This window comes from Trachypithecus francoisi, unplaced genomic scaffold (genome assembly GCF_009764315.1).
Source record: "Trachypithecus francoisi isolate TF-2019V2 unplaced genomic scaffold, Tfra_2.0 Lachesis_group1, whole genome shotgun sequence".
Lineage (NCBI taxonomy): Eukaryota > Metazoa > Chordata > Mammalia > Primates > Cercopithecidae > Trachypithecus > Trachypithecus francoisi.
The window spans coordinates 14,886,938-15,175,295 of NW_022681454.1; the positions used below are offsets into that span (position 1 = coordinate 14,886,938).

Genomic DNA, 288,358 nt, shown 5'->3' on the forward strand with positions numbered 1-288,358 from the left:
ACGATGCTCCCGTGTGGAGTGCTCCCTGGATGTTCCCACGGGAGCTCGAGGTTCTGCAGCTGGCTCCCTTGATCCTGGAATCGAATGCAAACTTGGGTCTTACCCTTATCAGACAGTAACATTGATTTCTACAATCATGAAATATTAGAACTGGGTGAAAGAGATGAGTCTTGAAGCCAGCCAGACTTGGGTGACCTGAATCCCAGCTCTGGCCCAAACTGTGACTTTGTTTACGTCACTTAACTTCTCAGAGCTTCAGTTTCTTTATCTATAAAATGATGAGGATCATGGTGAGGATAAATTGGTGGGATGGTTATTTCAATGTGTTGATTTGGCTGGACAACGTACTCAGATATGTGGTCAAACATTATTCTGGATGTTTCTGGGAGAGAGCTTCTTGGTGATGAGATTTAACATTTCGATCGGTGGACTTTGAGTAAGGCAGTTGGGCCTCTATAATGAGGTAAGCCCCATTCAATCAGTTAAGGGCCTCAATAGCAGGAAAAAATGACCTTCTGAGCGGGAGGAAGCTGCCGGTAGATGGTCCTCAGACATGAATTCCAATATCAGTTCCTCCTTGGATCTGCAGACTTTAGATTTGCCAACTTTTATAATCACATGTACCAAATTCCTTAAAATAAGTGTATCTCTCTCTGTCTCTATCTCTGCATCTCTTTCTCTCTCTCTTTCTACACACACACACACACACACACCCCACTGGTTCTGTTTCTCTGGAGAACACAGACTAACACAAATGACATAATCATGAAAAGTCCCATAGCAGGGTGTGGTGGCTCACGCCTGTAATCCTAGCACTGTGGGAGGCCAAGGCAGGCAGACTGCTTGAACCCAGGAGTTCCAGACCAGCCTGGTCAACATGATAAAACCCTGTCTCTACAAAATACATATAAAAATTAGCAGTGGTGCATGCCTGTAATCCCAGCTACTCGGGAGGCTGAGGTGGGAGAAGCACCTGAGCCAGGGAGATGGAGGCTGCAGGGAGCCATGATCGCACCACTGCAGTCTAGCCTGGGTGACAGAGAGAGACCCTGTCTCTGTGTTCTTGATGTCTGTGGTGTCCTTATCAAAGACCACACTGGGAAACTTTTAAGTTCCTTCTGTCAGGTAATCTGAGGTCAGCGGGAAGTTCTCAAGAATCCCCTTTCGTCAGCTTAAAAATGCAAAAGATTCATAAAAAACTCAGGCTATTTACTTTCAGTACCAGATAATTAATGTCAACTCAACATATCCCACCCAACTCCTGAAACATTCAAAATATGCTCTTCCACTTCTGTTGAAATGACATGTCTTATTTTTTGTAGGTCTTGGGCTTTTCAGAGAATAGAGAGAAGAATTTGGGAATTCATGTCACATAAAATTACAGAAAATGTTTATTAAAATGTTTGTTGTAATGAACAGGTAAGGTTGATTTAGAAAATTTTTTTATAACTTTGTATCTAATTGCAAAACAAAATTTGGGAAATATTCGGAAAAGAGAAAGAAAAATGTGAACATGATTTCTAACTCTACCACCCAGAGTTAATCACCATTTTCATAGTTTTACTGTAATGCCTAGCCTGAAGCCTGGCAAAGAGTAGGAACTCAAAAAGTATTAGTGTATCGACTATGTCATCAGGCTTTATTATTATACGGAGAGTTGGTGCAGTGAGGATGCAGTGTGCTGAGATTGCACCACTGCACTCCAGCCTGGTGACAAAGTGAGACTCTGCCTCAAAAAAAAAAGTTGAAAACAGTTCTCATGTACTGAGTCTGCCTCTGGGTGGGGCCATAGGACCGACTGAGTCATGAATCCTGGGTCTGGATGGAGTCCGTTGGTGCCCACAGTGCAAAAGTCTGACAAACATCTCAAAAGACCAATCTTAAGTTCTACAATAGTGATGTTATCTAAAGAAGCAATTGGGGAAGTCATAAATCTTGTGCCCTCTGGCTTTATGACTCCTGAGCAGCAAGAGATTAAAAAAGGTAAGACAGGGAACAATGTCTGGTTATCATCTAGCTACATCTACATTTTGGGAGGATCCACGTCCCTCTTATAATCCTAATCTTGTGGGATCCTCCTCTTACTTTTGGGAACGCCCTACTCTGTCTATGGAGTAGCTGTTCTTTCACCACTTTATTTTCTTAATAAATTTGGTTTTGCTTTGCACTGTAGACTCGCCCTGAATTCTTTCTTGTGTGAGATCCAAGGACCCTCTCTTGAAGTCTGGACCAGGACCTCTTTCCTGTAACAGTTTGGTAACCATTAAGAGAATGACTGAGAAGGTAGAGGCCTGCTTTAGGTTGAAAGTCCTCTCCTTTAGCCTTGATTCAAACGGAGGCTTCTTGTCTTTGTTGTCTTTTTTAAATGAGATCAAAGTGTTCGTCTTCGAATGGTAAGATGCATACATTCACCAGTTAGACAATACCAGACTGATAAGCAAGACATGATTTCTGGAAGCCCGGGGGAAATTCCAGTTCCTCTTGGAGTATGCCCTGGAAACTACCCAGGTATCACCTACCCACATTTACATTTTTATTTCTTAATTTTGTTCTCGCTGTAGCACTTTAACAAATATTTATGAAACTTACTAATCAATCACTTTAGCAAGAGTTTCCATTTTCCATTCCTGGTTGTCCCCATGCTAAATATTGTGAGTTGTCACTTAGCAACAGAAACATAACCACCCTTTGATAACACTAATGGGAGTAATTGACATTTTCTTAATGACTCTCTGGATGTTTAGGATGATGAAAGATCCCAAAGGCTGTGTCATACCTCAGTAACTGAGTCCAAGTTCACATTTGGATGGTTCTCACAGCGCAAAGCAGAGTGTATATTTGGTAAGTTTCCAGTTAATTTGATTAATTAACCAGACAACACAGCAATCTGGCTTTTAAGCAAGTCCTCCAACCAAGTGTTTACCAATTTTAAAGGTGATATTGTATTCTCCACCTGCTTTACTTCTTTGTCTATTTCTCAACCAGAATGCTTTTTCTTGGTCTCCTAAAGTCCTTAAAACATCCTCATTAGAAGACGTTGGGGAACTTCAGAAAAGCCCAAAAAAGAAATAGCATCCATACTTTCACCACCCAAGTACCATTGTTTGGTGTGTTTCTTTCTGATCATTTTTCTTTTTAGAATAAAGCAAAACAAACAAAACAAGTAAACTTTTTTCTTTTGTATAAACTAGTTGTCTACCACAAAATACTGTGAAAAATCTGGAAATACATAATCATGAAAATAAAACTCACCTGTAAACTTACCCTTGTGGATCCTTAGTACTTTTTCTATGAATTTTATTAGTCTTAAGTAATTGAGTACATATCATACACATAATTTTTGGGCTTCATTTTTTCCCCTCAGTTTTTATTTTTATCAGATTTAATAAATGTACATAGAATTAAATTGTTTTTAAAGACTTCGAAAAAACCAATCTCTTTACTCACCAACCTAGCCTCCCTCCTCATCAAAAACAATCTTCAACCCTTTTTCTGTGTCTTACAATAGATAATATTTCTGATTTGATGAATTGAGGTATTTGTCAAGAAACATACTCTTGACTAGACGCTTACTGTAGTGTCTTTTTTTTTTTTTTTTTTGAAAACTTAGAAATACTACCATAGGTCAAATAGATAAATGGTGATATAGGAGTTAAAGAGAAATTACTTAGGCAGATAGTAAGGGTACAGAAGTCCTTGGCAAGATTTTCCTTTTAATGAAAAGCAGTCCCAAGTAACTTTCTTTTCTAACAAAGAACAGTCTGTAAAATCGAGCTGCAGACATCGATGCCAGCACTTGTGCCAGTCACGTTCAAAACGGTGGTTCCATCTTCCCTTCTGTTTGTCAGCCACGTGTACAGTAAGGAGCAGACAGGATGGCGCTAGTCAAGTGGAAAGCTCATTTGCATAATAAGATTAGGATTGGGTGGCCATCCTTCGCCCCATGCTATGTAAACATCACACCTGCAATCTGTGGTCTACACTAAATCAGACACTGCCTCCCCAAGCTTGCTTGTAAAATCCGGCACATCTGCTGCTGGCTGGTCTTTTCCTTTAGGAAGCACCTCTCTCTCACTAGAGAGATGGCTGTTCTCCTTTCTCTTTCTTTTGCCTATTAAACCTGCACTCCTAAACTCCTTGTATGTGTCCGTGTCCTAAATTTTATTGGCACAAGACAACAAGCTCTGGGTATTTACCTCAGATGAGGATTCCGTGTCAATAGAACATGATAGCCTTCTGTTAGAAGGTTCACTTATACAGTCATAAAAATTAGCTTTAGGAAGAGTTCCCAATAATTTGGAAAAAATATTAGGTCAGTCCTTCCTTTCTGTCTCTTTCTTTTCCTTCTCTTCCTTCCTTCCTTCCTTCCTTCCTTCCTTTCTTTCCTTCTTCTTTCTTTCTTTCTTCTTCTTTTTTTCTTTCTTTCTCTTTCTTTTCTTGTTTATTTCAGCAGTCAGCACTCTTACTTTTGCTGATTAGAATAAAGCAAAACAAATAAGTAATCATTTTTCTTCTATATAAACTAGCTGCTTACCGCAAAAATATTTTTTTCACCTACTTTTGCTGACTTCCAAAACAACACAAAAATGAGAATAATCAAGACATATGTAGAAAGATATGAACCCTTCAGGATACAGACTCTATGAGAAGAGTTAATGGAGCTACATTTTGGCTAGTGGAAGGTGCTGGTTGAGTGGACTTAAATCCAGAAAGCTAAATTAAGGCTAGCACTGAGAAGACCAGAATAGCCCGGTTTTATGTTACTTGTTATGAGATGAATTGCATTTTCCCAAAATTTATACGTTGCTGTCCTAACCCCAGTACCTCAGAATGTGACTGTATTTATCCTAACTCCAGTACCTCAGAATGTGACTATAAAGATGTAATTAAATTAAAATGAGATAATTAAGGTGGGCCCTAATTCAATTTGACTGGTGTGCTTAGAAGAAGAGGAGATTAAGACAGACTCCCACAGAGGAAAGACCATGTGAACACACAGGGAAAAGGCACCATCTGCAAGCTAAGGAGAGAAGCCTCAGAATGAAGCCAACCCTACGGACATCTTGATCTTATACATCCAGCCTCCAGAATTGTAAGCAAACGAATTTCTGTTGTTTTCGCCACCCAGTCTATGGTACTTTGATATGACAGTCCTAGCAAACTAGCACACTGCAATCCCTCAAAAGGAGTTGCTGAAAACAAATACTTCTGGAAGGAAAAGGAGAGTGGTGTGTTAGACCAGAGGACTCCTTAAAGGTCTGATTAAGAATCCATTGACGTTCCCACTGATTCTTCACCCCAGAGATTGTTGAGGTTTATTTCCTTATGAGGATAATGTAGAAAGAATCTGTTGACCAGGGCAACAGTCAGGTGAGAGAATAAGCTACAAGACCAAAACAAAACATAGGATCAAGTAAAGTTTACATTCTGAATGCTGAGACATGGCTCCCAGCCTTCTTTTCTTCACTCAGCCTCCAGGATATTGAAGCATGGATTTCAGAATATTGAAACCTTCAGGAGAGATTTGAAGAATTGTCTCTAGTGAATTGAACCAGCCCAAGACATCAGAGGTTTCTTCAATGAAACAGTCCAGTCAGATCACCCCATAAGGAAGCCCACATTCAATAAGCCCCCTCATTTTCACCCCTTGTGCCAACTTCCAATTGGTGTTTCAATGCCTCATTGTATAATATGAGCAGATGTGGCAGACTATGGTATTATTCATGAATATTCTGTGTCCCTCCCTAAGAAAGGAGTATAATCCCCCCCCCCCCAGGGGACTCAGACACAGCCATTTGACCTGCTCTGGCTAATTTAGGTGTGAAGGGAAGTCTTGTATGTCACTTCAGGAAAGAAACTTTAAAAGCCAGGGCATGCTCTCCTTTCCCTGCCTCTTTGAGCAAACATACATGAGAGAGTATGAAATAGACAGGAGCTTGGGGCTTGAGTGAAGGTGATGAGACCAATTCTCTGGCCAATCCATGAAGGACACATACCATGACCAAAAAAAGAACATGGTTATTTTACAATATTGAAATTTCTACTCTCTTTGTGACTGCGACATGATCTAATTATTCCGATGGATAAAAAGGTAACTAAGGATCACCAGACATCTAAATAAAATACTCTAGTATAAAAACTAGATACTCAAATGACAGGGAAGAAATCTGGAGGAAAATTTAAAATGGAACAAGAAAACTTTAAAAACAAGAAGCTGTAATAAATGTAGGCAGAGATATGAGAATCAAAAAATAACAGATGCTATTTTTTAGAAAGAAAAAAGGAGTATTTAGAGAAAAAGCAGCTTTGGAACTTAAAAATATTATAGAACAAATGAAAATTTTACTGGAAGGATTGGAAGATAATGTTGAAGAGAGCTACCAAAAACTTGGATAGAAAGAAAAAGGGTTGGAAAATAAGACAGAGAAGAAAACGAGAGAACCAGACCAGAAGGTCAGCATCCTATAATAAGAATTCCAGAAAGAAAGAACAGAGAGAAATAGCGAGGGAAGAAGTCATTGCTAAAAATATCCAGAATATTTTTCTGAACTGCAGGACTGAATTTCAAAATAGGAAGAGGCCATCAAGTACCCAAAACAGAGATGAAAATAGAATTTTGCCAGGGCATGGCATTGTGAAATTTTAGAGTTCAGGGAACAATTTGACAAAAGACAAAAAAATTTTTTTTTCAGTTAGATCACGTAAAAGGAATCAAGAATTAGAATGGGGCTGGGTATGATGGCTCAGGCCTGTAATCCCGGCACTTTGGGAGGTCAAGGAGGGCGGATTGTTTAAGCTCAGGAATTCAAGACCAGCCTGGGCAACATGGCGAAACTCTGTCTCTACAAACTACAAAAATTAGCTGGGTATGATGGTTTACACCTGTAGTGCCAGCTACTCAGGAAGCTGAGGTGAGAGGATGGTTTGAACCCAGGAGGCAAACGTTATGGTGAGCCAAGTTTGCACCACTGCACTCCAGATTGGACAACAGAGCCAAAACATGTCAAAAAAAAAAAAAAAAAAAAGGAATGGAATGGAATTAGCTTTCTAAAAGGAATAGAGCAAAGCAAATAATACAAAATAATACAGGAGGAGGGAAATAACCTTCTTACTTTTTTGTCTAAGGACATCCAAGGTTTCAAATCTTACCTCTTTTTTAACTGAGAGAGAATTGTGCTTTCATTTTGTTAATCATTGCAGACGTCCAAGGCCCAGGCAGCCACTTCACCCAAATACAGGAGAGAGTAACAGGAACAGAGGCAGGCTCCTCCTCTACCTCCAGGGCTCTTTTTCTTGTCAATATTTTCATTTGCTTTGTTTATGTTCCGGGAATACCTTTTGCACCAAGAAACCACTCTACCCTGCAATGGAAGTTATGCAGAACATTTTAAAAGTTATCATTCATTGATATGGTTTGGATCAGTGTCCACACCACCTAAATCTCATGTTGAAGTAATCCCCAATGCTGGCGGCGGGGTGGTGGGACTGCTAGGTGGTGATTGGGTCATGGGGGCAGTTTCTCATAGTTTAACACCATCCCTCCTTGGTGCTGTCATCACGAGTGAGTACTCGTGAAATATGGTTGTCAAAAAGTGTGTGGCACCTCCCCTCTCTCTTCTTCCTGCTCTGGCCATGTGATGTGCCGCTTCTCCTTTGCCTTCCGCCATGTTTGTAAGCTTCCTGAGGTCTCCCCAGAAGCAGAAGTTATAAAGTTTTCTGTACAGCCTGTGGAACCATGAACCAATTAAACCTTTTTTCTTTATAAATTTCCCAGTCTCGGGTATTTCTTTAGAGCAGTGTGAGAATGGATTAATACCTTCATTTTACATAATCGTAACTGTCTGAGGTAGAAAAAAGGCCAGGCTACCATGGATTAACATGGCTGAACTCAGTCTTCTAATTTAAGGAGATGCTTTAGTGCTTTTTGCTTTTTCTGGTTAGGTACATGTTATTCAGATATTTTTAGGCCAATAAACATTAAGTATCATCTGATTTAAAAAACATGTTTTATGAATTTCGGAACTGAGGCCCAAAGAGAATAAAGAACATACCCAAGGCCTTATAGTTTCTCAGTACAAAGTGCAACCTCTACAAACTCAGTATGTTTGCTTCAAACCTAATTCATTATCTTCTCCAGGCAAAAGCAATGTTCCTGCTCCTGAATTCCCAATCCCTGGAGAATAGAACCCAGTGGGGCTCTATGCCCCTGCAGAGTCCCGTTTCCCTGGCTTTCTGTGTTGACTGGCTGGTGCTGTGCACTTTCCTCTATCCCTTTTGCCCTGAGAAGCACTGTGATCTATTGCCCCAATTTAAGGAATGGATTTGATCCTGTTACTTAGTTTTGCCAGTTAATACCTGAAAAATATTCATAGCTGGCTTGGCCAGTGGCTCCTGACGGTAATCCTAGCACTTTGGGAGGCCACAGCAGAAGGATCCCTTGAACCCAGGAGTTCAAGACGAGCCTGGGCAACATAGCAAGACTCCATCTCTATTTTTAATGGAAAGAAAGGAATATGCGTTGCTGTAACAGCTATTTTGAACAAGCATGGCCTGTAGGAAGTGGTTGCAAAGCAACTTGATGCTGGCTTGTCACTGCCCCTTCACTTGTGTGCACAGGGCTGTTGTTTTCTTGCCCCTGGATGAGAATTCAGGCAAGGCCCTTGACAATTTTTTTTTTTTTTGAGATGGAGTCTTGCCTTGTTGCCCAGGCTGGAGTACAGTCGTGTGATCTCAGCTCACTGTGCCTCCTGGGCCCAAGCAATTCTCATGCCTCAGCCTCCCAAGTAGCTGAGACTACAGGTGTGCACCACCATGCCTGGTGAACTTTTGTATTTTTTGTAGAGACCAAGTTTCACTATGTTACCCAGGCTGGCCTCAAACTCCTGAGCTCAAGCAATCTGCCTACCTCTACCTCCCAAAGTGCTGGGATTACAGATGTGAGCCACCATGCCCAGCTCTGCTTACCCCTTCTTAACTCCTGGGAAATTGGAGCTTCAGATGTTCTACAACATTGCCTTTGGCTTCCGTAAAGACCTTTTTGGATGGGGCCTAGGAAGTCTCAGCCTGGTTTGCTCTGATTTCACTCGTCTTTGGTGCATGCGACACACCCAGGCATCCTTTGCTTCAGTGAACACCAGAACACCAGCAGGTTCCCTCACAGACGCTTCTCCTCTAGCCTCAGCTGCCAGCAACTGTTCCACTGACCTTTCAACCTTTAGATTTCTCATGAAGTAATCAGATGGGATATTTTATCCCCCTGCACACCAGGAAAAGTTTGACCTTTCTGAGTGGCTTTGTGAAAACTCCCCTCCCTTGACTTGAAGTGAGGTTGGGAGAATGCCTTCCTTCCTTCCCTCTTGGGGCTCACAGTATAGCTCTTTCAAAGGAGATTCCCTTCATAGATCCTCCCTTCAATCCCAACTCTCAGCCCCTGTATGCCCTCTGTATGAGGGCATGTGTCTACAGAAAACAGAGGCACACTCAGAAGGGTAATTGAAGAGAACTTAAAGAGGAGTCATTTACCAAATGTGTGGGAGGGTTAATGAGACCAGCCAGGGATGGTGAAGCACACAGAAGTAGCAACATTGGGGAGCTGTTACCACCCCCAGGTATGAGTGCACCTGAAACCTGTTGATAGCTGTGGATATTGGAGAGCAGCCACCTGCCAAGTGGCCCTAGGTGAAAAAAGCAGCCACCCCAGCCTGGAAGAAAGGAACTAAAATGATAAAAAGGCTTATTCTGACTGGTGTGTGGCTAAGATTAGAACCCCCACCTGATCTCACCATACTGGCACCATGATTGTGTTTCAAAGGACTCACATAAGCACTCTCTCTTTTCTCCTACTGCACCCCTAGCTTCTGCTAATGCTTCCTATTGTCTGAACCCAACCAAAACCCAAAGGGCATTGAAGCCTGGGGCACACAGGCTATATGTAGAGTTCAATCTTCAAGGGGTGCAAAAAGTTTACAGTAATTCTTTGTTTCCTGATATTTTGCACATTCTTAGGATTGTGGTATTTGACTCGCAATTCCCTTTGGTCTCTTAAATCTATTCTATCTAAAACTAAAGAGTTCCACTTTACCCTCTTGTGTTATTTGCCATGTCAGTTATATCATCAAGATTTAATCAGAAAACAGAAAATAAAGTAGAAAGATTTCAAATAAACAATCTAATGATGCATCTTAAGGAGCTGGAAAGGCAAGAATGAACCAAACCTCAAATTAGCAGAAAGAAAAGAAATAGTAAACATTAGAGCAGAATTAAATGAAACAGAGACTAAAAAATACAAAAGGTCAATAAAACAAAAAGTTGATTATTTAAAAAGATAAGCAAAATTGATAAACTACTCGATAAACGTACCAAAAAAAAAAAAAGAAGAGGGAAGACCCATAGAAACAAAATCAGAAAAGAAACAGGAGGCATTACAACCGATACCACAGAAATACAAAAGGTCATCAGAGACTATTATGAACAACTATATGCTAACAAAATGGAGAGCATAGAGGAAATTGATACACTGCTAGAAACATATAACCTACCAGGATTCAATAAAAACCAAATAGAAAACATGAATAGACCAACAGTAAATAGCAATATTGAATCAGTAATAAAAACTTTACCAACAAAGTAAAGTCCAGGACCAGATGGATTCACTGCCAAGTTCCACCAAACTCAGAAAGAAAAATGAATACCAGTCCTCTTCAAACTATTCCAAAAAATTGAAAAGCAGAGAATACTCCCTAACTCGTTCTGTTAGGCCAACATTACCCTGACACCAAAATCAGATAAGAACACAACAATAAAAGAAAACTACAGGCCACAATTCCTGTTAAATGCAAAATCCTCAACAAAATACTAGCAAACTGAATTCAACAGCACATCCAAAAGATGGTACTCCATGATAAAGTGGGATTTATCCCAGAGATGCAAAGATGGTTTAACACACATAAATCAGTAAGCATTATCTATCACATCAACAGAATGAAGGATTAAAAAAAAAAAAAGTCATTTCAATAGATCCAGAAAAAGCATTTGATAAAATTCAACATTCATTCATGATTTAAAAATCTCTCAAAAAACTAGGCATAGAAGAAAGATCTCAAAATGAAAATGCCATATATGAAAAACCTACAAGTAATATACTGAATGGGGAAAAGTTGAAAGACTTTCCTCTAAGAACTAGAGCAAGACGAAGATGCCTACATTCACCACTCCTATTCAGTATAATACTGGAAGTCCTAGTCAGAACAGTGGGCAAGATAAAGAAACAAAAGATATCCAAATTGGAAAACAGGAAGTTAAACTGTCCCTCTTTGCAGATGATGTGATCTTATATTTAGAAAAACCAAAAGACTCCACCAAAAATCTCTTAGAACTAACAAGCAAATTTAGTAAAGTTGCAGGATACACAATACTACAAAAGCAGCATACAAAAATTATTAGCATTATTAGTACTCTAATAATGAGATATCCAAAAAGAAAATCAAGAAGGCAATCCCATTTACAATAGTGATCAAAAAAAGAAATATATAGGAATAAATTTAACCAAGAAGATAAAATATCTCTGCAAGGAAAACTACAAAACACTGATGAAAAAAACTGAAGATTGCTAAAATAAATGGAAAGACATCCTATGCTCATGGATCAGAAGAATTAGTATCATTAAAATAATGATATTATTATAAATCTATAGATTTATGATATTATTACAGATTTATAATAGATTTATGATAGTATTATTTTCACAGAAAATAAACTTTCACAGAAAATTTTCACAGAAATGAAAATTTTCACAGAAATGAAAAAAAATTCAAAAATTTGTATGGAACACAGAAACAGCCTAAATAGCTAAAGCATTCCTGAACAAAAAGAACAAAGCTGGAGACATCACACTACCTCACTTTAAAATATATTACAAGGTTATAGTAACCAAAACAGCATGGTATTTGTCCAAAAATAGACATACAGACCAATGGGACAGAACAGAGCACCCAGAAATAAATCTACATGTTTACAGCCAACTGATTTTTGACAAAGGTGCCAAGAACACACATTGGAGAAAGGACATCCTCTTCAATAAATGGTTCTGGGGAAATTGGACATGCATATGCAGAAGAATGAAACTAGACTCCTATTTCTCACCATACATAAAAATCAACTCAAGATAGGTCAAAGACTTAAACATAAGACCTGAAACTATAAAACGTAAGACCTGAAACTATAAAAAAGAAAACCTAGGGAAAATACTTTACGACAGTGGTCTAGGCAAATATTTTATGGCTAAGATCTCAAAAGCACAGATAGCTAAAACAGAGATAGACAAATGGGACTATATTAGACTACAAAGCTTCTGCACAGTAAAGGGAACAATCAACAGAGTGAGGAGACAACCTGTTGAATGGGAGAAAACATTTGCAAACTATTCATCTGACAAGGGACTCATATCCAGAATACACAAGGAACTCCTTCCCACCTTTTTAATTGTTTGGAATAGTTTGAAGAGGATTGACTATACAAGAAATGCTTCAATCTTTGTAGTGTGGGTTTGGGAACTGATGCACTGGACTGACCTGAGCAAAGATTCTGGGTAGAGAAACCCAAAAGGCTTTAATGGTTGAAGAGAGTTCTTCTTATGGTTGGCCTAGGAAATTGTGTTGGTTTCTGCCACCATCTCTATCCAGTTATTTGTGTTGCTAACAGGACTAGCATTGGCTATTCGAAGTCACTGGCTGCATCAGGGCTCAGCAGCTGTGTGTAACTGGCTTACAGAAGAAGAAATTCATTCAGAACTGAATCTTAAAACCTCATACTTATTCCAGGACCCTTCCTCTTCTTCACACTCAATTGATCACCAAGTTCTGCTAATTCAGTATCTGTAACATTTGTATCATCTGTATCATCTGAAAGCACTGTAATGTTTAGGAGCCAGGAAAAACAATATGTTCAAAACAGAATTGCTAGCAGTCAATCCATTGAAGACACCACAGTGAAGAGTAGCTTTTTGCAAATTCACATTTCTTCATCAAACTCTTCCCCAAACTGAGTTTTCTTTTCTTCTGAAGAGCTCTGAAGAATCTCATGAGAATGACCAAGAAGCATAAAGTGAAAACTTTTGCACACAAAATTTCAGACCATTGAGACTGTATTGTAAAAATGCAAAGTGCCACCCTCATTCCAACTCTACAGGTAGTGTTGGCGGGTGATATGGTTTGGATATGTGTCCCCACGCAAATCTCATGTTCAGTTATAATCCCCAATGTTGGAGGTGGGGCCTAGTGGGAGGGGATTGGATCATGGGGGCAGTTTCTCATGAATGGTTTACCACCATCCCCTTGGTGGTGTTCTTGTGACAGTGAGTGAGTGAGTTATCATGAGATCTGGTTGTTTAAAAATGTGTAGTGCCTCCCCCACCCACTCCCTCCTGCTCTAGCCATGTGAAGCACCAGCTTTCCCTTCACCTTCCGCCATGTTTGTGAGTTTCCAGAGGCCTCCACAGAAGCCACAAAGATGTCACCATCAGCTTCCTGTGCAGCCTGTGGAACCATGAGCCAATTAAACGTCTTCTCTTTATAAATTACCCAGTCTCGGGTATTTCTTTATAGCAATGCAAGAACTGATTAATACAACAGGGCTTTCTAAAATCAGGTGCTCGGCATTGCAACGGAAGCTGAAAGGAGGTGGTGAAATCAAATCAAAACCTTGACAGAAAGATGTTATTGTATAATTTCTAAAATTATATTACATAATTTTAATAAAATTTTATTAAGAATTTAGACATGTCAAGTGGAATGAAAATTTTAAGTTTCAGTAATAAACCCTGCTGGGAGGCAAATCCACTTGCAAAAGTTTTGTCAGATCAGAACATCAAATCATACTAGGCAGATAAATATTGAAGTTGAACTTGTCTTTATAAAACACATGGGAATTTAAATTAAAAACGCTTTAGTAAAAAACAAACAAAAAGACAAAAAAAAAAAGCTGATTTGTGTTGCCCACAGAAAAGTTATGAGGACCTAAATATTTGTTACCCTTTGAACTATTTAATCACTATATCTGCTCTGTTCAAGGAAATGTACTGCATGGTCTGGATGCACGAAAGATTTGTAGCTCTCAAAGAACATCCTAGATAGACAGGCATGAAAACCTCACTAAGAACGCACAATGCAGACATAATGTGCGATGGGAGCTCTGGAAGCAGGGACCACTGTGGCTGAGAATATCAGCTAAGCCTTCACCAAGGAGACAGAATTTGAGATGGGTCCTTGTGGCAGATACTGCTGGTTACCTACTCAATATCAATTTATCCTTTTTCCTCTAAACATAGCACAGATTTTTGTTCAGGGCTACAATGTGATCATCTATGTTAATAAAAAACCAAAACAAGGCTGGGCACGGTGGCTCATGCCTCTAATCCCAGTGCTTTGGGAGGCCAAGGCGGGTGGAACACCTAAGCTCGGGAGTTCGATACCAGCCTGACCAACACTGAGAAACCCTGCCTCTACTAAAAATACAAAATTAACTGGGCATACTGATGCATGCCTGTAATCCCAGCTACTCAAGAGGTTGTCAGGAGAATTGCTTGAACCCAGGAGACGGAGGTTGCTGGGAGCTGAGATTGCGTCATTGCACTCCAGCTTAGGTAACAGGAGCAAAACTCTGTCTCAAAAAACAAACAAACAAACAGAAAACACCGAAAACAAACAAGCAAAAAAGCCATACATCCCATCACAGCCTCACTTTAAGTCTAGACTGATGCATAAACCCATCTCCATGAGAATCTTCCAGGAAAGCTCTTGACAAAGGAGAGATGAGCTGACCCAAGCCTTCGTTTGGTCCTTCGTCCTTCCCTGTCTTCCTATCTGCAACGTGGACACGAGGCTGGAGGTGGAGTAGCCAATTGAAAATCACAAAACAACAAGCATGATGATGAACACCATCATCTTATCAGTCCGTGCTGTGCTGCTATGATAAAATATATGAGAATGGTTCATTTATAAAGAACAGAAACGTATTTCTCACATTTCTGGAGACTCAGAAATCTAAGGTCAAGGTGCTGGCAGGTTTGTTGTCTGGTGAGGGGCTGCGTCTCCTCTTCCAAGATGGTGCCTTTGAGGCAGGATAGGTAGTCAAGGAAATGACTATGTTCTCAGAATGTAGCAGCCGTGGTGACAGTACAGCCAACACAATAAGCCTTAGCATTCGCATTATAATTGAGTTCACTCAAGCAAAGCTATTTTCAATAGGGACTTTCCCCTCTAGATAGCATATACACTTTGATTTTACCTGTCCTCAAACTAACCCCTTGCTCATTATAATAGTAAAAAACACACCCCTGGGTGGAGATGCTAATGAGAACATGATATATGAACAAGCATGTACAGCTACTGCCATTGTGTACACAGAGGACTGCCCAGATCATGCTTACTGGTAACACCTCTTTATACCTCCTGATGAATAACCATGTAAGGCTCCCATAAAGAGAGTCTCCCTAGTGCCAGTCTTGGCTGTCTCACCCTTATGAGCAGCCCGCCCTGAAATCTCCCTCTGAATCCTGTATTATTTTTCTTTTGCGATAAATTGCTCTATGTTGCACTCCTATGCTATGTGTCTCTTGTTTAAATTATTTTAAACCAAGAAGACAAGATCTGAGGTATCACATCAGCCATCAACACCTGAATGCTGCATCCACCAGGGGAGACGGAAACTTCTTCATGTGACAGAAGAGCAGGAAAGCAAACCCTCTCTCATAGGCCACTTTTATAGTGAAGAGCTTTATTCCAGCATGAATCCATTCATAAGGCATTAATTCATTCATGAGGGCAGACCTAACCCTTCCCGTTAGGCACCATCTCAACATCTAAACACCTCCCATTAGGCACCATCTCCCAATGCTGTTGCATGGGGGATTCAGCTCCCAACACATGAATTTGGAGGGAACAAAACCACTCAAACCATAACAATAAGGATAGCTGAGCAGGAAGACAAATGAAGCCAGGATCCCTAATATTACTGAGGAGCTGATGAGCATAAACCTGTTTACTTATGTAAGTTACTGCTTTCTTGCAGCAAAAGGTAATTCTAACTGCAAAGGTCTTTAAGGGAGGCGATTACTTTAATAGATGGAGGAGCAAAGGTGTTCTAAATGAGGGAAGGGTTTAAGCAAAGTTTTGGCAGCACAGATAATCAAGGTGTGGCCAATGAGGTCCATCTGGTGAATTGAAGCATCTTGCGGCACTCTTTGGAAAATCCCTTGGGTCCCCCTGAGCCCCTGTGGCATTATTGGGTAATGATTTTTCCTTTCCAAAATGTAAATAGCGAAGAGAGACGATTGGTGATTATTCTTAAGCAAGTTGTTGCAAAGATTTATGAGTCCCTTTCCAGAAGACAGAAACAGGAAGAAAACATGTAGAGTTTGCATGTTCCCCCGCCAACAAAGTCCTTCTTATCTAAAACTTATGCTTTCTGGTTTTAAATGTCTTCATTCAAGAAAAGAAAAACTAATCTGTCCTTCAGTTTTTCAAACTGAGCCTTGTTTGGATGGCTCAATCGAGCATTCTCCAAGGAAGGTAACATATAGGTCTCCCTGGCTCCTGTTCTCAACTTCTGTTCTTTGGGATGGATTCTCTATTTCTGTGTTTTTTTGGGAATGGCCGCTGAGTCATGCTGGCAGAAATGCTGCTACAGGATGTGGACACTCCCTTCTCTGAGGTGCCAGAAGAGCCAGTTTTGGGTTGCTGGATGGCTCAACGACCCGCCAGGCAGAGGACGGGGCAGCATGGGTGATACCCAGATAACACTTGGGGCTGCATTTAGTAGGAAATAAAAAGATCATCATTTTTTCATGTGTCTGTTTCTTTGTTTTCTAACATTTCTATTTTTTGTATGTGATAAATGTCATTGGAGACCATAGAGGGAAGAATCTGAGTTAATTCAGGTGCTGAAATACTATTCAAAATGATGTGGTACATATTTCTGCTTGGCTATCCCAACTGCCATTTTCAGTTCTATTCTCTCTTGCCACCTTTTACTTTAAAGTCTAGAAAAGTTTATAGATATATATATATATGTCTCTGTGGAAGTTTTCTGGGAGCTCTGATGAAGGTTTTTTTGTTTTTGTTTTTGTTTTCTGGAAGAGGCAGACACATACTGCTAGTGGATGTAGTGGATGTGATGTCTGAGGTGTAGCAGCCATCTTGAGACTATGTGGTGATAAGCATGAAGGTAAGGCCTAGAAAATATCAGAGACTTTGGCCTTGGCACATCAAGCCACTGAATTAAAAGCAGGAATTAACCAGTTCTAAACATCTTGTAATGTGTTAAAAATAAATCTAGACCCTCATTTTCTGTTACTTGTGATTGAAGGCATTCTTAATGGGTACAGGTGGGTTGGTTCTGAACTGTTTGGGAAACCTCAAATTATAGACTAAAAGATTTGCATTTTTAAACTTTTCCATAGCAACTACTTAAGACCCATAAGGACTTATATTAGAAACACTTCTGCTAAGTCCTCCGCTTCTGCAAAGGGAAGCCCTAGACATCACAAGATATCACATAATATACTCTTTGAAATAGCTTATGGAAACCTGACTGAAGAGGTGTATGTCGGGATTAGGGCAGAGTATTGCTGGGCTAAGCCAATCAGATTTCTCTCTATGTGTCTATAATTTGAAACAGGAGGCCGGAGAATGACGGCATCTGATGATGACCGTAGAAACTGGGAGTTCAAGGTCTAGGGTCAGGGATACCCCACAAGCAATAGGCCCAGGATTCGGTGGAGAGAGAAGAGAATGGAGCACTTGCACTGAGGAGAACATGGAGTGAGAGGCAGCCTCAGCTTCCAGGGATTTCCAGTGTCCAGCTCTACTTCCTATTAGCTCCTGCTCCATTTCTTGCCCTTGAGTGCCTTAAACACTTCCTGTGTGGCAAATTAAAATTGGATATGAAGTGTGTGCAGCTCCTGTTATGAGCTGAATGTCTGTGGCTCCCGCTCCCTGCCAACTTCATATGTTGAAGTCTTGGCCCCCAACATGGCTGTATTTGAAGACAGGGCCTTTAACAACGTAATGAAGGTTACATGAGATCATAAGGATGGGACCCTGATCTGACAGAATTCGTGTGCTTATAAGAAGAGGTCCCAGAGAGCTTGCTGTCTCTCTCACCACACATGCACAATGAACACCCATGAACACACCATGTAACAAGCGCTCAGGTCCAAAAAGAACATTTGCACCACTGTAAAAGCGTCCCTCATACCCTTTCCAGTAACTGCCCCCCAAGGATAACCACATCCTTGTTTCTAACACTACAGAGTGGTTTTTTGCCTCTTTTGAACTTTGTGTGCCACAAAGTTGTATATGTATCACATATTTTTGAATAATATTTATTTCAGGACCCGAATTAATTCAGAATACTTCCTTCTATGGTCTCCATTGACATTTATTTAATATATATAAATGGAACCACACTTCATAAACTTTTTTGCATTTGACTTTTTCAGATCAGCTTTGTGTTTGCAAGGTTCATTCCTGTTGTGTGCTATAATTTTCTCATTCTTATTGCTACCCAGTATTTTGTTGTGTGAATATATCATAATTTGTTTCTTTATTGTACCCTTAATAGGCATTTGGGTACTTTCCAGTTTGGGATTAATAAGAGTAACGCTGCTACAGTCTTGTACATGCCTCTTGGCGAACCTGTGTGCGCATTTCTCTCAGGTATGTTTAAGGAGTGGATGGCTGAGTCATAGGTTATGCATGTGCTTAGCATCAGTAGTTGTTACCAACAAAAATTTCCACAGTGACTGTCACAACAGACACTCTCCCAAAGTATGAGACTTTTGGTCACTCCGCATCCTTGCCAACACTTGGTGTTGTTTATTTTTTTCCATTTTAGCCAGTCTGGTGGGGGTGAGAAGATACTGCATTGTGGTTTTAGATATACTTTTTAAAAATGTGTGTGAGATGGCCCTTACTGTCAGTGGCACTACTACCACTTCATCTACATGGTACTGAAGGGTCCAAGTTAATTTAAATGTCTTAAATAGCTCTCCACCACTTTTGTGGTTGGGCTAAAAGTCTATAAACTTTTCTCCTACCATCACCCCCAGGTGCCATCACTTCAGTCACACTGAGCATCTGCTGTTCTCATTCTTTTCCCAGATTGAGTCCTTCCTTTGTGCTGTCCTCTCTAGAATCCCATTCTCTGACACCAGGAAGCCTCTCCTGACCGTCCTGGCTTAGCTGCTGATAATGTGCCAAAATGGCCAATTTAGTTACTTACATCCATCCATTCTTCAAGGGAAAAGGCAATTTGTGTGGTTGCCATAAGATATGAATAGCAAATGTTTGTTTAATGAATGACAGTGAACAAATGAATGCATTAATATGGGATATTTGGAAATAGGACCAAATGTAAAGACTTATCTAAGAGGGATTTTTAGTAACAATAATGATAATGATAAAATATTCTATGTCTCCTTTTGCTCAACTGGTTTAAGCAAAGAGTTAGTTCTTCTTTTTCTCTTCAATTCCAGTATTGAAAGAATTTTAAGAGATGCTCCAGGCTTATGCAAAGTTCACTTCCTTTAATCCTAACACTTTACTCAGTGGGACATGAAGAAACTGATTAAAGCAGGTGACTCACTACTGGTCTCAATGAGAATCTTTTTTGAACCCTGTCCTGACGGCCTGGTAGGCAGAGAGGTTTGATGTCCTTTTCGCTATCTTTAGGCTCAAACACGTTTAATACAAGTTTGATTGCTTAGTATTTCCCTCTAGATTTCCTCCACAGGGAAGCTCTTATAATCCAAGAATCATCTATAGAGCAATAGGTCACCAGTGGGACATCTGATTCATCTTTAAATGTCAGAACGCCATGATTCTTATTGAACAATGGTACTTGGTTGGCTCCAGACCCAAGAGTACTGAAGGATGAGTCTGTTGGGCCAAATTTAACAGGCAACATTCTGAAGTGGTTTCCAATGTATGCCGCTGATAGCAGACTAAAACAGGAAGAGGAAATCTTGAATTTGTAACGCCAATGGGGCTACCATCTGGATTTCTCCAACTTTAGGCAGGATTGATTGAGACAAAAATCACTGGCTAGTGAAACTCATTTATTACAGTTGTTTTAAAACCACAGTGGCCTTTAAACATTCTTACTCTAAAATGTAAAAAAAAAAATTGAGAATTCAGCATATAACCCTGTGAAAGCTCGTTTGTTATGTGGGAGACAGCTCACCCCCACCACATCCATCTGATTACTATGAGCACCACAAGAGGAGGGAGCAGGTCTTCTCAATTTCCACACTCCCAGTGTCGGGGCCAGAGCCTGGACCTAACAGATGTCCAACCCCTGCTTGTTGAGCGAAATGACATTTATCGCCCATGTGTTGGCTGGCTGAATGATTTTGTTTTTGCCAAGTAGCAACTTTGAAGCACAACTCAATGCTTTTTTTTACATTCTGAAGGAGCTCATTGCCTAGCATCCCAAGTAGATTTTACTGAGAGGCTTTCAGGGAAAAGAGAGAAAAAAGTTTACAGAGCATGCAGCATTTAATTCCCCAAATATCCACCAAACATGTACTCTCTCTTAGCTTTACACACTGAATTCCCTCTGTTTGAAAACACAGCCTCCATCTTAGGAGTCTATGTTTTCTAAGGAGTAAAATAATTATCCAAAAAGACAATTTTTGCTGGTACTTGTAATGATTTTAGATAATTCCCAGAAACAACATAATAACAAGTTTTGGGTTAAGAAAACTATTTCCTTTAATTTGTTTCTCCTTTTATTATGTCTCCCTTTTCCCCCCATGCCCATCATTTTTCTTTTCCTCTTTTTTCTTTTCTTCTTTCTTTTTTTTCTTCATTCCCTCTCTCCCTTCCTCTCTCTCTTTCTTTCTTCAAAGAGGGAGCAGGACTCAGTCTCAGAGCCTAGACGACGCAGTCTTTCTAGCTAGACTTTAAGAACTGAAATTTTTTATTTGTATAATTATTTTCTGATATATAAAATTATACTAGCTTTTATTTTAACATAAAAACAAAATAAACATTCCTTTTAAAATAAATTTAAGGCTGGGTATTGTGGCTCACACCTTTAATCTCAACACTTTGGGAGGCTAAAGCAAGTGGATTGCTTGAGCCCAGGAGTTCAAGACCAGCCTAGGAAACATAGTGAGACCCCATCTCTACTAAAAACAGAAAAATTAGCTGGGTGTGGTGCTGGTCGCCTGTAGTCCAGCTACTTGGGAGGCTGAGGTAGGAGGATCGCTTGAGCCTGGGAGGTCAAGGCTTCAGTGAGCTGAGGTCGTGACACTGCACTCCAGTCTGGGCAACACAGTGAGACCCTGTTTCAAGAACATAAATAAAATAAAATAAGCTTAATTTAAAATTTAGTCAATTTTAAGAAAAATAGTAATTGCTAATTGAAGACTTCAGAAAAGAAGAAAATGATAATATTGGGAGTTCGGAAAAACGACATTAAGATCAAGTTGGATTTCTTGTTATTGTTGCTGAAACAAAGTCTGATATTATGTGATGATAATGTATATGTCAACTTGACCACTCCACATTATATCTAGACACTTGGTCAAACATTATTGGAGATGTTTCTGTGAAGGTATTTTGTTAGATGAAATTAATATTTAAATCAGAGTGAAGGGAAAACTTTCTCTAACTGTGTTTTTTCCTCTGCTCTCAATCCACAATCACCAGCATAGAAGAAGACTTCTGTGATCAAGTATGGGGGGTTTCCCCCATGCACCAAGCAGTGAACACCAGCTGGGTGTCCTCCAGTTCAATTCTGACACTGTTTACCCACTGTCTATCTACCTGGAGACAGTATCAGATTCCACAAGTTGGGGGTTCAGTCCTCAAGACTGAGGTACAAGTCTGGACCTCCAGAACTTCAAGTTAAGGTTCCCATGACCCCCTCTTTAGGTGCGATTAATTTGTTGGAGCAGCTCACAGAACCCAGGGAAACATGTTTAGTGATTATTATAAAGGATATTGCAAAGGATACAAAGAGATGAACAGGGTGGGTTATGGGGGAGGCAGCATGGAGCTTCCATGCCCTCCCTGGGTGCACCACCCTCCAGGAACCTCCGCAGAGTTAGCTATTCAGAAGCTCACTGAACCTAGTCCTCTCGAGATTTTACAGAAGCTTCATGACATCAGCATTCCTTTCCCCGGGGTATAGGGTGAGTCCCTCTTGTGGGAGGGTCTTAAAACCCACAGTCAGAAAGGTAAGGGAAAATTAGAGTGAAGGGAAGGCAGGCGATCAGAGCCCTGCCCGTGAAGCCTAACCCACCCAACATTATAACAAAAGACACTACAGGGGCGATGAGAGTTATGAGCCAGGAACTGTGGACGAAACTAATATATATCATAACACCACAGTCAGATTTTCAATAAAACTGATTACTCACCACAATATGGCAGGCATCATCCAATCAGTTGAAGGCCTTAAAGAAAAGACTGGGGTCCCCTGAGGGAGAGGAAATTTTGTCAGCAGACGGCCTTTGGACTGGAACCTCAGCTCTTCCCTGGGATTCCAGCCTGCTGGCCTACCCTGAAAAGTTTGGACTAGCCAAACCTCTACAGTCATGTGAGCCAATTTCTTAAAATCAATCTCTCTTTCTGTCTCTCTCCTCACAGCCTGTTGGTTCCGTTTCCTTGGAGAACCATGACTAACTCGTAGTGTTACCTGCATTTTAAAGATGAGGCTCAAAAGCTAAGAGACATCCCCTAAACCATTATATTAGTAAGTGGCAGGGCAAAGACTCACCATAGTTCCGAGGCCATCCACTGTACCATGTGACCTTTACAATTACAGAAACTGTTACCATTTTCAAACTTCAGTGATGGCCCAAGGAAAGGGATCCATAATGACAGCAGGTCAGTTGACAACAGGTAAATAGGATGCAAAACTATTTGGCCCAAGAAAGACTCTACTTAGATATCTCTTTCTTCAGAAAGTCCCTGAGCACGTGCACATGCACACAGACACACGCACATTCACACCCCGACCACACTTTCACAGAGCTCAGATGCAGGGCTACTCACTCATTTTTACTCTCAAATGCCTGTTCTCTGACAATACCACTGCAACAACCAGTTAGTTAGCCAAGTGGAGTTTAGTGCAACCCGGACAGAGACTTAGTTGAGTCCCAGAGCAAAGAAGACAAAGTCAAGGTGTTTAGATATTCATGGGGCTTCAGGGTTTGTTTTAAGGTGGGTCTTTCAAAACAGGCTTGATTAGAATTGGGTAAGGATCATTATACAATTCTTCAGGACTGGAAGACACAGTAAGTTAAGGGCTCTGATATGATTTGGCTCTGCGTCCCCACTAAAATCTCATCTGGCATTTAATTCCCAGATATCGAGGGAGGGACCTGATGGGAGGTGACTGGATCATAGGGGTGATTTTCCCCATGCTGTTCTAATGATAGAGAGTGAGTGCTCACGAGATTTGATGCTTTAAAAGTGTTTAGCAATTCTACCCTTTGCACTCTGTCTCTCGTGCTGCCTTGTGAAGAAGATGCCTGCTTCCCCATCACCTTCCCCCGTGATTGTAAGTTTCCTGAAGGCTACCCAGCCATGTAGAACTGCATTCATTAAACCTCTTTCTTTTATAAATAACCCAGTCTCAGTATTATTTATAGCAGTGTGAAAATGTACTAATACAGACTCCCAGGTGAAGGTTTACAAGAGTCCTGGTGTACATGAACAGTCATTTGATACAGTCCATTGAAATATTGAACAGTGTCATGCTCATTTAAATCGGTTGCCCAGGAAGTTCCGATATAAAGTCTTCTTCTCTTCCTGGGAAAGGATTTCCTGGAATAGTAAAGTCATATTAATGAAGACGAAGTGACTGAAGATTTTACTACTCAGCAACCTGGAAGCACGACTCAGCAATCATTTATATTCATAAAAATCTCAGTGTATTGTCTGGGTATGGTGGCCCACACCTGTAATCCCAGCACTTTGGGAGGCTGAAGCGGGTGAATCCCTTGAGACCAGGAGTTCAAGACCAGCCTGGCAAACATGGCAAAACCCTATCTCTACAAGAAATTAGCCAGCCATGGTGGCATGCGCCTATAGTCCCAGCTACTTGGGAGGCTGAGGCAGAGGCAGAGAATCACTTGAACAAGGGAGGTGGAGGTTGCAGTGAGCTGAGATTGTGCCACTGCACTCCAGCCTGGGCAATAGAGAGAGACTCCGTCTCAAAACAACAACAATAACAACAAAAACTCAGTGTATTGTCACACAATATTGATTTTACTGAGAATTTTTATAAAGAGAAAATAAAGAAAAAGTTTTATCTTGCATAGTAAAAGCATATTGATGAAGACTGTGGAATACCAAAGTCATGTTAAGGTAGACAGAGAAATGAGTTAGAGGTATCAGAAATTAGAAATGAGAACAGAGAGGGAAGCAAGGGTCAGATTTTACAGGGACGTATAGGCCATGCAGAGGAGGTTGGTTTTTATTCCACATGTGACAAGAAGACTTTGGAGGGTCCTAGGCTGGGGAGTGATAGGTCTGCTTTATGTTTCAGAAAACATTCTGTCTGCTGCGTGGAGAATTGCCTGTAGGAGAATGGAAACAGGAGGCCCAGTGAGGAGACATGGTGAGATATGGTGGTGGTTTGACAGTGGAGCTAGCAGGACTTGCTAATGGATCAGATGTGAGGCATAAAGGAGTGAACGATGGCTCATAGGTTTACAACCTGAATACCTGGAACCTGCATAGATAATGGGTGAGAATGCCATTTACAGAGATGGGGATATCTGGGTGAGGAGCAGGTTGAGAGTCAAGACTTTTGGATGTGCTTTCTTGGAAATGACCACGAGGCATCCAAGCACTATGCCAACAGGGCAATTGGATACATGAGTATGAGCCTAGAGGAGAGATTGGTCTTGAGATTCTTTGGAAGGTAAGAATGTAGCTGACAACAGAAAGTTTCCAAGGACAGATCCCTTGAGCACCCCAATATTGAAGGTGGAAAGGGGGAGATGAGGCCAGCATAGCCGACAGAGAAGAACTATAAAGTAGGCCTATAAAGTGTGATCTCTAAAGTAGAGGCAAACCAGGAATGTGATGCACCACAGCCACTCAAAGGGAGGAACTCATGAAAGACTGAGTCTGAGTGAGGTGAGCTCTGAGCATCCACAAATGAAAACAAATACATTACAATTCAGGCAGGTCTGCAAAAACCATTTCCTGTAAACTGCTGGGATTGTCTGCCGAGTCCCATTCCTTCCAATAATGGTGGAAGAGGGGGTTAGCGAGGCAATGAAAGGTTGCTTCATCTCTGGGTTTTAGTTTTAGCTGTTTGAGGTTAACTCAGCCTCTTTGGGGTAAATAGTAACTTCAAAGATAAAGCTGCTCATCAGGGTTATTTTCTCCCTCCCTCAAGAAGCTCCTCCTTCACCATCACATTCACAAGAAGGCATCTAGAGGCAGGAGGGAGTGTATGGGGCCGGGGTGAGGCCAGTAGTCCTTACTCTTTGCTAGTGTCCCTGAGGTGTGGCTCCTGCTGGCTGGTTCTCTCTGGGCTCTGGAACCAGAAGAGGTGCCTCTTCTGTCCACTAGTTCTCTCAGCACCTTTGTGTCCCCTTTTGCAAGGTGAGTAGCACAGGGACTTTGGGCAGCTTTTACTGCCCTCATCAGATCCCCCGGCCATCACATCCAGGGTCTCCCCTCTGGCCTATGGTGTAGCTGTGGGTGCCATGTTTAACAAAGGCATTCTCTCAGGGTGTTGTAATTTACCTGAGCAAGGCTGGGAGAAGCAAAAATTAAGCCTCCTTTAGATCCACTCCAAAGCTTGGCAGATGTTTCTATTGCTCTTCACTTCCCCCCACCCTCTGGAGCGTCCATCCTGAGGGGTAGTCAAGACAGTGGCTGCCATCCCCTTGCCCTAATCTTCCTGTACTTCCCTTCCTGCTCCAATGCATCACATCCAGAGTCTCCCCTCTGGCCTATGTTGTAGCTGTGATTCTACACAGCTAGGCTTGGCTCTTGATAAGTAAAGGGGAACTTTTCCAATGTAGAGAAACCCTTTTCTCCTCCAAAAAAAAAAGCCTGATATTCAACACTACTGTCCCCCTAGGGACTCTAGAAAATCAACTTTGGGACTCAAAACTGTTTAATTAAAAAAAAAAACAAAAAACACTTCAGCCAAATGAAATTTAAAGGAGTGTAATTGAACAATGAACAATTTGCGAACTGGGCAGCCCCCAGAATCACAGAAGATTCAGAGAGACTCCAGGGGCATCTTGTGGTCAGAGCAAATTTACAGACAAAAAAATAAAGTCACTTACAGAAATTGGAAATGAGGTACAGAAACAAATGGATTGGTTACAGCTCAGCGTTTGCCTTGTTTGAAGACAGTTTGAACACTCAGCAGTGTATGAGTGCTAGAAGTATGGCTGCGGGGATTGACCAAGCCTCAGTGATTGTTATAGGCACATACTCCTAAGCCAGGTTTTCAGTCTTGTCTGCCTATGAAGTTAGGTTGCAGTTCATCCACAAGGACTCAGCTATAGAAGTAGGGAGGATTCCTTCTCAAGCCATATTTAGTTTGCTTTAAGAAAACTAAGAAATGACTTCAAATTTGGCCTTCTCCCAAAGCAAGAAACCTATTGATCCAGCATGGTCTGTTGTCACAGGGCAATATGCTATAAAAGTAATAAAAAATACAACTATGAAATCAGGCACACTATTTTTACATTACCCCCTTGTTGCCTGTCCCCTTACAACAATCCCTCAGTGTGGTCCCATGAACTATATTTGCTCTTACTTCTAATGTGCCTTTCCACCATCTCTGAGCAGTGGCCTCCTGTCGTGAACTTCACCAGTGCACACTCTTATTGCTGCTTTTCAAGGAAGCCATGTGCAGCCAGGGAAGATTTCCGTCCTTATCCCTGCCACTGTCCTTGTCAGGTCATTGCCAGGCAGGACTGAATTCAAATGACCATTCCAATTTTCATACTGTGTGTAAGCTACCCATGATTTCTGAGCCTTACTTTTATCTTAATTGTAAAATGGGCATGATGATGCTGATCTCAAAGAGTCATTGAGGATGTTGAAAGCAAAGGAATTCATGTATGTAAAGAGATGGTTACTGAGTTGGCCTTCCAAAAATACAAATGATACAAAAGCAATTACTTAGACTAGAATCCAAACTTCTCTTCATAGCCTGTAAGGTCTTTCACAGTCTGGTTCTTGGGTACCCTCTACTTTTACAGGGTTTTTATCTCTAACCAACCAATTCTCTGACACCAACTGGGTGTCCTACAATTCAATTTTGACATTAACTACCTGGAGTAAGTCTTTGACTCCACAGGTTTAAGGGCTTGGTCTCCCAAGACTGTCCTCACCTAAGATGCCAATTGCAAGTAACCAGTTACATTTCTTCCAACATGGCTACAAAGTTGAGGATTTCCATCACCCTCCCCCTGCCTCAGGTTTGGGTTCAATAATTTGCTACAATGACTCACAGAATTCAGGCAGATATTCTACTTACTATTAAAGTTGATTATAAAGGATGCAAATGAACAGTCAGATGAAGAGGTACATATGGTGAGGTCCCAAGTGCAGGAATCTCTGTTTCCATGGCGTTGAGGTGCACCATCCTCTTGGCACATGGAAACGTTTGCCAACTTGGAAGCCCCTCAACTCATTGTTTAGGGGTTTTTATGGAGATTTCATTATGTAGACATGATTGAGTAAGTTATTGGTCATTGGAGATTGGACTCAATCTCCAGCCTCTCTCCCCTCCCCGAGGTTAGTTGAAAACTCCAAGCTTATAACAAAGGCTTAGTCTTTCTGGCAATCAGTTCTCATCTTGAAGCTATCCAGGGGTTCTCCAAGAATTGTCTCATTAGCATAAACTGAGGTATGGGCGAAAAGGGGCTCCTTAAGAATAGCGAAAGACATTCCTCTCACCTCTATTACTCAGGAAATTCGAAAGGCTTTGGAAGCTCTGTGCCAGAAACCCTAGACAAGGGCTATTTTAAGAAATATAATTATTATGTCACAATCTCTTTTCCTGTTCTCCTTCTCCATTTCCTACCACTCTGTCTCCTTGCTTGAATACGTCAAAAACATTCTCCACAAGGAACTCCATTTATGCTGTTTCCCTTCCCAAGACATCTGTCCCCAAGGCACATTTTCTCTCTTCACTCTGGTCTCTGCTGATAGGTCAGCTTCTCAGGAAGCCACTGCCAACTACTCTATCCAAAAGAGCTGCTGGGCTCTCTAAACTCCGTTCTTCTTTGTCTGTTTTTGTAGTAATTATGACTGCCTGACATTATTAGGTTAGCTTTTTTTTTTTAATCTCCATCCTCAAAAATAATATAAACTCCATGAGGGTAGAAGCTTTGTTTTCTCCACTATGAGAGTCAAGATCAGCTCCTGAGACATGATGGGAGTTCAGTGAAGATTGGTTTAATGGAAGAATGAATGATTTTGTCCCGCTCTAAAAGATGAATGGTCTTTGGATCAAGTGCCCTTCTTGATGTATCCTGGGACTGAGGCAAAACACAACTTTTCAAACTTGGATTTCACAGTAATTGGGGTGAGGGTGAGGAGGTCTTTCCCATTCCCTTCCTTTCCCTCTTGCCACTCAATGACCCCTAGAAAAGGCAATGCTGAAAGATCTCTTCCGGCCTGACCTGCTCTCACTTGAATTGGTTCTTCCTCACTTGAGGTTGGCCAACTGCCCAGGGGTTGGCAGGAAATATCAATCTGATCATTCACTTCCCCTGGGAGGAGTCTTTTCCCTGTGATCTCTTTGGGGATAAATTATTAATGAGCAATCAATGAGCTCACTGCCTGAGGCACATAGAAGCCAACACCATGGCACCGGCTTTTGAGAAAAGGAAAGCTTTCTTGCAAGTCAACTAGCAAGAAGACAAGAGGAAAGGCTCAAATCTGTCTCTCTGAGTTTGGGGTTGGGTCAGGTTTTATAAGCATAAGGTAATGAGGTGTGATCTGATTGGATCTTGCAGTGAGGTGATGATCTGATTGGGTCCTGCCATGGGGAAATGCCAGGGCTTGATCTGATTGGATCCTCTGTTTCTTCTTCTCCGTCTCCTTCTTCTTCTTCTTTTGAGACAGGGTCTTGCTCTGTTGCCCAGGCTGGAGCACATGGCATGACCATGGCTCACTGCAGCCTTGACCTCCTGAGGTCAAATGATGCTCTCTCAGCCTCTTGAGTAGCTGGGGCCATAGGTGTATGCCACCACACCCAGTTAAGTTTTTATTTTTTTATTTTGTAGAGATGAGGTCTTGCTATGTTGCCCAGGCTGGTCTCAAACTCCCAGGCTCAAGTAATCCTCCTGCCTCGACCTCCCAAAGCGTTGGGATTCCAGTAGTGAGCCACTTCATCTTCCCAGTGTCCACTTAATTCAGTCTCTGCTCTCAGTCTGAGAACAGGTTCCAGCATGGTTGCATACTTGTTTGATCTGGGCACGCTCATGTTATCTGACATTTAACCTGGGGGGCCATGGCAACTGAAAAGTAATTCACAACTTTGTTACATAAAAGTAGAACCAGATTAGAAGAGATACTTAATGTGTATTTGATAAGTATGTGCCTAGAAGGATACATAAATGAATGAAGACATGAATGAAAGCCATAGCAAAATCCAATACACAAGGACCAATCCATCTACAGTATCTGCAAGACAGATGATTCAGGGTCCATTCTTCTGTCTTCAAACTCTTCACTAGCTCAGGTCTCCAAGTCTTGCTATGAATATCTTAAAATATAAGAAAAATGAAAAGATTATGCAATGAACTCCCAGAAACCCTTCAGTCCAGTTAAACAGGAGTCAACATTTTACCATCTATACTTTCTTTTTCTTTCTTTACTCTCTATTTCTCCTTCCTCATTCCTTTTCTTCCTTCTTCCTTCCTTCTTTTTTCCAGTAAGCGGCTGACACTATGATACCTTGCCCCTAACTGTTCCAGCAAGTATTTCCCAGGAATAATAACATTCTTCTACTAACCACATTATCATAACTAAGAATAGTAATAATAATTCTATGATATAATCTGCTATAAGAACTATATTCAAATTTCTCCATTTGTGTCAAGAATGTATTTTATAGGCTACTTTATGAGGATCTAATCAAGTATCATATATTGCTTTTGGTTATGTTTCCTTTGTCTATTTTCACCCAAAGCAGTCCCTCTTGGATTTTTAATGCTTAACATTGCTTTATGAATAATCTAGCCAATCTATAAAGCCAAACTAAGATTTGGCTGCTTCAATAACATGCTAAATCTTAGTTTCCTTCTTTTTCTTTTTCTCTTTCTTTTTTTTTTTTTTTTTTTTTTTTTAGACAGGATTTTGCTCTGTGGCCCAGGATGGAGTGCAATGGCATGATCTCAACCCACTGCAACCTCTGCTTCCTGGGCCCAAGAGATCCTCCTGCCTCAGCCTCCCAAGTAGCAGGGATTACAGGCATGCACCACCACACCCAGCTACTTTTCCATATTTTTTGTAGTCATGGGGTTTCGCCATGTTACCCAGACTGGTCTTGAACTCCTGGACTCAAGCAATCCACCCACACTGGAATTCCAAAGTGCTGGAATTACAGGCGTGAAACACCATACCCAGCCCCAGTTATTTCTTTCTAATATCATTAAAATCATTCCTTTAGTCCCTGTATTTCTTGTAATCTTAGACTCACATTGAACACTTTTGCTCCAAATATTTATATATTAGTTTCATAGTATCACAAATTTAGTGGCCTAAAACATTGTAACATAGTATCATAAATTTAGTGGCCTAAAACAAGACAAATTTATCATCTCACACAAATTTATTCTGATTGGGTCCTCAATCCTGCCTTGCAGTGTCTACTGCTTCTTCTTTCTTCTTCTCCTTCTTCTCTTCTTCTTCCTCTTCTTCCTCTCCTTCTCCTTCTCCTTCTTCTTCCCCTTCCCCTTCTCCTTATTCTTCTTTTCCTTCTTCTGCTGCTGCTGCTACTGCTTCGACTTCCATTTCCACTTCTGCTTCTTCTTCTTTTGGAGACAGGGTTTTGTCCTGTCGCCCAGGCTGGAGTACAGTACTGGAAACATGGCTTGCTGCAGTCTTAACCTCCTGGGCTCAAGCCAATCTTCCTGCCCTACACAGGCAGGAAGGGCTAGAAGCCCTACACAGGTCTCAGTGGATAAAAATCAACATATCGGCAGGGCTAGGTTCTTTTCTAGGAGTTTCACGGGACCATCTGTTTCCTTGAGTTTTTTATCTTTTAAAGGCCACCCACATTCCTTGGCTGTGGCCCCATCTTCCATCTTTAAAGTCAGCACCATCGCCTCTCTTTGTCCATACACTTTTCCCTCTGACTACAGCTGGGAGTCTTCTCTTTTAGGGGTTCATGTAATTAGATTGAGCCCAACTGGATATTCAAGATGATATCCCCATCTCAAGTCCCTTACCTTGATCTGGAAATTTTCTTTGGTCATGGAAGATAACATATACGTAGGTTCCAGGAATTAGAACATGGACACCCTTGTTGGGGGCTGAACAGTATTCTGCTTCCAGCTTCGTAGGGGATACTTCTTATGTCATCATGCCAAGAAGTCCATTAGGAAACTGTCATCTTTTAGTGAGGCCAAATTCAGGGGATTTAAGTGTAAATTGGAGAAGGAGGCAGTTAACTAAGCTGTGGGTCTCAGAACTACCTCGATGTGGCAGAGAGGGGATTTTAAAAATGTAGCTGTCAGAGCCTCACACCAGAGATTCTAATTCATTAGGTCAGGCCTGGCGGCTGCCATATTTGTCATTCAGAAATGGGTGATTCACACCTGCACAAGCCTGGAGCCCATCCATGAGCAACCAGGCACCTGTAGTCCCAGGTACTCCAGAGAAATAACAGGTGGAGGCTCATTTTCTTGATCCCCTTCTGAAGTTGGCGTCTCAGGGACACCTCGCTGGTGGAGTCCTTTCCCAATTTGTCAAAAGTCATCAGCAAGAATGAAAGCACAAATGACAGTCAAAGTGAGTGAATTTTCTTTTTTTTTTTTTTTTTTGAGACAGAGTCTCGCAGTCGCCCAGGCTGGAGTGCAGTGGCCGGATCTCAGCTCACTGCAAGCTCCGCCTCCCGGGTTTACGCCATTCTCCTGCCTCAGCCTCCCGAGTAGCTGGGACTACAGGCGCCTGCCAACTCGCCCGGCTAGTTTTTTCTATTTTTCAGTAGAGACGGGGTTTTGCCGTGTTAGCCAGGATGGTCTCGATCTCCTGACCTCGCGATCCACCCGTCTCGGCCTCCCAAAGTGCTAGGATCACAGGCTTGAGCCACCGCGCCCGGCCGTGAGTGAATTTTCTAAGGGAAGTGGTTATTGACAGATTTCCTTTCTCAGGGATGGTGGATTTACTCACCCTGGTCAAAGGCAAGGAAAACGTGGGTAGCAATACCTATTTTCCAACTTTTATTGCAATATTTAGTGTTTAAATTATATGGATAGATTTTGTTAACAATTTTTTAAATTAAAATGGCAATACATGAATGTTAAAATTTTTTAGTACAAATGTGTATAAAGGAAAAAGACTTTCCCCGCAGTTCTCCTCTTTTAAACAGCTACTATTATATTTCCTTCCAGTAATATATTGTGTATATAACAAATATATAGACATGTCCATATTTTTCTTATACAGTTGAGAACATCTTGCACACACAGTTCCGTATTTTGCCTTTTCCCCTTGTGCCTGATTTTTTTATCAGCCAATAATATCTTCTGCATCACTTTTCACAGTTGCAAACCTTAGATGGATATCTACGATTTATCTTGCCACTTCCTGACTAATGTTCTTTTAGGTTGTTTCCAGCTTTCGCTATCACAAACACTACTGCAATAAGTAATGTTGCATACATGTCACTTAGCACTTCCTTTTTAGGCAATATCCAGAAATAGATCTTCTGGGTTAGAGGGTTGGCTTATTTAAAAGTTTGAACAGATATTACCAAATTTCTTTCTAAAGAGATTGTGGTAATCATACTACTACTAACAGAGTAGGAGAGTGCCTGCTTCAAAACATCCTCTTTTGTGCCCACTCTTAAGCAATGAGTCTCAAACTGGAGTCTGTTTTTTTTTTCTTTTGAGATGGAGTCTCCTTTGTCATCCAGGCTGGAATGCAGTGGCAATCTCGGCTCACTGCAACCTCTGCCTCCTACATTCAAGTGATTCTCCTGCCTCAGCCTCCCAAGTAGCTGGGATTACAGGCGTGCACCACCACACCTGGCTAATATTTTTTGTATTTTTAGTAGAGCCAAGATTTCAACATGTTGGCCAGGCTGGTCACAAACTCTCCTGACCTCAAGTGATCTGCTCACCTCTGTCTCCCAAAGTGCTGGGATTACAGTCGTGAGCCACAGCACCCAGCCTGGAGTCTATTTTCACAGGTGCCTCTTGCCCAGGGCTCAAGCTTTGTGAGTATAGGGGAAAGAGCGCTGGTCTAAAAATCAGAGCTTCTATGTCCTGGTCATGGCTCTCTAATTCCCAAAAAGACTGAGCAAGTTATTTCCACCCTCTGGTACTCCAGTTTCTTATCGGATGAAAAGAGCTTTGACCTAGAGAAATGCTAAATGATTCCAAATCTGTGGTTCCCATCTGATGTGGCAACTGCCAATCACCACAATGTATAAAAGAAGCTCAATCAATGCCTCATTATGAGCCAACCTCCATGTTTAAGTGCCCTGTGAGATGCCAAAGATAAAGTGTAAGAACTGATCTTTTAAGAAAGATAGCTGGCACACTTCAAGGAATTGGTAAACCACAAATAACTGCAGATAATCAAGTGTCCAGTTGGATGGCATAGACTATACGGACTGAGATTGTTTATGGGAATGAGTCCTGGGTGTAACCAGAGGATTCACACAGAAAGATACCATTTTTCTAAGATTTTATAGATAAGTGGAAATTGACCCAGCAGTGGTGGTAGAAAGGAAGCTGTGGTCACAGTGGGCCACAGAAGTCAGGGCATGGAGGTGTGCAAGTCCAATCAACATGATGAAACAGGGTGCTGGAGTGTGGGGAAAGCCTCTTCATATGGTATGGCTATGTGCTACCCAAATCTCATCTTGAATTGTAGCTCCCATAATCCCCATGTGTTGTGGAAGGGACCCATTGGGAGGTTATTGAGTCAAGGAGGCAGGTTTTCCCATGCTGTTCTTATGATAGTGAATAAGTCTCACTAGACCTGATGGTTTTATAAAGGGCAGTTCCCCTGCACACCTTTTCTTGCCTGTCACCACGTAAAATGTGCCTTTCCTCCTCCTTCACCTTCCACCATGATTGTGAGGCGTCCCCAGCCATGCAGAACTATGAGTTCATTACACCTCTTTTTCTTTATAAATTACCCATCTCAGGCATTTCTTCATAGCAGTATGAAAATGGACTAAAACAAGCCACACCAAATATGGTCGTGCCTTATCATTTGTTTGCCCAATTGCTGAGAAACAACAATGAACTCCTAATCTCCACTGCCAACATTCCTTCTACAGCATTTTCTGTCTCAGGTGATGCCAACTCCATTCTTGGAATTTGGTTAGATCTTCAGACCATTTTTGGCTGCTCTTGTTCATAACCCATGCCAGTCCACCTCCAAATCCTATTGAAACCAGCTTCAAATATATCCATAATCCAAGCTTTCTCTCCACCTTCGCTGCTCCCACCTTGGTCCATGCTACAATGGTCTGTCAGCTGGATTGCTGTGAATACCTCTTACATGGTCTTCTATCTCACCCACGACACTCTGCATGCTATTCTCAGCACACCGGTAGAGTAACCTGTTTGAGATGAAAGTCCGATAATGTCTCTCATCCTATGACCTCACATGCCACCCAGAGTGAAAGTCAGTCTTTATAATGACATACAAGATCCTATGGGTCATGACCTGACCCTGACCCCTACCCAAATATTAGATCCTACCATTCTTTCTCCCTCACTCTCCCCTGTCTCTACAACCCTATTAGCCTCCTTGTTGCTCCAGACACACTCCAGCCTCAGAATCATGGTATTAGCCATTCCCTCCGCAGGGAAAACTCTTTCCCAAGACATCAACAAGCTCACATCCTGGCTGTCTTCAATGTGTTGTACCATGGAAAACCTATTTAAAATGGCAATCTGCTTTCGCCTCCCCTCCATTCTCAATTCCCCGTAATGCTCTGCTTCCTCTCATAGCACTTACTTTGCTATATAATTAAATGGTTTTCTTACATTTATTGTTCATTGCCGGTCTTCCCCTTTCCACCAGGATTTTTGCCTGATTGCTGCACTGCCTGGCTCCACATGTTTGTTGAATGAATGAGTATACAAATCATGGAATATTCTGATGGCGGGCGATGGAGACAGAGTGAGTTGGATGGTCACCACTAAATAGGTATTTTCCCTCATCCTGTTTTCATGTTCTCTGCCCAGGAAACTGCTGTGTTCTAGTCTGAGTCTCCGTTGAATGCCAACTGATCCCTTAGGGATTAAGAGGGATAGGAATGCAGAGTGGTCACATCCAGGGCTTTGCTTTCCGGCTGCCCCTACTCGTTGTGTAAACCACTGTCCCAGGACCTCAGTTTTCTCATCTGTAAATTGGGGGCAATGATGCAAACTTCCCAGAGAAGACTAAACAAGGTAATGGTGCAAAAGCATTTTAGCAGGATGCCCGCCATTTTATAAGCGCTCAATAGATCTTAACAAATTATTAGTATTTAAGAGAGGCATTGTATCTTCCTCTAGAATGTGCGTCCCAGGGCGGGGACTCCGAGTCAGATGAAGCTTCTTGCTTTAAGGGCACTCATGGTGTAATTGGATGGGGATGGCCTGGCAGTCACACCTTTGGGACCTTGGCCATGACACCCCCCTTCCACTGTCTTCACATCGCACCAGCTACTCTTGCCCAGTCCTCATTTCCTATTCCGTGTGACGACCTTTGCCAGTGACGAGGAACAAGCCAGTTTAGGTCTTAGGGAAAATAAATAAAAGTTTAAAAAGCTAGTTTAAGCCCAATTCTTGTTTTTTGTTTGTTTAAAAAAAACAAAAAAACAAAAAATCCAAAAACAAACAAACAAAAACGTTCTTTCCCTCTCCCATCACCACTTAGGCGTTGAGGTACCTGTCCTTTAAGGGGAGGGGCCCTCAAAAGGAATGGAATGGGCGAGCGAAGACAAGGCTGGGGGTGAGTGCTCGGAGCGGGTTGGAGCACGGGAGGAGGGGGAGCCGGAGAGCGCGCCCCAAGTCCGCCAGCTCGCTGGGGCAAGTGCAAGCCAGGTGCCTGCCTAGGGCGGCGGCCTCACTGATTGGCTCCGCGCGTATGGGGCGACATCAGGCGGCGGGCAGGCCCGGGCGGGGCTGGCCTCTGGCCTGGGGCTCCACCGCTCTGCGGGGTGCGTCCTGCCCCTGCACGAGTTCCCTTTTCCTCCAGGTGTGATTAGGCAAGCATGCGAGCAACCAAGCCCCAACCGCTGGCTGCCGAGTGGGTGACTCAGTCTGCCAGGTGGGTGGGGTGAGAAAGTGAATTTAGAAAGAATGAGAAAGGTTTCCTGACGCAGAGATGGCCACTTTCAAAGCAGCTTCCGCTTCCCCTCCGTGCAAAGGGCCATGTATTGACCCATCTGCTAAGTACCGGGCGCTGTGTGGCCTGCTTATATGCTCTGGCTCTTTGCACCCTCACAACAGCCCAGAGTAGAGGTTGCTTTAAATTCCTACTTTATAGGTAAGGAGAAGGGAGGCACAGAGAGATAAGAACTGCCCCCTTGCTGCAGTCGGCAAGCGGCAAAGACAGGCTTCCCAGCTTCAGGCCCTTGCCTTGAAAAGGACTGAACCCTTGGAGTTGCTCTTCTGGTTGCAGCCATCAAAAAGGATGAGTTTGCGTCCTTTGTAGGGACATGGATGCAGCTGGAAACCATCATTCTTAGCAAACTATCACAAGAAGAGAAAACCAAACACCGCATGTTCTCACTCATAGGTGGGAACTGAACAATGAGATCACTTGGACTCGGGAAGGGGAACATCACACACTGGGGCCTATGATGGGGAGGGGGGAGGAGGGAGGTATTGCATTGGGGAGTTATACATGATATAAACGTCATGCACATGTACCCTAGAACTTAAAGTATAATAATAATAATAATAAAAAAAAAAAAAAAAAAAGGACTGAACCACTCCCATCCTCTTTTTTTTTTTTTTAAGGGAATGTAAGTTGCCATGAATAAGCATCTTCTTATTTATCCCAGATTTTCTTGGGGACTTAAAACTAATATTTTGCATTATAGGTGGTGACAAGGAGTCCACACAGACCTCAACTTCCACCTACCTGAAAACCACACTCCCAATCCTGCCCTTCAAACCTGCTTGTCTTTAATTTCTTATTTATTTTTATTTTATTTCATTATTTTATTTAATGTTTTGAGACAAGGATCACTCTGTTGCCCAGGCTGGAACGCAGGGGTACCATTATAGCTCACTGCAGCCTCTATCACCTGGACTCCAGTGATCCTCCCACCTCAGCCTCCTGAGGAGCTTCGTCTATAGGTGCGTGCCACCACACCTGGCGAATTTTTTAATTGTTTGTAGAGATGAAGTCTCACTATGTTGCCCAGGCTGATCTTGAACTCCTGAGCTCAAGCAATCCTCCTGCCTGGGCCTTCTAATGTGCTGGGATTAGAGGCATGAGCCACGGCGCTTGGCCTTGAATTTCTAATATCACTGAATCACTGAATCAGAAATTAAGAAAGGGTTCCAAACTGCCCACTGCCTCTGGACTGCTCTCCTGGCAGCCTAGGAAGTGTAGGCTCTTCCTGCCTGTAGCTCCAACCAGGCCAGGCCAGCCCAGTCCCCTCCAGGTTGTTCTGGATATAGCAGGTGACCCTGCCTCTTGACTGCCTGCCTCAGAGGTCTCAAAAATTTTGGCCTCAGGACCCCTTTATGGTCATCTGAATTTCTGGAACCTGTCAATATGTTACCTTATACAGCAAAAGGGAATTAGTAGATATGTCAACATTAAGAATCTTAAAATGGAGTGAGCATCCTGGGTTATCCAGGTGGGCCCGGTAATAGTCATGTTTATCATTGAAAGAAAGGAGACCCTTTCTCAGCTGTGGTTGGAGGGAAATGTGACTATGGAAGGAAGGGTGGTCAGAGAGATGCAATGATGCTGGCTTTGGTGATTCAAGAAGGAACCACAAGCCAATTAACGTAAATGCCCTCTAGAAGATGAATCAGGCGAATTAGTGGATTATTCCCTAGAGCCTCCAGAAAGGAATGCACCTTGCCAACACCTTGATTTTAGCCCCGTGAGACCTTGTTGGCCTTCTGACCTCCAGAAATGTAAGATAATACATTTGTGTTGTTTTAAGCCATTATGTTTGAGTTAATTTGTTACATCAGCCATGGGAAACTAACACACTGTTTCAGTCTTCTCTTTCCTCCACTAGAATTTAGGGTGTTGTAGGCTTCCCAGGGCAGGCCAACAGAGAAGCCCAGGGGCACTAACGGAAATGAGGAGTTCAGTTATACAGCCGCTCTAATCAATGAGCTGAAACCCCAGCCTACTGCCCTTAAGCAAAGCTATGTAAAGGTCTGGGTGTCCCCAGAAGATACCCATTACCCTATACCTAGGAAGAGGAAAGTGCACATTGACACGTCGTAAGCTCTTGCTCAAAACCTGTTTGGAGAGTGCTGGCTTGCTTTCTTATGAAGTGTATTAGTCTGTTCTCCTATGGCTATAAAGAAATACTTGAGACTGGGTAACTTATAAAGAAAAGATGTTTAATTGATTCACGGTTCCTCAGGCTGTACAGGAAGCATGATGCTGGCATCTGCATGGCTTCTGAGGAGACCTCAGGAAACTTACAATGATGACAGAAGGTCAAGAGTGAGCAGGCATGTCACAAAACCAGAGCAGGAGCAAAAGAATGAGGGAGGAGGTGACACACTTTTAAACAACCAGATCTCATGAGAGGTCACTCACTATCTCGAGGACAATACCAAGGGAGTGGTGCTAAACCATTCACAAGAAATCCGCCCCATGATCTAATCACCTCCCACCGGCCCCACCTCCAACACTGGGGATTACATTTCAACATGAGATTTGGGCAGGGACCCTCAATATCTTAAGTGAAATAAGAAAATAGTGATTGTGTTATACTATGGACAGACATGTTCTGCCTGGGGAAAGAAATAACAGGACAATCCACTTTCTTCCTGATTGTCACCACATGAAATAGTCACCTGGTTGATACCACAGAGCTTAGTCATGGACCATACACAAAATATGATTTCCTGATAGCTCGGGGCCCAGGACTTTTCCAAACTTCCAAGAACACCACTCTCAGCAGAAGGCTCAAAGCAGTGCAGGTAAGAGTTGAATGTTACTTAGCAATGTATTTGATGGGCAAGAAAGGCACGCTAGATGTCTGCTTAGGTATCCTGAAATTTCTGAAGTTTATTTTTTAACTTTTTTTAGAGAGGGTGTCACTGTGTCACCTAGGCTGGAACACAGTGGCACGATCTTCCCTCACTGCAGCCTCAACGCGACCTCAGGTGATCCTTCCGTCTTAGCCGCCCAAGTAGCTGGAACTACAGGCATGGGCCATCACACCCGGCTAATTTTTTGTGATTTTTGTAGATACACGATTTTGCCATGTTGCCAAGGCTGGTCTCAAACTTCTGGACTCAAGCATTCTACCTGGCTCAGCCTCTTAAAGTGAGTTTCTAAAGTTTTACAATAAAAAAAAATCAAAGTCCTGGCTTGCCAAGTGAGGGGAGGCATCTCTACTTTGATGGACACTGAGACATCAAAGAGGTACCACCTCCCCACCCGGAGGTCCCAGTCAAGGAGACCTGCCTGTCACAATGAAGCCTAAGAAATAAAAATTAAATTCTAAGCCCCACAACTGACTGAATGAACCATCTCCTGGGCAAGGAGACCCCAACCTTGAAAACTGAGTTCTTAGGTATGACAGGATAGGAGGTTGAACACACCTCCTTATACCTCCTTCCTCATAAGCCACCATGAGCCTTTCTTCCCTAAGGGCTAAAGAGAAACCAGCCCTTTCAAAAGACCTCACCATTACTGTCCACTAACTGCCTGATGCTGTTCCTCCTTTTGTGCTTAATAAGAGACTACTGACCATGGAGTGGTTCCAGCCAGTCTATGGAGAATGTCCTTTAAGGGTTTTTGCGTACTCTGCTTCATGTTTTGACACCAGATGGCCCAAAACTCCACCCTCAGATCATGCTAACACTGCCATTTTTTATGCATGGGACTCCAGAAGTGGCATGAAGTTCAATTGTGCATATTTCTCCTTTTGTAAATATTCATGACTCCTCCTATAGCTTATAGAATATATATATTCAGCTACCATGCTCAGCATAAATTCCTGTGCCCCTTGCCTCTCCCTTAAGGTGTTTGTTGTTGGCTTTTGGCCAGACTGTGCTTCCTAGTCTGTCAGAATGGCCACCCTGCAGGTAACAATTGTTTATGAAAAATAAAGCTCTCCTTTCCAGATTTACGAACCTTGACATTCTTCAGTTGACAGGCCATATGGACTGTATCACCACCTCTGACTGGCAGGTTCAGACCTATCCCAAGATGCCTTGGGACTTGGCTTGCATGTCTCCTTCAGCATAAGGTCCTCTGCCTCTCAGGCATCTGGTGTGAAGACCCTCTGGGTACAGCTTCCGCAGAGCAAAAAGTGCCTCTGCCATCGGACCGTGCTTTCATATCTTAACTGCCTTCTCTGCAACTTCAGCGCCCCTGCCCCTCAGCAGAGGGGACAAAACAAGCAGAGTCAGTTCATCATCTGAGAACATGCTCCATTCTGGAACCTTTTCTTAAATACCTCATCTGTGTCAGGTGCTGTGTTGTGGCTTAGGGAAACACAGGGGAATAAAACACCATCTCCAACACAGACTCACAGGATTATAAGATTAACAAGAGACCCAAATAGTCAATCTGCAGTTCACTAAACTTTAAGGAGCACTTTACTAAGATCCAGGCATTAGGCATATGGAGGTAAAGCAGACATTTCTATGCCCTTCAGGAACTCACAGCTAAATCAATGCATGCAGGGAACTGTGGCAGCTGTAAAAAAGGCAGAAGAGCAGCTGGGGACCCAGAAGGAAGTGACTGCCCAAACACCTGGAGGGACAGAAGACACAAAGGTATCCCAAAGAGCGTGAAATGATGATTTTAGATGAATTAACACCCATCAGATTGGGGGGGAATTTATTATACACAACATGAATATTAGTCTCAGGAAATGAGCTCCTTCATCCACTCTTGGTAGGAAGATAAACAAGGTGGAGATTTGACACAAACCCCCAGAATGAAGGATGTGCTATCCCTTGATCCAGGAGTTCACCCAAGAGGAGCTTATTCTGTGGATTTACTCTTAAAAGTCTGCCCAGATAAACATGCAATGATGTTCACTGTACCCTTATATGTGATAGTAAAAATATAGAAAGTGATCCAAGTTTCCATCCACAGGGGCCAAATTAAATCAAGTAGGTACTTCTCTGTGTTTGAAGGCTCTGCAGCTCATCCAGAGTGAGACAGATTGTATGTCGATGTGGAAAGATAACCAAGATATATTGTTAAGTGGACAAAGCATGATGCAAAACTCTGTAAAAATTACAATCCCATTTCCCTACATGATTTTCATAGTGGGGGACAGGGGAGTGTCCATGCTAGTCTGCGCATATAAATTAAGTGGGGAGGGGACAGGGGAAGAATTCTCAGAAACTGTTAGCAGTGGTTCCCTGTGTGGAGAGCCATGGGAAAGAGGAAAACTGCTTCCGTTTTCATGTTGTATCTTTTGCTCTGCTGGAATTGTTAAACTATGAATTGTGCTTCCCAGTATTTCCCATCCTGAAGTCATTGGGATGTAATAGGATTGGAGATGGGGTCTTTGAAGAATTAATTTGTTAAAATGAGGGCATTAGGATGGGCTTTAATCCAATACGACTGATGACTTTCTAAGAAGGGGAGATTGGGACACTGATAAACACAGAAGGATGACATGGGAGGACCCAAGAAAAGATGGCCATCCACAAGCCAAGAAGAGGAGCAGAAGAGCAGTTTCAGGGGCTGGCTCACTTGAACTCTCCCAAGGAACGATGTGCTCTGTCCAAGCTCATTCCCAAGGAGCTCTGGTCCTCGGTGAAGATGCTTTTACCACAAACTCTCATTGGCCACAAGCCACCAGGGGTGCGAACACAATTTTGTATGTGTTAGAGATGACACATCGAGTGAACAAAACATTGAGTGTCTCTTTGCTTCTTTCCCTAGAGACTGTTGGGTGTTGTTTAGGTTTCACAGAAAGGACAAGGAGGAATTGGAAACTAGGACAACTTCGAATAAATTAAACCAACACTTGGCAAGGAATAAAAGTTATAATTGTGCAGTTCCGTACCCTAATAAGTCAAGGGACCTATAGTTTCAAAGGATTCTGAGACATCTGTGAGAGAAATAAGTTGAAAAGCAGGCTAACTGCTTCCTCTCACAGGGAAAGAGATTTAGCAAGTTAACCCCTTTGTGACCGTGCCTTGTGGGATTTTTACAGCTTGAGTATTTTCAGTAACCCAGAAGTTAGGGTGGTCACTTTATCCTGGCTTGCACAGGACTTAACCAGTTTTAGCACTGAAAGTCCTGGGCTGTGGACATTCTGACCTCCAGTCCTGGGCAAATAGGGACAAATGAGTCACTCTATCAGGTATTCCCTTCTTTGAATTCTGTGCTATTGAGCAAATGTATTTAAGTACAGCAACGGCCTCACCAGAGCCTTTGTAAGAGGAAGCAGGAGAAGGAAATTGGAACATTCAGCGTTTTCTTTGTACCATTCCCTCTCTAATCCATTCAACAACACTAATTTCATCAATAGAGGGTTAGAGAAGGGATGTAGCTGGCCCACATTCACAGGATTCATGAGGTCATGGGCTGGAATGTGAACCTGGGTCTGTCTGGCTTCAAAATCTGCATTCCGAACACCTCTGATGTGTGACCTAACCTGGGGCCTGGAGTTTAGCAGGACCTCATTGAATGATTTCTAAGTGAGCTGACTGAAATTAAGGTACATAAAAATTAAATGACTTGCTCTTGGTGACATCTTGCTTGCAGAAAGGCTGAGAATAGAATCCACACTCCTGGTTTCATAACCAAGGCTCACTATACTAGAAATCAAGGAGGACTTAGAGTTATGTGAATACCGCACCAAATTTGCCATGGTGGAGTGCAGAACTATGTCTCAAATTAATCTCTCAAGAGTACTTTGTGGAAGATATTTCTGAGGCAAAGAGGCACAAGGCTCCAGGTCACTAGACTTCAAAACTACAACACGACTGGTACTAGATAACAGACAAGCTCTTAATCAGGCAACTCTGGTGAAAAGCTGATATTCATGACATTTGGGTAAATACAAACAAACCAACAAAAAGCTGAATAAAACACTCGCGGATTGGGAAACCTGCAGGGAAATAACCTATGGGTAAACTCTCCCTAAATGAGCAATGATATGGTGTTTTGTTGCATCAGGAAGTGTGTCATAGACACTATCAGCTGGAACTAGACTCTGTACTATTCTATCAGTTTTAGTGGCATTCCACTTCATTCCAACAACATTACAAATGAGCCTTGCTTTAGGTGAAACTCAGTAGCACGCCAGTCATCCACAAGTTACTAACCTAATAATGTTAGCTGTTTGGCATAGACATGAGGTTGAGAAATCAGGCCATAGAGATCTGCCTTCAAATCGCAACTCCATTATTCTCTAGCCATAAATTCTTGGGATGCTTAGTTTCTCTAATCCTTCTTTGCCTCATCTGTCAATGAGGATAGTAAAGAATCAGTCAAGGCATCTGACTGTTAATTATACTAATAAAAATGAGTATCGCTACAACTTTCCAAAAAGCTAGAAAGAAATATGACAAATGTCTTTTAAAACGTTGAAATAGTTACTTGGACACTAAAGTTCATACGTTCTGCTGAAAGATGATTGTGTATGTTGGGCCTTCACAATGACTGTAAATCTTCTTTTGGTTGCCTGTCTATGGACTATACATGTCCCTTTTGAATGAACATCACATAGAGACGTGTAATCCATTTTCAAATACAATTCTTAAAAGGGCCCAAATTTCATAGGTTATGTGTTTATGCTCCTCATCTTGTATAATAGATATCTTGCTTTAAGAAGGCTGTGGGATTTTGTGGAAAAAATGTTCATAGGCTTAGGACACTGACAAGCTTCACCACAAAACCACAGCACGTGGGAAACCTGTACCAATATTAATTCTGTTTTGGGACCTGTCAAATTGACAATGACTCACCTCTCTGCGGCAGATCTTACCTTAATTCTGTTAATCCCAGTGAAGTTTCAGGACATGAAATGATTGAGACAAGTCAGAGACCCCTCCTCCTCATCCAAGGTAAAACTAAGCAGCATTCAGATATTGCATACACTGTTTCGGGCCCTCTGCACAAAGCGGGCGTTTTAAAATGTAGGTTTTATTGTATTGTTCGGGTGTGGTGAGGCCAACAGACCAGGAGATGGCTACCACTGAAAAAATAGTTTGTTACTCACAGTTCCCTGCAGGAGAGAGCGTGCCACACCACTCAGGGTGGGCAAGCACCAAGAAGAAGAGTGTGCTACACCGCTCAGGGCCACATGGGGGAAGCACCACGAGGCAGGGGGAGCGGGAGGAAAATGCAGCAGGAGCCCTTTGGTTTCTGCAGGAAGAAATGGTCAAGGTGGCGTAAGCAGGTTTTCAGTTGGTTAGTTTGAGTCATTTCTGAGTTGTTCTGAGCTATCCACAGTGAAAGGACAGGAACTGGTAATGCATTTTGCTGTGCAGTGTGCCATATAGCATTCTCAGTCTCTCCACATCTTCAGGAAAATATAGACCACTCATTAACCGGATGTTGTTGGGGATGCAGCTCAATGTTGGGTCTTTCTCTGAGGTGGGCACAGAATGGGGACAGAGGCTGCCCATGGGAGGCGAGACAGGTTGAATTCACATTTGTCTCATCCACAAGAACTGGCGGTGCCTTGGCAGTAAGGTTGTTCTTATCTATCTCCAAACAGTGCTTGGCAGAAAGTGGGTACTCAAAATTAGTGTTTATTGCATAAAATTGTCTCTGCAGAATGTGCCATTTCTTTCCATCACTAGCATCCTAAGTCAAGGTTGTACCTGGATCATTCTGTTACTGGATGGAAAGTCTTCACTGTGAGTCATCCAGGTTCTTGGCACATTGAACAAATAATTGGACAAAATGCACAAACAAACCAACAAAAGAATGAAGCACTGAAAGAAGCAAGGAAAGCGCAGATTTATTGAAACAAACATACATACCACAGAGTGGGAGGAGGCTCTAGCAAGAGGCTTAAGAGCCATGATTACAATGTTCTTTAGGGTTTTTATTAAGCTAAAAACACTTGGTAGCACCCCTAAGTGCCCTTTAGAGGCCTCCAGTTGGCTACACCCTATGAAGGATTGGCCTGTGACCAATCAGAGGCTGAAGTGGAAGCTTCTGTCTCATTATCACAGGAGTAAGGATGGGGCCTGTATGCTGCCCAGTTTTGCCTAGAACTGGCTGCACCTGCTGTTCTTTTGCTTATGCCATAACCCTTGGTTCCCCTAATTCCTTATTCTCCTGCCTCAATTCCATTATCTTTTCCACAGCTCCCATGTTTTCACATTCTCCTATTGCAAATGCATTCTGCATTCTTTCACCATTATCATTGATCTTCAGCACCACTTCGATTACAGCTTTCATTGACTTATTGAACTTCAGCACTTCTATCTTTCCCTCCTCAGAAACCTTAAAGAGCTCCCCAGTTGCTTAGAATCACATCTAATTTCTTCATCCTGAGATGTGAAATTTCACAGGGAGTTCTAAAGATGAAAAGAACTCAGGTATGTAAAAAGCTCTGGCAAAACATTCAGAATAATACATGTGATCATTAATATTTTCAGTTTTCTCCCATCCAGATACATAGTAATTGGGACTTGTCAATCCCCGTAAGGTTGAGCATAGCCACTGGCTTGGCATTGGCCAAAGAAGTTGAAATGGGCATGTCACTGGGTGGAAGCTTCAGAAGTCATGCTGATTTACCATGCTCCTTCTTTTCCACAGATAAAGTGACCACAGCATTCCATCTGCCCAGGTCCTGGTGTGAGAACCCCACAGAGGATCACCCCTTTCCCACCAGGCTGATCTGAGACAGGGCTAATCTGAGACAAGGCTGATCTGAAACAGGACTGATCTGAGATGGGCATATACAGTTGGCCCTTGAATTACACGGGTTTGAACCATCCAGGTCCACTTACATGTGGATTTTTTTCAATAAATATATTTTTTGGAGATTTGTGACAATTTGAAAAAACTTGCAGATGAACCATGTATCCCAAAAATACAGAAAACTTAGAAAAAGTTAAGTATGTTGTGAATGTATAAAATATATGTAGATACTAGTCTATTTCATCATTTATTACCAGAAAATATATATGAACCTATAATAAAAATTTAAAATTTATCAAAACTTACACAAACACAGACCATACATGGTGCCATTCACAGTCAAGAGAAATGTAGATAAATGTAAAGATGCAGTATTAGATCATAACTGCATAAAATTAGCTGCAGCACATATTATATGAACTACTGTAATAATTTTGTAGCCACCGTTGGCTGCTATTACAGTGAGCTCAAGTGTTGTGAGTATCCACTTAAAATGCCTTGTGACACTGATCAACTCCACATGTGCAGCTCATTTCTCCAGCAATTTGCTTATTGCAGTAAATAGTGATCTCGTGTGGTTCTCAAGTATTTTTCATCGTGTTAAGTGCAATACCCTAAATCTTGAATAACACCATGGGACCCCATACAAAGAGTGCCATTTAGTGATGCTAGAAGGGCTCCCAGGAAGCAAAATCACAGGTTGACATACAAGAAAACGTCGAATTGCTAGATATGGACCGTCAATTGAGGTTTGCAGCTGCAGTTGCTGCCATTTTAGATTGTTCATCTTGTAAACTTACAGAATCAATAAATACAGTACAGTACTGTAAATGTATTTGCTCTTCCTTACGATTTTCTTATAACATTTTCTTTTCTCTTGCTGACTTTATTTTGAGAATACAGTGTATAATATATATTATACAAAACATGTTAATTGACTATCGCTAAAGCTACTGGTCAACAGTAGGTTATTAAGTTTTGGGAAAGTCAAAAGTTTGACTGCACTGGGGTTTGTTTGTTCTGCTAACCCCTGCATTATTCAAGGGTCAACTGTAGCAGGAACTGCTGTTCCCTTTGCATAATAGGAATTATTAATGTCCCATATTACAGAGGAGGGAAGAAGGGTGAGAGTGGCTAAATCACTTGCGCAGGTTCTCATCTATTCAGAAGTAGAACCAGGATCTCCCAAGTTCCAGTGGGACATCTCGTCACCAGTGAAATCCTTTTGCACCGTGCAGGAAGATACCTAGGCAGAGTGAAGAGCACAAGAGTTTTGTTGTTAGACTTGGATCAAATTCCAGCTTTGTCATCCCCAAGGAGTCCTGGTTTTCCTGTCTATAAAATGGTAGCAACAACAAAATCTGTCTCACACGTTTCTGGGAGGGGTGAAATGAACTAGGATAGAAAGGCCTGGTCAGGCAACCTTGGTTCTTTCCCAGTCTGGCTCTCCTCTTTGTCCCCTGGATTGGCCACACCCACTCTCACCTCTGAGCCCTTGCTCATGCTGTTCTCTCTGGTTATAAATCCCTCCCTGTCTCCTCCTCTTATCTCACTGAAAACCCAGCTGAGATTTCAGCTCTTCCATGCAAACTCCTTCCTTATTCCTGTTCTTCTTTTCTCACTTGGGACTCTGCCGGCACTCGACACTTAATCAGCCACAGTGGATTTAGGTGTTTCACTTGTGAGTGGCTTATCTCCCACATTACACTAGATATTCCTTGAGGGCATTGACCAGCCTCCTGCATCCCTCCCTTAGCTTGGCCCAGGCCCAGCTCTGTCTCTCCTTGGGTGAGTGGCTCTGGGCACTTGCCCCTTCCCATCACTGTGCCTAATCTCTCTCCTGTACACGTTGGGGACCACTGGAGGAGCTCTGCAGGCTCCCTCTTATGAACACTAGGTGAGTAAATGAATGGGCTGAGTCTACAAAAGGAAGTGACCAGTAGGAACTTGTTGAATTTTCCAGTCACCTCTATGGACCAGACATTGTACTGCATAGAGAAGTTGGAACTTCTCTAGTTGTCAGAAGGGCCCTAGGACACTGTGTGTTTATAGCTTAAGAATGTGAACTTTAAAGGGATACATACCTTAATTGTCAATAATTGGTTGAGAATGATTTCTTACTGATGACCACATATTTTTACGCCATGCACTGTGCCAGGAATTCAGAGAGATACATAAGGCAGACATGGCTATCGTGGGTGCAACTGGTTGGGGCCGACTTCGCAGGTGGTAAAAAAATTTACCAAGACAGTCATAGGTAAAGAAAGGCAGATTTATTAGAGAAAGTATGAAAATATATCGCAAGGGTGCAACAGGCAGTAACAGCAGAGAAGGGGCTGTCGGTAAAGAGGCAGCAGCTGGAGGGTGCTAATTTCAGTTGTTTGTGATTAGCTATCTCTCAAAGAACAATTGTTCATTGTTCTTCCCCACCTGGGGCCCTGCCCTACCTGGGGCCCCTTCCTAGTGATTGTTTACTTACCAGGACTCCAAAATGGTCCCCAGCTTGCTTCACAGAGCTCACAGCCCAGATGACAAGTGAGTTCATCAACCGTTAGTCCACTACCACCCTCATATTGTTGTTTTCTATGTATGAGAACCACCATCATCATGGCAGTTACCTCCAATTCAGCACCTTTTACAGATCATCATCAGGTAATTCTACATGCACTATCTCATTTATTCCTCAAAACATCCTGAAGAAGGGGAATTATCTCTCACTGATATTCTCCACGTGCCTGGAGCAGTGTGTGGCGCATTACAGAGGGTAATTAAATTTTAATTGAATGACTTTGTTACAGGCAGTTACACAGGCATAAGTTGGGCAGGAGAGGGCTCTCCCACCACCCACTAGGAATGTTGGGTGATGGTTTGGCAATGATCACAAATGATCACATTCCCTCTAAAAGTTATAAACTGGCAGCCAACACCGGAGAGATATCATTTCCTGATGGTCCACACCTTTTGCACCAAAGTGTTAATTGAATGCAGGTGCGGGGGTGGGGGGTTGTGTGGCGGGGGACTGAAGCGGAAGAATGGCTTGAACCAGGGAGGTTCACGCTACTGCACTCCAGCCTGGGTGACAGAGCGAGACTCCGTCTCAAAAAAAAAAAAAAAAGAGAGAGACAAAATGGCAGAGTCTGACCTTCCCGGGGCACTCCGCTGGAAAAGCAAAGATGGGCATGTGCACCACTTCCTACACACGTTGCGCATGCTCACCTCCCACAGGTAAGGAAGGCGCGGCGGATGCGGGCAGCCCACCGCAAGGGAAGAATCATGGGAAAAGGGCCAGCCTATAAAGTCCTAGGATCAAGGTTAAACATCGCACTTGACCTCCGTGCCCACTTAGGTCTCTTCCAAGTGTACTTTCCTTTCCTTTCTTTCCTGTTCTAAAGCGTTTAAACAACTTTTACTCCTGCTCTGAAACTTGCCTTGGTCTCCTTTTCTGCCTTAGGCCCCTCTGTAAAATTCTTTCTCCTGAAGAGGCAAGAAATGAGGTTGTTGCAGACCCGTACGCATTCCGTACGCATTCACCACCTTGTACCTTCTATCGGATACCTTACACTGGTAACATGTTCCCATTTCACAAATAAGGATCATGGAGGTTTGCCCAAACTCATGGGAAACATGAGACTGGGACTCAAGGTGTGAGTGCATTTTGCTCCTTCAAGTTACTGGTAACTTGGTTGGTAAAAGAAATATCAATTCCTTGCTTTCCTCGTGTACCCTCACTCCCTTCCCGAAGTTACTATTTTCCCTGTTTTACTTCCAGCAGCTTCTCACTCAGCTGCCATGCATTGACTTCCCTGTTGATCCAGCCTATCGCAGACCCAAATATTCCTGTTGCCAGATAGGAGGGATGAGTATGGAGAGTCTAGTCCTCAGAGACCTTGATCAAGTAAAGCAAAAACCCCTTCCTCTGCTTTCTTTGCAAGTGGCTAAACCCTTAGTTACTCTGGGAAGAAAAGTAAACTGAAAACTTGAAGAAGTCTCAAGACAGTGTCTAACTCCATCCCCTGCCCCAGATAAGAAGCAAGATAGCACAACTATAGCAACCTCTGAAGCCAAATTAAAGTGCCCAATTGATTTAAACATGAAGATTGCCAGTTTCCAGCGTTACTGATTCTAATCCAACCACCCTCACCATAGAGGTCTTCATTCAGCATGCTGTGTTTGCAGGTTTTGCTTATTGGGTGTGCATCTGTAAGGTAAATCTTGATGATTTCCTTAGTACAGACAATTATCTGGCTGGAGATGTCATGTTTTAGACCTTGACCATCTTGTGCAAGCTACAGAAGCTTTGCCAAAGACACTTTTCTTCTGTCTGGGTTTATATCCCTGACTATCCACTCAACCATCACTTACCCATTCACTCAGCAAGTATGCCATGGCCGTATACCAGCAACACTCTCGGCACAGCAGATATGGAGCTCCCTGACTAGTAGAGGGATGTAGAGGATGGACAAGTGATCAGGCAATAAGAGCACAGAGAGTGCCTGGATTTGTGTTCTCTTGACCCCTCCAGGTCTGGGCTTCATTAACAATCTTCTGCCTTCTGCAGCATCATCAGCTTCTCCCTCGCTACCTTTCCCTAATACCATAAAACTCATCCACTGGCCTGGCTGTCTCTCCTAGGTGTCATCCTACCTTTCTCCTTCCTCATCCAGACTTCTAAACAGAGTAATCTCCATCCTCAATGTCTCCCTTACTTTCACTTCACACCTCTACCCCCAGTAATCCATCCACCAAGAGAGTCCACCCAGTAATCCATCCACCAAGAGAGTCATAACTGCTCTTTCTAAAGTCGCCTACAACCTCCTAAGTTCTATGAACCCCCAAAATTTGAGACAGGTCTCAGTTAATTTAGAAAGTTCATTTTGGCAACTTTGAGGATGCGTAGGCATGTCACAGTCTCATAAAGTCCTGATGACATGTACCCAAGGTGGTCAGGGCACAGCTTGGTTTTATACATTTTAGGGAGATTTGAGACATCAGTCAGTATATGTAAGAAGTACATTGGTTCCATCCAGAAAGACAGGGACAACTCGAAGCAGGAAGGAGGCTTCTAGGTCACAGGTAGATGAGAGACAAATAGTTGCCTTCTTTTGAAGTTCTAATAAGCCTTTACAAAGGAGGCCATCAGAATATGCATCTATCTCAGTGAGCAGAGGGATGAGTTTGAATAGAACAGGAGGCAGGTTTGAGCAGAGCAGTTTCCAGCTTGAATTTTCCTTTTAGCTTAGTGTTTTTGGAAGCCCAAGATATTTTCCTTTCACAGTCCTAAGCAGCAGATCCTCTTTGTCCCGTATTTACCACCATATTTAACACTACTGGTCACTCCAGCCTCTGCTCCCAGAAAGCTTCTTTCTTCTTGTCTTCTCAGATCTTTCATTCCTTGTCTATAGCTTTGCAGATTCTTCCTTTCACTTCTCAGTGCTGGTGCTCCCCAAACAATCTGTCCACTTTTCTAGATACTCCTTCTCCCTGTGACATCTCATTTACTCTCAGGGTTTTAACTAGAATTTACCTACTGGTGGCTTTATTTATTTTCGAGACAGAGTTTCACTCTTGTCACCCAGGCTGGAATGCAATGGTGCAATCTTGGCTTACTGTAACCTCCGCCTCCTGGGTTCAAGTGATTCTACTGCCTTAGCCTCCTGAGTAGCTGGGATTACAGGCATGTACCACCTCGCCCAGCTAATGTTTGTATTTTTAGTAGAGATGGAGTTTCATCATGTTGGCCAGGCTAGTCTCGAACTCGTGACCTCAGGTGATGCGCCTGCCTCAGCCTCCTAAAGTGGTGGGATTACAGGAGTGAGCCACCACACCCAGCCTACTGGTGGCTTTAATATCCAAATCTCCAGACAGAGAACACTCAATATTTGAACTCAAATTGAATGTCTGCTAGACATTTACACTTGGATGTCCTACAAACAACTTAAACTCAACTTTACCAAGCAAAACTCATCAGTCACCATTCTCTAAAGCTGTTTTTTGCTACTTTTGTGTTTTTATTTTATTTTTTAAATTTTATTTCTATTTTTATTTATTTCTTTTGAGACACACTTTGGCTCTGTTGCCCAGGCTGGAGTGCAGTGGCCTGATCTTGACTCACTGCAACCTCTGCCTCCCAGGCTCAAGCCGTCCTTCCACCTCAGCTCTGCAAGTAGCTGGGACTACCGGCACGTGCCACCAGCCCCGGCTAATTTTTGTGTGTGTGTGTGTATATGTATACATATATATATTTTTTTTAATTTAATTTAATTTTTGTATAGACGCAGTTTTGCCATGTTGCCCAGGCTGCTCTCAAACTTGTGAGCTGAAGAGATCTGCCTTCCTTGGCTTCCCAAAGTGCTGGAATTACAGGTGTAAGCCACCATGCTCGGCCCTGTATGTTTATTTTTAATCTCAATTGTTGGCACTAAAATTCAGTTGATTATCCAAATATGAAGCCTGGCTTTTGTCTTCACTGTGACCTCTCAGTTTTTCAAAAAATCTAAGTTTAATCTTATTTGTGTCCTTTCTGTTACTTCCTTTTCAGCTCCTTCTCATCTCTCACCTGGGTAAGTTCTGTCTCCTTCCATCTCACACCCTTTTCAGCCTTACCATCTCCCACCTTGGCCCTTATTTCCCTGGTCCAGTTGGTCTCCCAGGCTCATCCCTCGTGACCCACGGCTCTGTCTACTGAATTGCTACCAGAAAGGTCTTTATTAAAATCCGTATCTGAACATGTTGCCTCCTTACCTAAAACCCCTCAATGGAGCCTGGACACGGATGGGATAAAATATCAACTCTTTAACCACATGTGCTGGGTATTCTCCACCTGCCTTTCTGGACTCACTCACCACCTTTCTCTACCCTCTCCGACCTGGAAGTCTGACCTCCATGGACTGCCTCAGCTGAGCCTTCTCGCTTCTGGATGGGTTTGGCCACTGGGAGGCATAGAAAGATATCAGAACGCAGGAGAGAAAAATAGCTGGGATATTTACTCTCTTGCCTCCGTTTCAACCCAGTTGCAGATTTCTCTACCAGAAGCTCCAGCTCCAGTGGTGTGTGGTGGTAGCAGGAGGGGGTCCCTAGTGTTAAAGCCACAGCCACCGTTCTTTCTTGAGTTCTGGTCTCCCTCTTTGCCTCCTTTAGCCTAGGGGAGGTGGTGGCTCCTGGGCTTGTAGTTGCTAGCCCAAGCGTCTCATAACCTATTGTTGGTTTCCCTTAACTCTACCCGCATCCTTGCTAACAGGCCCCCCATTAACACTCCTCAGCCACCCTGTGTGTTGTGCCTGCTTCCTGCTAAGACTCTCATCTTTGTGCTCCCCCATTCTATCCTCAGGCATTGCATCCCAGCAGCACCCCACTGCTTCTGCTTGGGTTTCTCCACAGGATCCTTGCTTTTCCTCACCTCCAAGCCTTTGCCCAGGCTAGCCCTCTGCCTACAGCACCCTTCCCATTCCTCCTTACACGGTCTAATGTCCCTCTGAAGCTTCACCTCTTAGAAGGCTTCTGTCTGTCCCAGGCTAGGTGTAGGTCTCTGTCCACTTTCATTGCATTTGACATATTCCTATTAAATCCTTCCTTTCTCTTAGCACTTAGGAGCACTAAATTTAATGATGGTTGGTTGCCTGTGTTCAAACTCTGGTCCTGCCTCAGTTTTCCCCTCTGAAGATGAAAAGTTGCTACCTCATAGGATCATGGTAGTTCATAAATGAAACCATGTGCGCTGAGTGTGTAACACAGTGTTGGACATATAGAAACATTTGGCAACTGTGAGCTTTCAGTCTCTGTGTGTTTCATGCTCTTGACAATGATCTCTAGGAAGAAAGGACCTTTACTTACCGAACTTTCATCCTTCTTCAAATGCAGTCTAGTACTTGGCATATAGTAGGTGCTCAAGGAAAAGGTGTTGAAAGAAAGAAGAAATAAAAGATGGAAGGAATAAGGGAAAGAGGAAGTAAAGAGAAAGAGAGAAGGGAGGAAGAGTGGGAGGAAGGGTGTTATAATAGAGGGAAGCACAGGAGATACAGAAGTCCCTGCTCAGCTAGGGATGAGAAAGGGAGGCATGGAGGGGGAAGGAGTCTTAGAAATGGACTCCCATGGTCAGCTGGGAGGACAGTGAGGGGGAAAGGCACTCCCAGCAGAGGCAGGGGGCTTGATAGGGCACAGAGCACTGCGGAAAGAGAAGGAGCTGGGGCTCTGCTGGGCAATGGTGTTTAGCAGGAGCATGAAGGTGGGGGGCAGAGGCGGACTGGCCAGGCAAGTGGGGCCCAGAACACCTCCTATAGTCTGAGCTGAACGTGGATTGTATTTCAAAGGTGATGAGAAGCCACTAAAGAGTTGAAAGCAGATATGAGATGCACTGCCCACTGTCCCATCTCATTCCTAAGCAGCCTGTGCCTAGCGAACTCCACCTGCCCAGCATCCACCTCTCCTGCTCTCCTAGCTGCCGTCATCCATCACCAGCTGTCGTCTTTAGCATCTGTCCCACCCAGGGTGAGCATCAGGAGAATGAGCTTCGGACTAAGACAGACCTAGGTTCTGTATGCCTTTAGTCAGGTTGTTCAACCTCCTCATTGTCCTTATTTCTCACCTGTACAATGGGTGCAAGGTGCTGCCCTTTCCTGAGGGGGGTGTAGTGAGATAAAGCCTGTATGGCTCTCAGTGCCTGCCAATGCTCTCGTGTCTTGCTGGTGTTACTTTGCCTCCTCCTGTGCTTTACCTCTGCAGCTGCAGCCCCCATTGTGCACCATGAGATGCTCCTGCTGAATCCGAACAAGTCCAGTCACTCTTCGGAGGCCCCAGAAGTCCCTGCCAGGCTCTGGAATGTGAAGGGCCTTGGGGAGTTTTTCGTCAGAGTCTGTCAAGATTGATTAAGTTTCTTTTGATCTCTCAAAGTGAACAAAATTGCACTTCAGCTCCGTGAACAGATACGAGCACAATACCCTCAGAGTTGCAGAGGGCTTGTTTGTTTCCTAGTTTGGGTTTGTCCTGGGCCCTCGGAGTGGATGAAAAAGCGCGCACAGCCCCCATCTGCCTTCCCAGCACGCCTTCGTTTTGAGCTAGTCTGAATGCCAATATTGTGTTGAGAATCAGGATGACATCCTGGGATGGTGATTCTTCTGGAAGATTTGAGCTCGTGGGACCTCATCCTACCTTTTCTAATTTAATTCTGAGGAAATATGGAATCGTATGTTACTGGGTCACATTCTTGTCTTATTAGAAAAGCCAACTCCAAATGCACTGCCAATCACATACCTGCCAATTGCAGCTCTTCCTGCTGGTCTTTTGAAAATCCGCTTCTTTTTAATTAATAAAGGAATAGGAGTTTGAACCATATGAAATTGTTTGAGGAGTCAAAAATGATAGAGTATTGGTGATTTCGTATGATTAGCCTAATACAAAGCAGAGTGAACCAACTTTAAAAGTAGTGAAGATCATAGGTCTCTCTTCTATCCCAATCTTCTGCTTCCTCTCCCTGAAGGCAATTCTTGTTGCCAGTGATCTGAGAAATAATTGTATATCATTTGAGAAACATTGCACATATGCATTAATTTATCAACATGCGGACATGTGAAACTCACACTGGTTTTTTAATCTTTATTTATTTAGCTTAGATTTCTCTTAGAAATCATCCCGGCTAACTCATTCATGTTTTTTAGCCAGTACCTATGAGTGAGTACATCCATTGCTTCCAGTCTTTGGTACTGTAAATAATAAAATAAAAGCTAAAAAAAGAAAAAAGAAGAAGAAAAGCAATGTCATCATGAACATCTTTACACACATATCTTTGTGATGTGCAAATATATATAGCATAAATCTCTGGAAATGACTGTGATTTTATTTTTAAAATTTAATTAATTAACTAATAATTAATTTAAAACATTTATTTATTTATTTATTTTTTGAGACAGGGTCTTGTGCAGCCACCTAGGCTGGAGTACAGTGGCAGCACGATCATAACTCACTGCAGCTTCTAACTCCTGGGCTCAAGCAATCCTCCCGCCTCACCCTCCCGAGTAGATGGGACTATAAGTGTGTGCCACCATGCCTGGCTAATTTTTTGTACTTACTGTAGAGATGAGGTGTCACCATGTTTCCCAGGCTAGTCTTAAACCCCTGGGCTCAGAGCAATCCACCCGCCTCAGCTTCCCAAAGTGCTGAGATTACAGGCATGAGCCACCACTCCCGGCCTGGATTGTGATTTTAAACTTAGAGAGCTATTGACAGATTCTTCTGAAAATAGGTTGTCCTCATTTGCATTCTCCCAATAGTGTGGTTTCTCTCTCTGTAGTCTACACTCTTGCCTTCCCTCATGACTTAAAGAATATTTTGGTCCGGAAAAGATCATATTGATTTAAAAAGCTAAACTAAAGCAGCAATGCTCAGGGTGCCTGTCACTGCCCTGCGGGCTCTCAGATCCATCCCCCCAACTCTCCCCACTGGTCTATATGAGGTTGGGGTGAGGCTGTGGATGCAAACTCATTTCTCAGACTCCCTTGCTCATTGCTTCTCATTAGGTGTGGCCAGTAGGAGCAGAGGGAGGGAAGAAGCCAAGATATTGCTTTTCTCTGTTTCTGGTGGCATTTTCAGCAGTCACTGTGACTCCAGTGTCCCTGGGGTGGTTCCTCCCTCCAGGGTTCCATTGCAGCAGCAGCCATGCCAAGGTTTCCTGGCTCTAGCTGGGTGCCCTGGCCCGTGGGCTTTGGCAACCCTGCCTCCTCCATTTGTCATTCCAACCCTGGGGCTTCCCGTGGGAAGCTTCCAGCTGTTGGATTGCTCCATTGTGCCCAGGCTGCCCTTTAGGCTTTTCCAATATCTTTGTAACCGGTTTTCCATTTTTATTTTATTTATTTATTTATTTATTTATTTTGAGATGGAGTTCCATTCTTGTCACCCAGGCTGGAGTGCAATGGCATGATCTCAGTCCACTTAAACTCCGCCTCTTGGGTTTAAGAGATTCTCCTGCCTCAGCTTCCCCAGTAGCTGGGATTACAGGCATGCACCACCATGCCCAGCTAATGTTTGTATTTTTAATAGAGACGGGGTTTCACCATGTTGGCCAGGCTGGTCTCAAAAACCTGACCTCAGGTGATCCACCCACCTTGACCTCCCAAAGTGCTGGGATTACAAGGGTGAGCCACCATGCCCAGCCTGGTTTCCCATTTTTAATCACCTCTGTTGAATTATCTGTTTCAGTTTCATCTCATTCCCTCACCTCTTCTTAACTGGACACTGAACTGATGTATCCGGGGCTGACAAGACCGAGGAGAAAGACCTGGCCACATCCTTATACTGTTGGGGTATAACCTGGCCAAGACCTGGCCACATCCTTATACTGTTGGTGTATAACCTGGCCAAGACCTGGCCACATTCTTATACTGTTGGTGTATAACCTGGCCAAGACCTGGCCACATTCTTATATTGTTGGTGTATAACCTGGCCAAGACCTGGCCACATTCTTATACTGTTGGTGTATAACCTGGCCAAGACCTGGCCACATCCTTATACTGTTGGTGTATAACCTGGCCAAGACCTGGCCACATCCTTATACTGTTGGTGTATAACCTGGCCAAGACCTGGCCACATCCTTATACTGTTGGTGTATAACCTGGCCAAGACCTGGCCACATTCTTATACTGTTGGTGGGAATGGGAATTGTTGCAGAATTTTTTGGCAGGCGGTTTGGCAGTCTATACCAAGAGTTGTAAACATGCGTACTCTTGCCTTGTCTTTGAGAGATACGTGTTAAATACTCATGATGAAATGATATGCTGTCTGGCATTGGTTTCAAAGCAATCCAGGGAGTGGGAATGAGTGGGATCTCACGTAGATGCAACAAGATGGGCCACGAGCTGACAGTTGTTTGAGCTAGATGACGGATACGCTGGCATTCATTACTCTGGTCCTCTTTGCTTATAAATGTTTGAGTTTTTCAATAATAAAAATTGTTTTCTGGCCAGTTACGGTAACTGATGCCTATAATCCCAGCTCTTTGGGAGGCCTAGGCGGTAGGGTTGCTTGAGGCCAGGAGTTTGAGACCACCCTGGGCAACACAGTGAGACCCCATCTCTACAAAAAATAAAAGAAAAAATTAACAGAGTGTGGTGGTGCAGGCCTGTAGTCCTAGCTACTCAGGAGGCTGAGGCAGGAGGATCATTTGAGCCCCGGAGTTAGAAGCCTCAGTGAGCTATGATTGTACCGCAGCTGCACTCCAGCCTGGGTGACAGAATGAGACCCTGTCTCAAAAAAAGAAAAATTCCCAAAACTCCCTGATTGCCAAAAGCAAACTCTTGAACCTTGGAGAATGATTTTTTTTTTTTTTAAAAAGATTTCTCTTTAAGGATGGGTTGTAACAACATTGTTTATAATAACAAACAGTTGACAACATTCTGATTTTCCAGCAGTGGGATGGTCCTGTCAGAACTTACAATTTATCCACATACAAAACACGATTCAGACTTAAAAAGATGTTGCAGCAACAAGCCCACCAACAATGTTGCTTGTAATTTTTTTTTTTGGATTTGTGATATTTTAAGCAACGGAAAAGATGTAAACCTATGATATTACCATCCAATTAAAATATTTGTGTACGTGTCTAAGGAGAATTTGTGCCCAAGCGTGAAGGGTGGTGCCTTCGAATGGGCGGGCCTGTGCGCTTTCTTCCTTTGACTTGTTTGTTCTCTCTGGTTGGTTTGTTGTTACGTACAATCATTACTTTCAAATTCTTAAAAAAAAAAAAAAAAAGAATAGCACATTCTTTTTTCCTTCCTCCCTTCCTTCTTTCAATGTCTCTTTTCTTTTTTTTTCCTTCTTCTTTTTTTTCTTTTTTTTTTTTGAGACAGAGTCTTGCTATTGCCCAGGCTGGAGTGCAGTGGTATGATCTCGGCTCACTGCAACCTCTGCCTCCCCAGTTCAAGCAATTCTCCTGCTTCAGCCTCCTGAGTAGCTGGAACTACAGGCACCCGCCACCACGCCCGGCTAACTTTTTGTATTTCTAGTAGAGATGGGGTTTCACTGTGTTAGCCAGGATGGTCTCGATCTCTTGACCTCATGATCCACCCGGCTCTGGCTCCCGAAGTGCTGGGATTACAGGTGTGAGCCACCGCGCCCGGCCTCAATGTCTGTTTTCAAAGGGGCAGGGCCCTGGTTGAAGGTGTGCATATATTGGGGTAGGGAAGCCAGGGGGTCTCGCTTGGCTTCGTTTTAGTAAATGTCAGTTGTCTGCTGAACTTTTCCAGGCAAGGCTTAGGAGAAAATGGGCATAGGCTGGGGACAGAGGGAGGGAAGAGAAAAAGGAGTACTGAAAGAGATGGGGTGGCCACAACATCTTCCACACAACAAAGTGGCTAAACACAGGTGCCACAGTCAAGAGTGTGGGTGAGGGTGTGCAGTTGGCAGTGGGAGGTGCTGCCTGGCATGGCCTCTTCCCGTGTCCCCAGCCATCCTGGCCTTGTCCCTTCTTGCATGTTCTATGTCTGTTGGACTATGTGGTCCTCCCTCCTGGACGCTGCCTCCGTTTTGCCTTCACATTTGACTCCTGACACCTGCCCCTTCAGCCTGTCAGTCTCTCTCTCTCTCTCTTTTTTTTCGAGACAGAGTCTCACTCTGTTGCCCAGGCTGGAGCGCAGTGGTGCAATCTCAGCTCACTGCAACCTCTGCCTCCCAGGTTTAAGTGATTTTCCTGCGTCAGCCTCCTGAGTAGCTGGGATTACAGGCGCCCACCACCACGCCTAATTTTTTTGTGTGTTTTTAGTAGAGACAGGATTTCACTGTGTTGGACAGGCTGGTCTCAAACTCTGACCTCTGGTTATCTGCCCGCCTCAGCCTTCCAAAGTGCTGGTATTACAGGCGTGAGCCACTGCACCCGGCCCAGCATGTCAATGTCTCTTGATGATCGTTTTCAATATCCGCTTTTCCACGTGCTGAACCATTTTTTGGCAATGTGGTCTAATAATAAGAATAAATAACAGAGCACTGGGCTATGCCCCAGAAATGTTGTCAGGAGCTTCATAAACACCATCTCACTGAATCCTCCCTGCACTCTGCAGTGGTGATAACGTTCTCCTAATGCACAGACAAGAAGGCGAAGACAATCAGAGAAATGAAATGACTGCCTGAGGCCTCCCCAGAGAGTGGGAGGCAGAATGGATTTCAAACCCAGGGCCCTGCTCATTCCACTGCTTGGGACTGTCTCCATAGCAGACTCCTCTGCTTCAATATGAGTGCTTGAGAGCACGGCTGCCTGGGGAGGTTCCAGGCTCTGCTCTTACTAACTCTGTGGCACTGGAAATTGACAAAACTCCTTACACTCCCTGGACAGTCTTGACAATCGGGTGGTCATGAGGATGAAAGAGCTAACGCAGGGAAAGCAGTTTGAACAGTACCCAGAGGAGTGGACCTCCACTTTGGTTGCCCATTGCTATCATTCGGGGTGCTTTAAAAATTCCTGAGCTGTCCACCCCTACAATTCTGATAGGACTGCTCTGGGGTGCAGCATGGTCGTCAGGATTTTCTAAAGCTCCCCAGGTGATTCTAACCTGCATCAAGGCTGGGAACCACTGCCTCTAGCATGCAGGAAGCACCTAATAAATGTTGGCTAGGACTTTTTTGTTCTGTCTGGCCCCCACACCTGCTTCTGCTCTGAAGCCATGACCACTCCCCTCCCCACCCTTGCCCTGCCTGGTTTCCCAGAGTGCAAGGGCTTGGCTCTGGGCTTTTCCAACAATATTGGCATGTATGCCAGGATGGTCCATCTGGGTCCTTGGACGCCTGCCGTTGTAAAACCCTAGCCTACCCTGGGGTTACCAGTATTTGGCTTAGAGCAAACTTCATACTCAGTCCACGAAAGACAATTCTGTGAACTGAATTCACAGTCATGTTAATGGGAGTGGGTGTAGAAGCAGGTGGCACTTTCAGCTTTGAGAGATCCTAGATAACTCTGGTACTCTCCTATGACGTCACTCACCCTGGCCACTTTCAACGGCAGAGGGCTGTTGCTTTACTTTGGAAGCTAGTTCTGACAGCATTTGGTAGCAAATGTGCCACTACTAAATCACATTGTGCCTGGCAGTCAGGTTTTGGAGGCAGTGCTTATGTTTGTAAAAATTTATTTTAGTCAAAATTACGTTTAACAACCTTTCGTTCATTGTGCACCAGATAAAGGCATTGGTTTGCATTTAGAGCAAAAATAAAATACACATTTTTAAACACTGGAAGACCAGAGACAGACAGAAAAGCAGCAAACTCCCATCTGCTTTCTCAAGCACACACTGGGCATATTTTCACTGCATCCAAGGGTGGATTAAATTGCTTACCGTATTCATGTCTTTACACTTCTCTCTTTCCCCCTCCACAGCAGGACACATATTGTTGAAGGAGCCTAAGTGAATTGCGAGTGTGCTGCAACTTCACCGTAGTCCAGTTGTTCTCCACTGTGGGTAACTTTGTCCCCAGGAGGCACTTAGCAACTTCTGGAGATATTTTTGGTTGTCATAACAGGGGGAAGGTTGCTACAGTCATCCGGGTACTATGGGCCAGGGATGCTACTCCACAGCCAGGCATGCACAGGGCTTTTCCCTACTCCAGGGAATTATCAGCCCAAACTTTCAACAGTGTCGACGTTGAGAAACACTTCGGTAACCTCTGAAGTTTATTGAGCAGGTGCCATGCACTGGGTGGGTGCTGAGAATAGAGTGGGAACTGAAGCAGATTCATTATCTGCTCACCCAGCACCCACAGCAAGTGACATCCTGATTCTTATCAGTGGTTCCCCTGAGCACCAAGATCTAAGAGCAGTGAAGGTAGGGGCTGCTGTACCCACAGGAGGGTCTCCAGGGCAAGCAGATGCCCAGGAGCCTGAGCAGGAGGAGCCTGTAGGAAGTGAGCTGGAAGTCAGGTTAAGAAAGTTGCAGAGGCTGCTCATAGGTGCCAGCTTTGTCTCCATCTTCCTCCTTCGTCATGCAAAGTGCTTCTGTGAAGTTCATGAGCACGGGGTTCTTAAGGCCCATTGGGTAGAGGCTTTAGGAACCCCATGATCATGCTGCACACAGCCAGGCTCCATCTCACAGGCAGGTGCTTGGCATGGCCTATCTTGAGTCTGGTGTACCTTCTTTTAGAAAATTGCCTTCTTATCTCCTCTCTCAGCTAACTGGTTCTTTCATTCACTTACTTATAGCAAACATTTAATGAGAATACATATGTGTAAGGACCAAGATTTAGGTTTTAATTGTGATTAGTTCTTATTGGATACATATTCCATACCCATTTTAGAAATGGAAAACATGAGATGAAATAACATGTCTCAGGTCACTTTTATTTTACTCTGGCGCCCATAATCATTGCCCCTGCAGTGATTTCTCTCTCTCTTTCATGCACTCAACCAATATTTATAGAGGATCCACTGTGTGCTGGGCATGCACTGAGCACCAGGGCTGTGATGGTGGACAAGACAGATTTCATTTCTGCTGTGTTATTACCCGCTTTGTATTAGTCTGTTCTCATGCTGCTAATAAAGACAGACCTGAGGCTGGGTAATTTATAAAGGAAAGAGGTTTAATAGAATCACAGTTCCACACAGCTAGGGAGGCCTCCCAATCATGGCTGAAGGCAAATGAGGAGCAAAGTCATGTCTTACTTGGCTGCAGGCAAGAGAGAGCTTGTGGAGGGGAACTACCCTTTATAAAACCATCAGATCTCATCAGACTTACTATCATGAGAACAGCATGGGAAACACCTGCCCCTCATGATTCAATTACCTCCCACTGGGTCCCTCTTATGACATGTGGGAATTAGGGGAGCTACAATTCAAGATGAGATTTGGATGGGGACACAGCCAAAGCGTATCACACATTTTCAACTACTTTATGAAAACTCCCCTTGGATAGCCCACCTCAAGTTCTCCAGGTCCCAAGCCAGCTTTCTTCTAGAATCTTCTCCCCATTCCTCCCATTCTTCAGAGGGAGTCTCATAAAAATTTTCTCGGATATTGCTGCATGAAATATTTTTGAGTGAGACATTTCAAGGTGAGCATTGCACACAGCACATTAAGTAAACCAACACATCAGAGGATGGCTGACATCATATCTGCTTGAAAGCTTTCAACCCCAAACACTTTGGCATTCTTGGCTGGTTCTGCCAAAAACAACTTCAGAGAGAGGCTGGGGAAGGAGGCTAGGTGAGATATATTGGATTCCAGAAATTCAAGTCATCACTGGTGTGACTGTGAGTTACCACACAGAGCTGGGGTGCTGGAGGGAAGAGGCCCTCTTTCTGCTGAGATATGGTCTTATAAGGGAAGAGAGACATTCCCACTTCTGAGTGGCTTTAGGGGATACAAATATGCTAATCTTCAGCACATCTTACCTACCTAAAAATTTCCATCTTTTGCTGTCAAACAAGTCATATCTTAAAGACCACACACACAGAGAAAGGTGGCTTCTCTATTTCATATCCAGAAAGTTCTCAGGGAGAAAATATGTAGCACAAAGGTGATTAGAAGTCAATGTAGCCAGGCATGGTGGCTCATGCCTATAATCCCAGCACTCTGGGAGGCCAAGATGGGTGGATCACCTGAGGTCAGAAGTTTGAGACCAGCCTGGCCAACATGTTGAAATCCTATCTCTACTAAAAATACAAAAATTAGCTGGGTGTGATGGCGGATGCCTGTAATCCCAGCTACTCGGGAGGCTGAGGCCAGAGAATTGATTGAACCTGGGAGGCAGAGGTTGCAGTGAGCCGAGATCACACCACTGCACTCCAGCCTTGTTTCATGCCAACAAGAGCAAAACTCCATCTCAAAAAAAAAAAAGAAAGAAAAAAAGGTAAAAAAGAAAGTCAATGTAAAGTTTGTGGAGCCTCTATTTACATATTTCTTTTTACTGTGTTCTTAAAATGTCCCCTCAGCATGTGAGTATGATCAGAGACTGAGTGCAGTGGAAGTGTTCACTTCTAGAACTTTCTCTCTGTAAGGACAGGAAGAGGATATATATGTGGAATGGACTGATGGATCTTGTTCATTGTCAAGTTTGGTCCACATCCAGAGACCATAAATGTCAGTCTTCTCTCACCTAGTGAAGAAAATCATGCACTGCAGAGCAGAAAGGGCTTGGGACCTCCAGGCCAGGGATTCCCATTACAGGCTGTGCCACTTCATAACTTCATAACCTGGGCAGGTTCCTCAGCTTCTCTCAGCCTCACTTTCCTCATCTAGAAAATGAGGGTGAGACTTCTACTGGATGGATTTGTGGGGGATTCATGAGACAATGGAGCAAAACCAGGGACACATAGTGGGTGATCCATAAGGGTGGCTCCTGGCCACTTGTACTACAGAAACAAACAAACAAAACCAAAAACCTCCCACAGTTAGAGAGTTTTCACTGGGACTTTTGACTTCCCTCCACAATTCAGTCTCCTGCTGTGGACTTTAAATGGTCAGTGGTGTTGAACAACTATTATCTAACTATTGGCATAGTATTAAGAAATTCAGAGATATTGACCAATGTTAGTGTTTCAGGACCCTTAACAGTGGGTGGGTTTCATGATTCCATTGTCAAGATGAGCTCATTTCTGCTCAGAAGATTAAATAATTAGCCCTGAGACTGGTTATCTATCAACAGAAGCAAACTTTGTGCCAAGATCCAGGTCACTCTTCCATGGTAGAGGCAAAACTCCTTCCAGTTCTGCCAGTGGCCAGAGGCCAGGAGTGAACTCGAACCAGCAACTGCGGGCCTGGAGGAGTTTAAGGAGGCTTTGGGTCTGTTCTCCAATGTTCATGCCAACCCATAACAAACCTGATGACTGCTGAATGACTCCTGGAGGGGATTATCAGTCTTTTTCTATCTCAGGGCTATGTTACATATGTGGAGGAGGAGGCCACAGGCTGCCTAAAGCCTGTGTAGACCTTAAGGGAAAATATCCTTTCTCTGGTGTGGCTTGAAGGAGCTTGGGGAGGGTCTGGAATGTTGCTTCAGTGCTCTTGGAGTTAGTGGTAGGGTTCACAGGTCAGGCCCCAGGCCCCATCCTACAATGACCCCACCCTCTTGGACATTTCTCCAACACGCCAAGCATGATCCCTGCCATGGGAATGGAAGTGCCATGAAGACAGGGATTTTTTTTTCTTTTTCCTTGGTTGCTATTTCTTATGTCTGGAAGAGTTCCTGGCATAGAGAAGGGGCAAATAGGATGGAATAAATAGATTAACCATGATTTCAGGGCATTTGTTCTGACTGGTCCCTCTGTTTGGAACATTCTTACCCAGGAGAGTTTCCTGGCTTGATTCCTCCTTTTAGGTCTAGGCTCAAAAGTCACCTCCTGATGGGCATTTCCTGATCACCCCATCTAAAGTTCATTACCCTCGATCACTTTGTCCCCTTCCCTTGCTTTAATAGTCTTCTTTAACTCATGTGTAATCATGAACTCATGATCACTTTTCCCACTGTTCCGTGAGGGCAGAGCACTCATCTCTTGGACATCCATGGCTGTATCTCTGGTGCCTGGAACACAACCTGGCGTGAGTCAGTGCCCTGTAAGTTATATGTTGAATGAGTGAGTGAATGAATAAATGCACCATCCGTGGGAAAGCCTTAGCACAGTGCTTGATCATAGCAGATAAGAGATAAGTGTTTGTTTTATTGATGATCATGATGACATCCAAATGTCGCTCTGTGACTGTGGCACTGTGGATTGGCCTCTGACATCCTCAGTGTGCATCCCAGTAGGTTGGTGAATGTAAAAGGCTTTCCTCCCACCCCACCTGCCATTCCTCCCTGCCACCATCAGACATGCTAAAGAACAGTGCTTTCTTCAGCTTCTGCTCCTCTTTTCCCTGGTTGTGGAATTGTGACAAGGCATTGGGGACAGTTTATCCTCTCTCCCAAACTCTTAAAATACTTTCAGATCCTTCATACTCACGTATAAATGAATAATGGCAGTCTCATCGCTGCATCCCATCCGATCCCAGATACCTGACCTCTCCCAGAATCTGGAACTTCCCATCTATTCACTTTCATTCATGTTATCAAATGCCTAAAGTGCCTCCACTTTGTCCCATTTTATTCCTACAGATACTCTTTCCAAAATCCAGCTCCACTATTACCTCCCCTGTTACACTCAAGCCCAGATCTTACAGCAGTTTCTGTCTCCTCTCTCTGGTTTTCCTTATAGCCCTCTCCCCCTTCCTTTACAGCCCTTATCATGGGCCACTATACTTAACTAGGACTTTCTTCTCCAATAATGAAGAATGAAGAAATGAAGCTCATTTCTTCTCCAGAAATGAGCTTTGCAAGGCAGGGGTCCTTCTGGTTGGGGAGGGAATGGGCATCGCTGACATGCATCAGTAGGAGAGGTTCCTCGACCCTGCAGACTCAGCTGTCAGAGCTCCTGGGTTCCAATCCTACCTCCCCTCTTACCATCTATGAGTCCCTGACAAATGATTTAATCACATCACGTACCAGGTATCCCACCTGAAAACAGGGATCTTAATTATTATACTTCAATAAGCACCAAACACCACAGACCAATGGATACAATTATAAAGAAAGATTCTGGAAAGAGATGACTTGAGCAGGGTTGGGAACTAGAAGTTGCTATTTAGACAGTTTTTCCATTGATATATGGGGACTACTTTATGAGTTTATTTGGGAACAGACACAGAGAAACCAAGCAATGTTGGAATGTATTTCTGAAAAACACCCAGAGTTTTATTACCATTAATTCAGCAGAAAGTTCATTGCACTGAAATTATCACTCTGGCGCATTCAGCTCAAAGACGCTTCACTGCTCAAACACATAGCTGTGTGCACCATAGAAATACACGCTGCAGGAAACAGCCTCTGAACATCACCTCCAAGAAAAATAAAGCAAATTCCAAAACACAAAAGCAAAAATTACAAAATCTGTTTAAATATTTTGTTGCACTCACTTAGCACAAAAGTTCATATTTTGAGGGGGACTGTAGAGAGCTTTATCGTATACAGAGGGACTTATGGCCTGACATCTCTTAAGGGAACCCGTTCTCTTTTGGCCTCATCAGCATGATGTGTCCTGCATTATTCTGAGGAAGAATGTGCAGAGAGAGCTCCAAGTCTCTCCACAGAACTCCAGGGCAGTCTTCCTCTGGTTTGCCATATCCGGGTCCTCCACACACTCGGGAGCTTTGGTGGTCATGGTCTCGGTCACTGCTAGGCTAGAGGGGGTGGTCTCTTTGCCCTTGATGTGCTCCCTGGGGGACATCTCTGTTTTCTCCTTCCTGGACTTTGTGTTCCCAAATAGAGTGGAGCTGACTAGCTTAAGACCGGATTCTGGAAAATCCTTCCTGCACACTCTGGTTTTCACAGCTGTCTTGGAATATCCACAGATGTCTTTCTGTGAGCGCAGATTCCGGGCAATTTGTTTCCAATAGACTCTCTCATCCTTGAGCTTTAGGCATGAGGTTGGATTGCCAGCAAAGACACAGGAAAATTCATGGTCCAATCGAGTGCACTCAACCTTGAGAGAGATGCCCTCCTCCTGCTCAGTCACAGCCCATCTGCAGTTGGCTTGGTCTTTGGTGACAAACTTGCCTTTGTTCCCAGGCCTGTTTTTCTGCTTAATCTGGGTGTTGCCCAGAGTGTCCTTTTGTTCTGAGACCACTTTGCTGTGAAGTCCATTCTTCACTTTTTTTTTCCCCTCCACCAGGAGCACCTGAGCAGCCAGTAGGAGGAAGGAGAGCAGGGTGAGGCTATGGATCCTCATGGCTGCAACTGGGCAGGCACCTGTTTGACAAAAGGCAGGTGAGTCAGTGGCAGGCAGCAGTTCAGCTGTGCAGGACTACACACTGGCCTCCCCCTACCCTGACAGGTACCTGCCTGATTTCAGAGTAGACCAAGAACACTTCTGGCTCCTGGAGTCACTAGACAAACAGCCTGTCTACTCACATTTCCACTTAGCTTGAGTCTTGAGTATCACAAAACTACCACTCTTTGGAGCCTCACAAATTCTCATTTATCATTTATGCACTCATTAACTCCTGCATTTGCTCACTCCTCACTCTTTCATTCACTCATTCAGCAAGCATTTACTGAGCACCTACTATATGCCACGCACTAGACTAGGTGTTGAAGAAATCACCATGATTGAGAAAGTCTCAGACTTGAAAGAGCTTAGAGGCCACTCTTGGGCAGAATTTAAATAGCATTGATCAGATGATCCCATCATCTCTGTCTCTGATCTGAAACAAGTTAATGCTCCAAACTTTCTTTCAGCTCCGAAGTGCTGGATTTCTATCTCCTGACTCCGTATGGGCATGGATGCCCGAAATGAGAAAGGATGTGACACATGCCCAAAATGAGAAAGGACATGGTGCGCGTCATGAAAGGTGATGTTGACCCAGAGTTGAACATGCCTGGGGTTTGGGCGGGGTGGCTGGGTTTGTGAGGGTGGGGGAGCTTTTTTGGGGGAAGTAAGAGTTTAAGGAAAGGTGTGAGGTGTGGTGGTTGTCTGATTTGCCTGCGCAAAGTGAACCAGGATGGAGACAGGTGAATTTCAACCAGATAGTTCACACTACAAGATCGAAGACAAGGATCATGAGAAATCATCGAATCAATAGGATGAACATCAATGTCACACTGAACTGCATAGATCTGATCATGTGTACAATTAAAAACCCATGCTTAACAGGAGAAGAGAAGTCAATTTCTATACGACACCTCCTGTATGCTAAGTACTGGTCTAGGGTTTGATTCCTATCTTGCTAAATCCACACAAGAGCCCTTCCAGGTAGCTATTAATATGTCATCCCGGGTGACAGCTCTGACTCTTAAGGCTCAGACAAGTAAATAAATTGCTCAGGATCTCATAGTGGGCAAGTTCAAAGCTGGTATGGGTAGCCAGATCAATCTCCTTATTCCTTTCTGTCACCTCTGATTGATCACTTTTTGCTTTTCACATTTACTCTGCCCTTTAGAAACATTGCCAAAGAATAAGAAAAACAACTATGAATGATGACAATTTAGTTTGATATAACACATAATGATAAGATGATTTGTATTATTTGTGCTCCATTTAAAACAAAACACAGAATTTTTATAAAAAGAAGCAGGCCCAGGAAATGGTCCTGATCTGATTTCTACCCTAGAAGTTGGCCACCTTCTAGGGTTAAGGAGGAGAAAGACAATCACAAAAGGGCAGAGAACCGCAATAAATGGTGAAGAGGAGGTGAGATATGCCAGAAAAACACCCAGTCATTTCTCAGGGACCTGGGGCTCAGCCCCTACCTGCCCATGATGGAATGCAGGCCCAAGGAACTCCAGGCCCTTGGTGGAGTGATAAGTGGTGGCAGGTAATAAAGCTGTTAAAGGAGCAAGGCTTTTACCTCGTTCTGAGCACACGGATCCAGTGCAATCCCAGGAGGTGGGAGTGAATTGCAGGCTGCCGCTGTCTCAGGTAGAGTGCAAGGAGGGTAGACTATCCAACAGGAGCCAGGCTGACTGGGTTTTTACAACACTCACTGGGTTTTTATAACACTAAGGCACCTTACTCACAGTTCCTCCCAGTCACGCCCCTCCGAGGGAGCCAGTTCCTGCAGGGAAAGTGCTGGATGTAATCCAGTGAAAAGGGGGGGTTACCTGCATGCCATTAAACGCTTCCTCTACGCCCTTCTCTGCCCACCCTGTGGCCGGATAGGAGGGCAACTCAGCCTCGCAATGACCCTCCTTGATGGGGAGAGGACCCCAGCAGTGATGTCTATGGAGGAGTAAAATAACAATAATGACATGATCCGAGCTGCCAAACTACTGAGCCCATTTTACCTGATTTCTCCTTTTCCCTCATCACATCCACTCTAGTAGGGAATGCAATGATTCTTCCTCTTTTACAAAACCAGGAATTGGTTCTGGAGATATGCAATAGCTTGTCCAAGTTCACAGAGGCAGGAAAAGGAAGATCTCAAAATTAAATGTGAGATTCTCTACATCCATGGTCTGATTTCTTCCTGCCTGCCACTCTCAATAAATATTTGTTGAATAGGTTACTGAAGTTACCAAAGCTTTCTTAGTGTCTGAGTTCCTTTTTCCATCTGAAGTTACTACATAAGCAGAGGATTCCCTGATTCTAGAAGTAGGGAAATTCCCTGATTCTACAAGGCTCCGAGAGGCTGGTAAAGAGGGAATTTTTAATGTAAGATTACTGTTGAAAATATTTACCTTCAGGTCTCATTCAGAGAGCTCAGGCTGCTCTGCAGGCACAGTCTCACACCAGAATGACCCAGGTGGAATCCTGGCTACAGCATGTGTTTAGCTGAGTGCTATGCCCTAACCACCGAGCCTCTCCCATCATCCATTTGCAGTGTGCTGACAATAACAACATCTCCTTTATAGCTGCGTACTAAATTTTTACTGGGCTAAGCTGTTATCATAAAGTGGAGCAGAATCGTTTTGCCTCATAATAAGGTCTTCAGTTGTATTCTTTGAAAACAGACATTTATTGTTTACATATGAAGCATTTAAAAAGAAACTCACTTCTACAGGGAAGATGTGGCCCTCCTTGTATGTTATCACCTCACCTTTCATAGATTTTTCAGAACAAGAAATTGTTCACCTTTCCTTAATTCAGCCATAAAAAAACTATTGTTTAAGTGTGATATTAAATGGCAACTGACTTTTGGGTTTGAGATAAGGCAATAGGGAGTGATGGGGACTGCGGCAAACTAGAGAGTCTCTGCCTCTGTAGAGGTCAACACTCATCTCCAGTTGACTGAAAAAATGCAGGGATTAGGCTCAGTATTGTCACATTTTCTGATTTTTAAAGTGACGTCCCCAAATCCAGACGTGTTTATATGAAATTGGTTGGCACGTAATTAAAATTTTCTAAAAATAAGCCTGTAGCTCAACAATATGCAGGCCAAAACTTGTAACTGTGTTTGGATTTTATGAACGATCCGCCTGTTTGAGAATTCCATGGTCATAGCTATAGATGTTGACTGATTCACTCAGAGGCTCAGTCTCTGCATGAATGTGTCGGAAGCGGCCCTTTCTGAAGCTGTGTGCCTCTCTCCTAAAGTTGCCTCACCCAAGTGTCCATCCTCACTATCCTCACAAACACCCCACTGAGGCCCTGACCTCCACGAACAGGCCCTCTCAGGCAGTATTTTGGAGGATTCTTTGGACATAGGCAAGGCAAAGCTGCTTTGCTCGACAACGGGAGTCTCCTACAAAATGGAAAATTCTACTTGATCCTTGGGAGGCAGGCAGATTCTTCAGAGGCAGATTGCAGTTGGAACACAAAACATATTTACAAGGAAACATGCGGACTCCGGGGTCTTTCTGGGAAGTGCTTCTCCGAGCTTTGCCAGGTGACACTGCACACTCCCCACTGGCTCCTTGGGCCCCTTCCCCTTCCTGTGACTCTCATCCCAGCATCTGCTTTGCTCTCTCCCTTTTAGACTCAGCGGCACAGCATCAGAGCAGGCTGTGGGGCAGTCACCTCCTTGGCTCATGCTGCCATTCCAGCCTCATTTCCAGGTACTCACACCCAGACACATAAATACACATACACACTGACACACATACAAAGACACACACAAACACACACTGACACACTCAAACACACACAAACACAAAGACATACTCATAGACACACAGAGACATACACACTGACACATAGACACATGCACACACATGCTCGTAGGCACACACACACAGAATCACACAGAGACCCAGACACATACGCAGAGACAGACACACACGCACATGCACACACACATTGCAATCTGGCCACACTGAAACCCTGTCCCACCATTTGCAGATACTCCGTGCATGCGCCCACTGACTGCCTTTGCCTCTGCTGTTCCCCGCACTTGGGATCCCCTTCCCGACCCACTCTGCCTGGCACATACCACCTCATCCTTCAAGGCCAGGCTCCAATGCGAGCCCCTCTCTGTTGGTGTCATAGGCTCCTGATGCTCTGCATGCCACCCCACGCCTTCATGGATGTCCACGGGGAAAAATACATGCCTCCTCCAACGAGAAATACATGCTTCCTCCAACGAGCTTCCAGTGTGCCGGGCACTGCGCTAAGGCTGTTTCCCCGAGCTTTCTTCACATCTCCATGAACTTAGGAAACGATGTCCTTTTACAGTGGCTCTGGGGAGACAGCAGAGGACACGGAGCCCTGGCCATGCAGTTCATAGCAGTTTCCAGTAGCTTCAGGCCCTTCCGCCTCCCCATGCTCCCAGCACCGAGGTGCTCTGTAACTCCTGGGGATGAGTACATAACTCTGTAACTCCTGGGGATGGCCCATTTCACGAGAACCCCAGGAGGAAAGTTGGCCCAGGTCCTCATGGGACGGATGTGGAGCCAAGGCTTAGGCAGACCAAGCACAGTGTCTGACACACAATTAGAGAAGAATTATCTGGAGGCCACTGCTACTATTCTAAACACAAATGAGGCAATGTACCCATACATTGATAAATTGTGGAACTCTCCTCTCTCTGCCTCTTTAAAATTTTTTTTAAAGTTTTAGAGTAATTTTAGGTTTACAGAGAATTGCAGAGATAGTTATCATTCCACTTCTCACCTGGGTTCCCTATTTACCTGTTCATTACTATGGTACATTTGTCACAACTAATTAACAATATTGATACATTATTGTCAATTGAAGTCCATACTTTCTTCAGACCTGCTTAGAATTTACCTATTGTTCTAGTTTTTTATTAGTGTTATTATTGACAGACTTTATTTTTTAGAGTAGTTTTATGTTCATAGCACAGTTGAGTGGAAAGTATCAAAAGTTCCATGTACCCCTCCCCACATGCAGGCACAGTCTCCCCCACCCTCAACATCATGAACCAGGGTAGTACATTTGCTGTAAGTAGTAAAACTATGTTAACATGTCATTATCACCCAATGCCCATCGTTTCCATTAGGTTCACTCCAAGTGCTGTACATTCTTTGGGTCTTGAGAAATGTATAATGACATGCATAACATCAATTAACTAAGAAAGGTATAACGACAATACTCACCACTACGGTATCATACAGAATAGTTTAGTTGCCCTAAAAATTCTCTGTATGCTGCCTACTTACCACTCCATCCCTACAATCCCTGACAACTGCTGATCCGTTTACTGTCTCCACAGTTTTGTCTTTTTAAGAATGTCATATAGTTGGAATCATACAGTATGTAACCTTTTTATATTGACTTTTTACTTAGTAATATGCACTTAGGTTTCGCTGTGTTTTTTATAACTTGATAGCACATTTCTTTTAAGTGCTGATAAAATTCCAATGATTGAATATATCTAAGTCCCTTCATTCATTCACCTACTACTAAAATTCCATTGATTGGATGTACCCGAGTTCATTTATTCATTCATCTAGGACATTTTGGATGCCTCTCAATGTTGACAATGATGAATAGAGCTGCTATAAACATGCATGTGCAGGTTTGGTGTAGACTTAAATTTTCAGCTCCTATTGTTCTTTTTCTGTCCCGGATCCCAACACGATGCCATGTTGCATTTAGTGATCGTGACTTTCTGGGTTCTTCTTGGCTATGGCTGGTTCTCAGATGTTGCTTGTTTTTTGATGACTGTGGCGGTTTGCAGAAGAATTGGTTAGGTGTTATGAGACTGTCCCTAATTTGGAAATTGTCTGGCATGTTCTTGTTAGATTGGGATCATGTTATTCTTCTCATGATCACACAAAACTTAAATGATGAATGCTTTCTTTGGGAGTGTGAAAGGAAGTCTGAACACAATTGTTAAAAGCACACTAGTTAAGGCTGGTAATTGAATGCATGTCTGGTCACCAGCTGGGGATTTGAAATTCAAAAGCTGATTTTACTCTCATGCGTGTGTCTACCACATAGCTTCTTGACCTAGAGACCTGGGCCTGTTTATGCAGTCACCAGAGATTATATGAATGGGTGCAATTTTGTCCTGAGGTAAGTCTTAACTATGCCAAACTTATCGCCAGGCCAAAGTTGTCAAAAATCAACCCTTCCTTCAAAGGTTACTTTATAAACAGATATGGCAAATGCTGAGCTGCTGCACTAAAGCAATATTAATTTGTTGGGCAACTAATGTGCATTAAAACATACTTATTATCAGAAAATAAGGACATTGGGCTAAACAAACATCAGTAAAATATAATTCATCAGGCAAAAAGCATTAATCTTAGACCTACTAAAGAATATTTGCATTCCAAATTTTAAGTCCTCATTCATTATGAGATTTCAGGATTCCTGTTCAGGACAACGAAAGTTTTATTTCTTTAGAAAATGAAGAGACAGCAAAGTGTGGATTCTATACTATTGGGTATGATTGCAAGGTGAAAACCTATGAAGTTTGTTTACCTTAGAAAGCATGTTGTTATTAACCACATAATATTAACACATTCCTTAACTTTTATTTTAGGTTCAGAGGGTACATGTGTAGATTTGTTACATGGGTAAATTGCATGTCGCTGAGGTTTGCTGTACAAATGATCTTGTCACTCAGGTAGTGAGCATAGTACCCAATAGGTAATTTTTCAAACCTTGCTACCCTCCCTTTCTCCCCACTCTAGTAGTCTCCAGCCCTATTATTGCCAATTTTATGTCCACGTTTACCTAATATTTGGCTCCTTCTCTCTTTTTTTGTTTTTTCCAAGATGGAGTCTTGCTCTGTCACCCAGGCTAGAGTGCAGTGGCACGATCTTGGCTCACTGCAACCTCTGCCTCCGGGGTTCAAGCAATTTTCCTGCCTCAGTCGTCCGAGCAGCTGGGATTACAGGCGCCTGCCACCGTGCCCGGCTAATTTTTTTATTTTTAGTAGAGATGGGATTTCACCATGGTGGCCAGGCTGCTCTAGAACTCCAGACCTCATGATCCACCCGCCTCGGCCTCCCAAAGTGCTGGGATTATAGTCGTGAGCCACTGTGCCTGGCCTAGCTCCTTCTCTTATAAGTGAGAACATGTGGTATTTGGTTTTCTATTCCTGTGTTAATTTGCTTAGGGTAATAGCCTCCAGCTGCATCCATGTTACTGCAAAGGACACCATTCATTATTTTTCAGGACTGCATAGATAGTATCCCATGATGTATATGTACCACATTTTCTTTTTTCAATTCACCATTGATGGGCATCCAGGTTGATTCCATGTTTTTGCTATTGTGACTAGTACCACAATGAACATATGAGTGTGTGGGGGGTTTTTGTTTTTGTTTTTGTTTTTTTTGTTTTTTTTTTAGAATGATTTATTTTCATTTGGGTATATACCCAGTAGTGGAATCATATTAACATGTTTTTAGAAACAATGTTTAATTGTTGGTTCTGATTCTCAATGCATTTGAAACCTAACTCAATTTTTATGTTAGATTAAATCATATGAAACTACTATTTGTAGTAAGTCAAAAATGCTAAAATAGCCATTTGAATGAAGCCACTTAATAATAGGTATTTTTCCTCAAGTAATAGGGCTATTTCAAAGCCTTATACAGTGTTTTCTTTTTGTAAGAGTTTTTTTTTTTTTTTTAAGCTCTTCTATAATCAATTGTCCCTACAAATCAAGGTTTTTGATCACTTCTTTGCTTTTTGGATCTTCCGTAAGTCATTCTTAAACAGTGAAACACCCTTTAAGGAGGTCTGTGTCTTTTGGATAAAATTTTTCAAGGTACCCCCACATACATGCACTTAAGAAAGCACTCACATATACACATGCATTCCCGCACACATGCACACATATCACATAACCCCACACAAGTGCACATTTCCATACGCCACCTCGCTTCCTATCTTGGAGAAAAAGAAGGAACTAGAGAGTCTCCCTTTTGGATTTTCTGCCTCTAGCCCATGTGTGCTGCAAAGAGCACCAGTTGCTCCCTTGGAAAGCTGAAAAAGGGAGAAGGTAAGCTGCCCTCTCTTGGTGTTAAGGCTGAGAGTCACGAGGCACGTTGGCTTATGACCACATTCCTTTCTTCACATGAAGAGGTGACAATATTTAGAAAAACCAAACCAGAAAAGCACCTCTGAAAAGACCTGTAAGGGTATTTAGCACAGGATACCCTTCTGTGCTGAATGCCCTTGCACAAAGAGCAAAAGGACCCACATGTGTGGCATGCTGCCTAGGAGAAGACAGGAATGAGCCGGGGAATGGACTCTGCAGGGCTGGACCCTAACGAGACACCATTTCTACTACCACTCAGTCATTTTTGCATTTGACCTAAAAGCACACATGAAGCACCTACTATGTCCAAGCCCCTCAGTGTTAATGATTGGCTGGAAGTGCAGCCAAGAAAAATGGTCCTTACCCTTGAGGAGTTAGCAGACAATAGGGGAAAGGTCAAGGATATCAGTTATGACAATACAGAGGTTAATGACTATGTTGGAGGGAAAGCTGTGGTGCTTTGAGTTGGGACATCCAGCCTACCAGAGGCAGAGAAGAATTTCTCAAGAGCCTGCAATTATGCAAAGACAGCTCAACAGTGGGCGAAATGGGATGTTATCTCTTCAGTCATTATTCAGTAACCACTTTCAGCAAGGTGAAGTACTAGGCCCTCAAGGGAAGATAAGATGAACATGGTTTGGCTCCTGTTTCTATACCTGACCAGGTGAGTCTATGGCTACTCTCTGATGATTGCTGTAGTGGTGATACCTCATCAGAGGTATCTTGGATGAACTTCTGAGTGAGGGCTGTGTCCACTTGGAAAGGCCATATCCTTTCTAACTAAGTACCCACTGGAGTTGATGTGAGTCTTACCATTGGCCGTGTTTGGTTAAAGCAATGGCTTATTAGGAGGGTGTGAGCCATTGGATCATAAATTAATGAAAGAACCCAGACTGGCTTCTTAGTACATTTTCTCTTGCTATAACTGAATACTTGAGACCAAGTAATTATAAAGAAAAGGAGTTTATTGAGCTCACCGTTCTGGAGGCTAGGAAGTTCAAGATTGGGCAGCTGCATCTGGGAAGGGCTTCATGCTGCATCATAACATGGTGGATACCATCACATGGTGAGAATGCCTGTGAGATCAGTGAACAGGCAAATGTGCAAAGGAGACCAAACACAAATGGGACCTAGCCTTATAACAACCCACTCTTGTGTTAACTAATCTAGCCTCATGAGAGTAAGAACTTATTCCCACAAGACAACATTCATCTCCTAATGAGGACAGATCCCTCATGATCCAAATGCCTGTAATGGTCCCACCACCTCTCAACACCATTACTCTGGGGACCATGCCTCTACATGAGTTTTTTTTTGGGAATGCAAAGACCAAGAGTAATAAAATCAAAAGTCAACAGAATGGTGTGCAGGATGACACTAGGTAGTCTCAATTTTGATAGAAGAAATCAGTCGCATATCTGCCTAGCCCTTGGCACAATTTATGGTAATCGATCCCTGTAGAGTTTGGGCCCTATATTGGGCCTCCTCCCATTATGTGATGGAGGCAAGATGGAATTTTTATAAAGACATCTTAAGTCCTGGGCAAAAAAGAAACTCATTTAGGTGTTTATTTGATGGCCCGAAATTTTAAAAGAAGTTGTTTGAGGAGGCCATTATGTATCTCAACTACACCAGTTTTCGGGGACCTGTGATCTCCTGTAGCATAATGACACCTGCCAGGGGACGGAGAATGAACAAAGCTACACCCCTATACAGATAGAATATGCCCAAGGACCCAGTATTGGCTCCATCCTGTCTAAGATACCCTCAGTAGCTGTGTGAGCTTGTGGGTACTGTACCTATGACCCAAAACATAATGAGTATAGAGGGTCATGGGCTCAGGTCTGTTAAGGCTCCTATTTTCGGGAGTGTTCAGCAGGCATCCAGCTCTTTGTTATTTAATAATGTACAGCATGAAACAGAGAGGAGCAATTTCTTGCATCAGAAGACCATGGCCAACTTATGGCCATCGTAAGTGGTCCAGGGGCACCAGGAGGCAAGAGAAGAGGTTGGCAAACCCTCTATAGTGAAAGATTCTCTGAAGGCACTAATGGTAGTGACTTTTGATTTAACTTTGGAAGTAAAATTTGTAAATGAGAAATATGTTACCATCAAAATAAACAAACAAAGGCACTAAAACATGTGGACTTTTATGTCCCTAATGAGCATCAGTGGATCCCTTTGGAGGAGGTTGTCATCAAAGTAATGTCACACTTGTGCTCCTGGAGAAAGGTGGAAGCAGCTAAGATCTTGTCTTGCAAAGATTCTGTTGAGGTACCCCATGGATAACCTGGAAGGTCTATGCGTCTGTTTGTAGTTGGGGGCAAACTGCACATGACAGGCTGTTGAAAGAGGCATCGAGTAGAACATTAGTCACATTAGTAAGAGTGAAATACTTGTCAGTTGCTGATTGGATAGAATGAGTAATTTTGAGAAAAGTTGGGGAGCAGGAGGGGAAGGACCCAGGGTCCCTGTGACAGCCCCCATGCAAAGCATAATCAGTACCTTTCCCTCTTCTTTTTCTTCCTCTTAAACTAAATCTGTATAATAGATTATATTTCTAGATGGCTAAACTCTTTTCTTTCTTTCTTTCTTCCTTCCTTCCTTCCTTCCTTCCTTCCTTCCTTCCTTCCTTCCTTTCTTTCTTTCTTTCTTCCTTTCTTGTTTTTTTGGTCTCCTTTCAGTACCAGTTTTTTGTTTCTGTTTTGACAAAGAGTGCTTACCTGACAAGCTCCTGGTGGTCCTGATGGCCTCTGCTGTGGGCAAAGGCCTCCCTTTCTAGAGTGTCCCAAGTAACCTCAGAGAGGATGGGAGCTACACTCAGGAGGGCAATAATGGCAGAGTTCTGATTTTGGGGCAATTGAGTTTTAAGAAGAGGCTCTTCTATTGAGAAATCATGGTGTCAGGAGTGCCCGGGCACGTTGGCCTGGAGGTTGGCAACCTTTCATAGGCTGAAGAACATCTCCAGGCATCTTAGGGAGAGCAGGATGGGAATTCTTTCTCCTTTTTCCTCTTTCATGAAGAATTTGACCTTCTATGTCCAGGGATGTGATCCATTGCACCCCACCAGGTCGAGGGACAAATCACAATAGCAGCAAGGCCAGAAACAACAAAGAGATTTGCCCGTATAGCAATATTTAAAGTTTTTGGGAGTCACGGTTTTCCATGGGGAGATACCCTGCACCTTGCCACCAACCATTAGAGATGGGCCTGTCCAAATTTGGGATTAAATGGGTCAGTATCTTTAGAGGGTCCCAATGCTCAGGGGTCCAACAGTCAATGTCAACCCATGATGGACGGTTCAAGAAGGACCTCACTTGTCCAGGACTTTGTCCACTAGAGTAAGAGAAGATTTGTTACAAGAAGGGAGTTGTGCCTGGGCCTGAATGCCCAGCTCCTGAACGCTCTGTAGTGAGCCCTGTCTACGGTCTTGGCAGGCAGGTCATCAGTCTCGGTGCCCTCAAAGCATCCTAGGGGCAGCCACTCTCTGCTCCTCCTCGCTCCAGGAAGACTTTGCTGTGATAATTAGCCTAAATTGCCTGCTTAACCTCACATCTGCCTGGTCACTTGGTCCAATAAGGTGTGCACTGGGGACCTCTCTCACTCCCAATGGTACTACCTGTGCAAAGCAAGATCTGCGGTCCTTCCCTTGCCACAATTTAGACTAGAAAACCGTGAAAGGGCACAGCAGAGGTAGCACAAAGCAGTGGCAGCCAAAGCACAGGCACCCCACCAGCGGGCGGTGCCCTCCCAGGTAGAGCTTGCTGGTTGGCATAGTCAGTTAACGAGCCAAGAGCAGCGGGAGGTACGGTCCTTATGGAACACTGAGTCACCTTGCCGCCTGCTCAACTGTCCCAAAATGTACCTGTTGGATTTTAACTCATGAAGGTGACCGAATGATGACACAGTGCTGGTGCCATTGGAAAAAGAATTTATTACAGTTACCTCCTCCCCCCACTTCCTTTTCTGCAGGTGTCACATTTGTAGATTCAATCAACTGCAGATCAAAAATATTTTTTAAAAAACAATAAAAAATACAACAATGAAAAATAATACAAATAAATAATACACTGTAACAATGACTTATACAGCACTTATGTTGTAATAGGTATTGTAAGTAATCTAGAGATGACTTGAAGTATACAGGAAGATGTGCATAGGTTATATGCAAATACTATGCCATTTTATAGAGGGGACTTCAGCATCTGCAAATTTTAGTATCCACGGGGGTCCTGGAACTAATCCTTCTTAAATGCCCAGGCACGACTGTACTCATCTTTCCAAAGAGAAGGGGCATGCCACTGCACACAGGGATTCGGCAAGGGAAACATGAGATTTGGATCAGGTGGTGAAAGCAGGAGCGAGGGAACACCTAGGCCACAGCCTTTATCATCGTTTCCGAGGGAAAGTCGAGGGTGAATGGAGAACATGGTCTAGGATGTGCTGGTTTGAATAATTCTAGCAGGCTGTGGGGCACATGGTCTGGCTGTCTGGTCCTGTCTCTGGGTAGATTTAGGGTAAGGGTAAACACTGGCTTGGTGTGTGAGGGTTAGATAAAGGGAATGGTTGGCTTACATGTGGCAGTTGTGATCCCAAGTATACGGTATTATCTTTAGGCATTAGCTAATCCAGGGAGGGTCTGTCTCTCCCTGAATTTATAAGGCTCCCAAAGGTATCAAAACAGCATGAGTTGAAAAAATTAAAGCACGGAATTAATACAAACACCCAGTCTCATAGATTAAGGAACCTGAATGTCACCATCATGCTTGGTTTTGTATCACCTCAGCTTTTCTTTGCATTTGTGCTTTGTTTTCTCAGACTAATTTTCTCTACTTCTTGGGAAACATGGGTGTCTCCAGTTCCAAGCCAAGCAGAAGTGTGAACAATCCCAGGGAGAGATACGATAGGTTGGTCTTGAGTTACATTTCTGCCATTGGACTTGTCAACCATGGCCAAAGAGCAGGATTCTATGATGAACAGCCCAGGCCTCTGAAACATGCAGTTGGGTTTGGAGGAGGAGCAACTATTCTCCGAGAAACAGAGCACTGTTCCCAGAAGGGAGAGGATCTATAATGTAAATGCCTGGGCTGGAAGAAAGCTACGGATAAGGTCAACAAAGAGGTTTTGTGGGGGCGCATTCAAGATTTCACCTTAGGCTTCATCCAGACCAGGGGCTGCCAATCTTTCCAAGGATGAGGATCCTTTTACAACATCCACACTCTGTGCAGACCTGCTGGTCGCAGCACTCGGTCACAAACTGTGACTGAGAGACAATGTGATGGTGAGAGTGACAGCAGCTACCGCTTGAGCAATTTGTAATTTAAGCAATTACTCCTTGCAATTTGCTTGGATAATCTCATGTAATCCTTGAATCATGCTTAGGAGACAGGTACTGTTGTTATCCACATTATGGAGAGGAGAAAATAAAAGATCACTCAAGGCCAGACAGCTAGTGACTGGTGGGCCAGACTCCAAAACAGATCATTGATTCAAAAAAATGTATTCACCTAACCTATGTTATGTTATCAAAACATAACCTATGTTATCAAAAAGTGCCACATGGCTGGGCGCGGTGGCTCATGCCTGTAATCTCGACACTTTGGGAAGCCGAGGCAGATGGATCACCTGAAGTCAGGAGTTAGAAACCAGCCTGGTGAACATGGTGAAAACCCCGTCTCTACTAAAACTACAAAAATTAGCCCGGTCTGGTGGCAGGCACCTGTATTCCCAGCTACTTGGGAGGCTGAGGCAGGAGAATCACTTGAACCCAGGAGACAGAGGTTGCAGTGAGCTGAGATGGTGCCACTGCAGCGTGGGCAGCAAAGCGAGACTCTATCTAAAAAATAAAAATTTAGAAAAAAAAATGCCACAATAGCACATGGGAACTGGGTAATGCCTTTAAATACAATTGCATTTTATTTACTACAATACTATCTACGGTCATTTGAAAATGAATTGTACGTTTGTTTACAATAAATGTTACTAATTGCAATTTTTTCTTTTAAAATAATTTTTAGGCCTGGTACAGTGGCTCGTGTCTGTAATCCCTGCACTTTGGGAGGCTGAGGCGGGGAGATCACTTGAGGCCAGGAGTTTGAGACCGGCCTGGCCAACATGGCAAAACCTTCTCTTTAATAAAAATACAAAAATTTGCTGGTGGTGGTGGTGGGCCCCTGTGACCCAGCTACTCGGGAGGCTGAGTCATGACAATCACTTAAACCTGGGAGGCAGAGATTGCAGTCAGCTGAGATTGCACTGCTGCACTCCAGCCTGGAAAGACTCCATCTCTAAATAAATAAATAAATAAATACATAAAATATTTTTTAGAGACAGGGTCTCACTCTGTCACCTAGGCCAGCGTGCAGTAGCACAATTATAGCTCACTGCAGTCTTGAATTCCTGGGCTTCAGTGATTCTTTCACCTCAGCCACCCAAGTAGTTAGGACTGCAGGCACATACCACCACACCCAGCTAAGTTTTAAGTTGTTTTTCTTTTTTTTTTTTTTTTTTTTTTTGTAGAGACAGGGTCTCATTTTGTTGTCCAGATTTGTCTCGAACTCCTGGACTCAGGTGATCCTCCCGCTTTGGCCTCCCAAAGCACTGAGATTATAGCCACTGTGCCTGGCAATATGTTGCTAATTTAATGGCCTCATGAATCCCTGCAACATCTCCCCTTTCTAGCCCAATGTCGTCTATTCTTCCTACCCCAAGCCTGCCCCTGCTCTGGAGTCCTTTGGGGTCACCACTTGGAAAACTCTGAGATAACACAGGCTGCCACTCCCGAATGGCCAAGTGGAAGAAATTCCACAGTGGGACTGGGAGAGGAAAAACAGTATAGGCTACCCATAACCAGCTCATCCTGAGAACTTGTACACCATTTCAAACATGGCCGAGATAAACCCCACAGAGGGACGGTGTCATCTGAGTGTGACAAAGGGAGGGATAGAGAATTAGACTCCAGCCCACGGGGCAGGTTTGATTTAGCAATGTGGTCCCCCCTCTTTCAATTTAAATGATCTGAAAACAGAAAAGGGGCCAGAAACCTGTTTCACTCTGCCTTTAAAACAATTATCTGAATAAATTCAACAACTTAATTTGTCTTAGGCTTAGAACTTACACTAACAAAATATTGTGGTAAATTTTCGTATTTAGCAGTGATCGGGCTGATTTCGGCTCATGTCTTTCCCAGATTTGGTTGCAAGACTCCTGTTTCCAGTTTTCAGAAGCACCTGTGACTGAACTGAGATAGCATGTGGCGACCTTATCCAGGAAGACCAGTCTGACGTATGAAGAGTTTTTCCTTCCAACTTTGTCTCTGTCTACCTGATTTATAATCATACTAAGAATCTGCATAGCACAATATCATTGTCAAAGCCCTTCACTGTGTGTTATTACTATATTAGATCTTTTTAAAATCATTTTATTTATTTATTTATTTTTGCAGAAACAGCATCTTGCTATTTTGCTCAGGCTGGTCCTGAACTCCTGGACTCAAGCAATCCTCCTGTGTTGGCCTCCAAAAGTCCTGGGATTACAGGCATGAGCCACTGCTCCCAGCCCCATCAGATCTTCATAGTCCTCCATAAGGAGTAGCCATTATGATCACCTGAAATAAAGATGAGGAAACTGACTTCTTAGTGACTACCCTCAAGTTTGTTGAAGTATTTCATTTCAACAAGCACTAGTTTGCTAAAGCTGGGCCCAGCTCTCCCATTCTAGTAGAGAAAGTACAGTATTTTTTTCTTACTCTGATGGAAAAAGATGAAAAGTGATACCACAATGCAAAACTAAATATGGCAGTAACTGATGCACACTTCTAGGAAGAGTCCAGTAGAAAGCTGCACAGGGGAAATCTTGGTACCTCTTCAGTTCACAGCCTGACCTGGTTTAGCTTCGAGAAGCAGAGAGGACCACAGAAAAGGAGAGAAAGAAAGGGAACAGACGCTTACAGGGAGGTGTGAGACAAAGGGTGAGTAATTCAAAGGCTAGAGAGGGATGGTGAATATGTGCTCACATAAAACAGGTCACTCTCATTCAATAGCTCTAAAGACTTTCCCAGCTCTAATTTCTAGGGTGTCAATAGCTATATAATGACTTCATGGGAAGGTAAGAAATACGTTGTTTAAGGAACAGCTGCAAAAACTCCAGTTGCCTACAGAATGGCATTAGGCTTGATCTAGAGGCAAAATATGTCCTTTAAGAGGTTCTCTGTGCTGATTATTAACTGTAATCATTGCGGGGCACACACACAACAAAGGATTTTTTTAGGATATTTTATTTCCATAGGTTTTTGGAAAACCAGTGGTATTTGGTTACATAAGTTTTTTAGTGGTGATTTGTGAGATTTTGGTGCACTCATCTTGCAAGCAGTATACACTGAACCCTTTTGTACTCTTTTATGCCTCACCCCTTCCCACCCTTTCCCCCTGAGTCCCCAAAGTCCATTATGTCATTCCTATGCCTGGTGTATTAGTTCATTTTCATGCTGCCGATAAAGAAATACCTGAGACTGGGAAGAAAAAGAGGTTTAATTGGACTTACAGTTCCACATGACTGGGGAGGCCTCAGAATCATGGCAGGAGGAAAAAGGCACTTCTTACATGCTGGTGGTAAGAGATAATGGGGAAGAAGCAAAAGCTGAAATCCCTGATAAATCCATCACATCTCGTGAGACTGATTAACTACCATGAAAATAGCATGGGAAAGGCCATCCCCCATGATTCAATTACCTTCCCCTGGTCCCTCCCACAACACATGGAAATTCTGGGAGATACAATTCAAGTTGAGATTTCAGTGGGGACACAGCCAAATCTTATTATTCCACCCCTGCCCCCTCCAAATCTCATGTCCTTGAATTTCAAAACCAATCATGCCTTCCAAATAGTCCCCCAAAGTCTTAACTCATTTCAGCATTAATCCAAAAGTCCACAGTACAAAGTATCGTCTGAGATAAGGCAAGTCCCTTTTGCCTATAAGCCTATAAAATCAAAAGCAAGTTAGTTACTTACTAGATACAATGGAGGTACAGGTAGTTGGTAAATACAGTTGCTCCAAATGGGAGAAATTGACCAAAAGAAAGGGGTTACAGGGCCCATGCAAGTCCAAAATCCAGCCGGGCAGTCAAATTTTAAAACTCCAAAATGATCTCCTTTGACTCCAGATCTCACATCCAGGTCACATTGATGCAAGAGGTGGGTTCCCATGGTCTTGGGCAGCTCCGTCCCTGTGGCTTTGTAGGGTACAGCCTCCCTCCTGGCTGCTTTCATGGGCTGACGCTGAGTGTCTGCAGCTTTTCCAGGCATACAACAGTGCAAGCTGTTGGTGGATCTACCATTCTGGGGTCTGTAGGACAGTGGCCCTCTTCTCACAGCTCCACTAGACAGTGCCCTAGTAGGGACTATGTGTGGGGGCTCCAATCCTACGTTTCCCTTCTGCACTGCTCCAGCAGAAGTTCTGCAAGAGGGCCCCACCCTTATAGCGAACTTTTGGCTGGGCATCCGGGCATTTCCATACATCTTCGGAAATCTAGGTGGCGGTTCCCAAACCTCAGTTCTTGACTTCTGTGCACCTGCAGGCTCAACACTGTAGGAGATCAGTCGGAGTGGTGGGAGAAGTTATAGGGAAAGGGCACAAACCTTCTGAAAGGTCAGAAGGCTCTGCAAAGAGCCTTCCGGGAGAGTAAGATAAACGCAGCTGTTCTCTTACCCTGAGGCAGAAGACGAGAAGTAGGTACAAGGGAGTGTAGGGGAATTTATCTAAATAGGCTTGTTTACTCAGTTTGACCAGAAACCGACTTTTGATCATCTGCACGTGTGACCCACTCCCTAAAAGGAGAACAATAAGTGTTAATTACCAACAGGCTGTGTTTGCTCCAGGCTTTTGGCTTTATGCTTGTACTAAATAAAAGCAAGCAACTCCAGCTTATCAAGCCTGCTCTTTTCTTTGGTTCCTAGTGCCAGCAGCCCCCTAGCTGCTGTTACACTGCATGCCTGTGTCTGAGTGCTCCTTTCATCTGTTGCTGGGCCAGGGTCTGTGGGATGGACCCAGCAGCTGGTGCCCCGTGTGAGGCTCAAAGCTGCCAAGGCTTGATGCTTCCACCCTCTGAAGCCACAGCCTGAGCTTTATATTGGCCCCTTTCAGCCATCGCTGGAGCAGCTGGAACACAGGTCACCAGGTCCCAAGGCTGCACACAGCATGGGGACCCTGGGCCTGGTCCTCTAAACCCCTTTTTCCTCCTGGACCTCTGGGCCTGTGATGGGAGGGGCTGCCCTGAGGGTCTCTGACATGGCCTGGAGATATATTCCCCATGGCCTTGGGAATTAACATTAGGCTCCTTGCTACTTATGCAAATTTCTGTAGCTGGCTTGAATTTCTCCCCAGAAAATGGGTTTTTCTTTTCTATCATATAGTCAGGCTGCAAACTTTCCAAACTTTCATGCTCTGCTTCTCTTTTAAAACTGAATGCCTTTAACAGTACCCAAGTCACCTCTTGAATGCTTTGCTGCTTAGAAAGTTCTTCCACCTGATTCCCTAAATCATCTTTCTCAAGTTCAAAGTTCCACAAATCTCTAGGGCAGGGGCAAAATGCCACCAGTGTTTTTGCTAAACCATAACAAGTCTCACCTTTGTTCTAGTTCCCAAAAAGTTTCTCATTTCCATCTGAGACCACCTCGGCCTGGATTTATTGTCCATATTGCTATCAGCATTTTGGACAAAGCCATTCAACAAGTCTCTAGGAAGTGACAAACTTTCCCACATTTTCCTGTCTTCTGAGTCCTCCAAACTGTTCCAGCCTCTTCCTGTTACCCAGTTCCAAAGTCACTTTCACATTTTTGGGTATCTTTTCGGCAATGCCCCACTCTACTGGTACCAATTTACTGTATTAGTCTATTTTCACAGTGCTGATAAAGACATACTTGAGACTGGGAAGAAAAAGAGGTTTAATTGAACTTATAGTTCCACATGGCTGGGGAGGCCTTACAATCATGGTGGGAGGTGAAAGGCACTTCTTACATGGTGGCGGCAAGAGAAAATGAGGAAGAAGCAAAAGCAGAAACCCCTGATAAATCCACCAGATCTCATGAGACTTATTAAATATCATGAGAATAGCATGGGAAAGACTTGGCCCCATGATTCAGTTACCTCCCACTGGATCCCTCCTGCAACACATGGGAATTTTGGAAGATACAATTAAAGTTGAGATTTGGGTGAGAATAGGGTCAGACCGTATAACCTAGCAAAGGATTTTTTATGCTCATATTTTTCTTAGCCATTTTATTCAAAGCAGTTAGATGCCATAATTTATGCATCATCTGGAATTGTTTAAATTCTTTCTGCAGAAGGTGTGATTGATGATTGTTAAAAATGTCAGTAATTGTCCTACTGTCCAAAATGCCTCCAAAATCAAATAACCTTTGAATTGCTGAATGTAAGTGCAGGAATGTATAGTGGAGATCATGTAGGTCAATGCCACCAGTTTAAATCCATCCATTTGATTAACTGGACAAATACTTGCCTTATTTGTAAAAACTAAAGCCCCACCTGTCAGGGACCTAACACACAAGAAGATTATTTCTGCGTCAACAGAAGTCTGACATGGATGTGTCTATCCACGGTGGATCATTGCCAGTTGAATCCATTGTTGGCAGTATAACCCTGGGTCTTGCAAACTTTGTGTCTGCAATTAAATCAAATGTCCAACTGACAGTACACTGTCTGGGACACAGCTGGTGCTTTTTATCAATCTTTTTGGCACCAAGCATCAAGGATCAGTTTCCCTCGAATGTGACCGGAATCTCCCAAACCTGTTTTTCGTCCCGCCACAGGGGCACTGAATTATCCTGTTATTTGCCACCAACAGATGGACCAAAATGTAGAATGAGGCTTTCTCCTTGCAGAACCTGATGTGGTTCCACTGCGTTGGTGAGGTCCTGCTGATAAGCTCCAATAAAGAACAGTTGGCAACCACTTTGGAGTAGACTCTGCCTTATAGGAAAGCCCAGGAGTGGCTCATTAGTCCTAAGACGGTACAGAAACCAGACATCCATGTCAAGTCTGTGAAGCTCTGTGGACAGAAGCTCAAAGACCTAATCCCAAGACAGTAAAGGAAAATATACCCATTCTACAGACCTCACTACTCCAAAAGGAAGCCTAGCACTTAGTGGGACTGTTTGGGGTTTGCAGATGAAATGTGCCTCACCCACGTATTTTGCTCAGCTCTGTGTACAAATTGACAAAGAAAATCTGTCAAATCAACCAAATTTATTTGGTGGGGGGATGGACGCTGAAGGGGAGTGACTTGCACAGCAGGTACAATGGAAATAGTGTAATAGGCATGTTGGCACCCCCTAATTTTGGAGCCTGTAAACCCCAAGACTCTTTAGGAACTACAGATCTATCTTACCTTTATCTACACTGTGTGGAGCCTGCAGCAAAGGGATGCAGCCTCTGCCCGGATCACACCCCTTGGGGCACTGATTTCAAGGGCATGGCTCCCTGCTACCTTCTGCTTGAGACACAGCTGCTGTCCTGCACCTGGGCCTTAGAGAGGACTCCTAGTTACCCTTGCACCAGATATTCCCATGCTGCATTGGTTCTCCTCAAGTACTAAGGACAGAATCGAAATGCACAGATTTCTCATATTAAATGGAAGTGGAACACTTCATAGGGCAAGTCTGGTCTCACAGATAATTCTCTTCACACAAGTAAGTTGAGACCTCACCTTTAAGGTCTTCTTGTCCCTCTCTTGATTACTCACAGGGACAGCTTTTGACTACCTGGAGACCACTCCCAGGAAGTCTGTGAGGATGCTGGGGCTTGGTTTACTGAAGACTAAAAGTGCTGGTGTCTACCTGGTGGCAGCAGTCATCTAACCCCAGAGACAACTCTGGAAGAGCTACTGCAGGAGGAGCCCATAGCCCAATGAGCTACATGGAAAGCCATCACCTTTGCCTTATTCAGTGCTCGGAAGAACCAGACATGCCTTTTTCACCTACTCTTGGGTACAGCCAGCAAGCTGCCTGGTTGGTGACAACCAACTGGTATATTAAGGACACTTCTCTATGGGGCTATTGATAGCCGCTCCTGCAGCCTCATGAGACATTTTTGTAACCCTTGTGGATGCCATGGAAAGGATGCATATGAGGTGAGACAACATGAAACAAAGTGGGTAACTGGACCCTCCAGCCCCGGTGGCCAGCATCATTGTCTCAGTTCATTATTGGACTGGAGATGGTAATACTGCCACTAACACAATAGGCTCAAAAGTTAAGTGCCACAGAGAGTAAAATGGCCTATGGGGACTGTGATCCCTCTCCGCAGTTGATCTTTCTGTCTAAAGGTGACAGGGATCCTTAGCTCTGGGGATGGGACCTGCCTTTGTCTGGTAAATACAATACATTGGTCCTCTGCTGTCACCTGGTGGCCATCACTGGTATGCAGGGATAATTGACAACTGTCATCATGGAGTGGCCTTTCTGTGAAGCTGGCAGATTCTGGCCACACCACAGTGGCACTGCAGACTATTCTCTGCCTTGCTTAGTATCTGGTTCACTTGTAGTTATACAATGCCACACTGTTCACAGCAATGGGGCCCTCAGTAGTGGGCTAATGGACAAAACATTCAATGTACATTTCATGTCCTTGGTCTCAGGTTGGTGGCATTTTTAAGTGGTAAGATAGACTTTGGAAGATGTGACTGAGAAAATTGCTAGACACATGATGTTATCTGCACTGTGTCCTACACATCTTTAGCAGACAGTGTGAGTATTACATGCAGGCACTCCTCAGAGGAAGCTTTCCCCTTCAGAGGAGATGTTTGGAGAAAATCAGGACAGAAGAGGCAGGATTCAGGGAGATCGGTTCTCTATGTTCATTATTTCACCATGAAATCTCTCAACCGATGCTCTTTTTCTTTTTCTTTTTTAAAAAACATAATTTACCCTACTGCCTTGGATGCCTCACTAGTTTAATCATTAGGCGACACCATCAGTGACAACACAAAAAGGGTGACTCCAATCTGTTGCTTCTATCACCACCTGGTTTGGGTTATTGAATATGGAAGATCTTATGATTAATTGCTAGAATTTGTGGGCCCTAATGAACTCTTTCAGTGGCCCAGTTCTACTACTGTGCCCAGCCCTCGTGATTGGTGGCTCATCGATGAGAAAGGCCTGGGTGTGGGTGAGTACTTGATTAACAAAGATAGATGTAGCAGTTACTGAATTAGAACAAACAGATTATGTCACTGTCGAAGGAAAGGAGCACTCTCAGTACTAGGGAGAAACCACCTTTTACATTTCGGTATATAAACCAATTTCAGTTTATTTTTTGTGTCAAGTAATAGTATTCACATTTTTCTTACGGATATGCTGTTATTTCAGTATCTTTTGGTGAAAATGGTTTCCTTTTCTTTTTTTAAATTTTTTTAAAAATTCAAATAAAATACATATATCATTAAATATGCCATTGTAGCCATTTTAAGTGTACAGTTCAGTAGCATTAATTACATTTGTTATGCAACCATCACTGCTATCCACTTCAAGAACTCTTTTAATCTTATGAAACTAAAACTCTATAAACATTAAACTAACTTCCCATTCTCACCTCACCATAGTCTCTGGCAACCAACATTCTACTTTGAGTATATCTACGATTTTTGGCTAGTCTAGGTACCTCATATCAGTGGAATCATGCAGTATTTGTCTTTTGTGGCTTGCTTATTTTATTTAGCATGATGTACTCATGGTTCATCCATGTTGTAGCATATATCAGAATTATCTGCTTTAAGATTTAATAAAGCCTTTCCTTTTAGGATGACTGAAATATTGCTTGGCCAATGTTACTGTTAATATAACACATGGGCATGTTAAAATACACATTTCTGGGCCTCACTCCAGTTACTCTGTTCAGTTTGTCTGAGGTGGAGCCCGAGAATTAACATTTTTTGAGAGAGAGTCCCACTCTGTCCCCCAGGTTGGAGTGCAGTGGCACGATCTTGGCTCACTGCAACCTCCGTCTCCCTGGCTCAAGTGATTCTCCTGCCTCAGCCTCCTGAGTAGCTGGGACTACAGGCGCCTGCCACCACACCCAGGTATTTTCTGTATTTTTTAGTAGAGATAGGGTTTCGCCATGTTGGCTAGGCTTGTCTCAAACTCTTGGCCTAAGGCCATCTGCCCACCTCCGGCCTCCCAAAGTGCTGGGATTACAGGCATAAGCCACCACCCCCGGTTGAGAATTAGCATTTCTAAAGTCCCCAGCAGAAGCAGATGCCTCTGGCACACCTGTCACCCTTTGGGTAGCACAGATTTGAATTGTGTTTCATCATTAAAATCACTGGTCAGCTATATGGTGACCTTAGTTTAAAATGTTGGTGAAAAATGGTCTGTGACAAATCCCAGCATACCCTATGATGTTTATAAATTGAACGCCATGAGCATTAGAATTGGATGGACCTGGATTTCTCTGCTGTCCTGACTCTTACAAGCTGTGTATAACTCACCTCCCCAGGCTTTCAAGTCCCTTGATTTATAATTGGGAATAAAACAATTTACCTCTTAGGGATGTGGTGAGAGTTACATGAAGGGGCAAGTGAAAGGCTCAGAGCCCTTATAAGAAATAGACTTGGTATGTCACAGTAGATGTTTGATGTACATATATTTTAGAAACTCAACCCCAGCAAACGTACCCTGACTGCCCCCCACTCACAGCCTCCTATGTCATCTCCTACACTCATCAATGTGTTGTCTTGGTTTCCACTACTTCCCTGCACTTCTAAGATGTGAAACCTAGTCAATTAGTTCATCTCTCCCCTATCCAATGTCTTGCATAGTGCCTAGGACATAGTTGATGATGAATAAATATTTGTTAATTGTGTGAACTACATATAGAGGCCATATTAGTAGTCTTCAACTCAGGTTACACATAGAATTGCCTGGAGATTACCTAGGATACACCCCAGAGATTCTAATTCAATGAATCAAGGGCAGTGTTTCTCAACCTTGGCTGCATATTAGGGTCACCAGGGGAAATGTAAAATTGCACATGCTCGGCCCCATCCCTAGCCAGTTACACTGTAACCTCTGGGGCTGACATCCAAGCACCAGTGTTTTTGAAAAGTTGCCCCAGGTGACTCCATTATGTAGCTAGGGTTAGGCACTGCTGGGCTAGATGGGGAAACAATTTAAGTACATCAAGAGTGGACTATTGGGCCAGGTACAGTGGCTCACATCTGTAATGGCAGCATTTTGGGAGGCTGAGGTGGGCGGATCTCCTGAGGTCAGGAGTTCAAGACCAACCTGACCAATATGGTGAAGCCTTGTCTCTACTAAAAATACAAAAATTAGCTGGGCATGGTGGCACACACCTGCAATCCCAGCACTTTGGGAGGCCAAGGTGGGTGGATCATCTGAGGTCAGGAGTTCGAGACCTGCCTAACCAATATGGTGAAACCTTGTCTCTACTAAAAATACAAAAATTAGCCATGTATGGTAGTGCATGCCTGTAGTCCCAGCTACTTGGGAGGCTGAGGCAGGAGAATCGCTTGAACCCAGGAGGCGGAGGTTGCAGTGAGCCTAGATCGCGCCACTGCACTCCAGCCTGGGTGACAGAGCGAGACTCCATCTCAAAAAAATAAACACATAAATAAATAGCCGTTAAAAAAATAAAAAGACAGAGAGTGGACTATTAATGTGTTCTTAGGTAAAACAAATATGAAATTAAGAAGAGAGTGAGTCACTTTTTGCGTATGTCTAGTAAAATCCAACTTCCTTCCTTTCCAACACTGTTGATTAATTTAATTGCTGAGTGTATGGGATTGTTCTGTTTCAGGTTCACTTCTCTACCTTTTTGGCTAGTTGTTATTGCTGCAGGGTGACTGTGCTGGATTGACTAGTGCCCGCCAAGAATTTATGTCCGTCTGGAATCTGTGACTATGATCTTATTTGGGAATAGTGTGTTTGCAGACACAATGGAGTTAAGACAAGGTCATTCTTGATTAGGATGGGCCCTAATCCAATGGCTGGTGCCCTCATCTGGAGATGGAAATGCGAACACACATGCAAGGGAAAATTGCATGTGAAGACAGAGTCAGGGATCAGCCAAGGAATGTCAAGGATTCCAGCAACTTTAAGAAATTGAGAGAGAGGCATTGAACAGATTTTCCCTCAGACCCTCCAGGAGAAACTAACTTTGGTGATATCTTGAGGCACTTCTTGCCTCCATGGCTGTGAGAGAACACATTTCTGTTGCTTTAAGCCACCTAGTCTGTGTAATGCATCATGGCAGGCTGAATAAAATACCATGACTTAATGGGTATCCATGATCTCTATAGCATCTAGGTATTGCATTCGTTAAGAGGATTAAAATCGTGTTTCTGAAATCATTCCTTTATTTTGCACACACATAGCTGCTATTTACTGAACTTCCTCTAACTCCAAGTCCATGTTGCCATGCAATGAAATGTGACAAATTCATGTCTTGCTCAGAAGGCTAAACTGGAAATTCATGAATGCGTTACATATTTAAACTTTCATAGCAGGCTCAGATCAACAAAGCAAAACTTCCACAGATTAAAAGTAGATGTGGGCCGGGTGCGGTGGCTCAAGCCTGTAATCCCAGCACTTTGGGAGACCGAGACGGGTGGATCACGAGGTCAGGAGATCGAGACCATCCTGGCTAACACGGTGAAACCCCGTCTCTACTAAAAAAAAAAAACTACAAAAAAAAAACTAGCCGGGCGAGGTGGCGGCGCCTGTAGTCCCAGCTACCCGGGAGGCTGAGGCAGGAGAATGGCGTGAACCCGGGAGGCGGAGCTTGCAGTGAGCTGAGATCCGGCCACAGCACTCCAGCCCGTGTGACAGAGCGAGACTCCGTCTCAAAAAAAAAAAAAAAAAAGTAGATGTGTACGCTTGTCACTCCTGGGCCCATCAGCACCTGTTCCCTATCATATTGCTGAACTCTGTGAACTCCAGAAAGGAAGGTTTCTTTTCCAAACTTCAGAGAAGCTGCAGATCAAGAATTTGGCCAGTTGCATCTGGTTAGAAACTCCCTTCTTCCAGTGTGAGAACGTTGGACTGAAAGCGGCATAATACAAAAAGAGATGGTTCTCTGTCAGGGAGAGGTCAGCTCTGGAAAAAAAAAAAAAAAAAAGGAAGGGATGAAAAATTCTTTATTAGTTGTTATGGGCTGAATTGTGTGAATTGTATCCCTCCCGAAAGCTAAAAACCGTAGACTTTAGTCCTAACCTCCAGTACCTCAGGAAGTGTTTGTACTTAAAGATAGGGGCCATTAAGGACGTGGTTAAGGTTAAAGGGGGCTGTTAGGGTGGGACTTCATCCAGTATGAACGGTGTCCTAACAAAAAGAGATGAGGACACAGATCCACACAGAGGAATGACAGTGAGAAGGCTGCCATCTATGACTCAAGGAAAGTCCTCAGAAGACACCAATCCTGCTGACACTTGATCTCGGACTTTCAGTCTCCAGAATTGTTGAGAAATTAGTTGAGAAAGTGATAGCTTAGGTGTGTAAACCTAAAAGATAAAAAGTGAGACTTCGGCTAGGCAGCAAGCTTTTGTTTTTGGGGTTTGGCAAAGGCAATTTATGTGGGAGTGGTCGGAGTTGGGGGAGGGGGGGTTTGTGTATAGTTTGTTGTGGCTTAGACTGGCATGTGGTTTGAATCGGTGTAGGAGGTCTGACCTACCGTAGGAGGTCTGACCGGTATTGTACTAGCAAATTCATCACTAGATATTGTATTACACGATACATATTACGTCGTAGCTCACTTCCACTATGTCTTATCAATAGGAGCTGTCTTTGCTATTATAGGGGGCTTTATTCACTGATTTCCCCTATTCTCAGGCTATACCCTAGACCAAGTCTGCGCCAAAGTCCACTTTACTATTATATTTGTAGGTGTAAACTTAACCTTTTTCCCACAACATATATTTCTGCTGTTTAAACCACCCAGTCTGTGGTATTTTGCTGTGGCAGCCCTAGCAAGCTAATACAGTAGTCCTATGCGGCTCATCTGCAGGATCAAGATATTGTTTTAAGTTTTAGCACCTGTATGCATCTGTATGTAAGCTGCACATCTGTCTGTATAAATATGCATAGATGGATGTCTAAATGGGTACTCTTCTAATTGTTAACATTGTTTATCTCTGTGAGGTGAGATTATGGATGAAGTTTTGAAATTCTTTATATTTTTCTGTTGTGTTTGAATTTTTCAAATGATTTGTGTGTCTTATTTGTGGAAAGACCAAAAAAATCAACTTTTAAAAGAAAAAAAAAAAAAAAAAGCACCTCTCCTCAATAGTAATTTTTTTGTTTTGGCTTAAGTGGTCCATTTTCTCCTCTGGGACCAATCTGAAATATTAAACAAGCAGAAAATCTCCAACCCACAGCAGCAGACACCAGAACAACTTTGGTGTGACCCGACATTTCTTGCTGCCTGGGCGCTATTAGAAAAAGCCTTATTTGTTTTGTGGTATTAGTTATCAAAGTGCTGCTTATCAGGAAATCTGCTTTTTTCCTATTTTTCTGACATAGATAATATGAAAAGCCTCAGAAACTCTCCTTTTAAACTCAAAGTACACGAATAAGATTAGAATCCCATGTAAATGAACTCCTTGCTGATGCATAAAATTAATGAAAGCTGCTGCATTTAAGGAGAGAGATCAGTAATAAGCTTTATTTCCACAAGAAAAAGTTTGGTCTTTTAAAAGCAATACTTGGAGTTGATTAAATCTGTTATTATTAATTCGATTTTCTCTTCTGTGATGAACAAAAAACAGTTAAAGGCTTTGAGAGCTGTGAGAAAGACTTTGAAGATTATTTGACTCAAACTTTCCTCGGTGCACACCACCCCCCACCCTAACTCCACCGCAGGAGAGGAAACAAGACGGGGTGTGGTGACACCTCCACCATGACATAGCACCTCGGCCACAAACAGCTGCAGCAAAGGCCTTGTTCAGTAGGAAACATCACCCGGCAGAATTCCAAAGGCCTAAGTTTAACAGTGAGGTGGCCCCATCACAAGGAGATTCTCCACCTTGGCTGCACATTCATATCATTTGGGGGAGAGTTTTAAAAGTATACATTCCTGCTCTGCTATGCTGGAGACATAGATGGAACCATCTGGCGAGGGGCCTGGGCATCAGCATTTTTAGAGCTTCTTGTAGGTGATTCTTATGCATCCCCAGCGTAAGTGCCACTCCTGATGAACCACCTCATCTACTCTGCTCTGCAACAGACAGCCTCAAACCCACCCCCAAACACACGCTGAGACTCTGATGTGGTCGCAGTAGCTGTGAAAGTGCTAAGTGCCACTCACGTAGTCTCTGTATGTGAGTAAAGGAAAGGGTGTTACCTGTAGGGGTCTTTCACTTGTCACCCTTGGAAGAAGCTGATGAGAAAGGCACACAGGGCCTGGAAGGGTTTCCAACAGTGTTCCCAGGCCTTCTTCTTTGCTTCCTCATTCCCTCTAGGCCCGGGTCCAGGCTCGGTAGCTTTGGCTGTGGGTAGGGTGGTGGGTTTGGCTTTTCCCAGCTCTTCCATCGAGTCCTTTCCCAGCTGTGTTGCTTCTGTGAGTTTCACTGTGGCCTTGGGTTTCAGAGATGGCGTCCCAGCCTCAGGCTGCTGGTTGGGCACTGGGCTGCCCTTAAGGCTGGAAGTCACCTGCTGCATGTGGGCCTGGGGCCCAGCCTTCCTGCACATGGATGGCCTCAGCACTGGGGCCCCCTGGCATGCATGGTGAAGGCGCCTCAGCTCCTGCAGGGCTTGGTTCCAGTAAGGTTTAGGGTCAGCAACAAAAGCCTGGCACACACTGGGCTGCCCCCTGTACTCACACCAGTATGTCTGGTCTGTGTTGTGGCAGTCGACGCGAAGCCAGACTTCTCCAGCATCTTGCCCCAAGCTGCTGGGGCGCATAGTGCAGGAATCTCTCCCTCCAGTCTGGAAATGGAATTCCTCCCCAGTGCTTCCTTGCTTTTGCCTCGGGGTCTGACCCAAAGTCCCCAGGCAGGACAAGGTCACCAGCAGGAGGCAGGGGACGAACTTCATGGCGATGCTCTAATAAACTTGCCTGTAACCCTGCACCAGAAGACAGAACCCAAGTGGGACGAGTCTCCCTTTAAAGGGTGCTGCACAAAAGACTCTTTCTCTGCAAGGGTGGGGAGGGTGTTTTGCAGCAAATGAGAAACATGCCCACAGACCTTAGACACATAATACTTGGCAAGGGCAGGGCAGCTACCAGGGGCCACCTACCACAAGCAAAGTGAATGGTTTTCCTGAGTGCATCAGAGAGATCTGCCCCAGCCCTGTCACACACAAAGCACTATACACAGCTTTGGGGTTGAAGGTTTTACAGTTTTCCAACCACAGGGAGCTTGCTCTAAAATTGGCCCTTGTACGGGAACAGCCTTCTTTGTCAACATTTGGTATATGCCAAGGTGTGGCAGTGGAATTCTGGAAAGAGAGGTTTGTAGCTGGGAGTGTGGGCTGCCTCGAGGCTCCCCTCTGCTCCTTGGAACCCCCATCCTGGAGGACCATGGGTTTAGATAATCCAAAGGATGCCAGAATTTTGTGAGCCTAGGTGTTGAGATGGCCTAGCAAATGCAAAAAAGACTATGTGAGGCCGTGTGAGGATGTGTGTGCTAGAGGGACACAGAGACACTCCCCCTCCCACCCACCGAGCTGAGAGTCACCTGGTGTGGCCTTTGTGGGGCTGTCCCACCATCACTGTGGCCACAGGCCACAGTGCTGCAATGCTCACTTCTCTTCTTATTGCACGCCTGACAATTGCACCAACTGAACGATGACCAAGAAGGCATGCAAATGTATGTTCACACTGGGATTCAGTCTATTTTAGATCATGAATTCTATTTCAAATTCAATGGAAATAACACAGTTTTCATTATATCCCAGAAAAATATGATTTTAAATATTATTATTATTGTTCTAAACATAGAAACAAAAACAAAATAAATTGAAAATAACTTTTGGCTCTGTGTCAAGAATCATATTTTGGTATGGTCATAACTGCCTTTTGGTGACCTTCCAGAGGTCACTGTGGAGTGGACTAAAGGTGGCAATTTGCTGTTAGGGATAGGGTTGACGGACGTTGCAGGACTAGTTTGAATGTGAAGGATTTATCTTGGCGAACCCACGTGGGGTAGTTGGTACCTGGCACAGCTTTCCTTCCACTTGGATAACCTGAGTCCTGAGAAGACCTAGTAGCGCTGGAACTAAAGTCGGACTGAGCTTTGGCAGCCACCGTGTGTGTAGTGGTGAGACCCTCCCAGAAGAGGGCATCACCCCAGGTGGGCAGCAGAGGAAGCTTCCAAGTGGTGCCAAACCTTCAAGACAAGTCAGTCAACTTGTCAGGTTGAGAAAGGGTAAAGGGCATTTTTTTTTTTTTTTTACGAGATGGGGCCTCATTCTGTCACCTAGACTGGATTGCGGTGGTGTGATCATAGCTGACTGGCTCATTGTAGCCTCCAGCTCCTGGGCTCAATCACTCCTCCTGCCTCAGCCTCCCAAGTAACTGGGACTACAGGCTTGGGCTGCTACACCCAGCTAAATTTTTAATTTTTAATTTTTAGGGACGGGGTCTTACTCTCTTGTCCAGGCCGATCTCAAACTCCTGACCTCAAGCAATCCTTCTGTTTCCTTGTCCTCTGGAGTCACTGGAATTACAGATGTGAACCACCACAACCAGCTAAAGGTAGGTTCTTTTTTTTTTTTTTTTTTTTTGAGACAGTCTTACTTTGCCACCCAGGCTGGACATGCAGTAGTGCAATCTTGGCTCACTGCAACCTCCACCTCCCAGGTTCAAGCAATTCTCCTGCCTCAGCCACCTGAGTAGTTGGGATTACAGGTGCCCACCACCATGCCAGGCTAATTTTTATGTTTTTAGTAGAGATGAAGTTTCACCATGTTGGCAAGGCTGGTCTCGAACTCCTGACTTCAAGTGATCGGCCCACTTCAGCCTCCCTAAGTGCTGAGATTAGAGGCACGAGCTACTGTGCCTGGCCAAGGGCAGGTTCTTAAGGCGGGGCAATGCTTCCTGTAAAGGAGTGCTCCTGGAGCGCAGGTTTATGGACTGCTGAAATGTGAAGGGCAAGGAGGCAGTGGTGAGAATCAGGCTGGAGAGGTGACTCAGGGTGGGGTCCACAGCCCCTGTACCAATCCACAGGGCCAGTTCTGAGACAGAGGCTTGCCCTTCGTGTGCTTCCAATTCAGGAGCCCCTGTAGTAAACAGCACTCCAAGCCAGGCTCCATGTCGTGGACAGAGGAAGGCAGGTGTTCAGCTCCAACCTCCTTTCTCCCACCCACCAATGTTGCAGGCAACAGCTTGCTAGATCCATCTAGCCGCCCTGAGGTTATGGCCAGCCCTTTTCAATGCCCCAGTGAGGCTGAGTTTACCCTGCAATGCAAACTTATCATGAGAGTTCTAATCACGCTCTTCCTCCTTCCGCTTTTGGGACAAACCAAGCCTCAAGACCTTTGCACTAGTCGTGCTCACTGCCTGAATATCTTTTCCCTGAACATTGCATGCCTGACTTCTCCCTGCCACCTTCCCAGAGGCCTTCCCTCGCTATACAATGCAAATGAGCTCTTTTTTTTTTTGAGATGGAGTTTTGCTCTGTCACCCAGGCTGGAGTGCAATGGTGCGATCTCGGCTCACTGCAACCTCTGCCTCCCGAGTTCAAGCAATTCTCCTGTCTCACCCCCCTGAGTAGCTGGGACTACAGGCACATGCCACCATACTCGGCTAATTTTTATATTTTTAGTAGAGACAAGGTTTCACCATATTGGTCAGGCTGATCTTGAACTCCTGACCTCAGATGATCCACCCACCTTGGCCTCCCAAAGTGTTGGGATTACAGGCGTGAGCCATCATGCCCAGCCCAATTTCTCTTGTTATTTGCTTGTTCATCTTTTAAGTGTGGAGTGTCATGATCAGATTTGCACTGTAAGAGACTGCTGTGTTGAGAAAGGATTGGTGAACAGCGAGGCTGTGCACAGGGAGGGAAGTGGGCAAACTGGCTGTGTATGGGTTGAGTTGCTGTAACAAAAAGACCTTCTCTGTTATGAACCAGTCTTCCAGATTCATGCCTGGCAGTTCTTCAAATTTAACACATGGATTCCAGAGTTTGTTTGATTGCTGCCACTCCAGTGGAACAAGTCCAGGATCTGCAGTTTTGTCTTAGTAGACACTTCACTTACTCCTGGCCTAAGCCTAGTCACTCAGCCACATCTAGCTGCAAGGAAGGCTGGGAAATATAGTTCCCACGAGGTAGCCATATGTCTAGCCAAAACTCAGGGGGCTGGAAGCCTAAAAGAAAGAGGGGAAAGCCTCATTAGTCAAGAGACATTATGAAAACTGTAACAGGATCATCAGTGGGGATGGAGAGGAAGGCTTGGTGACCAAGAGTGGACGGAAGGGAGGGGGAAAGCAGACTTAACAGATTCCTCCGGCTCCAGTGAGAGGGTGAAGGTGGAGAAATTCAAGAAAGGGAATGTGGCAGGGAGAAGCTGTGGGGATGTGCAGGTCAGGACAGTGGTTTAAGGCAGGTGCTACAAACTGTGGCCCATGTGGCCTGCTTTTGTAATTTTTGGAGAACACAGCAATATCCATTCACTTACGTATTGCCTATGGCTACTTTTGCGCGACAACACAGTTGAGGAGACACAGGCCACGTGGCCCAGAAAGCGAAATATATTCACTGTCTGACCCTTTACAGAGAAAGGTTGCCAACCTCTGCTTCAGGGTGCATCTGGGTGGAGACATGTCATGAACACAGGGGTGGCCAGAGCTCTATGTGACGAGAGAACCAAAGGGAGCAGGTGAAGTGATGAGTGAATGAAATCACTCAAGGAGAGAGTGAGGGGTGGACCAGGAGAGAACCCGTGAATGCCACCTAAATTTAAGAACTGGAGAGATGAGTGTTAGAAGGAGACTGATGAATAGATAGCCATGCCCCAAGAAGACACTGGAGAGGGCTCCTCTGGGAGCCTGAAGGGAGATCTTTGTAAAGGGGATGTGTTCACAAAAGTCAAGTCCTCGGAGAACCCGACAGGAGCCCTTCAGGAGTGGTAGGGACAGAAGCCAGGTCACAGGAACTGAAGAACCAGTGGAAATGAGAAAGTGGACATAGAGATGTGTAGATAATTCTTTCAAGGAAATTATTTCCGAAGAGAGAGGGAAAAAAGAAAACACGTTGTACTACCAGGCTGAGTGTGCAGTCAGGTTGAGGAAAGGCTGACTTTTTTTTTCTTTTTTGAGACAGTCTCGCTTTCTCAGCAGGCTGGAGTGCAGTGGCACGATCTCAGCCCACTGCAATTTCCTCCTTCTAGGTTCAAGCAATTCTCCTGCCTCAGCCTCCCAAGTAGCTGGGACTACAGGCGCGTGCCACCACTGCCAGCTAATTTTTGTATTTTTAGTAGAGATGGGGTTTCACCATGTTGGCCAGGATGGTCCCGATCTCCTGACCTCATGATCCACTGTCCTCAGCCTCCCAAAGTGTTGGGATTACAGGCATGAGCCACCGTGCCCGGCCAGGCTGATTTTTTTTTTAGCAAAGATAAGAACTTTAGGACCATATCCTTCCACTGTGTTTGGTGATTTGAGATACCGAAAAATAAATAAATAAAAGTTGCAAGAGTGACACTAGGAGTATTAAGTTGGCTTGAATAACTTGAACTATTTAAATGGGTGCTAGAAAAAGCAGGTTTTCAAAAAATGAGAAGTTAAGAGATAATTTCCTCTGGAAGAATTATACACTATATAGTCTTGTTTAAATTGCTAGCCTCTTGTGTGTTGTTTTAAAGAAATTCATTTTTACTTGTGTATGTTTAGGAGTACATCAGGCAAAGCTGAGTTTGCCTATAGTTGGTATCCAATTGTGTGTATTGTGACCTGGACAGTTCCCTAAGAAATGATGACTTTAGATCTGAAGATCTAAAAAAAAGCCCACTTTGACCTTGACCTTGACCTTGAATTACTTCTGTATAATGGGCCTTTAATAGTAAGTAATGGAATAAATTCACAAATAATATATGCCCAAATTTCATCATCTAACTTGTGAGTCGCTGGATCTACTCAAGGAGGCAACATACAGACCATGTTTTCCAAGTTCCTTTTTATTGAAACGAATCCGAACTGCAATCTGCACATGAAAAGACCTGGGGGAAAGCCTACATCTGGAATTTCATTATGTCAGTGTTAAATTTTGTCCGACCAGTTTTTCATTGCTCATCACTTTTGATAATGACAGATCCAGATCCAACATGAAAATCCTAAAACAAATGGATATTTACCTTGTGCTTTCATGTAAATTTAGGGACCAAACTCAAAGGTTGCATCCATGCTGGACACCAAATCTAAGAATTGTGACAGAATCTTTTCATATTTCATTTTAGAATCCTTGATACTAGTCTGATGATATTCATGTTAGCTGCACTCCAATTCATGTTTATTCTAATGCAACAGAAAACTCTGTTAAACTGTACACTGTAATTGGCATCTGTTACAACTCTGCTTTTGAACGAACAGCCCTTCTTTCTCTCAAGATCTCTCTCTCTCTCGAATTTGCCAGATGGAGTCACGCAGGTTTCTCTAGGATTGCTTTTGCATGCCATTTCCAAATGGAACATGACCAATCTTTGATAAAGTATAATAGATAAAAATCGTTGTGCGAAGGATATGCTGTAGGTTTCACACACTTCAGTGAAAATGGATTATTTTCAACAGCACCAAGAAGTCAATGGTGACTTATTCAGCTCACTTAGAAGAAAGTCCTATAATACTCATTTGTTTAAAAAACTCTGTGGTAACAAAAGGTATATACACCATTTACTGTACACAAAATGCATCTTTCCTGTAAACTAGTGTGTGTTTAGCACACTCCACACATGGCAATATGTTAGAACCTAGCCATCACATTTGAGAAGAGTTTTGACAGAAATGCATCCAATGGGAACAAACACCCCATATGCTGTAGTGTCTAAATAGAAACTCAGTGTAAAAAAGTAAAAAACAAAAATAGACAGGGAAGGAGTCATCCTTGAATAGTGATGGACCATGGACTATAAACATGATTGTGTTCATTCTTAAAGCACTACCCAGAGACTAACAGCGCCGTTTCCTTGGTGCCCGCCTGAGTCACTACGTTGCCACTGGCGTTCCTCCTGGATTTGGAAAGTCCTTGTAGACCCAGAAACTACCAAAAATCTGTGATCCTTTCCACTTTGAGTATCCTGATGCTGAAATGAAAGTTAAACACAATTTTAGAAATTGCTTTTGAATTAATAAAGAGAAAACCAAGAATGCATAATCCTAAAATGGTCCCCACCAGAGGCCTAAGAACTAAGGAAAATATAAACTCGTTCAAGAGGCACAACAATATGTTTGTTGCAAAACAATTTGTTAAAATACAGCAATATAGAAAAAAGCTTTCTGGTTTTTATTTATTTATTTATTTTATTATTATTATTATTATTATTTGAGAGGGAGTCTCACTCTGTCACCCAGGCTGGAGTGCAATGGTGCAATCTCGGCTCACTGCAAACTCCGCCTCCCGGGTTCAAGTGATTCTCCTGCCTCAGCCTCCCAAGTAGCTGGGACTACAGGCACCTGCCACCACGCCAGGCGAATTTTTATATTTTTTAGTAGAGTTAGCGTTTCGTCATGTTGGCCAGGCTGGTCTCAAACTCCTAACCCCAAGTGATCTGCCCATCTCAGCTTCTCAAAGTGCTGGGATTACAGGCATGAGCCACCACGCCCAGCCAGAAAAAAAGTTTAAGTCCATAATACTCAAGGTATGTGGTTGGTACACAGATTTTTAGATTTTTGTTTGTTTGTTTGTTTGTTTAGAGATAGGGTCTCACTACACTTTTCCAAGTTGGAGTGCATGAGTGTGTTGGCTCTTCACAGGTATAATGATGGTTCACTGCATCTTTGAACTCCTGGGCTCAAGCAATCCTTCTACTACCACCTCCCACCCCAGTAGCTGGGACTACAGTCAGGCACCACCATGCCTGGCTTATTTTTATTCTAAAAAAATTTTTTTTTTTTTTTTTTTTTTTTTTAGATGGAGTCTCACTCTGTTGCCCAGGCTGGAATGCAATGGTGCGATCTCGGCTCACTACAACCTCTGCCTCCCAGGTTCAAGCGATTCTCCTGCCTCAGCCTTCTGAGTAGCTGAGATTACAGGCAGGATTACAGGGGCCTGCCACCACACCCGGCTAACTTTTTTAAGTAGAAACAGGGTTTCACCATGTTGGCCAGGCTGGTTTCCAACTCCTGACCTCAAGCGATCTACCCGCTTTGGCCTCCCATAGTGCTGGGATTACAGGTGTGAGCCACCGCGCCAGTCCTTATTTTTTTACTTAAAAAAAAAAAACTTATTTTTTTAAATATACACACATACTGTGTGTGTGTGTGTGTGTGTGTGTGTATACATACATAAATACACACACATTTATATAGCAATGCATGTATATACAGAGATGGTCATTGTATCCTATCTATACATGCAGTCATCCCTCAGGATCCATGTGGGATTGGTTCCAGGACCCCTACACACATCCTCCAACATACTGTGTATCATCTCTAGATTACTCATAATACCTAATACAATGTGTTATGTAAGTAGTTGTTCTACTGCATTGTTTTTATTGTTTTTATTTTTGTACTGTTATTTAAAAAACATTTTTTACAGTATTTTGATCCACAGCTTGAATCTGTGGATGTGGAACCTGCAGATACAGAGAGTGGACTGGATATATAAAATCATCATGTCTAATATACTGACCTTGATTTCCCACTTAATGTATTAGGAATAGCTATGTTTTGATGTTCTAAAAACTAAAAACTATAGTCCTATAGATTCTCTTCAATGAAAGCATCAGACTTACCTCAAGCAATTTCAACATCAGCTATCAATGTTGTGATGGGCTAAAAAACAAAAAAATAAAGAAATATAATACCCCCAGGAAAGCTGTGAGTGGTTTCATCACCTCTGTGCTAAGAAGCAGGCCTGTTACTAAAGGTACAGACAAATATAAACCACACGTCATAAAGTTGATCAAGAAGAATGTGTCCAACAAAACATTGGTTACCCTAGCTTCTGTTTGTATGGCTTTTAAAGAGAGACTAGAAGATAAAGAGGATAAACAGACTGTGACAGGTAGAATTGTGAATATTCACAATCTCAGGTTGAAAGTGTTAAGAGTCACTAAGAATACATATTGAAGACATTAGACCAGTAGCAACACCACAGTACACACCAGCCTACCACAGGAGTCTTTCTAAAGTCTGCTTCTAGGACAGAAGACAGAAGCAAATGGAAGTTCAGCAGGGACCTTATTACAACTGCAAATTCCTGGTTGTAAGATCAGGCAGTGCATGTGGCCTCTAAGTGGTTCTGTGGGTGAACCATCAACAGTAGCCCTAGTGTCCTCTAAAGTGACTCCGGGATAATGGCCTTGACAATCAAAAGGTATACGGCAGGGGGAGACTAGTGAACTCCATCTGGAAGGTCTGCAGTTTCAACTCGGGCACCACCCTCGCCAACTGTGACTTTGGATGGATCACAACCCCCCTGAACCTGCAGGATCCACCTTGCCTCACTCCAGTGCTGCATCAGACACATGAGGTTGGGGGAGGATGTGCACAGAGGACATCAGGGCACCTGCCAGGCAAGACATTCCTTCTAAAGTGTTTCACCTGAGAAAGTGCACATGCTTGGTTCTGTGTGCCTCTTCTTGCACTACTCTTTATGCTTTCGGTAAAGAAACAAACTCTTTATTGAAAGGGCTCAAAGGGTCCCTGGAAAAGGGTGCAAGCAGGGGCTGGCTCAATCTCTTGTTACTGTCCATCTCACCAGGACATGGAGCTGAACATTATGAAGGACTGTAGGCTCTGGTGATCATTTCTAAAGAATATCTACATTTGCCTTACTGAGCAGAGGGATACTGGGAACACTAACAGGATCACTGGTTCTTCTCCTCTTGCCTAGCAGTGCCTCTCCTCCAGACAGTATATCCATCCTATCCTGGAAGAGATGGAACTCTGGAGACCTCAGAAGCAGGAAATGAGTGAAACAAGCCAATTTAAGCAGTGTCTTAGTCTGTTTTCTGCTGCTATACAGAATATCAGAGACTGGGTAACTTACAAAGAAAAAAAATAATGTTTTTTATAGTTCTGAAGGCCACGAAGTCCAAGAGCTTGGTGCTGGCATCTGGTGAGGGCTTTCATGCTTCATCATCCCATGGTGGAAGGGCAAATGAGTGCAAGAGACAGACAGGGAATGGGGTCGAGCTTCCTCCTTTTATCAGGAGCCCACTCCCATGATAATGGCATTAATCCATTTAGGAAGGCAGAGCTCTCATGACCTATCCACCTGTCCAAGTCTCACCTGTTAATATAGTCCCAATGGCAATTAAATCTCAACATGAGTTTTGGAGGGGACAATGAAACTATAGCAAGTAACTAAAACTAATCCTGGAAGATTCTGATGTAAGAGAAACAAAGGGCCTTAGATGAGACCATAACTGGAAGATACTTTTCTTCAGGCCATTAGGATTTGGGCTCTGAATGATAACTTCCTGGGTGCCCAACACAACAAAGTAATAAAATAAAGAAGGCCAATGCATGACATCTGAGACTCTCCTGTCCCCAGAGTGGACATCACACACTGATGACAGCACTTTTGAGTCAGTCTGGATTAAATCTCCAGATTTCAATCAACACAGGGCTCTGGGCAACCTGATCAACAGAGAGAAGTTGGCCCAGGAGGTGGAATCTGTTTGTCACTGATGCACTATCTCCTTCACAGAAAAAGGAAGGTCCTGGTCGCTGAAGAACCTAAAACATCACACTAGGGAAGGGGTTCCAAGCACCCAAGACCTATGCAGCCAGAACCTACCCAGGTGAGGGTCAGCTGCTGTTCATGTAGCATTCCCTGGGATCCACCTGCTTCCACCTCCAGGCTGCAGAGGTGCAGCCATGCGAACCCCTCCTACTTCTATCTAAAAATCTGGCCAAGCACGGTGGCTCATGCCTGTAATCTAGCACTTTGGGGTAGATCACTTGAGGTCAGGAGTTCAAGACTAGCCTGGCCAACATAGCGAAACTCCATCTCTACTAACAACAGAAAAATTAGCTGAGCATGGTAGTGTGTGCCTGTAATCCCAGCTACTCAGGAGGCTGAAGCACAAGAATCGCTTGAACCCAGGAGGCGGAGGTTGCAGTGAGCCGAGATCACACCACTGCATTCCAGCCTGTGTGACAGTGTGAAACTGTGTCTCAAACAACAACAGCAACAAAAACAACAACAAAGAATCTACAACAGCACTCACAATGAACACCATCTACAGCAGAACTAGCAAGAAGGTGGCTCACAGACATATTCTGTTGAGCGCCCATGGTATTTTTTTTCTCAACGTTGTTTGCTAACATTAAAAAGGGTAATTTCCTATTAAAATCAGATTTCTCTCCTTTTCAGATAAACTAGAGTTTCTAGCAACATTTGCCTCTTATTTGTTCCTCTTTCTGCCAATTTGGTAGTCTTCAGAGTGAAGACTGGGAAAAATAATCAAATTTTTCTGTGGTCTTTCCACCTGTTTTGGGAATTTTTCTTTGCCCACCTGCCTTTGGGAGCATAGGAGAAATAGCTCAAATCTTAGCTTGGCCCTGGCTAGCTGTGGAGACCTGGGCATGGCCTACACATCCCTGAGTCTATCTGCAAAAGACAGACAACAGGGAGGTGATGATAGCCATAAAGGGCCAATGTGAGGACTGTGCAAGATGAGGCAGGGTGGCCATCTTGCCTGGTTCCTGGGGCTGCTGGACCAACACTGGTGTTTGGTTGCTCTCAAGCCTTTGTGGCCTCACATGGAGCAACTTTCTCTCTTGATCTCTGAAGTCAGAGCTAGAAAGAGTAAGTTTACACACACACACACACATACACATACACACTCTCTCTCTTTGTTTTCTCTCTCTCTCCCTAAGAACTCCCTAGCAGGAGAAAGATCACAATCTGAGTGACCTCTAGTGATCCGTGAAAGGCCAGGAAGAAGGTTTGGAAACGAGTCACTCATTATTTCCTGAAATGAAAATGCCTCCACTTGTTCTGGAGACTTTATGTGGCAGACAGAAGCATCGTTGGAAAGAAAATCCAGGCTTAGGTAGGTTTATATGAAAGTCTATTAACTTTTCCTTCAAACAAAAGCAAATAACCATAGACTGTATGTATAATGGACTAATTACAGTGTGTGGGTGTATGTGTGTGCGTGTTTAAGAAATAACAAAGATAAAAGAAAAAGGGAACAAAAAAACTAGTTTATGAAACTGAGTTTGCCACTCAGAAGCACCCCACTTCATGGTTCTTCTTTAAGAGAATTCTCCTGGGAAACTCTCCATGAAGCAATATTAGTTGCCAAACTGCTCCACACTTGGTAAGTACTAGCGTCCTGGTTTGCAGAAGGCTTTTCTTTCGTTCTTACATTAAAAAGAATTTTTTTTTTTCATTTATAGAGACAGGGTCTTGTTATGTTGCCCAGACTGGTTTTGAACTCCTGGGCTCAAGTGATCCTCCTTCCTCAGCCTCCCAAACTGCTGGGATTAAAAGCGTGAGCCACCGCATCAGCCTGAAGGCTTTTCTAAAATCGCCAAGCACCTTCTCTGTACACTGATCATTTTCCTCTCAAACCTAGCTTTGTCCTGAAATGCAGGCAACACCTGAAAACTGTTGGCAATAAACACTGGGGGAAAATCACAGTCTCAAGCCATGTGAAGGAGGCATCAATTCGGGTTCATCTGTACAGACGGTATCACGAGGTGTCTGCTAATATCCATAGCCCAGTTGGTGTCATCAACGGAGGCTAAGTGGAGCTGGCTCAGCTAACAGATTAGAGCCACGATTAGTTATTTTCTGAATCACCTTTGGGTTCCCTCCATCGGAAATGCCAGGGCAATAAGAAAAGATTATGGTTATTATGGTGAACCACAAACCCTTAAATAAGGGCTCAGTGGTCAAAGGATGAATATTTTGCCTGGTTACCTCACTGAACCCTCACAACCCTATGCAAACAAGGCTCTTATTTTTATTTATTTATTTATTGAGACAGAGTCTCACTCTGTCGCCCAGGATGGAGTGCAGTGGTGCGATCTCGGCTCACTGAAACCTCTGCCTCCCGGGTTCAAGTGATTCTCCTGCCTCAGCCTCCCGAGTAGCTGGGATTACAGGTGCCTGCCACTACGCCCGGCTAATTTTTTGTATTTTTAGTAGAGATGGGGTTTCACCATGTTGACCAGCGTGGTCTTGAACTCCTGACCTTGTGATTTGCCTGCCTTGGCCTCCCAAAGTGCTGGGATTACAGCTGTGAGCCACCACAACCAGCCTCAAAGCTCTTATTATTCCCCCCTTTTACAAGTGAGAAAACTGAGGCTCAAGGACATTAAATAGCACTTCCATAATGACACATGGAGGCAGACCAAGGATCCATTCCAACTCAGACCCCTGGGACCTCTAGGAGGGTTTGAGTGGAAAAGAAAGGTGTCCCAATGTCCCTAGAGTTTCTGGGATGTCATTTTCTAACCTTCTGCAAATAAACCAAATCAAAACTATGATTCTTCACTGACTGCCTGTAGACGGGCTGAACATCCAGGAGACTTGCCAGGGTTCCCACTGGGGGTAGGTGTGCAGAAAGGAAAACAAGTCTCAATTTAATTGTTACCATGAAAGGTGCTTCAACGAAACTCACATACCGTGTCAGTCTTTGGGATTTTTCTCTTATTGAAACAAAACACTTCAACCTGCCCTTAGAGCTCTACTATAGAACACAGAACATAGAAAGTAGAAAAAAATTCAAATGTACTGTGGGCCGTTAAGGAAGATCACCCAACATTAGTATATCCCTAGCCCTAGGCTTCACAGGTGTGTGAAGTGCTAGACCCTTCACAAGGACAAGTCCTTCCAATGTCTGTTGTAATAAGAATAACCACAGAATCATCCTAAAGCTTCATTTATGGATTTAATAGGACGAAGGCATTTAATCTAGTTTGAATTTCAACACTAACAGCCCAGGATGAAATGTTCATTAGCAAGTGAGACGAGTGGCGTTTCTCAACACCGACTAGGACTGTTTTCTAACATTTTCCTATTTTCCATCATTATCATGTCTTTTTTCTTGTGCAGCAAGCTAAATCCAAGAGTTAGCAAATCTTATGCTGTTCCAGCAATGTGGATAAAAACTAGTAAATAAGGAGAGCCAGGACAAGCTTCTTGAGCCTACAGAATTAAGTCTTTGATGCTATACACAGGACATCTGTGGCACTAAATATGTGCTCGGTTATTCTGTTATTGATGCTAGAACTGGAAATCTACCCTCCTTTGTGGGAAAGGGCTCAAGTGGTGGCATAAGACAGAAGACAGCTAATGCCTGCCTATTTCCAGCACTCAGATCTGAAGCTGGGAATTAGCTAGAGTCCGGTTGGCTGTGATGATCATGCCTTAGTGACAAAGGTCTGTGGCAGTACTGGTGTGCTGAGAGGACCCTGGCATCTCAAAGGCTGTCTTGTCAACTTGCACACTGATACCTCCCTTTCAATTGTAGGAGGATTTCTTGGATGCAGCACATTCTTCCAGGCCTACCAGTGCATCTGCCTCTCAGGGAGCCATGGAGTTGCGCTTTCTAGATTCCCTTTTAAGAATGACTTGCCTCCAGCTGGGGGCAGCATGGTCAGTAGAGAACCTTCAGTTGTCAGAGCCTACTGCTCTGGGGGAAGATGGGGTGCAAAGGCTTAGCTGAGCCCATTGTGGGCAACTCCCTACAGGCCATGCTTGATCCAGAGCTCCTGACCAGCCGGGCCAAGGCTTTGGCAGGCCAACCTCAACTTCTCCCCCTTTCTTTCACAACCATGGATCCTCACAAACATCCTGCACTCCAAATTCCATTTCAGCACTGCTTCCAGAAAATCTACCTGTGGCAACCTCCACCCAGGCTTGCGTCTCTCTCTCTAGCATCTTCCATGCAGCCTGGATGACTCTTCTTAGAACAGAGAGTACTTTCAGTGCCTTCACAACCAACAGGCAAGCACCAGGAAGCAATTCTACAAATTCAGAGCCGTCCTAGAAGATCCGATGTTAGGGCAATAGAGGTAATTGAGAACAGCTGTCCTCTGATCTTGGCAATCTCAGTCCATATATATAAGATACCCTCCAAGCATGCTACACCATGAAAAGGAAGGCCAGGACATTATGCAGGCAGCCGTGCTGTCTACTATCCCCAGAGCACACCTGGCTAATTGATACTTAAATCTATCTTCAACTCTGTCACAATATAGCACTCTAGCCACCAAGCCTTGCATACTGGAAATATCAGATGAGATGAAGTCAGTTTGCCATTTCAGAACTGTATTTATTTAGAGACGGAGTCTCCCTCTGTCACCCAGGCTGGAATGCAGTGGCACGATCTCGGCTCACTGTAACCTCTGCCTCCCGGGTTCAAGCGATTCTCCTGCCTCAGCCTCCCGAGTAGCAGGGACTACAGGCGTGTGCCACCACATCTGGCTACTTTTTTGTATTTTTAGTAGAGACAAAGTTTCACCATGTTAGCCAGGATGGTCTTGCTCTCCTGACCTCGTGATCCACCCGCCTCGGCCTCCCAGTGTGCTGGGATTACAGGCGTGAGCCACCGTGCCTGACCGAGAACTTTATTTTTGTTATTATCACCATTTCTGCTCTTAGCTGAATGTTTGTGCACTCCTAAAATTCATATCTTGAAATCGTAATCACAGTGATGCTTTAGGTCATGAAGGCAGAGCCCTCATTAGTTTCTCATTAACGCCTTTAGAAAAGAGATCCCAAGGAGCCAGCTTGCCCTTTCCACCATGTGAGGATTTGGCAAGACGACGCCACCTATGAGAAAGTGGTCCTTCACTGGACACCGAATCTGATGGCACCTTCATCTTGTATTCCCTGCCTCCAGAACTATGAGAAATAAACCCTGGTGTTTATAAGCTACCTAGTTTAAGGCATTTCGTTATAGCAGCTGGAATGCACTCAGATAACTTCTCTTTCCCTAAATGGAAAATTACAATGAAAAGTTCTGAATTTTTTACAATGTTCCAAGTTTTAAGTTCAGGAAGCCACTTATCCTTCTGAAAGGACAAATTTTATGACTTTCTGGTTCTGTTCACCTTGAAATCTGACCAAGGTGGAGCATCAACTGTTATTAGGTAATATTGCTTAAGATAAGGATGTGCCTGACTGATGAGCAGCTTCTGGCCTGGGAGGCTCTAAATATAAATACCTGGTGTGAAGCCAAAGCTGTGGGCTTCCCTGAATGTGGGCACTTTTAACTGGATGCCTCCCATGTGGAGCGTGAGCCTTCTAAGGTGGATCACCCCCATGCACCAACGTTAGACTCACGTTTTTGCATCTGAGACATCACTGTGGGGAGCAGGGCTTGGGGGAGCACTAGGGGGCCAGCTGCATGGGCGTGGGAAGGACCACGCCCACTGAAGAGGACAGCCCACTGCGGCCCTGCTGCCCTGCACACTATGGCTCCACCTCTTCTGAGCAGATAGGTCCCTGGCTGACGTGTGGGTCTGAAGTCTTAGTAGAGCCTCAGAAGAGGATTGACCTCTGGCAAGCAAAGCTCAGAGTCACCTGATATATAACATATCCAGAACCAGAGAAGCTCCTTAATTCTAGAGAACGTAAATTCATAAAGATTTTGGAGGAAGAATTGGGGTTCTTTTTCTGGTTGGTTACAGTTAATTTATTGGAAGGAAAGGAAAAAAAGGAAGGAAGGAAGGAAGGAAGGAAGGAAGGAAGGAAGGAAGGAGCTTTGAAAACTGTAACTACTCAGTTTATTTGGTGCAGAGAAATTCTAAATGCAAGGTATGCATGCATTTAATCTGTAATGATCTACAACCAGACATAGCATTTTAAGATGACACCAAATTTTAGTTGCTGAATAATTCCATTGTTTAGAAATCTACTGAACATTTAAACTCATGGCGTCATAGAACACTATGCAGAGCATGATTGGAGACTAGCATTGATAAAGTATCACACACAGAGAAGTGAAGGCATCAACAGCATGCAGAAAATTCAGTGCTGATGTATAGGAGATGAGATGGTTTATCACAGAACAGGCATGCACTTCCAGACTTTGCTTTACCTTGTCATAACAGGATTGTGAATACCATATAAATGATCTTTATGATAACCATTATTACCATTTTCCATACTGTAACAAAAATAAATACACCAAAACACCATGTTATCTCTCAGATGAAGTATTTACATCATGGATTACAGAGACAATGTAATGGTCACGAAAAGTATGTAACAATTTGTTAAATCTAAAAACAAGACAAATGAGTAGTTTACATTTTGCTCCTTTTAAATTTCAAAGACCAAATGACTACTTTATAGATTAATAAACTTAGCATATAAAATTTTCATTAATTCATGAAGTATTTCTTGAGCACCTTCCCTGTGCCAGCCCTCTTTTGAAGAGGCATTGCAATTTATTTTTGCCTAGACAGATCTGCTGTTTCTACGTAATTTTAAGATGACAATAACTTAATTTTTAAGGTCCATTACATAATAATATAAACCTCCCCCATCCCATCTAGGAATATAGTTTTTTTAAAAAAGGCTTACTTTTTCATGGGTATAGTTTCAACACTATAAAATACAAAAAAGGGAGATAAAATTAATTTTTTTAATTATTATGAAAGCTCAGCAACTACAACCCCCAGATATTTACTCTAACACAGATACTGACAGTGCAAATTCAGGAGAGACCCACATTGAGAGATGGGCGAAGTGAAAAACGAGGCATACACATTCACCAGACACAGAATGAGGGCGGACTACAGAGCCAAAATGGAAAGTGTAAAAACAGTTATCATAAAGTGAAATGCCAGGTCCCCGAGAGGGAGGAACTGCAAACAAGAAATAAAAAGGCTGGTTAGGGAAGCTGAGAGGATTAAGCAAGAGGAAAAAAGCTGTTAAAACAAGTATAGAAAAATCAGTACCAAGAAAAAAAAAAAATTCAGCTGAATAGAAATGACCCAACTACTACTACTAAAAAAAAAAAAAGAAAAAGAAAAAAAAAAAATCAAGTTTAATCTCATCAGAACTCATCTTTAGCAACTCTTTGAAGACAGCACCACCCAGGAAATGACCCCCGTGTCTGTGGAAGCCCGCATACTTACTCATCGTACACGTCCTCGGAATCCATTCGACGATAGTACTTAGCCAGTTTTACCGCAAAAATTAGAGCCGGAAGTAAAAATACAGTAGCTTTTCCTATGCCAAACCAAAACAAATTCTAGGAAAAAAGAAATTAGGAGAATTGAATGTTTGAAGATGGGAAATGGGAAAAACAGTTGTTCGGGGGAATTTTTTTTTTTTTTGATTTTTAAAAAATGAGCTGTCATTTTGTTCTTTAAAACAATTTGAAAACGTCATGTGGACCAAGCACTGTGTGAAATGTTACTCACGTTGTTAGGATTCATTTCATCTTTCTAAAAACCTTGAGTAGATCCTAATATTATGTTTATTTTACAAAGGAGGAGCAGTAGCAGCAAGTGGTAAAGCCAGGATGCGAATCTAGGCCACTCCAACCCAACTTCTAACCACCCCCAACAGACTCTCTTTGTTGCCCGACTGTCCAGTAATCAGAGCATGGATGGCCAGCAGGTTTGAGTTTCAGTCCCTCTTATGAGTTGTTTTTTTTTTTTTTTTTTTTGAGCCGGAGTCTCACTCTGCCCCCAGGCTGGAGGGCAGTGGCGTGATTTTGGCTCACTGAAAGCTCTGCCTCCCGGGTTCACACCATTCTCCTGCCTCACCCTCCCGCTGGGATTACAGGCATCCACCACCACGCCCGGCTAATTTTTTGTATTTTTAGTAGAGATGGGGTTTCACCGTGTTAGCCAGGATGGTCTCGATCTCCTGACCTCGTGATCTGCCGCCTCGGCCTCCCAAAGTGCTGGGATTACAGGCGTGAGCCACCGCACCTGGCCGAGTTGTTTGTTATTAAGATGACAAATGAACCCTTCTGGCTTTGTTCTGCATCTGAGCAGTTGAGATGCCTGCATCTTCATTCCATAACGTTACTGTGTCAAGAAGTTAGAAGCAATGCTCATGCGTGCTAGGGTCTCAATCCATGTTCCACATTTCATTTAACCACTCTTGAAGGTACAAAGAAGCTAGATGACCATGTTTTGTCTAAAGAGCAATGTTAAAGTATCATTTTTTAAATAGTTGCCAACATTTGTAGGTCACATTTCACACGTAAACCTGGATTTACATATTTTCTTCAAAAATCTAAAGTTTCGTCTCTTAACATTGAACCCTTGTTCCCACAAAGCAATAGTCTGGAAGTGGTTCTTCCTTCAAGGGGACATTTGTCCTCAGTGGTGACACAGTCTACACCACTCACATCTGCAAGGTGATATTCCAAATGATTTAACCTTATGGACAAACAATCAGGACCCATGCATAGATGTCATGGGCTGAATGCCACTCTGGCCAGCATCCTACACTTGGCCTGCTATGTAAATCTGCAACCTGCCAAGTTCCTATGTAAGATCAAGTCTGACAATATCCCTGCCTAGGATAATGCTGTCAGTAACACTGGAACTACTCTCCCCTGCCCACCATGAGGCCAAATGCCACTTGGAAATAACACCTGCTTTACCCTCACAGCTTGACCCTGCATTTCTGCTTTGCTCCTGGCTGAGTTCAGAATTACAGAGGTGGCACCTCTTGGCTCTTAACTTCTAGTCAATTTGTCTTCCCTTCCCTCTATGGTCTGTTAGATTTCTGTTTTCAACCTTGTCTTGAGAAGCTTTATAACTTTATAACGACCCTATCCTTTTTTCTGGAAGCTGCCTCAATCCTTTTGAGGACAATTGAGATACAAAATAAACATGTGAGCTAGTCCACAGTCTATCTGATTGACTAAATGGATGCCCAGAGCTCTTCCTTACGATGTAAACCCTCTGCTATATATACAGCTTCAGCCTATGATCTTCCTGAGCAACCTCTAGGCCTCCCCTCTGTCCCTGGTGATCTGTGGAGAGGCATCTGGTGCCTACGTGGTTTGACTGAATGGGGTGGGTGGTGGAGGCTGGACATAAAGAGAGGTCAATTCAGAATCAAGCAGATTGGACTCCCCTAATGAAGACTTCAGCCAAAGCTGGCGGCAGGGGCCACCAAGCACAGGACAAACAAAAGTAGTTGCTAGAGGAAGGAAGCATCCAGGAAGCAGGGCTCAGGGTCTGCGGGGTTGGGTCAGTGGCAGAATCCTTTTCACTCAGGCATGAAAGTCCCTCCAGCAGACAGATGGACAAGTGAATGAGGGAGATGGACAGACAGGGCAATAGGGTGTCACCACTGAGGACAGAGCTACCTGAATACTCTGTGCCAGGTACTATGCCAGACCACAGGGACACAGCCTTGAATATGCTGGTGACTCATGGAGTGGAGAGTCTAGAGTGTGCTGGAGGGACAGGTCTTAATCAAAGAAACATATAAACATGTAATAAAAACAGCAATAACATCTCTAAAGGAAAAGCATAGAGTTCTACAGGAATGAGGAAAATGGAACCCAACCTAGTTTGGGGAATCAGAAAAGTCTTCCTGGAAAAAAGACATGTTTGAGCTAAGACCTGAAGACTGAACTACAATGGTAGTGAATATTCATTGAACGCTGATGTTCCAACAGCGTGAAGGGCTTTACATGGGACCTCTCACTGAACCATCAAAACAGCCCCATGTAGGCGAGGAACTCAGAACATTTCAGTAATTTTTCAAAGTCACAAAGTTCTGAAAATATAGAAGTGGAATTTTCATTCAAACTTCATGTTCTCCACCATTGTGTTACCAGACCTAGAGGAGTTAGGTCTTACAGTGGGGAGTGGGTAGGTGGAAAGGGAAAGAGAAGAGAGAAAGAGAAAGGTGGTGTGTGCCCATCTCCAGTCCAGGCAGAAGAAACGGCATATGCATGAGCCCTAAGGTGGGGAAACTGAAATGTATTTGACAAAGTGAAAGTGGATGAGTGTGTCTGGAGCACAGAAAGAAAGGCAGGCAGGCAGAGAGCACACAGTGAGATCTGAAATGGGGAGGCCCAGCCATGCAGAGCCTAGTGTGATGACCTATGAAGGATCCTGATCTTTAGATAGCAACGGGAAGCCACTGAGGTGCTTTCAGCAGAGGGAGAGGATCCGCTCACAGAGAGTCAGCGTCTATTGAGGAGGGAACAGAGCTGAGGATTAAGCCTGATTAACTGGAACTTGCCATCCCAATAGTCACATTTCCAAGGCTTTTTAATGACAAATGAAGTTTGGTGCAACTTTGGGGTTGTATACGTAGTTGTACTGAGTATTCTTTTGAAGATTAGAAATCTGCATACCCGTGACTGTCTTTCTGATTATTCTGAACTAATAGGAGTTTTCTCCCTGCAGGTTTCCTGACTGGTAAATATAATCCTAGTAAGGAAAAAAGATAACCGCCCCGAATTTTGACTTTTCTAGTCTATTAGCATATTAATACATTGATCAAAATGTTGCATTTTAGGCTTTGGATTCTCTCAAGCAGAAAACATTATTAAAGTGTATATCACAATCCAAAAAACAACCAAAGATGATGGATCCATTGCGTCTTCTTTGGACAGATGAAATCTTACCAGAGGGTCGATAATGTAGCTACACAGAAAGACATCAACGGCAGTATCTAGAGCGGTGGCCACAGGTTTGCAGGATGCCACTTTCTCACTGATCTAGGGGGTGGAAACACAGGCAAACTTTGAGCCGCATCCACAAAAATCCACAGGAATGAGACGTGCCATTTACTTTGACTTGGTGTCACAAAAAGGATCTCCATGTCCTCCAAGACAGGGGTCCCCAACCCTTGGGCCACAGACTGATACACAGGCTAGTACCGGTCCATGGCCTGTTAGGAACCGGGCTCCACAGCAGGAAGTGAGTGGCGGGTGAGCGAGCAAAGCTTCACCGATATTTCGCCTCTAATGCAGCAGCCTTAGTTTCTCATAGGAGCATGAACCTTATTGTGGAATTGCACATGCGAGGGATCTAGATTGCGCTTTTTATGAGAATCTAATGCCTGATGATCTGTCATTGTCTCCCATCACTCCCACATAGGACCATCTAGTTGCAGGAAAACAAGCTCATATGTGGAATCATAATGTGATTCCACATTATGGTGAGTTGCATACTTATTTCATTATATATTACAATGTATTAATAATAGAAATAAACTGCACAATAATGTAATGCCCTTGAATCATCCCAAAACTACCACTGCCCCCAGTCTGTGGATAAAACTGTCTTCCACTAAACCAGTACCTGGTGCCAAAAAGGTTGGGGACCGCTGCTCTAAAACATGGAACTGACGGCTGATGTGCATGGATGAGTTCTGCATATACAGTTACGGTTGGCCCTCCATATCCCTGAATTGTGCATCCATGGATTCAACCAATCATAGATTAAAACATATTCAGAAAAAAATGGAGAGTTGCATCTTTACTGAACATGTACAGACTTTTTAAATCATTATTCCTGAACCAATACAGTATACCAATTATTTGCATAGCATGTACATTGTATGAGGTATTATAAGTAATCTAGAGAGATTTAAAGCACACAGGAGGATGTGCATAGGTTATGTGCAAATAATTGTATCTGTTATATAAGGAACTTGAGCACCCAAGGATTTGGGTATCTGCAGGGACCCTGGAACAAATTACCCATGGATACTGAGGGACAATTGTACATATTTTAAAGCAAGATCCTTAGTCTCTCTGAGCCTTGGTTTCCAGTTTCCTCATTTGTTTTGAAAGTGTGAGACCCAACCTACAGGACTCCTGAGAGAATTAAAAAGTTCTTGTGCCCAGCATAGTGTTTTAGTTCAAATTTGTTACCTGGCCCCTTTGTTACCTGGAAAAGGGGGTGGGAAGCAAATGGAAGAATTGCATATGGCAAAGGTGAGCAAAGGGGACCAGGAGGTGGCTGTCCTCTGACCTGGTGGGCAGCCCCAGAAGTCTTGGTCCTGCATGTCAATGTCCTTTCACTTACCTCCTACCAAATTACGGGAAATTTAATTTTATTTCTTCCAGATTTTACTCTAGAAAATGACTATCCCAAAACATGACCCCCTTAATATTCATAAAAGATAAACTACTTACAGAGAACTCGATCCACTGCAGATAATGTTCAAAATATCCTATTATTGTTTTCCCATACTTCTTAGTTTCCTGGACACAAAAGATGAGTAGAAGCCTTAAAATGATGACAGCATACTTAAACATTATAAATATTTAATCTGTAACATTCACGTGCCCACTTATGGACATGCTTACTTTAAAAAAAACTCACCTCAATAATAACAGAGGAAATATTGTTTGTGATGAAGTTCTGAGCAAAATCCAGAGAAGCTAGAATCCTATTTACTCTCTCCTGAAACACACAGCCACAATTAGCAGGGTATCAAGTCATACAAAGATTCAATTAGATGATTTGCATATTGATTCAAGTACTGTAACTTAGCTCCACAACACCATGACCTGGACCTCCTAGTTAAGAGGAAGACAGAACCTGCCCAGCCCCCTGAGGGCAGGGAAGGAGATGAGCTGAGAGGGAGCATTTACTCTAGGCCAGACACTGGGCTAGTCCTTGATAGGAATGGCCTTGCTGGAAACTCACAAGGAGGCAGGAAGGAAGGTACTGTTTGCTAGGCTCCCTTCACAGATGAGGCAGCTCAGCCTCTTCAAGGTCACCATGCTGGGGAAGCATACTGGGATTTGCACCAAATTTTTTTTTTTCCACCGCAAAGCCCATAGTCTTTGCACCACAACACAAGCAAAGACGAGTCCTCTGCCAACCCACATGGCAGCCTGGTGCAAATTGGAAAAGGGGCCTTTTCTGCCCAGGGACCTCAAGGCACAGAGCCTGGCGAGTGATTCAATGGCCAGTTTCTGCCCCCCACTAACCCCCTTGGCTGGGTCCCTCATGAAAGGCCTTGTACCACTGCACACCCTCGCCCTGTGCACACAGGTAGCAAAGCACCTGCACGTAGTCACTGGTGTGTTTCCAGGTTCCCCAGGCATGAGACACACACTCATGAAATGGCAACTGTGATCAGAGGCATAGGGAGGGTCCCGGAGCAGAGTAAATCTAAACATCTTCAGAAGAGCAGAGCCACGATGTTGGCCTCACTGAGAAAAGTGGAAGGAGGGAACATTTAGTTTTATCATGGGGGCTGATGCTCAACACCTCTCATGGACAGGCTATTCCATTCAATGAAAAACTATCTTCTGAGTTGCCGGTTGGTGCTGTGGATACAAGACAAATACAACACAGCCTTCCAGCTCAGTGTCTGCTGCGGGAATGCTCGCAGCCTGCACGTGGCTCCTGTGGTAGATTGCATTAGCTGTTCAGGATTATTGATACGCTCCTTGGATGGCTTCCCAGAGCATGGAGTGTACTTCCCCAGCCAGATGACGATGTGACCCTGTGGCTTACTTTGGCCAATGGACTGCTGGTGAAGGGGCAGGGTGCCCATTCTGAGCAGTGGCTTAAAGGACAACCTGTGCCTCCTCTTATCCCCTGAATTCCACTATGAGGACATGAGGTGCCCCAGACAGGAGCTGCTCCTTCAGGCCAGGTCTCTCAATGGGAAGATGTGTAGGGAAGCCTGCTGTCCAATCAGCAGGGAAAATGAACATTTATACTTAGAAGGCACTGAGGTTTGGGATTGTGTGTTAGGCAGCATTATCTCTGTGAAAGTGACCAATGTACCTTCTAAGCTTGCACCCTACACATCAAAATATAGATTTCACCTACATACCTAATAGTCTGCTAAGATGATGTCTGCACTTATAGAAGTACTTGCAGAAAGGAAATAGTAAGAAAACCCAATTTGGTACTTAAAATAGGTAGATAACCAAGGCTTTTTTTTTTTTAAACTTAAAGTACCTACGAAAATCACATTTCTAGCATTCTTTGTGTGGTGTTTTATAACAAAACCCCATGATGGAAAACAAAGTAAACCCTTACCAACAATCCATTGCCTGTGCGTTGAAGTATCTTGACACTTTGGTATAGAGTGCTCTGGCGAAAAACATAGATAATATTTCCAAAATTATGACATGAAACAGCAAGATCACATACCTTGTGTCCTCCCTTCCCACAAGACAGCCAGCAAATCTGTCTTTACACTGTAATGGTTTCATTCCAGAAATAATCACCAGCACAATTAACAATGTGTACCTTCTATGCCTCTGGTGTAAGAAAACCTGAAGAAAAAAATTGGATACATATCCTAAAGCTGTGAAGAACAGCAAATCACATGTGAGGCATCCAAGAAATCCCTTTGAATTAGGTTTGATCAAAGTGGAAGGCATTATTTAAAACAGAGCCTGCCCCACAGGAGTGGTTAGCCTGAATGGTTTAGACTGGAGGTTGACAAACTTTATCTGTAAAAGGCCAGAGTAAACACTTTAGGTTTTATCTGCCATACTCCCAACTATTCAACTTTGTCCTTGTAGTCAAAAGCAGCCACAGAGAGTTTGCAAATGAGTGGGTGTGGCCACATTCCAACAAAACTTTATTTACAAAAACTGGTGGTAGGCCGAATTTAGCCTGCAGGCTGTAGTTGGCAGGGTACCTAGCTTGCCAACCCCTGGTTTAGATCATAGGTCACATGTACGAAGCACTTTGTCTATTTGTGGACAGGTTGCCCTAGCTCTGAAAAGGCCAAAGGGTCCTGTGTACTTGGAAAAAAAGCATTTAAAAAAATGCAAAGCCAGCTTAAAATGTTAACAAATTTGTGTTAGGCATAAACAAGCGCACAGAAAATTGTAAAGAGCACTGGACACAAATAAAGAAAATTCAGTGAGAGGACTTTGTGAATAATCTAATAAATTAGGAAATCAAGAGAGAAAAAAAGAGTATTAGAAACTAGTTCTGGAAAGTTTGGTGTTGGGATGTTCGGATGTTTGGATGTTGGAGTGGAGTGAATTTACTTGCTTGGCCAAACCTGAGCAAGCTGATTCAGTAACCCAGTTTCCACACACTTCTCTCCTTGCTGTCTACAAATACAGCCCATACACAAGCATAATATAATAATTCCTCCTCTTTACTGAGATCCTCTGAGGTCAGGTCCTTCATCTCCATGAACAGGTAAAAGCAAGGCCATTACTGATCCCAACATTTTTAGATGAGGAAACCGAGAAGCTGCAATAGTTTGGAGAGCCAGAAGCAGGATTTAAAACCAGGTCTGTCTGACTCCAAAGTCCACGTTCTTTCTTTGCTAGAAACTGCTTTTATTGCATTAAGAAAGAAGTCAGAAGGTGGTGAGAAGCAAATGGAAAGGATGGAAGAGGGGAGAGAGGAAGCAATGCCCATCAAGACAGCAGACAGGGCTAAGTGGATCTACAGAGAGAAGCACTTAACCTCACCTTCACATATTTCTAGACAAAGCTTGGAGAAAAAGAATCGAGTGAGTCCACAGCACTGTAGCTAAATGCGGGGCATAGGAGGGCCTGCTCACAGCAGTGGGAACTAGAGCAAGGCGGAGGAGACAGCCACAGATTTTATCTAACTGTTCACACTCAAATGAAAAACGGAAGGGAATAAGCAGAAGAGGGAGGTGCAATTATTTTGTCTAAAGCCCAGCTCAGCTTCTGGGGCTGAGGTCAGTCAGCTGGGACCTACGAGAGATGAGCATGTGTCATGAGGCTAAATGAAAGCCAACTCGCTGCAGTAGATTTTGCTCAGGTCACAGTGAAACACAATACGCTGTTGACTGTTACCAGTGATTGTTCTATAGGAAGGACTCGTTGCTGGTGAATCGTTTTAATAGTTTGTGCATCTCTTTTCAGGGAGTTCCTCAAATTTCCTGGGGGCTACAAAAAGAATAAAAAACAAAGATCAATACCATCTTTCCAGACTCAAAGCACTCTCGCTATCCTCAGGGGCCCTGCGCAGCTAGGAGGGCAGCCATGACATAAGCACGCAGCCCTGCTTGTGCAGTGATGGCTGTGAGTGGACATGGGAGCTGGTGTGAGGGACAGTGCCAAGACACCCTCCTTTAAAGCACAGAACCATGGACTCTCAGCAATAACCCACACCCAAGAGCCCTCCCTGAGTGCCAGAGGCTGTGTTCTCTCCAGCTCACCATGATACAGCCACTCTCAGCTTCTCATTTTACAAGTGAGAAAACCAAGGCTCCATGGAGAAATTTTTATTTAACCCACACTCAATGAGTGTTTAATTTATTAATGAATAACAATTCTATAAGGTAGATACCACTACCCCATTTTACAGATGAGGAAACTAAGGCAGAAGGGAGAAATAACTTGCCTAAGCTCCTATCCTGAGTCAAGACTTAGACCCAGGTCTTCCTCAAAAGCCCAGGTTCCTCATCACCATGGTGTGCTGCTTCTTGGACGGGACCAGTTAAGGCCAAGTAGTCGCCCACCAGCAGAGGAGTTGAAAGGGGAAGCTTATGGAGCTGGGGTGGTACCTCTGCCTTCCCTCATCACTTACTATTGGCAATTCAAAGCAACACATGAAATCTTCCTCCCACAGCCCCAGGTACTATTCCCTACACTGCAGGAAAACAACCTGTGTGCATGGGCAGGTGTGTTTAGAAGTGGAGGGGCTAACAGGGGTGGAAACAGATCCAGAGCTCAAGTAATGAGGGTGCCCACACTCAAAGCAGAGGGGGGAAGGCTGCAGTCATCTTGAGATAGAAGGCAGGTGAGACTTCGGACCAGATTGAAGACTGGTGGAAACCAGGAAGAGGAGCCCAAAGCACCTCTCCCTGTCCATCACCATAAGGCATGCCTGCCAGCTCATTGACAGTTAACCATTGCCATGGCAACCCTGGGAAGTTACCACTCATTTTCTAGCTATTTCTGAACAACCTGCCACTTAATTAGTATTCCACTGAAAGTGGTTATAAATAAGACTACAAAACTGTCCCTAGGCTGCTACTTTCTGCACACTGCCTGTGGGGTCGCCCTGCCACTACCTTAATAAAGCAGGTTTCACCTGCCCTGCATCAGCCCGACACCATTCTGGCAACATGCAAGGCTCAGAAAGGTTTGAGCCACATGGCAATGGCTGTGGACGGAAACGTAATGACACGTACAAGAGAGGTGTTTATGAACAAGGGATTACTCACAGCGTGAGGAACCTCTTCAGCACCTTCCCTAAAAATGGCACTGACGTTTGACATCTACAACTACTACAGTATTTAACCGGACGATTTGAACTCACCAAACTATTTGCTTTTGCTTCTAGATCATATGCAAATGATAAAAGATTCACTCCTGCGGGGGATTTACCAGTCTACAATAGAAGTGAACAAAAATTGTCTTATGGATATGGGATCTTTAAGCCTTAACAAAACATCTAGTAGGTGAGAGATTAAACATGGATTCATAACCATAAAGTAATCATGTGAGGTCAGACACTCTTAAACAGGTGGCAACATTTGCATTCTTATTTATACATATAAAGCCATATTTTTATTCAATCATATTATTCAACTATGAAAAGGAATGAAGTACTGATAATGTTATAACATGGATGAACTGCAAAAACGTGCTCAGTGAAAGAAGTCAGACACAAAAGGTTATGCGTTATATAAACTTTCTTTTTTTAATACCCAGACTAGGTAAATCCATCTAAAGAGACCACAGATGGGCCGGGCGCAGAGGCTCACTCCTGTAATCCCAGCACTTTGGGAGGCCGAGGTGGGCGGATCACGAGGTCAAGGGATCAAGACCATCCTGGCCAACATGGTGAAACTCCGTCTCTACTAAAAATACAAAAAAAATTAGCTGGGTGTGGTGGTGGCATCTGCCTGTAGTCCCAGCTACTCGGGAGGCTGAGGCAGGAGAATCACTTGAACCCAGGAGGTGGAGGTTGCAATGAGCCGAGACTGCGCCACTGCACTCCAGCCTGGTGACAGAGTGAGACTCCATCTCAAAAAAAAAAAAAAAGAGACCACAGATGGGTGGTTGCCAAGGGTTTGGGGAGGAGCAAATGGAGGCAACTGCTTTCGGGTTTGCTTTAGGGTGATGAAAATGTTTTGGAACTACATAGTAGCAGTAGTTGTGCAACACTGTGAATGTACTAAATACCACTGAATTGCTCACTTTAAAATGGTTAGTCTTACGTTATGTGAATCTCATGTTAATAAAAAATCAAAAGCAAAACAGAAATACACATCTGACGCTCTAATTTCCCCTAAAGGATCAAGCATGAACACATGTGTCATACCTGAGCCAAGTAGGTGTCATAGTTCATTCTGTCTATTCCACAAGCAGCAAAATCCTGAAGGTTTTTTCTTCCTGCTGCACCCAACAGAAAGATATTGAGATTTACCTTCAGACTTTCCAATTCACTGCTTATGCTTGTAGTATGCTGCAAAACAAGGAAGTTACAAATCAGTCGCTTATTCTCCAAGAATGTCACGAGTCAAATGCTTTAAAAGAGCAATAAAAGCTGGATGTGGTGGCTCATGCCTGTAATCCTAGCACTTTGGGAGGCTGAGGTGGGAGGATCGCTTGAGTTCAAGAGTTCAAAACCAGCTTGGGCAACATAAAGAGACCTTGCCTCTATGTTTAAAAAATTTTAAACATAAAATTAAAAAAATAAATAAAAAAATAAAGAGCAATCAAACTAGAAAGGACAAAAAAATGTGCAAGCACTTGACTGGCATCTCTTCCTGGTACTTCCCGTCCTGTTCCTTTCCCATCTCTTTCTTTATGGGTCCCATGGCTTCTAAGCCCCCAGCTTTGACAAACAGAGAAGCTGAAAGGGACAGGGTTGGCTGGCATTCCAGGGAAGGGACCAGCACATACAAGAGCTGGGAGTAGGAAGAAATGGGACATATCATTTGGGGAACAGTGTTTAGTTACTTGGGCAAAGATTATGGAAATGTGGTTGTTGATTCAGGGTTGTACTGATGGTCAGCAGTTTCCAGCAGCATCGAGTGCCTGCATGTCCCAGGCAACCTCTCCAACTGCTACCCGCCATAGCACACAGAGAAGTGACCCACAGCATGATGGGCATCTATTTAGGGTTTGGTTACAAAATTATGTATGTTTAATGTATATATATGTGGACTATTTAGGGAAGATAATAAACTTTTCATATACAGCTTTCAACTCCAGCTTTTCACATTTGAAAACCATCAAGCCATCATGGCCTCATGGTAACTCTAGCAGCGGTGGGCAAGCTGTGGGGGCTTGGGAATAGCCTCTTCTCTTGGGATCCCTTTGTTTCTGCTCTCATTCGGGAAACCCAAAAGAGAGAGTGCGCTCCAGATTCTTTCTGGCAGAAAGTCAGAAGAGGCCTCCAGGTACAGGGAATGGGGTTGGTCGAGGCTAACGGCACCCTAGGCCTGGGCGGCTGAAACTCTTGCTCTTTCTTCAGGCCAGTGTGCTCTGGAATGGCCCTTCCTCCAAGTCTCAAGACTCAAGACTGGAGTGTGGGCTCTGGCAAACGAAAAGAGGAGGTTCTGTTGGCTTCCATCCTTTGCTTTAGTTCACACTGGAGTCCTGGGGCCACCATGTGACTCATAAGGAAGGAGGACGGTGTGGACCATGCTTCTCCACACTGAGTGCCCAGTTTCAGGGACTGGCAGAAAGGGAGGCTGGTCTTGGAGTGAGAGCCTTCCTGAGGAACAAACAGGGATTGTTCCCACAAAAACGTCTATAGTCAGCAAAATGACATCTTTCCCTGTGAAGTGCCCATAGTGAGGCCGCTCTAGAGGCTCTTGCATAATACACTAGAAAAATTCAAACCCCAAGAAAAATAACTGGTCGAGCAGTGAGAAAACGTTTTGGAACCAAATAGAGGTGAAGGTTACACAGCCATGTAAATATACCAAACGTCACTTTTAAATAGTTAATTTGATCTTATGCAAATTTCATCTCAATTTCCAGAAAAGAAAGAAGGACAATTGGATTTGGTGAAGGAATGTGTTATGTCGATTCCATGACGACTTCTAATTACCTCATTAATATTGAGACATTCACTGATATTGAAGCTGTTCTGCAGATGAAGAGTGCCGTAAGTGCCTCTATTCTTTTTGCAGTCACTGTGGGAACGAACAGAGAAATTAGGACCTAGAAAAGCTGTTGCAGCTACCTATGTCCACCGATGAAGAGGAGGAGAAAGGCTCACTGTTTCTCTTTGTTTAATCTGTGAACACAGAAGTGGGGCTGGGTGTCCCCAGTGGCCACACAAATCCCTCAACACCTCTGACTTCTTGCTTTGTTTGACTAACCGTCCTGTTCTTGGAAGAGATGCAATAGGACTGATAAATATATCTTTCCATCTGTCTCCTACGTGCTCTAGTTCTGCTGTGGAACACAAGTTTACAGATTGGGAAGAAATAAATTCTCATTAAAAAGAAAAACAATACTTGCTAGAAAGAGATACACTGCAGAGTAGATTATGAACTTCATTCAATGATTCTATCAAGCTCCTGCCAAGAACATTTCTACTCTGTATTTCCAGGGCCGAGCTGCACTGACTAAATATATGCTTAGACATCTATCCTCATGGTGAGGACAGAGATAGGGAGGAGATGCAGACCTCTCGATGGTCAGCACAGTTTTGCTGTTACCTAACTCAGCCCCCTGGGTGAAATGGCCTCACCTCGCCATGCCTCAATCTTAACTCTAAAATAGGAAATTTGACTTTTTTAGACTTGTCTGAGCTAAGAAGGGTAGGCCTCATTGGATGTGTATTCCTGCCACAAAAATAGTGGCATCCAGGAATGCGGCATCCCTTCCTTGCCACAGCAGTCAGGGCCCTCCAGGCCTGAGGGATGCCTAGAAGAAGCAACTTTCCCACATCCCTAGGAGGTGTGATCCTTCCCTCCAGAGAACAAGCAGGTTGCAGTTGTTGGAACTCAGAACTTGATTATGAAGGACCAGAGGTAAAACTGGAGGGCTCTGCAGGAGCCAGAATCACAAGGAGCTAGCATGCCAGGCTGAAACACTTGGCTTTGTCTTCTCAGCGTAGGGATGGTGAATGGGCTTAATTGTGTAGAGAAAAGTCAACGGATTGCTAATGTATGCCTAGAGCACACAGTCGAGAAGGAGCCTGAGGCTCCCTGGGCTAAGCAGAAGACCTCAGTTGACTATCAATGTCTACCCCGAGTATGGAGGATGGGCACCAGACACTCATTAGCTGCCTCTGCCATGGGCAATGGAGAAACTTAGGCAGGAAGTGACACATGTGGTTGGGCCACATCACATCATGTTGGGAGGTTTGGAGGATGGAATGGGAGCAAGGAGACCAGTTAGAAGGAGAGAGAGAAGAAAAGAAGAGAAGCGAAGAGAAGAAGAAGAAAAAGGAGGCGGAAGAGAACAAGAAGAAGGAGGAGGAGGAGGAGAAGAAGGAGAAGGAGAAGGAGAAGAGAAGAAGAAGAAGAAGAAGAGGAGGAGGAGGAGGAGGAGGAGGAGGAGGAGAGGAGGAGGAGGAGGTTTAAGAAAGATTTAGAAGATGAAGCCTACAAGCAACATTTATAAGTTCATGTTGTCTCAGGGCTCCAGAAACTCAGTTTTCACTGCCATGGGCTGAATAATGGAAACGAGGACTTTTCTCTGTCCTTTGATTTTGTATTCGGCCCCAAAGTGGTAGCGGGATTTTTAAAAGCTCCCAAAGAGCAGCCTACTGCCCCTACCTCCCTGCCTTTGTCTGTGTCCCTCAGCCTAGGTGCTTTTTCCTTCTTCTCGGCCCAGCCAATCCCCACTAAGCCAACCTACTAAGATCAGCTTAGGTGCCATTACCCTCAGGAAGTCCTTCCTAATCCCTCCATTCCCACACTGCATAAGACACCCACCTTGGGGCTTCTAGAGTAGCCTCAGTACATTTCTATCACCTGTAAGTATCACCATATTCTAGAACACCTCTTTACAGATCTAACTCTCTACTAGGTTTTCCTTGACAGTAGGATCAGAGTCTAATTCAATTTTGTATAATATCTCAGGTATCCCATTACCACAGGTGCTCATATAATAATAAAAGCAGTGGTTAGTATGGTACCTAGCTCCTGTTACGCCAGGTGCTCATATAATAATAAAAGTAGTTAGTACGGTACCTAGCTCACAGAGTGGTGTGGATGTTAAAGAAGTTTATACATTCGAGGTGTTTCCATCAGTCTTGGCATACAGAAAGCACCATGCAGGTGCTAGCTCTTAGAGTGTTGTTAAATTACCACTATGACCACTTGGCATAATATTTATTAGGTAATAGAAATAAACAGTAATGGCCAGATCACCTGAGGTCAAGAGTTCGAGACCAGCCTGACCAACATGGTGAAACCCCGTCTCTACTAAAAATACAAAAATTAGCCAGGTGTGGAGACAGACGCCTGTAATCCCAACTACTCAGGAGGCTGAGGCAGGAGAATCACTTGAACCCGGGAGGCAGAGGTTGCAATGAGCCGAGATGGTGCCATTGCACTCCAACCTGGGTGATAGAGCGAGACTCCATCTCAAAAAATAAATAAATACATAAATAAATAAATACTTAGCAATGACATAGCTATATTTATTTTAAAATAACTTCTGTGGTTTGGCTAGAGGAACTAATGACCATTGATTAATTAAATGTGTGCATATTTCAAAATGTTTTTTAAAAGTACAAAAAGAACCTTGCAATACCTAAAAGTATAACAAATTCATAAAATGCTGAAGAAGTCTTTTGACTATCAGATGATGGCTAATACTACCAAGCTATATAATAATGCTAGGCATAGGGTTAATACTTGCTTAAAATTGCATAAAGGAACTCTGAGAGAGTAATAAGAACACTAAGAATGGTGGTTCACGTGTAGGGCATGGAAAGGCTTCTGGGCAGATGGGGACCTGTGTCTATGACTTACGAAGTGTTCTGCTCTCAATGTGAGTCACTATCGCCCTGTGTATTTTTAGTTTCATTTACTATGAACACACCATGTTAACACACATCCTCTGGCCCTTTGGTCTCACGGTGGGAGAAATAAGTGTCACCGGTGTTTAAAAAGCATCCTATGAATTGATTTCAAATACTCTTAAAGTGACTCCCTTCCCTATGGCTCATAGCAGAGAGCTGCCCATGGGTTCCCGTCTAAGATCAGACACCTAAGACTTCCAGCCATCAGACTAGGAGCCCATTTTACCACTGGGAAAAGCATACACTACACAGATATATATCACCTGAGGTCAGAAGTTATTTTATATATACATAGTGTTTTGTTTTCTTTTTTTTCCTGAGAGAAAGTCTCACTCTGTTGCTGAGGCTGCAGTGCAGTGGCACGATCTTGGCTCACTGCAACCCGCACCTCCTGGGTTCAAGCAATTCTCTTGTCTCAGCCTCCTGAGTAGCTGAGTCTGCAGGCACATCATTTTTATATTTCATTTTTAGTAGAGATGGGGTGTCACCATATTGGTCAGGCTGGTCTCGAACTCCTGACCTCAAGTGATCCACCTGTCTCAGCCTCCCAAAATGCTGGGATTACAGGCATGACCCACTGTGGCCACCCTAGATGAACAGTATTAAGAACAGTATTGTTCATCAAGTCCAAATGATGTGTCAGGCACCATTCGAATCTCATGTATCTTACTTAACCCTAAAACAACCTCAGGGTCAGATTCCTATGACCATGACCCCCATGAACAGAGAAGCTGTGGAACTGCCCAGGGCACAGAGCCTCCAGGAGGGGGCCTGGGTCAGAGTCCAGGAGGCCTGACAGCAGACAGTTCTCCAACTGCATTGCCTTCCTCCTGTCGGTGATCCAAATCACTGAATCACCTATTCACTATTCTTGTTGAATGGCTTTTACTTAGAGCAATGTGGTTCCTGAACAAGATTTCTCATGGCGTCCCATTAGTGCATCATAGGGTCACCTTAACCAGCGAGTTCCAGGGATTATTGGAGAGCAAGACCTTGAAACATCACCTTTCCAAGGTCCCAAAGGCTTTCAGTAGAAGGAATATGTTTTTGATCTAATCTCTACTGTGTCTTTAAAATACTACAGGACAGCTTATCTCTGAAACAGGAAAGTCATATAATTAAGATTTAAAAACACTTCAAATGCAAAATTCTCATTCCGGAAAAAGAACACTTCAAATAGCAAAATGTATAATGCAAATATTGATACCTGTAAACTTGTTCAAAAGTGAGCTTCATCTTCGATTTATTAAACAGCTTCCCAGAGAGATAGTATTCCCAGTCTTCATTTAGTAAGTAGGGTGTATCCAAAACCTGGAACACATGGGGAAGGATTTTCGAAAAATCAGTTTTACACTCACATACATACTAATATAATAAAGTGAATATTCTGTTGAATATATTTTTGAAATTTTTCATAACACTATTTTTCTGGTTGATTTCCAACTTATAACTAGAAAATAATAGTATATATAATTGGAATAAATCAATTGACCACTGGGTAGCATCAATCAAAATTATTAACATTACTTTTTTTGAGAACTTTTCTTTTTTTTTCAGACAGAGTCTCGCTCTGTTGCCCAGGCTGGAGTGCAGTGGCACTATCTCGGCTCACTGCAACCTCCACCTTTTGCGTTAAAATGATTCTCCTGTTTCAGCCTTCTGAGTAGTTAGAACAAGAGGCCTTCTGAGTAGTTAGAACGAGAGTTAGCGCACCACCACTGCCCGGCTAATTTTTGTATTTTTTTTTAGCAGAAATGGCGTTTCACCATGTTGGCCAGGCTGGTCTTGAATTCCTGACCTCAGGTGATCCACCCACCTCAGCATCCCAAAGTGCTGGGATTACAGCATGAGCCACCATGCCTGGCCAAGAACTTTTTAATCTTTATCTTAATAAAACAAACACATTATAAATAGAAGCAGAGTAGACCATTTGATCAGAATAGCTAATATACAGCCATGAAGTGGTATACCCAGTGCTGTGCTATTTCTCTCTCTGGACAAAATGTATTAAAATTCACACACTCTCTGCCCCAGCACCACACATATTTAAGATGGGCAAATCAGTGCAGGACCGTGTATGTGCTTGAGAAGTAGAAATGGTTTTGAAATATCCCCTACTTAAGAAAAAGTATCTTTGAATGATTCAACACTCTACAGGAGATGAAGATGTCTGGCTTGATGTCTTTCTTTTATCAAAAGGCCAAATGGAGATCATTTGACGTGCTGGTGATCTCAACTTAATCTCCCTCGACCAGTGAAATAACTAAAACATCGTCACAACAGTATTCACCTGATTTCATAACAGATCTTAGGCGGAAAAAATGTATATACAATGAAAGAGTGAAATATAAATGTATTTTAAAAATCACAATCTGGAGAAAAAAAAACATAGAAAAGCCAAAATTAGAAGCCAGACACTTAGAACAAAGTTTCCTCATTAATGAAGAAAGCAAAACTGCCAACTGGCCTCCCGGAATCTGTGGGAGTTGGACTGAGAGGGAGAAAGCGAAGCTTGAATTCATTTCCTGGTGGCACCACTAGACATCTGCCAGGTCAGCCCTCTGTCATGAGACATCCACTTAACAGTCTCTTTCCTTTCAAATTTAGGGCTCATCTGTGTGGACACCTCTGTCACCTGGGAATCTCCCAGGGTGCATGGGAGGAACCTGGGAACTGATCTTCTGATGTTCCCAGCCACATTTGGAAACTACTGCTGAGGAAAATTGTATTCTCCCCAAATACTGCAATCCACATTGAGGGGCAGGACTTAACTCCTGGCACTGATTTCGCTTATGATCAGAAAATAAGGACACTCCCATATTTTTTTTTCTCTTACAAATAGAAAGAATCTATTGCATTTATTGAATATTTAAAAATTTATTTAATTTAATAATTTCAAGAAATTTACTGAATTTAAACCAAACTGCTTATATGTTTGCACTGCTCTTAAGGTAACACGCAATATATGAAGAAATCCAAGTTTCTGTTCAAGTCCTTTCATAATGGGTAGAAAATCATATTTACCCGGAATAATTCCTTGGTTGTGTAAGGTTCACAGATCAATTTTTCCACATTTGCACCAAAGACGAAGGTAAGAACCACAATGATCATCAATATCCAGCAAAAGAGGAAACTTAATCCAACTCCACTGGAAAAAAAAATAAGGTTAGTAATTCAAGAAAGAATGATTCAATAGTCCCTATTGATACTTACTAAATCTACCTATACTCTATAAAATAGACCTGGGGTCTTCAGTGTTATTCAGGCGAAACAGATCATCCACCTAGGAGTGGCACAGGGCCTTGGGGACCTGGGGAGGGGCAGCTCCAGGACAGGCGAGGGATCACTGGATAGGGGCCTTGGGGACCTGGGGAGGGGCAGCTCCAGGGCAGGCAGGGATGTACTGTATAGGGGCCGGGGACCCACGAGGGGTGGCCAATAAGGGGCTGAAAGCACAGGGGGAGCACAGCCCGACTTCTCTCTGAACAAGAGCACTCTTGGCACAGTGTAAAGGATGGACCGGACAGGTGCCAACGTGGATGGGACATCATTGCAGAGGCTGTTATCATGGCCCATGAGGGTTGGCCTAAGGGGACAGGATTGGTGGAGAGTTGGTGGATGATGGTGACGTAATATAGGAGACACAGGAGGCATAATAGAGGAGGCAGCAGGACTTGGAAAGCGCTGGACACGAGAGGTAGAGGCAAGGAAGGGCTCCTCCAAGGGCAGTGCCAGGGAGCACCAATGCTCTGGAAGGAAAGAGAAGATGGGCTGGATGTTGGTCTTGTTGCCACAGAGACATTGAGTGGAAAGAGCGTGTAGGAGTCAGTATGTTTGGAGCTAAGATATCTGGGTTTCTGATGTACGTTAGGGAACCAGCAGCTTAGCCATGGTCATTTATCCTCAGGGCTGGCTTGGAAAGAGAAACAGCCTAGGGCTGGGTCTGGAAGACTTCAACATTTACAAAGACGGGTGGTGGAAGGAGGGCCAGCAAACCAGACCAAAATGATGAGGCAGAGAAGTAGGAAGGCAATCATGTGGGTGTGATGCCACCTAGGGGACAAAAGGAGTGTTTGCAGAGGAGGGAGTGGTTGGCTGTCACCAACCAATGTGCTGTCTGCATTGTACAGAGAGGTCACTGCCTACTTAAAACAAATGCAGTGATGGGAGAGGAAACCAAATTGGAGTGACTGGGGAGTCAGCAGGAGAGAAGGGCACAGGCAGCAAGCTCAGATCACTCCTCTGAGAGTCGGCGTGGGGGAAGGAGAGCTATAGGGAAGAGGCAGTGTGGGTAAAGAGTTTCTGCTTTTATTTCTGAAGAAGGGAGAGAACAGAGCTTGGTTAAGTGTTGAGTGAAAGTCAAGGAGACAGGAAGAGAATAAAGACATGGAAAAGAAAGGGCATGATCCATTTTTATCAGGATCAGGGAAAGAAATGGGATTGAGAATATAGCTGGCGGAATCAGCCTGAGCAGGGAGGAATCCCTCTGCTTCTGGCAGTGCAGAGAAGGGACGGATGTGTTTGGGAGCATGTGTGTTTGGGAGCATGTGTGTTTGGAAGTTTGATGATGGGAAGTTGCATGATGGCTTCTATTTTCTCTGAGAAGAAGGAGGTAAAGCCATCTGCTAAGAGATGGGTGAAGTACAGGAAGATGGATGTATCAGAGTGAAAAGACTGTTGCAGGAAAGTGTGGCGGGGGGGTGTCGAAAAAGAAGAAAAAGAGAAAGGGAAGGAGGAAAATGAAATAAAAGATTTATCAGACTATGGCAGGTCCATTTGAGACAGGAGATGCTAAGTTTGTAGGGATACCCAGTGTACCCGGTGCGTAACTTTTCTCTAGCAGTGCCTAGCTGTCTAGGTATAGACAGAGAGAGAGAGAACAAACTCTTAAATCAATCTAGGGGCACTTGCCAAATCAAATACTGTCACTGGTGCACACCAGGAAGGAGCCTCAGAAGGGTGTGGGCTGATGCTTGCAATCACCACAGCACCCCCTCCTAAGGGCACGATTCTCCCCTTTGGCTGCAGACACCAAAGCCATAATTACAGCATTTGTGTTTCTTCACTAAGATAAATAGCAAGTAATGTTCATTGGAAAGGCCTAGGTCAGCCTGACTTTCTCTGACCTACAAGGCTTCTGAGTCTGGGAGAACACAAAGAAGAAGTGAGTGAGGGCCACGCCAGGATCCCCGTCTGAGCATGTGTGTCCGTGTGTTGGAGTTAAAAAAAACTCATAAAAACTAAGACAGCTGTCTAAAAAGAGCACCATGATTCTTACTCTAAATCACATACAGTCAACATCTCCAGCCTTTATTTTCTAAATATGCACATTCCTAGATCAGGGGTAGGGGAACCACTGCCTAAGGTCTATTTTTCTAAGGTTAGTGAGATAATGGCTAATGTGTACTGAAAATATTGAAAAGGAGGAAGAGGACGAGGAGAATCAGAGTAAGATGAAAGAGCAAAAGAAGGTGAAAAACAAGAAGAATATGCAACAAAGACTGTATGTGGCCAGCAGAACCTAAAATATTTGTTACTTGGCCCTTCTTGGGAAAAGCTTGCTGACTAACCCCTGATGTGCACAGTTAGGATCATACATGCATCATTTTCTGACCCCCTTTCAAATGTATTATCTTAGAAACTTTTGTCAACAAATCAGGACAGTCACCCAGTTATCACTTCAGGGGCCATGTGATCTTCCATGCATGGATGTGACGTAACTCACTTGGCCACTCCTCTCCAGCCTGACAGGTAGGCTGCTTCACTATCATAACTGATACTGCAAAAACTCTTCCCTGGCTTTCTTCATAGTCTGGCCTACTTCCTTCACCTAGAGTCCCCAAAATGGAAATTATTGGGCAAAGAGCATCATGGTCTTTTTACAGCCCTTGCTATACAGCCTGACAAATTTCTTTCTGTAACCTCAGAAACTGCCACCAGCCACAGGAATGTGCCCAGTTTGTGATACCTGTGGCTACTCTTGGCATTGTTGTCAATACCTAAAATGGGAAGTTTTATGATGGGCTTCAAAACAAGAGATGCTTGTGCCACTGTTAGATCTCCTTATCTCTGGAGAAGCCTCCTACATCCCCCTGCAACAGATAATACATTCACCACTGCATTCTATTCAGCTGCTAAAATGCTCCTGGGGCCAAGGGTAGCGGCTCACACCTGTAATCCCAACACATTAGAGACTAAGACTAGGGGATCTCTTGAGACCAGGAATTCAAGACCAGTCTAGACAACAAAGTGAGACTGTCTCTACAAAAATAAAATAAAACGCTTCTGGGACCCTCTGAAGATGAAAGATCAGAGCAGAGCCGGGGCTCTCTGACTTTCCTCCTTCCACATCTTTCACTGATATCCTTTTGGGAGATAAGAATTCCTGCTTGGTTTTGAAAGAGACCATGCTCTTGATTGGATGGTGTCACCATTTTTAAAGAGCAGGTGGTGTTTTGGTTGCAACAAAACTACACATACTCTTCCTGGTTTCTACAAGCAAGTAAACAGTTCTGAAAAAAGAAACTGCGTTCTTCTAATTAGTCTGATTAGACTGATGACGCTTGTATCATCTCCCCCTTTCACAATTATCCAGTTGTTTACCAGATACCTCAAGAAGTAGAGAATTCTGCCAAGCACAGCAAAGCGCGCCGTGCTGACTGGTGGCATTCAGCAATAAAGAAATCATAGCCACCCTAAGTCTGCAGACTCCTTGAAATGAATCAAACAACATCTGACAGTTCCCAACCTTTCTTCTGCTGCTGAGATGAATCCTATGGCCTCCACGCAATACGTCTCCATGTCTATAGAATTAGTGTATCTAAATTAAGGTAGCTTTTAGCCTCCATCAATTTGTTGATGATTTCTCTGTTTTATTTTTTCTTTTTTTGAAGCTGGATATCATATGTTTTTGGTTGTATGCCTTTAAAAAGTGAATAAAATTTCGATGAGGGGTGCACCGTTTTTCAGAGCAATTTACCCTACCTTTCAAGTAGTTAAAAAGTATGGAAATATATGTATATATACACACCCACCACCAAAACACTGACAGACAACCAAGTATCAGGGTTGTTACATTTGTAACATTAAACTTAAAATCAATTAAACATTAAAGCAATTACTTTTGCACCAACCTAATAATTTTCTGTTTAATGTATTTTTGTGTATCTGTGTATATTTGAACAAAAAGGGAAGACAAATTCATTTTTCCTTCCGGATGTGATTTCTCTTTTTTTTCTTCTCTGTCCAGAGGTACTTGCAGCTAAATATCTTTCTTTTCTTTCTCTCTTTCCTTTTTTCTTTCTTTCCTTCCTTCCTTTCTTCCTTCCTTCCCTCCTTCCCTCCCTCCCTCCCTTCCTTCCTTTCTTCCTTCCTTTCTTCCTTCCTTTCTCTTTCTTCTTCTTCTTTTTTTTTAAGGCAGAGTCTCACTCTGTCACCCAGGCTGGAGTGCAGATGGCATGATCTCGGCTCACTGTAACCTTTGCCTCCTGGGTTCAAACAATTCTCGTGCGTCAGCCTCCCAAGTAGCTGGGATTAAGGCATGTGCCACCATGCCCAGCTAATTTTTGTATTTTTAGTAGACATGGGGTTTCGCCATGTTTGGCCAGGCTGGTCTCAAACTCCTGGCCTCAAGTGATCCACCTGTCTTGGACTTTCAAAGTGTTGGGATTACAGGTGTGAGCCATCGCGCCTGGACAAATACAATTTCTTAACTTTGACCTTTGAGCCTCTAGGCTTCTCTGTGTGTGGAGTTCTTTGTCCAGCCCTGGTAGACCCCAGGTCATTAGCTCTAAGGTTAAGACTCTTGTTAGCAAAGGCCTATACCACACTGGAGCCAAATTATTTTAGGGAAAGGATTTAGAATGATAGCTTATAAGAAGCCTGATTTATTGTTCCAGTGACCCAAAGATTTTTGTTTGTCGTGTGTGTGTGTGTGTGTGTGTATGTGTGTGACAATTTGGTTTGAAAACTCGAAGTTTTAAAAAACAAATTAATCAAATTAATGCACAGCACCTGCTCTCCAGCCCGCTCACTCACAGGCCTGTGTTAGTGACTTCAGTGGATAAATGAGAGAACATGACTCAGGTTTTTGTTCTTCACTCCCCAAAGGAATTGTTTCAAACCTTAACCACTGATCTCGAGCCCCATCTCACTCCCTACTGCTGATTCTTCATGATCTTATCCAAAAGAGAATATTGACTCAAAAAGAGAATATAGAACCCACACAGCTCCCTCTCTGCAGAGCATTCAAAGCCATTACACCACATCCTAGCTTACATTTCTGGCTCTGGCTCCAGTTGCACCTGGCTCATGCCTGCTATGCTCTGTCATACCCATAGAGTCAAAGGTTTTTCAAACACACGAACTTGGAGATGAATGTCTTCAAAGCAGGGACAGTCACGCCAGTCTTCTGCCGCAGGTGCACCTCTCCCTGCTGCCTCACACCTGTTCTCATGCTTAATCTAGGCTACTTGTCTAAATCCTAAGGGTTCTGGCTTGGCAGCCTTAGTTCTAAACCAAGTCTCTAGAGTTTCAAGCTAGCAATACTGCTAACCAGTACTGCTGTCAGCCTCTGGTGAGTAAATGAATGAACGAATGAATGAATAAAAAGAAGGAACAATAGAAATCAAGAAGGCAAGCCTAGCTGCTTTTAAAAGGAGCCTGCCATATATAAATAGTGTTCTTAAGTTGGTCTATCAAAATGCAAGTAATTTAGTGTCTTTGTTGTTATTTTTTTGTTGTTGTTTTTGTTTTTTAAATGTTTATGCTTGACAGGAGTACCCAAATCAAGGAAGGTCCAATCATAGCAAGATCTCTCCTCCTCACGACCTGGGAGCTGGAACCCCGTGTACGTGGCCCAGAGGGCACTGGGTTTGTGTAACACCAGAGTCAGCACCCAGTCTCTCCCTTGCATTCCCACCCCCACGTGACAGAGAGGAGCAGGCACTCACACCATGAGGAAAACACCTCCCATGTTGGAGACACAGCCTCGGGTGGTCGGCGTGGCATGCCTGTCATAGCCGCACACGCCACACAGTAAGCCCAGGTAGTAAAAAGTCACGATGAGGGTCAGCAGAGAGCAGATGACCAGGCCACCCAGCCACCTGGAGAGGCAAGCACAGTGTTAGTAAACATGACACGGGTGATGCCACCCTAACACAAAAGTTGCTGGACTAAGGCTGGAGCCGATGAGTTATTCTTGGCTTCAAAAATCAGAGTCATCTATCAATTCCTCAGAGGGCAATAATGTTGAACGAAAAGATCCCTTCCCACCCTTTGTCTTCCAATTCAACCAACGGAGAAAGTTTTATTTTGATCCTAGGTTTGCATTGTTCTTGGTAGTCATGGGATCATTGCTTCCTTGCTTTGCCTTGATTCCCACGGGTGTCACACAGAGTTCATAAGCACAGCGCACTGAGCTTCTCCAAGGCTATTGATGAAAACACCCTTAAGATTTGTATGTTCTTTTAAGGTTTCTGATGTTCTAAGTGCCTATTATCATAATGAAGGCATATGGCTAGATCGTGATTAGACTACAGATAAAGAAATGCTGGGTTCTTTTCCCCGGCCTTTTTCTTTTATTTTTTTTTTTTGAGACGGAGTCTCGCTCTGTCGCCCAGGCTGGAGTGCAGTGGCCAGATCTCGGCTCACTGCAAGCTCCGCCTCCCAGGTTTACGCCATTCTCCTGCCTCAGCCTCCCGAGTAGCTGGGACTACAGGCGTCCGTCACCTCGCCCGGCTAGTTTTTTGCACTTTTTAGTAGAGATGGGGTTTCACCGTGTTAGCCAGGATGGTCTCGATCTCCTGACCTCGTGATCTGCCCGTCTCGGCCTCCCAAATTGCTGGGATTACAGGCTTGAGCCACCGCGCCCGGCCTCCCCGGCCTTTTTCTAAAACATTTTGTGGTTGCAGAAGTATTTGGGGCTGCTGTATTCTTTACTGAAACAGATTACGTGGCAGATGCATGGGGGATTTAGAATTTTATGAGCATCCTAAATCAAATGCCTGCAGAATACAAATCTCAATTTCATAATGGTCCTGTGAGACATTTTAGGATAATGGATCCTCAATTAGGCCTTACTGGCATTCCCGGAAGGTAGAACAACCTTTCCGGGCAGCAAGAGGCATTCAAGGGTAGTAATGCTTCCCAACATTTAAGACACTAAAAAACAAAGATTTACTTCTGCTGGGTGTCTCTTGACAAAAGTCACCACTGAAGCTTTTCATTCAATTAAGAGCAATCTCAGTAATTATAGTAATAGCCACAGACAACCATTCTGGGGAGGTTTGTTCCAGACAGTGAGGGCACAAAATTAAATAAGTCACGGAGGCTGGCCTCAGAAAACTTTTAGAGTTAAAGGAGCATCTGCTCCGTTGATTTTCTTTTTAAGATAAGCTCATGGTGTCAGGGCAGGGGAAAAAGGAAGGGAAATGGATGGCAGTCAGGTAGACAAGTAATAGTACTATTCTTTCTCGTTTGTGAAGCTCTGATCTTTAATGAAATTATAAGTTCATTGAGAAAGGGTCTGCCTTCTGTTTTTTCTGAGACTTGCTGGGGTGGCCCAGTCCCACGAGGGAATCACGGCAGGTGCCGCCTGGAGCTTGTTGTCTGTGGGGCAGTGACAAAAAGCAGAGCCAGATGGAGCTTCAAAACCTACCTCCGCTGTATGCTAGCCGGCCTTAAGGAAGTCACTTCCCTTCCCTGAGCCGGTCTCCTTGTCTATAAAACAGGGTTATAAATGGAACACAGCCCAGGGAATTTTTGAGAGTATTAAAAGAAATGTCATGCAGAAAGTGCTTGGTGGGCACACTGAAACTGTCTCTTAAATGGTATCGATTGCTATACTTTTTAAATTTTTTAAAAAATTTTATTTATTTTTGAGACAGAGTGTCGCTCTGTTGCCCAGGCTGGAGTGCAGTGGTGCGATCTCGGCTCACTGCAAGCTCCGCCACCTCCCGGGTTCACGCCATTCTCCTGCCTCAGCCTCCCAAGTAGCTGGGACTACAGGTGCCCGCCACCATGCCCGACTAAATTTTTTTGTATTTTAGTAGAGACAGGGTTTCACTGTGTTAGCCAGGATGGTCTCGATCTCCTGACCTTGTGATCTGCCCGTCTCCGCCTCCCAAAGTGCTAGGATTACAGGCGTGAGCCACCACGCCCGGCCAATTGCTATAATTTTAATTACATATCTTGTGGTCTTGTATAAGAAATAATCCACATGAGAATAAGTCTCCGGACTCCCCATGCGCTTGGGAGATATGAAGGGTGGCTGAGCTCTTCAGAGACAGAAGTGCATCTTACATAATAGATGATCCTCTAAATTTCTTGAGCCTCCAAGTCCTTCCCTCCCCACGGTTCTGGCTGGGATGTCCACCACCCTCAATCCAGGCCAAACCCTACCACTCACATTTTCTAATGGGACAAGCAGTGGGCATCACAGCCACTCACCTAAGCTCTGGGAGCAATTCACTTGTTTCAAAGCACAGCTAAGAAAAGGATGCTCTTTCAGTAAGAACCAACCTCTGCATATTTATTTTATAAACCAATGTTTATATTGGTTTATAAAATAGAAAAGGATATTTCCCAGATGTCCTTCTTAATTACTTTTAAGCTTTAAAATCTCATTACATGCCTAGTTTGATAATTATAACTAGTATTCCAGAAACCACTAATGACATCAAAGTTGCAAATTATCAAATATTTGGCTCACGAAGGTCCAGTCTTCAAATTAAAAAAAAAAATGTGGACCACGTTACAAATTTACGTATCATCTGTACACAGGCGTCGTGTGAACCTTCTCTGCATTGTTCCAATTTTAGTATACGTGCTGCCTGGTCTAAGCGAGCACTTCAACTTTTTTAACGAACATAAACTGGGGTTAACATATATCAGGTCATGGCCTCCTTGTACAATTTGCTGTCATAAGATGATCCTGGTGCTAATGTCAGAATTTTTAACTTGTTCTCCACAAAGTTCACTCTTGTAGTTCACCAGCTCCAAGGAGACACTCACCAGTATGAATCATACTCTTCCAATGTTGGTAAATTTCTGTGGATGCAACTTTCAGTGTTATTAACATAAACAGAGAATTCTGAGAGTATATCCTGAATAGGAAGACGCTGAGTTACATTGTCGATATCTGAACCAATGGAATTCAAGACCCTTTTGATACCTGAAAACAAAGATACCTTTGTTATGCGTTTGCAAACATGAAGGAAACAGAAACTTTGTTTTGGAGCCAAACAGAAAAGCCTGAACCACCTTTAGTTTTTCTCATGTTATGTATGTGTTTAAAATATGGTAAGATTCTACAACAAGCATGAATATAGCCAAGACCATCGAAAAGCAATTACTTAACAACAAAACAGCAAGCTGTGAGGACTGACTTTAATGAGATGGTACTGAAGTCAAGCCAGTTTCTCTCTTCTACTTACTTTACTTAAAGTAGATCAAGTGATTAAAATGTATGGTGTGCAGACTATGTGCCAGGCACTTTTATAAATAGTAACTCATTTATTTCACTGAGGTAGATAGTCCCATTCCCCATTTTACTAACAGCGACCCGGAGGCTCGCAGAGATTCAATTAATTGCCCATGGGTCTTTTAAAAGAAAGCTCTGGTAATGGGATTGAAACTTGGGTACATCTGACTCTAAAGTCCCCATTACATGCTTTTGGGAAAATAATTAAATAATAACAATACTTTCTCCATCTAAGAAATGGTATTCAGGACCGGGCACAGTGGCTCACACCTGTAGTCCCAGCACTTTGGGAGTCTAAGGTGGGAGGATCACCTGAGGTCAGAAGTTTGAGACCAACCTGACCAACAAGGCAAAACCCCATCTCTACTAACAATACAAAAATTACCCAGTTGTGGTGGCACACGCCTGTAACTCGGGAGGCTGAGGCAGAAGAATCACTTGGACCCGGGAGGCAGAGGTTGCAGTGAGCCAAGATCGTGCCATTGCACTCCAGCCTGGGCGACAGAGCAAGAGTCGCTCTCAAAAAAAAAAAAAAAAAGAAAGAAAGAAAGAAAAGAAAAGCCTTCAGAAATGGAGTAATTCTCAAGGCCCCAATTAAAAACCAAGCAAACAAACAAAAAACGCAAGTGACTCTGGGTGATATTTTTGTTAAAATTTTACCTGACTGATACAAATTGAGACTTCTTAGGAAGTACGTCTGTGTCTTTTCTATTCAAAAACCAATAGTAGTCTCAGTGGCCAGTTTCCTTTGCTATCAGTCTTACTATCTCAGACAGGAGTTAAGTTCAAAGAAAACCAGTTTTCGGCCGGGCGCGGTGGCTCAAGCCTGTAATCCCAGCACTTTGGGAGGCCGAGACGGGCGGATCACGAGGTCAGGAGATCGAGACCATCCTGACTAACACGGTGAAACCCCGTCTCTACTAAAAAATACAGAAAACTAGCCGGGCGAGGTGGCGGGCGCCTGTAGTCCCAGCTACTCGGGAGGCTGAGGCAGGAGAATGGCGTAAACCCGGAGGCGGAGCTTGCAGTGAGCTGAGATCCGGCCACTGCACTCCAGCCTGGGCGACAGAGCCAGACTCCATCTCAAAAAAAAAAAAAAAAAAAAAAAAAAAGAAAACCAGTTTTCTAGAGAGTGTCCATCACAACAGGTCCTAAAATCAAACTCACCTGGGGTGCAGGATTTCACCTGAACCAGTGCTCACATGAGTTCTGAAGGTGGCTGTATCCAAGTGATTCTTCACATGGACATAATAAGAACACATTAATCAGTTAAAAGTCCACTGATCCTGCAAGAGAGGTAAATCTCTTTGCAGCAGCAGAGACAAGATTAGCAGTTCTCAAAATATTATCCTGAGGCTCCCGGTGAACTTCAGGTAGAGAATAGAGGTGGTAGCTTGATTCAAAATGTAATCACATAAAAATGGCAGGAAACTTTTTGTTTTCTTTTTGAGACAGGATCTCTCTGTATTGCCCAGGCTGGAGTGCAGTGGCATGATCATGGCTCGATGCAGCCTCAACCTCCTGGGCTCAAGGATCCTCCCACCTCAGCCTCCCAAATAGCTGGGACTACAGGTGTGTACCACCATGCTCAGCTAATTTTTTATGATTTTACTTTTTGTAGAGATGGGGAGATGGAATCTCACCATGTTGCCCAGGCTGGTCTTGAGCTCCTGGCCTCAAGTTATCCTCCTGCCTCAGCCTCCCAAAGTGCCGGGATTATAGCAGTGAGCCACCACACCCGGACCTGGAAACTTTTTTAAAGTTTGTTTTTCACATAGCTATGACATCTAGAAATCAAAGACACAGAAGCAAGCAACAGAGTGTCAGGTGTTTGGATGTGACTCGTTAAGAATGGACTGTTACTCCTTGGGGCTCATTGCCTTCTCCAGATGGCTCGTGTGTGAAAACACCTGAGGATCCTTGGCCAAAAATGACTCAGTGGGTCTCTTGGTTACTTCTGAGATTTTGAGAGATGGGGAATGCAGCCTTCCCGTCTTCTAGGAGCAGCTCCTAGGGCCTGTGCCTGCTTCTCAGCCTGGCTTGCCCTCACGCATGACATGGCTCCATGACTTTGCTGCTCTGGCAACTCTCTACGTGACTGGTGCCCTCTCTTATCATATGCCCTCTTCACACCTCTCTCGATGTCCCCTTTTCCAGGCAGCCTCCCACTAGTCTCTCCTCGACTTGTTTCCCTGGCACCGACCTGGTCATGGTGCCAGCGTGTGACAACAAGTTTGTGTACACATGGCTGACTAAAGGACAAGAAGAACTCATGGCTTATGCATCTCACAGCCCAGTGCCTGGCAGAGCCTGGCACAGAGTTGGCACTAAATAATCTGTTCAGGTTGGGATGAGAGCTAAGGACATGAAACTAAACACCTGCGATTCAGGCTGACAGAGCGGCACTGACCCGGCTCTAGGAAAACGCTGGCTTGTGCTCAGGCAATGGCACCATGCGCCATGGGCCACACTCAACGCACGCAGCACACTTTGCTGTGTCAGACTTACAAGGAAGGGCTGCACGTATGGGCAGGAGAGGTCCAGAGAGGGGAAACCAAAGAATTAAACACAGAGATTAGTGAGCAGGTGACTGTCAGACGTAGAGCATGCATCAGCCTTCAGAGGTTAGCACACCGAAGTCTGAACCCTGTCCTTAATATCTTAATATTTTAAAGTAGAATCTTATACTATACAAAAGGAAACCCACAAAACATCTAAAGTGTTATGTAGCAAGATAAAACACTTTTTTACTCAAACTCTTCACAGGTCAAAAAAACACTATTAGGGAAAAATAATCAAGTATCTCTAACATAACATTTTAAAACCGCTTACTCAACAGATAAAAGCAGCATCAAATTGATTTTTCAAAGAAATAGAAGATAGCTTTACATAGCTTCAGAGATTTCTTTTCTTTTCTATTCTTTTTTTGTTTGTTTGTTTGTTTTGAGAGAGAGTCGCCCAGGCTGGAGTGCAGTGGCTAGATCTCGGCTCACTGCTACCTCCACCTCCTGGGTTCAAGTGATTCTCCTGCCTCAGCCTCCCAAGTAGCTGAGGTTACAGGGGTGCACCACCACGCCTGGCTAATTTTTGTATTTTTAATAGAGATGGGGTTTCACCATCTTGGCCAGGCTTGTCTCAAACTCCTGACCTCAGGTGACCTACCCGCCTTGGCCTCCCAAAGTGCTGGGATTGCAGGCGTGAGCCACTGCACCCAGCCCAGAGATTTCTTCTTCAAGCAAATAACCCAGGTTTGTCTCTATCATTGCACAAAGAACTGCTACCACTGCATTCTCTCCCTCTGTACGTTCACCCCAAATCCCATAACCCAAATACAGCATGATTCAGTAATTTGAGTAGAATCCTCTCCACATTGATTCTGTCTCTCCAAAATTGTAAGCAACCTTAGGAGCTTAAAATACTATTGCCCCAGCATCAGTGGACAGATTAAAATCTTCCTAACGGCAAAAAAAATCCTTTTATACAGTATTCCTTTTAAAAGTTTGATTTTAAGTTTGTCTAGAAAATGTAATAATCGACAGTTTTTCTCTTCAGTGAAAATCAGGATGAGTTTCCAAACTGTGGCTGCTGTAAGGTCTCAAGGCACACACTCTAGGGACCTGGATTACACTGCGGCTCTCCACCATGTGGCAGCTGCCGGCTGGGCTGAATGATGTTTATCAATGTTCAATAACAGGTTTGTTCTTGTTTTTAAGTCACTGAATGAAGTGACACAATTGTAAAGCTCTGATACTTGTTTCGTTTTGACAGTTTTAATGAGAAATTTTTTTTTTTTTTTAAGGAAAAGAACAATGCAATACTTGGCAACACATTTCTCTGTACTGACCTTCCAATCAGAGAGACACAGAATCACCTCAAACTGTGAATCTCACCTGCTACGACGGTCTTGGTTTGGCTTTGCACTCTGTCAGGTATATCATTAAGGGATTGATAGCCCTGAAAAACATTTCAAAGTAAATGGTTGTACACGGTAAGTTGAAGACTAGTTGACTAGTCATTCATTTTGTGACATAGTATGAGTAGAGAGGCAAAATAAAAATATAACATTCATCTTAAGGGTGAAACTATCATTATATGGTCATCAAGAGTCTAAAAAAATCCTCTTTAAAGAGCATTGTCTTTAAATTATATCAATTAAAGATTGTGTTAGAAATTTTTTATATGGGGGTCCCCATAATTTTAAAATCAACATATTTACACAGAACCTAGGTACTATTACGGGCACATACATCTGTACATACATATATATATAGTATACATATATACTCCCAGTGGTTCTCAACTGGGAGACATTTTGTTCTCAACTGGGGTATGTTTGGCAAAGTCTGGAGACATTTTGGTTATCACAGTTGTGGGTTGCTGCTGGGATTGTGGGGGGAGAGGCCAAGGATGCTAATAAATACCCTACCATGCACAGGAGAGCCCCCACCGCTAAGAGCCATGCACGGTGTCAGCAGTGCTGAGGTTAAGAGACCCTGATCGGTACAATATCCCATGTGCAGATAGAAGGTGAATTTCTAAAAACAGAATCTTACTTTCTAATTAAAAATAAAATTAGAGATATAGTCTAACTGAAAAAATATATATATATATACATATATATATATATATATATATATCCCAAAGCATGGCTTACAGAGGATACAACTGTGGTGAGGATAGAACAAAAAGAAAAAACAACCGTGCCAAGTGATAGGGCTTTGGGGCTAAACCTCCATGAGAGGGAAATATCATTATTTCCAAATAATTCAACTAAACATCCAGCCTTTCCTCTGGAAGGTGTTTGGTGAGTGTTTCTTCACCGTCTGCTGGTGTACTTAGCTGTCTGCCAGGGAAAAGTACAGCACTTTCAACCTTCATAAGATGTATGGTGCCAGCCAGTTTCCACCTTGGCCTAGCTACATCAGATGTTACAAAATGAACATCCATGACTTCTGTTTCCTCCAAAGAGACTAAGCTACTGAGCACACTAGTGCTTGTGTTGGTTTTCTGTGTGCCTGACCCTTTGACATTCATCTGTGTCTGGACTTGCAGATGCCATGGGGGATTTCACAGCTGGAAAGTGTCTTACAGATCTCCCAGTTCAAGGCCGTCTTTAACAAATGAAGTAACACCAGAGTGCAAAGACCAAGAAATTTTGAATAACTTGTTTAAGGGCCACTTACTTTGTCAGTAAGTATCTAGTAAACATATGTAGACAAGTGTTTAACCCACTTATGCTGAAGGTTGCAAATATTTTTTGTGAAAAATCAGAACCTGGTGATGACATTTGGCAGTAGGATATAAATAACTCTCACGAGCTTAGCGTTCCAATAATGGAACACTAAGCATAAATGGGTTAATAGAGATTTGAGATGTTTTTACATCCATACTAAATGAGAGTCAAGAATAAAACTATCCTCTCATTTTTCCATAGGCCCAGGCACTCTACTGAACTATAATCTAAAAAGAAATATTTATTGCATATTCAGTATCTATTGGTTGAATAAACAGCAACATTTAGTAAGCTACAGGGGAAATCAGGGAATTCCAGACCAATGCTGTCCCTGCCTTTTGGGGGTTTACAGTCCAGTGGTGGGAAGGGAGACATTAAAGAAATAATTACAGTTATGAGGAAATTAACAGAGAATATTTGCAATGCTGCAAGAATGTATTAAAAAGGGTTTGACCTAGTCAAGAAGCCCAGGAAAGGCCTGTTAAGAAGGTGATATATAGACTGGGCATGATGGCTCATGCCTGTAATCCCAGCACTTTGGGAGGCCGAGGTGGGTGGATCACCTGAGGTCAGGAGTTCAAGACCAACCTGGCCAAGATGGCGAAACCCCATCTCTACTAAAAATACAGGCCGGGTGCGGTGGCTCAAGCCTGTAATCCCAGCACTTTGGGAGGCCGAGACGGGCGGATCATGAGGTCAGGAGATCGAGACCATCCTGGCGAACACAGTGAAACCCCGTCTCTACTAAAAATACAAAAAACTAGCCAGGCGAGGTGGCGGGCGCCTGTAGTCCCAGCTACTTGGGAGGCTGAGGCAGGAGAATGGCGGGAACCCAGGAGGCGGAGCTTGCAGTGAGCTGAGATCTGGCCACTGCACTCCAGCCTGGGCGACAGAGCAAGACTCCGCCGCAAAAAAAAAAAAAAATACAAAAATTAGCCTGGTGGGGTGGCACGTGCCTGTAATCCCAGCTACTTGGGATGCTGAGGCATGAGAATTGCTTGAACCTGGGAGGCAGAGGTTGCAGTGAGCTGAGATCATGCCACTGCACTCCAACCTGGGCAACAGCACAAGACTCCATGTCAAAAAGAAAAAAAGAAGGTGATATATGAAGCTTAAAAAACTAAGTAGTGGCCGGGTGCGATGGCTCATGCCTGTAATCCCAGCACTTTGGAAGGCCAAGGGGGGGCAAATCACTTGAGGTCAGGAGTTCGAGTCCAACCTGTTCAACATGGTGAACCCTCGTCTCTACTAAAAATACAAAACTCAGGCAGGCATGGTGGCACACAGGTGTAATTCCAGCTACTCAAGAGGTTGAGGCAGGAGAATCGCTTGAACCTGGGAGGCACGGGTTGCAGTGAGCCCAGATCGTACCACTGTACTCCATCCTGGGCGACAGAGGGGGATTCCATCTCAAAAAATATATAAATAGATAGATAGATAGATAGATAAAATACCTACGTAGCTAGGCTACTAGGAGCGGGGAAAAGAAGAGAGTGCCAAGCAGAGGGAAGAGCGTGTGCAAATGCGTGAAGGTGGCAAAGAACAAAAAAAACCAGTATAGTTGACTCACTGGCAGAGGGGGACAGCATTTTGTATTAGAATCAGTGTGGGGTTCAGCATTACACTCACTAAATTCTGAGGCCTAGGAAAGCAGAGGTCATATTCTTCTTGATCTCTCATGGTCTTAGCATGCCACTTTACACATCACAGGTGCTTAACAAAAATCCTGGGAACTGGAATGATGAACACAATTGCCTGGAAGGTAATAGCTATCACCCTTCCTTGGTAACTCTTCTCTGGAAATTCACTGTTTTGCTGTTTCCCATTTTCTTACGTACTAGTCCACCCTTTAAAATTACATAAAATCAGTGATTGTATTTTTTCCAAAAAAACATACCTGTTGGACCAGGCCATCCAAATCTGTCCTAAGAACGTTATTAACTTTGTCAAGTTCTGCATCCACAGGTGGAAGCTGAAAATTTATAAAACGAAATACAAGATGAGGTTGTTACCTTCAAAACGATTCCTCATGAAGCAAGAAGTCATCGTATATCCAAGTCCCAAAGCGTCTATACTATAGGGTACAATCTCAGTTTCTTTTCAACAATAGAGTTTTATCTGGGAAAAATACAGCTCAGACCCTCCTTGACAAGCACTAATTTTTTTGATGTCTGGAGGTCTCTTGCTGTAATCAGCTAAAAAAATGAGGCAAAGAAATGTAACCCACATGTAATATATATGACTTCACAATTTCAAATACTAAACACTGTTCAATAAAATTGTAAACAACCTTTTTAAAGCCATGTTTAAAAGCAATGTAGTCAGTGGTTATATTAGTGAGTAATCTGGAATAGTTTTTCCACTTACAGAATTATACATGGATTTGAAGCGCTCTGGCTCTTACCAACACTGGGACAAACATCATATGCCTCTCACGTGATGTCCAAGAACATAATATCACTACTGTAATATTTCCCTGGCAAATACGAGTAACTTCAAACAACCCTAAACTGAAGACCATTCTACAAAGTAAATGGCCTGTTCAAAAATGTCTGTGTCACAAAAGAAAAGACACACTTAGAAACTGTTCCAGATTAACCGGAATGAAAGAGACATGACAATAAATGACAATGTGTAATCCTCGCCTGGACCCGGGACTGGAAAAAGAGATGGTAGTTATAAAAGGCATTTTTGGAAAGATCAACATTTGAATGGACACTGTGGATTAAATGGTAGTGTCGGGTCAATGTTATCCTAATTTTGATCATTATATAATGATTATGTAAAGTTAGTAAGTACAATAAAATATTTAGGGGTAAAAAGGCATGATGATGTCTACAACGTATCCCCAACTTACCTTTTGAGAAAAAAATGCGTATTATTTTATGAATGTATATATTAAATGATATGAACAGACAGATAAACTGATAAAATATGATAAAGCAAATAGTGCAAAATGGTAACCCTTGAAGAATGTGGACAAAGGGTGTGTGAACAAGGATCCATGCATTCATCTTGCAAGTTTTTCATGTTTGATACAACATTAAAAATAAAAAGTGCCCCCCAAAAAGGATCTATCTCAAACAACTCAGATGCAACTAAGCTCTAAAAAACTGTTCAATCAAAAACAACTATAGTGATATCCAGACACAGATGTTGCAGGTGAAATGTTTGAAAAACAATGGAATGAAATGTAAGAGTGAGAAAAAGTATATCTATACTAAAATGTTATTTTATATAAAATGTGAGGTGTCCGGGCATGGTGGCTCATGCCTGTAATCCCAGCACTTTGGGAGGCTGAGGCAGGCAGATCACTTGAGATCAGGAGTTTGAGACCAGCCTGGCCAACACAGTGTAACCCCATCTCTACTAAAAATATGAAAATTAGCCAGGCGTGGCAGTGGGTGCCTGTAATCTCAGCTACTCGGGAGGCCGAGGCAAGAGAATCACTTGAACCCGAGAGGTTGGAAGTTGTAGTGAGCAGAGATGGTGCCACTGCACTCCAGCCTGGGCAACACAGTGAGACTCCATCTCAAAAAAAAAAAAGAAAAAAAAAGTGAGATGTGTATCTAAGCAAATAAGTTAGACATCATTAATAGACGTGGCCATTTTACCTACACCTCAGAACTTTATATAATCCAAGTTGCTCCAAATTCTTTTTAAAAAATCTTTTCTTTGGGAAAATGGGAGATTTTTCTTCTATTTCAGCATACAGTTAATAGACTAAGCACATCATTTAAAATATTTTTTAACTCTTAAAGGTCTACATGAATATATTGTTTCCTTTTCTCCTTGTAAAGCTGAATTAATTCTGATGTGTTTCACTCAGTGGTAGAGAACTGCCACAAAGCGGTTCCCTTTTACTCCTTTGCTCCTGCTGTGGTCATTCCAATATGGCAATCAAATGACTCAAGAAGGGTGACAGAGGCCAGGGGCTAACCGTTCTCCAAGTCAGGCCACCGTGCACTGGATAAGTCACCCTGGCTTAGCCCTGCCTGGCAGTCCCCAGCATGCAGCCCTTGACCATGGCAAACTCATGCCTGCTCACCTGCCTCAGTTCAGGGTTGCTATTCAGCTGGCTTAGAGACAATCTGATGCTGTTGCAGGTTTCACTTGATGGACGCACTGAGCACAGAGGGTCATTGAGAGATGCCCGCAGGCTAGTTTTCACGCTGGTCAGACTGCTGCTAAGCTGTGTGCTTTGTTGGTGCAAGCTCTTCAAGGTGCTGTTCATGTTCTCCAACGCCTCTTTGGTCTCTTTGATTGCTGTAGAAACACAGCCCACTTCAGAACAGACATGCCAAGTCCTTCCTCATCTACAAAAGTGTGTCTAAAGGGACTTGGGATGGACCGGTAAATGACTTTAGATGGCAGTGAGAGGGACACAGTGCAAGGGGCAGTCTGAGGGGAATACAGAAGCATCGCTAGGCTGCTCTAATAGCTGCTCCAACAAGAAGCAGGGAGCTCTCCCTGCTTAGGGTCTGCTCTCCCGCTTAGGGTCTCTTTCCAACAAGAAGCAGGGAGCAAGCACCAACCCAGGAGCGTGATGGGGACACCTCGATGCAGCTTTCACTGGCCAGCAGTGGTCAGCAAAGTCGTCACCACCCAGCCTCGAAGAGGTCAATCCAAACAAGTCAATCCTAGCAGTTTAAATACACATCAAAATGGATTACATCCAGACATATTTTAGCTCTAATTATTCTAAGAGTTGGAATCAAAACTAGCACAGTAGTTAAGAGCACGGTTTTAGATTGAGGCCAGTCTAGGCATGGATCTCAGCTTTGCTATGTGCTGTGTGATGAAAATAGACTCCTGAACCACTCTGAGCCAATTTCCTCATCTTCAAGTACGGAAACACCACCACGTTCATCATGCAACATGGGGGTTCCATCAGCCAGATGAAAATGCCTCAAAGGCAGTGGTCTATCTGTTTAATTTTGGAAGCCCCACCCGCTAGGACACATTCTTGTACAGAGAGTACCCAACCAACAAGAGTTCAATTTATGATTTCTCAATTTTGTGATAGTGGAAAGCTATATGCATTCAGTTAAAATCGTACTTCGAATTTTGAATTTTGAACTTTCCCAGGCTAGTGATATGTGGTAGGATACTCTCTCGCAGCAGCAGCGAACCACAGCTGCCAGTCAGCCATGCAATCAAGAGGGCAAACAATGCATATTCTACAGTGTATTAAAAGCATTTTCAACTTACAATGTTTTCTCTTCACCATGGGTTTATTGGGATGTGACCCCCCATCGTGTATGTGGAGGGGCATCTGTACTAGGAAATCCAGAATAATTGTTTGCTATCGTGATATATCTGGATGGTGGAGCTACCTATACATGACTAGGGAGGTAGGGAATTACAACGTTTTTCTATAGTGGCTTAAAGCCACAGCAGTACAAGATGTGAAATTTAAATTAGAGGGCATTGCTCTTCTTCTAAGCAAATAAATCTGCTTGGTCAGGTCTTTGCTCTGTGGCTCACGGAACAGATGGTTGAGGATCAAGCTGCAATTGGGTGTTTCAAGGAAATGTATGAATGCCCTTAAAAACTGGCTTCCCCATCCTTTCCTGGCAGCCACATAACAGATAATACTTGAGTGTTATACACACACACACACATTTTTAAATGTTTTCATGTTGAGTCTAGCCAAAAGTAGCCCGAGGTTGCATTTCAGTTCTGTTTCTACCCTGCTACAGCACATCTGGCAAACTCTCACTTCTCAGGACCTCAGTCTCATCTATAAATTAGGGAGTGGGTTGGGTCACCTCCTGGTTACTAGAAGAGTCTGATTCCAGGCTGTGCCCAATAGCTTGTGGGGCTAAGCTCTTAGGAGATGGTCTCCCCCATGCTAACTAGGTCTGGTTAGATACTGCAACCTAGCTTTGAGGATGTACCCAGAGACCTGGGTAGGCTTCCAGAATTGAACTGTATCTTCCTTGGTCTCAAATTTCTATCACTTTACCTGAATAGAAAATCTTAAACTCTGCTTCAAACAGTATTTTCTCTTGAATTTCAGTCTAATCATAGCTTAACAATATTTAAGGTTATAATAATATTTAGGACTATCAAAGAGCACCCTGGGTATCAGTTTTTCATCTCTCCCACCTATCATCCAGTATTGTCGGTGAAGCATGAAGCCTGGTATCTGGCTCATGGTAGAAGCTCAATAAATATTAACCACAGGAAAACAAAAAAGAACTCAGCTGCAACCCGAAATACACAGAAGTACCCCAGAAATACACAGAAACACACCAGAAATACACAGAAGAACACAAAAGAGCAGGCTAAAACACACTTCACAATTTAATGTTCTGTGGTTTACTCCTCACAGTCCTTTTCACTTTGACTTCAAGATAAATTATCTTAAGGCAAGAACCACCACCACCACCACCACCACCACCACCATCAACAACAACAACAACAACGGAGAATGACAGGTGACAAAATAAAAGCATGGCCCAGGAAATGTGTATTAAGCACTGTTCATAGCCATTCTAGCTATGGATAATATTCTGTCATGTCACAGGGAGGACTCAGAAGTGATAAACACATGTTTTCCAAAAGCTTCAAAGTGTTTTATGTCTATAAACTATTAACTGGGTTGTAACTCTGGGAGTCAGTCCAGACCCACCATCATCATATATATTATGTATCTGAAGTAAGTGGAAAAGCTATCTGAGGTTCTCAATTTTAGTGAATTACCATTTGACCAGCCCATAGTATATTTCCTGTATAGGTCCTGACCTGCAGTCCAAATATGGTTTGTACACCAAAACAATGGCATGGTTTTGTTCTCTCCAAAACCCACTAAACACCTAGGGCTGCAAAGCATTTTTAGCAAACAAACAAACAAAAAAAGAACTTTAATAATAACACAGGAGGCACTGAAGAGAAAAAGAGAATCTTTGAATCATCTTTTACCTAAAAACTACTATAATTCAGTGACTAAAAACTGCAAGAACCTTGGGCAAAAAGTAACAACTACTCCAATGCATCACCACAGTGCATCATTCATATACTTTTGCCCAGCCTTCACCATTACTTAATTTGGGGCTGGAAGAGACCTTGGATCTCTTCAATATTGCAAACATAATATATGTGATCTCTTCAACATTGCAGTCACATAATATATGTGATCTTCGTGGGCCTGCAATGACTCCCAGAGTTACAACCCAGTTACTATGTTATAGATATAAAATACTTTGAAGCTTTTGGAAAACAAAAAGATCTTGTTCAATATTGTGAACACACTGATGCACGAGGGATCCAGGCTGCAGGGATGCCTGGCATCATCTGTGGCCATGTGAGCACTGGAATCCCAGGTTTCCAATTCTCCCTCCAGAGGTGCACGTGTTGCCTCCTTGTGGATGTCACCACAGCACCCTCCATCTGAATACTCTTCAAGGTATTAAGTCCCATCAAGGGTGGTCCAGGTAACACAGACTCTTGCTAGAACAGGGTCTGAATCCCAACTCCACCACTTTGCAGCTAACCAATTGCTATGAACTAATATACCTCCCCCAGATTCATATGTTGAAGCCCTAACTACTGATGTGACCTTTAGGTGGGTAACTAAGGTTAAATAAGGTCATAAGGATGGGTCCCTAATCCAACAGAACTGATGTTCTTACGAGAAGAGGAAGGGACATCAGAGATGAGTGTCCCAAAATGGAAATAAGACTGGAATGAAGGACAGTGGCCAGGTGTGCACAGAAGAAAGGAGTAGGGGAGGAGGGAAGGAGAAAGGAAGGAAGGAGGGAAGAAGGGAAGGAGGGAAAGAAAAAAGGGAGGGAGGGTGGAAGGAAGGAAAGAAGGAATGGAGAAGCCATGCGGAAAAAGCCAGGACAAGAAGGCAGGAGGCAATGGTCTCTGAGGTCATATCCCTTCTCTGGGTCTCCATTTCCTTGCCTGGAAAGAAAATGCTTGGTGATGAAGAGAACAGATGTCTAGAGAAATCTAAGGCATCAACAACAGAAGATGTTGTTTGTGATGTTATTGTCGATGTTGAGAATGTTGTTGTTGGCTGGACCCTTTGCAGGGTCAAGGAGAAAGGGAAGGAAAGACCTTTCAACTAGTTAGGACTCATCTTAACAACTCCTGGCCTGTTCTGCATGTCCTCCTGTTTCCACACATTCATCTCAGTTGTTGAACTATAAGGCATGCCAAAAGAAACCGGAATACTTCTCCAATTTTTACACAATTATCTTCTTTAGGGACTATGTTCTCAGGGATGCTAGCTCATGAAAGCAAAATTCATACTGGCAAAATGAGTGTTTTACATAGCTATAATTGTCGTCTCCAACAAGTACCTCGCAAGGACATTTTTCTCAACATTTGGAAGGGCCTGGGAGGTCTTTTATCATTACAGTGGAGCATGCAGTTTATCTGTCACTTATATCATTAACCATGGAGGCTTAAGATATATATGTATATTCCTTGCTTCTAAGTTTCACTTTCAGGAAGGAAAAATGAATCAATTTCCCTCAGATGACCTAAATGTCTATAGGTTCCTCATCTTCTGTATCAGGGTCAACAAACTTTTTCTATAAAAGGCCAGATAGATGGTAAATATTTTAGGCTTTGTGGGTTACCCTATGTCTCTTACAATGACTCAACTCTGCCATCAGAGCACGAAAACGGCCACAGATGATATCTAAACAAATGCGAATGGCTGTGTTCCAATAAAACTGTGTTTACAAAAACAGGTGGTGGGCCCCTAACAAATTCTGCCCCTATCATCTGAAATGGCAACACCTTTGGCACAAGCTTTAATAAAGAGCACAACCAAGCTATTGCAACACAGTGTCTTGACCTGAACTGTCTGCATGGCCACGGACGGTGGCTCTCCCCAAGCCAGCTCTCAGGGAACAAGAAAAGAGTGAGCGAGTCTGCCGAGCCCAGGGACTCCTGGGTGGAATTTTCTTTCGTCATTTTTGCCCGCTGCTTACCTGTCGCCATGGACTTAATCTCATCAAGAACAGGGATGATGTTGGGCCTCAGTCGGTCAAGAATTCCGCCTCCTAGCACTGAATTGATACCTACATGCAAATAAGCACAGGGATGGTGAGGGTGGCCTCTGCTCATCTCTCCACCCCGCCCTCATTCTCTCCACACTGCCTCAGCCTCTCCTGCTGCAAAACCCATTTGCATCCTGGACCTTGTCTAGGGGTGGACTCGTGTACGGAGATTTCTCTTCAGGGTCTCCGCACCAACTGTTCCCCAGTGAAAAATTAATCACTACGACTCACAGACCCGGTATTTACTTATACCAGGAACATGGTGTTATCATCTTGACCTGTGTGTAACCCCCTCTGTATCTAATCTCTTTGACTAGACCAGAGGAACATGGTGTTATCATCTTGACCTGTGTGTAACCCCCTCTGTATCTAATCTCTTTGACCAGACCAGAGTTTGCACCCAGAGTGCACTCTGGTGGGGGCTGTCGTGAGCATTATGGGATGCTTAGAGGCATCCCTGGCTTCACCCCAACTTTACCTCATTGTGACAACCGAAAATGTCTCCAGATGTCACCAAACGTGCCAAACGTCACCCCCCAGTTGAGAAGCACTAAGCTAAACCTTGGCGTGCAGGGTTGAGCCCTCTCCATCCAGCCATTTCTGAAGCCACTGGTTGCTCTGAGGAGCCGGCTGTGTCTGTGTAGGGCACCTGGCAGGAAAACAACCTTTCCCTCATGAAGGAAATGGAGAATGAGCACTTGTGACTACAAGAATGCTAAAGCTTTCCAGTAAGTGTAAAATGAAAAAACAGTCTTCATTTTGCCTGTGACATTCCTCATGCTGCCTGTGAAACAGATGCCTTCGATGAGGGCTAGATTCTAATCGCTGCGTAACAAATGACACATTGGCAATGAGGCTAGGGAGTCATCCTTCTGTCTTCCCCCAACTTTCACGTGTGTCATTTCTTAGTCCATGTTTTATGGGAGATGAGTCAAAACAAAGAAACCAAAAAAAGTGAAGCAACTTTACATTTTACTCACTGTTCAGATCTGAGAACGCCTTGTCCTTGGTAGTGTTGTACTGGGCCAATATATATTTGATTTGCTGAAAAAGAACATTCTGTGAGACCTTCCCTTCTAAGGTCCAAAGGCAATAAAAAGACAAAAGGAGATTTAATATACAAAAGTTTTCCTGAATCAGAGCATTTTGAGGTAACCAACAAGTTCTTAGAGACTTTTCTACTCTCTGACAAGTTGGAACCCATGAGCACTGCACATTTAGGCTGCTTCCCGCTCAGACACTTTTTAAAACGATGTTCTGAAGATGTAATTCATCAACATGCTTCTGGAGTACAGAAGAAAGGGAACCTCCTCTCCCATCCCCACCCTTCAACCATCCCATTGGCCTTCTCTAAAGACAATTTGTGTGTCCATGAGTATGTGTGCATGTCCTTCCCAAGGAATTTGACGTACCTATGCAGACATTAGTAAATGGATGTTTATAAAGCTGGATGGTTTCATTACAAGAGTAACTTTGTGCAAGTGATGGAAAGTTAACTATATGGCCAAAAAGAAAGGACAATAGGGTCTCAAAACTTTTCTTTTTAAAACAAATCATAAGAGCCTTAGAAGTGTTAAGTCCTCTTATAATACATACTGTAATTTAAGCTATTATCTTAATAAAATTAAAACACCAATCCTGAAATTCGGCTTTTGTACTCTTTTGAAAATCACTTTCTGGGGTTTTATTTATTCATCCAGTGGACAGATAACACCAGTCTATGCTGATTCACTGTGTTTCTAGAAGGTTCGAATGAAATTCCAAATATACACAGGAACTCCAAAAAGCCAAAAATATAAAGCATCGCAGTACATAGAGATGATGGTCTTTACCTCTGGAGTTTCATTCAAGAGAGTTCGCAAGTCCTTGAAATTGCTGTCTGCCAGTTTCCGACTCCTTTTGATCCGGGTTCTTACCTGGTGATTTGCCACAAAACCACAGAAGATGCCAATGCTGCAGGAAAAGGCAGAGAGAAGGAAGAGCATTTACTGCATGATCCATGGTTCTTTGTCCAGGTCCAGGCAGCAGAGCAGGAGTCAGGGAGGAGCCCGCAGAAGGACTGGCCTTTCCTCTCCGGCTGCCCTCTCCTGCCACAGCCTTCCCACCGCCATCCCAGTCAAACCACCACACACGTAGGGGCTATAAAACAGGACTCCGTTCTCTCAGAGGCAAATCTCCATTCTGTTCAAAATGACTCTCATCAATAGAACAATGTTCACAACAAATTGTGGAGGAAATAGGTGGGAAAAGGTTACAAGGCAGCATGCATGATCCAGTTCCATTCCTGTCCTCATGTGAATGTGTGTACACACCCTCCTGTGTGAACATATGCACGCATGTGAACACACACACACACACACTTCTGCTCCCTGACCCCCCAAAGAAGGCTATAGAAAAAAACATCAAAATGACAAGAGTGCTTGGAGCTTCTAAGGTTTTTGGTTTCTCTAATTGTCTGTTAGTGCCTGTATTGTCCAGGTTGGAAAGAAACATGAGTTACCTTAGCATTAAAATGCTATGTGAGAAACCACATGCAACAGAGGACCTATGTATTATTTCATCTGCAGAAAATGCGAAACAAGTGAAACGGTGGCGCTAGAAGTCAGTGGTTATGCCCAGAGCAGGGGTGGAATGGCAGAGTACCCTGTTCATGGGTGGATTCACTTCATGGACACTTATGCATATGTACTTGTGAAAAGGACACTTTCCTCCATGTGAAATATACTTCAAAAAAAGCTTCAAAAACGCCCTATGAAAGGCATCTTGCAGGAAAGTCTTCTCTATGTGAAAAAAAAACAAAACGTCTTTTTTCAAGCCATCTAAAATGTCTAATGTAATCATTTTTAAGGGCTCTTACTGTTGACTAGTTACTAATAATCCTTTGACTTAAAATGATTTGACCAATTGGCCTGTTTTTGTGGCAAAGCCTTTGAATACATAGTTAAATTAGAAGGTGCTAATTGCCAAGGTTCTGTTTAGTCTGGCCACTAGGTGGCAGTAAGGAATTACATAAACATAGGCAAATTATTTTACCTGCAGAAGCCAGTAACAAACTTGTTAGTTTGTAATCATCCAATGGAAGATGTAGACATGGTTTTAGAACTAAGTTTTGCAAATAATAGGCTAACTTTAAAAACATATCAGATGGAGAAAATCAATACATTGCCTCTTCAGCAAAAGCAATGTCTTGAGGCTTTATTTGTGCATATAATTACGGGTAGGATGACTAAACATCTCATTTTTGGCACCTAAAATCCCATGTCCCCAGGAAACTTCTCCATCCTGGGTAAATGGGGACAGTTATTCACCCCACTTATAGTATAAATACATTCCAAGGAGCATTGTTTCATTACTGGTTCCAAAACATACTTTTCCATAGCAGTATAACATATGTCCATTAGGTTTCCCACAATGCTCCAAAAAAAGTCTATATAATACAACGTTGAGGAATGTTTCTTATGGTTAACAAGTTGCAGTGTAGTGAGTACTAGATTAGGGACACCAGATTTGGGTTCTGGGTCCTGTCCTGCCACCACCGCACTGTACAAGCCAGAGAAAATAACTTTCTTTCTGTGGACTTCAGTTGGTACCTCCAAACTGAAAAGATCAGTTTAGATCTTTAGGTGTAATTAGATAAATTAGATCCAATCTAACTCAGATTAGATAAGTGCTTCTCAAGCTGTAAAGGAGAGCAGTACTGGATGTACATGTTCTTTAAGATTTTTAAGTTTGGGTTAATTCCGATGGTAAACTTATAAAATAAATGTTAACAATATTCTGTCCCATTTGGAAGGACTGCCTTACAATTTGTCCTAAATCTGCATTGGTATTTTAGGAGCCGATGCACTATAGCAATAAGAGTTATTAACTCAGGCACTCATGCCAAAAGAGGTCAAATGACTCAAAATAATGATTTTGGAATTTTGTGAAGAAGACACACACACACACACACACACACACACACACAAAAGCTGAGTCAGCAATGCACCTGGAGCTTGCTACCATGACAAATTCATAACATTCTAGACCATGACGAGTCAGGATCACCATCTGAACATACCTCATGTTCACAATGGGGATCCTTGCTCTCTCTTCCCAGCATGTCCAAATTATTTTATTCAGTCATCAGATTCCAGATATAAGTAGTCAAAGTGAACTTGGTAAAAAGAACCAGTCCAAGTCCACTTTCACTTGACCCACACTGACCCCTCCACCCATCCCCAGAAGGGAGAAGAACTTCCTTGAACTCCCAGAGGCTCTCCCTTTAATTCTGATGGGGTATGTCTCCCTTCACACTTTAATTTGTCTTTATTCTTATGTATGTTTAATTTTCCTAAAAAGAGGTGGAAACTACTTCTTTGTTAACTTTGTATAATGCAGTCTTGCCTCCATGAAGGTGAGTTTAGGGGTCGAGCTTTGGTTTCATTTGGTCTATTTAGAAGACTGGCCATATGTCTGAAGTGTGAGTCAGAAACTGTCTTCATGCCTTTATTGAATAAATGTCCTTACTCACAAGATCATCAGTCAGTGAAATGAATTGCAGTACAACACTGGATTTCAATGCTACATATTTTAGACCTACATTTCTACTCATCAATAACAGATCTAATTAAAACTAAAGCATTGATAATTTTTTTTTAAAAAAGCCATACTAAGCTGAGTGTGCTGGCACACACCTATAGTCCTAGCTACTTGGGACACTGAGATGGATAATCACTTGAGCCCAGGAGTTCCAAGTCCAGCATGGGCAATACAGCAAGACCCCATTAATAAAGAGAAAAAGAAAAAAAAAAACTGTACTAAGCATAATTATAGAGTAGAAGTTAGTGATTTTCAATGCTGATTTTCAGACTAATGCACAAAGTAAATTTTGTATTTAAGTTCTAATGCCTATGTAAGCAGGCAGAAAGCATTAAGGAAAAATTAGTTAGCATGGGGTCCTGGAAGCTGGGAGATCAAAAACGGGCTGGAGGAGCAGTTAATCTGTAGGTGTCAAAAGTGTCATCACGATGGCAGATGAATATTACCATATCTTCCCATTTTCCACCAAAATCTGGGAATCTGGATTCTTATGTGAAATCTACCAATTTTTAAATACTAGCAACTAACCAAAAAATTTTAAATACGATGCAGACCAACTGATGGTCTCCATTTGCAATCACAAATTTAAACCTTCTGTTCAAAGACAAATAGAGAATAAAGAAATTACGCTTTGAGGTATTGATTTAGACACTCCCTGTTGTTCAATGTATTTTTTGAGCAAAAAAAGGTATGTGAATAAATATTTTTATTTGAACAATCAGCAGTCGATTATTAGAATATAAGGATACTAAGAGACATTTACCTAACACAAAAAGGAAATAATATTTCAGTGAATATCAGTTCTCTGGCATTTGACATAAATGCCTTTAAACAACCAAAAACATATGCTTTTAAGCAGTACAACAAAATCTCTTGGAATTTTTAGCAGAAGATAGGAATTTTTATTTTTATAGCCTTACATCTTCTATATTTTATTATGGAAAAACTAATTTTCTCACATACACACTTATAAGTAAATAAGCTTTTTATAGAGTAAGGCTAAACCTTACTTTTAAACCTTTACTTTGAAACTTGTAACTTTATTGTTCCTACCAATTTCTACTGATTTAATAAAATTAGCCAAAGAAAGCCAAATAAATGCTTTCATTCTATAACTGATCTCTTATTTTTTAAAAAAATTACATTTAAACTGTAAGTAACCGGAGGTCATTCACATGAAGAAAGTTTCATGATTTTCAGAACTGCTATATCTAGTTCAATCTTTTTTCCACAACCTTGTAGCCTCCCAGTCAGGAATTGGCAATCACATCCTAGTATAAAATGAACTTTGACAACAGCCAGCTTCCTGAAAATGACTGGAATTCAATTCACCATGGGAATTCTTAGCAAAGCTGGCTTATCATACTCAGAAACTTAGAAACATACAGAGGAAGTCAAGGCATGGTTGTTTTTTTTTCTTCCATAACCTTTATGAGAAATGCAGCGGTGACAAGCAAAGAGAAAGAAAGGAGAAGAAACTTGGCTGTTTCTGGAGTAAGACACATCTGCTTAACAGTCTACAGTGAGAGGTGGAAATTCGATCTTGTGCTGATGGTCAAACAGACTGCATAAACATATGTCAGTGTCTGCGGAATTCTCACATTCCACAACTGCCTCTGGGAACACTCAGAGAAAGAACATGCCCACGTAGACTGCACATCTGCTAGGGAATCTTTCTCCTTAACACCTATGTCTTTCCTTCACCCACTAAAGAAAAGATTTACATTTTTTAAAAGAAAAAAGGATGCTCAAAACTAACTTGAAAACCAACTGTGTTTAATTGTAACATTTTGAGCCACAAAAGTGAGAGTCCAATAAAAGGCAGGTGGACTACTCTGGGTTTCTGAAAGAATTTTTTAAAAATCATATGCAAAGATTATTTCTCAATAGTGTCCAATCTCCGCTGAAGTCAATGTCAGCTCGAGGCCCTGCATTAAACAAGAGAGAGTCTACTCTCCTATCTTTCCCTCCACTTCCTTTCTTTCCACCCCCTTTTTTTTTAAATTATACTTTAAGTTCTAGGGTACGTAATTGAACTTTCTTTCCCTTTCTGTCTTCCAATTTTGTTGACATTCTTTTCCTTCTTATTTTTATCTAATCTTCTGATTTTGTTGACATTCTTTCTTCTCCTGTCTAGCTACTCATAATGTAGAAATCTTAACTTTCCCCAGGTCTTTAATCCTCCTGGCTAGCTTGGATTACTTGCAAACAATATGTAGGTATTATGCAACTCATGATGTTTAAGGTATTTGCAAACCAGTGGGGGTTTCAAAAGGAAGCCATCAAAATAGTTACCGTAAATCAAAAAGTTCAAGGCAAAGAAGCTTAAATTCTCATTAGAATTTAAAGTGAGAAAAAAATTCACATACTACTCTCATTTAAGCCTATTTATAATTTATATATAAATTCAATGTGCTACGTGAAATCAAATTAGTTTTACTTTTGTCACAATCTCAAACAGTTGATCAGTTTTGGTTTAATTATATTGAAATCTGAAATTACAATTTTCACATTAATGTTTTACTTGGGTGGGAAAAAAGTGGTTTTAACTGAGTGTGTAGGAGGGTATAGAATCACGGCATGCATTTTTTAAAAGAATTTTCTAAATTAAAATATAGTTAAAAAACATATATTGATTTGATAGGTCTGAATTCTGAAGAATTAACAAAATGGTAGCTTTCATTTTATACATAAAGGGAAGCCAAGTTTATTTTTTACTTTGTAGCTTCATTGTTGATATATTTTGGCATTTTCAACATAATGTAACTAAGTCAGCTGAGAGTGAACTATAACATGCATAGCACATAATTATATGCAATGCAAATGAAAGTTCAATTTTAAAAAAGAAACCCAATGTAGTGGCTAGGCGCGGTGGCTCACGCCTGTAATCTTAGCACTTTGGGAGGTCTACGCGGGCAGATCACTTGAGACCAGGAGTTCGAGACCAGCCTGGCCAACATGGTGAAACCCCGTCTCTACTGAAAATACAAAAATTTGCCGGGCCTGGTGGTGCATGCTTGTAAAATCCCGGCTACTCGGAAGGCTGAGGCACAAGAATCACTTGAACCCAGGAGGCGGAGGTTGGAGTGAGCCGTGATAGCGCCACTGCACTCCAGCTTGGGTGACACACGAGACTCTGTCTCAAAAAAGGAAAGAAACTCAAAATATTGGAAACCCATTATTACACATGTAAACATTTATTCAGGTAAATAAATAACTACATTCGATCAAGAATTTTCCCGAAATTATACTCTATGTATTGACATCAAGTGAAAATTATTAACTTGTTAAGTAAGTAATCACTCTAACAAGAAGCCTGAAGGGCAATATTTTCAGATGACACTTTTACATCTGAATCTCATCTTTGAGGTCCAGGATGTATGGAGTGGGTAAACATCGCTGTGCAAGCGTCCAGACAAATACGGCATGTAAGTTTCAGGCTTACGGGAAACACACAGGGATCCCTGGTGGGTTTGACAGGTTTCAGGGCTGTAACTGAGATTCTTCTGGTAGCTGAAAAGGAGGTAACTACCCCAACAACTAGGAGTCTGTGCATTCCTTAGAGTATATCAAATATAAAGGAGAGAGAGACAGGCACATCTGGAATGATCACTACTGAACTGATCCCAAACTGCCTCTCAGGATCAAATGTGAAAAAAACAGTAAGGATCAAATGATTTTTGGAGACACAGAGAAAGAGATAGACAGTGACAGAAAAATACAGAGAGGCAAGGAGAGACAGAAAAGAGAAAAGAGAAGAAAAGAAAGAGAGAGAGAGAGATTGACAGACAGAGATGCCCACACCCCAATGTCATGAAGAAAAAACAAGTAACTCTCAGGCTAACCAACAGTGCATGAAGTCAGATAACACATTCACTTGGATCCTGTTTACACACATATATAGTTAAGGTCGATTATTCCACTATTATCAGCAAAAGTATGTCTTTTCTTAAATAATCACAGCCCTGGAGTAAGTGGTAACGCATTAGCCTTTGTCTGTTGTGAATATTTTTTTGTCATTGTTCAAGTTTCAGTTAAGTTAATTCAATAGGTAATACCCGAGCCTGGTATATAATCAAAAGAGACAAAAACCCAGCTACAGCAAGAAATGACTTTCCTTCCTCCCCCTCCACAACCCACAATTTCCTTCCCAGAGGCAACCACTGTTGCCAGTTGCTTGCCAACCCTTTCACATCTCATCTACTCTGTACAAATATGACCAAGTGCTTGTGTCTCCTTCCTCATCTTTTTTTTTTCTTTTTTTAACATAGTTACCATGTTCTACACATGGTCTGCAACCTGTTTTTTTCACTTCATCTGTCATGGTGACTGTTTGGTATCAACAAATCCGGAGCTGCCCAGTCCTCTCCAATGGGTACACTGCATTTTAATGAGTGGTCACCCTAAGCCATACATCTTATCAGACGCCTGCTGGTGGCCACACTTAAAGACTTTCCTTCTTGGGTTTGCAGCTGGAACTCCAACTCATAGGACTGACTGTTTTCAGCTAAAATTCCTGAATATTACTTCCTTAGTAAAACTTGACAAAAATCTTACGGCTACTGAGCACATGTGGTGTTTGGAGAAACGACAAAGAGAAGGCTGTTGGCCAACCCTTGCTGTGCCTTCACGTCATAGGCACATTTATTTCTATTGCTTCATGAAACAGTGGCGGAATGAATGAGGAAATGCGGAACAATAACCAAACATCATAACAAGGGAACACTGTTGTGGTGCACATTCTTCAGATGAGCAGTCTAATTTGGACTCGAAAAAACATCATCTTAAAAGCAATGTATTTCTGATCTGCCTGTCAACTGAAAAACTTTTGAAAGCAGCAGAAGCTGCAGCAAAAACACCCTAAATCATGAAGTGTGTTCCAGACTTCAAGAGAGGGTGGTGGATGAACAGCACATGTAAGAAAAATGGGTTTATTATTAGAAAGTCAATTGCATTCTACAATATTCTCAAATTTCCAAATTCAGGGAATGCATCTGTCCATCAAGATTCCTTTGGACTCAACTAGCAAATCAACTTGCAGCTCCATCTCTCCTTTCTACATGCTGCCTGTCTGCAAAGAGCTAATTAAGAGGAGTCTGCTGTGCTGGAAGGTAAATCCTTTCTGCAGTCCAAGATTTCTCAGCATACCTTCAAGAGGAAAAAAATACCAAAAGGCTGGCTCATCAGTTCAGTTGGGGCAGCTTCATTACAACACTAATGTCTGGTGCTAATGAGATCCTTTCGAATCACTCTAGACAAGTACTTGTGTTCTCCTTTTTCTGTTTCCTGGGATTTTTTTTCCATTGTTGCTATTTTGTTTAGTTTTAAACTCATGGTTTAACCATTAAAATATGAGACACTCTTCCTCAGCCTAAAACACAATCAGTTGTTGCCCAAGATTCTACTTGCCTTATTATTATACAAATCACCAAGAGGGAGATTGCAAAGCACTTCCTCAGGAAGGGTCCATTTTCCTTCTGTCGCTGGTGCATTTCTCCACCACATTTGTTACAGCAACGGCACATACAAAAGAAATACCCCACCAGAGGCATCAGAATAATAAACAGCAGTCCCAGGACAGAGCATAGAATAATCCCTGCTTCATAGTAGACAATCTGCAATTCAAACAAAAGAAATAGCACATATTGTAACACGAAATAATAAGTAGAACATTCCATGGTATACAAAGTTTTTTGTTTGTTTGTTTTTGGTTTTTTTTTGAGACAGGGTCTCGCTCTGTTGCCCAGGCTGGAGTGCAGTGGCGCGATCTCGGCTCACTACAACCTCTGCCTCCTGGGTTCAAGCGATTCTCAGGCCTCAGCCTCCCAAGTATTGTATTTTTAGTAGAGACAGGGTTTCACCATGTTGTCCAGGCTGATCTTGAACTCCTGTCCTCAAGCAATCCACCTGCCTCAGCCTCCCAAAGTGCTGGGATTACAGGTGTAAGCCACCACGCCTGGCCATGTTTTATTTTTTTAACGTATCTGCCATCATTAGTTGAATCTGAATATATATATATTTTCCATTTTGAAGCTCCTCTTTGAAACAGAGGAAGCAGAAAATTGAGTTATCAAATATAGGGCCAAGTGGTTACTGGAAGATGTCTTTCAACCCCTAGAAAGTTGTCTAAATGCTAGTTTGAGCTGCAAATGGTTTCATTTTAACCCCGAAGGTATTTCGTTTTTAAATGGATCAATAAATCTTGGCAGGAGTACTTGCATAACAAATAATCTACATATAAGGTGCTTTACACCAGGAAAACTGCACAAATAGAAGTTAAAGACTCAAAGCACTTTGGATTGGCTGGCAAACAGTTACACAAGAATCTAGAATGTATCTTAATTTAGAAAAAAGGCTCAGACTCTAAGTCAGGCACGTTAAACACAGGCCAGTCACTGGGTTTCTCCATTGACACACTGGACATAATAACACGCACCTTGTCAAGTCATTGTGAAGATCAGAAATAATGCATGATTAGAAATAATGTGGCAAAGGACCAGGTACTGAGTAGACATGTAAGGTGCTTCTCATGCCATGCTCAGGAACCAGATCCACAGTGAAGGACCGACCTCGGCAGTCTGTGTCTCAGACAGTTCCTGAGTTCCTAGGAACAGCACAATTTCTAGATACAATCATGTGACCTAAACCTCTTTTCATAATCACTGCTGACTTTATTCCGGGATAAACAAAAATTAATGCAACTAGATGATGAAACTTGATATCATTCCAATTCATGCATGTAGCTGCTTACATTTCTAAAGAATGGCAGCAAATTGCAAGTTGGCAGTTTGCAACTAAATGGACAATCTAGACAGCTGCGAATTCTGAAGCCAAGCTGAGCAAAGGAAAATAAAGCACACATCTTGCTCCTGGGAGCAAATGTGATGTCTTGGAGGAGAGACCTGCTTTACATCCCAGCAGGGGGCTTCCAGGTCCCTAAACTGGATGGTATCACATTAGCATTAACCTCATAAACATATTGTGAGGGACAAATAACTGAACGACTGAATGTGAAAACAACTAGCCAAGGGCCCAGCGCACAGTAGATATTCAACAAACAGTAGTTAACGCTGTGAGCAAATGCTCAAGACTAGTAAATCTCGTGCATCTGGCACTTGAATATTACCTACTTCCGTATTAAGATTAAATTGCTAAAAAAAAAAAAAAGTGGCTGAATTTTGCTGCGTTCATCAAGTACGTGCTCACGCTTAAGTTAACCCCCATCTCGTGTCCACGAAGAGGTATTATTAGCTGACTTAACCCTTCCTCGAGGACCCATATCACTTGCCAGTTAAGAAACCAGCCCAGACATTCCAAATTCTTATTTACGTATTTTTCCATCATTTCTCAGCAAATATTCTAAATTGTTTACTATTTTAAAGACACGTAAATTCTTTCTGAATTCCAGGAGACACTGAATCTAAACCCAGGAGACAAGATATATTGAAATGTTTTAAATGTACTAATTTTACCTTTAAATACAAATTGTACATTTGATACACAGCCTTTCTAATGTTACTGACTAAACATCAGGCAGTATCAGGAACAAGACAGGGTATTTCAAGAGTTCACATCTAGGCTGACTGGATGAAGGCCTGTCACTATTTACACTGTTTTTTGATACACCAAGATCTTCCAGTGCTTTGTTGATTATGTTGAAGATCAACATCTAAATATTACAGAGATATCTTGCTTAAAAGAGAAGGTTAAAAGTGATGGTAAAAACATAAATGAAATGGATCATTTAAAAATTTTCACAGTGAGGATGACAGTGAAGAACAGAAAGGCTTTCAAAGAGCAACTTGAAATAGCAGACAAGGACTTTACCTTTAGACCTAAGATTAGATTTTCTGGCTGTAGAAGTCAACGCAGGTGAGGAATTTTGGCAGAGGCAGCATGCATCAAGAAAACAGACAGAAAAGTTATGAGTGATCAACCATAACCAAGAATGTTCATATCCCACAAGGAGGAAATCGGGTGATAGAAGGATAAGTACGAGAAAGGAATATAAAACTTGAGTGTGAATTCAAAAAACAGTGGTTTAAGTTACTTTGAGTTCTGAAATTCACATTTGCATTTACATTTGGATTTCCCAAAAGGTTCTTAATCCGTATGCTAATCGGTTATGAAAAGGAGAATTAGAGGGGAAGTTTTAAATGCTTAACACACTAACCATGTGATCTTCATAAAATAGAGAATCAGATCTGAGAACTCCATAACCAATGGCAGCATCTTCCCAAGCGCTCTTTGCTAAAATAAAAATCTGATGGTGCTGTCCCCATGCTTAAAGCAATCAACGGATGCCCACCATTTTTATTCCAAACATCTCATTGTTTGATTTTAAATGTCCTTTTGTGGCAAAATAAAATTAGGTGGCTCTAGGTCATTTTCTAGATCACTTTTTTGAAATATTCTGGTCCAGGAAATCTAAAGGTTTAGAAACTATTGCCTCAGCTGGCAGATCTGAGGGAACATTTGTGATGGGAATCACTTTTAAATGAGGCATCCAAAACACTGGGACTGGGGGGCAGTTCAGATGTAGCTGCCTCTGGGGTCACACGGGGCATTTTAAATGATCCCAGGCTTCCTTTCTTGGGGAGGGGGCACGCAAGCTTGTTACCAACCAGGGCACAAGCTCCCAAGCTCACCAGACATAAAGATGCACCTCACAGTGTGTGTTAAAGAAAAACATTGACTCCTGGGCTCCTCTGCTAGAGCACATGAGTCAGAAGACACATGTAAGACCAGGAATCTGTGTTCCCTGAGGCTTCCAAACAAATGACTTGCCCTGGAGTCATTGGCTTAGGGTCTGCTTCAGGGGGAACCAACCCAACACGCCCAGCCTTTATCAGACTAAATCTAGTCAGAAAACCCTCCTCCAGATGTGGCCTGGCTCCTTTGGTGCCTGTGCTTAACTAAACCCCTTTCTTTGGATAATGGTAGAAAGCATGGTCCAGTTCCACATCCAGAGTAGGATTCAGCTCATTCATGTGGGCTCAGTTCTGCATCTTCTCTCCACTGCACCCTCACCCAGAGTTTATATTCATTTGCAAAGGCAAGGAAAGAGAACTGGAGCCAGGGGTATAAACCAAGGTTATGGGAGTGCCAAATCTAATACCAAGTCAAGCACAAAGACCCTGCCAGGGTCAGTGGCAGCCCAGCTCCAGCTCAGACTCGCAGGGTCCTCAAGGCCAACTAAGGGTCTCAAGACCTTGTCCTCCAAGTCCCAGATCCCACTGAAGCACTGTCCCTACTCCCATTCCTTGGTTGGCATTCAGGCTGGCTAAGCATATTATGCTAATTTTGAATATAAATACAAAAGCAACAGTCATTTTCTTCCCCCTAGAGGTGCAGGCCGACTTGGCAATCACGTTTGGGAGATATAAATGAGGCCTGTGGCACTGAGGAATGAAAATGCTTTCCACAGTGCTGGAGAAGGCTGTGAGCCCTGGGAACAGCTCAGTTTATCTTCCACACAGTCTTCCCTTGCTGAATGTAACAGCCTCTGAATAAGGCTTTCCTCTTCAGCTTCTGCATTTACTTTTCTCTTGAGTATACTTTTCTTGCAAATTAAAAATATGATGAGGCCATTTGTAACTACCGTATCTGAGGTAATGATTCACTGGGCAGGAGGGAACTGCCCTCCCCGTGCCGGAAACACTAGCGTTCAGATTTATTGTGCAGGCCAGTAAAAAACGTCCACCTATACATCTGCTTATGGTCAGCCTGATAACCACCTTCAGACCAGGAAAGGAAGGAACAAAGTGCTTTACTTACCGAGAAGGACTGAGAACGTGGCAAACACATTTAACTATTTTTTATTACCTAATATTCAGTGCTACACACTTTTGTCTGTTTGCTTCATGGGCAACCTACACTCATAACACACCAGAATCAAGACCACTTGTGTGTTTAGGTAGGCAGTTGCAGAGGAGTGCACTGGCAGCACCTTGGGTAATAAGCAGAAAAATGCAAGGAGCCTTGATACTTTCTGAAAATACTGTGGACTCACTCGAGGGAGACGTTCAAGGTCCTCTCAGGATCAGGCCCCATCTTACCTTTTTTTCTCTCCCTCTTGCCAGGGGCCTGCTTCTTTCATACCTTGACCTCTTTGCTCACATGGTTCCTGAAGCCTGGAATGTGAGCAGAGCGCCCACCCATCCCACCGGCTCTGCCCTTGCATGATCCTCGTTACATTAACTAGATAAGGTCCCTGCTATCTGTCTTCTAGCCTCTTGAGACCAAAGGCTATCATCCTTATTTCCACCTTCCTTCAATTCTAGCCATGTACTCACACGGCAAGAGATTCATAAACCTTGTACAAATGCAAAGCTACTTTTCAACAAACGATGTTTTATAACAGAGTACATAGTCACCATCTCTAGGAATTTTCAAACAATGCTACTTAACAAGGGAGTTCTCATCCCTCAGCTAAAAGAAAAGTAGTGTAATATTGCTTTTTGAAGAAATTTTAGTTTTTGTTTACTTTATTTATTCATTTATTATTTTTTTTTGAGATGGAGTCTCACTCTGTCACCCAGACTGGAGTACAATGGCACCATCTCGGCTCACTGCAAGCTCTGCCTCCTGGGTTCAAGCAATTCTCCTGCTTCAGCCACCCGAGTACCTGGGACTACAGGCGAGTGCCACCATGCCCAGCTAATTTCTGTATTTTTAGTAGAGACAGAGTTTCACCATATTGGCCAGGCTGGTCTCAAACTCCTGACCTCGTGATCTGCCCACCTCGGCCTACCAAAGTGCTGGGATTACAGGCGTGAGCCACCATGCCTGGCCATAGTTTTTAATTTTTAAATAACATACAACTTGAAAGGCTTTCTTCAAATGCTACTTTGGAAATTTCTGCTACGGTTCAAATGGGATTTGTAAGGTGGTTCAATATTCCATGAAAGTTCTTAGTCAAAAAAGGTTACTAAAATTGCAGATTGAATAACTGGTTGTTTAAAGATTTACTTCCAAGTCAGCCAAAATTTTTCTCATACTTCATATTTTTAATAATAAATACACCAATGAAAAATTACCTTATCATAATCAATTTTGGACTCACGTGCCTTCTGTATGACTTTTCTCAAAGTATCTGGAAAAAAAGCCACAAAATAGCAAAATTATTTTTTCAGTAAAAATATAAAATGCATATTTGTAAAAAGATCTTTATATACTTACAAATTATTATAACTATATTTCTATTATTTTTATAATTTTATTCCTATTTCTTAATATAGTTAAATAATTAATGACCTCTAGCCAGAAGCCAAGAATAGAAGACAAATATTTCTGATTTATTATTTTGTCAGGGACAGAATTAGAGAGTTGTCATTTTTAAGTTAGTAATTATCATAATACACTTTAATATTTACCAGCAAACCACATACAGCTTATTAATAATCATTTATAAAAATTATGCTGAAATTGCTAATCTTAATTATCTGGAAACACAAATGAAATTTATTTTTCAATAATTCCACATTTGCCTGATATTAATATTTTACAAAGGAATGGATAAAAGGAATCTTAAAATTAACCCAACTCAGCAGGGCGCTGCAGCTCACACCTGTAATCCCATCACTTTGGGACTCAGAGGCAGGCGGATCACCTGAGGCCAGGAGTTCGAAACCAGTCTGTTCAACATGGTGAAACTCCATCTCTACTAAAAATACAAAAATTAGCCAGGTGTGGTGGCGCATGCCTGTAATCCCAGCTACTTGGGAGGCTGAGGCGGGAGGATCAATTGAACCCAGGAGGTGGAGGTTGCAGTGAGCCAAAATTGCGCCACTGCACTCCAGACTCCGTCTAAAAAAATAAAATAAAATAACCTAACTCAAGAGTTCTTAACATGGGAAATCCTTCTCTTCCTGTCTCCAAGCAGTGCACAAAAAACTATGCAATGCAAACTTGAACTTTTCCATAAATATTCATTTAGAGCATTTTCAAATTCTCACATAGGCCTGGGACCAAAAAAAGGTTAAGAGCCACCACTTAACCCTGAGCCGCCATCTAAGAATGATATGAGACAATTGAGACACGGACAGAGAGGGTGACATAGTGATTCGTGAGGAGGCCAGACCAAGGCCCAGGTCTTTCTCCTCCCGCAACCCTGTACGCTGTCTCTCACCCCAGGAAGGAGCTCCTGCATTACTATTACTATCACTATATCCATCACACCTGAAATGTACTGCTGGAGGGGCGGGGCGGGTGGGGGTGGGGGGGGCAAACGAAACATCGACTCCTTTTTTGATGCAAAAAGTTCAGATTAACATACAGGAAAACAAAGCAAGCCACTTTCCCAAAAGGCTTTCTGCAAAACAACTTTTCTCCTCCACAACTCAGAGATATGGGTGATATTTAAAGATTATGCTGCAGGAATAGAGATTTTCAAACTGATATGCACCCAGGGAACCCCAATAGTTTCTTCACAGTACCTCGGGGGCTGCCTAAGGACCAGAGGGACACTGAGGCTGTCTAATCCCCTTCAGACAACACAGGTTACCTCCCCCTTCAACCAGTCAGCATTGCTTTGGTCTGTTTTACAGATCAGGCTTCTGTTTAAAATTTCATTGAATGAAAGAGTCACGTGTCTGTTGGCTGCATAAATGTCTTCTTTTGAGAAGTGTCTGTTCATCTCCTTTGCCCACTTTTTGATGGAGTTGTTTTTTTCTTGTAAATTTGTTTGAGTTCTTTGTAGATTCTGGGGCTGTAAACTAGTTCAACCATTGTGGAAGACAGTGTGGTGATTCCTCAGGGATCTAGAGCTAGAAATATCATTTGACCCAGTCATCCCATTACTGGGTATATACCCAAAGGATTATAAGTCATGCTGCTGTAAAGACACATGCACACGTATGTTTATTGTAGCACTATTCACAATAGCAAAGACTTGGAACCAACCCAAATATCCAATAATGACAGACTAGATTAAGAAAATGTGGCATACATACACCATGGAATACTATGCAGTCATAAAAAAGGATGAGTTCATGTCCTTTGTAGGGACATAGATGAAGCTGGAAACCATCATTCTCAGTAAACTATCTCAAGAACAGAAAACCAAACACTGCGTGTTCTCACTCATGGTTGGGAATTGAACAATGAGAACACTTGGACACAGGGTGGGAAACATCACACACCGGGGCCTGTCGTGGGGTGGGGGGATAGGGGAGTGGGATAGCATTAGGAGATATACCTAATGTAAATGACTAGTTAATGGGTGCAGCACACCAACATGGCACATGTATACATATGTAACAAACCTGCACGTTGTGTACATGTACCCTAGAACTTAAAGTGTAATAAAAATAAATAAATAAATAAATAGTCTACTGTTGATTTAGAAACTGAGAAATCATCTATTTATTAAAATATATTTAGCTGCGGCCGGGCGCGGTGGCTCAAGCCTGTAATCCCAGCACTTTGGGAGGCCGAGACGGGCGGATCACAAGGTCAGGAGATCGAGACCATCCTGGCTAACACGGTGAAACCCCGTCTCTACTAAAAAATACAAAAAAAAAACTAGCTGGGCAATGTGGCGGGCGCCTGTAGTCCCAGCTACTCGGGAGGCTGAGGCAGGAGAATGGCGTAAACCCGGGAGGCGGAGCTTGCAGTGAGCTGAGATCCGGCCACTGCACTCCAGCCCGGGCGACAGAGCGAGACTCCGCCTCAAAAAAAAAAAAAAAAAAAAAAAAAAAAAAAAAATATATATATATATTTAGCTGCACAGCATAATATGTTGCATTTGGGATCTTGATCTAGAAACGAGTTAGAAGGGAATCCAAGCCCCACCACTTAACTGAGTGTCTGTAGGTAAATAACTGCTACAAACATCCTCATCTGCAAAATAAGATGTCCCTACTCTCAAAGGACCACTAAGGGTGAAGTGAGAAAACATTTATAAATAAAACAGCACCGAGCCTGGCACATAGTGGGAACATGGTATATACCTGCTATTATTATATGAAGGAATTTAGAGAATGCAGGTTATAGAACAGTATCCATGGTAAGTGCAGTGTGGAAGACTGTCATTTTGGCCATTCAATATCCATTCACTTTTCTTTTTTCCCTTACAAAACAAAGCAAACAAACAAAAACAAAATGAAAAACTTTGGATTTCTTTTGGGGAACTGCTCCTTCCATCCTCTCAGGCCACGTGGACTGGGGAAGCCGTGAGCCCAGCACCACAAAGGTGGATCCTCACGGGTCTAAACCAGCAGGTCTCCAAACATGGGCTGTGGGAATCCCCAAGATATGTTCAGGGTGTCCATGAGGTCAAAACACAAGATGTTAATTGCTTTTTTTGTTGTGTTGACATTTGCACTAGGGTGCAAAGGCAGTGGTAGATAAGAATGCAGGTGATTTGGCACAAATCAAGATTGCAGCTTATACTCATTATATTCTTTCCCATCAGGCATTCATGTTCAATAATCAGTTACACTTAAGAAGGGTCTTGATAAAGCATTAAAAATTATTTTCATGAGGCCGGGCGTGGTGGCTCAAGCCTGTAATCCCAGCACTTTGGGAGGCCGAGACGGGCGGATCACGAGGCCAGGAGATCCAGACCATCCTGGCTAACACGGTGAAACCCCGTCTCTACTAAAAACTACAAAAAACTAGCAGGGGGACATGGCGGCGCCTGTAGTCCCAGCTACCCGGGAGGCTGAGGCAGGAGAATGGCGTGAACCCGGGAGGCAGAGCTTGCAGTGAGCTGAGATCCGGCCACAGCACTCCAGCCAGGGTGACAGAGCGAGACTCCGTCTCAAAGAAAAAAAAAAAAAAATTATTTTCATTAAATTTCAACCTGTGAATACAGCGCTTTTTATTATCCTGTGTAAAGAAATGGTAACTATACATAAAGCTCTTTCATGCACATCAAAAGATAATGTGCAAAAAGCATTTGTGCAAGTGTTTTAAGTTGTGAGCTCAACCAGCCACAGTTTTCATGGAACACCATCTTTACTTGGAAGAAAAGTTAATGGCCAGGCGCGGTGGCTCACACCTGTAATCCTAGCACTGTGGGAGGCCAAGGACAGAGGATTGCTCAAGCCGAGGAGTTTGAGACCAGCCTGGGCAACTGGGTAACATAGTGAGACCCCACATTAGCCAAGTGTGGGGGCATGCACTTGTAGTGCGAGGCTGAGGTAGGAGGATCATTTGAGCCCAGGAGTTCGACTAAGCCACAGTTATGCCACTGCACTCCAGCTTGGGTGACTGAGTGAGACCCTGCCTCAAAAAAATAAAAAATAAATAAAACTAAATAAGAAAGACTGAGAGACAAATTGTGACTATTCAGACTTGGATATACCCAATCTCAGCCCTTAATCGTGGTTCACTGCAGGCTTGAACTCCTGGGATCAAGTTATCCTCCCCTCTCCCCTCAGCCTCCTGCATAGCTAGGACTACAAGTGCAGGCCACCATGCACAGATAATTTTTTTGTTTTTATTTTTTGTAGAGATGGGGTCTCACTATGTTGCCTAGGCTAGTCTTAAACTCCTGGCCTCAAACGATCCTCTCACCTTGGCCTCCCAAAGCACTGGGGTTACAGGCATGAGCCACCGTGCCTGGCCAGCATTTTCTCTAAAATGAAAGAAGTGGAGCTTGCAAGTTTAAGAAGCCACTGACGGGATGTGTTGCCAATGATAAAATTAGAACTTTCAAGCAAAAATTAGAATTTTGCAAAATGTGTATCCACCACCATGAGCTTGACAGCATTCCAGTACTCATGCCTTTCTAACGTGATCAGTAAGGATATTAAAGAATTTTTGATACTATAAAATGAAATATGTCCACATTTGGGAGATGTGCAAAACTCGGTGACTGAATATTTTCCAGATGATTCATGCATCATGTCACAACATCCTGCATGGAAAAAGATCCATTCAAAGTGGGAGACAGGGAGGTGGGAGGAGGGCAGATGATAAAAAATTACTTAATAGGTACAGTGTACGTTATTCAGGTGACGGATACTCTAAAAGCCCTGACTTCACGACAATGTGCTCTATCCACGTCACAAAATTACATTTGTACCCCATAAATTTATACAAATTTAAATTTTTTTAAATAAATAAATACAGTGGAAGACAGACCAGTGGATGTTAATAGATCGAAATATAAAAAACTAATTTATGTGGTTCCAGATTCCACATTGCAAATAGCACTTGTACAAACTAGTACTTGTACAGTTTTAGTGTGGTATTAAAGAAAAATATCCACAATTATCTGAAGAGAATACTAAAATATGACTCTGTTTTACAACTACGTATCTCAGTGAGAGCAGACCTTCACGCTATACATCAGTCGCGCTAACACCCAGTACTTCAACAGGACCAACTCAAATACAGATATGAAAATCCAGCTGACTTGCACTAAGCCAGATGTTCAAGAGATCTGCAGAAATGCAAAAACTGATGCCACTCTTCTCATGATTTTTGCTTTTGGAAACCGTAGTTATTTTTAACAAAATTAAGTTATTTATGAAAAGGTTTTACTATCTTTCTTTTAAAATAAATTGACAAATATATGTTAAGGTGTTCTCCATTTTATCTTCAAATATGATCAATATTGATAAACAAAATCTCTTTGGGGCCCTGAATAATTTCTAAGAGTTAAAGGGGATCTGAGACCCACAGTGTGTGAGTGAGACAAGCAGCATATTCCCTCAACCCCCTATAACTTGGTTTAGGAGTCAACAGACAATCCAGCTTCAGCCAGTGAGAGTCAGACTCAACAGACTCAAGTCTTGGCTTTTCTTGTTTTTTATTTCATAGAGATGGGATCTCATTCTGTCACCCAGGCTGGAGGGCAGTGGCGCCATCATAGCTCACTGCAGCCTCCAACTCCTGGCCTCAGCCTCCAGAGTAGCTGGAACCACAGGCGTGCACACCACATGCAGCTAAGCCTTGGCTTTTTGGGGGGAGAAATGGTCACTAACACCTCCCTTCCCCAGGCCCTTGGTGGAAAGGACGTTGGTCTGGAGTCACTGCCACAGTCCTCCAAGCACAAGGCAAGAGACTGAGAATTGAAGGCCCGCGTGAGAATCAGCTCTGGCAGCATCACGGGAGCTCCACTTTGAAGGGATATTTTTCTGGACTGCACGTGCTGAGAAGGTGGCAGGAATGCGTCCTGTAGCCTGGAAAGTATAGAAAATAAGGGCAGCCTGCTCTTGAGGGCACATGGGTTGCCCCATGACGCTGTCTGGGATGTGGTTCTGTGCCTCTCCATCCATTGCTCTGTCCATAGCTCTGACTTCCAGCCTCTCCAGGGTGTGTGGCCTGGGAGTGAGCAGCCCTGTGAACTTCAGGATGGACCTAGTTCTACGGCCAGCAGCCAAAACGAGTTCTGGAACTCAGGGTCTCTCTCTCTCTCTCTCACACCCCCCGTCCCCCCCCCTCCTCCGCCCAGGTCAGGGGATAGCGCTGGCAGTATGCTTAGCTTTGTGGGATTCTCTTGGACCTTCTCACTACACTTCAACAGGGCTCCATCAACAGCACATGCAGCAGGAGTTTCTCCAACAGGCTGCGTGCGTATGTGTGCAATTTATGAGTTTTGAGATGTCTGAGCCACAGAAGTAAGCTAAAATAAGAAACGTGCCTTATGCAGGACCCACATATTATAAGAGATCCATCTTCTTTATGTGAATCAAAACTCATCTTTGACTAAGATATTTCTGTTCCCAAACTGGTTTCTTTGAGTACATATGTAGATTCTGGCCCAAGCTGGGCCTAGTGAAATTCCACCCCTGTAATGTTCTCTTGTAAAATGAATAGAGAACTTAAAATCCCCTGTTGTTTGCAGTAGATTTATCAGACTTGTGCCAAGCTTAAGTGCTCTTGGAAAGATTTTGCTGATAGTATCTGTAAGTCAGCTTGCTTGGGCACTTGTGTTTACTTAGAAATGTGATTAATTAAGAGCATAAATAGTGTTAAGTGCCTCTCTGCAGAGAGACCACAGAGTCCCTCTTTTGCCTTTGGTGGCCCCATCTTAAACACACATAGCTCAGGGGTCTCACACGTGGCTCTGTGCTAAGAAGGATTTAATATATTAACCCACACATTAAAACAACACTGATCAAAGTGAAAGAGATTATTCGTATTTTCTGAAAAGACACAGAATAAAATAATATTCAAGTTCAATTTAGAGACTTGCAGAAACTAGGTTTGTACATGCATCATTTTTGTAAATTAGTTACTAATTAAAATGCAACTATAAGTGTTCCCTTCCAGGCACAAAACACTTTCTGGAGGCACTTCCAAATAAATTTGACAACTTGCCCCCATCTAGACCAAATTCCTGAGGGGACGGGGGAAGCAGGCAAACCAAGTAGAACTGACAAGCCCAGAAAAAACACACATCTACACAGTTCAAAAAGTGCTAAGTCTCTGGATGTGCTGGCATTACACAGGCTATGGAAGATCGAGAGGCATCTTGCCCCAAGAAAAGCGTCCAGTGTAGTGCCTGGTATGTAATATAGGGAGCACAAAGTGTCCAGTGCAGTGCCTGCTATATAATATATGGAGCACTACAGATGCTAAAAGACATGTTAGCCTCTCCCACCTCCACTCTGGGATCCCACGGCCTTCAACACTCCACTCTTCCCTGCCAGCCCTCGGCGACTGGCACGGAATGAAAGTGTCCTGTGCCATCTGTGTGTTGCCTCCTCCTCCCTGGCCCACAGTCTGACTCTATTCCCCAGCTCTTTTGCAGCTAAGAGGGACCAGGGAACTTGAGTTCTGGAGAGCAAAACACGGATGGACGTACACGCACATCACTTCCAGGCCTGGCCTCTGAAACCTCCCAAAAGACCCTGCATGTTTGCCCTCTTTATTCTTTTCTCAGTCAAATACAGAGGATCCAGTGGAGGATTCCGAAGCCCAAGCGGCTGGCAAAACCATTCGGTAGAGCGAGCCGGAGTCCCCAGACCACACCACCCAACTCACGGCAGCCTCTATGTTGGACTGAGCAGTGAACCACATTTTGTACTGAGATTTGGGCTTGTTTCTCTTAGCAAAGGATGTTACTTACCCTAATAAAACACACCTTACTGAATTAAGACCCCCAACATTTTCTAGCTACATGCCTCCTCTCCCAGTAGCCTATCCTGCCAGCTTTGACTAAACATAGAATGAGAAAAAAACAAAACAAAACTTTTTGGTTTCAGCAGAAAGTAAACATACACATGACACGTGCAGAGACTGAGTGAAGCTTACAAACCAGCACCCACATAAACTGAGATTTTGAAGACATCTTCACTCAAAGATATGAATTCCTGTATTCATAAAAGAGAATGCATGAAAAGGTACTTGCACTCATAAAAATCACGACCAAATACAGTGGAGTATAGCTCCGATGAATCACTCTTCCTGCCTGCTTCTCATCCATGGTCTACAAAGCTTGGAGAGTCATCCCGGGCCTGAGACACATCCAATAAGCCTACCAATTGAATTGTTCTAATCTACAAAACACATGTTCATAACCAATTTAAACCACCAATTCAAACAAGCCTCTACTGCCAAAATACTTAAGGAAAATGTTCTCAGGTAACAGTATTATCCTGGGAATAGTGCATCAGATAGGGGTCAAGGTTAAGCTGGTTTAAGATCTCAGTAGCATCTCCAAGAGTTATGAGTACAAATGGCTGGTAAAATGAGTTGGGAGCACTAGCTTCCAGATCCAGGCTGCCCTTTCTGGAGGAGAATGCAGAGCCAGTTGGTAAAAATATAAACATTTATGTGGTTTATATGTGGCCACCAGCACTTTCTCCAGGGCTCCCATTTGGAAGGGATCTTAAGTAACAAACAGAGGTAACGCTGCCTCTGAGTCTTGTCTTCCCTCATTGGGTTAGGCCTGCTGGGTGTTGTTTTTATGCTTTAGAACTTCCTGATTCCATTTTCTAATAAAAATTTGTCTTCTCTTGATGGGAAAATACCTCATGACTTTAAACAAATCCAGAAATGTCTAGTTATTTGCATAGCTTGACTCAATTTACCTTTCATCAAGGAAAACAATGTTTAAAGAGCCAATTCATTGCGTGAAAATGTTTAAATCTACATTGAATCAGCGTAGTAGATATAATCAGTTCTGTTAGGTTGACTGGAAAAGAAAAAGAAGGAAAACAAGCCTTAGATATTTTATTTTAACTTAAGACATACAAATATACATGCATTTGCCTCTCATCTGGTGCAAAGCCAGTCACTTCAGCTCCAAATCACAAGCTCAAGGGAGACGAGAATGACCCCATTGACTCGCGGAGTCACACTGTCTACACAGAGTGGGTACTTCAGAGACGGTACTCGGTCATCACAGACTCTGCGTCAAGATACAGCAGAGAGTGAGTACTTCAGAGACAGTACTCAGTCATCATAGACTCTGCGTCAAGATACAGCAGAGAGTGAGTACTTCAGAGACAGTACTCAGTCATCACAGACTCTGCGTCAAGATACAGCAGAGAGTGAGTACTTCAGAGACAGTACTCAGTCATCACAGACTCTGCGTCAAGATACAGCAGAGAGTGAGTACTTCAGAGACAGTACTCAGTCATCATAGACTCTGTGTCAAGATACAGCAGAGAGTGAGTACTTCAGAGACGGTACTCGGTCATCATAGACTCTGTGTCAAGATACAGCAGAGAGTGAGTACTTCAGAGACGGTACTCGGTCATCATAGACTCTGTGTCAAGATACAGCAGAGAGTGAGTACTTCAGAGACGGTACTCGGTCATCATAGACTCTGTGTCAAGATACAGCAGAGAGTGAGTACTTCAGAGACGGTACTCGGTCATCATAGACTCTGTGTCAAGATACAGCAGAGAGTGAGTACTTCAGAGACAGTACTCAGTCATCATAGACTCTGTGTCAAGATACAGCAGAGAGTGAGTACTTCAGAGACAGTACTCAGTCATCATAGACTCTGTGTCAAGATACAGCAGAGAGTGAGTACTTCAGAGACGGTACTCAGTCATCATAGACTCTGTGTCAAGATACAGGTGACCTTGTTCATTTGATTCTTCAGTGACTAGAATAGGCAGAGGGCTAGGCCTTCCTCCAATCACGCACTCCTTCCCACCCTCATTCGCAAACATTGGGAATAACTGCCTGTCTCTGTTATGGTTCCCTAGAGAGACAGAGCCAATAAGAGACAGTAATATAGGTATTCAGAGACTTATTCTAAGGAATTGTGGGAGCTAGCAAGTCTGAGATCTGTAGAGCAGGCTGGCAGGCTGTAAACTCAGGTAGGAGTGGATGCTATAGTCTTGGGGTAGAATTTCTTCCTCTTCAGGAAACCTCAGTTTTTGCTTTTAAGGCCTTTCAACTGATTGGATGAAGCCCACTCACTTTATCAAGGGTACTGCCTTTCTTTTTTTGAGACAGTCTCTATTGTCCAGGCTGGAGTACAATGGGGCAATCTCAGCTCACTGCAACCTCTGCCTCCTGGGTTCAAGTGATTCTCCTACCTCACCCTCCCAAATAACTGGGATTACAGGTACATGCCACATACCACAGCTGGCTAATTTTTGTATTTTCAATAGGGATGGGATTTCCCCATGTTAGCCATGCTGGTCTAGAACTCCTGACTTCAAGTGATCTGCCTGTCTTGGCCTCCCAAAGTGCTGAGATTACAGGTATGAGCCACCATGCCCGGCTGGTACTTACAGTGTTCAGCTGATACTGCCTTTCATGTAAAGGTATCAATTCGTTTCATCACAATTAGTTTCATTACAATTAGTTTCGTTAAACTAGTTGTAGATGTTAACAACATCTATAAAATACTTTTAGCAGCAACACTAGATGAATGTTTGTTTACATCATCATCTACTATAGCCTGGCCTAATTCTACCCCAGTCAGCTATTGCTCCTGCTGGATGGTTATATCTCATAGGTGCAGGAGCAGAATATCTCTGAGCAGCTCTGTTTCAGAGCAGGTAGAGGAACCATCATTAATGACAACTATCGACAACCTAAGCCCCCTACCAAGCAAAGGGCAGCAATCAGGGCCCAGTGAGCACAAGGGCAAGAGGCCACACATAGTCTCTGAGGACAAGGATCTTGAATGAAGACCCTTAACCACTCCCACAAAAAAAAGTTGATTTATATTTGGTGTGCACTCAATTCAAAGGCCTGAATTCAAATACATGCCTTTTGAAAAGATTTCCACGGAAAATACTAGAGCTAAAAAAGTTTGTCACTTGAAGAGTTAAGTGTGGCTTCTCTGAAAAATATATTTATCAACTCTACCTTCCAGCACCCCCATTTGGTTAAATGTGCTCATTATTCATAATGAAATGAACACAATCTGTCCACTCCTCAGCGCACATTTGCCTGTAGCTGGTGTGGGTGAAACTGAGACCAAAGAAGGGATTCTGGGGGCACCCAAACAGCACGATGGCCTCGGGTCCTGGAGTTCCCCAAACTTCCTGACTGAGCCTATGTCCTTATCCTGTGGCTGAGCTGCGCCTGTCTGAATTTAGTACCTGAGTGATATGCATTGAAAAACCATTTTCTGCTGCAACAGGGCTGTACTTTCCAGTTTCTCAGAGCACTTGCCTTTAAATCCTTCAAATCCTCACATCCACGACTAAACTATTCAGTTTGGTTTTTGATAAAAGGATTGAAGTTTCAGACTTTTAGAAGCCAAGCTGTATTTATTAGACGTATCAAATGTATCCCCGCTGCCTCCATGTATATAACAAACTACAGGGAGAGCTCCCTTTCCTTTATTTTATTTTATTATTTTATTTATTTTATTTTTTGAGACGGAGTCCCGCTCTGTCGCCCAGGCTGGAGTGCAGTGGCGTGACCTCGGCTCCCTGCAAGCTCTGCCTCCCGGGTTCTCGCCATTCTCCTGCCTCAGCCTCCCGAGTAGCTGGGACTACAGGTGCCCGTCACCCAAGTTGAACACCTTTGGGGTGCTTTTTTCCTATATCAGTTCCTCTCCTTTCGCTGACCGGAGTGGCTTCTCCCTGCAGAACTGACACACGTTGGCTTTTACTAGAATTAATGGTGGCACGAACTCACTCTGCGAGTCGGGAGCTCAGAAAACATGCTGCCCAGGAAGCTATTTCTGTGAAAACATCTGGATCAGTCTGGCCCGTTTAGCCTCCTGGCAGCCATGTGCTCACAGCCACGTGTGGCCTGTGATTTTACTTTACCTGGATGTAGCATGTGGTACAGCCCAGCCTGTCACTGGGAAGATTATCATTTCCAGTTCCTTTAGAGGAAGCGAATACTCAGGTTGCACAGGGTGAAGGCACGCTCCTGAGGTCTCCTGGAGCCTGGAATGCCGGCCATTGCGGTGCAGTCACCCTGATGATGGGGCGGCTGGGCTGGGGCTCTCCCACAGTGTGATGGGCCATGGGGCGGGGGCCCGTGCTGCCGCCCCTGGCGAATCCACGGGGGGGGGGGGGGGGGGGAAGGACCACTGCCAAACTATTTGTGGATTCCGACGGCATTTCTTTCCCTCAGACATTCCTGGAAAGCATAATTCCATTTACAGCCTTTGTCCCTGCTGTTCCTGGGGGACGGTTTACTGGGAGGACCTTGGAAAGGAAGTTTATTTGAATCACATTTTTTGGTCTGTATGGAGGTCCACATGAGATCACAAACACTGCTGTGAGAATGTGAATCAGCCAAACCCTATTTTGTTCTATGTGAAAAAAGGCTCAGCTGTCGACAATGGCTCCCCCAGGACAGGCAGTATGATTAGAAGCAGCGTGAAGGGGAAATTGTTTTCCTTATGTATAGTTTGAGCTCACATAAATTTGTTTTAATTAAATTAAATGTTTAAAATAATTTTATTAATCTAGTACTCTATCTCCCTCTTCCCGCATCCACAGATAAGAAATACACACTTCTTGACAAAACAAAGTTAAAAATGCTGGTTCCTGTAAATCAGATCTCACCATATTCTTATGTAGGATATGTGACCTAGAACCATTTTTACAGTATTTCAGCACCTAATATTTGTCATGAGAAACTTACCAACTACCACTCATGATTGTACTGAATAAGAGGGCTCTGATCTCCTTAAATTTATATATATATATAAAGATATGTATATATAGTTTATTATTGTATTTAATATGACATGAACAAGACGATTTTTTTTCTTGTAAATTGATGTGGATGGTCAGCCACTGCAGGCTTCATCTTCAACACTGTCTCATTCCTTCTTAAAATGAGTTACCCATTTGCAAACTGTGATTTCTTTAAGACATTGTCCCCATACACTATGTGTAAAGCATCCATTATTTCACTATTCTTCCACCCAAGCTTCACCATAAATTTGATGTTTGGGCTGGGCATGGTGGTTCACACCTGTAATCCCAGAACTTTGGGAGGCCAAGGTGGGCAGTCATGAGGTCAGGAGTTCAAAACTAGCCTGGCCAACATGGTTAAACCCCATCTCTACTAAAAATACAAAAATTAGCTGGGTACGGTGGTGGGCACCTGTAATCCCAGCTACTCAGGAGGCTGAGGCAGGGGAATCCCTTGAACCCAGGAGGCAGAAGTTGCAGTGAGCCGAGATCATGCCACTGCATTCCAACCTGGGTGACAGAGCAAGACTCCATCTCAAAATAAAAAATAACAACAATAACAAAAAAAAAATGGATGTTTGTTCTTGCTTCAGTTTTAGAATTCATGTTGCACTGATACAGGGTGTTTGTTTGGTTTTTGTTTTTTTTGAAACAGGATCTCACTCTGTTGCCCGTTCTGGAGTGCAGTGGCACGATCGTGGCTCACTGCAGCCTCGATCTCCTGGGCTCAGGTGATTCTCCTGCCTCTGCCTCCTGAGTAGCTGGGGCTACAGTCACATGCCACCAGACCTGGCTAATTTTTGTACTTTTTGTAGAGACGAGGTTTCATCATCTTGCCCAGGGTGGTCTCAAACTCCTGGGCTTGAGTGATCTCCCTACCTTGGCCTCCCAAAGTGCTGAGATTATAGGTGTGAGCCACCATGCCCAGCCTAATCCAGGCTATTTTAAAATTGGTGTCTTGTCCTTCTTAGTGAATCAAACTAGTACCTATTGAGATATCTTAGAAGAAATTAATATAAGTTTACTTTGATGCAAAAAACTTTTGAAATCCATGCATAGTTTTTTTCATATACATATTTTCCATGAACATTTTGAAATCCCTTCATATATTTAATGGCATGGTCAGACTATATTCCCAAAAATTGCTTAAAAGGCACAAATGCATTTCAGAGTCTGTACTGCGTTCTAAGGATACAAGGATGAAAAGATGCAATCCATGCTGTTAATAGGCTCACTGCCTACTGGGAAGACAGATCAGTAAACAAAATAAAGTAGGTGTGCTGTGTGGGGAGATGCAGGCATATAAGGCTCAGCATCAGCTGGCTAAGTTGGGAGAGTTATGAGGAGTAAAGACTTACTAGAGCAGGTAATATTTGATCTGTGTCTTAAGAGTAGAAATATCCAACTATTAAGTGAAGGGAAAAAACTCCAGGGACAGGGAACTGCATGTTCAAAGTTATTCAGACATGAGACAACATGACAGGTTGAAGGAACTGCAAGTAACTGGCACTGCTTAAATAAAATGCCAGGATGGGAGACGAGGAAAGACAGGCAATTACCATAGCAGTTAGGGGCAGAGAACTCCAGCCCTGCTATTTAATGGCTTTGTGGCCTTGGGCAGGTGGCTCAGCCACTCTGTGCCTTCATTTCCTCTTCTATAAATGCTATGCCATTATTATCACTAACAACCTTTTGAGTGCTGGGAAACATGAAAAAATGCTCAGCTGTGAACTCTCTAACCACTCTAAATATCCATCATCCTGTGAGGTGAAGAAGGCACCTATCGTGTGCCAAGTCCTCTCTGAGCACAGAATGAGTTGACTTTACACTCCAAGATGCTGAGTGGGGGGTTTTGGCCACAGGTTGAGTGGGACATGTAAGGCCTCATCAGGATGTGCTTTGTGAGTTCAGACTGTAAAGTCCCTTCCCCTTTGTGCCCAATAGCAGAGTCATTGTGGCTGCCTGGTCAGGTAGTCAAGATCCAGAGTGTCTTTGGACACGGAATGGTTTTTCTCCCAGCTGAGCAAACCGGGACCGGGTTTCTGACCCTGGTTTAATGAGCCCAGCATTTTAACAGAGTCTTCCAATTATTCTTCGCAGCTGAGAGCAGAGTCACAAACTCCAAATGAGACCGGGATTTACAAGAACTCGGTGGCCCTCCAAGAAACTTCCTAGAATCCAATACAAACATGACATCTTCTTATTTGCTTTGAATCTCTCCTACATAAAGTTCTATATAATGTCAGAAAACAAAACCCCAAATGAAAAGGAAGGGAATGAAATGCCCAAAGGCCACCTTCTTTCAATTTAAACACAAAACAAACCAACTTCTCTGTTGGATCTATATCTATGCCTGTTTATGAGCTATGGGATTGGAAACCTTGCAGCCAGTGTGGAGATGAAAAGGAATGCTTTGTGATAGCTGAGCCTGAACACTCGTGAACCCCCACTGAGAATGCCAGGCTAAATCAAACCTCCTTGGCAACTGAGGAAGCACCTAACCTTTCCTCCCTGACTGTTTCTACAACTCCACGTCTCCAGCCTTACTCACTGCCCTCCCACAGAATCGACAGCCCCGAGCTCTGTTCTGGCCACTCACAAAATCGCCATAAAGTCCTTGGAAAATAATGAATAGGCAGGTTTCCCCATTCCTATAACATGGTATCAGAATGCTCCTGATCCAGCAGAATGCCCCCTAATAAATGGAAAAGAAGCAACAGAACACCACTACCTTACAGCACTATAGTAAATGGTTTATTTTTTATTTTTTGAGACAGAGTCTTACTTGGTCACTCAGGGCTAGACTGCAGTGGTGTGATCTCGGCTCGCTGCAGCCTCAACCTCCCTGGGCTCAGGTGATCCTCCCACCTCAGTCTCCTTCCCAAGTAGCTGGGACTACAGGTGCACAACACCAACATGCCTGACTAATTTTTGTATTTTTTTCTAGAAACGAGGTTTTGCCATATTGCCTAGGCTGGTGTCAAACTCTTGGGCTCAAGTGATCTGCCCACTTCAGCCTCCCAAAGTGCTGGGACTGGAGGAGTGAGCCACTGGGCCTGGCAGTAAATGATTTATTAAGGCAATAATAACCTATGAATGCTAAAAGCCCTAGGCAAATGATTGTTGGGGAATGGGATAGTATATGGAAAAATCTGGAAGATACTACCTTAACCACATGGCTAATTTCACCAACAATGGGACAAATTGACATCACGAGCCTCCTACTATGACAACAGTGAGAGGACATGTCATTTATGTAGTACCACAGACAAAATATTTAATTTGAATAAAAGTTATTTAAAAATTAATGTAAATATTTGAGAAATGTAAATATGAACTGTTTAGGAGACAAAAGTGTCATAATAATGCGAAATGTTCTGCATGCCACATTTGCATGTGGTTATGTAGGAGAATGACCTGAAATGCATGCTGAAGTATTTCACAGTGTGGCAAAATATTAACAACTGATGAATCCAGGTAGAGGATAAACAGGTATTCATCTGTACTACTCTGGCAATGTTTTTAAGGTTTGAGGTTATTCAAAATAAAAGTCTGAAATGAAAAAAGTTATTGGATCTCTTTCTATTTTTCTCTGCAATCACTTTCCTTTTTCCAAACTCTACTTCCCAGTTAACCAGTTAACTAATTTTCCTCATTTATCAAGCTCAAAACTTTTTGACTTAGTTTTGGAGAAAAATCACAATGTTTAAGAGTTTCTTTCTCCCTTGTTGCGATTCTGATTCAAGGGAAGGAAAGAAACAGTAAAAAAGATAACTGAGAAAATGTGGTCACTAAACTTAATGATGATACTTAAGAGTAAAATAATCAGAATTCTTATTAACTTTGGTAATTTGGTAATGACACTATGGATAGTCAATATTCTTTAGAAATGCACACTGTGGTGGGAGGGAAAGTGACGTGAGGTTTGGGTTTGCTTTAAATGCTTCGGCAAAGAAAAATGCAAAGAAAATACAAGGAAAAAAGATAGATAAAGCAAATATGACAAAACCAAATCATTTTTTATCTGGACCACTGGCATATGGGGATTCACTGTATTCTTTCTGGTTTTGAGTAGGTGTGGAATTTTTCATTATAAACAATTTATAAGGCCAGGAGCAGTGGCTCACGCCTGTAATCCCAGCACTTTGGGAGGTCAAGACAGGTAGGTCACTTGAGGTTAGGAGATAGAGACCAGCCTGGCCAACATGGTGAAACCCCATCTCTACTAAAAATACAAGATTAGCCGGGCATGGTGGCGAGCACCTGTAATCCCAGTTACTTGGGAGGCCAAGGCAAGAGAACTGCTTGAACCTGGGAGGTGGAGGTTGCAGTGAGCCAAATTGTGCCACTGCACTCCAGCCTGGGTGACAGAGCAAGACTCTGTCTCGAACAAAACAAAACAAAATAATTTATAAGACGTCTTACCTCCCTTGCATTCCATCACCCAGTTCAGATCTCCATCACATCTACCCTACTTTTAATGAAGTCACCCACTAATTATTCTTTTGGCCTCTCATCTCTCTTCTACTCCATTCCATTCTATACAGTGCTATCAGGTTAATCAGTCTATCTAACCCCTTTTACTTGGCCTCCATCAATTGTCTTTAAAGCTACCCACAATGTAACCCTACCCTTCCAACTGAAATCAAAGTGAAATCAGGCTTTGGAGTCAGAGTGACCAAACATATCTTGATTTGCCCAGACAGCCCTGGTTTACATCTGCTGTCCTGGCGTAATCATTCTTTTATTCTCAAAAGGTGCTGGTTTAAATGACAAATATATGGCCACCGTAAATCAAGTGATCCTGAGTTCAAATTCCAGGTCAGAAACTTAATGCTGTGTAACTTCAGCAAATTATTTAAATTCCCTGGGCCTCAATTTTTCCCATCAGTAAAATGAAGATAATAATACTCATCATTAAAAAACAATGTGTGAAAATCTTAGCAAGATGCCCAATACATATTGAGCAATTAATAGAGTTGCTATAATTATGTCTCCCTTCAAAGGAGACCCCTTCAATTCAGCCAGATCCCTGACCTCCCAAAGCATGCCTTGTTCATGACCCTTCTGAGGTCTGCTGATACTATTTCCACCTATCAAAACCCTCCCTATAACGGTCAGTACTCAAGTTCCCGGGGTGGGGGGGGGGGGGGGAATCATCCCTATCCTCAAAGTTAAAAAGTGAGGTCCTCAGCTGATTTCTCTCATCACTAAATCCCTGCAACTCACAACTCACTTGTGACATTTAAAGATCCACTGGCTTACCTGTTCCCTGAACTATTTATTCTATGTAAATACATTTGTCTCCTCCGCTAGAGACACTGTTCATTCCTTAAAGTAGAAAATGTTCTCTCTCCCACACAAATCCTGTAACCCCTAACCCAGTGCTGTCTACCTGCAGCAATTGCTCAGTAAAACTTGCATGCCCCAAATAAGGCATCTAAATGAGATCTAAGAACCTAGCATTCTCCTAGGCAAGACTATTTTCCTTGGAGAAACAAAATCTGGATTCATAATCACAGTACCATTCTTGAGAAATTATGCTGGTCATGGTGGCTTACGTCTATAGTTCCAGCTACTCAGGAGGCTGGGGCAGGAGGATCACTTGAGGCAGGAGGATAACCTCCCAGACAAAAATTCCCCTTGTCTTCTTTCTGGCTTAGTTATCCTACCAGCTCTCATTTGGCTGCATGGTCTTAAATGAGCAGGCTTCCGCTATCTGGGCCTTCGTATTCTCATCTACAAAATGGAAGTAGGGAATTGAATAATTACTTCTGATCGGAAGATCTCCCCTAACTCACAAATTCCCTAAAACCAAATAGCCTAATACCAATTCATGGTAAACAGCCTAGGGAAAGGGTTTTCGTCTGAGGAGAGGCTGTCATGGAATCAATAATAAAAAGACTAAGACTCTGCTACACAGCTAGGCAGAGGCATTTCACAGACAAAACCCTTAGAAAAGAAACAGATGTGAAAATAGTCAACCTTGACAGTAATGAGAAATATATACTTTTAAAAATGCAATGTCGGCCGGGCGCGGTGGCTCAAGCCTGTAATCCCAGCACTTTGGGAGGCCGAGACGGGCGGATCACGAGGTCAGGAGATCGAGATCATCCTGGCTAACACGGTGAAACCCCGTCTCTACTAAAAAATGCAAAAAACTAGCCGGGCGAGGTGGTGGGCGCCTGTAGTCCCAGCTACTCCGGAGGCTGAGGCAGGAGAATGGCGGGAACCCGGGAGGTGGAGCTTGCAGTGAGCTTAGTTCCGGCCACTGCACTCCAGCCTGGGCGACAGAGCAAGACTCCGCCTCAAAAAAAAAAAAAAAAAAAAAAAAAAAAATGCAATGTCATAGCCTTTACCATTCCATTTTCTAAATACCCAATACATCACTAGTAATGGCATAAACCTCACAGACCTTCTGGTGGATTGATAATTCCTTCAAAAACTTGGAAATTAATCAAATCTTTTGGCTAACAATGTTCTGGGAAAAGAATCCTAAACGCAAACAAACAAAAACATTTTCTGCATATCTAACCCTAGTAAAAACCTGGAAGTCAAAACAGGGAAGGATGAGTGAGTCTCTACGTGACTCCATCCATAGTCTCCATGAAGAGTAAGGTCTCTAGCTGGCAGAGGAGAGTTCAGGCTAGAGATTTGAGAAGAGAAGAGGACATGTGCAAGCAGGGTGTTAGGAAAGAGGATTGACTGGGAAACAGGTCAGAGCTGTCAGGAGTACGAGCATCCTGGTGGAGGCTGTGGATATTCATTTAAGTGAGTCCAGCTGGAACAGTCACAATGGTTTCTAGGAGCAGTCAGCCACTTGGGTATAGGCCTGAGGAAGTAGAGTAACCAGAAAATGCTGCAACCAGATTTAGGATTTCACCAAACAACAACCCTGGTGGGAGAGGAGGGCAGGAGGATCTTTATAATGCAGGACTGTGGGTGTTCACAAAGAGAAGAGGGGGGCCCTGAGAGGGTACACAAAAGCGTATCCACTCGTGCACGCGACAATTACAGGGCACTTGCTGTGTTGTGGGCGCTGCTCCAGGTTATGGGGCTACTGTATGGACGAGTGAACAAAATCAATAGTTCCCCCTTTTCAAGATGTTTAGAGTCTATCAAGTGAGATAAACAAATATTTACTGTAATACCAGAATAAATGCTATAAAGAAAAATGAAGCAAGGTGAGGGGTGTGGGGGTGGAAGACGATCTGTCCCTTTGAGATGACATTTGAGCAAAGGCTGGAATGAAACAAGAAACAAGTCATGCCAAAAAAAAAAGAAAAGAAAGGAAATGAGCCATGCAGAAGAGTCGTCCAGGCAAAGGGAACAGGCAGAGAAGCAAAGGGTCTGAAGCTGAGGAGTGTTTGGCGTGTCCCAGGGAGTCGGCTGGCCTAGCTGTTACAGGGGTTCGGGGCTACTACTGCAGGCTGCTGCCCATTCTCTCTGCCCATTAGGAGTCCCTGGCCGTGGTCCAGGGAACTGGCAGCCTCAGCTGCAGGAAGGCAGCCCTGGTGGTCAGAAGGGCACAGATTTGAAATACACTCTCACAAGAGAGCTTGTGATTTCCATGTGAGCAAGTTCATCTTCAGGAAGACTGGCCTGCTCCTGTTTTTGCAATGCAACACCTGGGAAGCTGTCATTTCTGAAGTCAGGGAGCTATTTACTTGAGTTTCAGAAGGAGATACTCATTTCTGCTCAGTTTTATTTCTATGCACAAGTTATATTTGGAATGGCTCTTTAAAGAAACACAATTCCTTGCCAGGCAGGCACCCGGGTGTTCAGTCATTTATACACAGATCTGGCACATAAAACGCAGCATGTCACAATCAGTCGCCCTCCTGGAAGCCTGCTGTCCAAATCTCATTAGGCTGAGCTTCTGGGTCAGCCAATTTCCAAGAGGATATAAAAATGTATACACAACCTCCTCTTTCCCAGGATGCAGTCAGGTTCGAAGAGAGCCTTCATCTCAATTAGTCAACATGTCCTAATTTCATCAGTGACAGCATCAGACTGAAACATTTCAAATCATAACTCAGGAACTTAGAGATTCCTACGTGAAGTAATCAATGCTAAGGAAAAACCAAATGTGAATAGTCACATCACCACCTTCTGGCTCCCAGCGTGGACTAAGAAGCTTCTTCTCCACAGGCTTCGTAAACAGTCTTTGTCTCTCCAGCCGTTTTCTGTAAACGAATCACCACTCTCTTTGCAAGTCTAAAGAAACTTCCTTCATCCAGGCTGATGGGGAAAACAGATCTTCTCTATTTCCCTTCTCTAGTTTTAAATTATCGACTCTTCTTATTTTAATCCCACTCAAGAAAGATTAGGATTTTTATTTTTATTCGTATCTACCTAGGTTTACAGAGATACATATAGAGTTATGATAACATAAAGAAGAAGAAAAAGAAAGAAAAGCAAGCCCGAGGACCTAAGAGGAAAGAGGAGCTCCATAGAGTCAGGTGTTCTCTGACTGATGGTTCCATCCCCCGCAGCATTCATTCCTTACCTGTTTGCTGAATAAGGAACATACGAAGCAATGGTGTACCACCAGAGTCCTATACCTGTGGTGAACGGTGATTCACTGTTTCCAAACTTCCCAGTAGCAGCCACCTGAAACCACCCAGGCCAATTGTTCAGGCAAAAAAGACTAGAAAGAAGGTTTTTTTTTCCAAGGGCTCTCACAAAGAGGAAACTGGAACATAAGCAACAAATGCCTCAACAACTGTAATGGAAGGAACAGGTTTCATTGTGCAGTTCCAGAAAACAATGAGGAGAGAGTGAAGGGGTCTTTATGAATCGCTCTAGGCATCCGGCTCACAGCTCGGGACAAAGCCCAGTGGACTTCAGCACATAACCATTGAAGGCTTTAACATTTTTTACTGAACTAACTGTCAGGCCTCTAGCCCAAGCCAAGTCATTGCATCCCCTGTGACTTGCACTATAAGGCCAGATGGCCTAAAGTAACTGAAGAATCACAAAAGAAGTACAAATGCCCTGCCCCCCCTTAACTGATGACATTCCACCACAAAAGAAGTGAAAATGGCTGGTCCTTGCCTTAAGTGATGACATTACCTTGTGAAAGTCCTTTTCCTGGCTCATCCTGACTCCAAAAGCTCCCCCACTGAGCACCTTGTGACCCCTACTCCTGCCCACCAGAGAACAACCCCCCTTTGACTGTAATTTTCCTTTACCTACCCAAATCCTATAAAATGGCTCCACCCTTATCTCCCTTCGCTGACTCTCTTTTTGGACTCAGCCTGCGTGCACCCGGGTGATTAAAAAGCTTTATTGCTCGCACAAAGCCTGTTTGGTGGTCTCTTCACACGGATGTGCATGACAGTAACTATAACAACTCATGCTTTTAAAAAAATCACTGCTTTTCAGAAAGATAAAATTTATTCAATAATATTAGCCAAATGAATAAAGAGGGGAATCAAAACTCAAATGATACACTACTAGAAATAAAAAATGATGCCAACGCAGGTGGATCACCTGAGGTCATGAGTTCAAGACCAGCCTGGACAACATGGTAAAACCCCATCTCTACAAAAGTATAAAAATTAGCCAGGCGTGGTGGTGCTCACAGCTACTGAGGAGGCTGAGGCAGGAGAATTGCTTGAACCCAAGAGGCAGAGGTTGCAGCGAGCCAAGATCACACCACTGTACTCTAGCCTGGGCGACAGAATGGGACTCCATCTCAGGAAAAAATAAATAAATAAGAACACCACATTAAAAAACTTACAGGAGGAAGCCAAAACTGTCCTCGGGAGAAATTTTACAGACTTAAATGCATTTATTAGAAAATAAGCATAAAAATAAAATAATTTACCTCAAAAAGCTAAAAAAAAAAATTAAATAAGCTTCCAAAAATAAAATAGAAGAATTACTAAAAATAAACTAAATAAAACAAAGATAATTTTTCATGTAAAAGGCACATTAGAAGGCAATAAAGCCCAGCTTTTAACTCTGGAGCCTATTCATGTAGGAGCAGGGAAGACACACTTGGAAAACAAGCAGTACAATGTCCAAAAAGGTACCTCGGGAATGGGCTAAAATCCAATGAGTAACACCTGAACAGAACCTTTATATCAAATGTTCAAAATCACTCCACTTGTTTTTCCTTTCTAGACATCTAGGAAGTACTGGAACTTACAAAGCATTTTCCACGGAATGCATTGTTCAATCCCCCTAAATGTACTATGTAATAACCTAGTCTAAGAGGATAATGAAAAAAACAAGATTCTGAAATCAGTCAGATATGAGTTCAAATTCCCGCTCTGCCCACTCACAAGCCATATGACCCCTGGCTAAGTGAGTGACCCATTCTGAGTCTCCATTTCCATGTACATAAAATAGAAATGATGTCCACCCCACAAGACAATAGACAAAATTCAGTGAGCTGTTTCTGCATTTTCTCATATGTAAGTAAACCGGTTCAAAGTTTACGGAGTGCCGTTAGGCGATATCTATCAAAAGTGCAAATTGCCAGGCTCAGAAGCTCACATCTATAACCCCAGCATTTTGGGAGGCCAAGGCAGGAGGATGGCTTGAGCCCAGGAGTTCTAGACCAGCCTGGGCAACATGGGGAGATCCCGTCTCTATAAAAAATTAGCCAGGTGGGGTGGTTCATGCCTGTGGTCCAGCTACTGGGGAGGCTGAGATGGGAGGATCACTTAAGTCCAGGAGGTGGAGGCTGCAGTGAACTACAATTGTGTCACCGCAGTCTATCCTGAGTGAAAAATCACTCAATGCAAATTCACAAAATTATAAACTGACCTGGCAATTCTATGTATAGGAATTTACCCCATATATATACTTGCATATTTGTGAAATAACTAAAATAATTTATAACAATGTATGTAACAGCAAAATGGTTGAAATTAATTGATAAATAATAAACTACCTCACAGCAATAAAAAAATAATGGTAGTAAGACTCCTAGGCATAAATCTAAAAAATGAAGGATGAGAGGTCTCTCTATGGGCTAATATAAAATAATAACCAAGCTGTATGTTTAAAAAGAAAGCAAGGTGCCAAATAATATACAATATTTTTTCTCTGATGGACACAAGACCATATACACACGTTGGCTTCTACATGCATAAAATAGGTCTGAAAAGACACAGACACACACAAACACTGATAACAGTGGTTGCCTAAAAAGAGAGGCAGGTGGCTGAGAATCAGGAATGGGACCGAAGCTTCACACTGCATATCCTTTTGTACTTTTAAGTTTTCAGTCATATAAATAGGTTATCCCTGCAGTTTTTTTCCAAATTAAAGAGAATTGCATGACTAGAATTATCTACCAGATATATTAAGTTTTAAAAGCAAGGGGCAGAAGAGCATGTCAAATAATTCCTTTCTTTTTTGTTTTTCCTTTGGGACAGGGTCTCACTCTGTTGCCCAGGCCAGAGTGCAGTGGTGCAATCTCGGCTCACTGCAACCTTTGCCTATCTCCCGGGCTCAAGCAATCCTCCCACTTCAGCCTCCCAAGTAGCTGGGCTCTACATGCATGCTACCAAGCCCGGCTAATTTTTGCATTTTTTTGTAGAGATGGGGTTTCACCATGTTGCCTAGCTGGTCTCAAACTTTTGAGCTCTCAAATAATTTCTTTAAAAAAAAAAATGTGTGTGTGTGCGTGTGTGTCTGAAACATTTTGTGGATGTTTATTTCCCAGAGCCTAAAGCAGAGCCTGGCACTCAATAAGCATCTACTAAATGAATGAATGAATGAATGAATGAATGAACGGGTTGCATACAAAACTTGGTGATCACCAATTACTTCTGGAGAGTGAAGTGGGGTTATTTTACTTTTCCTGTTTCATCCTTTAAGTGATATTTGCATTTTCCCCAACATACACATACATTGTTTTTAAATTTAGAATAAACTTAGTTTGAAATTATTTTAGCAAATATTGAACACGAAAGCAACATATATAATTGAGCCCATTCGATGATTCAGATTTAATTCAACACTATGACTTCTCATTTTGGGTGTTCCTAGGAGCCCTTGTCACCTTTGGTCTGCATCACACCAAGTGTTCCTCACATCACAGTTGTCCCTTGCCCCTGAGCTCTTTGCAGATATTTAATTATTGTTAAGTAGTTATTAAGCTGGGGACCCCTGTTGGCTAAAATATTATAAACTTGAATTTGTCCACAGAAGTAACAAGCAGTTATCTTGGAAACAAATTGTTAAGTGTCTGAAATAGAAATAGCCATCGCAAAATCCAGGCACTTCGAGTTCTGCAGGAAAAGTGGAACCACCCACTGGAACTCACCCAGAGACTTGTATAAAATGAATCATTAGGATTTTAAGAAAGGAGAGATGCATGACCAGCTGACTATAGAGAAACAACAGAATGTCAACCCTGAGAGTAAGGGCTTCTTCAGCTGAATACTATGGGATCTAGCTGTAGAACAGTAGGAAGAATCATGCGTACTATTTAAGCAATTTCTCTTTTTCCTTCTCAGCACATAGAGTTGAATCTTGATGATTAAATAGATAAAGTGATTCAAATGTATGTATAGAGAATAAAATATGTAGAATAGAGACACCAGGAACTAAAGCCCACTTTCTCGGCTAACCAGATGACGTAGACATTGGTTCCATCCCTCAGAGCACGTGGCTGTGCTCTGTCCCTCCCCACGAGGTGACCACTCTGTCGGGTGCTCTTGGACTTCTGCAAATAACAGCTCATGTATCTACTTACAAGGTGAATTAGTTTTCTGGTGCTGTTGTAACAACGTACCACAACGGAGTGGCAATGTATTGTCTCACAGTTCTGGAGGCTAGAAATCCAAGATCGAGGTGTCCATAGGGCCATGGTCCCTCTGGAGGCTCTAAAGAAGGATCTGTTAGAGATCTCTCCTGGGTTCTGGTGCTTCCTTGAGTTGTAGCAGTGTGACCATCCCTTGGCATTCTCCCTGTGTGTGTGTGTGTGTTTACAAATTTTCCTTTTAAAAAGACACCAGTCATGTTGGATTAAGGACCCAGCCTACCCCAGGATGACCTAAAAGTAACTAATTTCATCTGCAACAACCCTGTTTCCAAATTAGGTCACACCCTGAGGTACTTCGGGTTAGGACTTCCACATAATTTTCGGTAGACACAATTCAACCCGTAACATTGGGTTTGCCCCAGGCCCCTTTCTGTATAATAAGCACAATTGTTAATGAATAATAAATAAATACTACACAAACTAAAGAAGCATGAACATAAAGAGGAGCATTAAAAACCTAAGTCAAATGTTCTATAAAGACTTATTAAAGGTCAGTCATTTGAATGAAATTACATGTGAGTAAATTTTAGAAGTCTGGGGAGAAAAACAACAAACTAAAAATCTAGAACTCTGAACCCTAAGTGTTTTAGTTTTTGCTATACTTCAAAGAAACCAAAACAAAGAAACCACAAATTAGAAAGGATGCATTTTGAGTATGATTTCAGAAACATTAAATTTGAAACTTCTAACAATTCACTCCTAATAAAAACAAATTTTAAACCTTGGCTCTACATCAAAAGATTGGTGAATGTTTTAAGTTCTTTGCTTAGAAAACTTTCTTAATTTAGGCAACACCCTATTAGGAACAGACATGGAAAGATGCTCATGATATAACGTTAAGTAAAAAGTTTAAGTTACAAAATATGCAAAGTATCCCCCCCTTCCCCCTAAAAGTTGCAATATATTTGAAAGCATGTTTGTGAATGATTTTAAGAGAATTGGGCCCATTATGAATGAATAAATCTAGACAGTGATCATCATTGCTGCCAACATCACAAAAGATACAACCAGAAATTATTCATCTCCTGATGTAAATGTACGACACTATCTATAGAGGTGTTTTTCCCCCAAAATGAACCTGAATCTGATCTCTATAAGTACTAGTTTACAGGAAGTACAGAAGACAGAGGAACATGATAAAGAACACCATAAAGATGCAACTGGTGAAATGCAGCCTAAGGGAAATACAGTAGGAAAAGCAACTTGGTTCTTCAACAAATAAATTGCAAGAGGGAAAAAGACATAAAGGGGCGCCTTATAAATCAAAAATAGATGAAGGAGGCTGGGTGCAGTGGCTCACGCCTGTAATCCCCGTACTCTGGGAGGCCAAGGCAGGGGATCACCTGAGGTCAGGAGTTCGAGACCAGCCTGGCCAACATGGTGAAACCCTGCTTCTACCAAAAATACAAAATTCAGCCGGTCATAGTGGCATATGCCTGTAGTCCCAGCTACTTGGGAGGCTGAAGCAGGAGAATTGCTTGAACCTGGAAGGCAGAGGTTGCACTGAGTCCAGATCTCGCCATTGCACCCCAGCCTGGGTGACAGAGTGAGACTCCATCTCAATAATAATAATAATAAATAGATGTAAGGAGATATATCAACCAATTGCAATGTGTGGACATTATTTGTATCCTGATTCAAACAAAAAAACTTAAAAATGCATCTATGAGAAAATCAATGAAACTGAACATTTCCTGAATGCTTGATTATAATGAAGATATACTGTTAACTTCCACAGCATGACAATGGTATTGTTCTCAGTTTTGGAGACGCGTACTGAAATCCTTACAGATGAAATGACACAACAACTGAGATTTGCTTCAAAGTAAAAGAAGGGGGTAGGAGGAGTGAATAGAGGTAGAACCAGAGTAAGACTGGTAATGAGTTGAAAGTTTTTGGAGCTGAGTGATGGATAAATAGGGGCTCATCAGACTCTCCTCCTCCTTTTATACATATTTGAAATTCTCCACAATAATGTTTTTTAAAGATTTGCTTGGCATATGCACTCGGGAAAACTTTTTGGTGGTGTTACTAGAGATGAAAAAAATGCATACCCCATCGTGCAGCAATTCATTCCTAGAAATATGCCCAGCAGAAATGTGTACATACAGTCACTAAAACACATAGGAAAAATCTTCATAGCAGGACTAAGCATAATGGCCCCAACCAAAAACCTCTCAAATGCCAGTGCAGTAGGGGGATCAACAAACAATGGTATCTTCACATAATAGAATAGTATACAACAATGAGAATGAAGATATACAACTACACATAACAATATGGATAAATTTCACAAAATGTTGAGCATAAGAAGCCAGAAACCAAAGAGTATATATTGTGTGATTCCACAAGGAATAATTAATCTATACTACTGAAAGTTAGGCGGGCGTTACCCTTGGGAGGAGACAGGAGACAGTGACCAGGTAACAGGAGGCAGTTCTTCCGTGGAATGGTTCTTTTTCACGATCTGAGTACTAGTTCTATGGATGTGATTTGTGAAAAGTCATCAAGTTGTAAGCTTACACATACTTTTTCTGTATGCATATTATACTTTAACATTAATATTTTTAAATTAAAAAAATAGAAAATTAGCACTTTGGGAGGTCGAGGTGGGCGAATCACCTGAGGTCACGAATTCGAGACCAGCCTGGCCAACATGGTGAAACCCCGTCTCTACTAAAAATACAAAAATTATTCAGGCATGGTGGTGGGTGCCTGTAATCCCTGCTACTCGGGAGGCTGAGGCAAGAGAATCACTTGAACCCGGGAGGTGGAGGTTGCAGTGAGCCGAGACTACGCCATTGCACTCCAGCCTGGGCAACAAGAGAGAAACTCCGTCTCAAAAAAAAAAAAAAATGTTTTTGATTTAGTTAAGCGTGGGATGGGACCCAAGAATCTGCATTTCTAAAAAGCTCCCTGGTGATGCTGATGCTGTTGGCCCCAAAGGCCACACTTTGAATAGGACTGAGCTAAGCCACTAGTGTCCAAATACACACAAGAATTTCCAGAAACAAACTCAGGGGCCAATGCACGCTCCCCATGGCCTCCTTCATGTCACTTTGGCCAAGGTTAGGGGTTTTCTTCTGAGTGATGCTCAGTCTCTACTGTCTGCAGCACCCTGATGGCATGACATTCCAGAGCCTGCAAGTCATATGCCTCCAAGCTACTCCCCAGCCCATGTTCTCACAACCTTCCAGACATGCAGGGAACCAGCCTCACTGTTCCCCAGGCCATGTCCTATGAGCCCGTCTCAACTTGCATCATTCAGGCCTCAGTTCCCTCTGCCTGGAATGTTTTCTGTGTCTTGAACTCTTCCATACACTCACAGCTTAGTTTGAATGCTACTTCCTCCAGGAAGCCTTCTCTGATTGCCCCCACCAAGACCAACCCCTCCTCTAGACAGCTGTGAACACTATTCATAACTCATAGTAAGCCGGACCAGCCTGCCCTGTGTCACAGCTGACTGTGGAGGTGGAGGTCTCCTCAGTTGAATGTCAGCTTTTTGAGAGCAAGGGAACCCAGTCAACACCATCTGCCAAACAGTGTCAGGCTTGGTGCCCAGTAGATCCTTGCTACACCTCTGCGGAAGTGAAATAAGCACTTGGAATCAGACAGTCAGGTTTCAATCTGGTCCCATCTTTTTCAAGAAATATGATCTTGGGTGCATTGCTTAATATCTCGGAGCAGCACAAGGTTACTTGGAAAACTAAGTAAGAATATAGCAGGAGTAACAGGCTGAATGGTGTTCCCCAAAATGATGGATCCAAGTCCTAACCCCAAGACGTGTGAAAGTAACTTTACCTGGATAAAGGGTCTTTGCAGAAATAATTAAGTATCTTGAGATGAGATCATCCTGGACTTGGGGTAGGCCCTAAATCCAGTGCCAGGTGTCCTTAGAAAGGAAGAGACTCAGAGATGGCCCTGTGAAGACAGGCAGAGATGAGAGTGATCCTGGTCAGGCCAAGGAACACCTGGAGCCATCAGAAGCTAGAAGAGGGAAGGAAGATTGTTCCCTAGAGCCTTCAGAAGCAGCATGGCCCTGCCCACACCTAGATTTTAGACTTCCTGCCTACAGAACCACAAAAGAATACACTTCTGCCATTTTAAGCTACCTGGTTTGTGATCATGTGTTATAGTTGCCCTAGGAAATCAATAAAGTGAAGGTCAAATAAATACTTCTTTTTTTGTCCATGTCATCACCAAGACCCGAGATTAATTTCAAAGCTTTTAATAAACATGGATTTTGTATATTCATATTTTGTTTGACAAACACATATATAACACTTAGTATCTACCAGGCGCTATTCTAAATGCTTTATAAATATAATTTACCTAAGCAAATATTAACATGACCTGAAAAGCAGGTACTATTATTACCATTTCCACTTTAGAGAGGGAAAACTAACGAATAGAGATTATTAAGTAACTTGTGTAACGCAGAGCTAGTAGATGTCAGAGTTGGGATTCAAATCCAGGCAGTGACTCCAGGGCCACTGAGTATGGACTCCTTTCTGAATCTTGATCCCAGGCACAGGCCATCTGTGCCATCTCTCCTGCAAAAGTCATCCTGCTCTAGGCTCTGATCTGGCACCACCCTGCAGACCACACTTTCCCGCCACTTCTCTAAAGGCAAATCTCAAGACTTCATTTCTGCTCCAGCCCAGTGGACAGACGCTATTTAATACCATGGTGGCTTCATGCAGCAGCTGCTGGGCGGCCTGTCTGTATTTACATTCATACTTAATCTCCCCTTTCCTGCCTGTATTGAAGGCCTCCTGAAAGGATGTCCTCGCTGAAGATCAGCAGAGCAGGAAGCTTTTCTTCTGGTGTCTTTCGCCGGACATTTCCCAGCTGTGCACAGCCTGCCTCGATTATTTATGTAGGGCAAGATAGGACCCCATTTCAGAGAGACTTTGTAGGCTGGGTAATAGGCTAAAAGTCTACAGGATGAGTTTTTCCGTTTGGTTACAAAAGACCGCCCTATGAGACTGAAGACACAACAAGGAAGATTAGGATTGTTTCTATTATAATCTATTATAATCTGCAGACACGTCACCTCCCACTCAAACCCACCCTCTCACAGGTCACTGGGGATGTCAAATGAAATCTGGACAACAGATCTCTTCCTCCATAGAGGCAACAGGGTTCAGCACGGAGGTAAGACACTGCGCTTGGGAGGCACAGGGCCCCGGGTCTAACCCTGGCTGGGCCTCTTAGCCATCAGGGTGTGTGACCCTAAACATTCCTTAACCTCTGAGTCTCCCTTTCCTCATCAGCAAAAGTAAAGTGGCAATTATGACTTGCCTCTGAAGCCTGCCTGGATTCAAACCCTGCCTCTGCCACTGACCAGTGGCAGGACCCGGAGCAAGTTATTTGATCCTCTGAGCCTTGACTTCCTTTTCTGTAAAACGAGATAATAATAGCACCTAGCTCCTAGTGCTGTTGACTCGCCGAAATCCCTGAAAGCGGGTACACAGTGGTGCTTGCCAGTCTGACTGTTAGGATGGCAGCTGTAGGCTGCCCAGCAGAGTGACTGACATGGAGGGGGAAGGATCAATGGATATCAGTTCTTTCCTCTGTGACCTAATTTGTGGCTAGGCCCATTGCCAGCATGAGTCACATGTTCTAAAGGCGACAATGCTGGCTTTGTCTGAATTAAGTTAGGACACGCAGATGTTGGACTCTGCTTCTACGTGGACATGGGCATAGACACGTCAATCTGGCTATTCACTCGGCCGCCCCTTTCCTGGGTACCGCTTCTCTCTGCCTCTGAGGCCATGGTGGCAGTGAGGGCCCATAGCAGCCAGGCTCAAACAGATGACCCCGGCCATGTGACTCAGCGGCTCCATGGTTTGTGATTGGTTCGGGTGAGCCAGAAGCCCTCCCTGGGAACTGAGAATTGGGATAGAAAAAGAAAGAACTCCCAGCCACTCTCCAAGAAACTGGCCTGAAACCTAGGATTCTGACAAGCTGGTTCTCCACCATGAGGACTGCAGTGGTGCAGGAAGCCAGAGGGAGAGGGTAGGGGAGGAGGCACAGAGTAGATGCGCAGAGAAGCCAAGATGGGAGGCAGAGAGAAACCGAGTGAGGGCTGGTCCCTGGTGGCTCATATGTCACTGAGTGCCCTGAGATAACCCAGCGTGCTGATGGGAAACTCCCTGTTTTTGGTTACCTTGGCCATGTTAAATAAAAACGATAGGAAGCCACTGTTTTGGACTAAGCTCCTGTACTAGGCCCCAACAGAGCAGAATAAAAATCAAAATGAAGTCACCCATGCTAAAGTTCCATGTCACCAAATGGAAACTGAGTTGTTATCTGGCCTTCCAAGAAATCAGGAGAGAAGATAGCAGCCTATTTCCCAAACAGGCCAGCTGCTCTTGGCATGATAATGAAGCTCCCTCCATTTCAATCCTTAACCTGAAGTCACCTGACATAACCAGTTATTTCTCTATTGCTCTGTCTCTATGTCCCTGTCTTATAAGGAAAGTAACTTTGAGGTGACCAGTTCACTTTGTGTTCTTTGTTTCTGCTTTCTTCAGCCCTTTTTCTGACTAGGAAGCTAGGCTCTGCTGGACTCACTGCAACACCTGTTCAATTTTGCGGAATAAAGTGTTGCCCAATTCCAGAATTGCAAATATAGCCAATTGAGATCTTTCAACTAAATTTGTTATAATTTTGTCCTTACAGCTAATAGGATTCTGTTACCTGTAATGCAGAGAGCTCTTATACTCACTATAACATCCTGATGGCCTCTCAAACTCCAAGGAAACAAGGCTGAACTCCCCACCTTCCCCACTTCTACCAGCTCACCCAACTCCACTCCTACACACACCACATCCCAGAAGCAAATCAGAGTCACCTCAAATGTTTTTACAAATAGGCCGACCATCCGAAAATCTAAATTTAAAAACACACCAATGCCGGGCATGGTGGCTCATGCCTGTAATTCTAGCACTTCGGGAGGCTAAGGCACGTGGATCACCTGAGGTTAGGAGTTCGAGACAGACCTAGCCAACATGGCAAAACTCCATCTCTACTAAAAATACAAAAATGAGCCAAGTATGGTGGCGCCTCCCTGTAATCCCAGCTACTCAGGAGGCTGAGGCAGGAGAATCACTTGAACCTGGGAGGCAGAGGTTGCAGTGAGCGGAGATCGTGCCACTACATTCCAGTATGGGCAACAGAGTGAGACTCTGCCTCGAAAAAAAACCAAAAAAACCAAAAAACTAAAACAAAACAGGGCAGAGAATAATTTTAGAGAATTTATAGGAAACTAACAACAGAGGAGATGTATTTCCTTGCTTGCTCCATTCGAATAGCTCAAATCTGGGTCAGAACTTATGCCAAGTTCATCATGGCCACATAAAATTGGAAGTGGCCCTCCTCATCATCCACACCAGACAATATTTTACAATGCATATCTTTAACGTGCAAAAATTACTATTTTCCATACTAATCCATGGTCATTTTAAAAGCATCATAGTAAAATAAAAGAAAAATACACACAAGGCAGCTGTGTTTTATAGGAGATAAAACTAGTCCTAGAGATGGGAGTTTCTCAATGTGCCACAAGCTAGTGTGCGCCTTGAACATGTAGTCTCTTTCTGACTTAGTTTTCCAATCTGTAGAAGGGAATGTAAGAAATAATACCACCACCTACCACCATCATCTACCTTCCAAAGTTATTGGAAGTATTCAGAGAAGAACTTCAGACAAATTAAATTTAATAGTATTTAACTGAGCAAAGAATGATTCATGAATCAGGCAGCCCTCGGAACCTCGGAATACACTCAGAACGACTCTGGGGCTGCCCCGTGGTCATATAACATCTATGGACAGAAAAAGGAAATTGACGTGCAGAAAACGGAAGTGAGGTACAGGAGCAGCTAGATGGGTTCCAGCTCAGTGTTTGCTTTATTTGAACAGGATTTGAACTAGTGGCCACCTGCAATTCGCTGAAACACAGCTAATGCCATTGGGTAAGACTCAGCTACTTGTTGTAAGAGTAGGACACAAGTCTGTCACACACGCGTTTAGGTCACAGTTTACTATGTATGGAGAAACATTGAGGCCAAACTTAAAATATGTAAGGAGGCAGCTTTAGGCTACACTTAATTTTTTAACAATTTCCCCCCTTTAGATCAACCTCTCAAGATTGAGAGGTTGGTAAATTTGGCAATTTTGAGAGGCTGATCAAAACTTTAGGCATAGAAGTCAGTCTGTCACCATGGTTAACAAACTTATTTAATCTCAAATCCCACTGGAAAACAGTAGAACAGTGGGTTTTGTAAGGTGGAAACAAGGACACAGAAATAGAAAAAAAACCTGACTAATTATTTCAGGTTACTTGTTTTTTAGTGGATTTTAGACCAGACGGGACTCCGTTATTAGGACGCAATCTCCTGTTTTCAAGAGTTAAAAAAAATTTTGGTCTGTTTTGTGATCTCTCTGCTTCCTTAAAGTTTCAGTTTGATTGCATTGCAGTTAGCATGATTGAGTCCGTTTTGGTTTGGACCGGTCTGTTGGGGCCAGCTAGAACAAAGACTTCCCACAATTTTGTTTAACGAAAGAATCAAATGAGCAAACACTTAGCAAAGTAAGTCTTGCAGCAGATACTGAGAACTGCAGAAAAGAGCAAAGAAACCAAGAAAAGCAAGTGCCTGTCAGATGTAGGTATTTTTGCAGAGAAGCAAAGACCAGTCAGTAAACTAGCATCACATCCAAACCTTGGCTTCTCGACTACTGTCAGGCTTGCCAAGGGAACAAGGCCCACTTAACCTCAAAAGTCAAGGGAGTGTTTCATACGAGGCAACGCCATATAGAACGTTCCTGAGGAAACAATAGCAAGGACAGTTCAATGATCCCTCCTGGAGACACCTTCTGATTCCTGAGTCCCCTCCCTACAACAATCGTGGCATCAAATTGATTGTAACTCTAATCCACTTTATGTCCAACACAAAAAGGGGTCTGAAAGTTAAACAACTTAGCTAAGATCATCCAGCAGTTAACGGGCAAGAGCTAGGATTTAAACCAAGTTCTTGGGACATGAAATGGACACTGCGTCCATTTCCCCTGTTGTCTTTTGTTTCATTTTGAGTTCCTTATCACTTCCCTCCAGACCACTGCAGAAGCCTCCACCTCCCTGTGATCTAACCAATCAGCTGTTGTTCGGTCCTCTTCCCCAAGCTGAATTCCACGTACACCCTGACAGACAGCATCCAGCAAGGTGAATCCCAGAACACAGGGACTTTCAACAAATGCTTGTCCAACTAATGAAATGTGTGCTGGAAGGTTTCCTCACCTTCCTTCTCTCTCTAAAACTCCCTGGAGGTCAAGGTCCTCCAGCTCTGGTTTTCCCTAACTTTGGTCAATTTATTCCATGAACACCTATTTCACCCACTGTCATGTCCCGAATGTCTGTGTCCCCCAACATTTCTGTATTTGGAGGTGGGGATTCTGGGAGAGGTAATTAGGTTTAGATTAGGTCATAAGGGTGAGACCCTCATGATGGAAATAGTGCCTGATGGGATTAGAGAAAGAGAAGATCTCTTTTCACCCTCTCTCCAGGAGCCTGCACCCAGGAAAGGGCATGTGAGCACACAGCAAGAAGGTGGCTGTTTACAAGCCAGAAAGTGAGCCCTCCCTAGACAGCAAATCTGCCAGCACTGTGATCTTAGACATCCCGGCCTTCAGCACTCTGAGAAATAAATGCCTGTTGTTTAAGCCACCTAGTCTATGGTATTATTCCAAGAAACTGAATGGAGTAGGACACTCACATTGGAACCACGGTCTCCAGCAAACCCTAGACATACCCTACTCTCTACCCGGAACACCCTTTCCCTAACTTCCTCTGGTCACCCTGCTACCAAAATCTTTTCAGGTTTGAATGAATGAACAAGAGACTCTTCTCAAAGGTAAGGTACAGCTCTTAATGAGCCTAAGCCCCGTGGGTAGAGTATTCCTTTTGCAGCTTCAGGCCAGGGAAAGCATTTATGAAATACCCACAGCAGGTTCTAGAATATGTTCTGCCATGTCAACACAGGGGTGGTTACCTGTGTTCCTTGTCTAATTTAAACTAATGTCTTCTGCCCAGGAAGTAAGGCTTTGTCTCAAATCTCAGCTGAATAAGACCTTTCCATCTTACGTTTATTAAGCTGGGACTTGAGATAAAGCCTTACTGCCTGGGGATACAAGAAGAGTTTCTCTTAGAGTTTCAAATGCAAAATTTGGAAAACCAATTGACTGGACACAGAATATAACAGTGAAAAACTTTCCAGTCAGATGGTAAGAAAAGAGGAAACCCAGGCTCCAGGGCTTTCTCTATCTCTTCTGTTCCTTGACCTATACCGGAACTTTGCAGTTAAAGCACCACTACTCTTGACACCACCTTTGCAAAAATTATAACTGAGAAAATGATTACAGTGTAAGAGATCTGACCTAACCAACTCCATCTTGCTTTTAACCTCCAACCTATCCTTGTTCATTCCTGGGCATAGGCCCCAATAACTTTGGGAGGAACTTAGTTTATAGTCTAACTTTCCCAAGACAAACCCCTTCTTGACAGGTGACTATCCTGCTCTTCCAGGACTAAAAAATTAGCCACAAGATTAGAAATAGTGGTTTGGGAGTCGTGTAGCTAGAGGTCACAAAGTTCTAAACCTCCCAATTGCTCCTAGGGATAACATCACTGTTGTAAAGCCGAAAATCAGTGCTTGAGATACTTTGCAGATACTTTGCAGATACTTTGCAGCCTACTTTGCAGACCCTGTGTTTTGAGGCTTCAGCTGATGCCACCCAGATAGATAAACTGGCTCTTCTGGTCTTGTGGCCCCCACCCAGGAACTGACAGCGCAAGAGGACAGCTTCTATTCGCTATGATTTCATCTTCTATCTGACCAATCAGAGCTCCCCACTTTCTAATTCCCTACTCACCAAATTATACTTAAAAACCCTAATCCCTGAATTTTTGGAGAGACTGATTTGAGTAATAATAAAACTTCAGGCCGGGCGCGGTGGCTCAAGCCTGTAATCCCAGCACTTTGGGAGGCCGAGACGGGCGGATCACGAGGTCAGGAGATTGAGACCATCCTGGCTAACACGGTGAAACCCCGTCTCTACTAAAATATACAAAAAACTAGCCGGGCGAGGTGGCAGGCGCCTGTAGTCCCAGCTACTTGGGAGGCTGAGGCAGGAGAATGGCGTAAACCCAGGAAGCGGAGCTTGCAGTGAGCTGAGATCCGGCCACTGCACTCCAGCCTGGGCGACAGAGCGAGACTCCGTCTCAAAAAAAAAAAAAAAAAACTTCAGGCCGGGTGCGGTGGCTCAAGCCTGTAATCCCAGCACTTTGGGAGGCCGAGGTGGGTGGATCACAAGGTCAGGAGATCGAGACCATCCTGGCTAACACGGTGAAATCCCGTCTCTACTAAAAAAAATACAAAAAACGAGCTGGGCGTGGTGGCGGGCGCCTGTAGTCCCAGCTACTCAGGAGGCTGAGGCAGGAGAATGGCGTGAACCCCGGAGGTGGAGTTTGCAGTGAGCCGAGATCGCGCCACTGCACTCCAGCCTGGGCGACAGAGCGAGACTCTGTCTCAAAATAAAATAAAATAAAATAAAATAACTCCAGTCTCCCATTCAGCTGGCTCTGCTTGAATTAAACTCTTTCTCCACTGCAGTTCCTCTGCACCGATATATCGGCTCTATCTGGCCAGCAGGCATGAAGAGCCCATTGGGCAGTTGCACGCTTTCAAATGAAAGGATATATCTATGGGAGAATAGCTTCTATGAAGACATTACTCCACAGAGGACCGGTCCTGAAGTCTTGTGTTTGGTTAACGTACTAAGGTATTAAACTAATAAACAATATATAAGGATCAGTCATGCACATGCTCTCACGCTCTCTTTCTGTGTTTTGTTTCTTGCATCTTCAATTATGAGGGCATCTGTTTATGATTTGGTGCTTGTGAAATGCACTGGCCCCAAATGGAAAAATCATGATTGCCGTATATGTGTCTAATACATTGTAAAGCACCCAGTGGGTACGTTAAGACTACTAGGAAATGTAGTAACTAGGTGGAAGAATACAAACAAATGGGATGATGGAAGAAAACCAACACTGCAATAAATTCAATATTATATTATTTAAGCAACCTAATAATTTTTCCTCCCAAAGAGGTAATGCTGGTCTTCCCTGGTCTGCTGTTGAAACTTGAGAATTTCCTTCTGTAAGGTAGTAAGTATTGATGAAGGTCAAGAGAAAAACTAGGCTAATACCCTCAGATTACATTAGGATTACAATTCTTCAGTTCCCTCCTTAGGTCTAACAATGTTGTTGCAGTTCAAAACCTTGTAATGCATTGGAAGTTGTGTAAGCTAAAAGATATCTTCTAACTTGATCACCAGAATGAAGACCTTAAAATATACTGCTTTTCCTTGTTTAAAAAAAAAAAAAAAGTATGAGGAAACCTTCCAATCAAATCTAAAGGGACCAAAATAGAGCAACATATGGAAAGAGATTATGGGATTAACTAATTACATGATATGCCTTAGAATGAGGCATGGGAAGCTTTCCAATCTTTTTGAGGAAATGATTGTAAATTCATATTCAACAACTGAATTCTATGCCTTTTATATTAAAACAAAACCAAGAAGCAAAGACTAAAAACACTAGTAGGAAAATAGTTTAAAAGAATGAATAAGACCTAGTATCTGAGAGCACAACAGGATGACTATAGTCAATAATAATATAATTGTACATTTTGAAATAACTAAAAGAGTAATTGGATTGCTTGTAACACAAAGAATAAATGTTTGAGGGGATGGATATGCCATTTTATATGATGTGATTATTACACATTGCATGTCTGTATCAAAATACCTCTTGCACCCCATGAATAGATACACCTACTATGTACCCACAAAAATTAAAATGTTTTTTAAATAAAAACGTTAATAGGTTATTTTATTCAGTAACACATATTAAGTCTCCAAATAAACCAAGAAATATCTATTCAGAAGAGTGAATTTGTATCCAATGTTAATAAATAAACTCAGCTGATTTTCTACTTCTGTCTTTGGGATTTCCAAAGTTAGTATTTTAACAGCAACATAAACAGTAAGTAGCATTTGTTCAGGATTCTCTTCAATGACAATAACCATTCAAAGAGATTTGTTTCGTGAACTGAAATTTAAATTAGCAAAAATTGACAGCTATACTTCAAGCTGTTTTAATTGACCAATTTAAGACAAATAAGTGTTAAAAAATCAATACAAATGTATTTTAATGAAAATCTATAAACTCCTCATAATATAAACAAGTGAGGAGATTCACTGAATACCTACTCTCTCTCTTCCTCCCTCTCTCTCCCACACAGACACATACACACACCACTAGGACTCTTACAAACAGTAGCTGACCAGCTAAGGAAAATGATAAGAAAGATTGCAGCAAATTCTGTAATCAATGATTGTAATCAAATCTTTGTAGCTAAAAGAACAGGCTTAGGATGGACTCACTGTTAAGCCAATCAAAAATTTAGGTGCCAAACCCTACTAGCAGATATTTCTCACAGGCCTTTTTATTTTTATAATCCCTTTTCTATGAACATATACCCTGAATTCAGAAGAGTATGGAAAACAACAAACATTAAGAAGGCGAAAATGACAAACGGCACTGTGTGTGATGAATAACGACACCATGGCATGACAATTCTGGCAAGTGCCAATCCTCTTCCGCACACCCAAGCTCTTGGAACCGAAGAAAACAGCTGGTCAGGTAAACATGTTTGTCCTTACCCTAAGCAATGTCAAAATTTGCATATTGTGATGGGCAGAAGAGAGTTAAATTTTTAAGCATTGAGGTGGCCATCAGATGCTAGATAGTTATTCGTTTCTCCTTTGATGATACAAAATTTGCATTTTTACCCTAACTTTACTCTAACTTTTATCTTTGGTAAGTGCCCTAGAATAATTCATTGCTCTAACCCAAACAAAGCAAAACAAAAGGTGAAGAAGTGGAAAACCAACATAGCAACATCGTTTGCTTCCATTTCTCATGATAACATTCCTCGCAATCTATTTAACCTGGTACAAGTCTTAACTTCTGTCTAAATGCTTTCTGCTTCCGTGCAAAGCAATCACTAAAATACTGAATATATTATATACTGATTGCATTGACATTAAAAAACAATACTGTAGGTGTGTTTGGAGATAAATCCTATCTTTCCCTGCCATCAGCACTTACCTTCTGGGAAATCACGCGGCTGTACCACATAGAGAAAGATATGCACTAGTTCAAAGAGAATGCCAATGGGTCCAGCTGTATGGGAGTCTTGGGTCTCATAATTTGTTGCAGGCAATTCATAATTCCAAGCCTTAGGAGCATCTGTGGATGAAGGCTGCTCTCCTGAAAAAGAGTTCCCGCACAGCCCCAGCAGCAACAGGGAGCCGAGTACAAGGGCCATAACTAGCAAGATCCTGCAAACATGAGGTAGAACTGGGTGCCTCCTGCCTCAGAAGTTCTGGAAGCCTTGGGGAAGACGAGCGTGTTCCTGAGCAGAAGAGGAGCAGGAAGCACTGGATCTGCTGAATCTTCAGTTTTCTGTCTGAGGCTGGCTTGAGGTGAGGGACATCTCCAGAAGAATGTTCTCCAAGGGGGTCACTCACTCAAGGCGCCATCCCTGGCAGGGAGAGAAACAGCAGCAGAGTCATCAATGCCTGCAACCTGCCTGCACCTGGAGCTGCCCGGAGAGGAGGCTGCAAAGCTTTAGAGCGAGGCCTCGCGCCTAATCCGGATGGGTGGGTGGACACCAAGCACACAAACTGCTCCAGAGCCACAGGGCAGGCGCTGGCATCAAAGCCATGACTCAGAGAAAGTCCCTCCTCAGGAGGGCCAGACACAGAACACACACCCTTTATGTGTTCGGGAAATACTAGGTTTTGTAGAGAAGGCTTGGGATCTTGGAAACTAACATTTAGTGAGCACTTACTATCTTTCAGGCACTGCCATCTATGCTTCACAGATAGAAACAAGGTCCTTCTTGTTTGAGGCATTATTCCATTCTGCAGATGAAGAAACTGACACAGAGAGGGTTCTGGTGACTTGCCCAAGGTCACAGGTGATTAACCATGCGGCCAAGAGTCAAACTCACTAGTTTGCCTTCAGAGTCCAAGATCTAACTATGACGTCAAGACACTGTCTCTACAGTGTCCCCCTCAGGCTCTAGTAAGAGCCACTGGGGCCCCAGTAATCCAGTATATGCTTATTTCTTCTCCAAGTGTGTGTTGTTCTCCTTGCTGCTGGAGATATATCTTACTCTGCCTTATATTCTACTTATTTACTCACTAATCTCATTTCAAACATCCCCCTCTCCACCTCACCCCCAATCCAAAGTAGAAGGGCATGGCCTCAAGGCTAGGGACCACACTGTTTGAGTCTGGACACATGTGTGACACTGGAACCTGTCTTTCTAATAAGCTTACTAACTAATCCTGATGGGAACCTTCACCCCAAGTAACCACCTTGACAACAAGGTTCTCAGAGATGAAAGCCAGGGCAGAGGGAGACTCCTACCTATCCCTTGGGAGAGGGAGAAACACAACAAGAATCCTAAAAGCAGCTGTGGCTCCAGCATCTGGGAAGGAAATGGGACTGAAAGTGCCTCCAAGGTGGACCCTGTCCTATTCTTCTTTCAATCCCCAGACCTTAACACTGGGCATGGCACACACTCGGTGTTTCGTAAGAGCCTGCTGAGCAGCTGGTTTCACTCATGGCCCCATCCCGGCAGGGAAAGAAACAGCAGCAGAGTCAACAATGCATGTAACCTGCCTGCAGCAAGAACTGCCCCAGAGAGGAGGCTGCAAAGCTTTAGCAAGGCCTTCAGCCTAATCCAGGTAGGTGGGTGGAAACCAAACATAGCCTGCTTCAGAGCTACAGGGCAGGCGCTGGCATAGAAGCCAAAATATGTTATTTCCTTGTGCGGTTTCATGAGACTAGGCAAATCAGCATGGAACCTGGAAGGATCCGGGATGTGCCACTCTTCCTCTCCATATTAAGGGTTCTGGAGCAAGAGCAAGCTGCTGTCATTTTGTGAGCTAGATACATACTTACTAACTTTCAAGATAAGGACACGGTGCTCTGAAACCCACACTGTAAGAAACGGAAGGGGGATGATGAAGAAAGTGACATACTTTACAAGAGGTGAGAGGACCCACTACCAATGTTCCAAGTCAAAGAAAGCTTTGGACGAGATGGGATTTCATGAGCTATTTGAACAAAGATGTTAATTCATATATAATCCCTCCATTGCCTCATCTTCTAAGTCCTGTCCCACTCCAATTACTCCTGCACAGAGCTACCAATACAATGGCCCTAAACTCTTCCTTTGTCAAATCATGGGCTGCTGAGATCCCAAGTGGCTGCCAGTACTAACCTCTGCCCCACGCTTCAGGTTCCGCCCTCCATCACACCCACAGTAGACACCTCGACCCCAGTGTTTCCAAAGGGTGCCCTTTGAACATCTACTGCAAGCACAACACACCACATGTACATTTTATCTTATTTTTTTTTCTACTAAAGGACAGGCAGAGAGCTAAGCCTCCAGCACAGCAGCTGGAAGGATTAAAGGCTCAGATGCTGAGAAGGCCCACTTTCTGGTAATTCCACCAAGCCTCAGTCCAGGACAGAGAGAAACTACCCAGGAAAGAACTATGAACAAACAGGCTTTCCAACTCCCTCAGTGACAAAGCAGGGGAAGGGAAATTCCCAGTGAAATGAAACACAACTGCTCACTGCAGCAAAGATGGGAGACAATGATTTGAGATAGACAGCAACTGGAGTTGCACTTCCAGATTTCTTTACATCTTGCTCCAAAATGTAGGTCCCCCTGAAGTTTTAAAGTACATTTTAAGAAAGTATTAAAATCTCACTAACTATGAAACACTGATTAAAGTCAAGTCAAAGAGGAAGAGTTTTTCATCTCGGGTTTAATAGGTTGTGCCAAAAAGAGAAGCTCTGAGTATTTACCTGCTAAATCCCAGTAGGTCCGAGAGCCACTGAGAGCAGCCTCTGTCTCAGGATAAAATGGGGTATTTAGCTGAAATGCAGACTATTAATGGACCTCATTTCTGGGATGAAGCTCATTAATCTGCATTTTAAACAAGCTCTCCCGGGGACTGATCCTTCAAACAAAGTTTGAGAACAGTTCTGTTCCTGGAGTACTCTGATCCTGGAGTACCCACCTAGTCAATTCATGTCACTTTCCAAGGACACTTCAGGCTTCCCAAACACATTGGAAAATAACAGATGTAAGGTGAAAGCTCCCCACATGTCCTTTTCATATACCTTTGAATTGATCTTTCCCAGCTGCTGTGCAGGTCCCTGGCTTATTTCTGTATCCCCAGAGCATGGTCCTCAATGAAGAACTGCTACCAGCCTGGGCAACATAGAGAGGCCCTGTCTCTATAAAAAAAATTTTTTTTTAAAAATTAGCGAACATAGAGGTGCACAACTGCAGTCCCAGCTACTTGGGAGACTGAGGCAGGAGGATTACTTGAGTCCAGGAGGTTGAGCCTGCAGTGAGCCGTAATCGTATCACTGCACTCCAGTCTGGGCGACCTTAGGTGATTCTGAGCCTGGAGTCCAGAGAACTGCATTTCAATACTTGTATAAAAGCAAATATGGCCCGGGTGTGGTGGCTTAAGCCTGTAATCCCAGCATTTTGGGAGGCCGAGGCAGGCAGATACGAGGTCTGGAGATCCAGACCATCCTGGCCAACATGGTGAAGCCCAGTCTCTACTAAAAATACACACAAAATAGCCAGGAGGGGAGGTACACGCTGCTTGGGAGGCTGAGGCAGGAGAATCACTTGAACTCGGGAAGCAGAGGTTGCAGTGACCCGAGATCACGCCACTGCACTCCAGCCTGGGCGACAGAGACTCCGTCTCAAAAATAAACAAACAAATAAATAAATAAATAATGAAAAAGCAAATACGGTGATCGATCACCTTCATTTCTTTTCTTCGTTTGACGGAACTTCTCAGAATCTTTCTTTTTAAAAAAGATCTTTGTGGTGGATTTTTGTCATCTGGGGTGCTTTTGGCGGGGGCATGGGGGATACCCAATTTCTGAGATCACCTTTGTGAGCTGGGTGGGAGGCAGCCCTGCCTTGCATTGTGAGGCCAGCTGAGGTGCCCAAACTGTCCTGGCGGAGCTGAGCCACGCTGGGCCAATCAGAAGCTTTCTTCTGCGCCTGGGCCTGCGCGCTCTGAAGCAGGACAGTGTCTATAACTCATTCCAGCAATGATGGCAGCAATGCCAGCAGCCACATCCAGGGTCTTGTTCTGGCAGCCGCAGCCATCCCCGCATCAGGGGTCCCGTGGCATGTCTTAGATTCCTAAGCCTGACTAGCCAGGCTTCCTGCCACTTCCCTAAGCCACCCAGGGCCCATCCTTCCAAGAAGTCCTTCATCTGATAAAATTACCCCAGACTCAGCTTCTACTGTTTTAACAAAGTATCCTGACCCTTAACAAATCTCAGAAATAGCTCTTTGCTCCCTGAAAAAAACCTATTTCCTTTATATTTTAAACAGTACCAACAAAACAACACTTGGTTTCAAGTTTTCAGCTTGTCCTCTGATGCATTTGTTTACTTCACTGTACTAAAACACAAAGAAACTGTCTCATAAAAAAATCAGAAGGAAGTTTAGAAATCAGAAAGAAGTTTAGAAAAGTTTAGAAATCAGAAGTTTAGAAATCAGAAGGAAGTTTAGAAAAAAATTATGGAACATATTAAAAAAAAAAGAATAAACTAAAGGGCACTGCTGAATAGACAGACAACAGCAACAGTAAGGGGGCTCTGGTCCCCCTTACTAACTCTGCCAAGGTGACAGTTGTTTGCATTCTCCAACCCTTCTTCTGCTCCTCTGTCAAAGGCGGATTTCGCATAGGGTTGGCAGGCTAGCGATCTAATAGGTAAAGCATCTGGCGCGCAGCTGGAAGGCTATCTGTGGTCTGTCTGCTTCTGCTTAGCATCAATACTCTGAGCTCAACTCCGCCGGGGCTCCTAGGATAACCGGGACAGAGAGGACGGTGAGAAAAGAAAAATGGGTAACATCACCCAAGTTGAATCATATGAGGTTGACGATATTCATATCTTCCATCCAAAAAACCGACAATTTCTTATGATTCAACCCAACATATCGCCGCGGTTGTTCGTGTCACGTGAGTCTTGGGGGGCACTCAAGAACTAAGATCGTGCACTTGCTTTCTTAACAAAGAACAGCTGCCGCCCTCAGGAACTCTAGCAAACCTTTCTCCAGAAAGGTCAGTCGCCCTCGCGGGCTCCAGGAGCAACCTGTTGCAGAAGGAAGCTTGGGGCGCCTGCTTCCCCGACCTTTACCTCCAAACCACCTCCAGGCCAATCCCCCTCCCGGCCTAGCTCCCTTCTGGGCGGAAGCCTCTCGCGAGCTGCGGGACACAAAAGAATGAGTGGCGGGGCGGGCGCGGGAAGCCAAGAGACTCCAGGAATTCGCAGCCGCGCAGGGGAGGGGGTTGCCGGAGTAACTTGGCTGCTCCGAGCTCGTCGGCGCCAGTTCCCCGCCGCGGCCCCTGTTGGGCACCGATCGGGGGCGATCTTGCCAGAGAGAAGGGGTTCCGGAGCTAGTTCCTTCTTCCGATCTGACTCCCTGCCTCTCCAGACGCGGGCTCTCGGGGAAACTGATCCAGAGCTTCCGACTTTCTACAGCCAGGAAGCTCCTGGTCTGTCCAAGCTCCTCTTTGTTGTCCGGTCGGCGCGTTCTGGCAGGGTGCTCCTTGAGCACCCCAGTTCTCCATCTAGTGATAGCCGCGGGTCCCCGCACATGCATGCAGAAGGGCCGTGGAGTGGGAGGCTGGGACGGTGCTTTGAGCCAGGGGTGCATGCGTTCTCCCACGGACGCGAGGAGATGGCTTCGCTTTGCACCCCCATATCCCTCCTCCGGCTGTGGTCTGCTGCACAGTGTTGGCCCCTTTCCTCACTCAGCCAGGGAAGCTCAGCGCTTCACGTCCCCGGGGCCATCCCTAGAGCTTCCTTTACCGCAGACTCGTTCCCAAGACCCTGGCAAATCTCACCTCGGTCGCTGTTCTCCCGGAGAGCGAGTCTGAAGTCTCTGGGGCCCCGGTCCGGTTCGCACACCCACCTCCGACTCCCGCTCCGGAACCACAGCCTCCGGCTATCCCCACCACCGCCCCCAGCCCCAGTGGATGGAAAGAAGACCCAAGCGGGGCGGCGCGGGCCACCACTCAGCGCAAAAAGTTTGGGTTGGCCGGGCGCCGGGACCACCAAGCGCTCCCCGCAGTCCCTCTGGCCCCCAGCCGCTGTCCGGGCCCGCACCACCTGCTGAGGAGCCAGGGCGGCGGCGCAGATGGCTAGGGTAAGGGGGGCGCAGAGAGAACCCGTCCACTCCTTACTGTATACCCCCAGTACAGTGGAAGTACGCTCAGCCCCGCGCCTGGTCAGCAGATGCCTCTCTCGCTCCGGGATGAGGACCCAGCTACTCACCGTGCACCCGGCTCCCACTCCTGCTCGCGCCCTAGTCACCGCTGCCGCCGCCCTTCCCTTAGCTAGCCAGGCCCTGGCTCGTGAATTATTTATGACCCGGCTTCGGGGACCACCGCGACGGCTTTTGGAGAGCCGGCCCCGCCCGCCGGCCGGGGAGGGGCTCGGGCGGCGCAGCTGCCGGACCCTCGTACATGGCTGGAGGCAGGAGAGAGGGCCCGGTGCCCCGGGGGACCTGTTGCGGCTTCCTCTGTCCCGGGCGGGGACCTGGATATGGAGCCGCCGTAATGGGAAGGATTCCTTAAACATACTCACCGCTGCGGGATTGCTGAGCGCGTGGCCAGGTGCCGCGTGGAGATCTGCCTCAGCCACTTAATGATCGCCAAACCCGAGCCCTGGACGCAGTCTGATTGGACCGGCTGAGTTGCTTCGCCACGTTGCCCGGGGCGCCCACCAGCACCTGGACAGCATCCATTTCCTGTAGAGGTGCCTGCTCAACCCCCACACTCCCTTCTTGCAACACTCGCTCCTTTTACCCCAACAGAGTCACTTACTTAGAATGCAGCTACCCTCCTAAAAACTCTCCTTTCTCATCCCAGCCGCCTAATTGGCGGCTTCTGTTGCCTAATCCCAATGCAATTTAAAAAAAAAAAGAAAAAAAATTGAATCCTTAGTGTGCAGCAGTACCAATGCTAGTGACTGAAGCAGTTGAAAAACGGCATAAAGCAATACAGACTCCCATGTGTACACACAGGCATCTGCTATAACATGAAGCCACTGCACCTTCTTTTCTTACTGCCTGTTGGTCTCCCCGCTCTGTGAGTTGCAGCTCACCCTTGGAGTCTTCACCTTGCTACTTAGCTGACTGGTGGAAACCTGTCAGAAGTAATCACTCCGTGTCTAACTGTCCTCACCAATTTGCACTTCACCTATTCACCACTTCTTATCTTGAATTGAGAATACCGTACTCTCTGGCAGGCAAAAAAAAAAAAAAAGACTTAGGTAAGAAAAGCACCTTCAGGAGAGTGTCTAGCATACAGTAGGTGTTTAATACATGTTTGTGATATGGATAGACAGATGAAAGAATAGATGCACAAGCTACAAATGAATGATAGGCAGGAACATTAAGTCACTATCTTTTTCATTTACCCCAGAATCTAACATAAAACAGGTACTGGAAAATAAGCATTTTTTGTTTTTAATAGTTAGATTGATCTTGAGTGTGTATATTTCTAGACAAGAAATGTTAGTTCAGAAAACTTCCAAACATTACAGTAGGACATGGCAAGGTTAGATGATTTGCTTCTGTGTCCCCACCCAAATCTCATATTGAATTATAATTCACTGGGAGAGGGACCTAGTGGGAGGTGATTGGATTATGGGGGCGGATTTTCCCCTTTGCTGTTCTCATCATAGTGAGTGAGTTCTCATGATATCTGAGGGTTTAAAAGTGTGTGGCACTTCCCCTTTGCTCGTTCTGTCTCTCCTGCTGCCATGTGAAGATGTGCTTGCTTTCCCTTCTCCTTCCACCATAATTGTAAGTTTCCTGAAGCCTCTCTGGCCATGCCTACTATACAGCCTCTGAAACCCAGTCTCAGGTAGTTCTTTATAGCAATGTGAGATTAAACGAATATGGGTGGAAAACAAATCTTCTAGTCAGGGCAGATGTCCCCTCTGCAGCCCCTGCAGATCGGAAGCCTCTGGTTGAACATCTCCTGGGGCCCCATAAACCTGCTCCTAGATAGCACTCTTAGACCGGAGCTAGCAAAAGAGGTGAGTTCTCAGAGGAGTGGGTCCTGATGTCCGTCAAAGTTTGGTCCTGCCTTTTTTAATCGCTGTGACTTTGGCTGCTTAATATTTCTCTGAGCCTCAGTTTTCTGGTCTGCAAAATGAAGACAATTATAACTCACAGGACTCATTTTCATTTCTAATAATACCAACAACAGTAGTATCAGTAGAGAGGGAAGAAGCAAGATAGTCAAATAGAAGGTTTGACCACTACCCCTCCTCCACCCCGGCCAGGAACACAATTTAACAACTATCTACACACACAAGGAGCACCTTCATAAGAACCAAAAATCAGGTCAGTAACCATAATACCTGGTGTTAACTTCATATTACTGACAAAGGCACTGAAGAAGGCAGGAAAGATAGTTTTGATTTGCCAATGCCACCAGTCCTCCATTCCCCAGCAGCAGCAGCCTTGTGGACTGGGAAAAGGAGAGTGCAGTGATTGTGAAATTTTGAATTGAACTCAGTGCTGCCCTGTCATAGCAGAAAGCAAAACTAGGCTGAACTCGGCCTATGCCTGCCCATGGAGGGAGCATTTAGACAAGTGAAGGGGTGGCCTGCCCCTCCACACCTGTGGGCGTTTCTTGTTAGGTGGAACGAGAGACTTGAGAAAAGAAATGAGACACAGAGACAAAGTATAGAAAAAGAAAAAGTGGCCGGGCGCGGTGGCTCAAGCCTGTAATCCCAGCACTTTGGGAGGCCGAGACAGGTGGATCACGAGGTCAGGAGATCGAGACCATCCTGGCTGACACGGTGAAACCCCGTCTCTACTAAAAAATACAAAAAACTAGCTGGGCGAGGTGGTGGGCACCTGTAGTCCCAGCTACATGGGAGGCTGAGGCGGGAGAATGGCGTAAACCTGGGAGGCAGAGCTTGCAGTGAGCTGAGTCCGGCCACTGCACTCCAGCCCGGGTGACAGAGCTAGACTCCGTCTCAAAAAAAAACAAAAGAAAAAGTGGGCCCAGGGGACCAGCGCTCAGCATACAGAGGACATATGCCAGCACCAGTCTCTGAGTTCCCTCAGTATTTATTGATCATTTTCTTTACCATCTTAGAAAAAGGAAAGTGGCAGGATAATAGGATCTTCGTAGGGAGAAGGTCAGTAGTAAGACATATGAATAAAGATCTCTGTGACATAAGTTTAAGGAAAAGTGCTGTGCCTTGATATGCATATGTAAACATCTCCATAGACCTTTTTAGTGCATAAAGAGCAGCATTGCGCTAGCAAGTCCCACCTTTCGCCCTAAGGCGGTTTTCTCCTATCTCAGTAAACAGAACATACAATTGTGTTTTACACCAAGATGTTCCATTGCCCAGGGACGGGCAGGAGACAGATGCTTTTCTCTATCTCAACTGCTAAGAGGCCTTCTTTCCTCTTATACTAGTCCTCCTCAGCACAGACCCTTCACGGGTGTCAGGCTGGGGGACGATCAGATCTTTCCCTTCCCACGAGGCCATATTTCAGACTATCACATGGAGAGAAACCTTGGACAATACCTAACTTTCCTAGGCAGAGGTCCCTGCGACCTTTGGCAGTGTACGTGTCCCTGGGTACTTGAGATTAAGAGAATGGTGATGACTTTTCACAAGCATACTGCCTTCAGGCACTTGTTTAACAAAGCACACCCCGCACAGCCCAAAATCCATTAAACCTTGAGTCACCACAGCACATGTCTCTTGCAAGGACAAGGTTGGGGGTAGGGTCACAGATTAACAGCATCTCAAATACAGAACAAAATGGAGTCTCTTATGTCTTCTTCTTTCTAGACAGACATGGTAACAGTCTGATCTTTCTTTTCCCCACAGACAAGCTCTAGCCAGAGGGAACAGCCCATACCAGTGGTGAAAACTTGAGTTTCAGTAAAGTGCTCTGGGGCCCTAAATAACCTTTAAGGCAGTTTAGGGCCAAAAGGACAGCAACTCCTAAGCAAGCCCAAATGCTGAGCTCAGAGCCAGTAGACTTGGAGGGCATGCGACTTACTGAGACACCAGACAGGGGAGCTAAGGCAGTGCTTGTAACACCCTTGCCCCAACCCCAGGTAGCGCTGTTAGTGGCTCTTCACCACTGCTTGCCCTTTTCTAGCACTCATGCCTCTTTTACCCCAGCAGAGCTCTCTACTTGGAATGCAGCTACCCTCCTAAAAATGCTCCACTCTCAAAAACTCTCAGCCACATTAGACCCTCCTATTGCCTAATCCCAATGCAATTAAAAAACAAACAAAAAATTGTTTGGATCCTTAGTGTCTGCATCAGTCCCAATGCTAGTGGCTGGGTTGATTAAAAATAGCATGAAGAGACCCATTCCTTCTGCTTGAAGAAAAGAGGGGGAAGAGTAAAGAGGACTTTGTTATCTTGAATACCAGTTAAGCCACAGTAGGACAGGACATCAGTCAGAGTCATCAGGCCCCCATCCCAGGTCCTAACTTGTGGATAACATTTCTAGACACATCCTGGGCCAGAAGGGAAGCTGCTGCCTTGAAGGGAAAGATACAGTCTGGGCAGGACCCATCACCTGTTGGCTAAAGAGCCCTTGGGTTCTGAATAGCCAGAAGCAATACCCAGGTAGTACACTGTGGTTCTTGGCTGAGTCTCTGAGATCTGCTGGTTTCAGGTGAGACCCAGTACATTCCCAGCTGTGGTGGCTACTGTAAGAGACCCCTTCTGCTTGAGAAAAGCAGAAGGAAAAGTAAAGAGGATGTTTTCTTTCCCCTTAGGTACCAGCTCAGCCACAGGGAGGTAGAGTACTAAGCAGGCTCTTTGGGTAGTCTTCAATGCCCTGACACCAATGAATATCCAAAAGCATCCAGACCCCCAGGAAAACAGGACCTCACCAAACAAACTAAATAAGTCCCCAGGGAACAATCCTGGAGAAATAGAGACATGTGATCTTTCAGGCAGAGAATTCAAAATTAGTGTCTTGAAGAAACTCAGAGAAACTTAAGATAACACGGAGAAGGAATTCAGAGTTCTATCAGATAAATTTCATAAAGATATTGAAATAATTTTAAAGAATCAAGCAGAAATTTTCAAGTTTAAAAATGCAACTGACATACTGAAGAATGCATCGGAGTCTTTCAATAGCAGAATTGATCAAGGAGAAGAAATAGTGCACTTAAAGACAGGCTATTTGAAAACACATAGTCAGAGAAGACAAAGAAAAAAGAATAAAAAATAATGAAGCACGCCTACAAGATCTAGAAAATTACCTTAAAAAGCAAATCTAAGAGTTACTGGCCTTAAAGACAAGGTCAAGAAAGAGATGGGGTAGAAAGATTATTCAAAGGGATAATATTAGAGAATCACTCAAACCTATAGAAAAGTATCAGTATCCAAGTACAAGAATTGTATAGACATCTAGCAGATAAACCCAAAGAAGAATACTGCAAGGCATGCAATGATCAAATTCCCAGAGGTCTAGGATAAAGGATCCTAAAAGCAGCAAAAGAAAAGAAACAATTAACAAACAATGGAGCTACAATACATCTGGCAGCAGACTATTCAGTGGAAACCTGACAGCCCAGGAGAGAGTGGCATGACATATTTAAGCTGCTGAAGGGAAAAAACTTTTACCCTAGAATAATATATACAGCAAAAATATTCTTCAAACATGAAGGAGAAATAAAGACTTTCTCAGACAAACAAAAGCTGAGGGATTTCATCAACACCAGACCTGTCCTACAAGAAATGCTACAAGGAGTTATTCAATCTGAAAGAAAAGGATGTTAATAAGCAATAGGAAATAATCTGAAGATATAAAACTCCCTGGTAATCTCAAGTACACAGAAAAACACAGAATGTTATAACACTGTAACTGTGGTGTGAAAATTACTCTTATCTTAAGTAGAAAGACTAAACGATGAACCAATCAAAAATAGTAACTATGACAACTTGTCAAGACATAGACAGCACAATAAAATATAAGGAGAAACAACAAAGAGTTTAGAAGCAAGGGGAGGAAGTTAAGGTGTAGAGCTCTTATTAGTTTTCTTCGTTTATGTAATCAATATTAAGTAATTACTAGCATAAAATAATGGGTTATAAGAAGATAGTTTTTGTAAGCCTCACGAGAACTTCAAGTCGAAGAAACACAAAGAATACACAAAAAGAAAAAGCAAGCTATTAAATCATACCACCAGCGAAAAGTACCTTTGCTAAAAGGAAGACAGGAAGAAATGAAAGAAGGAAGAGAAGACCCCAAAACAACCAAAAAGCAAATAATTAAAGAGCAGGAGTAAGTCCTTACTTATCAATAATAATATTGAATGTAAATGGACTAAACTCTGCAATCAAAAGACATAGAGTGGGTGAACGGATTAAAAAATAAGACCCATTGGTCTATTGCCTACAATAAACATATGTGACCTATGATGACACAAATAGAATGAAAATAAGGAACATAAAAGGATATTCCATGCCAATGGAAACCAAGAAAAGAGCAGGAGTAGCTATACTTAGATCAGACAAAACAGATTTCAAAACAAAAACTATAAGAAGAGACAAAGGTCATTATATAATGAGAAAAGGATCAATTCAGCAAGAGGATCTAACAATTGTAAATGTACATGCACCAAACACTTGATCATCTAGATATATAAGGCAAATATTATTAGAGCTAAAAAGACTGATAGACCTCAATACAATAACTTCAACATCCCACTTTCAGCTTTGGACAGATCTTCCAGACAGAAAATCAACAAAGAAACATCAGACTTAATCTGCACTGTCGAATGAGCCTTACAGATATTTACAGAACATTTCACCCAATGCCTGCAGAAGAGACATTCTTTTCCTCAACACATGGATCATTCTCAAGGATAGACCATATGTTAGGTCAAAAACAAGTCTTAAGACATTTTTCAAAATCCTGAAATAGCATCAAGCATCTTCCCTGACTATAATGGAATAAAACTAGAAATCAATAACAAGAATGATTTTGGAAACTATACAAACACATGGAAATGAAACAACATGCTCCATAATGACCAGTGGGTCAATAAAGAAATTAAGAAGAAAATTGAAAAATTTCTTGAACAAATGATAATGGAAAGACAACATATCAAAATCTGTGGGATACAATGAAAACAATACTAAAGGGAATGTTTGTAGCTGTAAGTGCCTACATCGACAAAGAGCAACTTCAAATAAATAACCTGATGACGCATCTAAAAGAACTAAAAAAGACAGATAAAATAAATCTAAAATTAATAGAAGAAAATAAATTCTAAACATCAGAACATAAATAAATGAAATTGAAATAAAGAAAACAAAAGATCAACAAAATGAAAAGTTTGTTTTTTGAAAAGATAAACAAAATTGACAAAACTATAACCAGAATAACTAAGAAAAAAGAGAGAAGACTTGAAGAAATAAGGTCAGACATGACAAAGGAGACACTACAACTGATACAGTAGAAATTCAAAGGATCATTAGTGGATACTCTGAGCAACTATATGCCAATAAACTGGAAAATCTAGAAGAAATAGACAGCCAAGAGATCCTGAGCAAAAGGAACAAAACTTGAGTGATCACATTACCTGACTTCAAATTACACTGCAGAGCTATAGTAACCAAAATGGCATGATATTGGCATAAAAACAGACATACGGACCACTGGAACAAAATAAAGGACCCAGAAATAAATCCATACACGTACAGTGAATGCATTTTTGACAGGATAAAGGACAGTCTCTTCAATAAGTGGTGCTGGGAAAACTGGATATCCATATGCAGAAGAATAAAACTAAACCCATATCCTTTGCCATATACAAAAATCAAACCAAAATGGATAAAAGACTTAAATCTAAAACTTCAAGCAATGCAACTAGTACCAAAAAACACTGGGGAAATTCTAAAGGACATTGGATTAGGCCAAGATTGCTTGAGGAATATTCCACAACGACAGGCGACCAAAGCAAAAAATGGACAAATGGGATTACATCAAGTTAAAAAACTTCTGCACAGCAAAGGAAGCACTCAACAAAGAAGAGACAACAACCCACAGAACAGGAGAAAATATTTGCAAACTACCCATCTAACAAGGAACTAATAACCAGAATATAATAAAGAGTTCCAACCACTCTGTAGGAAAAAAAAAAAAATCTAATACTCTGATTTTTAAAATGGGCAAAAGATCTGAATAGACATTTTTCAAAAGAAGACATACAAATGGCGAACAGGCCTATGAAAAGGTGCTCAACATCACTGATCATCAGAGAAACGCAAATCAAAACTACAATGAGATATCATCTCACCCCAGTTAAAATGACTTTTATCCAAAAGACAAGCAATGACAATAGATGGCAAGGATGTGGTGAAAAGGAAACGTTTGCACACTGTTGGAGGGAATGTAAATTAGTAGAACCACTATGGAGAATGGTTTGGAGGCTACTTAAAAAACTAAAAGTGGAGTACCATATGATCCAGCAATGCCACTGCGGGGTATATATGTAAAAGAAAGGAAATCAGTATATCAAAGAGATAGCTGCACTCCCATGTCTTTTGCAGCACTCTTCACAATAGCCAAGATTTGGAAGCAACCTAAGTGTCCACCAATGCATGAATAGATAAAAAAAAAAAATGTGGTACATATACACAATGGAGTACTATTTAGCCGTAAAAAGAATGAGAATGAGCTCCTGTCATTTGTAATAACATAGATAAAACTGGAGGTCATTATGTTAAATGACATAAGCCTGGCACAGAAAGGCAAACTTCACATGTTCTCACTTACTTGTAGGACCTAAGAATTAGGACAATTGAACTCCTGGAGACAGAGAGTAGAAGGACGGTTAACAGAGGCCGGGCAGGGTAGTGAAGTGGTGGGGAGAAAGAAAGGGTGGTTAATGAGTACAAAAAATAGAAGGAATGGATAAGGTATAATATTTGCTGGTACAATAGGATAATTGTAGTTTAAAACAATTTAATCCTACATTTAAAAATAACTAAAAATACAACTGAATTGAAAGATAAAGGCTTGAGGGGACGGATACCCCATTTACCCTTATGTGCTTATTACATACTGCATGACTGTACCAAAATATCTCACGTAACCCATAAATATATACACCTACTCTGTATTCACGAACATTAAAAAAAAAACACAGTAGTAGTGAGAGTAACACCCACACTTAATGAGCATTTATATGAATGAGGCACTGGGCCCAGTGCTTTAAATGAATTATTTTATGTAACCTTAGCAACAACAGCAGTTTGAGATCATCTTATTATCTCTATCTTAAAGATAAGGCTAAAATAGGTTCAGTAACCTGAGGCCACCCAGGTAGTAAGTCAAGCACTAAATTTGAACTCAGATCTGGCCCATGATCACCAGTGCACCAGAAGATAACATAAAACCTTTTCAGGCCACTGCCACATCGGATTGAAATGGGTGGCTATCTGCCTCATGGTAGGGCACCGAATGTTTTAACTATTTCCACCCATTTCCATACCGTATCCCAACGTCTCCACCTGGATCATTGTGGTTGTTCAGTAAGTGAGTGAATTAATAATAAACAATATTATGACCTAGTCTGGGCAGCCTTTTGCAGGCAGTGACAAGACCTAATGATTTGTTCCACTCAATTCCACTTGGAACTCTCATTCTACAATCCAGCAATGTAGCTCAACTGAATGCCTACATCGTTTGTTACATGCAAGGCTAAAGGGTGAGATGTTTATTCCCATACACACACACTCAGAGTCATTAGATGCAAAAACTTAGATTTCCCTTTCTGAAATTACTGCTCATTTTTCCTGCCCAGATGAAATCTAATCATGAAGTAGCGTGATGTTCCAGAAAGAGAACTGGACTGAGAGCCAGGAGATTCATTCAGGCCCCATCAGCTGCCAACATGGGCCCTGGTAAGTCACATAACCGTCCTGGGCCTCACACTCCTCAGCACAATAGCCGTGCTCAGTGACCACATGGGCTAGTGGCTGAGGAAAGGTTTTAGTTATTTTTCTCTGAGTCACTAAGACTAAAACAAAATAGGTTTGTGCGCAAATTATTCCAGTTAACCTAATAATTTCTACCATGAACAACCATGCTTTAAAAAAATTATGTTTTTGTGTAACCAACAAACATGGTAGCATATGACCCTGAAAGAAAGAGAACTGTGTCATCTCACCACATGCTGCTCTGCTCTCCTAAGACTGAAATTTGTGTACAAGATAGTCAAGGAGAGAGGGAGAAGAAAGGAGAAGAGGAAGGAGAAAGAGAGAGAGGGGAATTGAATAGCTTCATGCAAGCCACAGCCATCCTGTAAATATTTAACTTCATGATTTCCTGTTCCTCTTGTCTTTTTTTTTTTCTCCCTTGCTCTGGACGACTTGGATACCAAAATAGCATTGCTGGGGTTTAACAACCAAAAGCCAGGCAAACATTCTTCTTGTACTTCAAGCACCTTCAGGTATGATTTGTAACTGGTCATCAAGCCCATTCCACACTAAAAGGCAGAGGAAGAAAACCTCAATCCAGCTTGAACAAAGCGGAGGAAAGAGCAAGATGGAGCCGGGCAAGGGCAGTGCCTCAGAGCTTGGATTTGGAATGTGAAAGCTGGGGAGCAGTTGGAAAACTCAGTCATATGTTGATGGGGGCTGTGAGGAGTAGTTTTATCTTTCATGAGTCAAAATCTGTTTTTCAGTGATCATTTCAAATAAAGTTCTCATCTCTAGAGCCAGCTTTCATCTGTGCATTTCCCTCTGACATCATTTTTAATATGCGCCAACTCCAATGGGGCTTTGTAACTTACCTTTAGTAACCACGTGGAAAAAGGGAGAGCAGCACAAAAAGCATCAGGGTAGTTTCTCTCACCTGCTCCAGGAAGGGGCGGTTCCATCCACCAAAGTGCTATGGAGAGATTACTGAAGGGGGCAACCAGGAGAATTCCATAATTTCTGATTCTATAGTTGTCAACTTTTATCATAATCCATAAAAGATTCGCCCAACGACTTATAATTTATACAACAGCAAAACATATTGCTATGATAAGCAATGTTTTACCTTTCTGGGAATAATTACTGTGACTAGCTTTCTCTAAAGACTTACTAATTTGCCTTTATTCCCGTCATCATCTGAAAGGACTTATGAAGCATCTGTTAGTCAGTCAGTCATTCCTTCAGTGATATTCACTCTGCACCTACTTACTATAGGTCGGAGTTAGGGACTCTAGTTACTGAAACGACCTCTGACCCAGAACATACATATGAAAATGAACTTTTTATCAAACGTTGTCTTTTTTTCATACTGACCCCTTGCATATTTACCCCATGTGAAACAACATTTTTCTTAAAAGCAGTCTCTGCAAAATTCTCTTCTGCTTCATATTTTATCTGCTACCTAAGCTATAATCAGATAATTATTTTAAACCCAGAAAACTTCATGCTAATTCAAGCACTCTTCCTTTTTGCCAGAGCAATCAAAGTGTTAAATAAATTAGAGTGCCAGCCAGCCACTTATGTGAGAAGGGAAAAATAATAGCAATTTTTGTATAGTGGGAAAACCATGGCATGTGAAGGTCAAATAGACCTGGGAATGGGTCCTAGCTCTGCTACTCCATTCATTCTCTCATTCATTCACTTACTCATGCATTCAACAGATGTTGATTGTGTTGTTTCTGCAGGACTGACCGAGTGAAGAGATATAGCAGAGAAGAAAACAAAGCCCCCTGCCCTTCCAAAAATTATATCTTACAGAGGAGAGCACTAAACAAGCCACCAAATCTATAGGCATGAGACTGTATAGCCTTAAATAAGTTCACCTTAAATACTACACCTCTCTGAGTTTCAGTCTCCTCACCTATAAAATAGAGGTCTTGCAAAGATTAAATGAGGTTATATATGTGTAATTCCTGGCACACAGTAGGCAATAAATGGTAGCTATTATTTCTGCTCTATTTCTTTGTCAAGCTCTCTCTCACTCCCACCACATCCCCTTTTTAAAAAATTTTCCAGTTTCCTAAATTAAGAGTACAGGGCTATTGAATCCACAAGCTACATCTTCATTTCACAAATATTTACATATTACATCTTGAGGATTTGGAAGGTTCCAGGCCAGAAAGATCTAAGGAGCTAGAAATATGCTGACCTGTAAGCGGGATCATCTAAGGGAATTACTCTCTACGATTACACTCTAGGAATTACTGGAGTCTGGAGAGGTGAGTGCCTTGATTGTATTTTGATTGGCTAGGCTATATTTCCATTGGCTAGGCTATATTACAATTCTCCAAGATTAGAAGTTAAATTTTGGAAGACCAATAGCAATGCAAATGAATGTTCTCCAGGAGGTATCAATTAATCTCTACCCTGTAGAAAAGATCCCAAACATAGCATTTTATTGCCCTATAGGATATTGAAAAGTTTTACATCTATTAGAAAATATTCATTTCAGGGGGTGGAGCAAGATGATCACAAAGAAACCTCCACTGATCTCTCCACCACAGGAACACCAAATTTTAACAACTGTCTGCACGTAGAAGAGCACCTTCATGAGAACCAAAAATCAGGTAAGCAATCACAGTGCCTAGTTTTAACTTCCTATCACTGAAAGAGGCACTGAAGACGGTAGTAAAGACATCTTGAATCATCTATGCCACCTCCCAACATCCCCCCAAAGCAGCCATGTAGCATAGAGAGAGAATATGCACTTGGGGGAGAGAGAGCACAGTGGCTGGGGGCTTTGCATTGAATTCAGTGTTGCAGAGAGCAAGAGCAAAGAGGAAAACCATGCTGAACTCAGCCTGTGCCTACCCACAGAGGGAGCATTTGGATCAGACCCAGTCAGAGGGGAAGTGCCCATCCCAGCAGTTGGAAACTGAGTTTCTAGGAGAGCCTTGCTACTGCAGGCTAAAGTGCTCTGGGGTTCCAAGCGAACCTGAAAGGCAGTCTAGGACACAAGGACTGCAATTTTTAGGCAAGTCCTGATGCTGTGCTGGACTTAGAGACAGTGGACTAGGGTAAAGCATGACCTAGTGAGATACCAGGTTGGGTGGCTGGGGGAGTACTTGCTCCACCCCTCTCTCAATCCCAGGCAGCCTAGCTCACAGCAGTAAAAGTGACTCTCCTTCTGTATGAGGACAGAGCAGTGAAGAGTAAAGAAGATTTTGTCTTGGATCTTGGATACCAACTCAGCCACAGTAGGACAGGGCAGTGGGCAGAGTTGTGAGGCCCCCATATCAGGCTCTAGCTCCCACATGACATTTCTAGAAACACCCTGAGCCAGGAAGGAACCTGCTGCCTTGAAGGGAAGAACCCAGTCCTGGCAGGATTCATCACCTGTTGATTAAAGAACTCATGGGCCCTTAATAACCAACAGCAACATGCAGGTAGAAAACTTGCTTCTTGAGTGAGACTCTGAGATGTCCTGGCTTCAGGTATCAGCTAGGTCACAGTGGAGGAGAGCACCAAACAGGATCTTTGGGTACCTGAGTCCAGGCCTAGGCACTTGGACAGCATTTACAGATCTGCCATGGGCCAGATGAAAGCCCACTGCCCTAATGGGCAGTATTCACCACAAGCTGAATGAAGAGCCCTGGGCCCTAAGTGAACATCACTGGTGGCCTGGAAGAGCTCCTTGTGGGCCAGTGGTAGTGGTGACCACAAGGAGAGGTTGCTCTGCCTCTGAAAACAGGAAGGAAGAAGGAGAGGACTTTGTCTCATGGTTTGAGGACCTGTTTAGCTACAGTGGAATAGAACACCAGATAGATGACTCAGGTTTTTGGTCCAATCCCTGGCTCTAAGACAGTATCTCTGGATCCACACAGGGCCTGAGGGAGCTCCTTGCCCTGACGTAAAGGACACAAACAAGGCTAACTTCACCAGCTCCTGATTGTAGAGCTCTACAGCCTTGATTAAACACAGATGGTAGCCAGGTAGTGGTTACATTAGGCAGTGGACAAGACCTAGTGGAGTCTCGGTGGTGGTGGCCATGGTACCTCTACAAGTCTGCAAGAACCATACATTACATGAGGCCCAAGTCACTTTGAATATCTGGAAAGCATTCCCAAGAAGGATGGGCACAAGCAAGCCCAGAATATGAGGACTACAATAAACACCTAATTCTTTGATGCTCAGACACCAATGAACATCCACAAGCATCCAGACCATCTAGGAAAACACGGCCTCATTAAACAAACTAAATAAGGCCCCAGGGAACAACCCTGAAGATATAGAGATATGTGACCTTTCAGACAGAGAATTCAAAATAACTCTCTTGAGGAAACTCGAAGAAAATTAAGATAACACAAAGAAGGAGTTCAGAATTCTATCAGATAAATTTAACAAAGACATTGAAATAATTTAAAAGAATCAAACAGAAATTTTCGAGTTTAAAAATGCAGTTGTCAGGGCCGGGCGCGGTGGCTCAAGCCTGTAATCCCAGCACTTTGGGAGGCCGAGGCGGGCGGATCACGAGGTCAGGAGGTCGAGACCATCCTGGCTAACACAGTGAAACCCCGTCTCCACTTAAAAAATACAAAAAAAAATTAGCCGGGCGAGATGGCGGGCGCCTGTAGTCCCAGCTACTCGGGAGGCTGAGGCAGGAGAATGGCGTGAACCCGGGAGGCGGAGCTTGCAGTGAGCTGAGATCCGGCCACTGCACTCCAGCCTGGGCGACAGAGCGAGACTCCATCTCAAAAAAATAAATAAATAAATAAATAAATAAATAAAAAAAAAAAAATAAAAATGCAGTTGTCATACTGAAGAATGCATCAGAGTCTTTCTACAGCAGAATTGATCAAGGAGAAGAAAGAAGTAGTGAACTTGAAGACAGGCTATTTGAAAACACACAGTCAGAGGAGACAAAAGAATAAAGAATAAAAAACAATGTGTAACTGCCCAAATTTGTAATCACCCTCGGGGTTCACCTTGCCTGCTACCTAGACAGAACTGATTTATCAAGATAGGGGAATTGCAATAAAGAGTAATTCACACAGAGCCGGCTGTGCCAGAGACTGGAGTTTTATTACCACAAAAATTAGTCTCTCCAAGCACTTGAGGATCCGAACTTTTAAGGATACTTTCGTGAGTAGGGGCCAGTGAGTTGAGAGTGCTGAAGATTGGGTCAGATATGAAATCAGAGGGAGTCAAAGCTGTCCTCTTGCATTGAGTCAGTTCCTGGGTGGGGACCACAAGATCAGATGAGCACTTATATTGATCTGGCTGGGTGGTACCAACTGATCCATCAAGTGCAGGGTCTGCAAAATATCTCAAGCACTGATCTTAAGTTTTACGACAGTAATATTATCCCCAGGAGAAATCTGAGGAGGGTCAGAATCTTTTAGCCTCCAGCTGCATGACTCCTAAACCATAATTTCTAATCTTTTGGCTAATCTGTTAGTCCTACAAGGGCAGTATAGTCCCCAGGCAAGAAGGGTTTGGTTTGGGGAAAGGGTTGTTACTATCTTTATTTCAAACTATAAACTAAGTTTCTCCCAAAGTTAGTTCAGCCTATGCCCAGGAATGAACAAAGACAACTTGGAGGTTAAAAGCAAGATGGAGTTAGTTAGGTCAGATCTCTTTCACTGCCTCAGTTATAACTTTGCAATGGTGGTTTCAAATGAAGTATGCCTACAAGATCTAGAAAATTACCTTAAAAAGACAATCTAAGAGCTATTGACCTTAAAGAGGAGATAGAGAAAGAGATAGGGGTAGAAAGATTATTCAGAGGGATAATATCAGAGAACCACCCAAACCTATAAAAAGATATCAATATCAAAGTGTAAGAATGCTAGAGAACACCAAGCAGATTTAACTCTAAGAAGACTACCTCAAGGCATAATCAAACTCCCAAAGGTCAAGGTTAAAGAATCCTAAAGGCCGGGCGCGGTGGCTCAAGCCTGTAATCCCAGCACTTTGGGAGGCCGAGACGGGCGGATCACGAGGTCAGGAGATCAAGACCATCCTGGCTAACACGGTGAAACCCTGTCTCTACTAAAAATACGAAGAAAAACTAGCCGGGCGAGGTGGTGGGTGCCTGTAGTCCCAGCTACACGGGAGGCTGAGGCAGGAGAATGGCGTAAACCCGGGAGGCGGAGCTTGCAGTGAGCTGAGATCCGGTCACTGCACTCCAGCCTGGGCGACAGAGCGAGACTCCGTCTCAAAAAAAAAAAAAGAAAGAATCCTAAAAACAGTAAGAGCAAAGAAACAAATTACAGACAAGGAAGTTCTAATACATCTGGCAGCAAGATTTTCAGTGGAAACCTGACAGGCCAGGAGAGAGTGGCATGACATATTTAAAGTGGTGAAAGAAAAAAACTTATACTCTAGAACAGTATACACAGCAAAAATGTTCTTATAGCATGAAGGAGTAATACTTTCCCAGACAAACAAAAGCTGAGGAATTTCATCAACATCAGATCTGTCCTACAATAAATGCTAAAGGAAAGACTTCAATTTGAAAGAAAAGGACAGTAATGAGCAACAAGAAAAATCATCTGAAGATCCAAAACTCACTGGTAATAGTAAGTGCACAAATAACAAGGAATATTATAACACCGTAACTGTGGTATATTAACTGCTCTTAAGTAGAAAGACTGAATGATAAATAAATCAAAAATAATAACCACCACAACTTTTCAAGACATAGACAATGAGATATAAAGAGAAACAAAAAGTTATAAAGCAGGAGGATGAAGTTAAGGTGTAGAGTTTTTATTGTTTTTATTAATTTTCTTTTTGCCTGTTTGTTTACACAATCAGTGTTAAATTGTCACTAGTTTAAAATAATGGGTAATAAGACAGTATCTGCAAGCCTCATGATAACTTCAAATAAAAAAACATACAACAGATACACAAAAAATAAAAATAAAGGAATTAAATCACTAGAGAAAACTGTCTTCACTAAAAGGAAGACAGAAAAGAAGGAAAGAAAGAAGAAAGACCAACAAAAAACAAAAACAAAAAAAAGAAAGCAAATAAGAAAATTGCAGGAGTAAGTCCTTACTTATCAATAATAATGTTGAATGTAAATGAATAAAAATCTCCAATAAAAAGTCATAGAATGGCTAACTTGATTTTTTAAAAAGACCCAATAGTCTGTTACCTATGAGAAACACACTTGACTTATAAAGATACTCACAGACTGAAAATAAAGGGATAGAAAAAGGTATTCCATGCCAGTGCAAACCAAAAAGAGGAAGAGTAGCTATACTTATATCAGACAAAATAGGTTTCAAGACAAAAACTGTAAGAAGAGACAAAGAAGATCATTATACAATGATAAAGGGATCAATTCAGCAAAAGGATATGACAATTGTAAATATATCTGTATGTACCCAACACTGGAACACTGAGATATATAAAGTGAATATTATTAGAGCCAAAGAGAGAGATAGATCTCAATACTATAATAGTTGGAGACTACAACATCCCACTTTCAGCATTGGACAGATTTGCCAGACAGAAAATCAACAACAACAACAAAAATTGTACTTAATCTGCACTATAGAACAAGTGAGCCTCATAGATATTTACAGAACATTTCATGCAATGGCTGAAGAATATACATTTTCTTCCTCAGCACATGGATCATTCTCGAGAATAAACCATATGTTAGGTAACAAAACAAATCTTAAAACATTTAAAAAAAAAAAGCATACTCTCTGATCACAATGGAATAAAACTAGAAATCAACCACACAAAGAATTTTGGAAACTATACAAACACATGGAAATCAAACAATATGCTCTGGAATGACCAGTGGGTCCACGAAGAAATTAAGAAGGAAGTTGAAAAGTTTTTTGAAATAAACGACAATGGAAACACAACATACCAAAACCTACGGGATACAGTGAAAGCAGTACTAAGAGCGAAGTGTATTGTCATAAATGTCTGTATCAAAAAAAAGAAGAAAAACTTCAAATAACCTAATAATGCCTCTTAACTAGAAAAGCAAGAGTAAAGCAAACCCAACATTAGCAGAAGAAAATCAGTAATAAAGATTACAGCAGAAATAAATATAATTGAAATGAAGAAAACAATACAAAAGATCAACAAAAATAAAAAGTTGGTTTTTTGAAAAGATAATCAAAATGAACAAATCTTTAGCCAGACTAAGAAAAAAAAAAGAGAGAAGACCCAAATACATAAAATCAGAGACAAAAAAGGAGACATTACAACTGATACTGCAGAAATTCAAAAGATCATTAGTTGCTACTATAAGCAACTATATGCCAATAAATTGTAAAGCCTAGAGGAAATGAACAAATTCCTAGACACATAAAACTTATCAACATTAAACCAGGAAGAAATCCAAAACCTGAAAAGACCAGTAACAAGTAACAAGACAGAAGCTGTAATAAAAAACTCTCCCAGTGAAGAAAAGCACAGGACCCAATGGCTTCACTGCCAAACAGTTAAAGAACTAATACTAATCCCACTCACACTATTCTGAAAAGTAGATGAGGAGGGAACACTTCCAAACTCATTATATGAGGCTAGTATTATTCTGATACTAAAACCAGACAAAGACACATCAAAAAAAAAAAAAAAAAAAGAAAAGAAAAAAGAAAAAAGAAAACTACAAGCCAATATTATTGGCAAATATTGATGCAAAAATTCTAAACAAAATACTAACAAATCAAATTCAACAATACATTAAAAAGATCATTCATCATCACCAAGCGTGATTTATCCCAGGGTTGCAAGAATAATTCAACATACATGAATCAATCAATGTGATACATCATCATATCAACAGAATGAAAGACAAAAACCACATGATCATTTCAATTGCTGATGAAAATCATTTGATAAAATTCAGCATTGTTTTGTGATTAAAAAAAAAAAATCTTTAAAAAACTGGAAGTAGAAGGAACATACCTCAACATAATAAAAGCCATATACAACAGACCCATAGCTAGTATCATACTGAATGGGGAAAAACTGAAAGCTGTTCCTCTAAGATCTGGAACAAGAGAAGGATGCACATTTTCACCACTGTTATTCAACATAGTACTGGAAGTCCTAGCTAGATTAATCAGACAATAGAAAGAAAGAAAGGGCATCCAAACTGGAAAGGAAGAACTCAAGTTATCTGATTTTCAGATGATAGGATCTTTGGAAAAACCTAAAGACTCCACTAAAAAACTACTAGAACTGATAAACAAATTCAGTAAAGTTGCAAAACACAAAATCAACATACAAAAATTAGTCATATTTCTATATACTAATACTGAACAATCTGAAAAAGAAATTTAAAAAATAATTGTATTTACAACAGCCAGAAACAAAAATTAAATTCCTAGGAATTAACAAAAGAAGTAAAGGCTCTCTACAACGAAAACTACAAAACACTGATGTAATTAGTGGAAAATAGCACACAAAAAATGAAAGATAATCCATGGATTGAAAGAATCAATATTGTTAAAATGTTCACACTACCCAAAGCAATCTACAGATCCAATGCAATCTCTATTAAAATACCAATTACATTCTTCAAAGAAATAGAAAAAAAATCCTAAAATTTATATGGAACCACAAAAGACTTAGAATAGCCAAAACTAGCCTGAACAAAAAGAACAAAACTGGAGGGATTACATTACCTGATTTCAAATTATACTACAGAGATATAGTAACCAAAATGGCATGGTACTGGCATAAAAACAGACACACAGACCACTGAAAGAGAATAGAGAACCCAGAAACAAACCCATATATATAAAGTTAACTTGTTTTTAACAAAGATTCCAAGAACATACACTGGAGAAAGGACAGTCTCTTCAATAAATGGCGCTGAGAAAACTAGATATCCATATGCAGAAGAATGAAACTAAACCCATTTCTCTGGCCATATACAAAAATCAAATAAAAAGAAATACTTAAATCTAAGACCTCAAGCTATTAAACCACTATAAGAAAACACTGGAGAAACTCTCCAGGATATGGGATTAGGCAAAGATTTCTTGGGGAATATCCCACAAACATAGACAACCAAAGCAAAAATGGACAAATGGGATCACATCAAGTTAAAAAGTTTCTGCACAGTACAGGAAGCAATCTACAAAGTGAAAAGACTACCCACAGAATGGGAGAAAATATTTGCAAAGTACCCATCCGACAAAGAATTAATAACCAGAATATATAAGGAGCTCAAACCACTCTCCAGTAGAAATATCTAATAGTCCAATTAAAAAATGGGCAAAAGATCTGAATAGTGTGGGTGTGGTGGCTCATGCCTGTAATCCCAGCACTTTGATAGGCTGAGGCAGGTGGATCACTTGAGCTCAGGAGTTTGAGACCAGCCTCAACAACATAGTGAAATCCTGTCCTTATTTCTAAATAATAATAATAAAAAGATCTGAATAGACATTTTTCAAAATAAGACATACAAATGGCAAACAGGGATATGAAAAGGTGCTCAGCATTGCTGATCAACAGAGAAATGTGAATCAAAATTACAATGAAGTATCATCTCATTCAAGTTAAAATGGCTTTTATCTGAAAGACAAACAATAACCATTGATGGTGAAGATGTGGTGAAAAGGGAACCCTCATACACTGTTGGTGGGAATGTAAATTAGTACAACCAGGATGGAGAACAGTTTGGAGGTTCCTCGAAACACTAAAAATAAAGCTACCACATGATCCAGCAATCCCACTGCTGGGTATATACCCAAAAGAAAGGAAATCAGTCAATCGAAGAGACTTCTGCACTACCACATTTGCTGCAGCACTGTTCACAATATCCAAGATTTGGAAGCAATGTAAGTGTCCATCAAGAGATGAATGGATAAAGAAAATGTGGTTCATATACACAATGGAGTATACTATTTAGCCATAAAATAAATGAGATCCTGTCATTTGTAGTAACATGAATGGAACTGGAGGTCATTATTTTAAATGAGATAAGCCAGGCACAGAAAGGCAAACTTTACATGTTCTCACTTATTTGTAAGTGCTAAAAATGAAAACAGTTGAACTCATCGAGATGGAGATTAGAATGACAGTTACCAGAGGCTGAACAGGGTAGTGGAGCAGGGAGGGGGTGGTAAGTAGGGATGGCTAATGGGTACAAAAATTAGAAAGAATGAATAAAATCTAGTATTTGCTAGCACAACAGAGTGACTATTGTCAAAAATAATTTAGTGGCCGGGCGCGGTGGCTCAAGCCTGTAATCCCAGCACTTTGGGAGGCCGAGACGGGTGGATCACGAGGTCAGGAGATCGAGACCATCCTGGCCTACACGGTGAAACTCCGTCTCTATTAAAAAATACAAAAAACTAGCCGGGCGAGATGGCAGGCGCCTGTAGTCCCAGCTACTCGGGAGGCTGAGGCAGGAGAATGGCGTAAACCCGGGAGGCGGAGCTTGCAGTGAGCCGAGATCACGCCACTGCATTCCAGCCTGGGCGACAGAGCGAGACTCCATTTCAAAAAAATAAATAAATAAATAAATAATTTAGTTGTACATTTTAAAATAACTAAGAGTATAGTTGGATTGCTTGTAATGCAAAAGGATAAATGCTTGAGGAGACGGATAGCCTATTTACCCTACGTGATTATTACACAGTGCCTGCCTGTACCAAAGTATCTCATGTACCCCATCAATATAGACACCTACTATGTACCCACAAAAATAAAAAATTTGAAAATTTAAATATTCATTTCAGAATCCCCAATTGCCTGTATAAATGTTTGTTCTTCAAATTTCCCTTTGAACCAGTCCAGTCACAACATCTTACGGTTCCTTTATTCATTAGCAAGTTGAGTAAAATCTTTGACTTGTGTTCAGTGTATATTTGCACGAAAGTCTTGTTTGTAATTCCTTGAAAATTATAATTTAGAAGCCTTAATGAGGCTTATCTCTAGGGATGCAAATAGCAAATTGTAAACATTTTGCAATTAATTTGTACTTAAAATTTGAATAAACACTGGAAAGGTGAAATGCGCAGCTACCTCTAAACCTTTCAAGAGACTCTCATATTGATCTGGGATTATAATAGCCTTTCAGCTGGGACACGGGTGCTGCCAGCCTCACACCAAAGAGTCCTACCAAGTTTTCTTCTGATCTCCCAACAGCAATCCCATTTAGAGCAAGCTTTGACTCGAGGCTCCAAGGAACTGCTAGAGACAAAGGGAAATATTAAAAGAGCTAGACTCGAATAAATTCCTTTTGACTGCTGAGAACACAGAATGATTTGTTGTTGTTTTTTTGTTTTTTGTTTTTTTTTTGAGGCGGAGTCTCACTCTGTCGCCCAGACTGGAGTGCAGTGGCGCAATCTCGGCTCACTGCAAGCTCCACCTCCCGGGTTCACGCCATTCTCCTGCCTCAGCCTCCGGAGTAGCTGGGACTACAGGCGCCCGCCACCTCGCCCGGCTAGTTTTTTGTATTTTTAGTAGAGACGGGGTTTCACCATGTTAGCCAGGATGGTCTCGATCTCCTGACCTCGTGATCCGCCCGTCTCGGCCTCCCAAAGTGCTGGGATTACAGGCTTGAGCCACCGCGCCCGGCCGATTTGTTGTTTTTTAATTAACAGGGACAAGGTTCTTGAAGATCAAGGAAAGTGGGAAGTAAGTTCAAATGTTGACAAAATATCCATCCTCAGAATTTAAATAGAACTCCCCTGCCCAAGAAGATCAAGAGCAGGGAGCATTAAGGCAGGTTTGGCTGGATGGAGTCTATTTGCAGAAGCTGTGCTTGGAGAGTGAATAAAATAATGAGACTGCCTAATGCTTTCCAACCTGGGTTAAATTTGAGGGAGATTTTCAGAACACTTTTCATATAGAAGGAAGAAGAATCACAAGTTAAGTCAGAAAATTGTTCTAGATTGGAGTTTTTAAATCTCAGGACTCTCGACACTGTGGGCTGAATAATTCCCTGCTGTGGAGGGAGGTTGTCCTGTGTATTCTAGGATGTTTAATAGCATCCTTACATTCAACCCCACCAGTGGCAACATCTCTCACTCCCAACTGTGACAACCAAATATGTTCAAAACCTAGGGTTTGATTTTTTTTAAGTCACAGGTGGAATGATTGAGTTCAGGCAGAATATTATCAGATATATTAAGCAAGGTGTCCCTTGCCGCAGTTTTGGCAAATACTAAGGACTGCGGTCATGAGCTGAAGCGGACTTACCTGTGCATCCACCCTACTTGACCCAGTTATGGTACCTACCTGGCCCTGTGGGCAGGTGAGTTTCTTCTGGTTACAGGATTTTTGCAGTTGTTAGATACTTGTTTTCTCCTGTAATCTTCAAAGCAAGCCAACTGGGTAGATATTATCAGCCCACGGGGCAGATGGAAGAGTTGAGGTGCAGAGAATATGTGATTTACCCAGTCACAGAAGGGGCAGACCAGTGCTCAAAGCTCTCAGAATCCTCATCAGAACCCTTCGTATTACAACACAGAAGAGAAGGTGTGCACTGCCCAAGCGTGAGAGAAAGCCAAGGCTACTGTGGGAAACTTGGACTTCACTATGGTGGATAATTAAGCCTCTAATCATACAGACTTCTTAGTTGTACACCCCAACAGCCAAGACAGCAAGAGTAAGAAGTTCATAAGGACGACACTGGGGAGTTCTCACATTTGTGCCATATCACCCCCAGTGACAGCCTGCCCCAGAACAATTACAAAGTGAACTGTTTCAGTGAATGTACTCGCCTCCTTGTATTCCTCACTTACATGTTTGCAGCACATGGGGCAGCATGCTTGTTACAAATGTAGCCCAGCACTTGCCAAAACTCCAAAGTTTACTCATAAGTCTGATTGAGCATAGAAGCACTTAGAAAAAAGAATAGAAGGACTATTAATAAAATATCCTACGGACTGAATGAGAAATTGCTTAGCAGATGATAGCCTTCAATAAATCCCAGAGGAAAGCAGAGGCAATAAAGTGAAATTATAAGCTCTTTAAGCAGACAAATAAATGTAGCAACAGTAAAAGTTGTCTAAAAGATAAATGAAGTATATCCACTGGACAGTTTTATGTCCTTGTTGCTGCCATTTGTTGACTATCTACCATTTCTCAGGAACGGAGTGAAGTAGTTTCCATACATTCTGTTATTTAATTAAACCCTCACAGGGGGCTGTTTTTATCCCTATTTTCCAGAGAAGAAAATTGAAGTTTGCAGATCCAGGCTCTACACTGTTATTTCCATAGTAAGAGGAGCAGTAGAGCAGTTACCATTTGTCAAGGAAACCATTACTCTAATCACCTTACACATGTATTTCATTTAATGTTTAAGACAATCCTAGGAAGTAGGTATTATCCAGCAAGCTAAATAGAAGCACACTGAATAACCATTATGCACCAGGATGGTGCTAGGTGGTGGGAATACACCATTCAACAGTCCCTGCCCTCATAGAACTCACAGTTTAGAAAGAAAAGCAGGCATTAACAAACACTTTCAGATGAGGTAAGTGGTACATAAGTGGGCATCTCCATAGATGTTATGAAAGTATATAACATGATGTCTATATTCATTTTCTGGGGCTGCCATAACAAAGTAGCACAGACTGGGGGGGTTTAAACAACAGAAATGTATTGTCTCATAGTCTGGAGGCCGCAATCAAAGTGTTAGCAGTGCTGGCTCCTCCTCAAAGTGATGAGGGAGAATCTGCTCCAGGATTCTCTCCTAGTTTTTCGTAGCCCCAGATGTTGCTTGGTTTTTAGATAGAATTCTCCCCATGTCTGGCCATCATCTTCCTTCTGTACATGTCTGTCTCTGTATCCGTGTTTCCCTCTTTAAAAAAGGACACCAGTCAGAATACATTAGGGTCCACCCTCATGACCTCATCTTAACTTGATCATCTGCAATGACCCTATTTCCAAATAAAGTCACATTCACAGGTACTGGCAACAGGACTCTAATATCTTTTTTTTTTTTTTTTTGAGGCAGAGTCTCACTCTGTCGCCCGGACTGGAGTGCAGTGGCCAGATCTCAGCTCACTGCAAGCTCCATCTCCCAGGTTTACGCCATTCTCCTGCCTCAGCCTCCCGAGTAGCTGGGACTACAGGCGCCCGCCACCTCGCCCGGCTAGTTTTTGTATTTTTAGTAGAGACGGGGTTTCACCGTGTTAGCCAGGATGGTCTCGATCTCCTGACCTCGTGATCCGCCCGTCTCGGCCTCCCAAAGTGCTGGGATTACAGGCTTGAGCCACCGCGCCCGGCCTTGGACTCTAATATCTTTTAGGGATATATAATTCAACCAGCAACAGTTTTATTATTATAGATGGAGTAACTGATGCTCAGAGAAATTGACCTGCCTAAGGTCACCTAGCTGACACGTGGTAGAAGTGCAATTCTGTCTTGGGTCTGACCAGTCCTGGAGGCCAAACCTTTAACAACTATGCTAAACCAGCTATCAAGGAGACAAGTCTTAAGAAAGTCCTTCAGAAATTTTTGCTCACTGATTATCTCTGCAAGACACAACATCATTTATTCTTTTTTTTTTTTTTTGAGACCGAGTCCTGCTCTGTCGCCCAGACTGGAGTGCAGTGGCCGAGTCTCAGCTCACTGCAAGCTCCGCCTCCTGGGTTTACGCCATTCTCCTGCCTTAGCCTCCCGAGTAGCTGGGACTACAGGCGCCTGCCACCTCACCCAGCTAGTTTTTTGTATTTTTTAGTAGAGACGGGGTTTCACCGTGTCAGCCAGGATGGTCTCGATCTCCTGACGTCGTGATCCGCCCGTCTCGGCCTCCCAAAGTGCTAGGATTACAGGCTTGAGCCACTGCACTCGGCCATTTATTCTTTAATTCATCCAACAAACAGTTATTGAGCACCTACAATGTGCCCATGCCAGGCTTGGTGCTAGCATTAGGGACCTATCCATGAAAAAAAACAATAATTCCTGACCTCAACTTTTACACACAGTCGTTAGAAGTTGATAAGTCCTCTAAAAATAGAGAAGAAAAGAATGAAGGAGAGAGCCTTGGAAGCAGCAATTATAGCAGGACTCACTGAGAAAGGGTTTGGGGTTGAGTCCTGCAGGGGGGATGAGGAGTGAGGCAGGTGGTGAGGACAGAGGACAACCAAAGCCAGGTCCTGGGGCAGGAGCAGGCCTGGCCTGTTCAAAGAGCTCCCAAGAGGCCAGATGAAGTAACTGAATGTGGGTAACTGTCGGAAAACACCTGCTTGCTCAAAGTCAAAGCCAATCAACGGCTAATGTGTTTTCAAATCCCACCTCCTACTTCCAAGATGGAAGGCCTTACCATGAAAATATAGATAGTGATGTTCAGACCTAAGGCTGGAAGTAAAGACATTTTCTTGATGAGCTTTCAGTGAGCATTTAGTCTGTGCCAGTCAGGCTCCCTCCTTGACACTTATGGACATATAGGTGACTTCAATCCCAGCCCCACAAACTTTTTGTTAGGACCTGGCTGCTTAAACACCGTAGTTACTCAATTAAACTCTATTAAATGGCAAATAATGATAGTGGCTAGCAAAATAATAATGTAAAAAAAAAATGCAATAGGAACAACAACAACAAAACCTGGATCTGAATGTGACAAAGCAATGATCATAAGGCTAAGGAAACAAGGCCTTGGAAAACTGAGCTGAGGTTAGAGGATTTTAGAGATTCACTGAGTTACAAATTTGCAGAAGGTAACATTTATATGCATGTCATTCTGCACAATGTTTCGGGAGCCATTTAATACTGTCAAGAAGTACTAAAATGCATAGACCTAAAAAGAGGATTTGTTGCTTTCAGAGATACCAAATTTGAAGATGGGTTTAAAAAAAGAAAACAAAGTAAGTAAAATTAACATTGAATTCTAAGGAAAAATTCCCTGGTAAGGAGACCTAGAGATGCAAGGAATGCTAATAAACATTGTAAGGGTACACTGAAGTCAAATTTAAGTCAGTAAAATTATTAAAGCTGGGTAATAGGTATCAGGGGTCTGTTTGGTGCAGGTTTGAAATTTCTCATCATAAAAAGGTAAAAATGAAAAGGAAGAAAAAACGTTAATGGCTGGAATGCTGGAAAATGGAGGTGGCACCCGAGCCCCTTGTATTAGTCCATTTGCATACTGCCATGAAGAAATACCCAAAACTGCACGACTTATAAAGAAAAAGAGGTTTAGTGGATGCACAGTTCCACATGGCAAGGGAGGCTTCACAATCATGGTGGAAGGTGAAGGAAGAGCAAAGTTGTCTTACACGGTGGCAGGCAAGACAGCAGGTTCAGAACTGGCCTTCATAAAACCATCAGATCTCATGAGACTCATTCATGTCATGAGAACAGCACAGGAAAAACCCACCCCAATGATTCAATTATCTCCCACTGGATCCCTCTTATGACAAGAGGGAATTATGGGATCTACAATTCAAGATGAGATTTCGGTGTGGACACAGCCAACCATATCACCCCTCAACAGGCTGCAGGGAAGGTGTGCTGGAAGCAGGGTGCAAACCCAAGGGCTGGGTGAATCCAGAGTAAAGACCACAGTCAGCAAGCAAGCAGAGTGCTGTCATTCATATGCTCAGCCATTCTCATCATATTAAGTCTTATGGAAGGAAAATGTCAAATGCTCAAAGGCTTAACAAATAAGGGATCACTTTTATTGGCCAGGCAGCAACGTGGTCTCTGGGGTAGATCAACTTGGATTCAAATCTGACTCTGACACACCTAACTCTATATGTCATCTTGAGCTTCTTATACTTAAACTTCTATGAGCCTCCATTTCCTCACCTGTAAAGTAGAATTAACAACGGTAGCACTGCTGGGTGTCATGAGTCTCACATGAGACAAGGCATGCACGGTACCTGCACGGCAGAAGGTTCCAGTGAGAGCTAGTGCTCTCCTCCTGACCACGCAACCTCTGATTGTATTTAGGGTGGCACAAGGATCCTTCCTTAGAAGGACCCCAATCCCACCCCTGAGAGAGGCAGGTAAAATTGTGCAGGGTAAAATTGTGCAGGGAAGTACAAAAGGGCCTGAATCTCCCCCTAGCTCGTCCTCATGATAAAACACAGTCCAAATGCATCCTAGACGGGGCCAATCACATTGCTAAAAGTGAAACCAACTTAGTATTTTCCTTCTGCCATTTAAAAAAAAATACAAGCTTGTTCCTTCTCCAGAGTTCTCTATTTTAATTAATAACATCAGTCTCCCAAGATGAAAATTCAAACTTATCTATGTTACTGGTGATGTGGATCGAACCATGCAACCCCTTTTCTTGCTGGGGACCTCCCCCCCATTTGTGGAGAGTAGCAGTGGGACACAGCCCAGCACTTTTCACCACAAAATCCTAACAATCGTCCTCCCGTGCACCTGTCACACACCCAAGCGTGACCCTTTCAAGGCCTGGCTGGTTGGCCACTCCTGCCTGGGACTTTCACTCTGGAATGTGTGATGCAGGACATGAGGCCAATCAGCCAGCAGAGTAACAGCAGGGGTGGTGGTATGGGTGGTGCCACATGCCAGCTGTAGTGTCCTAATCAGGCTGTACCTGACCTGGAGTGCTGATTCCAAACTCCAGCATCCTGACAGGGCCAGGAGCCATCCAATATCCTTTGGATATATTCCTCTTCTGGGGAGAGTGATTAGCCAGAGTTGGCTTCTGGTGATCCCTGATTGATTAACACACCACCTTCAACATTGCCCTCGTCTTCCTTTTGTAATCCATCCCCTCCTCTACAGTCTCACAGTGGCAGTGCTAACTCAGCCACTCATGTACTGTGTGGACTCGTCATACTCCACGTACTGTGTAAAGTCCCCCAAAGTCCCAGCTCATTGCTCACTCATTGGGATTAAGGGGAGGCAAGTGATTTGTCACGCAAGTACAGCCTCAGATCCTGTCTGTATGTTACATTCTGAGGTGTGTGTATCATGGAATTTGGGGCATAAATATAGATTTTTTAAATATTGCATTAAGTATTATTTACTATAATTAATGAGCTGCTGGGGAACGCCCTTAAATTTTGTGCTGGACCCTTGAGTGACTATGCAATACTGACCAACACCATAGCTCATCCACACACTTCCCTTCCTTCACTAAACAAACTCTTCAGAGCATTGCTCTGCATCCAACTGCACTACGCTCTAAGGATGCAGAGGTAATTAACACCAAGTTAGGCCTTCAAGAATGTTATTTGTCTAGTGGGCAGAACAAATCAATGCCACTTGGAATTCTACATGCACCAATAAAGGGAGAGTACAAGATAAGCATGCCTATAAGGCAGGAAGTCTCAGTTCAACCCCATGTGAAACCTTCCAGAAAAGGTTTCCTAGGGCTATGATGCTCCAGCTAACTCATTAGAATGAAAAGTTTGTCAGATGAAGAACAAGGCTAAGAGGTGAGGAGCCCTGGGCACAGGAGTCAGCACACACAGGCGTGTTCAGATTCAGTCAGTGGTTTGGTGGGGCTGGATCGTGTGGGCTGGGACATAATATTGGTAAAAATGAATAACGATAGATGAATCGAGAACAGTAAGTTGGAGGGGCTTGGGATGTGGAGGTGCTCACATGTCATGCTGAGGAATTGGGACCATCTGAAGGCAATGGGGAAACATTGAGGATTGTAGAGGAAGAACTGTTTGACATTAGCTGTAGGAAGATTACCCCAGAAGGAGGACCGGGGAGGAAAAAGGTGTGGCAAGAGAGGAGCCCGACAGGAGTCACCCAGGTGGGTACTCAGGGCTGGTTCATGGGCTTGGCATTTTGGAATAATCCATTAGGTTTAACCTCTCCTTGTGCTGCTTCTTTCCGCCTAGTTGCTGGCAAGCAAAGTGCAACTATTATATGTAGCAACTGTCCGCTGGCCTCAACACCCTGGGTCTACAGAATAAGGTCTCCTTTACACTTACATCCCAGCTAGAAAGACTCCATGCCCTGCCCCACCTCCACCTGCCTCAGCAGGAAATCAAGTGCCTCTTACAGCACCTATGCGGCATTTCTGGGGGTCCCCCACTGCTCAAGGCCTGACGTGTTCTTACGTTCTAGCTCTGATGGTCACGACCCACAAAGCCTCCTGATGAGGCCCTTCCACTGCCCCTGCTGACCGAGCCCATCCTGAGACGCCAACCTTCCTGACACTGCTATCACCAAATTCTTCCAGAGCCCTCAAAACTTGGAGCTCCGGGAGCTGCTGCATAGATCTTGGGAGAACGGCTTCCTCCCGCAAGCGGGGCTATAATTCAGACTTCAAAATGGCTCTGCACGTTCCTAAAAATTCCTAACAGTCCCAGGAAGTGTTTCATTAGCTTCAAGATCTTACCCCTCAGATGAGAAGGAAGCTAATATTCTCATCTCCCATGGGAGTGGCGGGGCACAGCCTCTGCCCCGCCTGCCGCATTGTCTTCCGGGACCTATGCCCGAATTTTCGTCTCGCTCCAACTGAGAGCTAGACTTTCCCAACAGTGTTCAGAGCACGTTTGCTTCTGGGAGCCATGGTCTCAAATGCTTCCACCTCAAAAGACCTTTAGTGTTCATTTGCATAGCTGGAGGCTCACTGGGGTGGGCAGGTTTTGCAGAAAAACAATGGGACAACCGAATATATCCAAATGTCCACTTCTTCCAGAGACATGCTCAGCTGTAAGTTGCTGTCCCCACTAGGTTTCCAAGAGCCAGGCCCGGCGCAGGTGAAGACCGTGTGTTTCCCCAGTGCCCTGAATGTTGTCTGCCAGGGGGAAGCTTCCGCGAGGCCTGAGACAGACCCGGTAGGAAGCTCAGCCCAAGATGGTGGCCCCAAAGGTCCATCTCCAGTGTTTCATTTCAGGACCGTTGCCCTTTCCTCTGATCCACATCACTGAAATTTTAGATTCCCATGAAAAGTAAGTTCTGCAAGGGCAGGGATCTTGATCTGTTTTGTTCACTAAAATATCCCAGGAGCCTAGAACTGTGCCTGGCACAGAGTTGGAGCACAATAAATACGTATTGAATGAGTGAGTGCTTATTCTCAGTAAGCAGGTTGTGTAGTGAAAAGAATATGGGATAAGCATCTAAACCTGGATTCAAATCCAGCTCTGCTACATGTTAGTTGAGTAGTCAGTTTGAACCCATCACTTTACCTCTCTGCACCTAAGTTTCCTCATCGGAAATGGGGACCATAGCTGTATTTTAGGAAGAAGTGAGGTATAGGCTGGGCTTGATGGCTCACACCTGTAATCCTAGCACTTTGGGAGGCCGAAGAAGGCAGATTGCTTGAGTTCAGGAGTTCAAGACCAGCCTGGGCAACATGCCAAAACCCTGACTCTACCAAAAATACAAAAATTAGCTGGGCATAGTGATGCACTCCTGAAGTCCCAGTCACTTGAAAGCCTGAAGTGAGAGGATCACCTGAGCCCGGGAGGTCAAGGCTGCAGTGAGCCATGATTGCACCACTGCACTCCAGTCTGGGTGACAGAGCCAGACCCTGTCAAGAAAGGAAGGAAGGGAGGAAGGAGGAAGGGAGGAAGGGAGGGAGGGAGGGAGGGAGGCAGGAAAGGAGGGAGGGAAAAGACAGATATTAACACACAAAGAAAATGAAATGTGACTGTAGTGTGTGGTATATTGTAGGTACTAACAGATATTTCTGTCCCTCTTTCCTCCTTCCCTTTCTTCTACAAATATTACTGAACACCTTCTATGTGTGTAGGCATCATGCCAAGTGTTCAGGACAAATCTGGAAACAAATAAACCAAACAAATCATTTCAAAAGGTGCTCAGAACTCTCTGGCCATGTCCAGATTTTAATCTAAGTGGAAATCTCTTTTGTTCCTGACCCATGGGCCAATGCTGGGTGCTAACTGGAGTCAGGGGCTGGAGGTTCTAGGCCTGACTTGACCCTTGACCAGATACGTAGACTTGGGGAACTACCTAATACTTCCTGACCTCAGCTTCCTCATCCAAGAGCAGAATCTCTGAGATTCTTATCATGGTCCAATGGTCTGTGATTCATTTTTTTCCCCCAAGGTCTGCACTATATTGGAGCAAGTTTGTAATTCGTAGGCAGCATAATATTTTAATTTAGGAAAGGACCATTAAATTCCTTGCTAATAGACACTGTCATGCTGCTCAGCAGCTTCGTTAGCCAATCTATCCTGAGTCTTAAAGCCAGGAAACCCCAGGGTGTCACTCAGTGTTAATGTCTGGATAGCATTAAGAGGTTCATAGGAGCTTCTATTAAGCCTACCAGCCACCTTCCTTCTTGAGTCAGCTTCCATCCTGCTCCAGCTTTCCAGATGCCACTCAGAGCAGCCCATGCTGGCGATGACTTTGATGGTGGTGTTTCAAAGACATTTTAAGTACAGTCATGTGCTGTTAAACGATGGGGATATGTTCTGAGAAAATGCATCGAAGGCTATTTTGCTATGCACACATCACAGAGTGCACTTACACAAATGTAGATGGTCTAGCTTACTACACACCTATGCATATGGTATAGGCTATTGCTCCTAGACTACAAACTTGGACCACATGTCACTGTACTGAATACTGTAGGCCACTGTCACACATGGGTAATAGTTGTGTATCTAAACATAGAAAAGATACGGTAAAAATACGGTATTATAATCTTATGGGATGACCAAGGTGTGTATATGTGGCTTGTTGTTGATTAAACATTGTTATGTGGCACATGACTGTAACTGTGCACTGTAGAAGGCATTGCTCTGCAACAGCATGTCCCAGACGTTTTTGTGACATGACAAGTATGTTATCTGCAGGGTTAGCTCTAGGCAAAAATGTGGAGTATGCATAGGAGGAAGAACATGCACTTTGGAGCCAAACAGACATAAGTAGAAGGCTATATCCGCAATATTTTGTGTGATCTTGGACATATATTCTCATCACTCAGAATTCCAATTTCGTCATTGACAAAGTGGGAATAACAGCACCTATTTTACACTGTCATTGTAAGGATTTTATGGAAAGGATACAGTTGGTCCTCAGTAGATTGGGGGCCTCTTAGAAGCTGCACCTTCATGTCACTCTCTGGAGTCTCTGCTCCCATCTGCTTTCCCCATTGTCCACCCTGGGTAAGCAATCTCTGCTTCTTCCTCATTTTCCTATGTCAGACCTGAGCCTTTGAGGTATTCAGAGATTTGAGGGAACATTTCTCTCTCCTTAGCCCCAGTCCTAGCACTGGAAATGACTTAGGCTCAAGCATCGCCCCATCCCACCAGCCACCTGCACATGAGAAAAAGGAGACCCCAGGAAGTTGTGTGTACTGAGTGTTTTATATCAGAGGAGTTAAAAGTGTGTGTTCTGGAGGTGGATTGGCTATGATTTACGGGCTACATCCCCTTGGTGAGTTACCTGACCTCTTTGTATTTCCGTTCCCTCGTCTGTATATTATAGCTAGCACCTAATACGGAATAACATTGTGAGGATCAAATGAGTTAATACACACAGAGCTTTGCCCAGCAACTAACATGTATTATTTCCAATAAGTATTTATTGAGTGTCTGCCCCATGATGGCGGGTGTCTTTTCTAATGTCACCATGTCAGTCAGTGGGGAACAAGTGATTAAATCCCAGGTCTCTGACTCAAAAGTGCCAACTCTTCCCAGAATATGCACTTTTCCTTTTTCTTCCCTCCCCATCTTTCAAGCAGGAAAATGGGAGGGAGGGAAGGAAGGAAGGAAGGAAGGAAAGAAGGAAGGAAGGAAGGAAGGAAGGAAGGAAGAAGGAAGGAAGGAAGGAAGGAAGGAAAGGAGGGAGGGAGGGAGGGAGGAAGGAAGGAAGGAAGGAAGGGAAGGAGGAAGGGAGCAAGGAAGGGAGGGAGAAAGGGAGGAAGGGAGGAAGGGAAGAAGGGAGGGAGGGAAGAAGGGAGGGAGGGAAGAAGGGAGGGAGGAAGAAGGGAGGGAGGGAGGGTAGAAAGGAAGAGGTGTAGGATTTAAACCTGCCAAGCATGCTCTCCCTCCTCCTCTGGGGTCAACTGAGCCAGAGCTCACTTCCATTGAGTGGAAGACGATGGATTCTATGGGGGTTTCTATATTTGACGCTCATGTCTATCTTTATCACATAGTGTGTGTAGACTCACACTCTCCCCTCAACCACAGATTCTTCATTCAGAAGGGTCCAGTTCCAGTTACTGCACAGCTGATAGAGACAGTGAGAGGCAGGGAGGAAAGAGGACAGATTTCACATCCAGGACAGAGCAAATTATTTCCTCCCTCTCATTCATTTGTCCGTTCTTTCATTTAACAAATACTGACTGACTCTGTGTCAGATACTGTGTAGTATCTCATCTAACCCTCATGAACCACACAATGACAGAGGCATCGTCCCATTTTCCAGATGAGAAAGCTGAGGTTCTAGAGGTAAAGAAATGGCAGAATGAGAATAAGTCTGTCTCCCTTGATCTAGCACTGGGTCATTATTGATCAAGCACTGATTATTATTATTATTATTATTATTGTTATTATTTTAAGAAACAGGGGCTTGCACTGTCACCTAGGCCAGAGTGCCGTGGTATAATCACAGCTCACTGCAGCCTCAAACCCTTGGGCTCAAGTGGTCTTCCCTCCTCAGCCTCTCAAGTAACTGGGACTACAGGAATGCACCACCACATCCAGCAAATTTTTAAACATTTTGTAAAGATGGGGGGCTTATTATGTGGCCCAAGCTGGTCTTGAACTCCTGGCCTCAAGTGATCTTCCCAGCTTAGCCTGCCAAAGTGCTGGGATTACAGGCATGATCACTGCACCCAGCCCCCTGATTATTTTTTAAGTCATCAAACATATTTTCATTTGACTGGTGAAAAATTGTCTAATGTATTCCATAAATTTACCCCAATAAGGCAGAGAATGAAAAAGCCTGAAAAGTGCCCTATTCCTAGATCACAGTGACAAGAAGGTGGGGTTAGTCGATCAGTTACCCCTATCTGAGGGTGCCAACTCTCTGCCACGCACTATCCTTGGGGCGGGTCATCACTCATGTGGTGTTCTGGGAGCACCTTTTGCTCCAAAGTATGGGCACCACAGTTTTCTGTGCAGAAGCAACATTGCCCTGATGCACTCTTATGTTTCAGAAGGGAAAATACCAGCCAGGGATGCAGAGAGCTGGGTCTGGTTCCACCTCTACCACCTACCAGATGTGTGACTTCAGATAAGCTGATTAACCTCTCTGAGCTTCTGCCTCTCCTTTCAGGAGCTCTGAGAGTGTCCTCATCTCTGCTTGTGCTCCTTTTGAGTGTTCTTTAATTAGCACTTGGACAAAGTTTGTCAGGGCAGAGCTATTTACAGTTGTCCAGGAAGCTGAACTTTCAGTGAAAGTTCTGGAGACTTCCATTCGTCCCTCAAAATAATTCACATAAATAAATATCAGGCTCAGATGCAAAGTTTCTTTTTATAATAGAGAGGAGACATTTGAGAAGGAGCTGTCGCTGTGTTGAAATAGCCACTACCATCATGTTTTTGCCTCCTCTTTGACCTTTCTCTCCTGGGAACCTCCTTTGAGAAGGAGTCCCTTAGAAATGTATTTCCAAAACTTATTTGGTGATAAGATTCACCTGGGGCACTTGAATCAACAAACAAATAAACAGAACCAGAATCCCAAGTCCCTCGTCTGGAGCTGTGATTCTGCAGGTTCAGGTGAGTATTCTTACAAGTATACCCAGGCTTGGGTAATTCTTGTGGTCAGATGGACTGGGGGAGCACTTGTAGATCCTGGAGCCCTGGAAATAAACTCAGCGTCCAACCCTGTCATTTTATAGTTGGGGAAACCGAGACCCAGAAAAACTGAATGTCTTACTCACCAGCTGTCACCAACTGGGGCTGAACTGAGACTTGAGCGAAGGTCCTGGGGCCAGGAAGAACTTGGAATCAGGAGTTTGATTCTTGATCTGCCCGCTTAGTAGCTGTGTGATGTTGGCAAGTATTCTGTTCACCTCACAAAGTATTCCTTGTCAAGGGTCCAAATATTCAGGACGGTCGTGGTGCCATCAGGTTTTTGGGATTGTGCCCTTGGCTTAAGTGCTGACAGGTGAACAAGAGAGAAGTTGACCTGGCCTTGGTGACTGGAGCCCAAAGAAGGAGGCCAAAAAGAGTAGGTACTCCCAAAAGTGAACAGTGTGGCCAAAGTAGAGGGGGAACCCTAGGCTGTATGGAGCCCTACCCAGCCTGGTCTGCAAGAGGCAGGAGCGGCTCCCCTGAGAAAAAGAAGGCTGAAGATGGTTAAAGTGACCAGGTCTTAGGCAGATAAAGAGGTGGAGGAGAACACCGCAGGCATCAGGGAAATATACACAGGCCAGGTAGGTACCAGAAACACGGTTTCGGGTGGAATCACCAAGTAAGAGACAGAGAGAGAACAGAAGGCAACTCCATGGTAACAAGGCAATGCAGAGGGAGGCTGGTGCAGATCAGGCGGGATCTCGTGGGTGCCCGTGTATATGTTCCATTTTAAAGGCAGAGGGAAGTCACCTGAGGATCCAGGTGATCCAGGACAGAGAGGGTCATGGTGCCATCAGATTTTGGAGGCACATTTGTGAGCTGAGAATCATCATCTGAATATGGCGGGGGGTGGGGAGTTCCTGATTTGCCTCCTGCTTTCTCTCTGATCCCTCTGTGGTCTAATTCTCCACCCAGTGGCCCTAGCAATGCTTTCATAATGGAAGCCAAATGCTGTCACGTCTTTGCTCAACTGCCCTGATGGTTCCCATCTGCTATAGTTTGGATGTTTGTCCCCTCCAAATCTCATGTTGAAATGTGATCCCCAGTGTTGAAGGTGGGGCCTACAGGGAGGTGTTTGGGTCATGGGGTGGATCATTCGTGCATAGTTTGCTGCCCCCCCAGCAGTGAGGAATTCATGGAGATCTGCTTGTTAGAAAGAGTTTGGGACCTCTCCACTTCTCTCTTGCTTCCTCTCTCACCTTGTGACGTGCTTGCTCTCCCTTCTTCCACCATGATTTTAAGCTCCTGAGGCCTCACCAGAAGCAGATACTGGTGCCATGCTTCCTGTACAGCATGCAGAACTATGAACTAAATAAACCTCTTTTCTTTATAAATTACCCAGTCTCAGGTATTTCTTTAGAGCAACACAATACAGATCAACACACTATCTCATTCCTCACTCAGCACAATGTGCGAAGTGCCCAGTGTGGCCTGTAACTATCTGTCCTAAGCCCCAACACCCACACCTTCCCCATTCTAACTGGACATCAGTCCTGCTGGCCTCCCTTAACATCGAACAGCCTGTCTCTCGAGACCTGTGCACTGACTGCTCCCATGCCTGGGGGCAGAGGGGTCAGCCCCAGACACCCCCACAGCTGCCTCACTCCCCAGGCCTTTCTCGACTGCCTGCCACTCGCTGACCCGGCAGCTCAGCTTTCATTTGGTGCACTCACACCTGTCACCACTTATACGCATTTGCCCAATTCTTTCCTGAAGGCTTACCCATTAGAAGGTAAGCTCTATGGCAGCGGGAACTCGGGTCAGTTTGCTTCTGCTCTCCCCATGGTCTGGCAGAGAGCCACCAGCCAATAATATTGTTGGGTCAATGGCTGAACAATACCTATCTTGAATGTTTATTGAAAAGCTTGAAGAATAGAATTTCTATACACACAGCACTAGCTGCAGTATGTGGTCAGTGAGTAGAAGCTTCCTCATTTCTTTCTATTGCATCCTCCCTTCCAGACTTACAATTAGAAGTTATTTCCAGGACATCAGTCATCCCTGGGTCCCCAACTGACCGCACTAAACCCTCTGCCCTTCCTTCCAGCACCTGGCTCTGTCCTTGACAGAGCTTGTTGTTTGCATTTCTCTGGTGTCAGCTTAGCTGTGTCCCTAGGGAAGGAGATGATGGTTGCGGGGGGGTGCGGGGGTGGTGTGTGTGCAGTTATCATACAGTACATTGGGATGGTTGGGAAGCTGGTGCCTCTTAGATAGAGTCATTTCTCTGGTTCCTCTGGACCCTGTGTGATCAGAACCTAGAGGTGGTCATCACACCCATGTGACACCAACTGCATGCCAGGGCATGTAATGATTCAGGACCATTGTGCAGGGACAGAAAAAACAAAGCCTTCCTTGTGCCTTAACTAATAGGTTCTTCTCCACTGACCCCAGCACAAATAGACCGTGCTAATCTGGATGTTGCTGGCAGTGTGAACTTGGGATCATGCGCAGAAGCGTACTTTCCTCCCCAAAAGCATGGCTTGAGATTCCTGGAGATAGCAAGGCTGTTTGTAGTAGAGAGGCCCAGATGACCATCTGAGAGGGTTTTCTCCTCCTTCTTTCTTTACTTACAACTCACATTGACTCAAATAATAAATGGAGACATTTGCAAGCTTCTTTGGGAAGGCAGCATTGCAAACTGTCAAGAAGTCTGATACCTAGTTCAGGATGTTTAACCTGAGAGGCTCCTGGATCGCTAAAGGATTTGGATGTGGGCCCTGAACTTGTATGCAAAGCATGGGTCTATCATGAATATTTGTGGAAAGAGGGTCCACTGCTTTTCTCAGATTCTGAGAACCAACCTGTGAAAACGTCCGGTCTAGACAGGAGAAGTGACTTACCTGACTCATAGCATCACTGGTCACCCAGCCTCCACCTCCACGTCTGCTGCTATCCACAACCTGCATCTGCGAGGTCATTGGCACTGTTTAGAACTAATGATGAACAAATCAATAACAGCAAAGCCAAGGACTATGAAAACCAAAAGCTCAGGGAAAAGAAAATACACCAACACATTAACCATGATTGCCTCTATGAGCAGTGGGGCCAAAATCTTTTTCTTTTTTCTTCTCTTTTTAATTTTTGTGTATTTTCCAGGTTTTCTATGAAAAAGCATTTAAATTTAATTATTATCAAGAGGAAAACTTTAAGAAAAACAAATAACTGTAAATATATAAATGTAGCCCTTCTTTATACCGTTTTTTAGGTTTTTCAAAAGGGTTGTTATTATTCAAAGTTTACAGGTTAGATATTTTGGGAACTTGCTTTTCTGGGGGACAAAAGCATGAAAGTTTTAGAATGCATTCATTTTCACTCCTGAAGCATTTAGTTGAAGAAGGAGTTAGTGGGCATGCTTTAAAGGACAATTTTCATGCTCTGCTATGTTCTATTAAAGGGCAAGCTGCATTCATTGGAAAGATGCATTTTTATGGTTAGTTTTGATATGGCAAAGATTTTGGTTCACTTAATTATTGTAAAGTTTTACTTCTTTAGGGACCAAGCTAAATTCAGTGAGCTACATTTGCCCTAAGATACCACTCCAGGGTAGCCCTCTATTTTTCTACACTTTAGCTTTAATGGAGTTTTTCAAATATGAATTCTAAACTGTTACTTCAGCTGATGAACTCAAAGTGACAGCTATTAAACTCAATATTTATAAGATTTCCTAGAATAAATTTAATTGTCATACGAATACTTGCAGTCAGCTGTCACTGTTGCTATAAATACCTCTCTTGCCTTCTCAAGTCCCAAGTGTGCCAACACTAGCTCTGGCCTCAAGAAAAGAAGTTAACTAGATATCACCAGTTTATGTGATCTCACTGCAGTCAATTGTTTTGATTCATCTGGGGCAGGTCTTTGTGTAGTTTAGACTCTTTCCACACAGAAAGACTATATAAAAGTATTCTCATCCTCATGGAGAAAGGACACATGCCTTTTACCTTTAGGCAGGTGGAAATATGCTTCCAAATCTATGCCTGATGTGTAGCTATGCTGTCTACTGGAATCCCATCCTGAATTTATAGTGATAAAAATAATTTAAATGAGTATAAGTCATCTTGTCTTTAAATATATAAATCTGACTTCAAACCCTGGTTCTGTCTCTCAGTAGCCGTGTAACCCTGGGCAGCTCACATAACTTCTCTGACCATCCTCTACAAAACAGGGATAGTAATACACTTCAGTAAGATTGCCGGGAGGGTTTTTGGAAATAAAGTATGTTATGGCATTATTACCCCAGTGTATAGCATACAGCCCACATTCAAATTCATTTCATTTTCCCCACCTAATTCTCAGAGAATAATGTCAATTTTATTCGATTAAGCAAACATTAATTGGGCACTTGTTATGTGAAAATCACTAGAGATACCGGCCCTTCATTCATGTCTTTAAGAATCCCAGCCGGGTGCTGTGGCTTGCACCTGTAATCCCAGGGAGGCTGAGGTGGGAGACTCGTTTGAGGCCAGGAGTTCAAGACAAGCCTGAGCAACATATGGAGACCTTGACTCTGAAAAATTAAGAAAAAACTTAGACAGGCTTGTGCCTGTAGTCCCAGCTACTCAGGAGGCTGAGTAGAGACCCTGTCTCAAAAAAAGAAAACAAAAACAGAAACAAACAAACAAACCAAAAAACCTCCCTATCTTCCAGGGAGGATAGAGCCTTTATCCTTTCATAGGTCTTAATTATGTCAGATTGTAAAAATGCCTTAATCAAAGTGTCAGGAAAAGGTTCTGGGATCCAAGGAAAAGGAATATTAGTTTCACCTGGTATGACTTTACCAAAAAGGTTACAGAGCCTCCAGTGAGCCGTTGAAGGATGAATAAGTTCTGGCCTTAGAGAGGAGCAAGATTTTGGAAAGCTGAGAATGAAGAGGGAACAGTAAGAGGCACCAGCAAGAGCACAGGCAAGGAAGAATAAATGTACGGGGTGGACTTGAAGAACCCTTTGAAGGGACAGATCTTGGGAGAAATGACCAAGTAACAGAAAGATAGGGGGACAGATAGGAGAAAGGGCCAGGTGGAAATAGCCATGGCTCCTCACCATTACCTCTGGTGTGTTCCCACTTCTTGAAGCAAAAGTCTTAGAACTGTAGTAGAAGCTAAGTTGACACCTGTTGTCTTCATTCACTCAACAAATATGGATTGAAACTTCTATGTGATAGGTCCTATTTGAGGTGCTTGGAGGTGAACAGTGGTCAAGACACAGTTCCTGTCTTCATGGTGCTTACACTCTACTGTGGCAAACAGACAATAATAAGAGAAAAAACAAATAAACATACTGCAGAATATAATTGTAGGAAATTAGTGTTGCATAGCAAGAGAATGTGTAAGGGATAGATAAGAGTTGTTCTTTTCCATGGGGTGGTCAGAGACCTCTCTGTCAGATATTTGAGAGGATTTGAGTAAAGTGAATACCCGAGGGAAGCAAGTTCCAGGCAAAGTACAGTGCAAAGGCTGGGAAAAAGGGGCCAGGGAACAGCAAAGAAGCCTGGATGGGTCCAGTGCAGGGCTAGGAAATGAGATCAAAGAGATATGGAAGAGCACCGGTAAGGTTTCCCAACCCCAAGTTCTGTAATCCACTCTCTGCTCCTGCTCTGATTCTTGCAGTCTGGAGTTTAAACCTAGGCTTTCTGGGACAGATTCTCTTGGCTCCCTGCTGGCTCCCTCTGTCCTTACAAACATGCCTGACCCTTGGCACACAATCCTTGACACCAGTCTTTGGGAGGCTGAGTAGAGACCCTGTCTCAAAAAAAGGAAACAAAAACAAAAAAATAAACAAACAAACAAACAAACCAAAAACCCTCCCTATCTTCCAGGGAGGATAGAGCCTTTATCCTTTCATAGGTCTTCATTATGTCAGATTGTAAAAATGCCTTAATCAAAGTGTCTTTGATCAAAAATGCCTTAAAAAATGCCAAATCAGAAAACCCACTGAGAAGGGCTTCAGTCACTGGGGTGGCTCTGCCTCCCTCAATGGCATCCTGATCAAATGCTCCTCTCGATTCTCCAAGGTTGGCAGCAGCCAGGGAGATTCTCCACCATGGGAGGGCCATGGAAGTCTTGCCACTGAGGCCCCCCTTTCCCTTGGGACCTCACTAGTGTCATCGTATCCCTGGCATGGCGAGGCTTGCTTGTTCTTTAAACTCTGATCTATACCTGAACACCTGATCTATTCCCTCGACTTGCCCCAACTCAAATGAGATCAAACCTGATTGTTTAGCAAGATTTTAGAGAAGACCTAAACATAAACAGAGTAACTGACAACTGCCCACTGCTGCGCATGGCTGCTGTCAGAACCCTCAAGGCTGCCCACAGCTGTCCCTTGACTGGCTCAGCCTCCTCCAGGGCAGTGGCCACCACCTCCATCATCCCCATCACCTGGCACCCCTCCTCCCTATGTCTGGGAACTTCTGGGGTCCAGATCCAGGAGAAAGGAACCCACAGAGAAGAAAGCAGCAACTTCTACCAGCCTAAGGCCCACCTCCAAGCTACTTCCTGTCCCAGCATCCTCCCCTTCCTGCCTGATTGACATTAGGAATAGCCACTCTCTGGGGAGACACTGCCCAGCACCCTGGAAGCTTGGAACTCCCCTCAGTCCCATCAGAGCATCAGAGCAGTGTCCTCTCAGGGTCATTCCTAAGATCACAGATATTCCCTCAGAAGGGTTTGTCACGGCCCCATTTGGTGCACTTGGATTTGGTCTGTCCCTGCCCTTGAGCTGCTTAAGGTAGGAACTTCCACCTGGTCTGGCCCCTCAAAGATCAGCTCAGGTCACCAGCACCACACAGCACTGGGAGTCAGGAGCCTGGCAAGGCAGCCTTCCTGCTCACACTCTGCCAGGACAGATGCTGCATCTTTGGGAGGCAGTTTGGGGGCAGAGTGAACTCAAAGAGGGTTTCTTGAAGACCCGCTTGACTCAGGGTGGGTACATGGTTCCTTTTATCCATCGGGATCTGGCTGAGGAACTCTGACCCTATTTACAAGACAGATACTAAAGTCAGTGGTGCAGAGTAGTTATGCAAATTCAAGTGGGATATGAAGGGAATGGAGCCTGAATGAGCTGCCAGGAGAACAGAGACAGAGAGAGGTCATACCGCATTACACAGCTGTACACACCAATATTGAGTATATGTAAACTTGGTAAAGAAGATACAAGAGCAAACTTTAATCCAGACATAGAGGCTGTGATTAATTCTGATATCCAAGATGAAGGGCCATTGCTGAGGAATGGAGGTGGGGGGTTGAAATGCAGATTGACTGACTCTGGGCCTGGGAGTTTGGCTACCACAACAGACTACTTGTGAGGTGAAGGGGTCTGAAGCATGAGGAAGAGAAAACAGGGTCTAGAAGAATTCACCCAGCCGGAGTGTCCTATGACATTTTATGCTGAGTTGGGACCACTATGACATTTTATATTGAGTTTATGGCATATGTCCCTCGTAGAGTGTATGGTGGAATCATCTGCAGTAGGGTAGGGAATCACCCAGCAAAAATCCTATGTGAGTTGCTTCTATAACCTAGGCAAGATGAGGACAAAAAAATGTCCCCGAAAGGAGGCCTCCCTTTTCCTCCAGGAGAGTGGCATTTATGAATGCTTACCCATCCCTGATTTTCTGTCATCATTGCAGCTACCCTGTTACGGGCTTAATGGGGTCCCCCCAAAAAACTCATACATGGAAGTCCCACTCCCCAGTACCACAGAATGTGACCTTATTTGGAGACAGGGTGTTTATAGAGGTAATTTGTTTAGTGAAAATGAACTCATTATGGTGAACCCTAATCCATTACGGCTTCCAGGGTGCTGGGCAGTGTCTTTTTAAAAAGGGGAAATTTGGACACAGAGACAGACATGCAAAGAAGGAAGACAGTGTGAAGAGGCACAGGGAGGAGGTCACCTACGAGCCAAAGAGAGAGGCCTGGGACACATCATCCCTCAGAGCCCTCAGGAGGAAATGTTACAATCTAATCACTCCTTAGTTCAGCTAGGTCCAAGTTATTGACCTGTAACCAAGAAGATTAAGGCACGTGGCCACCAGAGAGTGACTAGAGCAGAGCAGAGTTTTATTAAGCAACAGAAAATATCTCAGCAATGAGAGGGTATCCAAGGAGAGTTAACAAAAATGGGGATGAGTTCCAGGTCTTTATGTGGCAAAGATAAGGAAGTCTTCTGTGGAATCTGCCCACGTGGGAGGGGTAAAGTTCCCCCTTGGGTATGTTGCATCTGTGCATGCCAAGATGAGGATATTTTTACTGTCTTCCTCTTTCCTGGGTGGTAGAAGCAACTCATGAAGGATTTTTGCTGGCTGGCTCCCTACCCTGTTACAAGTTATGCCACCATATACTCTATGAGGGGTTGGCCATAGTGACTTCATCTTGGTTATTACTCATGAGTGCCTAAGAAAAAGTACAGAGGGGGAGGGTTAAAACACAATGCTAATGGCATGTTAATGACATTATAATGAGCTGGGTTAAGTTAAGGACATTTAGGTTGATTCATTGTGCCTGCACCTAGGTCGGCACAGTCCCTTCTGAGCAACATCCTGGCATTAGAGGAATTCTTAACCACATTTCTTTCCACTAGCAACAGACGTAGTGCAGGTGCTGTCCCACGGGTATTTTTCCACTCCCGAGACTCTCCCTCTTTATCTGGCTAAGCAGCCTCTAACTGTCTCCTCTCTCAGAACCAACCCCGCAACACCTTGATCTCAGACTTCTGGGACAATACATACCTGTTGTTTAAGCCACTTGTTCTGTGGTACTTTGTTCCAGCAGCCCTCATAAACTAATCCACATCCCATGAGACAGGAGTTATTACCTGTTTTGCGGACGAGGAAACTGAGGCTCAGAGAGGTTGGATGTTTGCCTCAAAGGCCCTCACATACAGTAAGAGGCAGGGATTTTGGCTTCCAAGACAATTTCCACTGCACTGAGCTGCTCCTCTCAAGGCAGTGAGAGGTTTGGGGTCTCTGGGGTTTTCCCACACCTGGCACAGGCTGCACTCTCATGCTGTAAACAGAAGGTTCTGTAATTGTGATTATTCTCCACTCTTCTGTGGTTAGGTAGCCATGCTGCCAATTATCTCCCCGGTGCTTACGTGGGACAGAAAACCTGCTTCTCTGAGGGGGTGCCCGGATCCCATTCCTGGCAGTCAAGAGGAGGAAAGGCTCAGCAGTGTGTTTCCTTGTTTACATTGCAAAGCTGAAGAAAGCCTTGGTTGTGAAGCACGAGCTCTTTCAACCCGAGGAGCCCTTCACCCACCTCAGTCTCTCACACCTCTGGGAGCCAGAGGCTGGGCTTTTATTTCCCCCTTTCACAGACAATGAAACCCAAGCTCAAGGAAGCAGAAAAACTCACCTGAAGTCACCCAGTAACTATACTGGCAGAGCTGAGAGTCCAACACAACCTTTTGTTGTCTCTCCATAGAATTCATCCAGTAACCATTACTAAGAACTTGCTGTTTGCACTGAGGAAGATGTAGAAGAATGAAATCATGAACCAGCCTTTCTACACCATCTGGAGGTGTCTCCTCTGAGTGTCCTGAAGGCTGCCTTACCAATTTGGTTTCCCAAAAGTGTTGAAACGGAATCAGGGTGCTCCTATGTCAGATGCCCCAAGATCCACAGGCCCTGAGGCTACAAGGCAGGTCTGATGTGACCACAGTACCTTGCCAGCTTGTGTGGAACAGGCTTTTCCCAACAGGCAGCAAAGCAGTGAGAAAATTCCAGGTCAGAAGATTGCTCCGGACATCCAGGTTCTACTCCCATTTCAATTTCAATACTCCTGTGAGAGCAGCTTTCCAGTTTTTCGCTCAGTGAGGGTTGGGGGTAGCAGGTTTGAAAGATGGAGGGGGCTTAAGGGGGAAAATGATTCACCTTTAATGTCCACGTTACAGGTCAAGAATTTAATGATGACGCTCAGAAACAGGCACATTTATTCATCCTCCCATCCTGCTGGGCCCTGAGGGGACCGCTGCCAGGATGAAGACAGGATTCGGGGCTCTGAGCCATTGGTGGAATGGAGGATGGAGGTTAAAGGCAGGCCCAAGAAAAGGCCCGCAAGGCTCCAAGGGACCTGATGAGTGCCTCCTCCTCCTCAGGGGTTGTGGAGCCACAAACTGAGGGTCTGGCCTCTCCCAGAGGGTCAGGCAGAGCTTCAGCAGGGGAAGTTCTCAAATGAAGCTTCTTCCTGGGGGAAGATGAAAGGGAAAGGTATTTCCAGTTCATCAAGTTACTGAATAGGAATTAGCTGCCCGCATGACCGGCTCCACCCCCCGCCTTTAACATTGAGTTTAAATTCACATAACAAAAAATTAGCCATTTAGAAGTGAATAATTCAGAGGCCGGGCGCGGTGGCTCAAGCCTGTAATCCCAGCACTTTGGGAGGCCGAGACGGGCGGATCATGAGGTCAGGAGATCGAGACCCTCCTGGCTAATACAGTGAAACCCCGTCTCTACTAAAAATACAAAAACTAGCCGGGCGAGGTGGCGGGCGCCTGTAGTCTCAGCTACTCGGGAGGCTGAGGCAGGAGAATGGCGTAAACCCGGGAGGCGGAGCTTGCAGTGAGCTGAGATCCGGCCACTGCACTCCAGCCTGGGCGACAGAGCGAGACTCCGCCTCAAAAAAAAAAAAAAAAGAAGTGAATAATTCAGGCCGGGCGCGGTGGCTGGGAGGCCGAGATGGGCGGATCACGAGGTCAGGAGATCGAGACCATCCTGGCTAACACGGTGAAACCCCGTCTCTACCAAAAAATACAAAAAACTAGCCGGGCGTGGTGGCGGGCGCCTGTAGTCCCAGCTACTCGGGAGGCTGAGGCAGGAGAATGGCAGGAACCTGGGAGGCGGAGCTTGCAGTGAGCTGAGATCCCGCCACTGCACTCCAGCCCGGGCGACAGAGCGAGACTCCATCTCAAAAAAAAAAAAAAAAAAGAAGTGAATAATTCAGCAGCATTCAGCATATTCAGTGTTGTGCAACCAGCACCAGTATTTAGTTGCAAAACTTTTCATCCTCCCAAAAGGAAACCTGTTCCCATGAAGCAGTTGCCTCCCATTCCCCAGCTATTTCCTTGGCAATCACCAATTCGCTTTCTGTCTCTATGGATTTACCTTTCCTGGGTATTTCAAACAAATGCAATCATTCAACGCCCCCTTCTTAACAGCATGCAGAGCATCAGGCTGAGAAGGGCTGGATAGGGGTTTCTGTTTTTGATATATTTTAACCACTGTTGAGACCATTTTGTGTGTGATAATCAAAGTTACACATTTTGTGGTAGAAAACCTGGAAATGGAGAAAAGTCCAAAGAAGAAACTTAAAATGACAAATTTTCACTCCCTCGTTATTTTATTTATAGATAGACAGATAGAGCACATTAACTATGCTAATACTTCAGAGACACACCTTCCATTTTCCCCCTTGTGCAAAGGTGGATGGGCAAATAGGCTGCTGTGTGCCCTGCTGTGTGCCCTGCTGTTTGCCCTGGTTTCTTAAAAGCTCTGTGTCTCATTCCCTCACCTGTAAAATGAAGATGTGAATTGTACCCACTTCATAGGTTTATTGGGAGGATAGAATGGGTGAAAATGGTGTGAGCCACAGAGCAGGTGCTCAGTCAGCCCAGCACACATCAGTTATCATGTTCTTCTGTGCACCTCAATGACACGAGGCTTGTTATATCTCCAGAGAAAGAAACTGAGGAGTCAGGAAGGTGTCAAGTAACTTGCCAAATGACAAAAGGAAGCAAAAATTATTTTCTGAGTACCTCTATGTGCTAGGTCATCACTGTTGGCCCATTTACCAGAGAGGGAAATTGAGGCACTGAGAGGTTGAGAGCGTCCCAAGTCACTCAGCTGTTTCAGGGCAGAGCTGATTGATATGGCAGGCTTTGTACGTTCCTCCATCCCGCCCCACTGCCTTCTCCTGTGTGGAAATGCCCTTTGTCTGGGACTAAGAGTCACCCGGCCAGGGCCCCTCACCTCTGGGTGGTTCCAAGCATCTGCTTCTGCCTTCCTGCTTGCCCAAGGTTGCTGTTTACCTCTTCTCTGGCTTCTCGCTGTGGTCATCCCCCGGCTATAACTGCAGGCCCTCTTGCAGTGCTTCCAAGAAGCAGATGCAGGGGCCAGCGCTGTGGAAACCGGTGTGTTGGTCCCTGAGTTTCTGTTCTCAGAGTGTCTCAGGCACTGCTCTGAAGCTTCACAGGGCCCTCAGGTGATCCCAGGCCAAGAGATACTGCCAGTGTCAGACACTGAGCCTGCCTTTCCAGAAACCTCTCATGTAAGCCTCCCAACTCTGCCCTGGGAGAAAGGCTAGGCCCTCAGAAATACAGGAAAAAAGGCTCGAGGCCTTGTTAAGCAAGGAAGACACTGTCTATCTCAGGTCTGACTTCTCATCCAGAGATGCCAAGAGCTCAGGGTGGTTGGTATTTGGTCCTGTAACCAAAACAATGTGATCAGCCTGCAGGGCATTCCCTGAGATTCCACAGGAGGGCCAGGAGACCGCAGCATTTTCCCAGGATGCTAATTAAAAACACGATGAGACCAATACAGCATCATAAATAATTCAACTTGAAGAGCCCCACCCAGGGTCCATGCTGTTGCTCAAATCCCTCCAGAGCATGCTGGTTCTTGCAGTTCTTCATCTTTCTAAAGAGCTTTTAGAGATGAGGGCTCTTCCTGGTAGGCAGCTGCTCCCAGTCCCAGGGAACCCCAGGACTAGAGGCCCACATAGCTGCCTGGGTCCCGGCATCCTCAGGGACACGGGAACGTTCACTGACTAAGCCCACCCTGGTGGCACCACCAGGTTGGTCTGTAGCTTGTCAAGTGGGAGTTGAGTCTGGAAGCAAAATTCCCTCTCCTCGATGAAATTTCACAGCATTCACTTGGCGTGATATTGAGCAGGTCACCTGCTTTCTGAGCTCCCAGCAGGTCCACAGGTAAATCCTGTTGTCATCTCCTCTCTTCTGGGACTCAGCTGGCGTTGCTCGTGGGCTGCAGGCCCTGTTACCCCCATCAGCTGAAACTGTTAAGTTGCCATTGCATCCCCCTGAGATCATGGTTTTGAGAGGTAGTGGAGACAGGTGTCAAGAAAGACCTTAGTACTGTTTGTTCTGCATTCTCTAGCATCATCATCTTCACCTTTGTCCAAGGTAAACATTGACTGAGTACCATTCTGCTCAATAAGCTGAGCCTTTTATAAGCAAAATAGCATTTCATCCTCCCCCACACTCATGAGGTATATGCTGTCATGATCCCCACCTCACAGAGACCCACTGGGGTTCACAGAGCTTACATGCACTGCCCAAGGTCACACCTGGTTAGTTAGTAGTGGGCCATGGGTTAAGATCAGGCAGGTTGACGCCAAAGCCGACAGTCCTGACAAAGGCTGCTAAGATATAACAGTCATGGGATGGTCTGTAGGATTAATAACCTGTGGTAGGAAGAAGAAGATACATATAGACTGTGAGGATGAGACAGGATGTTTAGTTCCAAAACAAAAACCTTATCAACTAAAAAGAAGAATGTGAAGGAGGAATGGCAGATAACAGCAGCACCCGAGGGTAGACTGACGGCAGGGCTCAGCTTCCCAGTGTGAGAGCTTCTTAACTGTAGACAGGTCAAGAGTATATCAAGTACTCGATGTACTCGCCTGGGTCCCCTCTTCTGCCTCGTCCTCTCCCCAAACTAGATACAAGGTAGATCTCTGGTATCCATAGATTTAACAATCCATGTATTAACCCGCCATTTTTCTGAGCTAAGAATTTGAATGACAAACAATGATGGGTAAAATCAACCTCCCAATCAAAATAGTTTCATGTCATATAACCTAAAAGTTAAACAGTAAACAAATACTAACTCCTTTCCTTTTCAGATGCTTGCCTAAACCTTTCTTTCCCTTGTTTATTTTTTATCTCTCTTTATTTTCAAAATGTAAGTTTACATCTCTTTTCCGATGTATATCTTACCCTGTTTACTATTATTCCATCTGTTTTCAATGTATATATTTACAATGCTTGTCAAATGTGCATTGCATGTTTATTTACTTGTAAGCACCAGGATCTGCCTCCAGATGTATCTCAAAACACAAAACAAGAAACTTTCTGGAGAGGTGCATGTGTAGGGTGGGCGGAATCTTGGGTTTCACTCATGTATAAAACAGAACCTATAAACCTGAGAGGAAGCAGTCACTTGCTTTCTGGCTGCTAGATAAAAAGCCCGCACTTCCTCCAGCATGCACAATTTTTGTGAGACAGCTAAAGTGTTATCTCAAACCATTTTATGTCAGTGATTGTTGAACAATAACTCCGTGGGGTTACTGTGCCACCTCATTTACAAGTGAGTGTGCTGAGCGGCCTGCCCAGCGCCCACATCTCGACTGAAGTGCTTATTCCTTAGCATACTTGTTGTCACTGATGTGAAATCTACTTGGTGCATTTTAGATGGAATGTACATGCTGTAGTAGTATTCACGAATTTAGGAATTACAGATATCTCAGAAGCTATCCCTTGGGATGTCAGGTATCCACTAGGTGATGAGATAACCAGCATGTGTAGAACTACTGTTCTGTGCCAAACTGATAAGGAAACCCTGTTGGTGTTATGGGTATGGCCTTGACAAGGGAGAAGATTTGGAGATTCACCAGGTAGACCTGTGAAGCACGCGATGTTTCCTGTGGCCTCTGAGAGGAGTGAACCCCTGCCCACCCAATCCCTTTCCTAGGCCTTTCTGAGCCAACAAAAAAACTCACCTGAAACACCTTGAAACATCTCTATTATACGTGACCGATGACGCTGATGCTGGTCCAGGTCTCGAACTTTGAGTAGCTGTGGCTCAAACTAATTTTAGTTGCATGTTTTATTACTTGCATCCAAAAGCATCCTATCCAATCAATGCTTTTGGTGGCTATGTGACAATGCATATTTTCACTTTATATTTACAAAGCTCTGATATAAACATTAGTTCACTTGATCCTCACAACAGAACTAGGAGGTAGCTTACTTTGCAGAAGAGCAAAAGAAGACTTAGAGAATTGCATTTGTCTGAACACTTCTTGTAAGTGACACATAACTAACTCCAAAGACATTTAAACACAAAAGAGAAGCTGACTTAGGTATCCAGAAAGAATAGGCGCAAGCCTCTGGCACAGCTGCATCCAGTGACTCAAGTTATTTTTCTAGGGCTTTGTTAATTTTATTCTTCCCTACTGCTGACCGGCTTTCTTCAAGAAGTAGAGAATCTGACCATTAGCAACCCAAGGCTCCTATCTTGTCCCATAGGATTCAGACTCCAGAGGAGGGTATTTTCACCTGCCCATTGTCCATATACAAAACCCTGTGGACCACTTACAGAGGGTAAGAATGGATTGGACACAGTGAGAATGATTTGGAAGGGCCCTTGATAGACAGGCATGAGATTATGTGGCTTACCTTAAGGTGGGAGAGGAGGAGGTTATAGAAAGCAGTTGGATGTACATAAGTTGCGATATTTTCTTGTAAATATATTTTATTTTATTTATTTATTTATTTATTTTTGAGACGGAGTCTCGCTCTGTCGCCCAGGCTGGAGTGCAGTGGCCGGATCTCAGCTCACTGCAACCTCCGCCTCCCGGGTTTACGCCATTCTCCTGCCTCAGCCTCCGGAGTAGCTGGGACTACAGGTGCCCGCCACCTCCCCCGACTAGTTTTTTGTATTTTTTTAGTAGAGACGGGGTTTCACCATGTTAGCCAGGATGGTCTCGATCTCCTGACCTCGTGATCCGCCCGTCTCAGCCTCCCAAAGTGCTGGGATTACAGGCTTGAGCCACCGCGCCTGGCCTGTAAATATATTTTAAAATCAGAAGAAAAATACTTTATCAGAATTCTTGTTGCAGGGTTTGATCCAGAAAATGGGATCCCCGTGGTTGTAGCACTTATTTGATCCTACAGCTTGTAAATGTACACTATTACCTCCTCCACCAGATTACAGGGACACCGACAACAGGAAACATTTCTTTCATGTATTCATTTACTCAACAAATATATGTTGCCCTGCTATGGGCCTGGCTCAGGGAGTGTCACTGATAAGGCTGAGTCTGTTTTGATTAGGAGATTTCATCTGAACAGCTGGCCTTTCTGTGTGTCAGGTGTCCTAGGAGAGGCAGCCTTGTGGCCGAAAGAACCATTTCGTCACACTCTCCTAAAACAGAAATGTATATGATCACAGTTTTGTAAATTCACACACACACACACACACACACACACACACACACACATCAGTTAAAGAGTTTGACTGCAAATACCTAAAACAGATATTGAGAAGGAAACAGGAGAAAAGATGCTGAGAAGGTCATTAGCTGTGTCTGCCATGATATATATTTGTAATAAGATGTTCTGATATTAGACCTAATTTTTTTGAAACCTCAATACAGAGAAGTGGAAACACATTAGTATTTTTACATACAGGGAGATAAGGTGGAGTTTATCTTTGGGCAAAGACTATACATTGATTATGTTGTTGTGGTGTTGTTTTTGAGACAGGGTCTCATTCTGTCTCCCAGGCTGGAGTGCAGTGGCATGATCACAGCTCACTGAAGCCTCAATCTCCCAGGCTCAACCGATGCTTCCATCTCGGCCTCCTGAGTAACTGGGACCACAGCTACTATCAGCATATTGTCTAGCCCAGCTAATGTTTTTAACTTTTTTGTAGAAACAGGGTCTTGCCATCTTGCCCAGGCTGATCTCAAACTTCTGGGCTCAAGTGATTCTCTTGTCTCAGCCTCCCAAAGTACTGGGATGACAAGCGTGAGCCACCATGCCCAGCTGACACATTGATTATGTGAAGACACTGCGGGCGGATCACGAGGTCAGGAGATCGAGACCCTCCTGGCTAACACGGTGAAACCCCGTCTCTACTAAAAATACAAAAAACTAGCAGGGCGCGGTGGCGGGCGCCTGTAGTCCCAGCTACTCGGAGGCTGAGGCGGGAGAATGGCGGGAACCCGGGAGGCGGAGCTTGCAGTGAGCCGAGATCGCGCCACTGCACTCCAGCCTGGGCGACACAGCGAGACTCCGTCTCAAAAAAAAAAAAAAAAAAAAAAAAAAGATTCCTATAATCTGACAAAAAGACCAGGACCTCTTCTGAACTGAAGAAATTCTGAATGGAGTTTTGCTAACGATGGGCTGCAAAATGATACAGGTGGATGTGTTCATTGATGGCAGAGTTGAATTGCTTTGAGGATCAGGTTTGATCTGTCATTTTGGGGTCCAGGACTAAAAATATCTGAATCTGGCAAGGAGAAATGGCAAAAGACTGTCTCCTTGTTTGGAGACCAAGTAGGTCAGAGGTAGGTGTGGAGCTAAGGAGAGCCCATCAGAGACCGATTGGTCCCTCAAGGTGGGACTCAGCCTCTGGATCTGGGAGTCACGTCCTGTTTGTTTGGACACATGTACTTTGTGTCCTGTGTCAGTGGTTTGTTAATTGTTTCTATTTTTTAATGACCTTCTGAGGATATTGCCTACAGGGATATTTTATTAACTCTTCCAGTCTTGAGTCAGCTGTGGTCTGGGGATTAGGGAGGCAGGATCCATGCATGGGGAAGCTGCTGCTGTGAAGCACGGAGAGAACATCTGCAGGGAGTGAGCAAGGCCTGGAGGGAGGTTGTTGTTGAGGTGACAGATAACATGAAATACATATTCTGGAACATGTTGGTGTCCCTCTGGGACCCCTCAGAGAGACTGTTAAAACTCTGTATTTTCTCCTAATCAAGTAAATGATCTGGGGCTTGGGCCTACACTGGTTGTTTTTTTTGTTTTGTTTTGTCCTGTTTGTTTTGTTTTTGAGACAGAGTCTTGCTCTGTCACCCAGGCTGGAGTGCAGTGGCACGATCTCGGCTCACTGCAACCTCCGCCTTCCAGGTTCAAGCAATTCTCCCGCCTCAGCTTCTCAAGTAGCTGGGACTACAGGTACGTGCTACCATGCCCAGCTAAATTTTTTTGTATTTTTAGTAGAGATGGGGTTTCACATATTGATCAGGCTGGTCTCGAACTCCTGATCTCAAATGATCTGCCCACCTTGGCCTCCCAAACTGCTGGGGTTATAGGCATGAACCACCATGCCTGGTCCACTGGTTGTTTAAGGGAAGGGTTTCTCATAGGTTAGAGAACTTGGGAATAGCCAGGCTATACTTGGGGTTCATAGAAGTTTGACTTTGGTCTCAGTGTTTTTCCAGATATACAGTTGGATTTAACCTTGACCTTTGGAAGGCTCAATAGCCAAATGCACACCTCAGTGTCATATCTTGCACCTCTGAGCTATTATAAACATTCCTCTTAACCTTCTACTCCAGGGAAAGGCTGAAATTTGTGTGCACGCAATGAAAACTGAGATGCACTAGAAATTTAGGTGGGATCTTACTGTCTTGAAAGCCAATGACTAGCTTTATCACCACATTTCTAGATCCAAAATTTAAGGACACATTTGTCTCAAAGGATCATATAAAGTATCAAGTCCATGCAAAAGTATAGGAAATTCAAAACTGCAAGAGAGTGCAACAATCTTAAGAGCACATTTTTTTTCTTTCTTTTTCCTTTTTCTTTGCTTTTTTTCTTTTTTTGGTGACAGAGTCTTGCTTTGCCGCCCAGGCTGGAGTGCAATGGTGCAATCTTGGCTCACTGCAACCTCTGACTCTCAGGTTCAAGCAATTCTTGTGCTTCAACCTCCTGAGTAGCTGGGATTACAGATGCCTGCCAGCACGGCTGGCTAATTTTTGTATTTTTATTAGAGATGGGGTTTCACCATGTTGGCCAGGCTGGTCTCAAACTCCTGACCTCAAGTGATCTGCCCGCCTCGGCCTCCCAAAGTGTTGGGATTACAGGCATGAGCCACCACACCTGGCACTTTATAAAATACTCAAGAAGTATTTTCTTTCTTCCTTTCCAATCTGTATGCCTTTTCTTTCCTTTTCTTGTCCCATTGCTAGGCTTTCCAGTATGACATAGGAGTGAAGAGAAGGTGTCTTTGTCTTATTTTCAGTCTTGAAGAAAAACTGTTCAGTCTTTTACCATAGTATGCTGTTAGCTATAGGATTTTTTAAAGAAAATATTAACTTTATTGTGTTAAGGAAGTTCTTTTCTAATTCTAAATATTTGAGAATTCCCATCATGACGTGACTAGATGGGTTTTCTTATTCAGTCTGCTAAAAATTACATCGATTGATTTTTAAATGTCGAACTAGCCTTGCATTTCTGTAACCATATATATATATATGTATATATGGTTTTGATTTTGCCTGTATTTTGTTAAGGGTTTTTGCATCTATATTCATGGAGAAATATTTGGTCTGTAGTTGTTATGTCTTGTACTGTTTTTGTCTGGTTTTGGTAGTAGGGTAATATTGCCCTCTGAAAATGAGTTAGGGAAGTGTTTCCTCCGCTTCTATTTTCTGGAAGATATTGTGGAGAATTGGTATTTTTTTCTTCAAATGTTTTACAGAATTCGCCACTGAAATTCTAGTGCTTTACTTTTCTTAAATTTTAATTATCCATTTGATTTTTTAATAATTACAGGTCTATTGAGATGATCTATTTCTCCAGTGTTAGTTCTTATAGTCTCTTTCAATGAATTAGTTTATTTTATCTAAGTTATCAAAGTTGTGTGGAAGTATCTTTTTCAAGTGCTCAAAACATTAGTTCATGAAATTGCTTCCATGAAATTGCATCAGCATCATGAACCAAATTCTTCTGTCAAGTAGGTGAGGAGACAGTACGTCACGACCTTAGTTGCTTACTAAAAACGAAAGGAGTTTGGGGAAAGCCTGATAATTCTTGACAACATTACCATCAGCCACCCCTTATCATTCCCAGCAGAGCTGGCCAAACGGATCTTCCTCTATCAATAGCAGAAAGTGGGTATCTATCTGGTATTAACAAACATGCAAATCAGTGATTTAGGAACCACACAGTCCCTGATAATGAAGATACATGATTCCTACACTATAACTTCAAAATGTAACATTGAATACTAAGTTGTTTTAACAATAACAATTTTAAATTAATGTATTTTGGATAAAATATCAGATTTCTTTTTTCTTTTTTTTTTTTTTTTTTTTGAGACGGAGTCTGGCTCTGTCGCCCGGGCTGGAGTGCAGTGGCCGGATCTCAGCTCACTGCAACCTCCACCTCCCGGGTTTACGCCATTCTCCTGCCTCAGCCTCCCAGGTAGCTGGGACTACAGGCGCCCGCCACCTCGCCTGGCTCGTTTTTTGTATTTTTTAGTAGAGACGGGGTTTCACCGTGTTAGCCAGGATGGTCTCGATCTCCTGACCTCGTGATCCGCCCGTCTCGGCCTCCCAAAGTGCTGGGATTACAGGCTTGAGCCACTGCGCCCAGCCCAGATTTATTTTTTCATTGCATAACATCAATCTATGATTATAATATTCACTTTTTGCCTTGACAGGGACAGATTTTACCATTTGCCAATTTGGAATCTGGTGAAATGCATATTTACCATGCATCTCTAGAATATACATGCATGGACACACACACACACTCCTCTTTATCTCAGTGTCTCCAAGCCTCACCAGGCTGTATTTATAATCACATTGAGAATAATCCTTGTGTCTTGCAAGTAGTTCTTCTGTTTATATTCCAGGCCCTTTTCATGCCAAAGTGGATGTTAGTTGGGTCACAGTGGATTTATAAACACAACCTCACAGAGCATTTTCAGATCCCCAGTGCTCCTGTGTGGTCCTCAAGTCTTGAATCTGACTTGTTTTGTCAAAATCTCACTTCTCTTTTGAATTCTCTTGTAGGATTCCCACAGCACTCTTGGTAGCTGTGTAAATTCATTCATCTCTCAGTTCATAGAAAGACAAGAGAATCACAGTTGAAGCTTTTCTGCAATGCTTGGGACTCATTTCACACCTGTAACATTCAGAGCTTATAATTAGCTTTCTTGCATCTAACTAAACACGAAACAGTGGCTTAAACAAGATCGATGTTTATCTTTATCTTATGTAAATGGAGTCTGGAGGCGGACTTCTCATGGCAGAATGATGACTCCTTTTATAGCCATTGTGGCTTTGGCTTCTATTTTTTTGCTTCCTTATTCTGTTATATCCTCAAGGTCACTACCACATCCAAGAACGCTATCGGGGCTTCACAATATCTGCACTGGGGGTCATGCTACGGCCTGAATGTAAGTGTCCCCTCCAAACTATATGTTGAAATTCTAACTCCCAAGGTAATGAACCTCCTAAAGACTCCACTTCCTAATACCATTACCCTGGGGGTTAGAAGCCATCATGAATGGGATGAGTGCCCTGATTAGGTCATGGGGGGCAGAGCTACCATAAATGGGATTAGTGCCCTGATAAGAGAGACCCCAGGGAACTTGCTCACCCCTTCCACCATGTGAGACACAGCTAGAAGGCACCACATGATAGAAATATGGAGGCAGAAAAGAAGTTAAGACCAATTAAGATGGAAGGCTGATGGTCACATAGGCAGAATCAGGAGGTCCATGGGGTAGATAGATATGACCCTGCTGATGATACTAGGTGTGGACTTGCTGCGATATCCATGTGGTGCTGCCACAGCTGGTCAGAATAGCCACCTTAGAAGACTCAGCTGAAAAGTTCTTCTTGAAGGCACAAGAGAAAACTGGCATGTCTAGAGAGGAGAATAGACACAACAAAAAACTCTCTCTGGGGGTACATCCAGGTTTGAAGGGAGAAGGGAAGTATAGCAAATGGAACCAGTGAAGAAGACAAAGAAACAGCAGCTGGAGAAATACGGGCAAAGCAGGGCAGTGCAGAATGGCCAAGATCCAGGGAGGAGCATGGCTGGAGGGAAAGGGAGAGAGAAATGGAGCGGAAGCACGGAGAGCTTGAAGTCAAATGGAGCAGACAACAGCAGAGCAGGCCAGTGGGTCTAGTGTTTAGAAAGCCATTGGCGCCCAAAGAGGGCACTGTTTTTTGAGGTGTTACCAGTGGGACAGATGGTAGTGTCTTTAAGCCTAAGTCAAAATGAGTAATTAAAAAAATAAAAAAAAGAGTCAGCTGTGAAAATAACTTTGAAGGTTACAGCCAGCCCTTGCATTTGCATGATGCTTGGTGCTTTCCCAGCAGGACATGCTCCATAATTTGCAGGGTCCAATACAAAATCAAAATGTGGGTCCCTTACTGAAAAATTAAGTATTTCAAGACAGTAACAAAACATTAAAATAAGAGCAGAGTCTTTCTGAGTCTGGGGCCCCATGCAACTGCATAGATTCCACACACCCATGAAACTCACCTGCTTCCAAGCAGTCAGTTTTCCTCTACTCTTTAATTTCAGAGATGAGTTCTGGAGATGGGAAAAATCCATATGAGTCATTTGGGATAAACATCTTTTCTCAGCATCGAAACACCCTTCTTACTTGGGGGATAGAGGGATTTCCCATTATGTGAGAAGCATGGTCCCCTCTATCAGGCAAATCCTCTGCCAACCCCAAGCAACCAGGCTTAGTTAATTAGGTGCTCCTTCCCAGGATTTTGAGTCTTGATGGAGAAGTGCAAAGATGCACGATTATTAGAGGCAATTTCCTGTGGTGGTGGCAGAATGGAGAGGCCAGGGCAGAGGTGAAGGTAGGGCAGGAACAGCAGTGAGTGTCCAGTGGAACCCAGGAGTACTGTCCCATCCCATATTTCCCTGGGACCTGCTTGGGCGTTCTCTGCTGCTCAGCCTTCCTTGACTGTTACCCATTCTCCATATACAAGTTTATGCTGGGGAAAGGGTCCTAAGACCACCCTTGGGCTTAGTCATTCACTAGAAGGATCACAGAATTCAGCAAAGCTGTCATGCTTACAGTTTTGATTATTACATTGAAAGGACACAGACAAAAATCAGCAACAAGAAGAGGCGCGCAAGGCAGGGTCCAGGCATGAGTCTCCAATTGTGCTCTCCCAGTGGCATATGTGAACAGCGATTACCTCTTTCAACAAGGATGTGTGTTAACACAAATGTTGGCAATGCTGATGTTTGGCAGCACAAGTATTGCCAACCAGTGCAGCTCACCAGAGCCTTGGTGTCCAGAGTTTTTGCTGGAGGCCAGCCATGTAGACACAGCTGACAACCCACATGGCTGAGATTAGAATCCAGTCTCTCTAGAGGTTGAGCTGTGGCCCCAGGGCTTCACCATAAATCATGATTCTAGCATAGCCTATATGACGTAGTCCAAGGCCCCCAAATAAACAAAGATACCCTCAATTCGGCAAAACATTCCCAGGCTTAGGGTTTACCTCTCAGAAGTAGGGATCGAAGCCACACCTTTCTTTGGGCAAGATAAATCCTTCACTGCACACCAAGCCCTCTTCACCTGCTTTCTCATCCATTCCTCTGGGTTCTCCAAGCCCTTTCTTAGGAAGCCCCTCCAAAGAGTACCTGGATCCTCTCAATACCTCCTGAGGTAGGCACAGCAGATACTGTGATCTGTATTTTTCCAATGACCCAACAGAGGCCCGGAGAGATCGAGGAACTTTCCTGAAGTCACAAAAGTTGATGTAGGGCTCACATGTTCTGAAATCTACCCCAATGTCCTTTTGATTCCACCCAGCTGTCGGGGATGTAATTGCTCTAACAGGCTAGCAGCTGTCCAGGAGGACTTGGAGTCACTAGAAAGGTCAGAAGACTGAGGTTGGCTGAACTTCATCTCAAATATTTGGGGATCTGAATTTTTTTAATTCCTCATAAGCCTGATGAAATTAACCCAGGGTTTGCCCTCCAACAGTATTCTAAGGAGTTTTGTGGATAAATAAGGCTTTCTGTAGGTTTTTACAAACGTCCAATGTTAAGACATTTCTCTATGTTAGGAAGCTGTCCAGACTTTCCAGGAAACACAGCAAAACCAAAGGGCATCCCTACATCCATGGAATGGAAAACAAGTCTTTATAACCAATAGGTTATAATCCTTAAGCGATTATCCCCACTGTGACCCAGAAGTAAAAGTCCTTTGTGGTAGGCAAGGCTTGTCTCCTAGCCAGGGGACAACTCACCCCAGCCCTACCACCAGCTGGTCCCATCTGCTGCTGGGAGCCCTGGGAAAGAGATGGTCACTAAGGTAACCACAAGACACTGAGGGTTGGGCAGACACAGATACACAGCAGCTGCCACTGCTGGGCACACAGCCCGTGCCCTGCTCTGGAGAGACCCTGAGGGCCTTCTGCCAGCTGAGGCCTCAGACCTGGGGCACAGGGCTGCCTAGAGAAAGGTGCTTTGAGAACCTTCTTGGTCTCTGTAGTGTTCCTGCAGATCACGGATCATGGAGACATCTCTTCCAACTGGGCAGACTGAGGCCAGGAGCAGGAACTGACAATAGCAGAGCTCAGACTTAAACTCAGTGGTCTTGACACCAACTTGAGAGCTCCCCGCTTTAGAGGTGACCTCTTGATGCCATGAGCTCTCCAGGATCCCAAAGAAAGGGACTGAATACGGCTGCAAGGGATGATGCAGAAATACCTCATTCACTCATTCAGCAAACATTTATCAACTGAAATCAGTGTGTTGACAGGGAGAGGGCTGTGGCCCCTATATTCAGAGGGTCTAGTAGGAATCCCTCCTTGCCTCTTCTGGCTTCTGGCAGCTTCAGGCAGCTCCAGACATCCTTGGTTTGTGGCTGTGTGACTCCAAACTGCCTCTGTCTTCACATAGTCTCATCCTCTGTGTCTCCCCATATTCCCTTCTCTCAGGAGGACACTTGTCATTAGATTTAGGGCCCAGCTTAATCCAGAATAATCTCAATTCAAGATCCTTAACTTCATTATATCTTCAAAGACCCTTTCCCGAAATCCAGTCAGATGCACAGATTTTAATGGATGCATATTTTGGTGAGGGAGCAGCATCCAACCCACTGCCCCCACCCTGTCAGTGTGTTTTAAACCCTGGGTGCCACAGGAAACACAGCAGACAGGACCTGGTTCTCTGAAGTATATAATCCAATGAAGAAAAGACAATCTACAGATGGTCACCAACTTATGAAGGTTCAATTTAGAATTTTTTACCCTTAAGAGGATCCAAAAGCAACCTGCATTGAGTAGAAACAGTACTTCCAGTACCCACACAACCATTCTGTTTTCACTGTCAGTACAGCATTCAATACATAACGTGAGATACCTAGCCCTTGATTACTAAATAAGCTTTGTGTTAGATGATAAGTGTTCTGAGCATATGTAACATAGGCTAGGCTAAGCTATGACATTTGGTGGGTTAGGTGTATTAAATGCATTTTCAGTTTACAATATTTTTAACTTATGATGGGTTTATAGGGATGTAACTATGGGCATCTGTATAATTTAATGTAGTTTCAGGTAATGATAACTGCTCAGAAGAACAGTTACGAAGGGCAAAGGAAGACTCTCTGGGCATGGAGTGGGTTCTCTTTTGGATGGAATGATCACAAAAGCTCTCTTAGAAGGGGTTTTGGATGGCTCAGGTCACTGGCACATGCACATATTTCCACCTATCCAAGTTCAGGGGCCTGGGAGACAACAGTACAGTACCGAGGAAAGAGCAGACACTTGGTAGCTTGTCTTTCACTGGGCTTGCATTGGAGGGGCACGACATTTCCTGGAGTCCTTGTAGCTGAAGCTGAAAATGCATTTAATATACATAACACACCAGATACCATAGCTTAACCTCGCCTACCTTAACTACACTCAGAACGCTTACATTAGCCCACAGTAGGGCAAATCATCTAACACAAAGCCTATTTAGTAATCCAGTGCTAAATATCTTATGTAATGTATTGAATGCTGTACTGAAAGTGAAAACACAATGGTTGTATGGGTGCTTGAAGCACTGTTTCCACTAAACGCATATGGCTTTTGCATCATCTTAAAGGTGAAAAATCCTATCTGCCAGTAGCATTTATGAAAGGAAATGGCAGCACTTTGGGACTGCACTCACTGGAACCTCGATTTTCAAGACTGCCATTTACCAAGCGTTTTCTATGAACGAGGCATCTCATCAACCAACCAGGAAATCTCCATTGAGATTTCCTGAGTCCTCAGAAGTGAAGACAATGGGTTCTCACACATTTTAAAAGGAGGTGTTAGACACATGCCCACAGAAATGCCCAGATCTGCAAAAACCTGTGACCCTTGCTCACCATTTGCATCCAACCTACACAGGAGATGAGAAATTCAGAGAAGACTGATCAGAGAAAGCTGTCCCTTAAAGCAAATGCACAGATGTGGAGCTTGTGGCAGTGTTTGTCCTCCTCTTCCTTTTATTATTTTTAGAGACAGAGTCTCACTCTGTCACCCAGGCTGGAATGCAGTGGCACAATCATAGCTCACTGCAGTCTTGGGCTTCTGGGCCCAAGGGATCCTCACAGCTCAGCCTCCTGAGTAGCTGGGGCTACAGACTCACACCATTGTGCCTAACTTGTTTCTCCTTCTTTTCTGAGAGGGAAGAGAAAAGCCAGGGCTCCTCATCCTAAATGAGGCGAAGGGGCAGGAAGTTCTCTGGGGGAGGGGAAGGGGTGTCCATGGGCCAGTCTGGTTTCTGACTGCATGCTGAATGTCTCCTAAGCTGCTGAACTATGCACCAGGGCCACTACAAGGCCAGAGCAGGGTGCAGTGGCAACATTGGGTGACACCTTGGCCTCCTGAACTTTGGAGGTCACATGTTAGAGTCAGCTTTTTTCCTGAAGATGTCCAGGATGCATGAGGAGGATGGTCAGGCAGCCTGGGGAGCAGCCTGCACCCCCAGAGACTGGCTGGGCCGAGGGAACACCAAGGAAGGCGCCAGACTAGAGCCATTCTGGAACCAACCCTGCCCAAGCAGGCTGCCTGCCAGAACTCCAGGGCGGGCCCCTGGGGCTGGAGATGAAGAGATGAGAAGGAGCTGGGAGAGGTCAGATCAGAGGGTGCGTCTGCCATGCCAGCAGGCCCCAGGGCGGGGCAGGGATGGAAGTGAGGCTAGTAGATATCTCTGAAGAACCCACAAAAGGTACCTCCTTGGAGACAGAAAAGAAAGAGGGCTGTTATGGGTTGAGTTGTGTCTCTCAAAAAGATGTATTGAATGAATTCCTCACCCCTAGAACCTGTGAAGGTGACCTTATTTGGGAATGGGGTTGGGGCTGATGTAATGAGTTAGAATGAGGTTGTAGTGGACCAGGGTGGGCCCTTAATCCAATATGACTGTTGTCCTTATCAGAAGAGGGAAATTTGGAAACAGACACAAAGAGAGCATCATTTGAATAGATGCAAAGATTGGAGTCCTGGTGTCACTATCTAAGGATAGTGCTTCGGGGGCTGCCAGAAACTGGAAAAGGCAAAACAGGACCCTGCCCCAGGGGTTTCAGAGGGAGGCTGGTCCTGCTAGCTCCTTGATTTTGAACTTCTAGCTTTCAGAACTGTGAGAGAATACATTTCTGTTGATGTAGGACACCCAGTTTGAGGTATGCTGCTATGGCAACCCTAGCAAACTAACGTAAGGGCCAACTTTTGGTCATCTGCCACATAGAAGACCCATGGACAGATACTCCAAGAGTCAGGTGAGGCAGCCTTGAGTTCACATCTCCCCTCCCCCACCCACTCCCTCCCCAGCTCCAGGTGCAACAGGGCATATGAAGGACACATTGTGTCCTATTCCTGGGGCTGTCCTTGCCTGAGCTGGGGAAAAGGCAACTGCTTTGAATGGGACGTGAGATGGAAAAAAAAAAAAAAGCAAAACAGAAGATCTGAGTGGCTTAGATTGGACTTGAATCTTTTTACTACCAGAACATGCTATAGGATCTACCCATAGTGTGAGAAGTTTCCCCAAAGAGTCCACAGGAAACATACAGGTAGGAATATCTGATGGGCTCTGGCCCAAAACTTTCCCCTAAGCCTCAAGGAGAGCCAAAGCACTACTCTGAAAATGTTGGAGGCAGAAGAAAGTTTTCTCAGATTCCCTGCCATCTCCTGGACTTCTCCATAAATGGAAAGAAGGCTCAGTTCAGCTTCACTAAAGTCTTGGATTCTTGTTCCCCAGGGACTGAAACCTAACCTGGAGCCCAGGTCACTACAGGGAAATGATCCAGACCTCAAGGAATTGCGAAACACTTACGCAGGCAACAGCTTTACCTGGAGGCTGGCCAATAAAGGTCACATAATGGACAGAGCAACATTTTGTGGTTGGGGTAATGCTTTCAGAGAGGCAAGTCTTTGGGACTGTAGATTAGGATCCAAATACCAGTGTAAATAGAGTAGAGCTTCCTGGGTGAGGGCTTGGTTGCTCAAGGTGAACAGTGTGCGTCTTTGTCCATGCTCAGCTCCACAATCTGGAGTTAGTTACCCTATCATCAGAGTTAATGGCAGGAAACAGACAGTCCCCTAGTGGGTGTTAGGTATACAGATAATTAATACAGATAATTAGGCACTTGCAGAAATCATCTGAAAGCTGTCGGGAAGTCAGGTGGCTCTACACCGGGTCTGTAGGAGTGTTTAAAAGGCATCTCAAATTTGTTTTCAGCTGGTATGGTGAGACATGAAAGTGACTGTCATGAAGAAGTTTGCTACTCACAAGTCCCTAGAAGCAGAGCATGCAGGGCCACATGGACAAGCACCTATGTCAGTTCTTTACCGAAGTTTCCACAGGGAGGAACAGGTGAGGTAGTGTAAGCAGCTTTAGGATTGTCTAATTTGAATATTCTTAGCAGGCTCTTGGGCACAGGGGCTGCCCCTAGTTGTCTGTCCCTAATTGTCTTTCCCTAGGGCTGTCCCAAGTTATCTGGCTCTAGGGTGATTAGAGCAGGTGAACAGTGGCCTGGAGTGTGAGAGCAGACATAGGAGGTGGTTGGAGTATGGCTCTGGATTGGTTGGTTTGCATATGAAAGGTACATTGACTCACAGACCAGAGGTTTGCTATTCCTAGGAATTTGCTAGTCCAGTAAGGGGTGGTCCCTCCAGGGTCAGCAAAGCCCCAAGATGTCAAAGCATCAAAAATACAGAATAAAAACACCAACTGGGCAAGGAATTGCTTCTGCAACATTTGAGAAGGCAAGGAAACAGGGGGCTACAAGGAAGCTCATGAGTGCCAGAGGATTAAGATAGTGTCTGTAAACTACTAGCAGAGTTAAAGGCATTAAATCCTCAATTAACAGCCACTGCTACAATTCTTAGCATTGTTTTGAGTTCTGTAACTTGGCTACACAGACAATGATCATATTATTAGGTTTGCACTTAAAAGGAAAAAAAGTCCCCTGTCATTTGACTATCTCTGAGACATCTGGAGTTTGTGACTTTCCAGGAGCACAGTACTAATCACATGTCCACTCCAGCAATACTGGATGTACTAAGTGAAACTGGTGACCTGGAGCATATCTGAGGTGCGCAGTTCTGAACCTCACCTTTTCATAAAGGTTTGGTCCTTGCTGGGGGCTGACATTGCCTATAAGAGGACCTAATAAAGCTCAGTGCTCTTTCCAGCATTTTCCTGTAATACCCTTAGAGGTCTTCTAATCGTGTAGTGCTTTCTATTGTCCACTAGCCAAGGAACAGAGTAAAGTGAGACCGAAACCAGAAAGTAAACCTGAAATGCAGGCAGAGAGGGCCAATCCCCACATGCACACAGCAGAAGTGCAGAAAAGGGGGGCAGCGGACACACCTCTTGTGAGCACCCTGGACAGCTGTTTTGCGTTTAGCCATTGGCAATGCCGTGAGGCTGAGATGTGTCTCAGTTTTATAGAGGATGGCAAAGCTCAAGAGGTTATGTACTAGCAGAGGTCCCAGAGCAGGGTTCACACCCAGGTCTGCCTAACTCTGCAGACTAGGAGGCTTCCAACCGCACTACACAGCCTGGAGAAAGAACTGCACATGAAGAATGAACTGTGGAGAAGGCTGCCTTTGCCATGCCCATAGAGGGCAGCCAGGTCAGGTTGGGGAAACTGTGGAGTGAGGTCAGGGCCTCAGAGAAGAGCAAGAGAGGCAGGCTGCAAAGATGTCCCCCCATGTCTCTGTTCTCCCACAGACACCCACCCAACTTCCCAAACTGGAACTGCATTTCTATGTACTTTTGCTAATGGAAATCCCAGCAGAGGACTTTGTGACTTTTATGGTTTGTTTTAGTAACACACCCCTCACAATTACTAAAGTGATAAGCATCATTGTAAAACAGAGAAATGCACCTTGTATGAAAACAAGTCTCCACACTCACTAGGATGGCTGTCATAAAAAAGACAGATAATCGCAGGGTTGGTAAGGGTGGGAGATATTGGAACCCTCATAGTCTGTGGACGTCTGGTACAGCTACATTGCAAAACAGATGGGCAGGTCTTTAGAAGGTTAGACAGAGTTACCATGTGACTCAGCAATTCCACTCCTGGGGATATGCCCAAGACAAATGAAAATATAGGTCTACAGAAGAGTGTGTACATGAATGTTCACAACAGCATTATCCACAATAGCTAAAAGGTGGAAGCAATCTAAATGTCCACTAATTAACGTGTAGGTAAAGAAAATATGGTGTCTATACAATAAATGTTATTCAGCAATACAAAGGAATGAAATGCTGATATGTGCTGTGACATGGATAAACCTTAAAAATGTTATGCTAAATAAAAGCAGCCAGTCACAAAAGACCACCTGTCATATGATTCCACTTTCATGAAATGTCCAGAGTTCATAAATCTATAGACAGTAGGTTAGTGATTTCCTAAGGTAGGGTTGGGTGGGTGGCTACTAGTGAGTACAGGGTTTCTTTGGAGGGTTACAAAAGTGTTCCAACATTGATCACAGTGATGGTTGTACAACTCTGTGAATATATGAGAAATTATTGAGTTGTATACTTTAAATGGGTGAATTTTATGATATATGAATTATATGTCAATAAAGATGCTATAAAATTATAAAAACTTGCATGTGGATATGTATAGCAGCTTTATTCATAATCACCAAAATTTAAACCACCAAGATGTCCTTCAACAGATGAATGAGTAAATACACTGTGGGACATCCAGAATATGAAATATTATTCAATGCTTAAAATAAATGAGCTGCCAAGCCATGAAAAGATGTGAAGGAAGCTTAAATGCATATTTCTATGTGAAAGAAGCCAGTGTGAAAAAGCTACACATTGTATAATTCCAAATGCTGTATATGACATTCTGAAAAAGGTAAAATTATAGGGACAGTAAAAAGTTCAGTTGTTGCCAGGGATTGGTGGGAGAGACAGATGAAGAGGCAAAGCACAGAGGATATTTAGTGCAGTGAAACTATTCCATATGATACTATGATGGTGATCCATGTCATTACTCATTTGTCAAAGCTCAAAGAATGCATGGCACCAAGAGTGAACCCTAATGAAAACTATGAACTTTGGGTGATAATGATGTGTCAATGTAGAATTGTCATCAATTCTAACAAATGCACCACCCTGGTGGGGGACATTGATAGTGGGGGTGGCTGCAAGTGTGGTGGGTGGAGAACATATGGGAACTCAGTACATTACACTCAATTTTTATGTGAACCTAAAACTGGTTTAAAAAATAAATGTGTGCAAAAATACAGTTAGGTAGAAGGAATAAGTCTTATGATTTTATAGTATAGTAGGGAAATTATAGTTATCAATAACTTATTGTACATTTCAATACAGCCAGAAGAATTGTAACGTTCCCAATACAAAGAAAAGATAAATGTTTGAGGTGCTGGATACGCCAATTGCTCTGATTTGATCATTACACCTTTTACACATGTGTCAAAATATCACATGTGTTGTGGGAAGTCAGGGACCCCAGATGGAGGGACTGGCTGGAGCTGCAGCAGAGGGACATACATTTTGAAGATTTCATGGACATTTATCAGTTCCCAAATAATACTTTTATAATTTCTCATGCCTGTCTTTACTTTAATCTCTTAATCCTGTTATCTTCGTAAGCTAAGGATGTATGTCACCTCAGGATCACTGTGATAATTGTGTTAACTGTACAAACTGATTGTAAAACATGTGTGTTTGAACAATATGAAATCAGTGCACCTTGAAAAAGAACAGAATAACAGCAACTTTTAGGGAACAAGAGAAGACAACCATAAGGTCTGACTGCCTGCAGTGTCAGGCAAAAAGAGCCATATTTTTCTTCTTGCAGAGAGCCTATAAATGGACACGCAAGTAGGAGAGATATCGCTAAATTCTTTTGCTGGCAAGGAATATTAATATTAATACCCTGGGGAAGGAATGCATTCCTGGGGGGAGGTCTATAAATGGCCACTCTGGGAGTGTCTGTCTTATGCAGTTGAGATGAGGACTGAGACATGCCCTGTTCTCCTGCAGTACCCTCAGGCTTACTAGGGTGGGGAAAAAACTCTGCCCTGGTAAATTTGTGGTCAGACTGGTTCTCTGCTCTCGAACCCTGTTTTCTGTTGTTTAAGATGTTTATCAAGACAATATATGCACCGCTGAACATAGACCCTTATCAGTACTTCTGCTTTTGTCCTTTGCCTTGTGATCTTTGTTGGACCCTTATTAGTAGTTCTGCTTTTTGCCCTTTGAAGCATGTGATCTACTCCCTGTTTTTACACCCCCTCCCCTTTTGAAACCCTTAATAAAAAACTTGCTGGTTTGAGGTTCAGGTGGGCATCACGGTCCTACTGATATGTGATGTCACCCCCAGTGGTCCAGCTGTAAAATTCCTCTCTTTGTGCTCTTTCTCATTATTTCTCAGCCGGCCTACACTTACGGAAAATAGAAAGAACCTACATTGAAATATTGGGGGCGGGTTCCCCCGATAACATATATCTACCAAATATGTACAACTATGACATATCAATAAAAAAACACAGGACCCTATTTTTAAAAATCGCATAATGAAAAGAAACACGTGGGAGTCTGACCACACACACAAATATGATAATCACTCAACAGTTCAACCAATGTTCTTGGCTCTTTGTAAAGACTTAAAAATATCGTTTCCTATTATAGTGTTTCATCTGTTTCTCCTTTGCTAGGGTGAAAGGAAAATAAAGCTCCCAAATCACTAAGCTAAAGGGAAGAGTCAAGCTGGGAACTGCTTAGGGCCAACCTGCCTCCCATTCCATTCAAAATCATCCCTCTGCTCACTGAGATAAATGCATATCTGATGGCTTCCTTTGGAAAGGCTTATCAGAAACTCAAAAGAATGCAACCATTTGTCTCTTATCTACCTATGACCTGGAAGCCTTCCTGTTTTGAGTTGTCCCACTTTTGCTTCCAATTGTCCTGCTCTTCTGGACCAAACCAATGTTCATCATACATATGTTGATTGATGCCTCATGTCTCCCTAAAATGTATTAAACCAAGCTGTTCTCCAACCACCTTGGGCACATGTCATCAGGACTCCTGAGGCTGTGTCATAGGCACACATCCTTAACCTTGGCAAAATAAACTTTCTAAATTGACTGGACCTGTCTCAGATATTCAGGGTTCACACTAGCGATATGATATAAGCATTTTTCTATGTCAATAAAGATGTTATATTTTAAAATATCTCCATGGAAATGTATTATGTGGATGAACTATAATTAATTTAAACACCACGTTTTTTAGATATCATCATAACTTGTGTTATTATAAAGAACATTGTGAACAAATCACATGTTCCTAAAATAGATTCTTAATGACAATAAAACAGTGAATATTTGTTGAGTGCTTACTAAGAGCCAGTGACTAAGTGAAGTGCCTTGCAAATGTTGCCGCAATTAATATTCAGAGAAACTCCTGGTGGCAGATGCCTGTAGTCCCAGGTACTTGGGAGGCTGAGGCAGGAGAATGGCATGAACCCGGGAGGTGGAGCTTGCAGTGAGCCAAGATCCCGCCACTGCACTCCAGCTTGGGTGACAGACTAAGAAAAAAAAAAAAACTTCAGAGAAACTTAGGAAGCGGACACTAAAATTAATTCCATTTTACAGATAAAGTAACTGAGACTTGGAGATTCAGTGACTTGCCTAAAGTTAAGCAGCTATAAACAGGAAATACTGTGATCAAACTTGGTTTATCTGAATCTAGAACTTGAGCTGTTATTCATTCTGAACCCCAAAATATACTGAGTTTATGTATCTTTTAATTATTTTGATACCTTCTGTCAAATAGCTCTGGGCTCAGAAAAGTCATATTAATTTATAATTTCTACAAAAAATGCAGAAAAGTGCTCATGATCCCCATCAGCATTGGTTTTATAGTTCTTCATTATCTTGTATTAATTTAATATGCAAAAACTAGTCTCCTGTTCTTGTTTCAATTTGCAATTTTTAAGTTACTTGAGAGATTGCATATTTT

The 288,358-nt window shown here is 43.3% G+C and overlaps 3 protein-coding genes, 1 long non-coding RNA gene and 1 other non-coding gene across 14 annotated transcripts; 1 reads left to right on the forward strand and 4 right to left on the reverse strand.

The window, feature by feature from the left end:
- Window positions 1–66,902: 66,902 nt before the first annotated feature.
- On the reverse strand, window positions 66,903–69,798 carry FGFBP1 (fibroblast growth factor binding protein 1). Its single transcript, XM_033213809.1, has 2 exons — window positions 69,583–69,798; window positions 66,903–67,984 (listed from the first exon to the last, which is right to left on the reverse strand). Exon 2 carries the CDS (start codon window positions 67,962–67,964, stop codon window positions 67,260–67,262), a length of 705 nt encoding a protein of 234 aa, XP_033069700.1. The 5' UTR covers window positions 67,965–67,984; window positions 69,583–69,798; the 3' UTR covers window positions 66,903–67,259.
- Window positions 69,799–94,020: 24,222 nt separating this feature from the next.
- FGFBP2 (fibroblast growth factor binding protein 2) lies at window positions 94,021–97,307 on the reverse strand. The gene is made up of 2 exons (XM_033213810.1): window positions 96,499–97,307; window positions 94,021–94,256 (listed from the first exon to the last, which is right to left on the reverse strand). The coding sequence occupies exon 1, from the start codon at window positions 97,188–97,190 to the stop codon at window positions 96,519–96,521; it is 672 nt and encodes a 223-aa protein (XP_033069701.1). The 5' UTR covers window positions 97,191–97,307; the 3' UTR covers window positions 94,021–94,256; window positions 96,499–96,518.
- Window positions 94,267–101,502, forward strand: LOC117085179. 2 transcript variants are annotated; one of them, XR_004437845.1, is made up of 4 exons: window positions 94,267–94,617; window positions 95,924–96,471; window positions 98,732–98,853; window positions 100,232–101,502. It is a non-coding gene; the product is annotated as an uncharacterized LOC117085179 (long non-coding RNA). The 2 variants fall into 2 exon arrangements; XR_004437844.1 differs by lacking the exon at window positions 100,232–101,502 and having other exon boundaries at window positions 98,732–98,907.
- Window positions 101,503–102,257: 755 nt separating this feature from the next.
- On the reverse strand, window positions 102,258–219,229 carry PROM1 (prominin 1). 9 transcript variants are annotated; one of them, XM_033213811.1, is made up of 28 exons: window positions 219,132–219,229; window positions 212,526–212,961; window positions 172,504–172,559; window positions 169,292–169,318; window positions 166,874–167,079; window positions 158,716–158,836; window positions 157,864–157,927; window positions 156,815–156,904; window positions 151,909–152,126; window positions 149,758–149,832; window positions 146,518–146,581; window positions 142,159–142,318; window positions 139,098–139,250; window positions 133,171–133,294; window positions 131,354–131,457; window positions 127,213–127,297; window positions 125,473–125,616; window positions 124,465–124,536; window positions 122,994–123,086; window positions 121,237–121,290; window positions 119,557–119,637; window positions 119,367–119,435; window positions 117,849–117,941; window positions 114,373–114,488; window positions 113,816–113,839; window positions 113,328–113,396; window positions 105,051–105,090; window positions 102,258–103,397 (listed from the first exon to the last, which is right to left on the reverse strand). In XM_033213811.1, the coding sequence occupies exons 2-27, from the start codon at window positions 212,743–212,745 to the stop codon at window positions 105,075–105,077; spliced, it is 2,598 nt and encodes an 865-aa protein (XP_033069702.1). In that variant the 5' UTR covers window positions 212,746–212,961; window positions 219,132–219,229; the 3' UTR covers window positions 102,258–103,397; window positions 105,051–105,074. The 9 variants fall into 9 exon arrangements, with proteins under 9 accessions (XP_033069702.1, XP_033069704.1, XP_033069706.1 ...); XM_033213812.1 differs by lacking the exon at window positions 219,132–219,229 and adding an exon at window positions 218,820–219,124 and having other exon boundaries at window positions 102,264–103,397; XM_033213813.1 differs by lacking the exon at window positions 169,292–169,318.
- On the reverse strand, window positions 141,883–141,994 carry LOC117086472. Its single transcript, XR_004438381.1, has one exon. It is a non-coding gene; the product is annotated as a U6 spliceosomal RNA (small nuclear RNA).
- Window positions 219,230–288,358: the final 69,129 nt, after the last annotated feature.

Bases quoted from the DNA above. Each gene is read 5' to 3' on its own strand.
- FGFBP1 (XM_033213809.1), bottom strand. From the start codon at position 67,964: ATGAGGATCCATAGCCTCACCCTGCTCTCCTTCCTCCTACTGGCTGCT.
- FGFBP2 (XM_033213810.1), bottom strand. From the start codon at position 97,190: ATGAAGTTCGTCCCCTGCCTCCTGCTGGTGACCTTGTCCTGCCTGGGG.
- PROM1 (XM_033213811.1), bottom strand. From the start codon at position 212,745: ATGGCCCTTGTACTCGGCTCCCTGTTGCTGCTGGGGCTGTGCGGGAAC. The intron at 113,840-114,372 runs GTAAGTATGCGG...TGTATTTTATAG, and splicing joins TCCGAGGACGTGTACGATGA to TGTTGAAACTATACCCATGA. The intron at 113,397-113,815 runs GTAAGCCTTTTT...TTTTTGTTACAG, and splicing joins GAAACTATACCCATGAAAAA to TATGGAAAATGGTAATAATG.